General features: G+C 43.2%; 1 protein-coding gene across 1 annotated transcript; it reads right to left on the reverse strand.

Moving 5' to 3' along the window:
- Nucleotides 1–9,889: 9,889 nt before the first annotated feature.
- Nucleotides 9,890–241,301, reverse strand: LOC120045143 (low-density lipoprotein receptor-related protein 4-like). Its single transcript, XM_038990063.1, has 38 exons — nt 241,102–241,301; nt 152,742–152,888; nt 101,415–101,531; nt 90,230–90,343; nt 89,916–90,032; nt 87,427–87,555; nt 82,025–82,144; nt 81,801–81,926; nt 72,889–73,014; nt 72,620–72,754; nt 72,301–72,426; nt 71,350–71,580; nt 70,279–70,435; nt 65,969–66,186; nt 52,584–52,760; nt 52,267–52,392; nt 51,456–51,664; nt 50,965–51,046; nt 50,650–50,755; nt 50,198–50,399; nt 49,841–50,030; nt 49,180–49,311; nt 48,275–48,415; nt 46,242–46,328; nt 45,771–45,942; nt 45,288–45,450; nt 44,799–45,024; nt 43,997–44,300; nt 42,191–42,409; nt 41,879–42,013; nt 36,547–36,655; nt 36,095–36,239; nt 31,166–31,279; nt 30,928–31,039; nt 30,666–30,730; nt 27,170–27,257; nt 26,360–26,501; nt 9,890–11,723 (listed from the first exon to the last, which is right to left on the reverse strand). Exons 1-38 carry the CDS (start codon nt 241,154–241,156, stop codon nt 11,382–11,384), a joined length of 5,706 nt encoding a protein of 1,901 aa, XP_038845991.1. The 5' UTR covers nt 241,157–241,301; the 3' UTR covers nt 9,890–11,381.
- Nucleotides 241,302–288,358: the final 47,057 nt, after the last annotated feature.

Genomic DNA, 288,358 nt, shown 5'->3' on the forward strand with positions numbered 1-288,358 from the left:
CCACAGGGATGCTGGCTCATGTTGACTCCAATGATTCCCACAGTTGTGTCAAGTTGACTGGCTGTCCTTTGGGTGGTGGACCATTCTTGATACACACAGGAAACTGTTGAGCGTTAAAAACCCAGCAGCGTTGCAGTTCTTGAGTTATTTTGTTATTTTGTCTTGCCCATTCACCCTCTGAATGGCAGACATACAGACATTCTTTAACCTGTCTCCACCCCTTCATCTACACTGATTGAAGTGGATTTAACAGGTGTCATCAATAAGGGACCATACTTTTCACTAGAGTGAGGTGAGCAACTTTTCCAACTCCAGCAGGGTGCCAAACTGCTGCGAAGTACGCCCTCACCTTTCGGACTGTGCCAGCCTCCAGCGGCTGGAATGAGCCGGCGCTCCGCATTCTATTCCGCAGTGGATTGCGCAAGTAGGTACAGATGGAGTTGGCATGTCGGGATGACAACATATCCTTGGACGCTCACGATGGCCAGCCGTCTGGATGACCTTCTTCGGGAGAGCCGGTGTCCACCTCACCACTCGCCTCCCTCCTTTGGCTGTCCTGAGGCAGAGCCTGAACCCATGGAGGTAGGGGCCACACACCTCTACGCGGCGTCACCGGGGACAGTGGTGCTCTGTCCCTATTGCGGCCAGGAGGGGCACCAGCTTCAGCAGTGTCTGGTGTGTCCCAACACGGGGTCCACTAGAGCAGAGGGGCGGCCCCATGACCTTCCATCTCCCAGGGTAGGCGTGAGTATTCCATTATTGTTTTCCGCCAAACACTTTCTGGTTCCCATTTCACTGGCTGTTGTCTATCAAGTGTTGTCTTTACAGCTCTAGTGGACTCCGGAGCCTCCGGGAACTTCATCGACCAGGCCCTCGCCTCCTCCCTGAACTTCATTCCCGGTCTATTCTCCTTTTCCTGTCCAAGCCATGGACACGCAACCATTGGGATCTGAAGCAATTACACACATCAGAGCACCACTCACCCTCAACGTGGGACCTATGCACCAGGAAAGCCTTCCCTTCACCACCACACCCGTACACAAAGTCATCCTCAGCCTCCCGTTGCTCCAACTTCATAACCCCACCATCTCCTGGTCGAGGATGAGAATCACCACCTGGGCACCAGGATGCCGGAGGACCTGCTTTCCTGCATCCTGTTGTTCCACATTGGTGGAGGGTCCTGTGAGTGCACTCCAGCCTATCAATTTGTCCTCCCGAATCGTTGGCCCTGTGTGTTGGATGTGGATGTGGATATACGCCAGCGCATCTACATCCCCACGGGGGTGAGAGATTGACTGTTGACCTGGACACAAACATCCCTTGCCCCTGGACACCCAGCTATCACCCTCACCATCCAATCTCTCTCTCTGGTAAATACTGGTTGCCCACCTTGACGCAGGACGTTGCCCACTATGTCAAATCATGCACCGTGTGTATCTAATCCAAATCTCCCCGGCACGCTCTAGCAGTGAAACTCCTTCCCCTTCCCATGCCTCAGCGGCCTTGGTCACATCTGTCCGACAGGGTGAGTGGGCCCGGTTCCTTCCCTGGGCAGAATACGCCAAGAACTCACTTTGTCACTCCTCCACTGGGCTGACTCCCTTGGGAGTCCTGGGATATCCGCCGGTTCTGGCGCCGTGGATTCCGAATCAGACCGAGGCCTATGCAGTGGACGAGCGGTTCCGACACGCAGAGGAGGTGTGGAACACCGCCCACGTAAGGCTCCAGTTCGCTGTCTACCGTCAGAAGGATCAGGCGGACCGCCACCGCAGTGAGGCTCCCGTGTTCCACACTGGTGATTGTGTCTGGCTCTCCACCAGGAACCTCCGGCTCCGCCTACCGTCCCGGAAGCTGAGCCCTCGGTTTGCTGGGCCCTTCAAGGTCCTATGGAGGGTTAATGAGGTAACTTACCGTTTACAACTCCCCATCAACTACCGAAATCTCACCCTTTTTACATGTTTCCTTCCTCAGGCTGGTGGTTCCTGGTCCCCTTGCTGATGCCATCCCTTGCTGATGCCATCCCCCGCAACACCCATCCTCCTCCTCCACTCCTGGACCTCGATGAGTCCCCTGCCTATGCCGTCAGGTCCCTACTGGACTCCCGACGTCGTGAGGGTCGGCTTCAGTACCTGGTGGACTGAGAGGGGTACGGCCCAGAGGAACGCTGTTGGGTTCTGGCGGCCGACATCCTGGACCACAAAATTGTCTGGGATTTCCACCTCTGCCGTCCGGACTGGCCCGCTCCTCGCCCTCGAGGCCGTCCTCCTGGCCGACATCCTCCTGCGGCTGGAGCCGCACGTCGGGGGGTACTGTCACATGTACTCCCTTTCACTCTCTCCAGCGCTCAACATCGCCGATCTACTAACCACCAGTACTGGCAGCCATCATTACACACACCTGTTCCCCATTGTTATGCACACCTGGACTTCATCATTACCTTGATTACTTCCACTTTATTTAGCTCTCAGTAGCCTCAGTCTTCAGGCAGTATTGGTTTTGTTCACAATCAGTAAGCTTCTCCTGATTTATTTATCTGCTACTTCTCATTATGAAATTCACATTCTGCACCTGCTTCCTGACTCTTAGCATATACAATACATCAGCTGTGTGTCAGCGAATGCTGATGTGTGGATCACGTGTAGTAATTACTTCCAAGTTACGAACCGGTGTATGAGAGACACTGCATACTGCATATATTCTGCATACTGTATGTCACTGTTTCTAATCATTTGAATTAATGGTTCACCCCTAACATTTTTGTATCTTATTCAATGTTTGGAATGTTATGCTAAAAATTAGTGGGGGTGTCAGTTCAGAAACCATAACCACCCTATTGTCAACACAGGTTGTCATGAATCTTGCCCTTGAGGCAGCTCGGCAGAGTGGTCACTAGCTGGCACAGCCACAAAGTACTTAAATCAGATTTTAAACACAACCCTAACCTTAACCACACTGATAACCCTAGCCAAATTTGACTTTCCAGCTGGCCCGTCTAGCGGAAATTGCTCAGTTCTGCCTCAATGGTAAGATTCATGACAATAAATGTCAACATGCATTGTAAACACATCAACAGGGGCTGGTGTGTGTAGCCTGACAACTCACACTAAATTATTCTGCTGCTCTGTCGTTCGCTTCAAATTTTAGTCTGAGATTGCCATCATTGAAGTTGTTTGTGGTGATGAGGGGCACGAGGGGCGTGGTACAAAATAAAGTCATCATTGATTGGATCATCTCTAACCATTCAGAGTATCAAAGCCAATGACACATTTTTAAACCGCCGCTTTACCCACGTGTGTTCTGGCTCAGGCCCAACCCATCAGTTTATGGACCAATTAGATGGCTACGAATGTGTTCACAATCAGTGATGGGTCGGTGTTGATGGAATTTATAGGTTTAAATTAATGTCTAGAATATTCCACCCTGAAACCATATAATTGTATGAAATTGACTAGAACCATTAAGTTATAATTAATGATGTGTGTAGTTTTAGTCAGTAAAACAATATGTCTCTACAGTATCTTAAACACAGACTGTCTGAGCAAGATTCGGTGCCGACCCTGGCTAAGGGCCACAGAGATTTGGGAAAGGACAGGGGGTGATTCTCACGGTCCTTAATCTTTGTCGGCTGGGTAGCAGGACAGTATGTGCGTAGGATACCTACTGTTTGTGTGCAATGTATGTGCGTATGAATTCTGTTTGTGTGCAAGAGTATGTGCGTGTGTGCGTAGGACCTAATGTTTGTGGGGTGAAAGTATGTGCGTAAGACGCCAGTATAAAATGAATGGTTTTGTACAACTAACCAACGCTCTCGTGAATAAACATTTGACTATTGTAGACTGGGCCTCTGTCTGTTTTCATTCCAGTACCTTACAAATCCTGGTTAGCAGACTGAGTAGTTTAATCGAATTGGGTTATGAACCTGGAGAATTTAATTCTCGTGACAGTCGGGGATGAACTATGATCAACTCATTGCAGAGAAGAAACTAACGTCCATGGGCATGGCGTAGCGTTTGGCCGGAGCAAGGAGTCTGGGTAGCCAGGAAACAATGTATGTGCTTGTTTGCAGACTTTTTTTCAGCTTTGGCAGTGCTACTGACTGTGGTGGTGGTGCTTGGCTTGCACACGCAAATTCAGCACACAACATTCTATAATCAAATGTTGTTATTTTACGCCTCAAATTAAAAACCTATTTGACGTGTATCTTTTGACACTTAAAGACATGTATGGCTTTTAATACCAGAAGGCACCATTGCCTTCATAACCATGGCAACTAGTCAATATCACCTTTACCAGACCATTCATGGTTCTTGACTGCAATCGATGCACATGGCCTGAAGTTGTTCCCATCGGAAAAGACAATCCCTATTCTGAGGACTATCTTCTCCAGAACAGGATTCCCAAGCAAATTGTTAGCAATAACAGATGGCAGTACAGAAGTGAGGCATTCCAGGACGTTCATCATCCAGCCACAAATGGCTTGGCAGAAAGATTTGTACAAACCTTAAAAAGGGCAATCAAAACAATGGCCAAAAATGTGTCATGACGTGCCCTGGGGGAAGGATCATAACCCCCCCTCTCTCCACGGTTTTATGACTTTACGACAGATCATAAATAATTGGTAGAAACTGCCATGCAGTATGGAGAGAGTCAAAGAGAACCAAGTACCTCTCTTGGCAAAACTCCTAATCTCCAAAATGGGAGATTTAAACAATATTTCTACTTTTGAGAATGTGGAAATGGTCCATGGACACTTAGGGGACAGTTATGACGAGTGCATTTCATTTGGTGATCTCATGAAGGACAGGAAACACACATAACTGTATCTCTTAAAGTGTACATTTCCCAGCTGTCAGGTTTACATCTAAATATTGTGAAACATATGTGATTAAACATGAAACTATTTGTGAAAAGGTGTTATGTGATGTTAACCTTCTAAATGAGAGTATGGGTTTTTCGTATAAAGTTAACCAAATCAATGGCCACGCCCACGTGAGCATAGACATTAAGTCGGCGTCATGGAACCACCCTTTTCTACTGAAATGTATAAAACCCACTCCTGTGCCTCGAGATCTAGGGAGAATTCCTTCGACCTCATTACTTGGTTTTTGCTCTGATGTGCACTGTCAACTTTGGAACATTATATAGACAGGTGTGTGCCTTTCCAAATTATATCCAATCAATTGATTTTAACAAAGGTGGACTCCAATTAAGTTGTAGAAAATCTCAAGGATGATCAATGGAAACAGGATGTGCCTGAGCTCAAGTTCAAGTCTCAAAGCAAAGGGTCTGAATACTTATGCAAACAAGTATTTCTAATAAGTTTTTTTTGTTGTTGCTTTGTCATTATGGGGTATTGTTTGTAGATTGAGGAGGAAAAACAATTTAATACATTTTTGAATAAGGCTGTAATGTAACAAAATGTGGAAAAAGTGAAGGTGTCTGAAAACTTTCCGATTGCACTGTATTTTTCCATTTTAAACTTCTCCTTTCTCTTGTTTATATTATGACTATATATATTAATATTCATTTACAGTTGAAGTCGGAAGTTTACATGCACCTTAGCCAAATACATCTAAACTCAGTTTTTCACAATTCCTGACATTTAATCAAAGTAAAAATTCCCTGTCTTAGGTCAGTTAGGATCACCACTTTATTTTAAGAATGTGAAATGTCAGAATAATAGTAGAGAGTGTTATTTATTTCAGCTTTTATTTCTTTCATCACATTCCCAGTGGGTCAGAAGTTTACATACACTCAATTAGTATTTGGTAGCATTGCCTTTAAATTGTTTAACTTGGGTCAAACGTTTCGGGTAGCCTTCCACAAGCTTCCCACAATGTTGGGTGAATTTTGGCCCATTCCTCCTGACAGAGCTGGTGTAACTGAGTCAGGTTTGTAGGCCTCCTTGCTCACACACGCTTTTTCAGTTCTGCCCACAAATTTTCTATGTGATTGAGGAATTTGTGAAGGCCACTCCAATACTTTGACTTTGTTGTCCTTAAGCCATTTTGACACAACTTTGGAAGTATGCTTGGGGTCATTGTCCATTTGGAAGACCCATATGCAACCAAGCTTTAACTTCCTGACTGATGTCTTGAGATGTTGCATCAACACATCCACATAATTTTCCTCCCTCATGATGTCATCTATTTTGTGAAGTGCACCAGTCCCTCCTGCAGCAAAGCACCCCCACAGCATGATGCTGCCACCCTTGTGCTTCATGGTTGGGATGGTGTTCTTCGGCATGCCTTTTTCCTCCAAACATAACTATGGTCATTATGGCCAAACAGTTCTATTTTTGTTTCATCAGACCAGAGAACATTTCTCCAAAAAGTACGATCTTTGTCCCCATGTGCAGTTGCAAAACGTAGTCTGGCTTTTTTATGGGTGTATTGGAGCAGTGGCTTCTTCCTCGTGAGCGGCCTTTCAGGTTATGTTGATATAGGACTCGTTTTACTGTGGATATAGACACTTTGTACCCGTTTCCTCCAGCATCTTCACAAGGTCCTTTGCTGTTGTTCTGGGATTGAAATACATCCACAGGTACACCTCCATTTGACTAAAATTATGTTAATTAGCTTACCAGAAGCTTCTAAAGCCATGACATAATTTTTCTGGAATTTCCAAGCTGTTTAAAGGCACAGTCAACTTAGTGTATGTAAACTTCTGACCCACTGGAATTGTGATACAGTGAATTATAAGTTAAATAATCTGTCTGTAAACAATTGTTGGAAAAATTACTTGTGTCATGCACAAAGTAGATGTCTTAACCGACTTGCCAAAACTATAGTTTAACAAGAAATGTGTGGAGTGGTTGAAAAACGAGTTTTAATGACTCCAACTTAAGTGTATCTAAACTTCCAACTTCAACTGTATGTAATTAAGCCTTTACATGTGTAATTTTTGTCTTTTTAATAAAAATTATAATTAATTTATGGAGCACAATTCACACGCTCAATGCACATGTGAAGGTTGTTGGTGCTTGCTTTGGTGTACAAATTATTTGACCGCCCTAATTTGAGAGTACTCCCTTTTATTTATGAAAAGCTGAAACTGCCTTTTATTATTTGTGATTTATTGCTGACATTTTTGCTTAATTAAATTGATTTATATTATAGTGTTTCTGTTCCCCCCAAAAACAAAAATGCATTTTACAGTAGCATATGTATTGCCTACCTAAAACATCCATTAATACATTTCAAGTCCTTCAAAATAGAAACTATATATCCTAATGTTAGAGAAAGTATAATATAAACTAGATATAGGCTACTATGGGTGGGGTAGGCTAAATAATTACAACCGAATAGGCCTAAAACACACATATCAATGGATGGAATCAGTGAATGAATGGCTGAATGAATGACAGATGAGGCCTAATAGAGACAAAACACCAATTAAGTCGTTTAAACAAGATACTAAGTCGTTCAAACGACAGTTACGTTTTTTTCCTTTTTATCCTTGGGTTTCAGGGCTTCTGTAAGATCTGCAGAGGAAGATCCATTGCTTCAAACTTGTGAGACAACAAGAAAAGTGTGTCACATTTCCATTAAAATGCAAATGCAGTTTATATTAAAAGATAGCAAAGGGGTAAATCACTACATCACACAACACAGCTTGTTAGTACTGCAGGAAATTCATTTAGTCTTTTTCATATTTACACATTAAGTGACAACCAAACAAAGAAATCATAAATATCTCTTTTAGTTAACTTTACAACAGTTATATGTGACCATTATTAAATAACTGGCAGCAACCCTATCATTTACAATGTTTGGAAACACAGTGGTTAAATAATCCAGCAAAACAAAAATGTTCTTCTCCAGTGAGTAATATTAATACAAGTAAAAACAATAATGAAATCCCTTTGTACAAAATACTCTCTATACAACAAAATCAACACAATATATTTGACAATTTGTCTGCTTAAAATGCATGGTAAAATCTGTACAGCTTAGAAACCTTCGCTGAGTGGGTGGGATTCTGTGTGTTAGCGTAGTTAATGATTGAAGCATTGGTCAGATTGATGCGTCTGTGATCCAACCATCAGAGACCTCAGGTAAAATAGCTGCCGAGACCTTCTCTCATTGGCATCAGTGCTGTGGAATTCCTGTCTAGCAGCAAATCAGCATGTTGCTGAACTTGAAGTTACTTCAAGATACATGGTTTTGAGAACTCAAACTGATATCTGTCCAGAGCAATGCTCTATTTCCCACCCTCTGCATTTCCATGACAGATTGTACAGTACAAAACAATGTTAATCTAAGGGCTAAATTCAATCCGTAATGCTGAAGATCCGCACTACAGCGCGATTGAAATGTAAAGGCAATGTTCCAAAGTTCGCGGAGACTGCATTCACGGTAAACGCTGCATATGTAATATATATTGTTTTTATTTGAATAATATGGATGGTTCCGTAAATTGCCAGTGGTATATTCTTTGTCTAAGGTAACACCTCCGTGATATATGGTTCATGGTAATCTCATATACTGTATGGTGCATTCGAAAAGTATTCAGACCCCTTGAATTTTTCCACATTTTTATGTTACAGCCTTATTCTAAAATAGATTAAATAATTCCCCCCCCCTCAATCTACACACAATACCCAACAATGACAACACTAAAACAGTTTGACATTTTTGCAAATGTATAAAATAAAAACTGAAATATCACATTTACATAAGTATTCAGACCCTTTACTCAGTACATTGTTGAAGCGCTTTTGGGAGTGATTACAACCTTGAGTCTTCTTGTGTATGACGCTACAAGCTTGGCACACCTGTATTTGGGTAGTTTCTCCTATTCTTCTCTGCAGATCCTCTCAAGCTCTGTCAGGTTGGATGGGGAGCGTTGCTGCATAGCTATTTTCAGGTCTCTCCAGAGATGTTCGATCAGGTTCAAGTCCGGTCTCTGGCTGGTCCACTCAAGGTCATTGAGACTTTTCCAAACCACTCCTGTGTTGTCTTGGCTTTGTGCTTAGGGTCGTTGTCCTGTTGGAAGGTGCACCTTTCCCTCGATCCAGTCTAGTATCCCAGTCCCTGCCGCTGAAAAACATTCCCACAGCATGATGCTGCCACCACCTTGCTTCACCGTAAGGATGGTGCCAGGTTTCCTCCAGACGTGACGCTTGGCATTCAGGCCAAAGAGTTCAATCTTGGTTTCATCAGACCAGAGATTCTTGTTTCTCATGGTCAGAGTCTTTACGTGCCTTTTGGCAAACTCTAAGCGGGCTGTCATGTGCCTTTTACTCAGGAGTGGCTTCCCTCTGGCCACTACCACCATAAAGGCCTAATTGGTGGAGTGCTACAGAGATGGTTGTCCTTCTGGAAGGTTCTCCCATCTCCACAGAGAAACTCTGGAGCTCTGTCAGAGTGACCATTGTGTTCTTGTTCACCTCCCTGACCAAGGCCCTTCTCCCCCGATTGCTCAGTTTGGCCGGGCGGCCAGCTCTGGGAAGAGTCTTGGTGGTTACAAACGTATTCTATTTAAGAACGATGGAGGCCACCGTGTTCTTTGGAACCTTCTTCAGATCTGTGCCTCGACACAATCCTGTGTCTGAGCTCTATGGACAATTCCTCCGACCTCATTGCATGTTTTTTTGCTCTGACATGTACTGTCAACTGTGGGACATTATAAAGACAGGTGTGTCCTTTCCAAATCATGTCCAATCAATTGAATTTACCACAGGTGGACTCCAATCAAGTTGTAGAAACATCTCAAGGATGATCAATGGAAACAGGATGCACCTGAGCTCAATTTTGAGTCTTATTGCAAAGGGTCTGAATAGTTATGTAAATAAGGCATCTGTTTTACATTTTGTATAAAATATGCAAACATTTATAAAAAACTGTTTTCTCTTTGTCATTATGGGGTATTGTGTGGAGGTTGATGAGGGAAAAAACATATTTAATCCATTTCAGAATAAGGCCGTAAAGTAACAATGTGGAAAAGTCAATAAGTCTGAATACTTTCCGAATGCACTGTATGTGCACTGTATATTTCACAGAGGGCAACCTTGTCAAATGACATAATACACTGAAGCTTATTCTATAGTCTAGACTAGAAGAGTGGACACTAAGTGTACAGTGCTTTACAGGTTCAGAGATGACAGATATCTGCCTTAATCAGAACAGCTAAAAGAACGCCAAGCACATTTTACAAACTCCAAGAAATATAAAACTGAGGAAAGAAAAAAATGAAAAAAATGTTTGGCACTTATACTTCATCGAGAATGCTATTCCCCGAGGACCAGAAATGGTTTACTTGCAGTTTACTTTAGATTTTTAAAATTAATGGATTTCAACGATTGTTAATGCAGTTTCCAGTACCAGTCTAAAGTACCAGTTTCCAGTACCAGTCTAGAGTACCCATTTCCAGTACCAATCTGGAGTACCAGTTTCCAGGACCTGTCTAGAGTACCAGTTAAGCGAGACCAGATAGATAAGTCCATGGTTGGTTTTAGAAGAGGAGGTATACAATGTGAAACATGTTTGAAACAGATCATCCCATTGCTGAGCTCTCCCATTGGTAACTGTCTGTCTGTCCGTCCTTTACGTGGCACATAGCTCATAAAATGTTATTCTAGTGTAAATGTAGACGTAGCGAAGCTCCACCCTTTGGCACATAAATATAGAGGTTTGAATGACTGGGTCATACTGTAATACAGATCTACATAACACTCTCACCATTCTTTAAAATCAGCAAAAACCAACTCAAAGAACAAAAAGTTCATAAATAGAGTTCATAAGGACATGGTATATGATGAGTGGCATTATAGAGAGAGCGAGCAGTTTGTTACATAGTCTCCTGCGGGAGAGTATATCGTTTTTAGCTTTGTCAAAAAGTTCGCAAAAAATGCAATGTTATACACAACTAAGCGGCCCTCACCTTGAGGGGTTGCATTCTTTAAAAAGGCTCCAGATGTCATTTCTTTCTCTCTTTGTCATTTCTTTTCTCAAAGTGTATTTTTTGCTTTCTTTTTCCAGCATGCTTGTAAATTGTAATTCAGTCTGTTGCCTGAAGTGGGTAGCGGTGAGTCAGTCTGTGGTTGTGAGGGTGATGGTAAGAGTGCGGATGTGTGTGTGTAGGACGAAGTCCAGCGGGCCGAGGAGATGCCAGATTTGTATGCATGCATAAATGTGTGTGTGTAGCATGAAGTATGTATGTGGCTGTAGTGTCTGTATGTACCACCTATCTGTGTGAGTGTCAGTTTGTGTATGACTCACTGTGGCCTGAAGCATAAGTACGTATCGTTTACTGTATGTATGTATGTGTATACTGTATACAGGTGTGTGTGTGTGTGTATAAGGGTGTGTAGTTGAAGGGATCAGGAGGACTAAGGGTAAAGAGTAGGAGTAGAGAGGCAGTGAAGCAAGAGGCCTCCCTTACACCTCGCTCTCGGTGGAGGGTTTGCGTGTGGGGGTCCAGCCGGTGTCGGGCAGGCTGTGTTGGGGGTGGCGTTGGGGTGTGACGGTGACGGGGGTCAGCGTGTTTATGGACGAACACTCCGACGTCTCCTCTTGGAGCAACTGCTCTGTCTCGCCGTCGTCCAGCGAGGCGCTGCTGGCCTGCAGGGACACGGTGTCCGTGCGCATGCATGTGTGCAGACCACCACGCGACGGCTTCAGCTGCTTCAGGTCCTCCCAGTACAGCTCCTCACTGGAGAGGAGACACACTCCTTCCACGATGCGGATCTTCTCCTTGGTGTAGCCACTGTCCCCGCCCCCCTGAGGAAGGAGAAAGAAGACACAGTAGAAGGGTTAGCCTAGCGCACGACGTAGACATCAACCATAATCACAGATCTAGGGTCAGATGATCATATCCCTAAAAGCATCTGAGGGCATGAAGAATATCTGACCCTGCATAAGTAGTTAGTGGAAAACTAATCCTGTATCAGTGGTTAGACAGCAGCCATTTTGGAATAACTCATCAGAAAACAACTACAAACACTCCAGAGCAGGATGTTGTTGTAAATCTCTACCCATGCACAGTAGTAGTTTGCTTTCAGTGAGATGTCCTCTGGTCTTTCAGTTAGTTTTGTCATCAGTGCTTATGTGTTGAGTGGGGAAACTATGGAATCTCAAATGTGTCATCTCTTTACTGTATTTATGGAGAAACAATTTATTCAATTTTTTGTGACTGGATGCTAAACAATATATGGAAACTGCTCCAGGTAATCAAAAGGTTAGAATTGGGCTCAGGACTACATATGATAACAGTAAATTCCCCCAAAATAAGACTGTGTAAAATGTCAGACATACAATACATAAAGTGAAAGGGTTTGCCAAACAAAGAACATACTTTTCAATCCCTCATTATATGATATTATTAGGTCCATCCACAGCCATAGATAGAGAAAGTGCATTCAAAAAGTATTCACACCCCTCAACTTTTTCCACATTTTGTGTTATAAAGTGGGATTAAAATAGATTAAAATGTCATTATTTTGTCAACGACCTACACAAAATATATGTATTATTTGCACATTATTTATTTTTTAATTCTTCAAACTGTCAAGTTGGTTGCTGATCATTGCTAGTCTTGCCATAGATTTTCAAGACTATTTAAGTCAAAACTGTAACTAGGCCACTCAGGAACATTCAATGTTGTCTTGGTAAGCAACTCCAGTGTACAGTGGCTTGCAAAAGAATTCACCCCCCTTGGCATTTTTCCTATTTTGTTGCCTTACAACCTTACAACCTAAAATCCTTACAAATGGATTTTTTGGGGGTTTGTATCATTTGATTTACATAACATGTCTACCACTTTGAAGATGCTAATTTTTTTTTTTTATTGTGAAACAAACGAGAAATAAGACCAAAAAACAGAAAACTTGAGCGTGCATAACTATTTCACCCCCCCCCACTTTGTAGAGCCACCTTTTGCAGCAATTACAGCTGCAAGTCTCTTGGGGTATGTCTCTATAAGCTTGGCACATCTAGCCACTGGGATTTTTGCCCATTCTTCAAGGCAAAACTGCTCCAGATCCTTCAAGGTGGATGGGCTCCGCTGGTGTACAGCAATCTTTAAGTCATACCACAGATTCTCAATTGGATTGAGGTCTGGGCTTTGACCAGGCCATTCCAATGTTTCCCCTTAAATCACTCGAGTGTTGCTTTAGCAGCATGCTTAGGGTCATTGTCCTGCTGGAAGGTGAACCTCCGTCCCAGTTTCAAATCTCTGGAAGACTGAAACAGGTTTCCCTCAAGAATTTCCCTGTATTTAGCGCCATCCATCATTCCTTCAATTCTGACCAGTTTCTCAGTCCCTGCCGATGAAAAACATACCCACAACATGATGCTACCACCACCATGCTTCACTGTGGGGATGGTTTTCTTGGGGTGATGAGAGGTGTTGGGTTTGCACCAGACAGCATTTTCCTTGATGGCCAAAAAGCTCCATTTTAGTCTCATCTGACCAGAGAACCTTCTTCCATATGTTTGGGGAGTCTCCCACATGCCTTTTGATGAACACCAAACGTCTTTGCTTATTTTTTTCTTTAAGCAACAGCTTTTTTTCTGGCCACCCTTCCACAAAGCCCAGCTCTGTGGAGTGTACGGCTTAAAGTGGTCCTGTTGACAGATATTCCAATCTCCACTGTGGAGCTTTGCAGCTCCTTCAGGGTTATCTTTAGTCTCTTTATTGCCTCTCTGATTAATTCCCTCCTTGCCTGGTCCATGAGTTTTGGTAGGTGGCCCTCTTTTGGCAGGTTTGTTGTGGTGCCATATTCTTTCCATTTTTTAATAATGGATGTAATGGTTCTCCGTGGGATGTTCAAAGTTTCTGATATTTCTTTTATAACTCAATCTTGATCTGTACTTCTCCACAACATTGTCCCTGACCTGTTTGGAGAGCTCCTTGGTCTTCATGGTGCCCCTTGCTTAGTGGTGTTGAAGACTCTGGGGCCTTTCAGGACATGTGTATATATACTGAGATCATGTGACACTTAAATAAAAATCCACTTGTGTGGGCTCTTTGCTTGACATCATGGGAAAATCAAAAGAAATCAGCCAAGACCTCAGGAAAAAGAATTGACCTCTACAAGTCTGGTTCATCCAGTTCATCGGCGCGGTTAGCCTTTATGGCTGGGACTGCAAGTTTGTGTTCCTTTTTTTGCGTGGATTCCGCGAGCACTAGCTGGCTGTACTACAGACACCTGTCGTTGTCGTGGGAAATACTCATTGTTATCTTTTCGTAAAACAACTGGTTGCAGTAAAGAGCAAATCTGGATACTAAGGAGATCCTGAGGGAAATCGACGAGTACCAACAGCTTTACGCTACGGAGGAACAACATACTCCTTCATGGAAAGATCTGACCACCTCAAAAAATAACTTTAACCCGGCAAAAAAAGAAAAACAGATTCATCTACAGACACGGACGATTTACTTACCATTGAGGTAGAGGCTAGTGCTCTGGCTGGAATCCATGCAACACTGGAAAAGTTGTGTGAGGAGGTAGCAGGGCTGAGGGGGAGTTTGGAGTTCAGCCAGAGTGAAATTCTCACGCTCCAAAGAGAAAACATGACACTCACAGCCAAGGTAAAAATCCACGATTCCAACATAGATTGTCTACTTAGGGAAAACAGGGTGATGGAGTTGCTATTAGACATACAAAGTCGTAGCATGCGTGAAAATCACATTTTTTTCGGGGATTCCTGAAGACACATCCAATAATCCAGAGGGGGCAATCAGAGAGTTCATGCAATCCGCTTGGAACTTCCCATAGAGACTGTAAACAAGGTGGCTTTCCACCGAGTACACAGACTTGGAGCTTAGAGCGACAAGACCAAGGGTCCCCGACTGATCATCACAAAATTTGAACACTATCAACAAAAGGAGCTGATCAAAAGCAGAGGAAGGGAGCTTAAAGGGACTAAATTAAGTCTCAATGACCAGTTTTCAAGGGAGATAAACAAACGCCGTAAGAGACTGTATCCGGTAGAAAGACAACAAAGGAAGGGTGGTAGGTGTGCCTTTATCATTGTGGACAAACTCTTTACAGATGGACAGCTATTCAGAGACAGCTCCATTACACCGTGGCTGTACTAAATTTTACAGAGACCTCAGGTTATGAAAAAAAAGAAGGTATGGGAACTGTAAAATTATCTGAACATTATGAAGTGGATATGAACACACACATACTCAATTACATGCTTGCTTACACATACGGACACACCTGATCTCGCTCTCCTCTCTCTTCTCTTCTCTATTGTCGAGAACTCTTTAATAATTTAACTTTTTAGGGATAGGGGCAGCATTTTCACTTTGGATCAATAGCGTACCCAGAGTGAACTCCCTCCTACTCTGTCCCAGATGCTAATATATGCATATTATTATTACTATTGGATAGAAAACACTCTGAAGTTTCCAAAACTGTTTGAATTATGTCTGTGAGTATAACATAACTCATATGTAATGCAAACTTCCAAACAGGAAGTGGAAATTCTGAGGCTGGTTGATTTTCAACAAATCGCCTATTCAAATCCCAGTAAGATATGGATTTGTTGTCACTTCCTACGCCTTCCACTAAATGTCAACAGTCTGTAGAACGTTGAATGAAGCCTGTACTGTTTTGTGGGGCCGGATGGGAGGTGATTCAGTCAGTGGTCTGGCAGATTGCCAGTTCCTGGTCACGCGCATTCCAAATGACATCGTCTTGCTTTCCATTACTTCTAGAGACACAAAGGAATTCTCCGGTTGGAACGTTATTGGATATGTATGATAACAACATCCTGTAGATTGATTCTCTACTTAGTTTGACCAGTTTATTCGACCTGTGTGCTTTTTCCGTAAAGTTTTTTTGAAATCTGACACAGCGGTTGCATTAAGAACAAGTGTATCTTTAATTCTACGTAAAACATGTATCTTTCATCAAAGTGTATGATGAGTATTTCTGTTATTAGTTGTGGCTCTCTGCAATTTCTCCGGATATTTTGGAGGCATTTCTGAACATGGCGCCAATGTAAACTAAGATTTTTGGATATAAGTATGCACATTATCAAACAAAACATACATGTATTGTGTAATATGATGTCCTATGAGTGTCATCTGATGAAGATCATCAAAGGTTAGTGATTCACTTTATCTCTATTTCTAATTTTTGTGACTCCTATCTTTGGGTGGGAAAATGGCTGTGTGTTTTTTGGACTTGGTGGTGATCTAACGTAATCATATGTTGTGTTTTCGCTGTAAAGCATTTTTTAAATCGGACACGATGAGTAGATTAACAAGATGTTTATCTTTCATTTGCTGTATTGGACTTGTTAATGTGTGAAAGTTCTAAAAAAATCTAAAAAGAAATCAGCCAAGACCTATATCCAGAAAAAATATATACTTGAATTTCCCGCGCTGCCTTTTCAGCGGAATGTTGTGGGGGGGTTCCGCTAGCGGAACGTGTGTCCTAGAAAGGTTAATGTGTTTATTGTTTGTACATATTTTTTATGTATTTGTCTACAAGTTTATATATGTTTACAACAAGCAAGGGGGAGATATCAGAATAGGGGCATTGGGGAATAATAACATATTGTATGGAATACATTTGTACTGTAGTGAAGCCGTCTCTAGAGTAATGCAAGGTCTCTTTCATGATCATGTGAAACGTCAATTGCTATGGAAATGCTGGGATGTGTTTTTCAATTATGTTAAAGGTAATTATAATGCAACTATGATGGTGATACGATATGGATTACAATTATCATCATGAATATCAAAGCTTTACGCACTACATGTTACACATAGACACTCAGCCATGCAAATTGGCAGAGTTATTATTTATTTGGACATCACACATTATAGTCTTACTCTTATACAGACATCGTACACACTCACTATATCACATCAACCTACTCAGATTTGCTACACACATAATATCTCGTCTCAATTTTCTAACATCTGTGGTATTGGCTCACAGGCAAACAAGCAAGGGAATAAAACAAATATTTCTAGAACCAATTTCTTGAATTCTAAATATCAGACAATTGAAAGCTCTAGTTTTGACCTTCATAATACCTCTGATGGCAGTAACTTTACAAGCACTAATTAAGGTCAATTTAGACTGAGAATAGTATCTAGTTATGGTAAGGGGTGAAATAAGTATAGCCAGTTATAATTGTAACGGTTTAGCAGATTATAAAAAAGAAGATCAGTCTTTACACAGCTAAAAGAAAAGGAATATAACATATACTGTTTACAGGAAACTCACTCTTCATCCTTAGATGAAGTTGAGTGGAAAAAGGAATGGGGTGGTGAAATAATTTTCCGTCATGGACAAAGGAACTCAAAGGGTGTGATGATATTAATTAACAAAAATGTCAATCTGAATGTGCAAATAGTCAGGAATGATTCGCAAGGAAGGTGGATCATTTTGAATATGAAAGTCGACGAAAAAGAGATTTGGCTCATTTATACCAATTTATTGAACTTACAGGCAACAAATGATCTAATCATTATGGTAGGAGACTATAACAGTGTTAACTTCTTTCAGCTAGGGGGCAGAATCTTTCAGCTAGGGGGCAGAAGTTTGGAAAAATAACGTTCCCAAGGTAAACAGACTATTTCTCAGGCTCAGATATTGGAATATGCATATAATTGACAGATCAGGATAGAAAACACTCTAAAGTTTCCAAAACTGTCAAAATATTGTCTGTGAGTATAACAGAACTGATTTTGCAGGCAAAAACCTGAGGAACTCCAACCCGGAAGTGCATTTTTATTGAATTTTTATCCCTGTTCCATTGCTTGCACCTCCTCCATTTAAAGGGGTATCAACCAGATTCCTTTTCCAATGGCTTCCTCAGGCTGTGACCAGGCTTTAGACATAGTTTAAAGCTTTTATTTTGAAAAATTAGCGAGATTTATCAAAACCCTTCAAGTGTCCTTTGATTAGTTCCTGCGCAGGAGAGATGTGGCTCGACATTTTCTTTCTCTGTAGTATTGAACAGTTTACCGTCCGGTTGAAATATGATCGATTATGTATGTTAAAAACAACCTGAGGATTGATTATAAAAAACCTTTGACATGTTTCTACGAACATTACGGATACTTTTTGGAATTTTCGTCTGCCCTTCAGGACCGGAACGAGCTTGTGGTTTTCTGAACATAACGCGCAAACCAAATGGCGGTTTTTGGTTATAAAACTAATCTTTATCGAACAAAAAGAACATTTATTGTGTAACTGGGAGTCTCGTGAGTGCAAACATCTGAAGATTATCAAAGGTAAGCGATTAATTTTATTGCTTTTCTGACTTTTGTGACCAAGCTAATTTAAGGCTAGCTGTTCTAGCAGTGACACTCACAAACGCTTGGATTGCTTTCGCTGTAAAGCATATTTTCAAAATCTGACACGATAGGTAGATTAACAAAAAGCTAAGCTGTGTTTTGGTATATTTCACTTGTGATTCCATGATTATAAATATTTTTAGTATTATTTTTTGAATTTGGCGCTATGTAATTCAGCAGTTGTTTACGAAAATTATCCCATAAAAGGGATCCGTGCGGCAAGAAGTTAAGTACCTCAATGGACCGTAAAGGTAATCACTCTACAAACTATCATCACCGTGCCCTTAAGGAAATCACAAATATTATGGACACATTAAAAATAGTGGATATATGGAGACTAAAAAACCCCGACCTAGTGAGATATACATGGAGGAGACTTAATCAAGCTAGTCGTCTTCACTACTTTCTTGTCTCTTTCTCTCTTGCATCAAAGGTTAAACAAGTTTTAATAGGAGACAGAATGCGATCGTATCATCATCTAATTGGCATTCACATAACTCTTACAGATTTTCCACGTGGACGGGGATATTGGAAATGTAAGTTTACTGGAGAACAACTTATTTTTAACTAAGACAAAATAACTTATAACTGAATTTTTCCAGTATAATATAGGTTCAGCAAATCCCCTTATTGTTTGGGATACCTTTAAATGTACCTTCAGGGGTCATTCAATTCAATATTAATCAAAAATAAAAAAGCAGTTTCTGGCTAAAGAGACAAGACTAACAAGGGAAATCCATGAACTAATAGTACAGGTAGATAGCAATAAAAACGATACTACAGAGATACAAAATAAGTTAGAGGAAAACAAAAAGAACTTGAGGAACATATTCAAGAACGATCTAATGTAATCTTTTACACAAATAAAGCAAACTGGATGGAATATGGGGAAAAATGTACAAAATTCTTCCTGAATCTCCAATACAGGAACGCAAACAAAAAGAATTTGCAGAAACTCGTTACTGAATACGGAGTCATCTATGATTCTCCAAATGATATTTTAAAAGAGGAAGCTAATTATTTTAGGCAGATGTTCTCTTTTCAGTCTCATCCTTTCCCACTGAATGAAGATTATGGTAAGGAATTATTTTCAACTAATATAACAAATGAGAAATTAACAAATGTACAGATAGAGGCATATCAAGTATTTTTTGATATACTACAAGCTCCATTGTTAGATTGTTTTAACTACTCCTATAGAAATGGTAGTCTGTAAGGTACTCAGCAGGAAGGTCTGATTTCTCTATTATTAAAACAAGACCCAGATGGCAAATATAAAGACCCAGTCTATCTAAAAAACTGGAGGCCCCTTACACTTCAATGTCGTGATGCAAAAATACTAGCAAAATGCATAGCAATCAGAATTAAAAGGGTTTTATCAGGTATTGTTCATCCTGATCAGACAGTTTTTTTTTACATGCACAATACATTGGAGATATAAGACAACTACTAAAAAGAATAGAACATCATGAAACATATAAGAAGCCAGGAATGGTATTTGTAGCGGATTTTGAAAAGGCATTTGATAAAGTAAGACTGGATTTTATTTATAAATGCCTGGATTTTTTCAATTTCGGTAATTCTCTTATAAAATGGGTAAAAAATAATGTATAGCAACCCCAGGTGTAAAATAGTAAATACCGGCTACTTCTCAGAGAGTTTTGAATTTTCAAGAGGAGTTAAACAAGGGTGTCCGCTGTCACCATATCTATTCGTTATGGCCATCGAAATGCTAGCTATTAAAATCCGATCCAATAACAACATTAGAGGATTAGAAATCCATGTATGAATGTCCATGTATGCCGATGACTCAAGTTTTATAATAAGTCCACAAGCTAGATCCCTGCAATGTCTCATTAAAGATCTAGATACCTTTTCTGTACCCTCTGGACTAAAACCTAATTATGTGTACAATATTACGTAATGGGTCCTTAAAAAATACAACTTTTACATTACCCTGCAGTTTACCTATAAAATGGGCTGATGGTAAAGTAAACATACTCCGTATTCATATCACAAAATATATAAATAAGCTCTCCACAATGCATTTCAATTGAAAACATGTAACAATAGACAAGATCCTGCAACCAAGGAGAGGCTGTCTATTTATGGAAAAATTACCCTGATTAACTCATTAGTCAAATTTCAGTTTACACACTTACTTATGGCGCAGCCTACTCCTGATGATTAGTTTTTCAAATCATATGAGCAAAAAATATTTCGCTTTATCTCGGACGCTAAACCAGACAAAATAAAACGTGCCTATCAATATAATGAATATGAATTGGGTGGGTTGAGATGATTAAATATAAAAGCACTAAACCTCTCTCTAAAAGCTTCACTCATTCAAAAGTTTTATTTGAAGCCTAAATGGTTCTCAAGTAGATTACTAAGAAAAGCTCATCCATTGTTTAAAAATTGCCTTTTTGCCTTTGTGTAGATTGTCATGTCTCAATTTCGATTTATTGAAAATGATACTTTTTTCAAAGTATCTCTCTTTTTCAAACAAGCATTGCAGAGCTGGCTACAATTTCAACTTCATCCCCATGAAAAGATATAACAAATATTACATCAAATATTTTGGCTGAACTCAAATGTGCTGGTTGATAAAATATCTGTATTTATGGGAAAGATGTTTGAAACGGGTATTTTGTTCTTAAATGATATTGTAAATTGGAATGGTAGAGATGTCCTTCATGGAATTGTACGGAAAGGTCTGCTCAATCCAAGAGTACAACCAATTGATTACAGCATTGCCCCAAGAATGGAGGAGGCGGGTGGCAGCTGGAGGAGGTAGGGAACTGGTCTGTCTGCCCAATATAAAGGATCAAAACTGGCAGAGGAATAAAAATAGCATAAATAGGAAAGTATACCAGTTAAGTATACAGATTGCAAAATAGTTGGGAAGAGATTTTTGATGTACCGATTCCATGGTACAGGGTGTATGAGTTGATATATAAAATAATGCAAGATTCAAGACTTCGTGCCTTTCAGCTAAAATTATTATATAGAATTCTTGCCACCAACAAAATGTTGAATAATTGGGGTGTATGAGTTGATATATAAAACAACGCAAGATTCAAGACTTCGTGCTTTTCAGCTAAAATTATTATATAGAATTCTTGCCACCAACAAAATGTTGAATAATTGGGGCATAAAATCATCGAAGCTCTGCAGTATACAGAATCAATAGACCATTTATTTTGGTATTGCCCCGCGAATAAGAGCTGTTTGAGTCAGGGGTCTGGCAGAATGCCATGAGCTCAGTCAGGCGCACGTCCGTGAGAGTTAGCTGCGTTCCTTTTCATTTCTAAAGACAAAGGAATTGTCCAGTTGAAACATTATTGAAGATTTATGATAAAAACATCCTAAAGATTGATTCTATACATCGTTTGACATTTTTCTACGAACGTTAATGGAACTTTTTTGACTTTTCGTCTGGACCTAGTGCCTGTGCATCGTGCATTTGGATTACTGGACTAAACGCGCAAACAAAAAGGAGGTATTTGGACATAAATGAAGGACTTTATCGAACAAAACAAAAATTTATTGTGGAACTGGGATTCCTGGGAGTGCATTCCGATGAAGATCATCAAAGGTAAGTGAATATTTATAATGCTATTTCTGAGTTTTGTGACACCTCTGCTTGGTTGAAAAATGGCTGTATGTTTTTCTCTGGCTAGGTGCTGACCAAACATAATTGCATGGTGTGCTTTTACCGTAAAGTTGTTTTTAAATCTGACACAGCGGTTGCTTTAAGGAGAAGATGATCTATAATCGTATGTATAACACTTGTATCTTAGATCAATGTTTATGATGAGTATTTCTGTAATTTGATGTGGCTCTCTGCACTTTCACCGGATGTTTGTTTGAGACAATGCATTTCTGAACATAACGCACCAATTTCAAATGAGGTTTTTGGACATAAAGATGAACTTTATCGAACAAAACACACATTTATTGTCTAACATGGAGTCCTGGGAGTGCCATCCGGTGAAGATCATCAAAGGTTAGTGATTCATTTTAACGCTATTTCTGTCTTTTGTGACACCTCTCCTTCTTTGGAAAATGTCTGTATGGTTTTCTGTGACTAGGCGCTGACCTAACATAATCGCAAGGTGTGCTTTCGCCGTAAAGCTTTTTTGAAATCAGACACTGTGGCTGGATTAACAAGAAGTTGATCTTTAAAATGGTGTTTAATACTTGTATGTTTGAGGAATTTTTATTGTGAGATTTTGGGTTGTTTTTAATTTGGCGCCCTGCAATTTCACTGGCTGTTGGCGAGGTGCTAGCGTCCCACATATCCCAGAGAGGTTAAACTCTAACTGTTTTAAAGTCATGGTGAAATCGCTGAGCGGTTTCCTTCCTCTCCGGCAACTGCGTTAGGAAGGACACCTGTATCTTTGTAGTGACTGGGTGTACACATACACCATCCGAAGTGTACTTAATAACTTTACCATGCTCAAAGGGATAATTAATGTCTGTTGTTTTTATCTACCAATAGGTTCCCTTCTTTGCGAACCATTTGAAAACCTCCCTAGTCTTTGCGGTTGAATCTGTGTGTTTGAAATTCACTGCATGACTGAGGGACCTTACAGATAATTAATTGTATGTGATGAGAGATGAGGTAGTCTTTCAAAAATTAAGTTAAACTATCATTTCACACAGAGTGAGTCCATGCAACTTATTATGTGACTTAAGTACAATTTTACACCTGAACTTATTTAGGCTTGCCAAAAACAAAGGAGTTGAATATTGAATATCGGGTCTGCTCACCCGATCTAGAATTCCTTACAATCAAGTGCCGGCCATTTTACCTACCAAGAGAATTCTCGTCAGTTATAGTCACAGCTGTGTACATTCCCCCTCAAGCAGACACCAAGACGGCCATCAAGGAACTTCACTGGACTATATGCCAACTGGAAACCATACATATCCTGAGGCTGCATTTATTGTTTATTGTGGGGATTTTAACTTGGCAAATTTGAGAACAAGTCTACCTAAATTCTTCCAGCATATTGATTGCGCCATGCGCATGCGCAATACCGTCAACCACTGGTACTCTAACTTCCGCGATGCATACAAAGCCATCCCCCTGCCCCCCCTTCGGCAAATCCGACCACAACGCCATCTTGCTCCTTCCGTCTTATAGGCAGAAACTCACAGGATGTACCAGTGACGAGAACCAGTCAATGCTGGTCCAACCAATCGGAAGCCACGCTTCAAGAATGTTTTGATCATGCGGACTGGAATGTGTTCCGGTCAGCCTTAGAGAACAACATCGACCTATACGCTGACTCGGTGAGTGCGTTTATAAAGAAGTGCATTGGAGATGTTGTACCCACTGTGACTATTAAAACCTACCCTAACCAGAAACCATGGATGGATGTCTGAATATAAACACTGTAGCTATTCCTTCCGTAAGGCAATCAATCAAGCGAAATGCCAGTACAGGGACAAGGTGGAGTCGCAATTCAATGGCTCAGACACGAGACGTATGTGGCAGGGTCTACAGGAAATCACAGACTACAAAAAGAAATCCAGCCACATCACATCATCCAGCTGGCTGGTGTGTGTTTACAGACATATTCAATCGCCCTCTATCCCAGTCTGTTGTCCCCACATGCTTCAAGATGGCTACCATTGTTCCTGTACCCAAGAAGGCAAAGAACTGAATTAAATGACTACCGCCCCGTAGAACTCACTTCTGCAACATGAAGTGCTTTGAGAGACAAGTCAAGGATCATATCACCTCCACCTTACCGGCCACCCTAGACCCACTTCAGTTTGCATACCGCCCCAACAGGTCCACAGACGACGCAATCCTAATCACACTACCCTACCCCATCTGGGCAAAAGGAATACCTATGTAAGAATGCTGTGCATTGACTACAGCTCAGCATTCAACACCATAGTACCCTCCAAGTTCATCATCAAGCTGGAGGCCCTGGGTCTCAACCCCGACCTGTGCAATTGGGTCCTGGACTTTCTGATGGGCCGTCCTCAGGTGGTGAAGGCAGGAAACAACATCTCCACTTCACTGACCCTCAACACTGGGGCCCCACAAGGGTGCGTGCTCAGCCCCCTCCTGTACTCCCTGTTCACCAACGACTGCATGGCCATGCACGCCTCCAACTCAATCATCAAGTTTGCAGACGACACAACAGTAGTGGGCTTGATTACCAACAATGACGATGAGAGCCTACAGGGAGGATGTGAGGGCACTCAGATTGTGGTGTCAGGAAAACAACCTCTCACTCAATGTCAACAAAACAAAGGAGATGATCGTGGACTTCAGGAAACAGCAGAGGGAGCACCCCCCTATCCACATTGAAGGGACAGTGGTGGAGAAGGTGGAACGTTTGAAGTTCCTCTGCCAACACATCACAGACAAACTGAAATGGACCACTCACACAGACAGTGTGGTGAAGAAGGAGCAAAAGCACCTCTTCAACCTCAGGAGGCTGAAGAAATTAGGATTGTCACCCAAAACCCTGACAAACTTTTACAGATGCACAATCGAGAGCATCCGGTCGGGCTGTGTCACAGCCTGGTAAGGCAACTGCACCGCCCTCAACTGCAAGGCTCTCCAGAGGGTGGTGCGGTCTGCACAACGCATCACCGGTGGCAAACTACCTGCCCTCCATGACACCTACAGCACCCAATGTCACAGGAAGGCCAAAAAGATCAACAAGGACATCAACCACCCGAGCCACTGCCTGTTCACCCCGCTATCATCCAGAAGGCGAGGTCAGTACAGGTGCATCAAAGCTGGGACCGAGAGACTGAAAACAGCTTCTATCTCAAGGCCATCAGACTGTTAAACAGCAATCACTAACTCAGAGAGGCTGCTGCCTACATTGAGACCCAAATCACTGGCCACATCACAAGTCACTTTATACAATGCACTCTAAATAATGACACTTTCATAATGTGTACATATCTTACATTACTCATATCACATGTTTATACAGTATTTTATACCATTTACTGCACCTTGCCTATGCCGCTCGGCCATCCATATACTTACATGTACATATTCTCATTCAGCCCTTTAGATTTGTGTGCATTAGGTAGTTGTTGGGGAATTGTTAGATTACTTGTTAGATATTACTGCACTGTCGGAACTAAAAGCACAAGCATTTCGCTACACTCGCATTAACATGTGCTAACCATGTGTATGTGACAAATAAAACTTGATTTGATTGTGTGTATGCCAGTGACACACAATCTCAATTTAATAAATTTTAAATTCAGGCTGTAACAAATGTGGAAAAAGTCAAGGGGTGTGAACATTTTCTGAAGGCACTGTATGTCTCTACATTTTTAAAATCATTAGTAAAGTCAGTCATCAGAAAGAGTCAGTTGTCATATATGACCAAGCAGAGGAACAATAGTAGACACATGAGAGAGAGCATGTACACATGCTAGGTGAAGGTGGGGACAAGAGAAAGAGACAAAAGGAGTGAGAGATACAGTGATAGGTTGATTGATGGAGGGATTCCCCCATGGTGTGTGACTACCTCTGCGCAGGACAAAACAGGTCAAAAGAATAAAGGAGAGAGGCTGTTGTAAGGATGAGAGAGCTGCAGTGAAGGAGAGGGGAAGAGAAGAAAAGAGAGATGAGTGCCTCTTCATGTTTGGTTATAATAAAACTACTGTAAAGCAATCTATCTACAGCATAGGAGATAGAGACAAACATTGAAAACTAGTATTTGTCTCAATGGTTACTTCTAGCCATACCTTTTGAAACCCGGTCATAATAGGCATACAGAAACCCAATGGATTCACATCAAATGTATCCATTACTCTATTAAAACATTAGGTACTTTCTTATTCTCATCAGAGTCTGAAGTGAGAGATAAGGCCCAGATTCAGTAAACATTTGCACCAGTGCAACGGATGCATGTTATTATATGAGAATAACATACATTTCCATTTCACCTTCAAATCGTGATTTCACATTTATGCTTTAGACCCTCCAGAAAAATATCTGCTGCAAATGCTTGCACATGAAAAAATGCTTAGCTAGAACTAGCACTCTGTTGTCATTTTCTTGAAATACCTAATAGGCCTGGGTAGTTACCTCTTTCTTATATCGTAGCTGGTTGTAAATGGGCGGTTTTTGAGAGGTCTCAATCTTGACCTCTTGCGTTGACGTCCTATATGAGGGGTTACTGTAGGTCAGGTTGCTCACCCCGGGGTCAGCAAACTTGGATTTTTTGTGTCTGAGGATAGAAATATGGGAAAACACATTGTACACACAGTCCACTGGATAAAACTGTCCATGGGGTGACAATCTAGGTTAGCTCCCACAACAGACAAATGTCACAGGTCTAATGTAGATACTCAACTAGTCTAAAGAAGGCCAGTTTTTTTGCTTCTTTAATCAGAACAACAGTTTTCAGCTGTGCTAACATAATTGCAAAAGGGTTTTCTAATGATCAATTAGCCTTTTAAAATGATAAAGTTGGATTAGCTAACTTGTTGATAATGGGCCTCTGTACGCTTATGTAGATATTCCATTAAAAAATCACAGTTTCCAGCTACACTAGTCATTTACAACAATAACAATGTCTACATTGTATTTCTGATGAATTTTATTAGATTTTAATGGACAGAAAATGTGCTTTTCTTAAAAAAAAACAAGGACATTTCTAAGTGATCCCAAACTTTTGAACGGTAATGTACATATTATTTTTATTACTAGCACTAACTTTGTTGATGACTTCTTAATTGAGGAACATTTGACTTAATATGACTAATGTGGTTGTCTCACCTAGCTACTTTAAGATGAATGTACTAACAATAAATTGCTCTAGATTAGAGCGTCTGATAAATTACTAAAATGTAAATGTCAAATGACAGAAATTTTGAGTATTTAGAGAGGACTTACCTGTAAATAATGAAGGCAGTGATGATTATCAGGATGGCCAGAATGGTCAACGCTCCTCCAATCACATAGCTGATATGAAGCCCCTCCCCTGTGAAAGAAGCGTTGCAGATGAACAAATCAAATTGTATTTGTCACATGCGCCGAATACAACCAGTGTAGACCTTACAGTGAAATGCTTCCTTACAAGCCCTTAACCAACAAGGCAATTTTAAGAAAATACCAACAAAAAAAGAGAAGAATAACAAACAATTAAAGAGCAGCAGTAAATAACAATAGTGGGGCTATATACACGGGGTACCAGTACAGAGTCAATGTGCGGTGGCACCGGTGTCGAGGTAATTGAGGTAATATGTACATGTAGGTAGAGTTATTAAAGTGACTATGCATAGATAATAACAGCAGCAGCATAGAATGGGGGACAATGCAAATAGTCTGGGTAGCCATTTGATTAGCTGTTCAGGAGTCTTATGGCTTGGGGGTAGAAGCTGTTGAGAAGCCTCTTGGACCTAGACTTGGTGCTCCAGTACCGCTTGCTGTGCGGTAGCAGAGAGAACAGTCTATGACTAAGGTGGCTGGAGTCTTTGACAATTTTTAGGGACTTCCTCTGACACCACCTGGTATAGAGTTCCTGGTTGGCAAGAAGCTTGGCCCCAGTGATGTTCTGGGCCATACGCACTACCCTCTGTAGTGCCTTGCGGTCGGAGGCCGAGCAGTGGCCATACCAGGCAGTGATACAATCCGTCAGGACGCTCTCGATGGTGCAGCTTTAAAACCATTTGAGGATCTGAGGACCCATGCCAAATCTTTTCAGTCTCCTGAGGGGGAATAGGTTTTGTCATGCCCTCTTCGCGACTGTCTTGGTGTGTTTGGACCATGTTAGTTTGTTGGTGATGTGGACGCCATGGAACTTGAAGCTCTCAACCTGCTCCACTAGAGCCACGCCGATGAGAATGGGGACGTGCTTGGTCCTCCATTTCCTGTAGTCCACGATCATCTCCTTTGTCTTGATCACGTTCAGGGAGAGGCTGTTGTCGGTGATCAGGCCTACCACTGTTGTGTCATCAGAAAACTTAATGATGGTGTTGGAGTTGTGCCTGGCCGTGCAGTCATGAGTGAACAGGGAGTACAGGAGGGGACTGAGCACGCACCCCTGAGGGGCCACCATGGCAGATGTGTTGTTACTTACCCTTACCACTTGGGGGAGGCCCATCAGGAAGTCCAGGATCCAGTTGCAGAGGGAGGTGTCTCGTCCCAGGGTCCTTATCTTTGTGATGAGCTTTGAAGGCACTATGGTGTTGAACGCTGAACTATAGTAAATGAATAGCATTCTCACATAGGTGTTCCTTTTGTCCAGGTGGGAAAGGGCAGTGTGGAGTGTAATAGAGATTGCATCATCTGTGGATCTGTTGGTGCAATATGCAAATTGGAGTGGGTTTCTGGGATAATGGTATTGATGTGAACCATGAACAGCCTTTCAAAGCAATTTCATTGCTACAGACGTGAGTGCTATTGGTCGGTAGTCATTTAGGCAGATTACCTTAGTGTTCTCGTGTGCAGGGACTATGGTGGTCTGCTTAAAACATGTTGGTATTACAGACTCAGACAGGGAGAGGTTGAAAATGTCAGTGAAGACACTTGCCAGTTGGTTAACGCCTGCTCGAAGCACACATTCTAGTAATCCTTGTGGCCCAGCGGCTTTGTGAATGTTGACCAGTTTAAAGGTCTTTTCTCACATTGGCCGCGGAGAGCGTGATCAAACAGTCATCCAGAACAGCTGATGCTCTCATGCATATTTCAGTGTTACTTGCCTCGAAGCGAGCATAGAAGTTATTTAGCTCGTCTTGTAGGCTTGTGTCACTGGGCAGCTCTCGGCTGTGCTTCCCTTTGTAGTCTGTAATAGTTTGCAAGCCCTGCCACATCTGACGAGCGTTGGAGCTGGTGTAGTATGATTTGTTCTTAGTCCTGTATTGATGCTTTGCCTGTTTGATGGTTCGTCGGAGGGCATAGCGGGATATCTTATAAGCTTCCGGGGTACAGTCCCTCTCCTTGAAAGCGGCAGCTCTACGCTTTAGCTCAGTGCGAATGCTGCCTGTAATCCATGGCTTCTGGTTGGGGTATGTACGTACAGTCACTGTGGGGACGAAGTCCTCAATGCACTTATTGATAAAGCCATTGACTGATGTGGTGTACTCCTCAATGGCATCGGAAGAATTCAAGAACATATTCCTGTCTGTGCTAGCAAAACAGTTCTGTAGTTTAGCATCTACTTCATCTGACCACTTCTTTATTGACCGAGTCACTGGTGCTTCATGCTTTAATTTCGGCTTGTAAGCAGGAATCCGGAGGATAGAGTTATGGTCAGATTTGCCAAATGGAGGGCGAGGGAGAGCTTTGTACGCATCTCTGTTTGTGGAGTAAAGGTGGTCTAGAATTGTTTTTCCTCTGGTTGCACATTTAACATGTTGATAATAATGAGGTAAAACTGATTTAGGTTTCCCTGCATTAAAGTCCCCGGCCACTAGGAGAGCCGCCTCTGTATGAGCGTTTTCCTGTTTGCTTATGGGGGAATACAGCTCATTGAGTGCGGTTCAAGTGCCAGCCTCGGTCTGTGGTGGTATGTAGACATCTATGAAAAATACATATGAAAACTCTCTAGGTAGATAGTGTGGGCTACAGCTTATGAGATACTCTACCTTAGGCGAGCAAAACCTTAAGACTTCCTTAGATATCGTGCACCAGCTATTGTTTACAAATATGCATAGGCCCCTGCCCTGTGTCTTACCAGAGGCTGCTGTTCTGTCCTGCCGATAGAGTGTATAACCCGCCAGTTGTATGTTCTTAATGTCGTCATTCAGCCACGACTCGGTGAAACATAAGATATTACAGTTTTTAATGTCCTGTTGGTAAGATATATGTGCTTTCAGTTTGTCCCATTTATTCTCCAGCGATTGAACGTTAGCTAGCAGGATGGAAGGCAAGGGCAGATTAGCCACTCGTCACGTGATCCTCACAAGGCACCCTGATCTCTTTCCGCGAAACCTCTGTTTCCTTTACCAGCAAATCACGGGGATCTGGGCCTGGTCGGGTGTCCGACTCAATGAAGAACTCTTCGTCCAATTTGAGGTGAGTAATCCCAGTTCTGATGTCCAGAAGCTCTTTTCGGTCATAAGAGACGGTAGCAGCAACATTATGCACAAAACAAGTTATGAACAATGCGAAAAAACAAACAAAATATCATGGTTGGTTAAGAGCCGATAAAAACGGCAGCCCTCCCCTCCGGCGCCATTTTCCTCCAACATCAACCAATGACTGGATTACACTGCTATGACATCTAAACAATTAGATATAGCCTATAAAATCAACACTGTACATTTGAAAGTGAATCATTTATTATGATGATAGTAATGATGATGCAAAGTGTGATGAAGATGCTACTGAGGGTAATAATCATGATAATGATGATGATGATGATGAAGCTGACTGATCTTTATCTTACCGTGAGGAGCCGTCACCACGTTGCTCTCTAAGCAGCCCTCCACACTCAGGCTCTTGTCTGTGCAGCTACAAAACGGGATGTAAAAAAACCTTTACCATCAAACTGAGGATATACTTTCTCACAAACTGAAGATATAAAAGTAAAGCATAGTGATACAATGTATTTAGTCAAAATTCACATCAGACAGCACTCATTATGTATCAATAGGATCCCTTCAAGTCATGGCCAATGAGGTAAAATGTCAGGCCTGTAGTTGACATACTTAATCAGTGGGGGTCCTTGCTGAGGCGTGTCTGTGGAGGCTTTGGGGATCTTGTTAGGGGCTGGGGTGCTGGTGGTCTCTCTGTCTGGTGAGGTTGGCACATAACCTGAGACTAAACAGAGGAACAATGATTAGTGTTTTAAAGATACGTAAACAGATCACACACAAAACTGGAATGTTGCTTATCAAAATAAGTTGTTTCTCACACGCATGCAAGTACACACACACACAAACTCACTTGTGGAGCAGGGCCTGCTGTCTGGTTCATCAGGGCAGGCACAGACAAAGCTATTTGTATTAGCGAAGCAGAGATGAGTACATCCTCCATTATTCACCCCACAGTGGTTAGTGCCTGCATGGAAAAGAAAAGGCTTACATTAAAGTGGCCAGTGATTCCATGTCTATGTATATAGGGCAGCAGCCTCTAAGGCGAAGGGTTGAGTAACCGGGTGGTAGCCGGCTAGTGATGGCTATTTCACAGTCTGATGGCCTTGAGATTGCTGTTTTGACCTCGCGTTCTGGATGATAACGGGTTGAACAGGCAGTGGCTCGGATTGTTGATGTCCTTGTTGGCCTTCCTTTGACATCGGGTGCTGTAGGTGTCCTGGAGGGCAGGCAGTGTGTTTCCTACCTTCACTACCTGGGGCGGCCTATCAGGAAGTCCAGGACCCAGTCGCACAGGGCAGGGTTCAGATCCCGGGCCCCGAGCTTAATGATGAGCTTGGAGGTTACTATGGTGTTGAAGGCTGAGCTATAGTCACTGAACAGCATTCTGATGTAGGTATTCCTCTTGTCCAGATGGGATAGGGCAGTGTGATGGCGATTGCCTAGTCTGTGGATCTATTGGGGCGGTAAGCAAATTGAAGTGGGTCTAGGATGTCAGGTAAGGTAGAGGTGAGGTGATCCTTAACTAGACTCTCAAAGCACTTCATGATGACAGAAGTGAGTGCTATGGGGCGATAGTAATTTAGTTCAGTTACCTGTGCTTTCTTGGGTACATGTACAATGGTGAACATCTTGAAGCAAGTGGGGAAAGCAGACTGGGAAAGGAAGAGATTGAATATGTCCGTAAATACTCCAGCCAGCTGGTCTGCGCACACTCTGAGAACGCGGCTAGGGATGCCGTCTGGGCTGGCATGTCTTGCGAGGGTTAACACGCTTAAATGTCTTACTGAAGTTAGCCACGGAGAACGAGAGCCCACAGTCCTTGGGAGCGGCCTGCGTTGGTGGCACTGTGTTATCCTCAAAGCGGGCGAAGATGATGTTCAGCTTGTCTGGGAGCAAGACGGTGTCCGCAACGTGGCTGGTTTCCCTTTGTAATCCGTGATTGTCTGTAGACCCTGCCACATACGATTCGTGTCTGAGCCGTTGAATTGCGACTCCACTTTGTCTCTGTATTGACGTTTTGCCTGTTTGATTGCCTCACGGAGGGAAAAACTACAGTGTTTGTATTCAACCATATTCCCAGTCATCTTGCCATGGTTAAATGCGGAGGTTTGCGCTTTCAGTTTTACGCAAATGCTGGCATCGATCCACGGTTTCTGGTTTGAGTAGGTTTTAATAGTCACTGTGGGTGACATTCCCTATACACTTCCTGATGAACTCTGTCATGTGTTTGTGAAACGTCAATGTTATTCTCAGGCTCTCCGGAACATATCCCAGTCTGCGTGATCAAAACAATCTTGAAGCATGAATTCCGATTGGTCACGCCAGTGTTGAATAGACCTTAGCACAGGTACTTCTTGTTTGAGTTTCTTTCTATAAGGAAGGGAGGAGAAAAATGGAGTCGTGATCTGATTTGCTGAAGGGAGGGTGGGGAGGGCCTTGCAAGCATCTCGAAAAGGCACGTAGCAGTGGTCTAGTGTTTTTCCTATGCAACTACAGTCTACAGTCAATGTGTTGATAGAACTTTGGTAGCTTTTTCCTCAAATTTATTTTGTTAAAATCCCCAGCTACAATACATGTGGCCTCAGGATATGTGGTTTCCAGTTTGCATAATGTCCAGTGTAGTTCCTTGAGGGCCGTTGTGGTGTTGACTTGAGGGGGAATATACACGGCTGTGACTAACATATATTTCATGCTTAACTTATTTGGGAACGGGGGCAGTATTGAGTAGCTTGGATGAATAAGGTGCCCAGAGTAAACTGCCTGCTACTCATCCCCAGAATATAAGATATGCATATTATTAGTAGATTTGGATAGAAAACACTCTGAAGTTTCTAAAACTGTTTGAATGATGTCTGTGAGTATAACAGAACTCATATAGCAGGCAAAAACCTGAGAAAAATTCCAACCAGGAAGTGGGAAATCTGAGGTTTGTAGGTTTTCAAGTCTTTGCCTATCCAATATACAGTGTCTATGGGGTCAGATTGCACTTCCTAAGGCTTCCACTATATGTCAACAGTCCTTAGAACCTTGTTTCAGGCTTCCACTGTGAAGGGGGAGAGAATAAGAGCTGTTTGAGTCAGAGGTCTGGCAGAATGCCATGAGCTCAGTCAGGCGCGCGGCTGTGAGAGTTAGCTGCGTTCCTTTTCATTTCTAAAGACAAAGGAATTGTCCGGTTGAAACATTATTGAAGATTTATGATAAAAACATCCTAAAGATTGATTCTGTACATCGTTTGACATGTTTCTACAAACTGTAATATAACTTTTTTCACTTTTCGTTTGAACTAAGTGATCGCGCATTGAGCATTTGGATTACTGGGCTAAACGCGTGAACAAAAAGGAGGTATTTGGACATAAATGATGGACTTTATCGAACAAAACAAACATTTATTGTGGAACTGGGATTCCTGGGAGTGCATTCCGATGAAGATCATCAAAGGTAAGTGAATATTTATAACGCTATTTCTGAGTTTTGTGACACCTCTCCTTCTTTTGAAAATGGCTGTATGTTTTTCTGTGACTAGGCGCTGACCTAACATAATCCCAAGGTGTGCTTTCGCCGTAAAGCCTTTTTGGCTTTCAGACACTGTGGCTGGATTAACGAGAAGTTTATCTTTAAAATTGTGTATAATACTTGTATGTTTGAGGAATTTTAATTATGAGATTTCTGTTGTTTTGAATTTGGCGCCCTGCAATTTCACTGGCTGTTGTTGAGATGGGACGCTAGCGTATATGCATATGAGGAAGCAAACTGACGTTGCTACCTTTCCACTAACGTAATTAGATTTCCTGTCTGATTCCCAGTTCGTCCGCTAAATAGCAGCTGAAGATCACGAGGTCTCCTGGCCACCTGAAACCAGATGCGTCCGGTTGGGCAATGAGCTCAGCGTCAAAACTGAACAAATTTTGACACCTGACATCTTAAAATGACCCTAGCGATTGGGGTGTTATTTTTTAAATAACACATAGACAAGCGAGGAAACGTCCAACTTATTTTCCCATTCAATTTGCTCATAGCAAACGAGTCAGATTTAGCAATGGTACATAACTGGAGGATACATGCAAGGTAATGAATTGAGAAAGAAATGCATTGCATTATGATCACCAGGGTGTACATTTGACATTTCAGTAATTTAACAGATGTTATTATCCAGATTTAACAGACACTCCTATCCATAGCGACTCACATCTAGTGCATTCATCTTAACTTCTCTAGGATAGGGGGCAGCATTTTCACTTTTGGATAAATAGCGTGCCCAATTTCAACTTCCTTCTACTCATCCCCAGAATATAAGATATGCATAGTATTAGTAGATTTGGATAGAAAACACTCTGAAGTTTCTAAAACTGTTTGAATCATGTATGTGAGTATAACAGAACTTATGTAGCAGGCAAAACCCCAAGGACTAACCATTCAGATTTTTTTTTTTAGGTCACTGTCTGTTCAATGAGTTTTCATTGGGATACTAGATTTCTAATCAACCTGTTTGCAGTTCCTACCGCTTCCACTGGATGTCACCAGTCGTTGGAAACTGGTTGAGGTTATTCCTTTGTGCAATGAAGAAGTACGGCCATCTGGAATCAATGTAACGTTATGTGTACTGTTTGAGAGTTGCGCAAGACTAGAAAAGTAGCGTTAGTTTGTTGTCCTCCTGTATTGAAAACAGATAGACCCGTCTTCAATTTGATCGATTATTAACGTTTAAAAATACCTAAAGTTGTATTACAAAAGTAGTTTGAAATGTTTCGGCAAAGTTTAGAGGTAATTTTTTAGATATTTTGTAGTGACGTTGCGCAAATTGGAAGCTGTTTTTTTCTGGATCAAACGCGCCAAATAAATGGACAATTTGGATATATATGGACAGAATTAGTCGAACAAAAGGACCATTTGTGATGTTTATGGGACATATTGGAGTGCCAACAAAAGAAGCTCGTCAAAGGTAAGGCATGATTTATATTTTATTTCTGCGTTTTGTGTTGCGCCTGCAGGGTTGAAATATGCTACACTCTCTTTGTTTACTGTTGTGCTATCATCAGATAATAGCATCTTATGCTTTCGCCGAAAAGCAGTTTTGAAATCTGACATGTTGGCTGGATTTACAACGAGTGTAGCTTTAATTTGGTATCTTACATGTGTGATTTAATGAAAGTTTGATTTAATATCTTTTTTTAATTTATTTTTTAATTTGGTGCTCTACATTTTCCCTGGCTATTGGCCAAGTGGGACGCAAGCGTCCCACATATCCCAGAGAGGTTAAGCTTAACGGCGATTTTATAGCAGGTGTACTCAACAGATGAAGAAGAGTTTGTAGAGATTCGCAATACAATGTTGAACACTTTTACTGTTGAGTAAAACAAAAATGTTTACCTCCGCTCTAAACAAGGCATGTATTACATAACACACACTGTAAATATCCATCCTTGAATGTGACCAACAGTATAAGGAGAAAACTTGAAAAATTTAAATAAAAACCATCCCCGAAATGCCTCGCTACCACTCAGTCACTGTGGCGACTCCACAATGGGGGTTGAAGGTAGAATCTGGCTCTAATCATCTTGGATCAGATTACCCTCAATTCTAACCTACACCATAAGAAGATTAACTAATACTTGAACCGGTATCAGTAGTTAGGGGCAACTTACCGCTCGGTGAAGTTTCCCCTTCGGTACAGGTCTAGGATCAGCTTCCCCTCCCCAATCCTAACCTTAACCATTAATCGGGAAAATGCTAAAATGACTCAAGATCAGCGTCTAGGGGCAAAATCTCCCTGCTCCCTTACCGCTCTGCCTCTGTGGCGAGACTATGATGATGTCCATGAGGCCCTCCACGTTGGCCAGCACCGTCTCCTTGCTGCGGCCAGTGTGTTTGTCCACACGCTGAATGGACTTAGTCTGCCAGTCCGTCCAGTAGATCCAACGGTCTTGCTGCGAGAGTCGGGAGAAAGGGGTTAGAGGGGAGGACACCGGCTTCAACTGGGGGAACAAGGTAGAGAAAAAGAGAGGAGAGAAAGAAACACAGACGAGGAAGAGAAAGAGGGAGGAAGAAAATGAAGGTCAGAGATGGAGGGAAGTAGAATGGTTCAGTTTTATGGTTCAGTATGAGTGGAGCAGGAGGGAGAGCAAGTGAGGCAGTGAACAAACAATTGAGTGGCGGAGGAGTGAGAGAGCAAGTGAGTGGACGTGGCAGCCAGGGGGAGGGGTCAGGTGGTTGATTGACAGCTGGGGGGGGTACCTGTGTGAGGGCGAAGGGGTGAGACACAGGGCTGACGAGGATTTGACGGAGCTTTCCGTTTAGGTCGGAACTCTCAATGCGGTCCAGGTGAGCATCCACCCAGAAGATCCTACACACACACACACGCATGAGTTAAACACACACATTCATAGTACATATACATACTAGGCAAAATACTTTACAGAGATATTAGACAGAGACGAGAGGGATTTAACAGGAATTGACATCAAAGCTATCCATCAAGAGGCCAGAAAACTCCTGATTCCCACACCTTCTTAAACATTAAACATCAAATTCAATGACTTTTCAAGGACTTTCCAGGCACAATTCCCTCAAATTCAAGGACCCAACATGGCATAGTTTGAGACACGGATCAAGGTTAATTACTATTACAACACTGATAATTTGTATAATGAGAGCTAGCAGGCTTTACAGAAGCTCACAGAGAACTGTGTGAACACTTCTCAATTGTGCTGTGTTACAGTGATGGCAGACTATGTGGTCTCTTGCTTTCTCTAACACAGCACAGCAAAACAATATAGTGTGTAAGTTGAGCGATAGAGACAGAGACTTATTTACAAGTTGAAGAGCTAAGTAAGTCCTCGTTTATTTCATTAGCACCAGCTTAACAACACGAAACATGTCGCAGAGCAAAAACATGAGCTTTTTTTAAGTAAACAAAAACACATGACCATAAATAAAATGTTTTGCAACAATAAAAGATCAGATGAAAATGAATAAATAAATAATAAATAAAACCTTTACCCAATAAAACATTTCCCAGACTATTGTGTTCTGGGGTTGTTGGCCTTTTTGGGTCATTAGCTTTTCTTTTTTTTTGATCACTTACTCATTGAGTAGTGTTTTGCTCCATCTTGCAGATGCAAGGTGAGAGTAAGACAGTCAGAGGAGTTGGTGGCAAAGTCTCCTTGATTTCTGAGCTCGTTGTCCTTTGACATATACTCGTAAAAATATGTCCACGCTGTCTTGGACAGGATCAAAGTTCAAACGCAGAGTGTTGGGCCTGGACAATGTAGTCAATAAAATGTGAGTATTGTCAAATGATGTCGTCACAATCTTCTTCCTTCACCCGATGACTATTTACAAGGTAGGTCAGGGCCTTCCTCAATTTTGATGTACACAGCATCTTTCCATTTCCCTTGGATCCAAGAAAGACAGATGTGAGACCAGAGAGTACTTCAATGGAGATTTCTCAATAAATTTGTTAACAGTTGTGAGCGTACACTTCTTGTAAGCGACTTTGAAGTCCATCAATGTTTTCTGTACAATTTTCTTCCCAGCGGACAAGTCTCTCAAATTCTTTGAGTAACAAAGCCCAAGTCGACCTGTGAGGATGTGATTGGATGACTGGCTCACCTCGACATCAAGACGTTCTTTTGGGGTCTTCGCTTCTTTCATGAGGTCTGGCTTAATGAATCTGCTCATCAAGCTCCTAGGCACCTAGAACAAGTCTACAGAGAGAAATGGCACCATGGGCTTATTGGTCTGGAAGCGTGTGAGGAATGGTGTCACTTCTTTGCTCACTGACAAGATGAAATTCAGTTTTGCTGTCATGAGAGGGTCCTTAACGGCCTCCTGAATCACCTCAAAAGGACTTTGTGCCTGGATTTGGACATCTCTTCTCTAAAGCCTTCAAAATCTCTAAAGCTCTTTCAAGCACGGGCGCATTTACAACCCACATTGTCTTGCAAAACTTATGTGGCATTGGGGGATCTGATGATCCAAAGATGTTAAAGTAGTCCTCCCTGCGGGCTGGAGTATCCTTCAGAAGTTGGTACATAGCATGCAGTACACTGTTGACTTTCCACTCTGTTTCTTCCACTCCCTTCTGAAATGCTCCTTGTACAATATGGAGATGGTAACTGCCAACGTTTATAAGGTGTACATTAAAATCTAGGAGGGCCTTCTCAACTTTCTTGTAAAATGACCGATTTACACTTGTTCCATCCAGGAGATCTGAACCATGTTTTCCTTGGTAGATCTTCGGTGCTCTTCTTATAGACCGCCTTAAGATCCAATGCAGTCGCATGTCCCATACATTTAGAATCATAAAATCTCGTCACAACTTTGTCCCCATCCCATAAACGGACGTGAAAGTCACACTGCTTTGACTGTGTGTTTCTGTTAAGGCTCATCAAAGGGAAGTACATAGTCCTCCTCCCCAGCAGACAGTTTTTTTTAGACAACAAGTGCTTGAAATGAGGAGCCAAGCTATGCACACATAGCTGGACTTTGTTGCCCTGCATGCGAAGGTCTTGGCTATTGCACTGTCTGGGAACATCGCTGAGAACAGCACACCTAAGAGTAAAAAAAATAAGGTTGAAACCAAACACTTATTTCTGTTTCTAGCCTGTGTGTGAACCTGTATGTGTCACAGAGAGAGAATATGAAATATGAAAACAAACATAACATGTTCCTAAAAATTATTTAATGTTACAGGTTTATAAACCATGCCACTCACCCCCATCATATTCAGACACCGCAATGTCTCAGCCCTCAGTGTGTCCTCTTTGGGAACGCCAGTTATGATGAAGGTGGTGACTGTGGTAGTAGTTTGAAGATTGAAGATTGTCTAGGTGGTGATGTAGATGATGACTTTTCCACATAGTTCAATACAGTGGGAGCTGTAATAAAATAAGTGTCCAAGTCTGATGAATGACTAGCTAGCTGGCTAATGTTAGCTAGCATTAGTCATGAAACGTTGTCACTAACAACTCTAGTGAACGTCCTTTAACTAAATGTAAACTTTCAGCTAACGTCATTTATTTTAAATGTTCACTGCACAGCTCTGCTTGCCGCAAGTTGGCTAACATAACGTTAACAAATTAGCTAACTTTAGCAAGCTAGCACTATTGACAGATGTGATTCTGTGGGAGAACTGACTGAGACATCTAGATAACATTAGCTAACAACAACATAGAAAATGTTAATTTGACCGAATAATTCTGTAACGTTAAAGTTAATTTACACAACCATGAAGAGACGGAATAATCTAGCTAACTAATTAACGTTAATAACTAAGTATGGTTGTTGTATTCCTTTCTACATGTTACCAGGGGTAGGACCTACCTGCTTTTAACGTGCAGATGGCTGTCCTGTGTGATGCTCCAGCAGCATGGCTCGTCACAGCTGCTTCGCCCATGGCGTGAACTTTAATTGATTTTCTGCAGGCTCTGCATCGGGCCATATGGATGTCCCACTGATCTTTAACAAGCCAGTCTTTGTAAATGTCTTTGGTGAGCCACGAGTCCTGGAATTTACATTTTCCCGGCATAGCTGAAGGTTCGCTTAACGTTACACGGAAGCCAAACTGGCTGCGAGCGTGTGCCATCGTGCATACATTTATTTTGTCCCCCCACACCAAACGCGATCACAACACGCAGGTTAAAATATCAAAACAAACTCTGAACCAATTATATTAATTTGGGGACAGGTCAAAAAGCATGAAACATGTATGGCAACTTAGCTAGTTAGCTTGCACTTGCTAGCTAATTTGTCCTATTTAGCTAGCTTGCTGTTGCTAGCTAATTTGTCCTGGGATATAAACATTGAGTTGTTATTTTACCTGAAATGCACAAGGTCCTCTACTCCGCCAATTAATCCACACATAAATCGTTTCTAGTCATCTCTCTTCCTTCCAGGCTTTTTCTTCTCTTGACTTTATATTGCGATTGGCAACTTTCATAAATTAGGTGCATTCCCGCCACTGACCTCGTTTGTCTTTCAGTCACCCACGTGGGTATAACCAATGAGGAGATGGCACGTGGGTACCTGCTTCTATAAGCCAATGAGGAGATGGAGAGGCAGGACTTGCAGCGCGATCTGCATCAGAAATATAACTGATTTCTATTTTAGCCCTTGGCAACACAGACGCTCGCGAGCATTGTGCGTGCAATAATTGAATAACATAGATTTCTAAATGTATTTTGCAACGCTCGCGCACGCAACGCGAGCAGTGTGGTCAGCCTGTTAGGTTTCTCGCTTGCTTGCCGCTGTTTAACCTGGATCATTCGACTTCAATCACTCATGCACGCACGTGACCGTCGCACATTCTCGAGGCAGGTGGCACGTGAAACAAAGACGAACAGACGACGGGAGACACATGCAGACAGTTGAACGTAAGCCTATTACTGACTTTAAGTTTTAATTTTTTTTTGAAATACCTTACATTTCTATTCATGCACAAATTATATAAATTCAAGCACTTTCAATAACCTTGATTTTTTTTTTCAAATTCACAAACTTTCAAGGATTTCAAGGACCTGCGGGAACCCTGTACACAAAACAGAATGTTCTGCAGAAAATAATTAGATTTTCTCGACTGAGATCTGCTTTGCATGTTGTTAGTTCCTAATATTTTCAGTCTTTCTTTCCCTGTCTGTCACACTCTCCCTCCCGCTTCCTCTGTAGGTTGACATTTATTGGGATGAGTCTTGTCCTGGAGGCAGAACTGAGCAGTTTCTGCTAGATGGGCCAGCTGCAAAGTCAACTTTGGCTATATTGTAAAAATATTTGCTTTTTGGTCTTAATTTAAAGTTAAATTAATTTAAGGGTTAGGCATTAGGGTTAAGGTTCGAGTTAAGGCTAGGCAGATTATATGACTTTATGGCTGTGCCAGCTAGTGACCACTCTGCAAGGCTGCCTCCAGAACAAGATTTATTATGAAAAACACTAACCTGCTCTCCCTCTCCCTCCCTACCATTCCCTCTCTCCTGCATCTATGTCTGTCATTCCCTCCCTCTATCCCTCACTACCACTCCCTCAATCTCCTTTATCTCTGTCTGTCATTCCTTTATTCCCTCCCTCCCTACCAATCCCTCGCTCTCCTTTATCTCTGTCTGTCATTCCCTTATTCCCTCCCTCCCTACCAATCCCTCGCTCTCTCTTCTTTATCTCTGTCTGTCATTCCCTTATTCCCTCCCTACCAATCCCTCGCTCTCTCTTCTTTATCGCTGTCTGTCATTTCCTTATTCCCTCCCTCCCTACCAATCCCTTGCTCTCTCTTCTTTATCTCTGTCTGTCATTCCCTTATTCCCTCCCTCCCTCCCTCCCTCCCAATCCCTCGCTCTCTCCTATATATCTGTCTGTCATTCCCTTATTCCCTCCCGCTCTCCCTCCCTACCACTACCTCTCTCTTCTTTATCTCTGTCTGTCATTCCCTTCTTCCCTCCCTCTCCACCACTCCGTCTCTCTCCTGTATCTGTCTGTCATTCCCTTATTCCCTCCCTCCCTCTATCTCTGTCTGTCAGTCCCCTATTCCCTGCCTGTCTCCATCCCCCTCCCTTCCACTCTCTCGCTCTCTCTTTCTAACCTGCGTGTGTCGTAGTCCAGTGTGAGTCCGTTGGGCCAGCCCAGGTCTGTGTTAATCAGAACTTTACGGTCTGATCCGTCTAGGTGTGCCCGTTCAATCTTAGCAATGTGACCCCAGTCTGTCCAGAACAGGTACCTAGGGAGACCAATGAAACAATGACAACCCAGTTCCCGCATCCCTCGCCGCCCCACACACACACAAACACACTTACAAACGCCCACAAAACCAATCTCTTCCACTATACCCTTCCACCCTCTTCCCCCAACCTTAACACTTTCCCCCCTCTATCCCTCCTCCTCTCCCCCCTCTCACCCTTTGCTGGGAAACACAGCGATGGCCCTGGGTTCATCCAGGCTGTTGTTGACTAGTACTTTGCGGCTGGTCCCGTCCAGTCGGGCCACCTCGATGGTGTTGCGACCTGTGTCTGTCCAGTACATATTCCTGGTCACCCAGTCCACAGCCAGACCATCAGTAGTCTTCAGACCCTGGCTTATCACTGTCTCCATCCCTGTACCATCCAGGTTGACCCGTCTGACCAGCACAGGAGAAGTTAAGTCAAACAATGAATCAATCAATCAGCAAATCAATTAGTTATATCATTTATTAAATCAAATCCTACTGCTCGAATACATTAATTGCAAAGAGTTAAAACCCCAAATAGTAAGAAAAAGTGACAGTGACAAGGATGAACCCCATGTGTGGGAATGCATGCATGTGTGTGTGAGTAAGGGTGTATTTATTGTGTGTGTGTATACACTGAGTATAAAAAACATTAAGAACACCTCTTTACATGACATAGACTGACCAGGTGAATCCAGTTGAAAGCTATGATCCCTTATTGATGTCACTTGTTAAATCCACTCAAATCAGTGTAGATGAAGGTGAAAGAAGGATTTTTAAGCATTGAGACATGGATTGTGTATGTGTGCCATTCAGACGGTGACTGGGCAAGACACAAGATTTGAACGGGGTATGGTAGTAGGTGCCAGGCGCACCGGTTTGAGTGTGTCAAGAACTGCAACACGGCTGGGTTTTTCACGCTAAACAGTTTTGTGTGTATCAAGAATGGTCCACCACCCAAAGGACATCCAGCCAATAGCAGGCCGGTGGTTGAAAACAGGTCATTGGTGAAAGAGGACAAAGGAGGCAGAAACTAATTGTGCAGAGCAACAGACGGATTACAGTTAGTCAACTGACAGTTCAGTACAACATTGGTCTCCAAAGACCCATCAAATAATGCATTGTACCTTGACACGAATTGCGTAAGGCAGCCAATGACCTTGCAGAGTTCCACTTCTTTCAGACGGACTACAGTTAGTCAACTATCAGTCCGGTACAACATTGGTCAACAAAGACCCATCAAATAATGCACAACTCGTTGTACCTTTACACGAATTGGGTATGGCAGCCAATGACCTTGCAGAGTTCCACTTATTTCAGCAAAAAACAAGAAACTGCGGTTGCAGTGGGCTAAGGGACAAAAACACTAGAGAGTTGAAAAAACATTGCCTGGTCTGATGAATCCCGGTTCCTGTTATTTCACGCTGATGGGAGGACTAGGGTATTTGGAAAACCCCATGAGTATAGGCATCCTTCATGCTGCGTTTCAATGGTGGTGGTGGTGTGGGGTGTGTTTTCATGGCACACATTGGGTCCCTTGATAAAAGCGGACCTACGTTTGAATGCCACAGGATCTCTGAACATCGTTGCCAATCAGGTACATCCCTTCATGGCAGCTGTGTATCCATCTGCTAATAGATTTTTGCCCCATGCCACAAGGTTAGGATTGTCCAGGAATGGTTCCACAAACATGACAGTGAATTCAGCATACTGCAGTGGCCTGCCCAGTCACCAGATCTCAATTCAATTGAGCATCCGTGGGATGAGATGTAACAATCTATTTGGTGTAGAGATCCACTACCAGCCAACTTGACACAACTGTGGAAAGCATTAGGCCAGCATCCCTGTGGAACGCTTTTGACACCTTGTAGAGTCCATGCCTCAATGAATTGAGGCTGTTCTGAGGGCAAAAGGAGGTGCAACTCAACATTAGGAAGGTGTTCCTAATATTTTGTACACTCAGTGCATATTGTGTGTGAGCGTGTCTTTTTAGCATACCTGATAACATCAAGGCTGACATCTGTGTAGTACAGCTTCCCGTCCACGCTGTCGTAGTCCAGTGAGATGACGTTGTGCAGCTCAGGCACGGGCACATGCACGTCCGTGTGGTCATTTGTGTCCAGGGAGATACGTCGCACGCTGACCCGGTTGGAGAAGAGCAGGTAGGTCTCGGGGGAGTCGTCACATGACCTGGCGTCCCCCTTGAGGAGGATGCCGGTGGGACAGGCACAGGAAGTACCGTTGGGGCGGGGCAGACACAGGTGGCTACAGCCCCCGTTCCTTCTACCACACTTATTGAAACCTGGAGGGGGGGGGGGGGGGAGGTGGTGTGTAAGAGAGAGAGAGAGAAAGAAGCAAACCAAGTCAAACCTTTGTTGCAGGTACACAAATAGGGTAGCAGCAGCATATTTATGGGTTTCATTACATTCCCATTACATACAGGCAACTGATTCCATTGAAAGTAAAGTGAGAGAGGGAAGACTAACAATAAATAGAAAATACAGGGGACAAAGGGAGGACAGCAAACGTGTAAGTGCCACGCAATTCCAAACACACACCAACCAAACAACCTTCCCAGATTGTTTGCAGTGTGTGATTTTCTAAAATGAAATGATCACAAGTAAGGTCACTCCCATATAATTCTATGGTCACTCCCACTAAGGCCAACTTTGAATGGTTGATGTACCAGGCTTTTATGCGACATGCACAATAGCCTGGGGACGAGGTTAAACCAATGCGAACCCCTACCCACACCTTCCTCTCTGCTGTTCCGAGGCCAGTGTGCCATTGATACACTCACTCAGTGGCTTCTCTCTATCCACGGCCTGTATGTCCATGAGCCCTGGCAGGTTGCTGCGTACGGTAATGGTGTTGGCGCCGGTGGATTTGTCAGCCCGCTGGATGCTGCGGCTCTGCCAGTCGGTCCAGTAGATGTGTGGTCCTAGTACGGTCAGACCGTACGGGTGCTGAACCGGGGATACCAGGGTACGGCGGTTCAGCCCGTTCAGGTCTGCCGCCTCGATGCGCTACGGGAGGGAAAAACTTTGTTAATTCACTGACTCAATAGGCCGGTTTTCCAGACACAGAATAAGCCTAGTCCTGGTTTATTGAAGATTCTCCATTCTTCTTCTCCAATAAGAACACAGAATTGTCATTTCAGTGGCAAAATGCTTTTGCTATGGTGTGTCCTATTTTAAACATGACCCAGCTGTGGAACAAAAGCCTGCACACTCTGTAGCTCTCAGGATTGGTTGACCTCTGCTTTAGCTTTTCGGACAGGGCGACTGACCTCTGTGTGCGCGTCGGCCCACAGTAACTGTGAGCCGGCACTGTCGATGGCCAGTCCGTTAGGCCAGCCTAGGTTGTTACTGATCAGAACCAAACGGTCCGAGCCATCCATCGCTGACCGCTCCAGCTTAGCATGCTCCCCCCAGTCTGTCCAGTACATATACCTGGAGGAGAGAGAGAGAAATGAATGTCACACTGGAAGTCGTTAGAAGACTGACAAAGGAGGGCTAACTATTTCCCAATCTAGGCTGTTTAGAAAGTAAATTCCTGGGGTGTAATTCACGACGGGTCAACTTGTATTGACCTACAAACAAAAATACCTAAAAACACACAGGAACTAACTCTCTCACAGTCTGCATATGATTATTCAGTACATTGATAGTATAAATTACATTTTAATATAAAAACAAGTGCAAAATCAGAACTTTGAGCTAAACACACTGCTGTGCACAGTGAACCTGTTAGCCAAACTCTAACTCCTTACCCCATCTCGTGGTAGAGGGCGATGGCTCGCGGGCTGTCCAGGTTCTGCCAGATCAGAACCTTCCTCATGGAGCCGTCCAGGTTGGCCACCTCGATTCGGTTCGTTCCGGTGTCAGTCCAGTAGATCTTTCGACCCACCGCATCCACCGCCAGACCATCAGTGGTCATCAGACCTGGAGAGCGAGAGAAAAAGAGAGGAAGAAGGAAGGAAGGAAGAAAATAAATAAAGAAAGAAAGAGTGGAAGAAAGGAGCGAATGATATAAAGTTAAGGAGAAGGGAGAGGATTAGCGGAAGTGAGAGAAGGGTATGTAGAAGAATAGAAGTTGAAATATTTCAGTGCTACAGGTCATTTGTTTCACAATATAGATGAATATTCCTCTGTAATACAGCAGATAGACAAAAAAGACACTAGCCTATCTGTAATATGATTCAGATACTGTATGTTTTAAGTTGATTGATTATTTCCCTCACCTGTAGCGATGATATCCTCATGAGCCGTCCCATTGATGTTAGCTCTACTCACCTTCTTCAGTGTGCTGTCTGACCAGTACACTTTACCTGCAGGGGGCAGTAGACACACACACATCAAGGTTACATTTAAGTCATTTAGCAGACGCTCTTATCCAGAGCGACTTACAAATTGGAAAGTTCATACATATTCATCCTGGTCCCCCCGTGGGAATTGAACCCTGGTCCCCCCGTGGGAAATGAACCCACAACCCTGGCGTTGCAAGCGCCATGCTCTACCAACTGAGCCACACGGGACCACGTGTTACAAAGACAAACTGTTAGTCACTGTTTAGCCTCCACATCAGTGGAGGCTCCTCAGAGGAGGAAGGGAAGGATCATCCTCCTCAATGAAGTTCATCAAAATTGAAATAGTGAAGCATTAAAAAGTTATCCATTATAGATAAAAAAGTATACTAACTATATTTACGTCACCAGTGACATGAATGTAGTTAGTATAGTTTATAATTAATAGTTTTAATAATCATTGCAAAACAGTGTGTTTTAAATTAAGGTCTACAGTAGCCTCAACAGTACTCTCTGGGGTAGTGCCATGGTTTAGCCGGAGGACAGCTACAGTAGATTCCGTCCTCCTCTGGGAACACTGACGTCAATTCAAAATCTAGAAGGCTCATGGTTCTCACCCCCTTCCATAGACTTACACAGTAATTATGACAACTTCCGGAGGACGCCCATCAACCTATCAGAGCTCTTACAGCACGAAGTGACATGTTGTCCACCCAATCAAAGGATTAGAGAACAAATATATTTCTTCATAAATGAAGGAGAAGCAAGAGAGAGAGAGCGAGCTAGCTATATTTTGTTGTATTTTTTTTCACTTTCTCAGCTAATGAATGCAGCTAGCTAGTTTAGCCTACTCAAACACCCGGCTCAAACAGAGAGGGATGCTATGTTAGCTTGCTGGCTATGGCTATCCAACACTGGAACTCTTCCAAATCAAGATAAGCTTTTGGTTTTATAAATGTATTGCCACCGGGGCCCAGTGTAACTGCTAAACTGCGTGATTGTAGCAGGTTTACTAACGCGTTAGTTCTATTAGCTATGTTGACTATGACATTAGCTAATATGGTGACAACGATGTAGACTGTGTGTACCGATTAGCGTTAATGGTATGAAGGTTTGGCTTGGAAAGGTTTTGTCGCCCGGTCACAGACAGCTAATGTGTTGTGCAATGAAGTCCACAAGTGAAGGGAAAAGGAGACAGGAAGACAGCGTAAATGAGAGAAATAATTATACAACGAGCAAAGTGATCATGCTGTTTGTATGTGGCTGCTATGAAAGTGAACTGTGTGTGCGGGTGATCAGGGGTGTATTTATTCTGCCGATTCTGTTGAAAAACGTTTCTAAAACAGAAGCAAACAGAACGAAACGGGGATCAACATACCTGAATTTGTCCAATAGAAACTCTCGTTTGCAACTGCTAGACAAATGATTACACCCTAGATCAGCTAGATGTAGGGAAGTAGTGTGCAAGGCAGTATTGAATGCGTCATTCACTGTCTGTCACCTTGATTACAAAAACATTTATCTCGACCTATGTGTGGTAAACTTTCATTCGTAGGATACGTTGTAGCAACCTCATGATGGCTATTGGTAACATTTTTGTATCATGTAGTAGCCTAAACCTATCAATGTTAAATTGAGCTGGATGAATGAAATATGAATGACAGTCATCCAATACACTGTAATAGAAATAAGGCCATGCTCATTGAAAAAAATGTCTTGCTCCCTTATCTTAAATGGCACCGACCACCACAGGTGCACATTCAGATCACAATTAAAAAATGACACTTTTTTGTCAAAGGACACTGATGATGAAGCCCTTTCAAGCGAAATGTCTGGTCTGAAAGATTGAATACATTTTTATTTATTTTTACTGCAAAACCTAAGTGCAGACCTTCCTCATTTTCGTGTTCATACCACACTGAGATGACAGAAAACCTGAAACACACGCACAGACGCACACACATACACACCCTCTTTAGGGTCCACTCCGATGGCGATGGTGTTTTTCATGGATCTGTTGACAGCCAGCACCACATCAGCAAAGTAGGGGATGTCCAGAGAGACCATCCTGATATCAGTCCGCCGTGCAAAGATCAGGAAACTACTCATCCCTACAACCAGGACACAACACTGTCAGTATGGAGAGTACAGGTTTTATGGAATAAAACCACCTTATATTTTGGATTATGATGAGGTTATACAGTAGAACTAAGCTTATGAGGCATTTGTAAGTGATATTCTTTAAGGATCAACGGGCTGTAAATACTGTATCTCAGCTTGGGCCTTGACGGTGAAGGTAGTAATTAAAGGGATGTCAGCAGTAACGTTTTCAAGATAGAGTACAAAGAAAAGAGTGTGACGATAATGCAAAACACATTACTATCACAGTAAGATTTTTACTGAAAGTGCTCCATCTTGAAAACTTTACTGCTGACATGCACACATGTTGGGACCATATCAACAGCGTGCTAATGAACAAAATACTAAACTATGTATTTTTTTCTCTCCTTTAATTCAAGATGAGATTAAAAAAAAAAAATATTAATCAACCATTGTTATCAATATCTCTGTAGTTAATTGTGTTAAAGTGATGAGATATGTGGTATAGTGTTGTTTTGCTCTTGTTTTTTTGTTTTAAACCTTTATTTTACCAGGTAGTCATACTGAGACCAAGGTCTTTTTTAAAGAGCCCTGAATTTCAGAAAATACAAAATGCAACAGAAACCGAACAAGGTCATAAAACATAAACAAATTCATCAGTAATAAGGTCCTCAATCAGGTGTCTAAATTGCCCCAGAGGCACCAAAACATCCAATGTACCATGGGTTGTTGTACAATGGGTGCTGGTAATAATATGATATTGTTGCTATGCTACCGTGTGTGCAGGTCTTTCCGTCCAGCTGAAGGTTGATGCCAGTAGGACAGGTACAGCTGGAGCCTTTTGTGGGTGGAGCCAACAGACACAGGTGACTGCAGCCCCCATTATTCACCGCACAAGGTGTCCGCACTAGAGAGTGAGGGACAGAGGGGGGAGAGAGCGCAATATATAATTATTCAACATGAAAACGTAAGATGATAGTATATGTTGCCCACTCACAAACTATTGCAACAATGACATATATGTCTCACTCATTTAACAGTTGAGAGTTTAAAAATGATCTCAAACACAATTTAACCGTGCGCTCTAGACTAGAGCCTCCATGGCAATGGGGTCTGTGCAGCAGGCTGAACGTTTGACATCCTTACTTATCAGTGCTGCTTCAGCCTGGTATGAGCCCAAGGTGCTTTTTGCCCTCTGAACCACATATCTAGGATCAGTTTACCTGGCCCCTAATCCCACTAGTGACAGGGAGGGACACTGGACCTGGTGTTGGGGGTGGGGGTCTAGTATCATGTCACAAAATACTCAGAGTGCCAACAGGGCACACACACACACACACACACACACACACACACACACACACACACACACACACACACACACACACACACACACACACACACACACACACACACACACACACACACACACACACCGGTGGTGCGGTAGCGGTGGAACATGTGAATATCCATGAGGTTCTCCAGGTTCTCGGCGAGTGTTTGTCGTCCCAGGCCAGTCATTTTGTTGGCACACTGGATGCTCTTGGACTGCCAGTCTGTCCAATAGAGCTTTTCCTCATGCAGAGTCAGCCCAAAGGGGTGGGGCAACTGACTGCCAATCAACACCTGGACACCAATGGAGGGGAGAGTGGGACGGGGGGAATAAAAATATTAGCCAGTCTTCTGATTCACAGAGTAAAAAGTCTCACTTGATTAAATACCCATCCAACATACAAAAATAGTTTGAAAATAAGCTAAAACTTGCAAAGACTATCCCTTCAAGACCACCTCACCTGTCTGTCTGAGCCATCAAAGTTGCCAAACTCGATGGTCTTCATCCCGGCGTCGGCCCAGTACAGGCGCTGTGTTTGGTAGTCAATTGCCAGTCCGTTAGGCCATGTCAGGTTGGAAGAGATGATGACGATACGGCTGGATGCGTCCATCCCTGCCTGCTCTATCTTAGGACTCACACCCCAGTCTGTCCAGTACATATATCTATGGTACTCAGGGAAAATCATGCATCAGTAAACTGTACATGTATGTGGTGTGCACAATTCATCTGTATACTGTATGTTCAGATTAGGTGTCAGTGGTAAACAACAAAGTCCATGCAGCGCTAACTTTTTGGGAGGACTCTATTGGACTGCTGGGAAAAAAGGTGTGTTTACACGCTACTCTGTAAACTACTGTCAGGGGTGTCATTGGTTAGCTGACGCCTGATATTGACCCTTGACCTCTGACTCACCCTCCAATTGGGTCAACCACGATGTCCCTGGGTCGGTCAAGATTCTCCCAGATCAGAACGGTACGCATGCTCCCGTCTGCGTTAGATACCTCGATACGATCTGTACCTGATCTCACACACGCACACACACACAAGCACGCACACACTCACACAATTAATTATTGTTTGTACAACAAATGACTCAATAAAGACTAGTCAAAAAAGACTTCCAGGTAGTCTATACCTGACATGATACACAGTGGTACAAATTTCCGTTTGTACCACTACCCTATAGTCATTTAAATCTTGAACACGGGTACAGGTAAGGTTTCTTACCTGCGTCGGTCCAGTAAAGTTTGTTGGTCACCCAGTCAATAGCCAGACCGGCTGGACTTTCCAGACTGGTGTCCACCACCACCTGACACACACAATAACAACTCATTTCAACACAGCACAGTAACTTAATTGAAGTACATCCCCAATGCAAAAAAGTCAAAACAGCTGTAAAATGAACTGTGATACCAGACTCTCATCAATAGGTGGCGACATTTGGTTAAAAGTAAAGTGCAAGGGACTGATCTCATCAGCTAAAGTGATTCCCCAAAACAATTGTATCTTACCAAGGATTAGACCAAACATCCATCACTATAACACTAAACTGTTTTCTTCTCTAATACTAGCTATTGTACTTGTAATGATCTTGATGGGTGGTTGTTGTCTCCCTTACTTTAGTTGAATGCACCTTCCATTGTACAGTAAGTGGCTCTGGATAGGAGCATCTGCTAAATGACTAACTAATATGGGAAATAATATTGGGAGGAACTGACCTCCTGCCTTGAGCCGTCCCATTGGGCCCGGTTGATGGAGTCGGTGGTGACGTCCGTCCAATAGATGAAGCCCTCCTCGGCGTGCCAGTCCAGTGCCACGGCGTTGCGTACGTCGGCCAGCGGGATGACATCATCCGACATGTCCTCGGTGTCGAAGCTGATTCGTCGGATGTCCGTCCTTCGGGCAAAAAGCAGGAACTTGTCAAGACCTGATCAAAGACCAAAGGTCTTCTGTCAGTTCTCTAGGTTTAACAACAGGGTCATCACAACACACAATACAACAACATACATCAAGGCTCTGTTCCAATTATCCACACTAGCGTACCCCTTAGGATTAAGCAATGTATTGGTCATTCTAGTGTGGACAATTGGAACCTAACTAAACTAACACATGCTATTAAAGGGCAATTCTGCCACCTTTCAACCTCATATTCATTATATCCAGCACCAAACCAGTGTCTACATATGTAAAAACAGCTAGATAAGAAGAAAGGTCCTAAAAAATCCAAAAAAATGCTACTCTGTGACTTCTATAAAACGCTAAAATATGCCGTCTTCACATATGCAGACACTGGTATTGTGCTGGGGATAATGAAAATGAGGTTTAAAAGTGGTGGAGTTGCCCTTTAGCATTAGTCAACTGGACTGAAAATGTACTTAGCAAACATTGAGTTTATATTTAGAATAAAGCAATGCCTAAATGAACACAAAAATATTTACAACTCTAAATAATCACATTGAAATGTCAACAAATATTCTAGCATTCTACCTAGAGTGTAGTGTGTTCTTGTAGGCAAGTAAGTATACTCACTCAGGGCACAGTTATGCTGGTCCACTTTCTTGAAGCCCGTGGGGCAGTCGCAGGTATAGGTCTTGTTGCCAGGGAGACAGAGGTGGCTGCAGCCCCCGTTGTTGGTCCCACATCGGTTACGCCCACCTGGAGAAGAGGGGAGGGGGGAGAGGTTAGAAGCACTCTGTGAGTGAGTGTGCAGGTGTGTTACTGACTAACAGAGTGCATCTGTGGGTGGTGTGTGTGTGTGTGTTTGTATGTGTGTGTGAGCGCGTTTGTATGTGCATGAAGGAGCATGTGTGTGTATTAGATTGGATGTGCGTTTGTGTCTGACTGACCTGCGGGCTGTCTCTGCGGGTGCAGTGTGTGTATATCCATTGGGAAGTGCAGCTTGTTTCTGATGATCTCCTGGTTCTTGCCCGTGAACTTGTTGGCACTGTTGATGCTCTTGGTGTGCCAGTCTGTCCAGTAAAGGCTATCCTCAAATACGGTGATGGCAAATGGATGGGGCAAGCCTTGATGGAGAGAGAGTTAAGACAGAGAGAGAGAGAGAAAGACAGAGAGAGAGATAGACAAATATATGTATTTAAAGAAGCATATGTTGTCTTTATTACTGAAACACAAGAACAACATTGGAACATTCTCGTTGACCCTTTAAAGGAGTTAGACCAAGTGGTATAGAATGAGGGGGGGTTACATGATTTCAAACAACAAGCAACCATTGGATCAGCAACTAAATCAACACACAGCCACACACAAATCCCTAAACAGTTCCTCCACAAACTAAAACAAAACACCAAATAAAACCAATCTGGAGTAAAGGGACAATTATCTTCAAAGTAAAATAGCACAAAGTTGGACAAGATCTGATTCCTCACACCATCAAATAAGGACGAGTTAATGTTGTTGTCTTTTCAATTGTGTCCCCCTATTGTATTCAGCCTTAATCAGAGCTGGTTTGAGTTAGCCTGTTTCTTATTAGCCACTCGCTAATGACATAAGCTTTGGGAGTTAAGTGCTAGCTCTATAGATTTCTTCTGAGAAGAAGTCCCTGTTTGACTACTTGAAGAAAGGAGGGAGGGATTGATCAAAGAAAGGAAGGGAACAATGATTTGGTCATTTAAATAGGGCCACAGTCTTTGGTGGAGAACATATGTGGAACACTTCCATACCATTGTCCCTCTATTCATTCATTAGCCCAGCTGAAGTGGCCCTATTGGCCAGATTGCCTACATTTTTGGCGAAGCACAGAGAACATCAGAGAGTGCTGAATACGCTCAACTGATGGATGGAAAGAACATCATTTTCCCCCTTGTTTATTTCTGTTGGTGGTGCACAGTTTGTGGTGAGCTTGCTGCCATAAAGGTCTTACACAGGTCTAGTATTTTATACCAGGGTTTTACAGTGGGGTGTAAATGAAGAGTGGTGAAAGACCAAACCTGGGGAGAGAGGAGAAGATATTACCTAACTCTTAATGTAAACCAATACTCAGATACATACTTAAAGTATCATACCCCTCAGAAAAAAAACTAAATAACATTAGCTTCAGGGAAACATTGGAATTTTTCTCTCTCTCTCCTGTTTCTCCATCTGTCTATCTTTTTCTTTAGGTCTCCAGGTGTGTGTAAGATGATACTTGGTGTGTGTGTTACTGATGTTATCTTCAAGGAGACACATGGTTAGACATGAGTGTGAAGGGGAGTCAGAGTTGGGTTGACGCTCTCCTCTCTCTTTCAAGGGCAGCTAGCAGGCACACTGGTGGTATGTGGGCCTACTCTCTCTTTTCTGTCTCTGTTCTAAGGGACAGCTGGGCCAGCAGCTGTAAGGCAACAGGGAATCTTCCATGGGGGTCTACCTTCCACCCACATGTAACCTCTCCCCTCTCTGTCCCCACTCTTCTCATTATCTCCCTCACTTGCTCTAGTGTGTCCTTCTCTGTCTCTCCCCTTCCTACTTTTCACCCCCCCCTCCAAAAAAGCCCACATTTCCATCCCTCTCTGTCCCCACAACATCCCTCGCTATACCCCCTCTCCTATTGTCTCATTTACTGCCCACCCCCACCTCGCCCCCGAAGGTGCACAGGTGTGCTCAGAGGATAAGGGTGTCACCCACATCACTCACCAGATACCATGACAAAGGACTGGCATGTCTCCAAATGTTTCTCAAACGACCACACACACAGAGATGCGCACATGCACACAAAAAAGTATGCATGCGTGCACACACACACAGGCACACACACACACAGGCACACACACACAGGCACACACAGGCACACGTCCCATTTGTTCTTCCTGTTGTCTGAGCAAACAGACGGCCTAGTGGAGGTACAGGGCCAATTACAGGTTTTTATCCCGAGAGCACACATCAATAAAGGCTGCTCACACAGGGCTGGACAGGTACCCTCTACACCTGACCTCCTCCCCCTATCACCCCTCACGCACCCCTCCTCCTCTAATCAAACACTCACACAGGGCAGTGGGTAACCCTCCTTTTCCTCTCCTAAAAGACATTCCTTCTATTCTCCCCTCCACTAAAGCCACTTCTTCTTGTTTTTAGCTGATAGGAGTTGAACCAGGTGTGGTTGTTCGCTCTAATAGCCCATCCATGACAAGGATCGACGAGTTGTGCGTTCCGTGATGCCGTTCTGCACACCACTGTTGTACTGCACCATTATTTGTCAGTTTGTGGCTCGCCTGTTAGCTTGCACGATTATTGCCATTCTCCTTCGACCGCTCTCATCACAAGCTGTTTGACGGAAGTTTTTTGTTTGTTGCACCATTCTCAGTAAACTCTAGACACTGTCGAGCGTGAAATGCCCAGGAGGGCGGCTGTTTCTGAGATACTGGATCCAGCGCGCCTTGCACCGACGATCATACCACGCTCAAAGTTGCTTAGGTCACTCATTTTTCCTATTCTAACGTTCTAACGTGATTAAATAATTAAAACTGAAAAATGACTCAAGAGGGAGCCAGAGATCAAGATAGCATAACCAGAAAAAAAAAAACTGTTCCACCCTCCTCCTTCAGCTACTGCTGGCCTCTGCAGATTCTGCCATTAAGCTCCTGAAGTTGCCAGTAATAGGCTACAACAGGGGTAGGTAACTATTTCCATTGGGAGTGCCAATTTATCTTACCATTTCGAACCGATCTGCGTGCCAGTTACGATTTTCAAATGCACATTTTCATGGAACAGTTTCATTTCATTTATAATAAAGTCTTCGTATCTCAAAATCATTATCATGTGGTTGATCAAAATTCTAAAAGTAAATTCTATTGCCATTGCCAACTATATAAAAATATCCTACATAAAGCCAAAAAATATTGCAGCCTGCAGGTAGAAAACATCCCGTATAAAATCCCATATTGGCTATGCATGGCCTGTCTGAAAGGAACTTGAAACATTGTATCAACTATCAACTTGGTCCGGCCTGAAGCTTGCACTAAAAAACTTGCAACATTGTATAAAATATTCTGGGCCCTCAGAGTTTCCTGCGCCAGTGAGCTCCGGACAGACACAGCTGTAGTCTATTTGCACAAGGGATAAGTAATCAAATCAAATCACATTTGATTTGTCACATGCGCCGAATACAACAGGTGTAGACCTTACCGAGACAATGTGCGAGGGAACAGGTTAGTCGAGGTAATTTGTAAAGTGACTATGCATAGATAATAAACAGCAAGCAGCTGTGTAAATAGTCCGGGTGGCCATTTGATTAACTGTTCAGCAGTCTTATGGCTTGGGGGTAGAAGCTGTAGACAAGGAGCCCTTTGCTCCTAGACTTGGCACTCAGTACTGCTTGCTCAGTGGTAGCAGAGAGAATAGTCTATGACTTGGGTGACTGGAGTCTTTGACAATTTTTTGGCCCTTCCTCTTACACCGCCTAGTATATAGGTCCTGGATGTCAAGACGCTTGGCCCCAGTGATGTACTGGGCCGCACGCACTACCCTCTGTAGCGCCTTACGGTCAGATGCAGAGCAGTGGCCATACCAGAGAGTGATGCAACTGGTCAGGATGCTCTCGATGGTGCAGCTGTAGAACTTTTGGAAGATCTGGAGACCCATGCCAAATCTTTTCAGTCTCCTGTTGTCGTGCCCTCTTCACAACTGTCTTGGTGTGTTTGGACCATGATAGTTTGTTGGTGATGTGGACACCAAGGAACTTGAAACTCTCAACCCTCTCCACTACAGCCCTGTCGATGTTAATGGTGGCCTGTTAGCACCTCTTTTTCTTATAGTCCACGATCAGCTCCTTTGTCTTGCTCACATTGAGGGAGTTGTTGTTGTCTCTGACCTCCACCGTATAGGCTGTCTCATTGTTGTCGGTGATCAGGCCTACCACTGTTGTGTCGTCAGCAAACTTAATGATGCTGTTGGAGTCGTGATTGGCCACGCAGTCGTGGGTGAAAAGGGAGTACAGGAGGGGACTAAACACGCACCCCTGAGAGGCCCCAGTGTTGAGGATCAGAGTAGCAGATGTGTTGTTGCCTACCCTTACCACCTGTGGTGAGGCCCGTCAGGAAGTCCTGGATCCAGTTGCAGAGGGAGGTGTTTAGTCACAGGGTCCTTAGCTTAGAGATGAGCTTTGTGGTAGGCCTATTTTATGACATTTCCACCGGATCAGAGCATGACATTCTTTCCCCCTTTCACAACAAGTAGAGAATGGAGTGGTTATCGAAAGAGAGCTTGAAATATTTTTTAATAGGCTACGTTGAGGAACTATTGTAATTCTCAATGGATGTAAAAACGGACTTTGTTTACTTGCTGTTTGAGGTGAAGAAAAAATACTTTGAGAAGATCCACAGTGGTGGTGAGTTAAGACAATCAGAAATACTATCAGATCCCCAAATGGGCACATTTATAGGACTACATTTGTGTGCAGGCCAGGTAGCCTAGGCCTACGTCTATGCATAATCAGGACTGCGTCCTTACTCAACATTGACTGGAGCCTTACAAATAAAATGCAATGAATAAATTGACAACTCGGAAATTAAATAAACCAAAACTTGTTCCTCACAAGTGTAGCCTAGGTTTTGCAGTCCGCAAACAACGTGTCCACTCAGACAATGAGAATGGTAAAAGACTGTATTTATAATATATTGAATGCATTAACAGAAATTACCCTAACCAAACAAACATTGTAGATTAGAAATTATGGGAATTAACGGTAAATGTGATACTGGTGTGCCATCATGATTAGCGCACTGAGACATGCGAAAATCAGACAGGTGTCTCGTGTGCCATCAGAAATATATACAGTGGGGAGAACAAGTATTTGACACACTGCCGATTTTGCAGGTTTTCCTACTTACAAAGCACGTAGAGGTCTGTCATTTTTATCATAGGTACACCTCAACTGTGAGAGACGGAATCTAAACATAAATCCAGAAAATCACATTGTATGTTTTTTAAGTAATTAATTTGCATTTTATTGCATGACATAAGTATTTGATACATCAGAAAAGCAGAACTTAATATTTGGTACAGAAACCTTTGTTTGCAATTACAGAGATCATACGTTTCCTGTAGTTCTTGACCAGGTTTGCACACACTGCAGCAGGGATTTTGGCCCACTCCTCCATACAGACCTTCTCCAGATCCTTCAGGTTTCGGGGCTGTCCCTGGGCAATACGGACTTTCAGCTCCCTCCAAAGATTTTCTATTGGGTTCAGGTATGGATAATTGGCTAGGCCACTCCAGGACCTTGAGATGCTTCTTACGGAGCCACTCCTTAGTTGCCCTGGCTGTGTGTTTCGGGTCATTGTCATGCTGGAAGACCCAGCCACGACCCATCTTCAATGCTCTTACTGAGGGAAGGAGGTTGTTGGCCAAGATCTCGCGATACATGGCCCCATCCATCCTCCCCTCAATACGGTGCAGTCGTCCTGTCCCCTTTGCAGAAAAGCATCCCCAAAGAATGATGTTTCCACCTCCATGCTTCACGGTTGGGATGATGTTCTTGGGGTTGTATTCATCCTTCTTCTTCCTCCAAACACGGCGAGTGGAGTTTAGACCAAAAAGCTCTATTTTTGTCTCATCAGACCACATGACCTTCTCCCATTCCTCCTCTGGATCATCCAGATGGTCATTGTCAAACTTCAGACGGGCCTGGACATGCGCTGGCTTGAGCAGGGGGACCTTGCGTGCACTGCAGGATTTTAATCCATGACGGCGTAGTGTGTTACTAATGGTTTTCTTTGAGACTGTGGTCCCAGCTCTCTTCAGGTCATTGACCAGGTCCTGCCGTGTAGTTCTGGGCTGATCCCTCACCTTCCTCATGATCATTGATGCCCCACGAGGTGAGATCTTGCATGGAGCCCCAGACCGAGGGTGATTGACCGTCATCTTGAACTTCTTCCATTTTCTAATAATTGGGCCAACAGTTGTTGCCTTCTCACCTTGTGCAGGTCTACAATTTTATCCCTGATGTCCTTACACAGCTCTCTGGTCTTGGCCATTGTGGAGAGGTTGGAGTCTGTTTGATTGAGTGTGTGGACAGGTGTCTTTTATACAGGTAACGAGTTCAAACAGGTGCAGTTAATACAGGTAATGAGTGGAGAACAGGAGGGCTTCTTAAAGAAAAACTAACAGGTCTGTGAGAGCCGGAATTCTTACTGGTTGGTAGGTGATCAAATCCTTATGTCATGCAATAAAATGCAAATTAATTACTTAAAAATCATACAATGTGATTTTCTGGATTTTTGTCTCTCACAGTTGAAGTGTACCTATGATAAAAATGACAGACCTCTACATGCTTTGTAAGTAGGAAAACCTGCAAAATCGGCAGTGTATCAAATACTTGTTCTCCCCACTGTATATATTTGCTACTGCTTGACCAAAAAAATCTTGGTCGACAAAAACCTATCGACGAAACAACCGACCAGTCGACTAAATGGGGTCAGCCCTAGCCTTGATGCCCATCCGCCTGCATGCTTTATAGAACAAGCCACGGCCACACTGAACCTAATAAACTGGTCGGCGAGTGTATATGTCATTTAGCAGACGCTTTAACCAGCAACTTACAGTCATGCCTGCATACATCTTTTGTATGGATGACCCCAGCGAGAATCTAACCTACAGTCCTTGGCGTTGCTAACTAAGCCATACAGGAGCAGGTTGTGACAACAAGCAAACATACCTATCTATCGCCTCTGTTTTTAGATGGACACTGAGGAGGACCTCCACTCCTGTCTCCCTTTGTTATGACCGATATGGTGCCATTTGGGACGAAGCTCATGGCTCCCGCTCTCCCCATAAACAGAGGGCAGCTCAGCTTTGATTTCCAGATCGGGTGAGCCAGCAACGTTAGGCCCAATCAGCAGACCGGGGGGAAGGGTGGTGGGTGAAGTGTGTCGGGAGTGGTGATGATCCACCGAACACTGATCTGCACTTGTCATAATGTCATATCTCCCACGGTCTTTCACACACACACACACACACTAGCGCACAGAAACTCTCTCTCACGCACAAACACCCACACCCTTGGTTCCAAGTCACAATATTTATGCATTCATTGCTGTGTGGATGTGAGTGTGCTGTTTTTTTTGTACAATTTAATGGAAATATGGCATTGATTAATTCCACAAGGTATGACAGAGGAGCACTAGTTTTCCTAATCTATATCATTGCTGTTTGAAATGTCTGATTGCTCATTTATTTTTGTATTTATTTATTTCCACTAAAGAAAACAAGTGATAGACAACAATACAGAGGTTTTATTTTTTATAATGTGTGTGCAGGTGTGGTTGGATCCCCAAAGGCTTATATGAAAACCACACCACAAAAAAAACTATATACAATACATACGTTAAAAAAAATAAAGTTTGTTAAAACTAATTATAAATGTATAAATTAATTGATCAGTAATCATGAAAAAAATATATATATATTTGTTTTGTTTAAATGTGTGTGTGCATGTGAGTGTGTGAGAGTTAGGCTATATGGAGGAGATGACTAAGTAGTTTGGTTCATCAGGCTGACCCCCAGTCTTTACTTGGAGTTAGTTATTGAGGGATGATGATGTTTTGGCAATGTGAAGATAAGAATCCCAGAGTATGGTACCTCTATATCTGATAGAGAATTTACTATGTGAGGTGTGGCAGTGGGGAGGGTGAAGGTTATTGCAGTGTCTTGCGTTATATAGATGGATTTTAGAATTAACCTGGAAGAATCCATTGAAGGCTTTAGGTAAACTGTCTGGGAGGTATGACTATTTGCATATAAAAGTGCATAATTGCCGTAGATTAATGTCGTAAATATACAAGAGTATTTTAACACAGGTGCAGATGAGTCATTTGTGTAGGTAGGAGCAATGTTCCCTCTAAGCTGCGTGTGTGCGTGGGCGCAGAAGAAATATGAGCCTGTGCAGAGAAGCACGAGATTCAACTTCACTTCAACATCGCTCTACTGTGGGAATTGTTATCAAAACTATGCAATATTAGCCACTTTCAATGTAATATACTGAAATAAAACGATCTACGCAAGATTTCGTATACAAAACTAACTGTGCAAGAGATTTTCTTGTAGGCAGAGCGCATTGGAGTAGGATTCTACTGCATTGACAGGCAAGACTCAGGCTCATACTCTACACAGACCAGTGTGCCATAACCAATCAGAGCTGCAGTAGGCCTATATGCAAATAGCCATTGCCAAATACGGATCTGTGCAATTCACTTTGAACTGGACTTTGTTTAGGCTACAGTATAAGTGGTCATGAGTAGATGCGCTTGTTTTGAGATCAGTGAGAGCTGCATGTAGCCACATGTTCATATTCTTTGCTAGTGAGTGAGTTATTACCCCAATTATAGCTAATTTCTAGTCAACAATTTGGGAGTGGTTGCTTCCAACAAGAGCACAAAGTGTGTGCATTTCTAGCCCTCTAGTCAGGTAAAGAGCTTTTTTATGTTTTAAAGGGGAAGTGTTGTATTTTGAGACGGTCTTGAATAAGATAAGTACCCAATAGGCAGAACGTAGCATAATTTGTCTGATTCTCTGTAATAATGCTATGGGAATAATAATGAATTTTATTTTGTAGAGTGGTTTCTTCCATCAAACATTTTCTGTCACCTTGTCTGAAGGACAAGTGGATAAGCAGGTTAATGTCAAGCCCTGCATGTTTTTTTTTTCTCCAAAAGTCTCATGGAATGTAGGCATTGAACACGACACATTGGCTGCTACTGTAGGCTGAATGATAGAACAGCTATTTCCATGTTAAAATGTTATGGGGTGCGTTTTCTCCATTGTTTTTTAAGGTAGGCCATTCAGGTAGGTCTACATTATGATCAAATAGCCACAGTAGCCTACTTGACCACTTAAAACTGTAACTTAAAGTGGGTATAACCTCAGTGTTCACACTAAACGTGTGCAGGACGTTGCACAACATTTCCCCAACTTTCAAGAATGCGCTCAGCAGACTTTCAAGTTTGTGCTCAGTGCCGAAACAAATTTGAGGGAACATTGGGTAGGAGGCATATGTACTGGCCCAGACAATATGACATAAATAAGATATGGGTAAATGAATCGAATCTATTGTATAAAGTTAGGAAGCTAGCCTGATGAACCAAATCAATAATCTTTCTGATGATACCAACAGATTTTATCAATTTGCATCGGACAAATTGAATATGATCTTTCCAGGATAACTTTCATCAATTAGAACTCAGAGGAATTTAGTGGATGTGACGGGTTCCATTTAATTCACACACATTTTTTTTTTACAATATGTATTATTCTTACTAGTGAATACAATAAAGTTGGATTTTTTTTTACATTTAAAGATAATTTGTTTATCTGGAACCATTCAGAAAATATGACTTCATTAATTAGTGAGATAAAATTATTGTGTGATAAAATCAAATTGGTATCAGCACCAAATAAAATGGGAAGTACAGTAGAAAACACAGCAGCAAGTTCATTGACATAGATTAGAAATAACACGCCACAGGATATCTTGGCCCTGGTAGATGCACAGCTCTATGCATAAACAAATTGTTCTCTATCATAAACTTAAATCTATAGCCAATTATATGTATAATCATGAAAACCGTAATAATGCAATTTAGAAAGTAATATTTCATGATCAACCGTGTCAAACACTTTGGATAAATAAAAAAAATATGCCGAGAGCGTATTCATTGTTGTTCAGGGCTGTAAAGATTTTATCCACAATGATGACGATTTATGTTTTTTAGTTCAGTTATTGTTCATAATTGTCAGTTACACGATTATATGATTATTGTGCCCGCCCTACTCCGCTATACTTTCTCTTTTCTGTATCAGCTGCTAAGGCCACTTTCTATCACTATCATTCAAGCTTCTGCCTCCAACCCAGGGAAACACTTCTCCAACCTCCGTAATCCTCTTTGCAAACAACTTTGTCACCACTTTGAAAACAAAAGGCTGACGACGTCCTCTCCTCATTCATGAGCCCAAGGATCCTTAGGCCTTGACCTCTTTCTCGCCTCTCTCCAGATGAAATCCTGCGACTAATGATATCTGGCCGCCCAACAACCTGCCCAATTGAACCGATCCCCTCCTCCCTTCTCCAGACCATCTCTGGAGATATTCTCCCATTCACCACTTCCCTAATCAACTCATCCCTGACCATTGGCTACATCCCCTCTGACTTCAAAATGGCCAGTCGCTTCCCTCCTTAAGAAACCAACACTTGACTACTCTGACTTCAAACTACAGACCGGTCTCTTCTTTCTTTTGTTTCCAAAACACTTGAGCGTGCTGTCTCTGACCAACTCTCTTGTTATCTCTTTCAGAAACGATCTTCTTGACCCTAACCAGTCAGGCTTCAAGACGGCTCATTTAACTGAGATCACTCTCCTCTGTGTCACAGGCTCTCTGCCAAAGCTGACTCTCTCTTCTCTGTTCAAATTCTCCTAGATCTATCCGCTGCCTTTGACACTGTGAACCATCAGATCCTCCTCTCCAACCTCTCATGGTTGGGCGTCTCAGCCTCTGCACACTCCTGGATTGCATCCCACCTGGCAAGTCGCTCCTACCAGGTGGCGTGGAGAGGATCTGTTTCTGCACCAAGTGCTCTCACTTCTGGTTTCCCGCAGGGCTCAGCTCTCGGCCCTCTCCTCTTTTCTCTATACACCAAGTCACTTGGCTTACTCATATCCTCACATGGTCTCTCCTATCATTGTTATGCGGATGACACTCAAATACTCTTCCCTTACCCCCCTTCTGACACCCAGGTGGCGACACGCATCTATGCGTGTCTGGCAGAGATCTCAGCTTGGACGTTGGCCCACCACCTCAAACTCAACAAAATGGAGCTACTCTTCCTCCCGGTGAAGGCATGTTTGCTCCAAGACCTCTCCATCACAGTTGACAACTCCACGGTGTCCCCCTCCAAGAGTGCAAAGAACTTTGGCGTGACTCTGGACAACATCCTGTTGTTCTCTGCAAACGTCAAAGAAGTGACTTGCTCCTGCAGGTTCATGCTCTACAACATCCGTAGAGTATGACCTTTCCTCACACAGGAAGTGTCGCAGGTCCTATTCCAGGCACTTGTCATCTGTCGTCAGAGACCTGGCAGTGTGGTGCCAGGACAACAACCTCTCCCTCAATGTGAGCAAGACAAAGAGCTGATCGTGGACTACAGGAAAAGGTGGGCCGAACAGGCCCCCATTAACATCAACAGGGCTGTAGTGGAGAGGGTTGAGAGTTTCAAGTTCCTTGGTGTCCACATCACCAACGAATTATCATGGTCCAAACACACCAAGACAGTCGTGAAGAGGGCAAGACAACAACTTTTCCCCCTCAGGAGACTGAAAAGTTTTGGCATGGGTCCCGAGATCCTCAAACAGTTCTACAGCTGCACTATCAAGAGCATCCTGACCGGTTGCATTCCCGCCTGGTATGGCAACTGCTCGGCATCTGACCGTAAAGCGCTAGAGGGTAGTGAGTACGGCCCAGTACATCACTGGGGCCAAGCTTCCTGCCATCCAGGACCTATATACTAGGCGGTGTCAGAGGAAAGCCCATAAAATTGTCAAAGACTCCAGTCACCCAAGTCATAGACTGCTCTCTCTGCTACCGCACGGTAAGCGGTACTGGAGTACCAAGTCTAGGACCAAAAGGCTCCTTAAAAGACTAGGGGGCGCAGTTTTCGCTTTTGGCTAAAAAGGCGTACCCATTTGAAACTGCCTATTTCTCAGCCCCCTAAACTAGAATATGCATATAATAGTCAGATTAGGATAGAAAACACTCATTTTTTTGTCTGTGAGTTAAACAGAACTGATATTGCAGGCTAAAACCTGAGGAAAATCCAACCAGGAAGTGGCCCTGTTTTTGAGACCTCTCTGTTCCCATGCATACCTATTACCCATTGAAAGGGATATCAACCAGACTTCTTTTTCTATGTCTTCCCTAAGGTGTCAACAGCCTTTAGACATAGTTTCAGGCTTTTATTTTGAAGGATGAGCGTGAACGACCACATTGCGTAAGTGGATAGGTGGGGGCTCTCCGAGTGATTTTTGCGCAAAAGTGAAAGGCAGCCATTGTTTCTCTCGGTCCTAGTGAAAAGCCAACTGTCCCGGTTGATATATTATCTTATATTTGAAAAACACCCTGAAGATGGATTATAAACAACGTTTGACATGTTTCTGTGGACATTATGGATATAATTTTGAATTTTCTCCGGCGTTGTCGCGAACGCTCTTTCCGGTGGATTCCTGGGCATAACGCAGCAAACAAACGGAGGTATTTGGATATAAAAAATATCTTTATGGAACAAAAGGAACATTTGCTGTCTAACTGGGAGTCTCGTGAGTGAAACCATCCGAAGATCGTCAAAGGTAAACGATTAATTTGATTGCTTTTCTGATTTTCGTGACCAAGTTACCTGACGCTAGGTGTTCTTATTGTTTTGTCGAGCGATCGATAAATTTACACAAATGCAAGTATTGCTTGCGCTGTAAAGCATAATTTCAAAATCTGAGACGACAGATGGATTAACAAAAGGCTAAGCTGTGTTTTGCAATATTGCACTTGTGATTTCATGAAATTATATTTTATTATATACCGTTCGCGCTAGGCTAGGCTATGCTAGTCAGCGTTTCTGATGACAATTATCCCGGATCCGGGATGGGTGGTTCAGAAAGGTTAACAACTTCTACCCCCAAGCCATAAGAATGATGAACAATTAATCAAATGAAGCCCCCCCCCCCCCCCCCATTTGTTTTTACATTGCTGCTACTCTCTGTTTATTATCTATGCATAGTCACTTTACACCTACCTATATGAACAAATTACCCCGACTAACCTGTACCCCCGCACATTGACTCGGTACCTGTACACCCTGTACATAGCCTCGTTATTGATATTTTATTGTGTTACATTTTATTATTTTAGTTTATTTGGTAAATATTTTCTTAATTCTTTCTTGAACTGGTTAAGGGCTTGTAAGTAAGCATTTCACGGTAAGGTCTACACCTGTTTTATTCGGCGCATTTTACAAATAAAGTTTGATTGGATTTGTGAGAGTGTGTGTGTATGAATGGCGGGTAACAACCCAATTGCACATTAGATACCGCTTTGGCAGTATGAATGAGCCTAGTATGTTGATATTTATTGCTTACTGCATATGTTTTTACTAAACAATATATGATTAGTACACAGTATACACTTTTATTAAGCTGTAGGCAAGAACAATTTCGAACATGGCCTGTGTGTGTGTCTGTGTTTGGTTCCCTGGTGTCCTTACCTTGGCTGATGACGGCCTTACGGTTCCGTCCGTCAAGGTCAGCTCTTTCGATGACGTGATGCTTGGCGTCAACCCAGTACATACGGTGCCCGGCGTAGTCAATGGTCAGCCCGTTGGGCCAGAACAAGTGGGTGTCGGCGATGACGCGGCGGTTGGAGCCATCCATGTTGGCATACTCGATACGAGGAGTGTTACCCCAGTCCGTCCAGTAGATCTTACTGATGGGGTAGAAAAAGTCAGGGAAACTTAGGGTTAGGTTGTCATTGTCCAACAAAAAGGTAGGTCACAAATCATAGGACAAACACCATTCAGACCTGGGATCAAATAGTACTTGTTTTCTTTTAAATAATTTAGCTGCGCTATATCAAGTTTTCCTGGAGCAATGGAACCAATGCAGTAGTCCCATAAGTGCAAACCCCACCCATCTGTCACTCCATGCAGGCTTATAAAACTACGTTCAAAGTATTTAAAAGAAAATAAATACTATTTGAACCTATGTCATTCATAGTTGTGTTATCAAATACTACTGATGTCAGCTGTTTGATGTCAGCCATTTGAATAAGTTTAAAACAGAACTGATGAAGGTCACCGACACGTTCGCCATCCCGTTTCCTGTCTTTTAATCATCTATATTCCTTGGCTCTCAGCATTGATAGCCAATTTACCAATCATCCTCTCAATTAACATATACAAATTAGCTATTTGATGAGCTAAATTAGTAAATTAGTAGTTTCCTACTTTTCCATGTTGCTAGAAGAGGTTTTAAAGCTTCAAACTGTCACTGTGGCATAATAGAGGCCCACCAGAGGGCAATGCCACCCTTATTTTGACGTAATTCCTGTAATTGCTTGTTTAGGTTCCACCTTCGAAGAATGACAGGCTACTTATAAATATATATTCACAAATTGCGATGGGAAAAAACATTGTGGTGATTTCCATGTGGAGTGGAAAAACATCAACAAATAGGGAACTGACAGTTGTCAGTGTAGCTAGCTAACATGCTAACCGTAGCAAGCTGTTTTGCTAACCTTATGTTTTTTTTTTGTACACCGTATTAAACTTCACCACAGACGGAAACAAGTATATTTGACCTCGCCATCTATTGTTATCTCCAAAGTTTTGACATCTTCCACAACAGACAAGCATTTTCTACATTGTAATGGACACAGTTTAACCTTTGGTAAGCAGGCTTCGGCAGCGGTACAGCAAAACCAAGTCAGCCCGTGCTCATGGTTCTCACAGGGGAAGTTAAATGATAGGCTATAATGATTTTGCTAATGATGCATGTTGCATCGGACACAAAACACCAATACAAATGTAACAACCGCAAAATACATAAACAAGTTCTTTGAATTTTCCTACGCGGGTGCCTGTTCAATATAGGACAGACACTTGTGGTTTAGCTGCACCAATCAAAGCAGTGAAGAGTGTTGTGAAGCTAGACTTGAGTGGTCAAAACCATTCATCTTGGGTCGACTGTGGGAGCAGGGTTGTAAAACGCAATAATATCACCCAATTATACCATTTATAAAATGATCATGTATATATACAGTGGGGAGAACAAGTATTTGATACACTGCCGATTTTGCAGGTTTTCCTACTTACAAAGCATGTAGAGGAAAATCACATTGTATGATTTTTAAGTAATTAATTTGCATTTTATTGCATGACATAAGTATTTGATCACCTACCAACCAGTAAGAATTCCGGCTCTCACAGACCTGTTAGTTTTTTTTTAAGAAGCCCTCCTGTTCTCCACTCATTACCTGTATTAACTGCACCTGTTTGAACTCGTTACCTGTATAAAAGACACCTGTCCACACACTCAATCAAACAGACTCCAACCTCTCCACAATGGCCAAGACTAGAGAGCTGTGTAAGGACATCAGGGATAAAATTGTAGACCTGCACAAGGCTGGGATGGGCTACAGGACAATAGGCAAGCAGCTTGGTGAGAAGGCAACAACTGTTGGCGCAATTATTCGAAAATGGAAGAAGTTCAAGATGACGGTCAATCACCCTCGGTCTGGGGCTCCATGCAAGATCTCACAACTGATTGGCTCAAACACATTAAGAAGGAAAGAAATTCCACAAATTAACTTTTATCAAGGCACACCTGTTAATTGAAATGCATTCCAGGTGACTACCTCATGAAGCTGGTTGAGAAAATGCCAAGAGTGTGCAAAGCTGTCATAAAAGCAAAGGGTGGCTACTTTGAAGAATCTCAAATATAAAATAGATTGATTTGTTCAACACTTTTTGGTTACTACGTGACTCCATGTGTTATTTCATAGTTTTGATGTCTTCACTATTATTCTACATGTAGAAAATAGCAAAAATAGAGAAAAACCCTGGAGTAGGTGTGTCCAAACTTTTAACTGGTACTGTATATATACAGACTAGCAAATAAATAAGCGAAACATTTACAAAATAAGCAATGGATTATGTTAATTTTCTAGTAAAAAAGTTTCCACCGCCTAATTTAATTTGATCCATGGCTCAAGTGTAGGCTACAGCGAAAAGCTGTTTGGCTCAGTTGCGACTTTAAGAGGAAGAACTTTTCAGGTGTATTAGCACATCATATAATAGGGGAAACACACGGCATCCCCCACAATATCATACTTTGACTAAAATTATGACTTATTGACTTCAATTGTTGTGCAACATCATGGGTAAGCTCTTTGTTGAAAAAAAAGTGAATTTCCACTTGTGGTACTGTAAGGCCGAGATAAAAGTGAAATCTGCTCTATCTTATGTTAAATAGTTGTTCCAGATATAAAGTGCCAGAGTCTAGCATCTAATCCCAAGATAAAGTCCCTGGTTTATTTTCCATCAACATGAAAACTCAAGGCTGCTACTGCAACAAGCAGAGCATTTCATAAGCAAGGAAACAAATTCAGACCTGCCAACCCTGAAGAATTTTTTGCAGTTTCACTTTAGTGCTGCACCCCTAGCCCCGGACCCCACGACAGCGCATGTGCGACACTCACACTGCTCAAATCATAGGCAAATGCACCTTTTTTAGCCTAATAATGATGTTGGCAGAAGACCGGCTCAGTAGGAATGGTAGGCTATAGACTGCTATGGGTACTTTGTAATTGGCTGCTCTTCAGTAGCTAACTAGAAATACATTTAAAGTTGCACTACGCATAAATCGCTCCACCATTTCCTGGTTGCTAAAATTCTAATAGTTCACCTAATTTCAGTTTATGTGACAAAATAAGCTAGTATAGCGTAGAGAATCATTGTACCACCTAAACCGCTGTGAAATATATTTTCCATAATCACAAATATTGTTGTTTCAGCTGTTTGAAGCTGGTGTACATCGCCGAAGGTAAAACACGCAAAAATAAGACTTAAGAACGGGAAGCATAGAAATAGCACACATAGAAAAGATATACCGCTTCTTAGACTTGCCTTCAAGTAGAATGATAGATCTATAACTCACATCTCTATGTGAATTTGGTCAGGTTGCCCAAAAAGTTACATATTGCCACTTTAAATGTACAATCAGGGCTCTCCCTAGGCATTTCTGACTTGGTCATGCTGATGTAGGCCTACGTTTGAGTAGGAGAGAGGTCTGGAAGTTGTGAAGTTGGAGAAGGAAATTGGAGCATTTAGCTTCTTTTTTTTAACCTGTAACTGCCATTTACAGAAACCTTAAATTATATTAAATAATGCAGCCAACAAAGTAGTCTAGTGTGTGATCCTAAATTAAATTCAGGTGGTCTCAATGACACTTTCAACATTTTATAGGTTAAATTTAGGGGTAATGATCATTCTAATTCATAGGTGTCTTAATGTGGAAACTCTAGTGGAAATGTAAACTGGCTTTTTCTTAATTTTTAGCTAACTACCCATTTTGTATTGACGCCTTAGTTAATAAGCTATCTAAGAAATAATATTGGTTATGTGCTTAACTAACGCATACAATTTTGGAAAACGTATTTGGCAAACAGTTCGTTCTCCATTTACCTCACACATCAGTGGTATTAACAGACGAAGTGGAGAGCTGCCAACCAGCTGCAGGGAGGAAAATAGTACTACGACTACGGGGGGCGGGGAAGGCCGGAGCGGAGAGCTAGAGATTTTTTCTCCTCGTCCGAGTCCTATGATGGTTCAGCTCCAACTTCAGACGGTTGAGTTAAAAACCACAAAGTGCTCACTAGAAGTCTATTTTGGTGTATTTTCGGGAATTTTTTTGTACCAGCGTACTTTGACCTGAAATTGCATGTATGGTACACAAAATGCGTGCAGGTTGGCAGGTAGGGATAGAGAAGAGAGAGGAGAAAGAGAGAGATCCTACTTACCCCTCTATAGGGTGCAGTGCGATGGCTCGGGGTTTCTCCATGCTCTGCCATAGGAGGACCTTGCGGTGGGTTCCATCCAGATTGGCCACCTCAATACGGGACGTCCCTGAGTCAGTCCAGTATAGCTTGTCATGGATCCAGTCTATAGCCAGACCACCTAGAGGGAGAGACCAGGGTCATGTTCATTAGGTACCAAACAGAGGAAAACGGACTGAAACGGAGGGACTGTCTTGACTTGTCCAATTAAAAACACAATTTTTTGTTTTCCGTTGCAAAAGTTTTAAAACGTGTTATGTTGCATGCCCTAATAAACACAACCCAGGAAGTCAACAGATGGTAATTTTAAAATGTGGCAAAATAATTAGAGCTGTTGAGCAATCTAGTTATTATCTAGGGGTTATGGTTTGGGGCAAACTTTGGGTAAAAGTGTAGAGGCTAAATTCAAATTTGGGATTAGAGAACGGCAGGTAGCCTAGAGGTTAGAGCGTTGGGCCAGTAACCAAAATATTGGTAGTTCGAATTCCTGAGCCGACTAGGTGAAACATCTGTTGATCTGCCCTTGAGCAAGGCACTTAACCCTAATTGCTGCATTAACCCTAATTGCTCCAGGGTTGTCGTCAATAATAGCTGATTCCTGGCCGTGACCCCACTCTCTGAGGGTGTCTCAGGGGGAGTGGGATATGCCAAAAAAACACATTTCCATTTCACACCACACACTTGTACAAGTTACACAGAACAAATATAAGCCCCCCCTCTATTTGACCTTTTTGTATTAGAAAATGCCATCCATTTGTCTTCATCAGCATGGCCAGATTGTGTTGACTCGTCATTTGTCCTAAACCTTGCATTATGACCGTTGCAATGCTGTACATTCTATGTTGATACATGTTCTGACTGTAGTAAAACCATGTGTGGCCGTAGGTTATAACTGGGCTTTCCTTTACATAATTGTGAGTGCACAGAATGTAGCATGACCACCTGTGATTGTATCCATGCTGGTGGAAACCACCTGCTATGCATTCTACCGTGTGTGTTTTGACCAGTTAGACCATAACGTGGTCATGTGCATACCTGGACTCTCTAAGCCAGTGGAAACCACTTCCTCCACGTTGCTCCCGTTCAGGTTGGCCTTCATGATGCGGTCGAGCGTTACATCAGACCAGAAGACCAGCTCCTGGTCGTGGTGGAAGTCCAGAGCGATGGCATTTTCCAGGTTGTTCAGCAGCAGAGTGTACTCTGACCGGTGGGGCAACACCTGGCGGATGTCTATACGGTTCGCAAACAGCAGCACTGGCTCAGGACCTAATGGAGGGGTACAGAGTAGGGTATAGAGAGGAGGGAGGGAGGGTAGTGACAAGCAAAATGAGGGGTTAAGAGAGTGAGAGAAAGAGGGAGAGAGAGGAGAGGGTGTGGAGTGCAAGGGAGAGTGGAAGAGGCGGAAAAACTCAGCTCTTGCAGGAAACTCCAGCCATCACTTTCAATAAGACCCAACATTAATATTAGTCAGTCAGTCAAGTACATCCCCTGGCCACTGGAACCCAAGCAGAGATGCTTGACCGGGGTTCACTAGTGATACACACCAGATTTGAGGGGTGCTGTATTGGCAATGTAGTGGACCCTAGCTCCAGAACCATATCTAAATCTAGTACAGACCAGGCCTGTGTTTTAAATGGCACCCTATTGTTTTATAGTAAACTACTGTAAGATATATGGTGGCATTTGGGATGCGACCAAGCACTTGCTTTTCTGACCTTAAACCATGAGCTAACCTCAGCCACAGTCCAACTCCCCAAAGCTAAGCAAGGGATACGGTTACAATTAAATGCAGATGAAACATGTTTGCATGTTTTAAACACAACTATGATGCATATGGGTCACCCACTAACCAGGGCAGAGTAGGGAAAATGGTTTTAATTCCATGCAGGCAAAACATGTTTAGGTAAACAACTTCCCCAGGCGCTCACAATCCCTCCACATGTTGAAGCCAAAGGTCTTAAATTGAAAGATTGTGAGTGAACTCACCCAGCGCCTTGCAGCTGCGCTTGTCAGGCCTCAGCTCATAGCCCTGCACACACCAGCACTGGAACCCTCCCTCTGTGTTGGTACAGCCCTGGCTGCAGTAGCCCTCCTCTGCACACTCATCCACATCTGGGAACGGTCCACATAGACAGGTGGGTGGGTGGGTGGGGGAGGGGTAAGATAATATATGACGATGCGGGGTGTGTAAACACCTCAAATATATACATTTTAAATCAACTCATTATAAAATCCGCAGAGCTCATATACATACAATTTTTTCAGTCTCTCATCGCAAGCACACACACACAGGGTGTAGTCTCACCCTGGCAGGCCCTGCCGTCCTCCATCAGTCTGTAGCCAGTATGACAGGTACACTGTACCAGACCTCTGGCCATCTGACACTTCTGAGAACAGCCTCCGTTATTCAGGTTACAGTTGCCATCGCTGGACCGCGGGCCTACACTCAAACACACACACTTGTTAGAGAGATGTTATGATGTGGAGCCTTACAGAAGTTTCCGAATAAGTCCCCAAACACACATGGCACACCCACCCCACACCCTTCCCCTTATACAGTCAGACATAACTCACGGCAGTCCTGGTGAGGGTGTTCATCAGTCCCATCTCCACAGTCGCTGACCTCATTACAGACCTTCCTCTGGCCAATACAGCGGCCGTTACCACACAGAAACTGGTCTGGAGCACATGGAGGGGTGTCTGGTGGGGAGATAGATGGAGAAAGTTACAATGGCCTGGGAAAAAACTGCGAAGAACAATGGACAACATCTGAAAACTCCTTTGGCTGTGTCTCAAATGGCACCCATTGGGTCCTGGTCAAAAGAAGTGCACTATATAGGGAATAGGGTACCATTTGGGATGTAGCCTCTGAATTTTGAAGGATAGACACAAAAGGCCTGTGTGGTAATGGTAACTGTTCTTCAGATTGACTGAATCTAGACTCCACCCTGGGTGGGGTGATCATCCAAAATCAAATCAAACTTTATATGCCACATGCACCAAATACTACAAATCAAACCAAATGGTATTAGTCACATGCGCCGAATACAACAGGTGTAGACCTTACAGTGAAATGCTTACTTACGAGCCCCAAACCAACAATGCAGTTTAAAAAAAATACTGGTAAGAATAAGAAATAAAAGTAACAAGTAATTAAAGAGCAGCAGTAAAATAACGATAGTGAAAATATATACAGGCGGGTACCGGTACAGAGTCAATGTGCAGGGGCACCGGTTAGTTGAGGTAATATGTACATGAAGGTAGAGTTATTAAAGTGACTATACATAGATGACAACAACAGAGGGTAACAGCGGTGTAAAAGGGGGAGGCAATGCAAATAGCCTGAGGAGCTTTTTGATTAGGTGTTCAGGAGTCTTTTGGCTTGGGGGTAGAAGCTGTTTAGAAGCTTCTTGGACCTAGACGTGGCGCTCCAGTACCGCTTTCCATGCGGTAGCAGAGAGAACCGTCTATGGCTAGGGTGGCTGGAGTCTGACAATTCTTAGGACATTCCTCTGACACCGCCTGGTATAGAGGTCCTGGATGACAGGAAGCTTGGCCTCAGGGATGTACTGGACTGTTCGCACTATCCTCTATAGTGCCTTGCGGTCGGAGGCAGAGCAGTTGAAATACCAAGCAGTGATGCAACCAGTCAGGATGCTCTCGATGGTGCAAATGTAGAACCTTTTGAGGATCTGAGGACCCATGCAAAATCTTTTCAGTCTCCTGAGGGGGCATAGGTTTTGCCGTGCCCTCTTCACGACTGTCTTGGTGTGCTTGGACCATGTTAGTTTGTTGGTGATGTGGACACCAAGGAACTTGAAGCTCTCAACCTGCTCCACTGCAGCCCCGTTGATGAGAATGGGGACGTTCTCGGTCCTCTTTTTCCTGTAGTCCACAATCATCTCCTTTGTCTTGATCACGTTGAGGGAGAGGTTGTTGTCCTGGCACCACACGGCCAGGTCTCTGACCTCCCTATAGCGGTCTCGTAGTTGTCGGTGATCAGGCCTACCAATGTTGTGTCATCGGCATACTTAATGATGGTGTTGGAGTCGTGCCTGGCCGTGCAGTCATGAGTGAACAGGGAGTACAGGAGGGGACAGAGCACGCACCCCGGAGGGGCCCCTGTGTTGAGGATCAGCGTGGCGGATGTGTTGTCACCTACCCTTACCACCTGGGGGCGGCACGTCAGGAAGTCCAGGATCCAGTTGCAGAGGGAGGTGTTTAGGCCCAGGGTCCTTAGCTTAGTGATGAGTTTTGAGGGTACTACGGTGTTGAACGCTGAGCTGTAGTCAATGAATAGCATTCTCACATAGGTGTTCCTTTTGTCCAGGTGGGAAAGGGCAGTGTGGAGTGCAATAGAGATTGCATCATCTGTGGATCTGTTGGGGCGGTATGCAAATTATGTCGCCTGTAATCCATGGCTTCTGGTTGAGGTATGTACGTACGGTCACTGTGGGGACTATGTCATCGATGCACTTATTGATGAAGCCAATGACTGATGTGGTGTACTCCTCAATGCCATCGGAGGAATCCCAGAACATATTCCAGTCTGTGCTAGAAAACAGTCCTGTAGCATAGCATAGCATAACATCTGACAACTTTTTTTAGTGATCGAGTCACTGGTGCTTCCTGCTTAAATTTTTTCTTGTAAGCAAGAATCAGGAGGACAGAATTATGGTCAGATTTGCCAAATGGAGGGCGAGGGAGCGCTTTGCATGCGTCTCTCTGTGTGGAGTAAAGTTGGTTCAGAGTTTTTTTCCCTCGGGCTGCACATTAAACATGCTGCTAAAAATTTGGTAAAATGGATTTAAGTTTCCATGCATTAAAGTCCCCGGCTACTAGGAGCGGCTACTACTACTCTCTAGGTAGATAGTGTGGTCTACAGCTTCATGAGATACTCTACCTCAGGCGAGCAATAGCTCGAGACTTCCTTAGATATCGTGCACCAGCTGTTATTTACAAAAAATACATAGTCCGCCGCCCCTTGTCTTACCAGACGCTGCTGTTTATTCGGGGGTTTATTCGATCACCTATGCATTTTCAGAAGGCAGCCCACCCTCCGGACCCTTTTTCTCCGCCTCCTCTTCACGCAAATCACGTGGATCTGAGCCTGCTCCCGAGAAAGCTGTATATCGTTCGCGTCGGGCTTGTCAGACTCATTAAAGGAAAATAAGGATTCTGCTAATCCGTGGTGAGTAATTGCAGTCCTGATGTCCAGAAGTTATTGTAGGTCATAAGAGACGGTATTGGCAACATTATATACAAAAATAAGTTACAAACAACACAAATAAACAAACAAAGAAAGCACAATCGGTTAGGGGCGTATAAGTAAAACATCTGCCATCTCCTCTGGCGCCATTTTACAAGTGTAGACCTTACCGTGAAATGCTTACTTAAAAGCCCTTAAACCTCTTTAGGATTAGGGGTGGAGTTTACACTTTTGGGGAAAATCGTTCAAAATTTAAAACGGCCTCCTACTCAATTCTTGCTCGTACAATATGCATATTATTATTAATATTGGATAGAAAACACTCTCTAGTTTCTAAAACAGTTCTAATTATTTCTCTAAGTGAAACAGAACTATTTTTACAGGACATTTCCTATCCGGAAGTGAGATTTCCAATATCGAGGTCTCTCTTCAAAGGCTTGTCTATAAAAGGGCTTGTCACTTATGACTGTAGAAACACGCCATACGCCTTCCCCTGGGTGTCATGCGGAAGTGAGAGAAGAAATGAGGTGATTATCTCGTTCAGGGGTTGAATGCAATCTCTTTGATTGAGAGGACCGCCATTTTTTTTTTTTTGGGAGGCGCGAATTTGGACCTGGTATCGCCTCCTGGAAAACGTTCGTTATTGATGAATATGATCTCTGGCTTCGATTTTATTCGATACATGTCACAATAGCATCCTAAAGTATGTTTTTTCAATATATTTTAATTATATTATTGAAATTTATTCTGGACTTTAGACGTGATGCGACGCAAGAATTTTGTCAAGATGGAGAGGTTAGCGTCGCACTGCCAGTGTGCTTGCTAATTCAAGAGGGAAATCGTTCGTTCTGGATCGAAATAAAGACGTTTCTGAACAAAGGACCCCTTGGAGAACATTCTGATGGAAAATCAACAAAGATAAGGACCCAATTTGGGATGCTTTTTCATATATCTGTCGAACTGTGCTATGCTACCGTTCGACTAGAATCAATGATGCTGTGTGCTAGCTAATGTAGTAAGCTAATATAACGATATATTGTGTTTTCGCTGTAAAACACTTAGAAAATCGGAAATATTAGCTATATTCACAAGATCTTTGTCTTTCATTTGCTATCCACCATATATTTTTCTGAAATGTTTTATGATGTGTAGTTAGGTAGTTGACGCTGGTGTCTATTTACTCTGGCTGCTCCCGTGCTATTTCTGACTGTAACTATGATGGTAGCTATGATGGTAGCAGTAATGTAAAACTGATTTATAGCTCAAATATGCACATTTTTTGAACAAAACATAGATTTATTGTGTAACATGTTATAGGACTGTCATCTGAGGGAGTTGTTTCTAGGTTAGTTAGGTTGGTTCTAGGTTAGTTAGGTTGGCTTTGTGCATGCTACCTGCATGCTACCGGTGCTGTGAAAAATGTCTGTCCTCTTTTGTATTTGGTGGTGAGCTAACATAAATATACGTGGTGTTTTTGCTGTAATACATTTAAAAAATCGGACATGTTGGCTGGATTCACAAGATGTTTATCTTTCAAATGCTGTATTGGACTTGTTAATGTGTGAAAGTTAAATATTTCAAAGAATTTTTTTTTTGAATTTGCCGCTCTGCCTTTTCAATGGAATGTGGGAGGAGTGCCGCTAGCGGCACCCCTGGCCTAAACAGGTTAACCAACAGTGCAGTTCAAGAAGAGTTAAGATTTTTTTTCTCCAAATAAACAAAAGGAATTTTTGGAATAAAAAACTAAAAGTACAGAGTCAGTGTGCGGGGTAACGGGTTAGTTGAGGTAATTTCTACATGTAGGTAGGGGTAAAGTGACTATGCATAGATAATAAACAGTGAGTAGCAGCAGTGTACAAAACTTAAGGAGCGACAACTTAAATAGTCCAGTGGCAATTTGATTAACTGTTCAGCAGTCTTATGGCTTGAGGGTAGAAGCTGTGAAGGAGTCTTTTGGTTCTAGACTTGGCGCTCCAGTACCGCTTACCGTGCAGTAGCAGATTAAACAGTCTATGACTTGGGCGACTGGAGTCTTTGACAATTTTATGGGCTTTCCTTATGACACCGCCTATTATATAGGTCCTGGATGCCAGGAAGCTTGGTCCCAGTGATGTACTGGGTTGTACCAACTACTCTCTGTAGCACCGTACGGTCAGATGCCGAGTAGTTGCCATACCAGGTGGTGATGCAACCGGTCAGGATGCTCTCGATGGTGCAGCTGTAGAGGATCTGGGGACCCATGCCAAATCTTTTCAGTCTACTGAGGGGGAAAAGGTTTTGTCATGCCCTCTTCACAACTATCTTTTTGTGTTTGGACCATGATCATTCATTGGTGATATGGACACCAAGGAACTTGAAACTCTCGACGCGCTCCACTATAGCCCCGTCGATGTTAATGGGGGCCTGTTCGATCCTACTTTTCCTGCAGTCCACGATCAGCTCCTTTGTCTTTCTCACAATGAGGAAAAGGATGTTGTCCTGGCATCACACTGGCAGTTCTCTGACCTCCCTATAGGCTGTCTCATCATTGTCAGTAATCAGGCCTACCACTGTTTTGTCGTCAGCAAACTTAATGATGGTTTTGGAGTCTTGTTTGGCCGTGCAGTCGTGGGTGAACAAGGAGTACAGGAGGAGACTAAGTACACACCCCTGAGGGGCCCCAGTGTTGAGGATCAGCATGGCACACGGGTTGTTGCCTACCCTTACCACCTGGGGGCGGCCCATCAGGAAGTCCAGGATCCAGTTGCAGAGGTAGGTCTTTAGTCCAATGGTCCTTAGCTTAGTGATGAGCTTCGTGGACACTATGGTATTGAGCCCTGAGCTGTAGTCAATGAACAGCATTCTCACATAGGTGTTCCTTTTGTCCAGGTGGGAAAGGGCAGTATGGAGTGCGATTGAGATTGTGTCATCTGTGGATCTGTTGCTGCGGTATGCAAATTGGAGTGGGTCTAGGGTATCCAGGAGGATGCTGTTGATGTGAGCCATGACCAGCCTTTCAAAGCACTTCATGACTACCGACATGAGTGCTATGGGGCGGTAATCATTTAGGCAGGTTACCTTCGCTTCCTTAGGCACAGGGACTATGGTGGTCTGCATGAAACACGTAGGTATCTCCCTGTTCAGGGAGAGGTTGAAAATGTCAGTGAAGACAATTGCCAGTTGGTCCACGCAAGCTTTGAGTTAACATCCTGGTAATTCGTCTGGCCCAGCGGCTTTGTGAATGTTGACCTGTTTAAAGGTCTTGCTCACATCGGCTACCGAGAGCATTATCACACAGTCATCCAGAACAGGTGGTGCTCTCGTGCATGCTTCCGTGTTGCTTGCCTCGAAGCGAGCATAAAAGGCATTTAGCTTGTCTGGTAGGCTCGCGTCACTGGGCAGATCGCGTCTGGGTTTCCCTTTGTAGTCCATAATAGTTTTCAAGTCCTGCCACATACGACGAGCGTCAGAGCCGGTGTAGTAGGATTCATTATTCTGTATTGACGCTTTGCTTGTTTGATGGTTCGTCTGAGGGCATAACGGGATTTCTTATAAGTGTCCGGATTAGTGTCCCGCTCCTTGAAAGCAACAGCTCTAGCCTTTAGCTCGATGCGGATGTTGCCTGTAATCTATGGCTTCTGGTTGGGATATGTACGTACAATCACTGTGGGGACGATGATGCACTTATTGATGAAGCCGGTGACTGAGGTGGTATACTCTTCAATGCCATTGAACTTCCTGCTTTAGTTTTTGCTTGTAAGCAGCAATCAGGAAGATATAATTATGGTCAGATTTGCCAAATAGAGGGCGGGGGAGAGCTTTGTATGCATCTCTGTGTGTGGAGTAAAGTTTTTTTTCACTCTGGTTGCACGTGACATGCTGGTAAAAATTTGGTAAAACTGATTGAAGTTTGCCTGCATTAAAGTCCCCGGCCACTAGGAGCACCGATTCTGGATGAGCATTTTCTTGTTCGCTTATGGCCTTATAGAGTTGTTTGAGCACGGTCTTAGTGCCAGCATCGGTCTGTGGTGGTAAATAGGCGGCTACGAATAATATAGATGAGAATTCTCTTGGTAGATAGTGTGGTTTGAGCTTAGCTCAGGCGAGCAATACCTCGAGGCTTCTTTAATATTAGACATCGCAACCCAGCTATTATTGACAAATAGACACATACCCCCACCTCTCGTCTTACCAGACGTAGCTTCTTCTCTGTTCTGCCGGTGCATGGAAAATCCCGCCAGCTCTATAATATCTGTGTAGTCGTTTAGCCACGACTCGGTGAAACATATGATATTACAGTTTTTAATGTCCCATTGGTAGGATAATCTTAAATCGTAGGTCATCAATTTTATTTTCCAATGATTGCACGTTAGCCAGTAGAACGGATGGCAGTGTGAGTTCTCTCGCTCGCCTACGGATCCTTAGAAGGCAGCCCGACCTGCCTTTTCCTCTGTCTTTTCTTCACGCAAATGACCGGGCCTGTTCCCGGGTAAGCATTATATCCTTCTCGTCGGATTCGTTAACCTCTTGTGGCTGAAGGGGCAGTATTGAGTAGCTTGGATGAAAGGTGCACAGAGGTGCCCAGAGTAAACAGCCTGCTCCTCAATCATAGTTGCTAATATATGCATATTATTATTAGTATTGGATAGAAAACACTCTGAAGTTTCTAAAACTGTTTGAATTATGTCTGTGTAACAGAACTCATATGGCAGGCAACAACCTGAGAGAAAATCCAAACAGGAAGTGGAAATTCTGAGGCTGGTCGAGTTTCAACCAAGATCTTATTGAAATCACAGCGAATTATGAATGAGTATTCACTTCCTACGGCTTCCACTAGATGTCAACAGTCTGTAGAACTGTCTGATGACTCTACTGTGAAGGGGGGCCGAATGAGAGGAGAATTAGTCACCACTGCCATGAAGTGACCATTCTTTGACCATGCGAGTTCTGAGAGGGAGCTCCGTTCCATCGCTCATCTGAAGTCAATGTAATTCTCCGGTTGGAACGTTATTCAAGATTTATGTTAACAACATTCTAAAGATTGATTCAATACATCGTTTGACATGTTTCTACTGACTGTTACGGAACTTTTGGACATTTCGTCAGGTTTTAGTGAACGCGCTTCGTGACTTTGGAATTGTTTACCAAATGCGCTAACCAAAGTAGCTAATTGGACATAAATAACGGACATTATCGAACAAATCAAGCATTTATTGTGGACCTGGGATTCCTGGGAGTACATTCTGATGAAGATCATCAAAGGTAAGGGAATATTTATCATGTAATTTCTGGTTTCTGTTGACTCCAACATGGCGGCTAATTTGACTATTGTTCTGAGCGCTGTCTCAGATTATTGCATGGTTTGCTTTTTAGGTAAAGTTTTTTTGAAATCTGACACAGCGGTTGCATTAAGGAGAGGTATATCTATAATTCCATGTGTATAACTTGTATTATCATCTACATTTATGATGAGTATTTCTGTTGAAACAATGTGGCTATGCAAAATCAAGTTTATCAAACAAAACATACATGTATTGTGTAACATGAAGTCCTATGAGTGTCATCTGATGAAGATCATCAAAGGTTAGTGATTAATTTTATCTCTATTTGTGCTTTTTGTGACTCCTATCTTTGGCTGGAAAAATGGCTGTGCTTATTGTGGTTTGGTGTGACCTAACATAATCGTTTGTAGTGCTTTCGCTGAAAAGCATATTTGAAATCAGACACTTTGGTGGGGTTAACAACAAGATTACCTTTAAAATGGTATAAGACACATGTATGTCTGAGGAATTTTAATTATGAGATTTCTGTTTTTTGAATTTGGCGCCATGCACTTTCACTGGCTGTTGTCATATCGATCCCGTTACCGGGATTGTAGCCATAAGAAGTTTTAAAGGAAAAAGCTTATTCCAGTTCGAGGTGAGTAATCGCTGTTCTGATGTCCAGAAGTTGTTTTCAGTCATAAGAGACAGTAGCAGCAACATTTTGTACAAAATAAGTTACAAACAACGCAAAAAAACGAACAAAATAGCACAGTTGGTTACGAGCATGTAAAACGTGCCAATATGCTTTCCTCTGACAGTTTCCTCTCCAATGATGCTTTTCAGCATGGAGAGCTGTCCTGCAACTGTTGTCATGGATACTAAACTATAGGGTGCCTGTCTGAGGTGTAAGATTTAGCTCATAGCCCGCCGATAAGAACTAAGACCATGGAGCTCTTTCTTTCTTTTCACCCTTTTATTTCATTTGTACTGTCTAGATTAGATTGATGCCGATCTGCACACACCCACACACGTACCAGTCTTCTCACAGTCATCTTCATCGCTGCCGTCAGAGCAGTCATCCTCGCCGTCACATCTCCATGACAACCTGACACAGCGTCCCGATGCACAGCGGAACTGATCCGCAGTACACATGGAGGTGGCTGGAGGGAGAGGACAGGTCGGTTAGACGCACACACGTACACAATCTACATACATTTTGTACACAAACATATACACACACACATAAGCAGATACTTACTGCAGTTCTTCTCATCTGATTGGTCATCACAGTCAAACTCCCCGTCACACCTCCAGCCAGCGTTGATGCACATCCCACTGCTGCACATGAACTCCACAGAACGACAAGGCTGGTGGGAGGCTGCAGGACACACACAACCACTACCGTGAGATGAAATGAAAATTATTTTGGAACTTTAATCATCCCTGACAGTGTAAAACAATTTATCTGAAGGACCCTGGTAATACAACAATGCTTTTACATGGACAAAACAGAAATAAACATTTGGGGCAGGACTTGCATGTTTCTAAAGAATCAAACATATCTATCCAAGACCAGACGAACCCACATGAGCACACACACACTTTTATTAATGAGGCTGAGGGGCTGAGGGTAGAAGATAAGGACAGAGAGGCGAGGAATGAATAAAGCGAGGGAGAGTAAAAAAAGAGAGAAAGCGTGAGAGAACAAGTGCTGTAGAACACCGTGTCTGCATGTGTCCGTGTGCAGTGTTATCAGTTAGACAAGAGAAGGGAACAGGGCCAACAGCACAGAAGAGAGGGAGAAAAGAAAGAAGAGAAGAATAAAGCAGTGTGTGTGATGAGGGGATGATCAAAACACCAGGTGGTGAGAGAGAAATACAAAAATACACACACACACACACGCACACACACACACGCACATATATATATATATATATATATACACACACATACATACACATATATATATAAATACAGTTGAAGTCGGAAGTTTACATACACTTAGGTTGGAGTCATCACAGTTTTGGCAAGTCGGTTAGGACATCTACTTTGTGCATGACACAAGTACTTTTCCCAACAATTGTGTACAGACAGATTATTTCACTAATAATTCACTGTCTCACAATACACTAAATTGACTGTGCCTTTAAACAGCTTGGAAATATCCAGAAAATAATGTCATGGCTTTAGAAGCTTCTGACAGGCTAATTGACATCATTTGAGTCAATTGGAGGAGTACCTGTGGATGTATTTCAAGGCCTACCTTCAAACTCATTGCCTCTTTGCTTGACATCATGGGAAAAGCAAAAGAAATCAGCCAATACCTCAGAAATGAAATGGTAGACCTCCACAAGTCTGGTTCATCCTTGGGAGCAATTTCCAAATGCCTGAAGGTACCACGCTCATCTGTACAAAATATAGTACGCAAGTATAAATGGGACCACGCAGCCGTCATACCGCTCAGGAAGGAGACGCGTTCTGTCTCCTAGAGATGAACGTACTTTGGTGCGAAAAGTGCAAATCAATCCCAGAACAACAGCAAAGGACCTTGTGAACATGCACAAAAGTATCTATATCCACAGTAAAACAAGTCCTATACCGACATAACCTGAAAGGCCGCTCAGCAAGGAAGAAGCCACTGCTCCAAAACCGCTATAAACTACGGTTTGCAACTGCACATGGGGACAAAGATCGTACTTTTTGGAGAAATGTCCTCTGGTCTGATGAAACAAAAATAGAACTGTTTGGCCATAATGACCATCGTTATGTTTGGAGGAAAAAGGGGAATGCTTGCAAGTCGAAGAACACCATCCCAACCGTGAAGCACGGGAAGCATCATGTTGTGGGGGTGCTTTGCTGCAGGAGGGACTGGTGCACTTCGCAAAATAGATTGCATTATGAGGGAGGAAAATTATGTGGATATATTGAAGCAACATCTCAAGACATCAGTCAGGAAGTTAAAGCTGGGTCGCAAATGGGTCTTCCAAATGGACAATGACCCCAAGCATACTTCCAAAGTTGTGGCAGAATGGCTTAAGGACAACAAAGTCAAGGTGTTGGAGTGGCCATCACAAAGCCCTGACCTCAATCCTATAGAACATTTGTGGGCAGAACTGAAAAAGCATGTGCGAGGAGGCCTACAAACCTGACTCAGTTACACCAGCTCTGTCAGGAGGAATGGGCCAAAATTCACCGAACTTATTGTGGGGAGCTTGTGGAAGGCTACCCGAAACACTTGACCCAAGTCAAACAATTTAAAGGCAATGCTACCAAATTCTAATTGAGTGTATGTAAACTTCTGACCCACTGGGAATGTGATGAAATAAATAAAAGCTGAAATAAATCATTCCCTCTACTATTTTTCTGACATTTCACATTCTTAAAATAAAGTGGTGATCCTAACTGACCTAAGACAGGGATTTTTTACTTCGATTAAATGTCAGGAAATGTGAAAAACAGTTTAAATGTCTTTGGCTAAGGTGTATGTAAACTTCCGACTTCAACTGTATATGTGTATATATATATATGAAAGAGAGAGAGAAATGGAAAGAAACATTAAATGGACAGTGTTCTCATGTTCAAACCCACTTATCAGCTGGTACCCTGTCGCCCACATTGACACCCACATACACAGAGAACTGTTTCATCTGCTTGTGTGTGCCCAACTCTCAGAATACAGACACACACTGAATACACACACACACACACACTGAATACACACTGAATACACACACACACACACACACACACACACACACACACACACACACACACACACCACTAAACACACAGAGAATCGTTTGATCTGCTTGTGTGCCCAGATCTCTCTCCATTCTGAATACACAAACCATGCCCATCTGAGAGTGTGCCAGTGTTTTTCTATCAAAGCGTCCAGCATACAGTCAATGCCAAGAAATGCAGTGTGAGGATGGCTAGTCTTATTCCTCTCTGGTATGTCTCCTCTCCCAGCTGTAGTGTAATATCTTCTTTTCCTTATTTATCTCTGACCTTGTTTCTTTTTCTTTGATGCGTTTTCCACTTTCCCAAAATTTCTAAATATCTCCAGGCAAGGGGGCAATTATCAAATCAAATCAAATTGTATTGGTCGCATACACATATTTAGCAGATGTTATTGCGGGTGTAGCAAAATGCTTGTGTTCCTACTGGAGGAAGGAGGGAGGAGAAAGGGATGATAGAGGAGAAGAAGAGGTGGGAGGGGGGGGCGAAGACATGCAACTAAACATGCCCTTACTTATCAGTCAGTCATGATGAAAGCCTTAAATAAAAGTTTATCACCATTGAAGACAACATCAAAGAAGAGAGGAGTTTGAGAATCACTGCTCTCTCTCCTCTCATCCTACTCCCTAGTCTGATGCATGCTAACAGAGCCCCATATACAGGCATTTGTGTGGGCTACCATGACAGAGAAAATGAGAGTGAGTGAGTGCGAGAGAAAGAAAGAGACTGTGGGACAGACAGATAGTACAAAGAGAGATATGAAAGACAGATAGAGAAAAATTAACAGAAAGAAAGGACGTGAAAGCAGGGAGGTCTTAGCAGTAGTCTAACAGCGTATATTCTCTGGAGTGATGAAGAGAAACGTGATAGCCTGTGCTAATCGAAACACTAGCAAGCTTGCGTGTATTCGAAAGAAAAATATGGGAAATGTTTTCCAATGCACGCAGACATGCACACACACACACAAGTAACATAGACACACCGCGGAGCAGCAGACTCTAGCACGACAGCAAGGAGAGTGGGACAGAGCATTCCAGGAATCTGTGTCAGGGAACGTTCAGAGAGCCATAATGAGTGAGGGAGACAGACTTCTGCAGTGTAGCCATTTAACATGTCACTGCTCAGTGCTCAAGCTCAATCATTGCTACAATGGTAACAGCTGGATCTGTCATCACCAACTTGTCTCAATTCTGTTCAACCTCAGCTGAACTTTATTATTTTTTACTTTTACCCCTTTTCTCCCCAATTTCGTGGTATCCAATTGGTAGTTACAGTCTTGTCTCATCGCCACAACTCCTGTACAGACTCGGGAGAGGCGAAGGTCGAGAGCCGTGCATCCTCTGAAACACAACCCAGCCAAGCCGCACTGCTTCTGGACACAATGCACGCTTAACCCGGAAGCCAGCCACACCAATGTGTCGGAGGAAACACCGTACACCTGGCGACCGTGTCAGCGTGCATTGCGCCCGGCTTGCCACAGGAGTCTCTAGTGCGCGATGGGACAAGAACATCCATGCCGGCCAAACCTTCCCCTAACCCGGACGACGCTAGGCCAATTGTATGCCGCCCCATGGGTCTCCCGGTCATGGCCGGCTGTGACAGAGCCTCTGATGTAGCATTTATGGCGCTGGCGCTAGTGCTGGGCGATATGGCCAAAATATCATATCATGGTATTTAATTATTTTTTTGCTGGTATGATGGCATTTGACAGTATTTTATGTTTTTAAATTATAACATTTCTAAATTTCCTTTATAAGTAGTGCATGAACTCAGGGTGGCAACACATACATTCTAAGTGATTTCAATGGGTCTTTCTCCATTCTGATTGTTTATACTGTTCAATTCAACTTCAACCCATACATTTCTGCATTTCCTGCACTCATTTGAGTTAATTTCCACTCTGCCATGTAGGCCTGCACGATATGGGCAAAGAATCAAAACCTTATTTTGAACCAAATGTTGCAATAGCGATTTGACTTATGATTTAGAGCAAAACACTTGGGTGAAATGTTGGAATCATGGAAATAGAATGATTATTCCAATTCTATCATTAGAATATGATAGTGGGCACTTTAAATAGTGTTGTTTGACATGAAAATGAATAGAAATGCTAGGGAGGAGTTAATGTGATAGGGTAGGAACAAAAAGTGTTTTTTTTAAGAATCAAAGTGTTGATAATTGTTTCCTAGGGGACCCTATAATCTTTGGCTACATTGTCTGTTTTCTCTTAGCTTCATGTAGCTAACATATTAATACTTCTTGCATTCCTCTTTGATTTAGATGGTACTGTTGCACAAACAACATGCTGATTTAGGTCTACACCATCACTGGTATTATTAGGCTGTATAACTAATTATGTTTGCTCTGACTCAGTAGATTTATTAGCTAGCTACCTAGTGATTAGCGGCTAAGAAGACCCAACTTTCTAAGAAAAGACAAACTTGCTGTCTGCAGATGTAAGCAACAAAAACTAATAGTGTAATTATAGAACGCTACTGGATTTATATGAAGAAGCAAAGTGAAAACAGCATTGTTGTTATCAACATTGTTGCATATGCTGCATTGACCATGCAGACTGAACGTAAGTGTCTCGTGGTTGAAGAACAACAAATGTGCTCCTTGAGTGACAGGGGGCGGGGCTAGGTCTGGAGAGAGAGAGAGCGGAGAGATATGGAGAGAGAGTGAGCGGAGAGAGATGATTCAAGTAGCGAAGTAAACTATGAAAATGTACGTTAAACACGGCGTATCCCATTAAACAAACCAAACATTTAAATACCGTTATAGAAGGTAAAGTAAAAACCTAAACCGGTCCATGAATCAACACCGGTACATTGTAAAATACAGTATACCGCCCAGCCCTATCTGGAGCCTGCAGATGTCAATGATTAGCCACCTGAATCCGATGTGTGTGTGTGTACTTACAGCAGTCGGACTCATCAGACCAGTCTCCACAGTCGTCATCTCCGTCACAGTGGTAAATGTCCAGAATACAGCGTCCATACGCACATTGGAACTCTTCAACACTACAAGTGGCCGTCATTACATCAGATGCTACAGAGGGAGAGAGAAAGGGAGAAAAAGAGAGGGAGAGGGGTACATATTTAACACACATTCTCTTTCACCCCTAAACTTTTCTGTCATAAACTATAAAGACAGTGTGTGGTTCTGACATTCAGTTTGTTTTACACTAGGGCAGTCAAAAAAGGTCAGGGATGAGGATAATTTGGAGAAGTTGGGAATGTCGACACACACACCCTTGACCACAAAGATGACCACAACGATAATGCTCAGAGTGTACAGTCGTGGCCAAAAGTTTTGAAAATGACACAAATATTACTTTTCACAAAGTCTGCTGCCTCAGTTTGTATGATGGCAATTTGCATACTCCAGAATGTTATGAAGAGTGATCAGATGAATTGCAAAGTCCCTCTTTGCCATGCAAATGAACTGAAACCCTAAAAAACATTTCCACTGCATTTCAGCCCTGCCACAAAAGGACCAGCTAACATCATGTCAGTGAATCTCTCGTTAACACAGGTGTGAGTGTTGACGAGGACAAGGCTGGAGATCACTCTGTCATGCTGATTGAGTTCGAATAACAGACTGAAAGCTTCAAAAGGAGGGTGGTGCTTGGAATCATTGTTCTTCTGTAAACCATGGTTACCTCCAAGAAAACACGTGCCATCATCATCATTGCTTTGCACAAAAAGGGCTTCACAAGCAAGGATATTGCTGCCAGTAAGATTGCACCTAAATCAACCATTTATCGGATCATCAAGAACTTCAAGGAGAGCGGTTCAATTGTTGTGAAGAAGGCTTCAGGGCGCCCAAGAAAGTCCAGCAAGCGCCAGGACCGTCTCCTAAAGTTGATTCAGCTGCGTGTCAAGAAGGGCAGCAAAGAAGCGACTTCTCTCCAGGAAAAACATCAGGGACAGACTGATATTCTGTAAAAGGTACAGGGATTGGACTGCTGAGGACTGGGGTAAAGTCATTTTCTCTGATGAATCTCCTTTCCGATTGTTTGGGGCATCCAGAAAACAGCTTGTCCGGAGAAGACAAGGTGAGCGCTAACATCAGTCCTGTGTCATGCCAACAGTAAAGCATCCTGAGACCATTCATGTGTGGGGTTGCTTCTCAGCCAAGGGAGTAGGCTCACTCACAATTTTGCCTAAGAACACAGCCATGAATAAAGAATGGTACCAACACATCCTCCGAGAGAAACTTCTCCCAACCATCCAGGAACAGTTTAGTGACGAACAATGCCTTTTCCAGCATGATGGAGCAACTTGCCATAAGGCAAAACTGATAACTAAGTGGCTCGGGGAACAAAACATCAATATTTTGAGATGGATGGCCAGGAAACTCCCCAGACCTTAATCCCATTGAGAACTTGTGGTCAATCCTCAAGAGGCGGGTAGACAAACAAAAACCCACAGATTCTGACAAACTCCAAGCATTGATTATGCAGGAATGGGCTGCCATCAGTCAGGATGTGGCACAGAAGTTAATTGACAGCATGCCAGGGCGGATTGCAGAGGTCTTGAAAAAGAAGGGTCAACACTGCAAATATTGACTCTTTGCATCAACTTCATGTAATTGTCAATAAAAGCCTTTGACACTGATGAAATGCTTGTAATTATACTTCAGTATTCCATAGTAACGTCTGACAAAAATATCTAAAGACACTGAAGCAGCAAACTTTGTGGAAATTAATATTTGTGTCTTTCTCAAAACTTTTGGCCACGACTGTACACCTGTGTGAGGCCCTTTGAAATCCTGCTACCAATCCTTTATCTATACTATTGAAATCCCCCTCGCCAGAGAGAGAGAACAGAGAGAGAGAGAAGAGAGAGCGTGAGGACACACACGTACAGTATGTGTCTCAGGGGGTGTTGGGATATGCAAAAAAACGAAACATTTCCATTTCACAACATGCGTATAAATAATACGAGTCTGATGGTCCTTAATACTGAATAGTGTCTGTTCCAGGTGTGTAGGAGTCAAAAGAAGAATACTGGAAGAGACGGAGACCCACACACTGTAGAAAAAAGAAATACATCCAAAACTGAGGCTTGAATGCAATTACTAAAACAGCATGGTTGCCAAAAAATTCAGAGTGCATAAATGAAAAGTGAAAACAAAAACGTTTTGGCCCGTTTTGGACAATTTACACTGATGATGGCCCGAGGCCGAAACATTTGTGTTTTGTTTTCACCTTTCATTTATGCACTGATGATTTTTTGGGCATCAGGATGTTTTAATAAACATCTTTATTTTGTGTTTAAGCTTTAGTTTTGGATTAATTCCTCAGTTTTGGATTTATTCATTTTTAGACAGTGTCCGGGTCTCCATCTCTTGTACATGTGTGAAACAGGACAAATATAAGCACACACACACACAGGGCAACTCACGGCAGTTTTCCTCGTCTGATCCGTCCTTGCAGTCAGTGTCTCCATCACAGTACCAGTGTTCAGCAATGCAGCTCCCATCTGTACAGCGAAACTCCTTATCGGAACACTTACGCATGTCTGTGTGAGAGAGTGAGTGTGAGAGAGTGATAGAGGGGAGAAAGAGAGAGAAAGTAAGAGAGAGGGAAAGAGAGATATTGAGTTATTAAAGTCAACGGATTGAGTTGTGACAAAGACAATACATTTCTGAATGTATGTGTATACTGTAGGAGTGAATGTATGGTGTGCATGTGTGTGTTTGTGCGTGTGTAGCTCACCACACAGCTCGTCACTGTTATCCCCACAGTCATTGTCCCCATCACAGTGCCACAGGCTGCGGATGCAGTAGCCGTTCTGACAATGGAACTCATCCTCTTCACACTCTCTAGGAGCTATAGACAAAGCGAGAGAGACGGGATGTCAATCAAAGGACAAATGACACAAACAACATCCTATACACCACTTGTATGATGTAAGAATCTAATATTTTGGCGCACGCATGCACGCACAAAACAGCTTAGTAACATTTCTCTTATATCCATACAGAAAAAAGTAGCCGTCTTTTAACCTCCAGTGGACAACCTCCCATCAAATCAAAGTTTATTTGTCACGTGCGCCGAATACACCAGGTATTCACCTTACAGTGAAATGCTTACTTACAAGCCCTTAACCAACAATGGATAGTCTTATGGCTTGGGGATAAAAGCTGTTGAGAAGCCTTTTAGTCCGAGACTTTGCGCTCCGGTCTATGACTGGGGTGGCTGGAGTCTTTGACAATTTTTAGAGCCTTCCTCTGACACCGCCTGGTACAGAGGTCCTGGATGGCAGGCAGCTTAGCCCCAGTGATGTACTGGGCCTTGCGGTCGGAGTTTGAGCAGTTGCTGTACCAGGCAGTGACGCAACCAGTCAGGATGCTCTCGATGTTGCTGCTGTAGAACCTTTTGAGGATCTGAGGACCCACCCATTCGACAAATAGGCTTTGTCGTGCCCTCTTCACGACTGTCTTGGTGTGTTTGGACCGTTCTAGTTTGTTGGTAATATGGACACCAAGGAACTTGAAGTTCTCAACCTGCTCCATCGATGAGAATGGGGGCGTGCTCGATCCTCCTGTTCCTGTACTCCACAATAATCTCCTTTGTCTTGATTACGTTGAGGGATAGGTTGATATTCTGGCACCACTCGGCCAGGTCTTTGACCTCCTCCCTATAGGTTGTCTTGTCGTTGTCAGTAATCAGGCCTACCACTGTTGTGTCACCAGCAAACTTAATGATGGTGTTGGAGTTGTGCCTGGCCATGCAGTCGTGGGTGAACAGGAGGACAAGAGGGGACTGATCACGCATCCCTGAGGGGCTCCCGTGTTGAGGATCAGCGTGGCAGATCTGTTGTTGCCTACCCTTACCACTTGGGGGTGGCCCTTCAGGAAGTCCAGGATCCAGTTGCTGAGGGAGGTGTTTAGGCCCAGGGTCCTTAGCTTAGTGATGAGCTTTGAGGGAACTATGGTGTTGAACGCTGAGCTGTAGTCAACGAATAGCATTCTCACGTAGGTGTTCCTTTGGTCCAGGTGGGAAAGGGCAGTGTGGAGTCCAATAGAGATTGCATCGTCTGTGGATCTGTTGAGCGGTATGCAAATTAGAGTGGGTCTAGGGTTTCTGGGACAATGGTGTTAATGTGAGCCATGACCAGCCTTTCAAAGCACTTCATGCCTATGGATGTGAATGCTACAGGTCTGTAGTCATTTAGGCAGGTTGCCTTCGTGTTCTTGGGCACAGGGACTATGGTGGTCTGCTTGAAACATGTTGGTATTACAGACTCAATCAGGGACATGTTGAAAATGTCAGTGAAGACACTTGCCAGTTAGGCAGCACATGCCCGGAGCAACCGTCCTGCTAATCCGTCTGGCCCAGCGGCCTTGTGAACGTTGACCTGTTTAAAGGTCTTACTCACGTCAGCAATGGAGAGAGTGATCACACAGTCGTTCAGAACAGCTGATGCTCTCATGCATGCCTTGGTGTTGCTTGCCTTGAAGCGAGCATAGAAGTGATTTAGCTCATCTGGTAGGCTTGTGTCACTGGGCAGCTCGTGGCTGTGCTTCCCTTTGTAGTCTGTAATAGTTTGCAGGCCCTGCCACATCCGACGAGCGTCGGAGCCGGTGTAGTACAATTCAATCTTAGTCCTGTATTGGCACTTTGCCTGTTTGATGGTTCGCCTGAGGGCGTAGCAGGATTTCTTATAAGCTTTCGGGTTAGAGTCCCGCTCCTTGAAGGCGGCAGCTCTACACTTTAGCTCAGTGTGGATGTTGCCTATAATCCATGGTTTCTGGTTGGGGTATGTACGTACAGTCACTGTGGGGACGACGTCATCGATGCACTTATTGATGAAGCCAGTTACTAATGTGGTGTACTCCTCAATGCCAACGGAGGAATCCCGGAACATATTCCAGTCTACGCTAGCAAAACAGTCCTGTAGCTTAGCATCTGCATCATCTGACCACTTCTTTATTGACCGAGTCACTGGTGCCTTCTACTTTAGTTTTTGCTTGTAAGCAGGAATCAGGAGGATGGAATTATGGTCAGATTTGCCAAATGGGGGGCGAGGGAGAGCTTTGTATGCGTCTCTGTGTGTGGTGTAAAGGTGGTCTAGAGTTTTTTTTTTCCCTCTGGTTGCACATTTAATATGCTGATAGAAATTAGTTAAAACTGATTTCAGTTTCCCTGCATTAAAGTCCCCAGCCACTCGGAGTGCCGCCCCACTTGGAGTGCCGCCTGTTTGCTTATTTCCTTATACAGCGGAGTGTGCTGTTCTATCTAGCCGGTGCAGCGCATATCCCGCCAGCTGAATGTTATCCATGTCGTCATTCAGCCATGATTTGGTGAAACATAAGATATGACAGTTTTTGATGTCCCGTTGATTGGATATTCGTGATCGTACCTCGTCTATCTTTGGCAAGTAATATTGATGGTAAAGGCAGATTTCACATTCGCCGTTGGCGGATCCTTACAAGGCACCTCACCCTGTCTCCTCTAAACCTGTGTCTCTTTCTCCTGCCAATGACGGGGATGTTGGCCTTGTCGGGTGTCTGAAGTACATCCTGTGCGTCCTGCGTGTTGCAGAAAAAATCTTTGTCTAATCCGAGGTGAGTGATCGCTGTCCTGATACCCAGAAGCTTTTTTTTGGACGTAAGATACGGTAGCAGAAACATTATGTACAAAATAAGTTACAAATAATGTGAAAAAACCCACATAATAGCACAATTGGTTAGGCGCCCGTCAAACGGCTGCCATTTCTTCCACCGCCATCTTCACACTGATGGTTAATCTCTGATCTAAAATACATTGTCACATCCAGCACAACAACCCCCCCAAAACCTCCTTACAATAATTTCTCTGACGTTATCATTAGTTCCACTTACTAGCTCTCTTAGGCCTAAAACAATAGTCCTGGCTAAAGGAGGGCCAGGTAAACAGGTTAGTATCAGAAGGAAGTACCATGATTTCTGCCTGAATAGCCCCAGCCCGGGAGTGATATATTATTTTAAGCCTGTTGTTTCTGTGTGTGTGTGTGTGTGTGTGTGTGTGTGTGTGTGTGTGTGTGTGTGTGTGTGTGTGTGTGTGTGTGTGTGTGTGTGTGTGTGTGTGTGTGTGTGTAGCAGAGGAATTTGAGGTACAGTAGAAGAAACCCACTTACAAATGTGACGGTAGTTCAGAGGAGTAGAGACAGGAAAAAAGGGACAGCCACAGATATGTTTGAGGATAAAATGAGTATTTTTCATTGAGACTGTACTTCCTACCTCAGTGACTATTGAGACGGAACGTGACCCGAATCTACTACCTCTCATCTCTTTCTCTTGTTTTCTCACACACAGGTTTCCTGTGCTTTGACCCAACAGAGTCCTCAGAACAGAAAAGACGAGATATATTAGTATTTTTTTATTTAAGATTACTCTCGCCCCTCTCCTATTCAGATGCAACAGAGTAGGAGAAGGACCCGGAGCAAGAGCAGAAGACAAAGCTAGCCCCTAGATTAGTCTTTAAACTATAACTCTATGGCTGAATCTCATTCCAAAAACTCACTTGGCACACTTAGTAGAATTTAATTGAATCTCTCATCTGTCTCCCTCCTTCCCTCCCTCTAATTCCTAAACCAGAAAGTTCAGAAGTCACGTGTCCTTAGGCAGATCATCAGTCAGAGAGCAGGCAGAGGTTAGAGATGAACGGTCACTGTGATTCATTACCAGGGTCATTATGCTTTGAGGTGTGTTTGTGTGTGTGTGTGAAAAAATAAATAAAACGAAATATATTAATTTTATAACACGTTTTATGTTTCCTTGAGTATTACCTATGCACTTTCAGGATTTGCCTTCCCTCCTTGCCCCTGCCTGCCTTGCATCCTCCTCTCATCCCATGAGTTGACATAGAAAAGAGCAGAAGATGTGAACTATCCCATCAGACTCCAGTCCTACCTACCTACAGGTTATAAAAAAGAGCAGAAGCTCTGAATAGTATTTTAACCTAGGTCTGGGTTGGCGGCCCCCTTTGGTTGTGCCGTGGCGGATATCTTTGTGGGCTATACTCGGCCTTGTCTCAGGATGGTAAGTTGGTGGTTGAAGCTTTCCCTCTAGTGGTGTGGGGGCTGTGCTTTGGCAAAGTGGGTGGGGTTATATCCTACCTGTTTGGCCCTGTCCGGGGGTATCATCGGATGGGGCCACAGTGTCTCCTGACCCCTCCTGTCTCAGCCTCCAGTATTTATGCTGCAGTATTTTATGTGTCGGGGGGCTAGGGTCAGTTTGTTATATCTGGAGTACTTCTCCTGTCTTATCCGGTGTCCTGTGTGAATTTAAGCATGTTCTCTCTAATTCTCTCTTTCTCTCTTTCTTTCTCTCTCTCGGAGGACCTGAGCCCTAGGACCATGCCTCAGGACTACCTGGCATGATGACTCCTTGCTGTCCCCAGTCCACCTGGCCGTGCTGCTGCTCCAGTTTCAACTGTTCTGCCTGCGGCTATGGAACCCTGACCTGTTCACCGGACGTGCTACCTGTCCCAGACCTGCTGTTTTCAACTCTCTACCGCTCCTGCTGTCTCTAGAGATACTCTTAATGATCGGCTATGAAAAGCCAACTGACATTTACTCCTGAGGTGCTAACTTGCTGCATCCTCGACAACTACTGTGATTATTATTATTTGACCATGCTGGTCATTTATGAATATTTGAACATCTTGGCCATGTTCTGTTATAATCTCCACCCGGCACAGCCAGAAGAGGACTGGCCACCCCTCATAGCCTGGTTCCTCTCTAGGTTTCTTCCTAGGTTTTGGCCTTTCTAGGGAGTTTTTCCTAGCCACCGTGCTTCTACACCTGCATTGCTTGCTGTTTGGGGTTTTAGGCTGGGTTTCTGTACAGCTCTGAGATATCAGCTGATGTAAGAAGGGCTATATAAATACATTTGATTTGATTTGTGTGTGATAAAACTGTGGATATGTAGTTATGGGTGTTCTGCTGAATGTTTGACAAACAAACAAGAACATGATATGAACGTAGGAACACACACACCCATACCGGCACACTCACTCGGCTACTCACTTTCACACACACACGTCTCTTTTTCCAGTTTTGTTGTCTGAAACTTTGACAAGTCGCTAAGCTCAAGTGGAGCATGACGGATTCTCCCCCATCTTTCTCCTTTCTCTTCACCTTCTCTCTTTAAATAATGGAATAAAACAACAACCGTGGGGGGGAAGAAACTAGGGAGGGGGACAGAAAGACAGAGAGAAAAAAGGCCTGAAATAATAAGTAGGCCGAGGAGCGACGGAGGGGGAAATTGACGGGGCTGGGGCACGAAGATGAAAAATTAATGGCTGGCTCACGGCAGACGGACCCCCCATCAGGATGGGATTCTACGTCTGGCTCCTGAAATATGGGTCAGACAGGAGAGAGGGAAGCAGGGAATGAGAGAATCGGAGCGAGTGAGAGAACGTGAGAGAGAAAATCAGAGAAAGAGAATCAGAGAGAAAGAAAGCCCACCTCTATACAGAGTTATCTGGGGAAAAAATTTGGGAACGAGAAAATCTGAGAGAGAGAGCTTACCTCCATCTAACAAGTAATTTAGAAAAAAAGGATGAACTGAGGTACAAGTTGGCAGGGTTAGCTTGGGTCAATTCCATCTCCAGAAATTCAGGAAATTCAATCCATGGAGTTGGAAATGAATCGTACCAAATTTCTCATTCCGATCTATGTGGTGATCTCTGATAATGACTTAATGGGTGCGGAGGTGTGTGGATTGAAATATATCTCAACCACAGGGTACTTATTGTGACACATTATTGTAATAGACAGTTGTGAATGTGTGTGTGCATGCGCAAACTTATAAATCCCTTTAAGCATTTAAAAATATTTAAATTAATCCAGAACATTATTTTGAAGGCTCCCTCAAGAGCCATAGTATAGTTGAAAATAATTTCCCGGCATACATTTACACTCACTACACTGGTAACAGGGTATATAGCAGTATGATCAGGCCAATGGAAATACTCAGCCTCTACATGGATTATATTGGACACTTTCAACCCAGTGAGTCACTCTGGATCAAAGCAGTTGGACAAAGTCTTCATTTAGTCTGACCACTAACTACATCTCAACCCAGAAACAACTCTGACACTGACAGCTGGAGTGGATAGGGAAACATCAGTGCCCTGTGTATGTCTGCTTCCCAAATGACACCCTATTCCATAGGGCTCTGCTCAAAAGTAGTGCACTATATAGGGAATTGGGTGCCATTTGGGATGAAGCATATAAGTACATGTAAGTATAAATATGCACCAATTCCTGACGTGTGTAAGTACATGGCGATATAAATATGAGTGTATAAATACACACACTCCTCACTCACACCCTCCCACTCTCTCGATGCCTTTCTACTGCTGCCAGCCAGCTGAAGCCTTTTCCAGTTTCTTTCCCCGGTACGTGCACACACATGCATACACAAATGCATACACACACACACACAAAGTGTTCCCCCAGGCAACAGGAGGAAGCGTGTGAACGGTAAGGTAAAAGGTCATCCTCAGAGTAAGGTGTGGTTGCCATGGGAGCAGTGACCTCCCTAATGGGAGTGTGTGTGTACATATATATATACATACACACACACACACACACACACACACACACACACACACACACACACACACACACACACACACACACACCCCCCGTACTGGACGAAAAGGATCCATATCAGGGGATATCTTTACATGACATGTTTATGATATTCTAGAGCATACAGACCATTTAAAATAAAATCTAATTGTCACATGCGCCGAATACAACCTGACAGTGAATTGCTTACTTACAAGCCCTTAACAACAATGCAGTTTAAAAAAAATACCTATAAAAAATAGAAGTAAAAAAAAGACTGATAAGTAACTGATTTAAGTTTCCCTGCATTAAAGTCCTAGGCTACTAGGAGCGCTGCCTCTGGGTGAGCATTTTCTTGTTTGCTTATGGCGGAATACAGCTCATTCAACGCTGTCTTAGTGCCAGCCTCTGACTGTGGTGGTATGTAAACAGCTACAAAGAATACAGATGAAAACTCTCTCGGTAGGTAGTGTGGTCTACAGCTTATCATGAGAAACTCTACCTCAGGCGAGCAATAGCTTAAGATTTCCTTAGATATCGTGCACCAGCTGTTGTTTACAAAAACACATAGACCGCCACCTCGTGTCTTACCAGACACCGCTGTTCTATCCTGCCGGTACATCGTATAACCAGCCAGCTGTATGTTGACGTTGTCGTCGTTCAGCCATGACACCGTGAAGCATAAGATGTTACAGTTTTTAATGTCCCGTTGGTAGTTTAATCTTCCGCGTAACTCTGCGATTTTATTGTCCAAAGATTGCACGTTTGCTAGCAGAATGGAGGGAAGTGGGGGTTTACTCGATCACCTGTGAATTCTCAGAAGGCAGCCGGACCTTCGGCCCCTCTTCCTCCGCCTCCTCTTCACGCAGATCACGGGGATCGGGGCCTGTTCCCGAGGAAGTCACGTCGGGCTCGTCAGAGTCGTGAACGGAAAAAGAGGATTCTGCTAGTCCGTGGTGAGTAATCGCAGTCCTGATGTCTAGATGTTATAACAGACGGTAGCGGCAAACATTATGTACAAAATAAGTAAAAGAATAAGTTACAAACAACGCAAATAAGCAAACAAAAAAAACAAATCGGCTGGGGGCACGTAAAACGCCTGCAATCTTCTCCGGCGCCATCCTGCGTCTACCATCCTCTGACTTGCCTTGTTGATAGTGTTAAGGCAGAGCAGCGCATTATTATGGTGAGACTTCTCCCCATTTTAGCTTCTGTTGTACCAATATGTTTTGACTACAATTACAGTTTACTACAATCCAGGGTTATTCCAAGCAGTTTAGTCACCTCAACTTGCTCAATTTCCACATTATTCATTATGAGACATAGTTGAGGTTTAGTGAATGATTTCTCCCAAATACAATGCTTTTAGTTTTGGAAATACTTAGGACTAACTTATTCCTTGCTACACATTCCGAAACGAACTACAGCTCTTTGTTAAGTGTTGCAATCATTTCAGTTGCTGTAGTTGCTGATGTGTAGTGTTAAGTCTGGCTTTACTCAAAGCCAGTGGCATGTCTTAAGGATGTAAGACACTTGCATTTTTAAGAATGTTTAATGTTACGACGTTGTATTTTTAGTTTGTCACTCTGAAATTTCCCCGGATGTTGATCCCGGTAACGGGATCGCAGCCATAAGAAGTTTTAACATGCCTACTTGAAGGTTTGTGTCGAATTTGAATCAGGTTTAAAGGGAGGTGCTAAAGTTATCTTCAGAAGTAAACAGCTGCTGTAGCAGCTTTTGAGAGTCATGATGGCTGGCAGTGATGATGCAAAAAATGTATGCATTCAGTTGTACAATTGACTAAGTATCCCCCCTACTCTGTCCCTGTCCCTTTCTTGTTTTTAATCTGAGAGAAGCGCTACACCTGGTGGAGAGAGGCTGTACGACACAGAATGAGTTGCATTATGCGCACTGTACGTTACGTCATGACACGTCAATATTTACTGTACAGCGTCAGAGGGGTCCGTTTTTTCAACTTTTCTCCAATACTATCGGGCCATTATCATGTCAATCAACGCTTGAATAGAAACATAGTTCACACCCTGGATTTTGATGCCAAACCAGTCGCTACAGTCCCATTCGTTTTCATTGCAGCCTTGTTTGAATGCCACAATTACCCAAATTTGTATGGAATGGGGTTAGTCAACAGTAAAGGCTAACTGGTAGCCTAGCTAGCCAACAAATAATGACATTGCTATTCCTTTAGGGATTTTTTTTTACCCCCTATCAAGCTATGTGGTGACAGGTAACGTTTTTAAAAGTTTAGCCGTATTTTGTATTACAGGTTAATATAAGCTAGCTAGCTAACTAAGTAACTTGGCTAGCAAGCAACTTGGCTAGCTAGCTTGTTCTCGTCATGAAGGAAGCAGGTAGAGTAGCTACCTTGTGGTATGGTTAGTGAAATGACAATATATTCTTTCAATATCGACACAATATTGATTCATGATTTATGCATTGACAGTTTGAAGTGGATCACAGACCAACACTACCACCACGTTGGCTCTGGACTGCGAGGGGCCGCCGCTGACGACGAAATCTTGACCCATCGTATACATCGTCTATAACAAACAGGGCGGTCCCTTTTATCAGACATACCAAGGATGAATATTACATATCATGTAAGGATATCTATTGATTTTTTATAAATGTTTCATTATACGGATACCTGCCGGGGTGGCAGTGAGCCTAGTGGTTAGTGTTGGACTAGTAACCGAAAGGTTGCAATATCGAATCCCCGAGCAGAAAAGGTACAAATCTGTCGTTCTGCCCCTGAACAAGGCAGTTAACCCACTGTTCCTAGGCCGTCATTGAAAATAAGAATTTGTTCTTAACCTCTCTTGGGCACGTGAGACGGTAGCGTCCCACCTCTTCAACAGCCAGTGAAACTGGTGGGCGCCAAATTCATATACAGAAATACTCATTATAGAAATTCAGAAAACAAAACATATTTTACATAGGTTTAAAGATGAACTGCTTATGAATCCAACCACAGTGTCAGATTTTTTAAATGCTTTACGGAGAAAGCATACATTACGATTATGAGAACATAGCCCACTAAACAAATCATTACAAACAGTAGCCAGCCAGCTAGAACAGTTACACAATTTAGAAATAGAGATAAAATTAATCCCTTACCTTTGATGATCTACATATGGTTGCAATCAGCAGACATTCATTTACTCAATAAATGTTATTTTTGTTCGATAAAGTATCTTTATACCCAAAAACCTCAGTTTTGTTCGCGCGTTTTCTTCAGTAATCCACAGGCTAAAACGCAGTAAAAACAGGAAGACAAAAAATCCAAATTGTATCCGTAAAGTCCTTAGAAACATGTCAAACGATGTTTATATTCAAACCTCAGGTTGTTTTTAGCCTAAATAATCAATAATATTTCAACCGGACAATAACGTCGTCAATATAAAATGTAAACAAGAAACGCACTCTCTCGGTCTTGCGCAGGAAAAAGCTCTGTGACACGGCAGGGTCCACTCATTCAGACTGCTCTTACTTCTTCATTTTTCAGAATACAAGCCTGAAACATTTTCTGAAGACTGTTGGCATCTAGTGGAAGGCATAGAAACTGCATTTTGAGTTCTAAGTCAATGGATACTGTATTGGCATTGAATAGAAAACTACAAAACCCCCAAAAAAACTACTTCCTGAATGGATTTTTCGCAGGTTTTTGCCTGCCAAATCAGTTCTGTTATACTCACAGACACTATTTTAACAGTTTTGGAAACGTTAGAGTGTTTTCTATCCAAATCTACCAGTTATATGCATATCATATATTCTGGGCCCGAGATGCAGGCAGTTTAATTTGGGCATGCATTTCATTCAAAATTCCGAATGCTGCCCCCTACCCTAGAGAAGTTAACTGACCTGCCTAGTTAAACAAAGGTACAAATAAATAAATTGATCAGGTAATGATTACAGATAAGAGACATTTCTGAAAATATGTGGATTTGTTCATGCCCAAGTATAAAGGCTTAGATATGTCAGCATGTTGACACATATCCTTTCTGGAGTAAAAATATTCTACAAATATGTAAGCGGGTGCACGTGCATCAGGTGTGTGTCTTACACATATCTCACCCCAGATATCTCCCTGCACTCACATGGTAGCAGGAAGATTTCTGAGGTCCGGATTGGATGCATGTAGAATTGTTTTATTTAACCTTCATTTAACTAGGCCAGTCAGTTAAGAACAAATTCTTATTTACAATGATGGCCTACAGAACTTGTGTGTGCGTGTTTCTGTTTGTGTGTGGGTGTGTGTGTGTGTGTGTGTGTGTGTGTGTGTGTGTGTGTGTGTGTGTGTGTGTGTGTGTGACTTACGACAGTCCTGTTCGTCGGAGTCATCCTCACAGTCGTTGTCCCCGTCACACACCCAGGAGCGGCGGATACACTTCCCATTGTCACAATGGAAGTCCAGTGGAGAGCAGGTGGGCAGCACTACAGAGGAAAACACCAGCCATTAACACAGCCGAAGCAAAGCACGAGCATAGACACACAAATGCATGATAGCGAACATGGCCCGATGGTCACAGCCAATACACTGAGTATACAAAACATTAGGAACACATTGCTCTTTCCATGACTTAGACTGACCAGGTGAATCCAGGTGAAACCTATGATCCCTTATTGATGTTACTTGTTAAATCCAACTCAATCAGCGTAGATGAAGGGGAGGAGACATGTTAAAGAAGGATTTTTAAGCATTGAGACATGGACTGTGTGTGTGTGTGCCAGTCAGAGGGAGAATGGGCAAGACAAAAGGCAGGCACACCGGCATGTGTCAAGAACTGCAACGCTGCTGGGTTTTTCACGCTCAACAGTTTCCTGTATGTATAAGGAATGGTCCTCCAAACAAAAGGACATCCATCCAACTTTACACAACGGTGGGAAGCGTTGGAGTCAACATGGGCCAGCATCCCTGTGGAACGCTCACGACACGTTGTAGAGTCCGTGCCCCGACAAATTCAGGCTGTTCTGAGGGCAAAGGGGGGGAGGGGTGCAACTCAATATTAGTAATGTGTTCCTAATGTTTGGTATACTCAGTGTATATAGCAATACAATTAAAAGACAGAGACAGAATGAGAAAAGAAAGTATAGGAAAGAAGCAAGGTGATGGCAGGGAAATACACTGGATGGAGAGGAGGTTGGTTATTTATTATCCTCCATATCCTATTCTATGTGTCCGTTCCCTGAGTCCAAAACTCAGTGCATTCCTCACTAACTGCATATCCGCTGAGTCCACTATACCCATCGCAGAATGACTGGCTCTTTGTCATCAACAGATAATGAAATTACCACAAGGAGAAGGGGAGGAAGAGGAGGAGGAAGAAGAAGCAGAAGAGTTATCTTTCTTGTGGGCCTTCAGGCCACTAATATATACACACAAACACACACACGTGCATGCCTGTTGATATGAAGTATGAAATATTGACCGTCCAACATGGACCACATGAAAAATGCATGACGTCACTGAGTAAAGCAGCCCATGCGGCAGCCAGCTATGAAGTCTGAACTGACTGAAGTATGAATGAATAATGTGTGTGTGTGTGTGTGTGTGTGTGTGTGTGTGTGTGTGTGTGTGTGTGTGTGTGTGTGTGTCAGAGGCATTATGGAGTAACTGGGTGAGGAAAGCCCCACTGACCCATATAGTCCTGTATGGGTCCTGTATTATTAACAGAGAGAGAAAAAGAGAAAGAAAGCAAAAAAGAGAGACAGGGCGGAGAGAGAGAGAGAGAGAGAGAGAGAGAGAGAGAGGGGAGAAGAAATTGGAAATACAGACATTGTCATCCTACAAGAAACATGGTATAAAGGAGACCTGGTTGCTGGTAGTCCCATCCCCCAAACTACAAGGTGTGAAACAGGGAAGAGACTCAGTGGGTATGCTAACGTGGTATAGAGCAGACCTAACCCACTCTATTAAATTAGTCAAAACAGGAACATTTTACATCTGGCGAGAAATTAATAAGGAAATTATCTCAACAGACAAAAATGTCCTCATGTGTGCTACCTACATCCCCCCAACAGAATCCCCATACTTTAACGATGACAGCTTCTCCATCCTAGAGGGGGTGGAAAGGGACATGTACAAGTCTGTGGCGACCTAAATGCCAGAACTGGACAAGAACCTGACACCCTCAGCACACAGGGGAACAAACACCTACCTGGAGGGGACAACATTCCCTCCCCCACATGTCCCGCCTAGACACAACTATGACAGCATAACCAACAAAAACTGGTCACAACTCCTGCAGCTTCACAGGAGAGCTGTTTGAATGTATAACATGTTTTGTTTTTTGCAAAAGTAGTTTTTTGGCAGAAATGCCTTCTCGAACATGTGAACTTTCATGTGCCTTAATAACAAACTTGTACGCCATGTGTAAATACGAATACAACTCTTAAATTACGAGCCTTATTGGTTAAGCCACAGAAAAAGCCAGCAACCTTCCCACTAGACATGATTGGCTGAGATAATGAGTGGGCTGGACATGCCGAGAGAGGAGTTCGGATTGGTCTGCCATATAGAGGCTTCTGTCTATTTGAGATGGTCAATCTGTGTTGGTAATCTTGTCGAACGCAGCTTTTATAAATATCTCCCTCTCAAAAAAATAAAGGGAACACTTAAACAACACAATGTAACTCCAAGTCAATCACACTTCTGTGAAATCAAACTGTCCACTTAGGAAGCAACACTGATTGACAATAAATTTCACATGCTGTTGTGCAAATGGAATAGACAACAGGTGGAAATTAGAGGCAATTAGCAAGACACCCCCAATAAAGGAGTGGTTCTGCAGGTGGTGACCACAGACCACTTCTCAGTTCCTATGCTTCCTGGCTGATGTTTTGGTCACTTTTGAATGCTGGCGGTGCTTTCACTCTAGTGGTAGCATGAGACGGAGTCTACAACCCACACAAGTGGCTCAGGTAGTGCAGCTCATCCAGGATGGCACATCAATGCGAGCTGTGGCAAGAAGGTTTGCTGTGTCTGTCAGCGTAGTGTCCAGAGCATGGAGGCGCTACCAGGAGACAGGCCAGTACATCAGGAGACGTGGAGGAGGCCGTAGGAGGGCAACAACCCAGCAGCAGGACCGCTACCTCCGCCTTTGTGCAAGGAGGATTAGGAGGAGCACTGTCAGAGCCCTGCAAAATGACCTCCAGCAGGCCACAAATGTGCATGTGTCTGCTCAAACGGTCAGAAACAGACTCCATGAGGGTGGTATGAGGGCCCGACGTCCACAGGTGGGGGTTGTGCTTACAGCCCAACACCGTGCAGGACGTTTGGCATTTGCCAGAGAAAACCAAGATTGGCAAATTCGCCACTGGCGCCCTGTGCTCTTCACAGATGAAAGCAGGTTCACACGCACATGTGACAGACGTGACAGAGTCTGGAGACGCCGTGGAGAACGTTCTGCTGCCTGCAACATCCTCCAGCATGACCGGTTTGGCGGTGGGTCAGTCATGGTGTGGGGTGGCATTTCTTTGGGGGGCCGCACTGCCCTCCATGTGCTCGCCAGAGGTAGCCTGACTGCCATTAGGTACCGAGATGAGATCCTCAGACCCCTTGTGAGACCATATGCTGGTGCGGTTGGCCCTGGGTTCTTTCTAATGCAAGACAATGCTAGATCTCATGTGGCGGGAGTGTGTCAGCAGTTCCTGCAAGAGGAAGGCATTGATGCTTTTCCGCCCGTTCCCCAGACCTGAATCCAATTGAGCACATCTGGGACAACATGTCCCGCTCCATCCACCAACGCCACGTTGCACCACAGACTGTCCAGGAGTTGGCGGATGCTTTAGTCCAGGTCTGGGAGGAGATCCCTCAGGAGACCATCCGCCACCTCATCAGGAGCATGCCCAGGCGTTGTAGGGAGGTCATACAGGCACGTGGAGGCCACACACACTACTGAGCCTCATTTTGACTTGTTTTAAGGACATTACATCAAAGTTGGATCAGCCTGTAGTGTGGTTTTCCACTTTAATTTTGAGTGTGACTCCAAATCCAGACCTCCATGGGTTGATAAATTTGATTTCCATTGATAATTTTTGTGTGATTTTGTAGTCAGCACATTCAACTATGTAAAGAAAAAAGTATTTAATAAGAATGTTTCATTCATTCAGATCTAGGATGTGTTATTTTAGTGTTCCCTTTATTTTTTTGAGCAGTGTATATATATATATATATATATATATATAGTGTAGTGGAGCTGCATAGCTAAGTGTTGCTTTCCACTCTCTGGAAGATCAAGTTTTGAAATCAGTGGAATTAGAGTATGATAGCTAAAGAGATGGAAACATGAACACACTCCTAGTGCCATTCGAACAACAACGGACCAGAAATAAGCTCATCAACTGCGTCTGCAGCAGACGTGATACCCTCTGTCATGGCAATGAAACGCCTGCTCAACAAAACTGCCAACACAGACCGTGGGGTTAAAGGCTGTGAACAAGCGATTCGGTGGCATTCTCTCTGAGCCTCTTTACTGTGTCGTCCACCATGCTCGATGCTAGGTACAAGGACCACTACTTCAATGCAGACAAGAAACAGAGTTTACGTGAAATGTTACATACACAGCGGGACAAGACGAAACAGACAGAGTGACAGTGCGCACCGAGGAAGAGGACCCACGACAGAAGAGGCCACGGACAGAGCTGAAACTTCTCGGCTTGACATGTATGATGAAATCCTAGTTGAGAATGAAACGACTGAACAAATGAACAAAACAGCACAGAAGGTAAGGGAAAGAAATAGGTTTTGATTATGTTTTACTGGTAATGGGGACATACCTAAATGCCAACAAAATAACTTTTTGGTCGGTGTGGTGTGTGGTGTGTGTAGGGTTTCACATTTTGGGGAATATTCAGAGGTGGAAACTTTCCTTGGGAATTAACGGGAATATACGGGAATTAACGTGAATATTTGGGAATTAATGGAAATATATGCAAATTAATATTAAAACCATTTAAATGTAGATGTTTTTTTTTGCATTGGACATATTTACCATATCATATGGAGACAGAAACATAAACCTTTACCGTATCATGAGTAGACATAATTGCAAATGATAGAAATAAAAAACTATTTAGCTACGAATTGAACTTTAATTAAATGAGTTGACTCTTCACATGGGATGATTTCACTGAACAACAAAAGACAGGGAATATTGAATGATCCCAAAAAACGTTTTCAAAATACATCTGTAAAATGATAGTCTAGAAACTAAAGCTTTGGTTGTCTTCCTCTCAGGCTTCCATGTCTTCTCCCTGGATCTCCTCAATGTCCACCTCGTGAACTTCAGACTCTGAGGCATCATCTTCACTGTCACTTTCCAACCTTGTTGAGGATGGCTCGTTGTCAGGCTCAAAAAGCCTCACATTTGCCCGGATGGCCACCAATTTTTTAACCCTTGTATTGGTCAGCCTGTTGCGTGCTTTGGTGTGTGTGTGTTCCCAATCAAGGAAGAGTTGCGCTCTGAGGCAGCTGATGTTGGTGGGATTTGGAGGATGATGGAGGCAACAGGGGGAAGCGCCTCAGATTCACAAAGTCCCTTCCACCAGGTGGCTGATGAGATACACTACCGTTCAAAAGCATGGGGTCACTTAGAAATGTCCTTGTTTTTGAAAGAAAAGCACATTTTTTGTCCATTAAAATAACATCAAATTGATCAGAAATACTGTGTAGACATTGTTAATTTTGTAAATGACTATTGTAGCTGGAAACGGCAGATTTTTTTAATGGAATATCTACATAGGCGTACAGAGGCCCATTATCAGCAACCATCACTCCTGTGTTCCAATGGCACGTTGTGTTAGCTAATACAAGTTTATAATTTTAAAGACTAATTGATCATTAGAAAACCCTTTTGCAATTATGTTAGCACAGCTGAAAACTGTTGTTCTGATTAAAGATGCAATAAAACTGGCCTTCTTAAGACTAGTTCAGTATCTGGAGCATCAGCATTTGTGGGTTCAATTACAGGCTCAAAATGGCCAGAAACAAAGACATTTCTTCTGAAACTCATCAGTCTGTTCTTGTTCTGAGAAATGAAGGCTATTCCATGCAAGAAATTGCCAAGAAACTGAAGATCTCGTACAACGCTGTGTATGACTCCCTTCACAGAACAGCACAAACTGCCTCTAACCAGAATAGAAAGAGGGGTGGGAGGCCCCGGTGCACAACTGAGCAAGAGGAAAAGTACATTAGAGTGTCTAGTTTGAGAAACAGACGCCTCACAAGTCCTCAACTGGCAGCTTAATTAAATAGTACCAGCAAAACACCAGTCTCAACGTCAACAGTGAAGAGGTGACTCCGGGATGCTGGCCTTCTAGGCAGAGTTCCTCTGTCCAGTGTCTGTGTTCTTTTGTCCATCTTAATATTTTATTTTTATTGGCCAGTCTGAGATTTGGCTTTTTCTTTGCAACTCTGTCTGAGGTAGATTGCTGCTATAACTTGATGACCCTTCACATATCAAACCATTTCCTTGGCTCTCTTGTAGATTGTATCCATTGTTTTCAGTGCCAAGATGTCCTTGAGGAGCAAATGCAATGCATGCGTAGCACAGCCAATGGGTGTGATATGAGGGTAGGACTCCTCCACTTTAGACCAGTGCAAATACCTTCTGTGGTCCAAGGTCATTGATGACTGCCTTCAGCTCATCTGCAATGTAGAGACTGGTGTGTATGTGTTGTCCCTTGTGTCTGTGCTCTTGTAGAATACTGGTTGAGGTCTGGAGATGATGTAGTTAATTATTCCTTGCCCATGAACATTCGACCACCCATCAGAGATGATTGCAATACAGTCTGCTTTCTCTAGGATTTGCTTGACCTTCACTTGAACTCTGTTGAACTCTGCATCCAGCAAATGAGTAGATAAAGCATGTCTTGGTTGGAGGGGTGTATGCTGGGCAAAGAACATTCAGAAATCTCTTCCAATACACATTGCCTGTGAGCATCAGAGGTGAACCAGCTGCATACACAGCTCGAGCAAGACATTCATCAGCATTTCTCTGACCATTGAGTCAAAAAGAACATGAGCTGTTGCTCATCATTTTCACCTCGAATAGAAGTAGAGGGACTTTTGTCAGAGGTTGTTTGTTGTGAGCGCTGAGGGAACTTTATGCACCTGGCCAGATGATTCTGCATCTATTTTGCATTCTTCACATATGATTTGACACAAATGTACACAGCTTTTCCTTCTACATTAGCTGCAGTGAAACGTCTCCACACATCAGATAGTGCCCGTGGCATTTTCCTGTAAAATGTTTAAAAAAAAATACAATTCCATGAACAGATAAATAGTTAAGCAGTTAGATTAAACAACTCCATTGTAAGATAAATGTTTTAAAATGAAACGTATGGAAACAGGAGAATTAACACTCCTCAGTTAGCAGGCTCAAGCAAGTTAAAACCCGCATGGTAGCAAAAACTAACTAGCAGAAATTGTTAACAAGTTAGAAATGATTTATACAGACTTTGCTGTAGGCTACTATTTACTAGTTAACTAAAAGTCATGTATGTCATATAAAATATATTCACCCCACCCAGTATTGTAATCAAAACTTACCAGAAAGCATGTAGTCCTTGGCTCAGACAGTGTAGTAGTGTGGGCTCAATAACATCTCATTAGTGTGCAAGATCTTGAGAATCAGCTGTACATGTGATGGAAGAGTGCACTGTGCATGCAGAGGGTTGCAATTCAAATTGAGTTGGGGATAGTTTAACCAAAATATGCCACAAGACCTAGAATTGCCTTGTGTATCCCACAAAAAAAGGTTCACTGTTAGCAGCTAACCTTTTTGATGAATTTAAGCAAAATTCCCAAAATTCCTGGGCTTAACTTCCCATTGACAATTTCCGGAAATTTCCCGGAAAGTTTCCGACCCTTTGCAACCCTAGGTGTGTGTCACCTTTATTTAAACTAGGCACGTCAGTTAAGAACAAATTCTATTTACAATGACGGCCTACCCCAGCCAAACCCGGACGACGCTGGGCCAATTGTGCGCCGCCCTATGGGACTCCCAATCATGGCCGGATGTGAACAGCCTGGATTCGAACCAGGGACTGTAGTGATGCCTCTTGCACTGAGATGTAGTGCCTTAGACCGCTGCGTCTATGTGTGTGTGTGTGTGTGTGTGTGTGTGTGTGTGAGATCGAACTATATTACTGTACTAGAATGCTTAAAGAGGCCGCACAAAATGGGGGGTGGTCAAGGAAAATATATATATCGGTATCGGCCAAAAATGTCATATCGGTGCATCCGTATTTAGTCAATAATCGCCTTCTCCCTAGAACCATCCCTTGTCTCTCCAGAATGATAGGATATATAGTGGTCACATCTGTGCAGCGGTGGTAGTGTCAATTACAGTGAGTTGAATCAGTGACGTGGAGAATGAAACATAGTTCAGTCACAGTTCAGTGAAGAGTAGAAGTAAAGAGCTGTGTGTTAGTGTCTTAACAAGATTTTGTAGAACTTGCCCGAACCACTGATACAGGGACACAACTTTTTTTAGCCTTTATTAGTGGATAAGGTTAGGATTGGGTGTAGTTGGGTGTAGGGTAATCTGATCCAAGAGCTGTGTTTAGGGGCAACTTCTACCATGAGATTGTTTGTATTAGCACTCTAGCACAGTCTTTGAGCTAGCACCTAACACTGAATTCCCTTTTCAAAGTTTTCAATATAACATCTTCGAATTATTCAACTGATCTGGGCGACAGAGAGCGCAGTGTAAATACAGACGTATGCAGGCAGGGCACCCACAAGCATAAGTTAAACAAAGAAACACGTCGCCATAAGGTATAAAAAACATTTGTGCTCACACAAACACACACATGAGCAATCACACACAAACAATGTTGTAGTGGAGGATACATGCACACAAACTGCAAATACGCAACGTTCTTATTTTGCGTGAACGTTTACCCACCGTTTGCAGAAATAAGCATTGAAAGTATATAGTGTTGCTTTACTCTCCGCAGATGGCAAACAACGTTTACCCACCTATTTTTTACCACTACATTACTGCACACACACAGTTGAGAAATCTAACACACACACACACACGCTGCATGTCTTGGTTGTGGTATCAGATAGATCAGTTGGGTGTTGATGAGGTCTCCTCCTAATGCTTCGATGCCTGCCCAGCTCCTCTCATCCCACTGCATTCCAAGCGCGCACAGGCACATGCACATGCACATGCGCACACAAATCCACTTTTGCTCATCACTCTCCAAGGTCTAAGAAGCAGAACGTGCTTCAACTTCACCATCTCTCCCAGGGTGTCGGAGTGTAAGCCACACACTCTGACTTTGCCTTTCCCAAGGCTATTCCTGGCAGAGCCACAGGATTCAAACTCACATTCCAACCAGTGTTCCCACACACCTGCCATCCCCATCACCGTTTTGCGCACTCATGTGCAAACACACGGGCCACTTGGTTTATGGTGTGTGTGAGTGAGAGCGAGCGAGAAATACTGTAGATGAAAAGGAAAGGTGTGTACAAGAGTCTCTCTTTCTCCCCCTCCGACACTCTCTCCCCCTCTCCTAAGGAAGAGGGGGACGTTTTATGAGATGAATGTGGGAGGTTTTTGGTGGCTTGGAGGAGCAAAGGTAATAGGCTCTCCTTTGCTGGAACAGAGCTACATCAAGTACCCCTAATGGGACCAATATACTGTCTGTGAAGAAAAATGTGGCTTTTCAATCACATTGTAACTACTATACTATTTACCTATTCCTATTTTATGTACGGAGAGAGCATAATTGACTTTGTGTATTGGCAAATGTAATGGACACTTACACACATAGCAAACCTGTGACATGAACTCACTCTAGTAGAGGTTTATAGGTCATCTCAGGTGGCTGGCTCACCTCAGAAATGTCAGAATACCTGCAGGGACGGTCTCTTCGCCTCCGACTTGCTCTCTCTCTTCCTCAAACAAACTCGCTCTCGCTCTCTCAAACTCCCCTTCTCGCTTTCTCTGTCTCACACATACAAGCCCTCTCTCTTACTCTCCTTCTTGATAACCGTCTCTCTCAATTCAATTCAAAGGGCTTTATTGGCATGGGAAGCATATGTTTATATTGTTTATTGTCTATTCTATTTGCTTTGGCAAAATCAGTAATCAGTAAACATTACACTCACAAAGCATATAGACATTTCAAATGTTATATATTATTGGCTATGTACAGTGTTGTAACGATGTACACTCTCTCAATTCAATTCAAGGGGCTCTATTGGGATGGAAAACATATGTTAACATTGCCAAAGCAAGTGAAGTAGATAATATACAAAAGTGAAATAAACACTAAAATGAACAGAAAACATTACACACAGAAGTGCCAAAAGAATAAAGACATTACAAATGTCATATTATGTATATATACAGTGTTGTAACGATGTACAAATGGTTCAAGTACAAAAGGGAAAATAAATAATCTTAAATATGGGTTGTATTTACACTGGTGTTTGTTCTTCACTGGTTGCCTTTTTCTTGTAGCAACAGGTCACAAATATTGGAGCTGTGATGGCACACTGTGGTATTTCACCCAGTAGATATGGGAGTTTATGGATTTGTTTTCGAATTCTTTGTGGGTCTGTGTAATCTGAGGGAAATATGTCTTTCTAATATGGTCATACATTTGGCAGGAGGTAAGGAAGTGCAGCTCAGTTTCCACCTCATTTTGTGGGCAGTGTGTACATAGCCTGTCTTCTCTTGAGAGCCTGGTCTGCCTATGGTGGCAATTCTCAAAAGCATGAGTATGCTCACTGAGTGTGTACAAAGTCAAAGCTTTCCTTAAGTTTGGGTCAGTCACAGTGGTCAGGTATTCTGCCACTGTGCACTCTCTGTTTAGGGCCAAATAGCATTCTAGTTTGCTCTGTTTTTTTGTTAATTCTTTCCAATGTGTCAAGTAATTATCTATTTGTTTTCTAATGATTTTGTTGGGTCTAATTGTGTTGCTGACCTGGGGCTCCGTGGGGTCTGTTTGTGTTTGTGAACAGAGCCCCAGGACCAGCTTGCTTAGGGGGGGCTCTTCTCCAGGTTCATCTCTCTGTAGGTGATGGCTTTGTTATGGAAGGTTTGGGAATCGATTCCTTTTAGGTGGTTGTAGAATTTAACGTCTCTTTTCTGAATTTTGATAATTAGCGGGTGTCGGCCTAATTCTGCTCTGCATACATTATTTGGTGTTTTACGTTGTACACAGGGGATATTTTGGCAGAATTCTGCATGCAGAGTCTCAATTTGGTGTTTGTCCCATTTTGTGAATTCTTGGTTGGTGAGCGGACCCCAGACCTCACAACCATAAAGGGCAATGGGTTCCATGACTGATTCAAGTATTTTTTTGACAGATACTAATTGGTATGTCGAATTTTATGTTCCTTTTGATGGCATAGAATGCCCTTCTTGCCTTGTCTCTCAGATCGTTCACAGCTTTGTTTAAGTTACCTGTGGCGCTGATGTTATAGTTTTTTGTGTGCTCTAGGGCAACGGTTTCGAGATGGAAATTGTATTTGTGGTCCTGGCAACTGGACCTTATTTGGAACATCATTATTTTGGTCTTACTGAGATTTACTGTCAGGGCCCAGGTCTGGCAGAATCTGTGCAGAAGATCTAGGTGCTGCTGTATGCCCTCCTTGGTTGGTGACAGTAGCACCAGATCATCAGCAAACAGTAGACATTTGAATTCAGATTCGAGTAGGGTGAGGCCGGGTGCTGCAGACTGTTCTTGTGCCCTCGCCAATTCTTTGATATAGACAGTTGAAGTCGGAAGTTTACATACACCTTAGCCAAATACATTTAAACTCAGTTTTTCACAATTCCTGACATTTAATCCAAGTAAAAATTAGGATCACCACTTGATTTTAAGAATGTGAAAAGCCAGAATAAGAGTAGAGACAATGATTTATTTCAGCTTTTATTTCTTTCATCACATTCCCAGTGGGTCAGAAGTTCACATACATTCAATTAGTATTTGGTAGCATTGCCTTTAAATAGTTTGACTTGGGTCAAACGTGTCGGGTAGTCTTCCACAAGCTTCCCACAATAAGTTGGGTGAATTTTGGCCCATTCCTCCTGACAGAGCTGGAGTAACTGAGTCAGGTTTGTAGGCCTCCTTGGTCGCACACACTTTTTAGGTTCTGCCCACAAATGTTCTATAGGATTGAAGTCAGGGCTTTGTGACGGCCACTCCAATACCTTGACTTTGTTGTCCTTAAGCCATTTTGCCACAACTTTGGAAAAATGCTTGGGGCCATTGTCCATTTGGAAGACCCATTTGAAACCAAGCTTGAACTTCTCTGGGATGAAAAGCATGTCCAAAGTAAACTGCCTGCTCCTCAGGCCCTGAAGCTAAGATATGCATATGATTAGTAGATTTGGATAGAAAACACGTTGAAGGTTCTAAAACTGTTTGAATCATGTATGTGGGTGTAACATAACTTATTTGGCAGGCAAAACCCCAAGGACAAACCATTCAGATTTATTTATTTTTTGAGGTCACTCCCTTTTCAATAGGAATCCAGATTTCTAAGCGACTTTCTTGCAGTTCCTATCGCTTCCACTGGATGTCAACAGTCTTTAGAAATTGGTTGAGGTTTTTCCTTTGAGAAATAAAGAAGTAGCACTGTTCAGAATGAGAGTAGAGGGCAGTGTACTCTTTGATAGAGGCGCGTGACCTGAAAAGCACTCTCCACTTTGTTTTCCTCCGGAATTGAACATAGTATGTCCCGCCTTAAATTTTATCGATTATTTACGTAAAAAAATAGCTAAAGTTGTATTCCGAAAGTACTTTGAAATGTTTGGATAAAGCTGCGCGAGTTGTAACCGGTGTTTTCTGGATCAAACGTGCCAAATAAATGGACATTTTGGATATATATCGACGGAATTAATCGAACAAAAGGACCATTTTTGATGTTTATGGGACATATTGGAATGCCAACAGAAGAAGCTCGTCAAAGGTAAGTCATGAATTATATCTTTATTTCTGCGTTTTGTGTCGCGCCTGGAGGGTTGAAATATGATTGTCTGTGTATGTTTGCTGGGGTGCTATCCTCAGATAATAGCATTGTTTGCTTTCGCCGTAAAGCCTTTTTGAAATCTGACACGTTGGCTGGATTCACAACAAGTGTAGCTTTAATTTGGTGTATTGCCTGTGTGACTTCATGAAAGTTACATTTTTATAGTGATCTATTTGAATTTCGCGCTCTGCATTTTCACTGGATTTGGGACGCTAATGTCCCACCTATCCCAGAGAGGTTATTAACTTCCTGACTGATGTCTTGAGATGTTGCTTCAATATGTCCATATAATTTTCCTCCCTCATGATGCCATCTATGTTGTGAAGTGCACCAGTCCCTCCTGCAGCAAAGCACCCCCACAACATGATGCTGCCACCCCCGTGCTTCACGGTTGGGATCGTGTTCTTCGGCTTGCAAGTCTCCCACTTTTTCCTCCAAACATAACGATGATCATTATGGCCAAACAGTTCTATTTTTGTTTCATCAGACCAGAGGACAAAAGTATGATCTTTGTCACTATGTGCAGTTGCAAACTGTAGTCTGGCTTTTTTATGGCAGTTTTGAAGCAGTGGCTTCTTCCTTGCTGAGAGGCCTTTCAGGTTATGTCGATATAGGACTTGTTTTACTGTGGAAATAGATACTTTTGCACCTGTTTCCTCCAGCATCTTCACAAGATCCTTTGCTGTTGTTCTGGGATTGATTTGCACTTTTCGCACCAAAGTACATTGATCTCTAGGAGACAGAACGCATCTCCTTCCTGAGCGGTATGATGGCTGTGTGGTCCCATGGTGTTTATACTTGCATACTATTGTTTGTACAGATTAACGTGGTTCAGGCATTTGGAAATTGTTCCCAAAGATGAACCAGACTTGTGGAGGTCTATAATTTTTCTTTTAGGTCTTGGCTGATTTCTTTTGATTTTCCCATGATGTCAAGCAAAGAGGCACTGAGTTTGAAGGTAGGCCTTGAAATACATGTAAATTAGTCTATCAGAAGCTTCTAAAGCCATGACATCATTTTATGGAATTTTCCAAGCTATTTAAAGGCACAGTCAACTTCGTGTATGTAATCTTCTGACCCACTGGAATTGTGATACAGTGAATTATAAGTGAAGCTCGTGCTACTAGGAGCTCATGCTACTAGGTGACCTAAACTGGGACATGCTTAACACACTGGCCATCCTACAATCTAAGCTTGATGCCCTCAATCTCACACAAATTATCAATGAACCCACCAGGTACAACCCCAAATCCGTAAACACGGGCACCCTCATAGATATCATCCTAACCAACCTGCCCTCCAAATACACCTCTGCTGTTTTCAACCAAGATCTCAGCGATCACTGCCTCATTGCCTGCATCCGTAATGGGTCCGCGGTCAAACGACCGCCCCTCATCACTGTCAAACGCTCCCTAAAACACTTCAGCGAGCAGGCCTTTCTAATCGACCTGACCCAGGTATCCTGGAAGCATATTGACCTCATCCCGTCAGTAGAGGATGCCTGGTCATTCTTTAAAAGTGCCTTCCTCGCCATCTTAAATAAGCATGCCTCTTTCAAAAAATGTAGAACCAGGAACAGATATAGCCCTGGGTTCTCTCCAGACCTGACTGCTCTTGACCAGCACAAAAACATCCTGTGGCATTCTGCATTAACATCGAATCGCCATTGTGATAGGCAACTTTTCAGGGAAGTTAGGAACCAATATACACAGGCAGTTAGGAAAGCTTAGGCTAGCTTTTTCAAGCAGAGATTTGCATCCTGTAGCTCAAACTCAAAAAAGTTCTGGGACACTGTCACGCCCTGACCTTAGAGAGCCATTTTATTTCTCTATTTAGTTAGGTCAGGGTGTGATGTGGGGTGGGCATTCTATGTTTTGTATTTCTTTGTGTTTGGCCGAGTGTGGTTCCCAATCAGAGGCAGCTGTCTATCGTTGTCTCTGATTGGGAATCATACTTAGGTAGCCTTTTTTCCCACCTATGTTGTGGGATCTTGTTTTTTGTTAGCTCTGTGAAGCCTGCAGAACGTGACGTTCATTATTCTTTTTGTTGTTTTTGTTTGGTGTTCTGAGTAACTAAAGAATCATGAACACTTACCACGCTGCACATTGGTCTCCTTCAAACAACGAACGTTACAGACACTGTAAAGTCCATGGAGAATAAGAGCACCTCTTTCCAGCTGCCCACTGCACTGAGGCTAGGAAAAACTGTCACCACCAATAAATCCACTATAATTGAGAATTTCAAAAAGCATTTTTCTACGGCATTTTTCTACGGCTTCCACCTGGCTACCCCTACCCTGGTCAGGCTTCCTTTTTGAAATCCCCACAGCAACTCGCCCAAGCCTCGCCCATTTCTCCTTCACCCAAAAACAGATAGCTGATGTTCTGAAAGAGCTGCAAAATCTGGACCCCAACAAATCAGCCGGGATAGACAATCTGGACCCTCTCTTTCTAAAATTATCTGCCAAAATTGTTGAAACCCCTATCACTAGCCTGTTCAACCTCTCTTTTGTATCATCTGAGATTCCCCAAGATTGGAAAGCTGCCGCGGTCATCCTCCCTCTTCAAAGGGGGAGACACTCTAGACCCAAACTGCTACAGACCTATATCTATCCTACCCTGCCTTTCTAAGGTCTTCGAAAGCCAAGTTAACAAACAGTTTACCGACCATTTCGAATCCCACCGTACCTTCTCCGCTATGCAATCTGGTTTCAGAGCTGGTCATGGGTGCATCTCAGCCACGCTCAAGGTCCTAAATGATATCATAACCGGCATCGATAAGAGACATCACTGTGCAGCCGTATTCGTTGACCTGGCCAAGGCTTTCGACTCTGTCAATCACCACATTCTTATTCGCAGACTCAACAGCCTTGGTTTCTCAAATGATTGCCTCGCCTGGTCCACCAACTACTTCCCTGATAGAGTTCAGTGTGTCAAATCGGAGGGCCTGTGGTCCGGACCTCTGGCAGTCTCTATGGGGGTGCCACAGGGTTCAATTCTCGGGCCGACTCTCTTCTCTGTATACATCAATGATGTCGCTCTTGGCCTCCCAGGTGGCGCAGTGGTCGAAGGCACTGCATCGCAGTGCTAGCTGTGTCACTAGAGATTCTAGGTTCGAGTCCAGGCTCTGTCGCAGCCGGCCGCGACTAGGAGCCCCATGGGGCGGCGCACAATTGGCCCAGCGTCGTCCGGGTTAGGGTGGGTTTGGCAGGGATATCCTTGTCTCATCGCGCACTAGTGACTCCTTGAATTTTAGATGAATGAGGTGCCCAATGTATACTGCCTGTTATTCAGGCCCAGATGCTATGATATGCATATGCATGGTAGTATTGGATAGAAAACACTCTACAGTTTCCAAAACTGTTAAAATAATGTCTGTGAGTATAACAGAACTGATATGGCAGGTGAAAACCTGAGAAAATTGAATCCCTATAGAGTATCTAATGGGTTAGGACCCAGATTGCAGATCTTATGGCTTTCACTAGATGTCAACAGTCTTTAGATATTGTTTCAGGCTTGTTTTCTGAAAAATTAGGAAAAATGAAACCATTCTTTCAGTGGACTGTAGAAAGATGCAGAGCTGGTTACCTGAGGATTAATTATAAACATCGTTTGACATGTTTCAACGAACTTTACCGGTACTATTAGGATGTATTCGTCTGCATGTCGTGACAGCCTTTGAGCCAGTGGATTACTGAACAAAACACGCCAACAAAACTGAGTTTTTGGGACATAAAGAGGGACTTTATCCAACAAAACAAACATTTATTGTGTAACAGGGAGTCTTGTTAGTGCAACCATATGAAGATCATCAAAGGTAAGTGATTAATTTTATCGCTATTTCTGACTTTTGTGACTCCTCTACTTGGCTGGAAAATGTTTGTATGCTTTTGTAAGCGGGACCCTGTCCTCAGATAATCGCATGGTATGCTTTCGTCGTAAAGCCTTTTTGAAATCTGACACAGCGGCTGGATTAAGAGAAGAAGTTCATCATTAAGCCGATGTATAACACTTGTATTTTTATGAATGTTTAATTTGACTATTTCTGTATTTTGAATTTGGCGCTCTGCAATTTCACTGGATGTTGGCCAGGTGGGACGCTAGCGTCCCATAAGAAGTTAACTAACCTCCAGACGAGCTTCAATGCCATACAACTCTCCTTCCATGGCCTCCAACTGCTCTTAAATGCAAGTAAAACTAAATGCATGCTCTTCAACCGATCACTGCCCAACCGTCCAGCATCACTACTCTGGACGGCTCCGACTTAGAAAATATGGACAACTACAAATACCTAGGTGTCTGGTTAGACTGTAAACTCCCCTTCCAGACTCACATTTAAGCATATCCAATCCTAAATTAAATCTAGAATCGGCTTCCTATTTCACAACAAAGCATCCTTAACTCATGCTGCCAAAGATACCCTCTTAAAACTGACTATCCTACTGATCCTTGACTTCGGCGATGTAATTTACAAAATAGCCTCCAACACTCTACTCAGCAAATTGGATGTAGTCTATCACAGTGCCATCCGTTTTGTCACCAAAGGCCCATATACTACGCACCACTGCGACCTGTATGCTCTCGTTGTCTGGCCCTCGCTTCATACTCGTCGCCAAACCCACTGGCTCCAGGTCGTCTTTGCTAGGTAAAGCCCCACCTAATTTCAGCTCACTGGTCACCATAGCAGCACCCACTTGTAGCACGCGCTCCAGCAGGTATATCTCACTGGTCACCCCTAAAGCCAATTCCTCCTTTGGCCACCTTTCCTTCCAGTTCTCTGCTGCCAATGACTGGAACAAACTGAAAAAAATCACTGAAGCTGGAGACTCATATCTCCCTCACTAGTTTTAAGCACCAGCTGTCTGAGCAGCTCACAGATCACTGCACCTGTACATAGCCCATCTGTAAACAGCCCATCCAACTACCTCATCCCCATACTGTATTTGTCTTGCTCCTTTGCACCCCAGTATCTCTACTTGCACATTCATCTTCTGCACATCTACCATTCCAATGTTTAATTGCTATAGTGTAATTACTTCGCCACCATGGCCTATTTATTGCCTTAACTCCCTTATCTTACCTCATTTGCACTCAGTGTATGTATACTTTTTGTCTTATTTTTTCTACTGTATTGTTGACTGTATGTTTTGTTTATTCAATGTGTAACTCTGTGTTGTTGTATGTGTCGAACTGCTATGCTTTATCTTGGCCAGGTCGCAGTTGCAAATGAGAACTTGTTCTCAACTAGCCTACCTGGTTAAATAAAGGTGAAATAAAAATAAATACAAATAATCTGTCTGTAAACAATTGTTGGAAAAATGACTTGTGTCATGCACAAAGTAGATGTCCTAACCGACTTGCCAATACTATAGTTTATTAACAAGACATTTGTGGAGTGGTTTAAAACCTAGTTTTAATGACTCCAACCTAAGTGTATGTAAACTTCCAACTCCAACTGTATGTTGAAGAGGGTGGGGCTTAAGCTGCACCCCAGTCTCACCCCACGGCCCTGTGGTAAGAAATGTGTGTGCTTTTTGCCTATTTTAACAGCACTCTTGTTGTTTGTGTACATGTATTTTATAATGTCCTGTTTTCCCCCCAACACCACTTTCCATCAATCTGTATAGCATACCATCATGCCAAATTGAGTCGAACGCATTTTTGAAATCAACAAAGCATGAGAAGACTTTGCCTTTGTTTTGGTTTGTTTGTTTGTCAGTTAGGGTGTGCAGGGTGAATACGTGGTCTATTGTATGATCATTTGATAAAAAGCCAATTTGACATTTGCTCAGTACATTGTTTTCACTGAGGAAATGTACGAGTCTGCTGTTAATGATAAATGCAGAGGATTTTCCCAAGCTTGCTGTTATCGTTCCATTTTGGTCATTCCGTACATACCTACACGTCCGCTTCGGTCACAAGACGCAGGCCTCCTTACTGTCCCAAGAATTTGTAAGCAAACAGCTGAAGGCAGGACGTTCTCCTATAGAGCTCAATTTTTATGGAATGGTCTGCCTATCCATGTGAGAGACGCAGACTCAGTCTCAACCTTTAAGTCTTTATCGAAGACTCATCTCTTCAGTAGGTCCTATGACCTATGATTAACCCTATTACAGGGGCTGAGTCACTAGCTTACTGGTGCTCTTCCATGCCATCCCTAGGAGGGGTGCGTCACTTGAGTGTGTTTAGTCACTGACGTGGTCTTTCTGTCTGGTTGGCGCCCCCCCTTGGGTTGTGCCATGGGGGAGATCTGTGTGGGCTATACTCGGCCTTGTCTTTAAGGATGGTAAGTTGATGGTTGAAGATATTCCTCTAGTGGTGTGGGGGCTGTGATTTGGCAAAGTGGGTGGGGTTATATCCTGCCTGTTTGGCCCTGTCCGGGGGATATCGTCGAACGGGGCCAAACAGTGTGTCTCGAACAGTGTGTCCCGACCCCTCCTGTCTCAGCCTCCAGTATATATGCTGCAATAGTTTGTGTCGGGGGGCTAGGGTCAGTCTGTTATATCTGGAGTATTTCTCCTGTCTATCTGCTGTCCTCTGTGAATTTAAGTATGCTCTCTCTAATTCGCTGTCTTTTTCTCTTTCTTTCTCTCTCTCTCTCTTGGAGGACCTGAGCCCTAGGACCATGTCTCAGGACTACCTGGCCTGACTCCTTGCTGTCCCCAGTCCACCTGGTCGTGCTGCTGCTCCAGTTTCAACTGTTCCGCCTGCAGCTATGGAACCCTGACCTGTTCAACGGACGAGCTACCTGTCCCAGACCTGCTGTTTTCAACTCTCTAGAGACAGCAGGAGCGGTAGAGATACTCTGAATGATCGGCTATGAAAATCCAACTGACATTTACTCCTGAGGTGCTGACCTGTTGCACCCTCTACAACCACTGTGATTATTACTATTTGACCCCGCTGGTCATCTATGAACATTTGAACATCTTGGCCATGTTCTGTTATAATCTCCACCCGGCACAGCCAGAAGAGGACTGGCCACCCCTCATAGCCTGGTTCCTCTCTAGGCTTCTTCCTAGGTTCTGGCCTTTCTAGGGAGTTTTTCCTAGCCACTGTGCTTCTACACCTGCATTGCTTGCTGTTTGGGGTTTTAGGCTGGGTTTCTTTACATCACTTTGTGACATCAGCTGATGTAAGAAGGGCTTTAAATAAATTTGATTGATTGACACATATCCCACGGTAGGTATTGGGGTCAAATTTGTCTCCACTTTTATGGATTGGAGTCATCAGTCCTTGGTTCCAAATATTGGGGAAGATGCCAGAGCTAAGAATGATGTTAAAGAGTTTTAGTATAGCCAATTGGAATTTGTTGTCTGTATATTTTATCATTTCATTGAGGATACCATCAACACCACAGGCCTTTTTGGGTTGGAGGGTTTTTATTTTGTCCTGTAGTTCATTCAAGGTAATTGGAGAATCCAGTGGGTTCTGGTAGTCTTTAATAGTTGATTCTAAGATTTGTATTTGATCATGTATATGTTTTTGCTATTTGTTCTTTGTTACAGAGCCAAAAAGATTGGAGAAGTGGTTTACCCATACATCTCCATTTTGGATAGATAATTCTTCGTGTTGTTGTTTGTTTAGAGTTTTCCAATGTTCCTAGAAGTGGTTGGAGTGTATGGATTCTTCATTTACATTGAGCTGATTTCTGACGTGCTGTTCCTTCTTTTTCCGTAGTTTATTTCTGTATTGTTTTAGTGATTCCCTATGGTGAAGGCGTAGACTCAGGTTTTCTGGGTCTCTATGTTTTTAGTTGGATAGGTTTCTCAATTTCTTTCTTAGGTTATTGCCTTCTTCATCAAACCATTTGCCATTGTTGTTCATTTTCTTCGGTTTTCTGATTGACATTTTTAGATTTGATAGGGAAGCTGAGAGGTCAACTATACTGTTAAGATTTTCTACTGCCAAGTTTACACCTTCACTATTACAGTGGAACGTTTTGTCCAGGAAGTTGTCTAAAAGGGATTGAATTTGTTATTGCCTAATTGTTTTTTGGTAGGTTTCCACACTACATTCCCTCCATCTATAGCATTTCTTAATATTACTCAGTTCCTTTGGCTTTGATGTCCCATGATTGATTATTGCTCTGTTCAAGTAGACAGTGATTTTGCTGTGATCTGATAGGGGTGTCAGTGGGCTGACTGAACGCTCTGAGAGACTCTGGGTTGAGGTCAGTGATATAGTAGTCTACAGTACTACTGCCAAGAGATAATCTATGGGTGTATCTACCATAAGAGTCCCCTCGAAGCCTACCATTGACTATGTACATACCCAGTGTGCGACAGAGCTACAGGAGTTATGACCCGTTTTTGTTGGTTATGTTGTCAAAGTTGTGCCTTTGTGCCTAGGGGGCATATGGGGGAGGGAATGCTGTCACCTCCAGGCAGGTGTTTGTCCCCCTGTGTGTTGAGGGTGTCAGGTTCTTGTCCGGTTCTGGCATTTAGGTTGCCACAGACTAGTACATGTCCCTGGGCCTGGAAATGATTGAGTTCCCCCTCCAGGATGGAAGAGCTGTCTTCATTAAAGTATGGGGAATCTAGTGGGGGGATATAGGTAGCACACAGGAGGACATTTTTGTCTGTTGAGATAATTTCCTTATTAATTTCTCGCCAGATGTAAAATGTTCCTGTTTTGACTAATTTAATAGAGTGGGTTAGGTCTGCTCTATACCACGTTAGCATACCCACTGAGTCTCTTCCCTGTTTCACACCTTGTAGTTTGGTGGATGGGACTACCAGCTCTCTTTAACCTAGAGGGCAACCAGTGGGTCCGTCTCCTCTATACCATGTTTCTTGTAGCATGTCTGTATTTCCGATTTATTTGATGAAGTCCAGGTTCCTGCTCTTTAGGCCAAAGGCAGATGACCTCAGGCCTTGGATATTCCAGGATGAGATAGTGAAGGCGTTGTGTTCCATAAAGTGTCCAATGTTGTTGGTCTTGTGATTTGGCCTCAGACCAGTAAGTGTGAGCAGAGCCTGCTGCGCATCTGGTACATGCCATTGGCTTGGGCTAGTGCAAGAGTTAGGGTTGGGCCTGTTTGCCTGCTCACGGCCTGGGCGTATGTGTGACTTCCATGTTGAGGACCTCTTTGCGGGGGTTGGGTGCATGGGGTGGGCAGGAGGGGCATAGGTCTGATCTGAGGGGGCCTAAATGGGGTGTGGGCATGGTTGACTTGGGTGGTGTTGATTGGTTGGGGTGGGGCTGTGGATGTGGCTGGTGGTGTTGTGGTCTGGATGTAGGTCCTCTCGGCGAGGGTCCTCTATGTGTAGGTCCGGGGAGGGGGGGGGGGGGGGGGGGGGGGGGGTCCCGCAGGTCTGGGAGTGTCTCACTGGTCTGGGCGGGGTGTCTATTGATCTGTTCCTCCTGTGTGAATTGTTAGGGCTGCACTTGAGAGCGATGCCTTGTATAGGTGGACCTGGTCATAAAGGCTGTTCAAGTCCAGGGTGGAGCGTTGGGCCAGGTAAACATTTGGTTTTGAGGCACAGTCACTGGAAATACTTGCATTTACTGTATGGTAGCAAGGTGGATATATTTTCGTGGTAGCAGGGTGGATATAACCACTTGTGCATTGGGTAAAGTAGAAGAAGCTTTATCAATCACTCCCTTGGGTGCTGTGGCCACCCTTTCCTGCTGTGCTCTCAGGTCGTTTGTGCCGGTGTGTATTATTATGTGGCTAGGTGAACCTAGTTGGTCCTCAGACAGAAGGTGTAGGACACCAGAGTTTAGACACACTGTTTGGGGAAAAAAAATATATATATTGTAGATATTTCCTGTTTGAGTCCATAAGGAGTACAATCTGTGTCTTGTGTATGTCCTCAGTGGGTGTGGGGGGGTTGTCAGGAGGGCTATCAGGGTGGCTGACAAGGGGGGTGCTCAGAGGGGGTGAGAACCCCCAGGCTTGGGGTTCTTCATTTGTCTATCCCACTGTGATGTCGATGCTATGATCAGGGTCTAGGGTGGACTGTTCTGCTGTGGTGTCGAGACTTTTGTCGGGAGCTGAGGTGGGCTGTTCTGCGGGGGTGGTCACCTCTCTAGTAGGTTGTTCTCTGTCACACGCCATCCCCCACACCTCCAGCAGTCTGATCCTCTCTAGTGCTCTGTTCTTCTCCTGCTCCTGCTTTTTATCCTGTTGAAGTTGTCTCACCACAGTCCAGAGTGCAGATATGTCTCTCTCCACCTCCAGCTCTCCGGGTCTGGTTAAAGGGGTGTTGTTGTGCTGGACTGTTGTCTGGGTCTGTGTTGTTCCAGCTCCACCTGCCTTACCTCCAACTGGGTGAATTCATCCCTCATTTCAATGAGGGAGTAGTACTCGGTGTTGGTTGACTTTCCGCTTGGGGTTGGTCGTCTGTGGGGTTACATAATTAGGAGGTCTGGTCTGACCCGCTCGGGGTGGGGGTATCTTTCTCAAGGGAGAGCTTCTCCTGTTGAGCTAATTATTTGATTAGGTGAAAGTCCAGCTGAAACTGTTTGGGGTTGCCCTGTACCAATACTGTTCCAGACTCAGAGTCCTCATTGTCTAATATCCTGAATTTCCACCCCTCTGCAACACCCCCTCCCCCCTCTTAACAGAGGGGTAGTGTGGTAATATAGCACTGTGCCATGCCAGGGGATGGTCTGTGTGGAAGATGAGGTTGCTGATGTTCCCATTTTTATAATAGTCAGCAAAAAGTGTCTCTTGATTTTCCATAAGGAGTTTCATTTTGTGCTCTTCTCGTGTCGTATCATTCTTTACATACACAGGGTACTGTATTTTAATTATGGGAGGCAGCTTCTACGGCCTTTCCATTTGGTTGGAGTAGACTGTGCGACTCTCCTGCCATTGTTGGCCTAAAGGGCTTTGACACCTCTCATTTGACACGTCAGTGCTAATTGAAGTTGTTTCAAACTTGAAAGCCTTAACGTAGCATTCAGTCCATATAAAGTAATGTAATGTATTTTAATTCTTGGTTTTTGGAAATAAAATATAGCTTCAGACTAAACAATTCTCACAGTTCCAGGTTGGATGTAGTTTTCAGGTTTCTGTTCTTTTCCAGAGCATTTGCTGTATAGCTTTGGAAAAATAATCGTTGGTAGTTGTAAGCCGTAATTCCGTCCAAAATCAGGTTGTAGGTTTTAAGTTTTGATTTGAAGTGAAGGTTATGTTGTAGAGGGTAGCATCCTGTATATGTCCCTGACAAAAAATATTTATCTAAAGTTTATCTAACTATAAATCTATTTTTAAGAACATCTGCTCAAGACCTCTCTGCTATCTCTCACACACACACACACACACCCTCCCCCCCATTTACCCATCTCGCTTTGTGTTTTCCTTTCATAACCTATACTGACAGAGGTGGCTTATGTGATTCTTGGCATGGCTCCGACCCAGCACATCATTTCATACCATCAGCAGAGAGCAGTGGTGCAGCAAATATAGTTTGTCTTGGCAACAGAGGCAGCTGTGGGGCCCGTCAGATATTCATCCTCAGGAGGCTGAAGAAATTTGGCTTGTCACCTAAAACACTCAAAAACTTTTACAGATGCACAATCGAGAGCATCCTGTCGGGCTGTATCCCCTCCTGGTATGGCAACTGCTCTGCCCACAACCGCAAGGCTCTCCAGAGGGTAGTGAGGTCTGCACAACGCATCACCGGGGACAAACTACCTGCCCTCCAGGACACCTACAGCACCCGATGTCCTTGATGATCTTTTTGGCCTTCCTGTGACAACAACCACCCGAGCCACTGCATGTTCACCCCGATATCATCCAGAAGGCGAGGTCAGTACAGGTGCATCAAAGCTGGGACCGAGAGACTGAAAAACAGCTTCTATCTCAAGGCCATCAGACTGTTAAACAGCCATCACTCACATAGAAAGGCTGCTGCCAACATACAGACTCAAATCTCTGGCCACTTTAATACAGTTAATAAATGGATTTTATAAAAGGTATCACTAGTCACTTTAAATAACGCCACTTTAATAATGTCTACATATCCTACATTACTCATCTCATATGTATATACTGTATTCTATACCATCAACTGCATCTTGCCTATGCCGTTCGGCTATTGCTCATCCATATATTTATATGTACATATTCTTATTCATCCATTTACATTTGTGTGTGTATAAGGTAGTCGTTGTGAATCTGTTAGATTACTTGTTAGATATTACTGCACTGTTGGAACTACAAGCACAAGCATTTCGTTACACTCGCATTAACATCGGCTAACCATGTGTATGTGTCAATGGTGGGTGTAGCTGGTGCATGGAAGTCAGGCGCAGGAGAGCAGAGATGAGTGGACAAAGCACTTTACTTAGGCAATCATAATACAGAACGCAACCGCGTCACAAAACCAATGCACAAGGAACAAGTGAGGCAGCACAAAGTACAAAACACAAGTACAAAGTACCGGCTGCCACAAAGCACGGGCATAAAACAAAGCCCGGCACAAACCAGCCGGAAGTGTGCCAACCTTGACAAAATAAACAATACCCCGCACAGACATGGAGGGAACAGAGGGCTAAATACACATAGTAATGATGATGAGATGTAAACAAGACAAAACAAATGGAAAATGAAAAGTGGATCGACGATGGCTAGAAGACCGGTGACGTCGACGAACGAACAAGGAGAGGAACTGACTTCGGTGGACGTCGTGACAGTATGTGACCAAGACGATTTGATTTGATAGGCTCTTTCTTGGCCTCCTCAGCCCCACTACAGTAAATAGGCCTACAATGCTATCGAGCCGACGTGCTCAATACGCTTTGACTGTTTGAAGTGCTACTAGAATGGAGTGCCGTGAGGAGTGTGGGTACTTGTGTGTACAGTCGTGGCCAAAAGTTTTGAGAATGACACAAATATTAATTTTCACAGTCTGCTGCTTCAGTTTGTATGATGGCAATTTGCATATACTCCAGAATGTTATGAAGAGTGATCAGATGAATTGCAATTAATTGCAAAGTCCCTCTTTGCCATGCAAATTAACTGAATCCCTAAAAAACAGTTCCACTGCATTTCAGCCCTGCCACAAAAGGACCAGCTGACATCATGTCAGTGATCCTCTCGTTAACACAGGTGTGAGTGTTGACGAGGACAAGGCTGGAGATCACTCTGTCATGCTGATTGAGTTCGAATAACAGACTGGAAGCTTCAAAAGGAGGGTGGTGCTTGTAATCATTGTTCTTCCTCTGTCAACGATGGTTACCTGCAAGAAAACACGTGCCGTCATCATTGCTTTGCACAACAAGGGCTTCACAGGCAAGGATATTGCTGCCAGTAAGATTGCACCTAAATCAACCATTTATCGGATCATCAAGAACTTCAAGGAGAGCGGTTCAATTGTTGTGAAGAAGGCTTCAGGACGCCCAAGAAAGTCCAGAAAGCGCCAGGACCGTCTCCTAATACTGATTTAGCTGCGGGATCGGGGCACCACCAGTACAGAGCGTGCTCAGGAATGGCAGCCGGCAGGTGTGAGTGCATCTGCACCCACAGTGAGGCAAAGACTTTTGGAGGATGGCCTGGTGTCAAGAAGGGCAGCAAAGAAGCCACTTCTCTCCAGGAAAAACATCAGGGACAGACTGATATTCTGCAAAAGGTACAGGGATTGGACTGCTGAGGACTGGGATGAAGTCATTTTCTCTGATGAATCCCCTTTCCGATTGTTCATGGCACGATTGATTCATGTCATGAATGGTCTCAGGATGCTTTACTGTTGGCATGACACAGGACTCACCTCATCTTTTCCGGACAAGCTTTTTTGCCGGATTCCCCATGACGGCACGTGTGGGGTTGCTTCTCAGCCAAGGGAGTGGGCTCACTCACAATTTTGCCTAAGAACACAGCCATGAATAAAGAATGGTACCAACACATCCTCCGAGAGACACTTCTCCCAACCAAGGCAAAAGTGATAACTAAGTGGCTTGGGGAACAAAACATCGATATTTTGGGTCCATGGCCAGGAAACTCCCCAGACCTTAATCCCATTGAGAACTTGTGGTCAATCCTCAAGAGGCGGGTGGACAAACAAAAACCCACAGATTCTGACAAACTCCAAGCATTGATCATGCAAGAATGGGCTGCCATCGGTCAGGGTGTGGCCCAGAAGTTAATTGACAGCATGCCAGGGCGGATTGCAGAGGTCTTGAAAAAGAAGGGCCAACACTGCAAATATTGACTCTTTGCATCAACTTCATGTAATTGTCAATAAAAGCCTTTGACACGTACGAAATGCTTGTAATCATACTTCAGTATTCCATAGTAACGTCTGACAAAAATATCTAAAGACACTGAAGCAGCAAACCTTGTGGGAATTAATATGTGTCATTCTCAAAACTTTTGGCCACAACTGTACACCTAAACTGAGTGTATAAAACATTAAGAACACCTGCTCTTTCCATGACATAGACTTACCAGGTGAATCCAGTTGAAAGCTCTGATTCCTTATTGATGACACCTGTTAAATCCACTTCAAATCAGTGCAGATGAAGGGGAGAAGACAGGTTAAAGAAGGATGTTTAAGCCTCAAGTTAATGGAGTCATGGATTGTGTATGAGTGCCATTCAGAGGGTGAATGGGCAAGACAAAATATATAATTTATCAAAGTGCAGCTGCTACTACTCTTAAACCTTTGGATGACATCTACCATCTACCCTTAATTTTGTTACAGGTGACAGTGTTGATACTTATCACTGCATCCTGTATCAAAAGGTTGGCTGGACTTCGCTAAAACACGTAGATCTCTACATTACTCCATTTTTGGCCCTACTTCCATAAACTTCCGTCTCATCTAACTTATAGACACCTGAGTTGCCTAACCTGTTAACAGGATTGGTTAACTCTTGAGGTTCCTACGGTCTCCACTGAGCTAGGTAAATCTGCTTTAGCTTTAATACACCGTATTGCTGGAACAAAAACATTCAAAATACATTTCATCTTGATGTTCTGGTGCTGTTCGAGCAATTTAAAGTATTGATTGAGGGCAAAAGGAGGTGCAACTCAATATTAGGAAGGTTTCCTAATGCTTTGTACACTCAGTGTATATTTGTGTGTGTGTGTGTGTGTGTGTGTGTGTGTGTGTGTGTGTGTGTGTGTGTGTGTGTGTGTGTGTGTGTGTGTGTGTGTGTGTGTGTGTGTGTGTGTGTGTGTGTGTGTGTGTGTGTGTGTGTGTCTCTGTTTGTGTGAGTTTGAAGTGCTGTGGAATTGAGATGGACCAGATCAATGAAGAAGACATTCTTTAATCTACATAGTTAGCCTGAGACATGTCAACACAACAAAGGAAAAACTGGCTTCAGTTCAGCCAGGTAGAGCAAACACATAGGTTATTTAATTGATGAAAAAGGCCAAACACCTCATATAAAGCTACTGGCTCTGGTCAACAGTAGTGTAGGGTGCCAGGGTGCGGGCACCCTACACTACTACATATTCCCTAGGGTGCCATTTGGGACTTCAGTAAAGATTCAAGCTGCCATCTGTGGCCTTCACACATGCGAGAGGACAACTATCTAAAGTCTGTTTTCTGTTTGAGACGTGTGACGGTAATAGCTAGTTATTATCTCAGTCTACCGTAAACTTTTCAAACAGAAACACATTTATGTGTTGCCATGACAAATTCCCCTAGAGCGAAGGAGACATGAGAGCGACACTCAAGTCGCTGTCACTCACACACACACTGATCATATGCTCTTCCTAAGAGGATGAATGGTTAAATAAAATCCCTGGGTTGATAAATGTCTCCTTTTATAGATCTAAGGCCTGAGAAAAAATAACCTGCACACTGCTTTTGCTATTATCACTGCTCCTTATTAAGCTTTACGTATCAGCTTTTGTGAGTGTTTTTAATTTGCAGCCTTATGTAGACATTGCTCTAAGGCAGGTATTCCCATACTGGGGTACTTGCCGTACAGGGTACGCCCCAAAAAATTGTGATTCACATAATCTTTTATTTTTAACAGATTTTCAAACAGTCCATTTATATTTTCCAATGGGCTATACATTTGAGTGATTTTTTCCCCCTCGCCTGAGTAGACTTGTTTCACTGGCAAAAATAAAATTAAAACATCTAGAGTTCAGCGAAATAACAACAAAATGTCAAATACAGGTAGCCTAGTCAAATAATTAACATCCAATCACATTAACCGGTACTCTCTCGCGGGAATTCCACTAACGGTCCGTATGTAGCCAAACATAGATGCTGCTCATTCCGTTTGCTCGAAAATGTATAAATGGTTAAAAATAAGTAAGGCCCGCGTCCAGAGAGACACATACCAGCTCTACTGGTAGTACTACCAGCAGTACTTACACCTGCACCTGTCGACGACACAAGTTGTTCTGCTTCCACGAGCACATCCAATGCTAGCATCAGTAATTTCACATTTGTTGTTAGGCCAGCTAGCATGGGCACTGACAGCTGTGAAGCCGATGCAGCCGAATAGCTACTGCCCCCTTACCTGGGAAAAGACCGAACAACAGACAGGGATGTTGGACCATCGAAGAGGCGCAAATATAATGAGAACTACATTGATTTGGGGTTCACTTATGAATGGGAGTAGTGCCTTTCCTCAGCCAAAGTGTGTTATACAGTTGAAGTCGGAAATTTACATACACCTTAGCCAAAAACATTTAAACTCAGGTCTTAACAAATCCTGACAATTAATCCTAGTAAAAATTGCCTGCCTTAGGTCAGTTAGGATCACCACTTTATTTTAAGAATGTGAAATGTCAGAATAATAGTAGAGAGAGAATGATTTATTTCAGCTTTTATTTCTTTCATCACATTCCCAGTGGGTCAAAAGCTTACATACACTCAATTAGTATTTGGTAGCATTGCCTTTAAATTGTTTCACTTCGGTCAAACGTTTCGGGTAGCCTTCCACAAGCTTCCCACAATAAGTTGGGTGAATGTTGGTCTATTCCTCCTGACAGAGCTGGTGTAACTGAGTCAGGTTTGTAGGCCTCATTGTTCGAACAAGCTTTTTCAGTTCTGCCCACAAATGTTCTATAGGATTAAGGTCAGGGCTTTGTGATTGCCACTCCAATACCTTGACTTTGTTGTTCTTAAGTCATTTATCCACAACTTTGGAAGTATGCTTGGGGTTATTTGTCCATTTGGAAGACCCATTTGCAACCAAGCTTTAACTTCCTGACTGATGTCTTGAGATGTTGCTTCAATATATCCACATCATTTTCCTTCCTCAAGATGCCATGTATTTTGTGAAGTGCATGATGCTGCCACCCACGTGCTTCACGGTTGGGATGGTGTTCATCGGATTGCAAGCATCCCACTTTATACTCCAAACATAACGATGGTCATTATGGCAAAACAGTTCTATTTTTGTTTCATCAGATGAGAGGACATAAAAAGTATAAAAACTATGATCTTTGTCCCCATGTGCAGCTGCAAACCATAGTCTGGCTTTTTTATGGAGGTTTTTTGAACAGTGACTTCTTCCTTGCTGAGCGGCATTTCAGGTTATGTCGATATAGGACTCGTTTGACTGTGGATATACATACTTTTGTACCTGTTTCCTCCAGCATCTTCACAAGGTCCTTTGCTGTTGTTCTGGGATTTATTTGCACTGTGTTCATCTCTAGGAGACAGAACGCGTCTCTTTCCTGAGCGGTATGACGGCTGCGTGGTCCCATGGTGTTTATACTTGCATACTATTGTTTGTACAGATTAACGTGGTACCTTCAGGCATTTGGAAATTGCTCCCAAGGACGAACCAGACTTGTGGAGGTCCACAAAAAAAAATGCTGAGGTCTTGGCTGATTTCTTTTGATTTTCTTATGATGTCAAGCAGAGGCACTGAGTTTGAAGGTAGGCCTTGAAATACATCCATAGGTACCTTCCCAATTGACTCAAATTATGATTATTAGCCTATCAGCAGTTTCTAAAGCATGACATAATTTTCTGAAATTTTCCAAGCTGTTTAAAGGCACAGTCAACTTAGTGTATGTAAACTTCTGACCCACTGGAATTGTGATACAGTGAATTATGTATCACAAGTGAAATAATCTGTCTTTAAACAATTTTTGGAAAAGTTACTTTTTTAATTTTTCAATTTAACCCGGTAGGCCAGTTGAGAACAAGTTCTCATTGACAACTGCGACCTGGCCAAGATAAAGCAAAGCAGTGCGACACAAACAACAACACAGAGTTACACATGGAATAAACAAACAGTCAAAAACACAATAGAAAAGTATATATATACACAGTGTGTGCAAATTAAGTAAGATTAGGGAAGCAAGGCAATAAATAGGCCATAGTGGCGAAATAATTACAATTTAGCAATTAAACACTGGAGTGATAGACGTGCAGAAGATGAATGTGCAAGTAGAGACACTTGGGTGCAAAGGAGCAAAAATAATAACATGGGAAAGAGGTAGTTGGGTGGGCTAATTACAGATGTGCTATGGAAAGTTGCAATGATCTGTAAGCTGCTCTGACAGCTGATGCTTAAAGTTAGTGAGGGAGATATGAGTCTCCAGCTTCAGTGATTTTTGGCAGCAGAGAACTGGAAGGAAAGGTAGCCAAAGGGGGAGTTGGCTTTGGGGGTGACCAGTGAAATATACCTGCTGGAGCACATGCTACAGGTTGGTGCTGCTGTGGTGACCAGTGAGCTGAGATAAGGCACCAAGCAAAGACTTATAGATGACCTGGAGCCAGTGGCTTTGGCGATGAATATGAGGCGAGGGCCAGCCAACGAGAGCATACAGGTTGCAGTGGTGGGTAGTATATGGGGCTTTGGTGACAAAACGGATGGCACTGTGATAGACTACATCCAATTTGCTGAGTAGAGTGTTGGAGGCTATTTTGTAAATGACATCGCCGAAGTCAAGGATCAGTAGGATAGTCCGTTTTATGAGGGTACGTTTGGCAGCATGAGTTAAAGAATTGCGAATAAGGAAGCCAATTCTAGATTTAATTTTGGATTGGAGATGCTTAACTAAATATGCAGGTTTAAAAATATATACTTCTGTATTGATTTTTAAAAAAAGGCATTGATGTTTATGGTTAGGTACACATTGGTGCAATGACAGTGCTTTTTTCACGAATGCGCTTGTTTAACTTCTTTGGGGTAGGGGGCAGTATTTTCACGTCCGGATGAAAAGCATGCCCAGAGTAAACGACCTGCTCCAAAGCCATAAAAGCTAGAATATGCATATTATTAGTAGATTTGGTTAGAAAACACTGAAGTTTCTAAAACTGTTTGAATGATGTCTGTGAGTATAACAGAACTCATCAGGCAGGCAAAAACCTGAGAAAAAATCCAACCAGGTAGTGGGAAATCTGAGGTTGGTCGATTTTTAACTCAGCTCCTATTGTAGATACAGTGTGATATTGGTAATGTTGCACTTCCTAAGGCTTCCACTAGATGTCAACAGTCGTTAGAACCTTGTCTGATGCTTCTACTGTGAAGTGGGGCCGAAGGAGAGAGGGATGAGTCAGGTCTATAATGACCTGAATATGCCCTGACCATGCGCGTTCACGTGAGAGCGAGTTCTGTTCCATCGCACTTCTGAAGACAGGAATAATCCGGTTGGAACATTATTGAAGAATTATGTTAAAAACATCCTAAAGATTGATTCAATACTTCTTTTTTCATGTTTTTACAGACTGTAATATAACTTTTTTAACGTTTCGTCCGTACTTTCCACTGGACCTGCCCGCGCGTCGTGAGTTTGGAAAGTGTACTGAACGCTAGAACAACAAGGAGGAATTTGGACATAAATGATGGACATTATCGAACAAAACAAACATTTATTGTGGAACTGTGATTCCTGGGAGTGCATTCTGATGAAGATCATCAAAGGTAAGTGAATGTTTATAATGTTACTTCTGACTTCTGTTGACTGCATAATATGGCGGCTATACTTGTGCCTTGATTGGGCTCTGAGCGCCGACTCAGATTATTGCATGGGTTGCTTTTTTCGTAAAGCTTTTTTGAAATTTGACACAGCGGTTGCATTAAGGAGAAGTGCATCTAAAATTCCATGCATAACAGTTGTATCTTTTAGCAATGTTTATTATGAGTATTCCTGTAAATTGATGTGGCTCTCTGCAAAATCAAAAGATGTTTTGTGACTTCTGAACGTAAGGCGCCAATGTAAACTCAGATTTTTGGATATAAATATGAACTTTACCGAACAAAACATACATCTGTCATCTGATGAAGATCAAAGGTTAGTGATTAATTTTATCTATATTTCTGCTTTTTGTGAATCCTCTCTTTGGCTGAAAAAAATGTCTGTGTTATTCTGTGAATAGGCACTCACCAAACAGGCACTCACCTAACAATCGTTTGGTTTGCTTTCGTCGTAAAGCCTTTTTGAAATCGGACACTGTGGCTGGATTTACAACAAGTGTATCTTTAAAATGATGTAAAATACATGTATGTTTGAGGAATTGCAATTATAGGATTTCTGTTGTTTTGAATTTGGCGCCCTGCAGTTTCACTGGTTGTTGAAGAGTTGGGACGCTACCGTCTCACGTACCCTAGAGGGGTTAATAATCACCCATTTGGCGAAGTAGGCTGTGATTCGATGATAAATTAACAGGCACCGCATTGATTATATGCAACGCAGGACAAGCTAAATAAACTAGTAATGTCATCAACCATGTGTAGTTAACTAGTGATTATGTTAAGATGTTTTTTTATAAGATAAGTTTAATGCTAGCTAGCAACTTACCTTGGCTCCCTGCTGCACTCGCGTAACAGGTAGTCAGCCTGCCACGCAGTCTCCTCGTGGAGTGCAATGTAATCGGCGTCCAAAAATGCTGATTACCGATTGTTATGAAAACTTGAAATCAGCACTAATTAAATCGGCCATTCCGATTAATCGGTCGACCTCCAGTCTTGGGGGTTTGTTAACAGTGTCCAAAAAAGAGCCAGAAGTATACCGAAAGGTGTCATCTGCATAGAAATGGATCAGAGAATCACCAGCAGCAAGATCGACATCATTGACGTATACAGAGAAAAGAGTTGGCCTGAGAATTGAACCCTGTGGCACCCTGTCTCATGCACAAAGTAGATGTCCTAACCGACTTGCCAAAACTATAGTTTGTTAACTTCTTATGGCTGCAGGGGCAGTATTGAGTAGCTTGGATAAAAGGTGCCCATTTCAAACGGCCTCGTACTCAATTCTTGCTCGTACAATATGCATATTTTTATTACTATTGGATAGAAAACACTCTCAAGTTTCTAAAACCGTTTGAATTATAGAGTAAAACAGAACTCATTTTGCAGCAAACTTCCTGTCAGAAAGTGAAAAATCTGAACTCGAGGCTCTGTTCCAGGGCCTCCCTAATCGTTTGCTTGAATTCTATTAGTATACATGCACTTCATACGCCTTCCACTAGATGTCAATAGGCTGTGAGAGGTGAAATGGGGTCTCTAGCTCTTTCTATGGTCAAAAGAGACAGCTTGGAATGACAGGACCCCAATTTCCTCTGTTCAGGAAGACGCGGAAAGGACTTCCGCATTGGCTTCTGAAAAGCTTTTGTTATAGACGGCAAATATCTCCGGCTTTGATTTTATTTGATAAATGTGACAATATCATCGTAAAGTATGTTTTTTCAATATAGTTTAATCAGATTATTGAATTTTTTTTCGGGAGTTTTGGCGTGTTCCGTTCTTTGCGTTTGTTGACAATGGAGAGCTTCGCGCCACTTGGCAAGTTTTGCTTGCTCATTCGAGAGGGAAAAATGACATTCTAAATCCAAACAACGATTGTTCTGGACAAAGGACCACTTGTACAACATTCTGATGGAAGATCAGCAAAAGTAGGACCCATTTATGATGTTATTTCCTATTTCTGTGGAAAATGTGTCGTTGTGTTTTCCGCTTTGATTTTGGGCGCTCTCTCGCAATAACGTAAGCTGGATGTCGTACTAAAGTTATTTTTAGAATTCTAACACGGCGATTGCATTAAGAACTAAGCTATCTTTAATTTGTTGTCCAACATGTATTTTTTAGTAACGTTTATGAATAGTTATTTGATTAGATTAGGTGCCTCCAAGATTTCTCCGGACATTGTTATTGCATTTTGCCTAGTATTCACATTGTATAACCACGATTTGTGTCGCTAAATATGCACATTTTCGAACAAACAATATATGTATTGTGTAATATGATGTTATAGGACTGTCATCTGATGAATTTTGAGAAGGTTAGTGAAAAAATTAATATCTTTTGCTGGTTTATTCGTTATCGCTACTGTTGGCTTGAATCAATGCTGTTGTGTTTTTGGCTATTGTGGTAAGCTAATATCGGAAATATTGTCTGGATTCACGAGATGTTTGTCTTTCATTTGCTGTACACCATGTATTTTTCATAAATGTTTTATGATGAGTATTTAGGTATTTCAATTTGGTCTCTGTAATTGTTCTAGCTGCTTCGGTGCTATTTCCGATTGTAGCTGCAATGTAAAACTATGATTTATACCTCAAATATGCACATTTTTCGAACGAAACATAGATTTATTGTATAACATGTTATAAGACTGTCATCTGATGAAGTTGTTTCTTGGTTAGTTTGGTTGGTTCTTGGTTAGTTAGGTTGGTTTTGTGCACGCTACCTGTGCTGTGAAAAATGTCTGTGCTTTTTTGTATTTGGTGGTGAGCTAACATAAATATACGTGGTGTTTGCTGTAAAACATTTTAAAAATCGGACATGTTGGCTGGATTCACAAGATGTGTATCTTTCATTTGCTGTATTGGACTTGTTAATGTGTGAAAGTTAAATATTTCAAAAAAATATATTTTGAATTTCGCGCCCTGCACTTGGCCTGGCTGTTGTCATAAGTGTACCGACGTCAGGCTTGCAGCCCAAAGAAGTTAACAAGAAATGTGTGGAGTGGTTGAAAAACGAATTTAATGACTCCAACGTAAATGTATGTTAACCTCTCTGGGATATGTGGGACGGTAGCGTCCCACCTGGCCAACATCCAGTGAAAATGCAGAGCGCCAAATTCAAATAAATTACTATAAAAATGTAACTTTCATGAAATCACACATTCAATATACCAATTTAAAGCTACACTTGTTGTGAATCCAGCCAACGTGTCAGATTTCAAAAAGGCTTTACGGCGAACGCAAACAATGCTATTATCTGAGGATAGCACCCCAGCTAACAATCACAGAACATCATATTTCAACCCTCCCGGCGCGATACAAAATGCAGAAATAAAGATATAATTCATGCCTTACCTTTGACGAGCTTCTTTCTGTTGGCACTCCAATATGTCCCATAAACATCACAAATGGTCCTTTTGTTCGATTAATTGATCCAGAAAAACACCGGTTCCAACGTGCACAACTTGACTACAAAATATCTCAAAAGTTACCTGTAAGCTTTATCAAAACATTTCAAACTACTTTTGTAATACTTTTGTAATTTTACTTTTGTAATTTTACTTTTGTAATTTTGTTAGGTATTTTCTTACGTAAATAATCGATAAAATTGAAGACGGGATGATCTGTGTTCAATACCGGAGGAAAACAATGTGTAGCATGCGTTCTGGTCACGCGCCTCTAACAAACAGTACACTTCACTGGAGCCTCATTCTGAACATGGCTACTTCTTCATTTCTCAAAGGAAAAACCTCAACCAATTTCTAAAGACTGTTGACATCCAGTGGAAGCGATAGGAACTGCAGGAAGGTGCCTTAGAAATCTGGATTCCCAATGAAAACCCATTGAAAAGAGAGTGACCTCAAAAAAAAAAACATCTGAATGGTTTGTCCTCGGGGTTTTGCCTGCCAAATAAGTTCTGTTATAGTCACAGACATGATTCAAACAGTTTTAGAAACCTCAGAGTGTTTTCTATCCAATACTAATAATAATATGCATATATTAGCATCTGCGACTGAGTAGGAGGCAGTTTACTCTGGGCATGCTTTTCATCCAAACATGAAAATGAAAAAGTTAACTTCTGACTTCAACTGTATGTGCAAAAGTACTCTCACAACTCGATGAAACCTTCACTCTTGCGCAGACATATAGAAACAAAACATGCCAATTTGAAAAATAAGCAAAGCGATTTTTTTGAGAGAGAATTAAGACGACTTTCGAGTAGTAAGACATGTATAAAACCAACAGATACCATTAAAAAGCTTCTTATATGGTGAGCTACCGAGTGACTAGGACAGGCAAGCCCCATACTATTGTGGAGGACTTAATTCTTCCTGCTACCGAGGATATGGCTGGGACAATGCTGGGGGAAAAGGCCAAAAAAACGAAACAGACAATGCCTTCATCAAACACTGATTTACAATGAATCAGTGACATGGCAGGAGATGTTTGAAACAACTACTGCTTCGCATACAAACCAGTGAATTCTATGCGTTACAGCTGGATGAGTCAACAGACGTAGCGGGCCTGGCACAGCTCCTGGTATATGTCCATTACGTTTATGGGGGGTCAATTAAGGAAGACATCCTCTTCTGCAAACCAGTACAACAGAGGATATTTAAGTAATGGACAGCTATGTGACATCAAATGGACTTTGTTGGTCAAGATGTGTTGGTATCTGTACTGACGGCACAAAAGCCATGACAGGGAGACATAGTGGAGTAGTAACGCACGGGCAAGCAGTTGCTCCCGACGCCACTTGGGTACACTGCATCATCCACCGAGAGGCTCTTGCTGCCAAGGGAATGCCTGCCAGATTGAAAGACATTTTGGACACTCCAGTGAAATGGTTAACTTTGTTAAAGCAAGGCCCCTGAACTCTCGTGTATTTTCTGCACTATGCAATGATATGGGCAGCGACCATGTAACACTTTTACAACATACAGAAGTGAGCTGGTTATCAAGGAGCAATGTATTGACACGTTTCTTTGAATTGAGAAACGAGCTTAAAGTTTTCTTTACTAACCATAATTTTCACTTGTCTGACCGCTTGCATGATGACGAGTTTCTCACACGACTGGCCTATCTGGGTGATGTTTTTTCTCGCCTGAATGATCTGAATCTAGGATTACAGGGACTCTCCGCAACTATATTCAATGTGCGGGACAAAACTAAGGCTATGATTAAGAAGTTGGAGCTCTTCTCTGTCTGCATTAACAAGTACAACACACAGGTCTTTCCAGCATTGTATGATTTTTTGTGTGCAAATGAACTCAAGCTTACGGACAATGTCAAATGTGATTATAGCGAAGCACCTGAGTGAGTTGGGTGCACAACTACGCAGGTACTTTCCAGAAACGGATGACACAAACAACTGTATTCGTTATCCCTTTCATGCCCTGCCTCCAGTACACTTACCGATATCTGAACAAGAGAGCCTCATCGAAATTGCAACAAGCAGTTCTGTGAAAATAGTATTTAAATCAGAAGCCACTGTCAGATTTCTGGAATGGACTGCACTCAGATTATCCTGCCTTGGCAAAGCGCGCTGTTAAGACACTGATGCCCTTTGCAACCCCATACCTACGTGAGAGTGGATTCTCGGCCCTCACTAGCATGAAAACTAAATACAGGCACAGGCACAGTGTGTGGAAAAAGAATGAGACTCTCTCCAATACAACCCACAATGCAGAGTTATGTGCATCCTTTCAAGCACACCTTTCTCATTAACCTGTGGTGAGTTATTCACAATTTTTGATGAACAAATAAGGTTTTAGAAGTAAGATGGCTAAATAAAGAGCAAAATTATTGATTATTATTATTTGTGCCCTGGTCCTATAAGAGCTCTTTGTCACTTCCCATGAGCCGGTTTGTGACAAACTCACATTCATTCTTATGTTTAATAAATGTATCGTATAGTGTGCGTGTGTGGCAGGCTTACAATGATGGCAAAAAAAACAACATTTGAGAGTGCGCTGACCTTGGTGCTAGAGGGCGTATGCAGCTGGAGGTTGAATATTTGAAGGGGTACAGGACTATAAAATGTTTGGGAACCACTGTATAAAACATGACCCTTTTACAGATCATACTGAAAGAAAATCTTACCCCCACACACAGTCTGTCACTACACCTGACCACAAATAACACTGCACTGTTTACAATCTGTTGTCAAGTGTTGTCAGGTGTCTGACACTGACACTAAGGTTAACCAGAAGTATGTGAGGAGACAGCAAAAATGTCAGGACAATTACCAACAAAGTACAATAGAAGCAAGACAATAACATATAAACCAAACTATTCGTTCATTGGTCCAATGAAAAAAATGTCACAGATGACCATACACAATGGAAACATTGTAAAAGGTTTCATGTTTTCAAATAGTTGTGGAACTATCCCAATAGTTTGGTAGAAAAATAAGCAATCGATTTGTTGTAAATAGCATTTAAAAAGTTCCCGAAAAATACACATTTTCCCACACTATAAGTGGCACAGCTGAGGAAAGAAACTAGTCTGAGATTGAGTGTGGTTTGTAGCAGACTTTCTCTTTATAGTGGGGACTCATAGCTTGTAGACACCAAACTGTTCAATGAACTGGCAGTCTTTTGTACAGTATAACTGGACTAGCGGCACCTCAAGCTAAATCAATGGATCTTATTCATTTGATTCAATGCCATTTCATCTTTGTGGACTGCAACCATCACAGAATTATTCAGTAAATATTCCCTCCTGAAAAGCACAAATTGTTGCTGCAAATCAGATTTAGCATCTTTCGAATTTCAGAAAGGGAGGGGACATTTGGCCAATAAACTTGCAAGGAGAGTGGGGTGGAGGTACCGCCCTGCTTCTGTTCCCCGTTCTAGTATATTTTCTCATTTTGCCCCCAGAACTTAAATCGAGCATCTGAGAAATATTACGCAATATTTTTGTTCTGGGTTTCTGCGATTAGGGAATGGCTAAAGAGTTCTCTGGAAAAACAAGTGCCGTACTAAATGAGGGAGGCCCTGTTCAGATCTCTGTATGTGTGTGAGTTCGTGATCCAAATACAACACAACTAACTAAACCTACACTATATATACAAAAGTATGTGGACACCCCTTCAAATTAGTGGATTCGGGCTATTTCAGCCAAACCTGTTGCTGACAGCACACAACCATGCAATCTCCATAGACAAACATTGGCAGTAAAATGGCCTTACTGAAGAGCTCAGTGACTTTCAATGTGGCACCGTCATAGGATGGCCACCTTTTCAACAAGTCAGTACTGAATCACACTTCACCATCTGGCAGTCCGACGGACACATCTGAGTTTGGCGGATGCCAGGAGAATGCTACCTGTAAAGTTTGGTGGAGGAAGAATAATGGTCTGGGGCTGTTTTTCATGGTTCGGGCTAGGCCCCTTCGTTCCAGTGAAGGGCAATCTTAGTGCTACAGCATGCAATGACATGCTAGACGATTCTGTGCTTCCAAATTTGTTGCAAAAGTTTGGGAAGGTCCTTTCCTGTTTCAGCATGACAATCCCCCAGTGCACATAGCGAGGTCCATACAGAAATGGTTTGTCGAGATTGGTGTGGAAGAACTAGACTGGCCTGCGCAGAGTCCTGACTTCAACAGCATCAAACACATTTGGGATGAATTGGAATGCCGACTGCGAGCCAGGCCTAATCGCCCAACATCAGTGCCAGACCTCACTAATGCTCGTGGCTGAATGGAAGCAAGTCCCCGCAGCAATGTCCCGACATCTAGTGGAAAGCCTTCCCAGAAGAGTGAAGGCTGTTATAGCAGCAAAGGGGGGACAAACTCCATATTAATGCCCAAGATTTTGGAATGAGATGTTCGACATGCAGGTGTCCACCTACTTTGGCCATGTTGTGTATGTGTGGATGAACCTGATAAAGACCACAAAACTACCCCTATTAAACTAAGACTTCTTTAAAGTCCAGCTTAATTCGGCCCCACTGTTTCTAGCTCCCCCCAAAAAAGCCTGCTGTTAAAGAAAAGCCAAAAGCAATGAGTTCTTTCTCTTTTTGTCTCTCCTCAATAACTCCCTTATCGTGTCCCTTCTACCCGATCCTTGAGTCAGGGAGTAAATATTTAGGAAGGAGGGCAGAGGAGATTGGATCTCAGTGCCTTAAGAGGGCCCTGGTGGTGGGCCCCAGCTAGAGCGAGAAAGTTGGAGGATTATGCTGTTTTGTCTGGACGCAAACAGAGAGATGGGGGGGAGGGAACGAAAAGCAGAGGTGGGAGAGAGAGAAGGAAGAAATGAAAGGATGAAACCAAACTACAGAGGGATAGAAATGAGAGAGAAACAGGGCCTCAGAGCGAAAGAAAGAGAATAAAGTGAATTCTGTCACTGCAGGTCCCCCCCCCTGGCGAGCAGGCAGATATAATGTGGACTGGATGAAAAGCTCCCTCTAGATAGAGAGATGGAAGGAGAGAGCGAGGGATGGAGGGAGTGGTGTTCTAATCTCTTCCTCTAAGGCCTGTTCTTGTCTCATGCTGTTCAACCGCTCCCCCGCCAACTCGTCTCTGATTGGCTAGGACCGGTGAGAACAGAGGATTATTGGGTGGGTGGGGGGGTAAAGTTTAATTTGGGGGGACGCCCCCTCAGGTAAAAACTTCCCCACAAGCACAAAACTCGGAGGTGGAGAGGAGGTGGTGGTGGGTATATCTCAAGCCACATTTTCAATCACTACCACATTTCCTTTACAGCCCGTGCCCACCAGCTACCTCAGTAGACAAACAACAACCCCCCCACCCCAGAACCTGAGCCTTTCAACTCAGAAGGAGGTTACCAGAAACGTGTGTGTGTGTGTGTGTGTGTGTCTGTGTGTACCAGCTCAAGTCCCGCTGGCCTGAATCTAAGCTGGCCAGCGCAGAGAAAACCGAAGGGTGATGAGAGAGAGAGGGGAAAAAGGGATAAAGAATAGAAGGAAGGTAAGAGATGTGAGGTAGAGCATTGAAGTGAGGGAGGAGAGAAGATCAGATGGGGGAAAAGTCCAATAGAAATGGATAAGGAAGAGATGAAAGAAAGAGATGGAAAACTAATAAAAGAGACTGCCTCAAAAAGGAAGGAAATGTAGAAAAGATAGATATTTAGGAGAAAGTGGTGGAAGGAATGGCTAATAGGATAGACTACACTTACAGACAGACATAACTAACTTTCATCAAACTCTCCCTCTTTATATCCATCCATCTCTCCTGCTCACCCTGTTATCTCTCTCTGTCCCTCCATCTCTCCTGCTCACCCTGTTATATCTCTCTGTCGCTCCATCTCTCCTGCTCACCCTGTTATCTCTCTCTGTCGCTCCATCTCTCCTGCTCACCCTTTCATCTCCCTCTGTCCCTCCATCTCTCCTGCTCACCCTGTTATCTCCCTCTGTCGCTCCATCTCTCCTGCTCACCCTGGTATCTCTCTCTGTCGCTCCATCTCTCCTGCTCACCCTGTCATCTCCCTCTGTCCCTCCATCTCTCCTGCTCACCCTTTCATCTCCCTCTGTCCCTCCATCTCTCCTGCTCACCCTGTTATCTCCCTCTGTCGCTCCATCTCTCCTGCTCACCCTGTTATCTCTCTCTGTCGCTCCATCTCTCCTGTTCACCCTTTCATCTCCCTCTGTCCCTCCATCTCTCCTGCTCACCCTGTTATCTCTCTCTGTCCCTCCATCTCTCCTGCTCACCCTTTCATCTCCCTCTGTCCCTCCATCTCTCCTGCTCACCCTGTTATCTCCCTCTGTCGCTCCATCTCTCCTGCTCACCCTGTTATCTCTCTCTGTCGCTCCATCTCTCCTGCTCACCCTGTCATCTCCCTCTGTCCCTCCATCTCTCCTGCTCACCCTTTCATCTCCCTCTGTCCCTCCATCTCTCCTGCTCACCCTGTTATCTCCCTCTGTCGCTCCATCTCTCCTGCTCACCCTGTTATCTCTCTCTGTCGCTCCATCTCTCCTGTTCACCCTTTCATCTCCCTCTGTCCCTCCATCTCTCCTGCTCACCCTGTTATCTCCCTCTGTCGCTCCATCTCTCCTGCTCACCCTGTTATCTCTCTCTGTCGCTCCATCTCTCCTGCTCACCCTGTTATATCTCTCTGTCCCTCCATCTCTCCTGCTCACCCTGTTATCTCTCTCTGTCGCTCCATCTCTCCTGCTCACCCTGTTATCTCTCTCTGTCGCTCCATCTCTCCTGCTCACCCTGTTATCTCTCTCTGTCCCTCCATCTCTCCTGCTCACCCTGTTATCTCTCTCTGTCCCTCCATCTCTCCTGCTCACCCTGTTATCTCTCTCTGTCCCTCCATCTCTCCTGCTCACCCTTTCATCTCCCTCTGTCCCTCCATCTCTCCTGCTCACCCTGTTATCTCTCTCTGTCGCTCCATCTCTCCTGCTCACCCTGTTATCTCTCTCTGTCCCTCCATCTCTCCTGCTCACCCTGTTATCTCTCTCTGTCCCTCCATCTCACCCTGTTATCTCTCTCTGTCCCTCCATCTCTCCTGCTCACCCTGTCATCTCTCTCTGTCCCTCCATCTCTCCTGCTCACCCTGTCATCTCTCTATATCCAGCCATCGATCTCTTCCCTCTCTATTCTTCTTATAATGTCCATTACACCTACAGTATGTGCAATAGAAGATTCATATGGTTTAACCTTGCCAGGCTTTCTTTAGTGTGTGTAGCTGCCCTCTCCCGTCCCTCTAAGCCCGCTTCACAGCTGTACTGACACATCAGACATAGGAGTGGAGCAAACATACACACACCTTCATGCACACACACTTTGATGTGGAGGAATGAAGCGTGGAGAGAGGAAAATGTTTTTGTCCTGTTTCAGCAAACACACTCCCAACAGAGCTTTAGCCCAAAGGCATTCTATGAGAAGCTGTGCCCTACAATTTAATGAGCACACACATACAGCATAAACACACATAACCAGACACACACACACACGCAAACACACTGTTTTTCAACATGCACATTGATGGACACCCCATGAGGACCAGAGGTCCGCTCCATAAAAATTACTTGGCATCCACATGTGGGGTTCAGAGGAAGACTTGACGGCTGCTAAGTGCATTTTCTTACGCCATTTTCACCTTCCTACTGTGATAGAACATTTCTGTATTTACCTGATTTATTCTATATTAATGGTTATCAATTAATATTTAACTAATAGTAAGACATTTCTGTCCTACTAGTGTCTATGTTTTTATGGTCTCCACTCTAGTTCCCTGCAGCTAAGAGATAGCTTAGGAGTAGAACGATCCCTAATTGTCTCAAAATCATCCTTGCAACTGGGAAACTAAGCCAGGGTGGGGTTCAGACAACAACCCCGTGCAGATAATGACAGGATGAACCCAGAGTGCCTTATGATGCTCCTTGGTCTGCATGGGAGGGGTGGAACCAACCATGACGAAGCATTTTTAGTGTCAGCTATATATAGTACTCTGCATTTGTGTAAAGGTTAGGTTACTCGGTCCAACACGCAAGGGTGTGGGGTCGACCAGCCTCATTATTGCACTAATGAATCACTATTAAAAAAAGATGATTGTTTGAAGAAATGACAAAGTCTCAGACCTCAGTATGAATTTCCACGACACTACCCCTCCCTCTGTCCCTCTGTCCTCTAAGATGATACCATCCACACTGATCAAGGTCAGTTGAGTCCTACATCCTAAAACTTCTATACCTGGATCCTTAAGGCGTCCGCATCCTTCCCAGCGGAAACAGTTCGGAAGAGTTTGTGCATATATTATGACAACATTGTGTGACGTTTTTGTTTGTTTTGGACTTCGTGAGCTTTTTTGGGGCAGTTCAGGAACACAACATTTTTTTCTGGAGGCAAGCCGAAGTTCGGAACTGAAGTTTACACCCCTTCGTTGGTAGGGATTCTTCAATAAAATCTTTGTTGTCATTCGACGAGAGACGACTCGTTTTCATGCACATTTTTCTCCCTTGAGCAATACTGCACCAAACATCGTAGTTAGATGTAAAATTGCACTACTACTGTAAGATCTTCTCTGCAACAATTTCAACATTTCTGACAGATTTCTGGAGTTATCGGAGATTAATTCTGACTATTTTGAGGACGTGTATACTGGCTTCGGCGTCTCAAAACAGTACTACTGCCACTTTATTCTCATTTTTCAAGTGATTGTCTTTTAAGGGAGTACGCAAGCACACTTGTTCATTTTGGCTAGGTGCCAGCCGAACTGAAGCATGCTGACGGTTTTAGTCTCTCCCACAGATCCCCTAGTAGATGGAAAGGTAATTAAAAGATAACTACAGTCCTCCAATTTCCCGGCGGCATCTTGTGTGGCCGTAAGGCCCCCCCAAAAAACCCATGCCTTGCAGCAAAAGTGACATTTGTGCCCTTGGGCTGAATATGATAATTATAATTCCCTTCTGCCAATCGTCGTTCTCCGAAGCACCTCTCACTCACATGGCTCTCTCAGATATCTCAATTCTTATTAACTAATGCCCGTCACGTGATCGGGTCCTTCTCACAGGCCTCGCAGCGCCCGAAGTACAAGTGAAGACAGACACATCGGGATGCAACGACATGAGTCCCTTATCGAATTCCGAGGCGCACCTTGAAGATGTTCGAAGAACTGTCCACATTTACTTTTCCTCAGCCAACAAGATGAGTAACGAACTGCAAAATCACTAGCTTATGTCAATCTAATATCCCCCATAGTAGAAAAGTTTACTTATTCCATTGGTCAGCTTGTTGTTCTGTGCAAGAAATAAATATTCTAAACAGACTCTGGCACAGTTGTGCGACGTAGATCCCAAATTCATACAACCACTGTAGCCTACAAAAAAATGCAAATGAGGCTGATGCAACAGATCAGAAGGTTTAGCTTAATATGTTAATAAACTATTTCTTCACATTATAAGCGCAGCAATGCGCACACTGCAGTGGGCTACACGCTCAACTGTTTCTAAATGCAATTAGCGGGAAAACACCGTTCTCAAAAGCGCACCACACATGTGAGAGGTTACATGTGCGAGATGCAAATATCCCTTAGGGAGAGATCTAAAGATGTATCAACTAGCATGGGTTGCTAATATGACTATTGTGCCTTTGGCTACTGGTCAATGAAAGAAAGCTGAGAACATGAGAGAAACGCTGGTTTAAATGGCATAAGGAAGTGGTATAAGAATCATGATTATTTGCATCAATCCAGTGGCCACTTGTTTTGAAAACTGCATCAGAAGTGTGCTACTGAAACACCGCTAGCCAAAAACAACAGACTGTTTGGTGCACACCTGGATTAAAGGGTTACCGTTACCTCAAAAATTGTCCCCTGATGTGGTTTAAGCATTGTTGTGGACTTAGAAAAACAAAAAAAATTGGATGTTCTATTTTTTAAAAAAGGGTGATTTTGAGAACTGACTAATTGAGGGAAATCACAGTCCTCCTCCCTGTTTGTAATTGTTTTGCCGTGGTATTGTTTTGATATCAAGTTTTGTTTTTTCAAATTCTGCCTTATAGAGGATTTCGCAGAAAATAACTCATGGCACTTTGAAACCTGCGAGAAATACATTTTGCACTTTATTTTAACAATCTCTTGCTTTCCTGTTTATAGTAAATATATCTAAATCAATGTTAGAACATGGGGGCATCCTAATTTAAAAGATGGCTAGTCATTATTGGCCTGGTTCTGTATGGAATGCAGGCACATTATGGGACACAGGTCATGTCATTATCAATTATTTTAAAAATATATATAAAACAAATTGGTGCAACTAAATCATGTGCTGGTGCCACAAGCTGAAAAAGTTAGTAGCACCACCAGTTGAAAAAAGTTACTGTAAAACCTATTCATCTGGCATCAAAACATTTGCCCAGACACACATAAACACTCTGTCCCTTGGTCCCTGTGCTCGAATGAAACACTATATGGGCCACCCTGTCCAGACAGACAGAGACACACACACTGGTGTTGGTCCACCCACACAGACAGCGTGGTGAAGAAGGCACAGCAGCGCCTCTTCAACCTCAGGAGGCTGAAGAAATTTGGCTTGTCACCAAAAGCACTCACAAACTTTTACAGATGCACAATCGAGAGCATTCTGTCGGGCTGTATCACCGCCTGGTACGGCAACTGCTCCGCCCACAACCGTAAGGCTCTCCAGAGGGTAGTGAGGTCTGCACAACGCATCACCGGGGGCAAACTACCTGCCCTCCAGGACACCTACACCACCCGATGTCACAGGAAGACCATAAAGATCATCAAGAACAACAACCACCCGAGCCACTGCCTGTTCACCCTGCTATCATCCAGAAGGCGAGGTCAGTACAGGTGCATCAAAGCAGGGACCGAGAGACTGAAAAACAGCTTCTATCTCAAGGCCATCAGACTGTTAAACAGCCACCACTAACATTGAGTGGCTGCTGCCAACATACTGATGCAACTCCAGCCACTTTAATAATGGAAAAATTGATGTAAAAAATGTATCACTAGCCACTTTAAACAATGCCACTTAATATAATGTTTACATACCCTACATTACTCATCTCATATGTATATACTGTACTCTATACCATCTTCTGCACCTTGCCTATGCCGTTCTGTACCATCACTCATTCATATATTTTTATGTACATATTCTTCATCCCTTTACACTTGTGTGTATAAGGTAGTTGTTTTGAAATTGTTAGGTTAGATTACTAGTTGGTTATTACTGCATTGTCGGAACTAGAAGCACAAGCATTTCGCTACACTCGCATTAACATCTGCTAACCATGTGTATGTGACAAATAAAATTTGATTTCATTTGATTTCATTTGACACACACACACTGGTGTTCTAAATTCCAGACCTTAATTAGATCAGGAGGTTTACATGGAATACTCCGACACAAACTGACCACATACACACACCCACTTCTGCACAGAAAATATACTTTGCATGCCATTTCCAGCCCAGAGTATTCTGCTTTCTCTGTAAATTGCTCAATTGATATAAATTGTGACTGGCTCCTCATGGGGCTATCAGCACACACTTAAGTAAACCACTCCAGTGTGTGTGTGTGTGTGTGTGTGTGTGTGTGTGTGTGTGTGTGTGTGTGTGTGTGTGTGTGTGTGTGTGTGTGTGTGTGTGTGTGTGGTCAGAATGCACTCAGCCACAGTCTACACCCTACAGCTGAATCATGGAATTCCATGTGTGTGTGATCATTCAGATAATCCACCCAGCCAAACAGTATCCCCTATGCTACTGCAACATGTAATGTAATTCATTTGTGGCCCTAGCCTGAGAGAAACTGACTCGATTAATCCAATTATTTGCCCTGTTTTGAGAATGTTTATTTAAAACCATAAAGTCGCAACGTTGTTTTTTTCTAAGCCCATCTCCACAAGCGCTCAGAGTTAATTAAATGTGTGTAATGGAGGCCCGGATCATATGACCTACACTTTCCTCCATTACCCACAACCCCATGCCATTTGATCTGCATTCTATTTAACTGCCTTCTCTCTGAAAGTAAGAACATCATTATTTGCGTGTCCAGAAACAACCCATAGCCCTTACTTCTTTGGGCAATTCAAATGGATCTGAAATAATGGGGAAAAGTGTAAACAGTGTGGTTGTAGCTAGCTCCACCTTGCACTCTGAGTTTTGTCAATAACATTTTGGATTTATTTTTTAATGCATTATTTCCATATTGCATATGTACACAACTATTTAATTCATATCTACACATGCCTAGGGGTTGTCTCCGGACAGGGACATATCTTACCCTATATGTTTGTGATAGACAAACCTCAGCACCTACTTTATTAATGTGAGTTTGGAGTGCAACAGATATGCATTGTCAAAAACGGGGCACATAGGTTCAGTGTTGGATAGGAGTAAACTGATCCTAGAACTGTGGTTATGGGCAGCTTTACCTCAAGCCAGCCTCACAAAGTGATCACAATAAGCGATCTTCCCGGGATCGATCAGACAGGACTAAATGGATTGAAGAAGGCTAATTGAAAAGGCTAATATCTACTGTCTGCTTAAATGACCTCAGTACCAGCGGAGGGAGTATAGTGAGTGATCAGACCACACTGATTCTACTGGCCGGGATCAATAATGCTTAGTGCCTGGGGCAAGGCATCACCAATTACTTCCCTCATCCCTTCCTTACTGGGAAAGAGGTGGACAGATGAGAGGAAATGTGCACACACACGCACCTGTATGCATTATCACACACGCACAAACATGCACGCATGCGCACACACATCAGCACCAACAGCTCTGGTGCCAGTGCTTCTCTGAACGCTTAGCAGAGGCCAAAAGTCACTCAAGCATCCGTTAGTGAGCACAGAGAATATACACAGTCAGAGTGGACCACCGAATGTTATGGTTCTCCATTTCTGACCCAATGGCGCTCATTTCAGTGACCCGGTCACAGCCAGGCCAGGTGCATATTGACTCCACCTGGACTAGGTTGGTACATATGGAACCAATGAGATCAATGATTGGCTGAATGACTCAGTGCTATGTGCCAATGCGGAGCTGCGGTATAGGGTGATAAGATCAGCTGTATTTAAAGAGGATGTCACTGACTGGTGGAAGTAGAGGACACACATTTATTTATTTAACCTTTATTTAACTAGGCAAGTCGGTTAAGAACAAATTCTTATTTACAATGACGGCCTACCCCGGCCAAAACCTAACGACGCTGGGCCAATTGTGCGCAGCCCTATGGGACTCCCAATCACGGCCGGCTGTGATACAGCCCGGAATCGAACCAGGGACTGTAGTGACGCATCTAGCACTAACATGCAGTGCTTTAGATCGCTGCGCCACTCGGGAGACCATAAATACAGAGCTCTCAAGCCAAAAATCTGATTTTGACTAGCAAAATATACCACACATCTTTATCCTAACTAAACCTTGATAGCAGTCTAAATACATATCATGTGATTGTTCAACAGTTTTAGTGCCATCATTTGGCCATCTAAAGCAGTGTTCACATTGGCAGTTTTGAAGTGACTCAAATCCTATTTATTTGCATATCCGAATCGAATCTGTTCTTTTTCCTGCAGTCTGAACATCCAAAAAGCACATGGAATCTGATATTTCATGTCACATTTCAAACCACCTTCATATCTTGTTGCTTGCTAGCTACTCTGTCGACAGTTTAAAAAGAACATGTGGTAGCAAACTAGCTTGTTAATTGTTTACAAATAATTTAGTGAATGTGCTAGAAAGCTTAATGGCTACCTAGCTAGCTAGTTGACTGCTGTGGCTAGCCAAAAATGATTTGTTTTGAAAGTTCCTTTGAGGCTTTAAAAGTGTTCTTACCCAATGATTTTGAACATTTAAAGCAACTGGGAAACATCCATGGCAGTCATTGTTGCCACCTTATCTTGCTACATACAGTAACTTCTGAGTGATAGAAAACACAAGCACCACCACCAATCAGCCTACACCACTGCGCACACACCAATCATTACTATGACAACTAGCATAGCTATGTCAGCAAATGACTGCTGTCTGAACACACACACAAATACGATTTGGTCACTTGTAACTTGCTGTTTGGACAGTCAGTAGTCCAAAACAGATTTGAAAAACAAAACTGATTTGAGCATTAAGGCCTGCCGTATGAACAAGGATTTACCAGAGCACAGGCGTCAAACTCATTCCATGGATGGCTGAGTGTCTGCAGCTTTTCACTCTTCCCTTGTACTTGATTTGTCCATTAAGGTCACTGATTACTTAAGAACTCCCCTCACCTGGTTGTCTTAGGTCTTAATTGGACACAAATTGAAAGGAAATAACGACAACCAGCAGACACTCGGCCCGCCATGGAATGAGTTGGACACCCCTGAACTAGAGACTACCACCCTGCCCAGAGACAACCCTTAACCCCTAGACGCCTTAACCCCAGTGTCAATCTCAAAGGTGTAACCGCAAAAGATTGGATAGGTGTAACTGGCCTGCTACATCAGACGCCAACTTTTACAGAGTGTGAGGTTGAATAGAGCTACTCAACAGTCATGACATGGGAGCTGGTCATGGGGAAGTCCCGGGGTGGTTTATTTACGCTCTGTATGGAGTTGCAATTTATAATCCAGTTCACCTCCTCCGACAGAGGTCAACGACCACAGAGCTAGGTATCAAACTATAAGACACATCTATTGGACAACACGCACAAACAACCAACCAAAGTCAAGATGAGAAGTACTTTAAAATGGCAATAATGGAAATTTGTCCTCCATGCTAACTGATGGACAAATCTGACGATTTTCTTGTTTATATTCTTCAAAGCGTACGTGAATTACTGCTCCATATTGTACAAAATTTAGTCTCTGGACACTTGGGACATCAACATTTTGGAGGGTCTTTTTTTTCTCCAAAGTCATGAAAAGACATGTTCAAATGATCCGATTTTAATAATTTGGTATACAGATTGGTTGGACAAATATCTACAAGAGGCAATATATTGGTTCCTGGCCTCTTCACAAAGGCATCAGTCAACCCAGGAGAGCCTGGCACCAAATAGTTTTTTGTGTGTGTGTTTGGTGCACGTGTGTGTGGATTTTGAAAAAATATTGCCTTTTGTAGATATAGGTCCAGCATAAATTATGAAGATTTGAAGGTGGAAAAAACTCCAAAAGATAAAAAAAATGGCCCATGTGTCCTAAGACTAGTACAATAATAAAATGTGTATGAGGCCTGTATAGACACTTGTACTAGCTGTGCTGACACCAAATTTAATTTACACCCAACAGCAAAAAAATTATGTGACACATTTCGATATTGTACTAAATATAGTAAAGGACGTCAAGCGAAAGTGAAAGACAAATGGAGATATTTAGGTGTAACTCACTGCATCCATCCTCGTCGCTGTGATCTCCACAGTCGTTGTCCCCGTCACACTGCCACTGGGCCGGGATACATGTACACTCCCCAAACGCGCTCACTGCACACGTGAAGTGGTTGCGCCCGCATGAACACTCCGCACTGCCCAACACGCCTGGAAAGAGACAGAGAGAAGACAGAACCGGGTTAGGAAAATGCTAAAAGAACACACTTAGAGGACATGCTTGTATAGCAGAGGTGGTTTGGTGAACTATCCTCTTGTGATGAGTAACCTTGCCTGAGATCTGGTTTCCCATGTACAGATTAAGCCTAATCCTGGGTTAAAAAGCATGTTCAATGGTGAATCTCCAATGAAATAGATTTTTAGTCTGGGACTAGGCTTAATCTTTGTCCGGGAAACCAGCCCTAAGAGCTGTGGCCCTCGAGCCAAAAAGTATGCCCACCACTGCTTTAGTTAAATAGGCTAACACAGCCTTGAGTCAAACCATAACAAACAAAAAAACTGTTACCTACTGCACCTATGAGCACAGACCATATCAAGATCAATATATCGGAAGGAAAATATGCCATAGCAGAGCTGTGAGATATGCTTATGAAAGCCTCAGCAGCCTCATTCACTCATGTAGTCTGACTGTCATAAACCCAATGAGCTGTGTTATAAGCCTGGTAGCCAAGACTGGTGCATTTATACACTCCATCTATCCTGAACACACACACATCAAATAATGGTATTACGCATACCAGAGAAGGATGTGTGTGTGTGTGTGTGTGTGTGTGTGTGTGTGTGTGTGTGTGTGTGTGTGTGTGTGTGTGTGTGTGTGTGTGTGTGTGTGTGTGTGTGTGTGTGTGTGTGCGCGTGCGCAATGGATATGTTTTCAGCTGGGGCTGAACCACAGTCTTGTGCTAAAGTAGTACAATACATATATCTGGCCTTCATTTTACTGGCTTCCATTATGTTAAGGCGTTCTGTGTGAACACTGTACGCAAGTGAGAGTGTGTACCCATCCGTTTTGTGTGTGTGTGTGTGTGTGCTTGCATATGGACATGAGTAAGGCTGCGATGCCTCTTGAGATGCTTTTAGCCCCTTTGAAAGAGGCTGACGGCTTCAATGAGAAATGGGTGAAGTGTGTGTGTGAGATGTTTTCCACTGAGAGCCTTCAAGAGTGTGTGTAGTAGGCTGCACTAAACAATATTAAGCAACAACAAAAAATACCCCAACTTTATATGAATCTCAGCAAATCGGGTCCATTACAGGGAGTGAAAAAAGCCTCCCATTTCTCTCTCTCTTTGAACTCAGTTAAAGACTGTGTGTGTGTGTGTGTGTGGTTCGTTCCTGGCCTCTTCACAAAGGCATCAGTCAACCCAGGAGAGCCTGGCACCAAACGCACACTAACCTTCAGAAACCTCCCACAGCACTAAATTAATGGCCTCTCTTTTCATTTATCTCCCTCTATCCCTTCCTCTCTCCCTCTCTCCCCATCCTTCTCTTCTGTTTTCTTTTCCTTCATTCTCTCCCACCCTCTCTTCCCAAAAGCTTCTAACACGACAAAGACAAAAAAATGTCTGGCTCCTTCTCTTTCTAATCTCTCCCCTGAGGCGTGTGGTCCCTCCTTAGTGTCTCCAGTCCCTGTCCCTTTCAGACACATAGAACAATGGACCAGGCTAGAACTAAGGCCCTAATGACTGATGACAAAGACAGAAAGCCTGAAAACACTGTTCCTTTCTTACCCCATAGAATCTAGATCAGACAAGGAATTATCTGGAGCATCATACAGCCACACACACACACGCTCACACAGACACTACTCCTCTTAGACTTGATCGGGTCGTAACTAATACTGTTCATTTGGGTTGGTGCATGCTGATCAACAATTGAATCTATGCTAAATTTACATGAGTGTGTATGGGTTTCCATGAGCAGGGTTGTATATGCAGGCCTATATGAATGGCTTTCTAAGTGAGGGTTTATGTTGGACTAAATTAGAGCCTTGTGTCTAGGGTTGGCAGAGCAGTCATGTCACATGGAGCCACATGAGAGAGGCTGCATTTGTCAACATGCTTTAAACAGCACAGGCCACTTGCACTGAGAAGACCTATAAAATGACAGGGTTCAATACAAAAACACACACAAACTCGCGTGTGTTTTTGAACACACACACACACACACACACGCACACACACGCGCACACACGCACACACGCACACACGCACACACGCACACACGCACACACACACACACAGAGAGAGAGAAAATGAAACCACAAGTTGAGTGGATTCATTAAACTCAAACCATATGAGTGAACAGTAATAGCTGTGGATAGACATACAGGTAACTGCCAAAATAAAGAAAACACAAACATAAAGTGTATTAATAGGATGCCAGAACAGCTTCGATGCACTTTGGCATAGATTCTACAAGTCTCTGGAACTCTATTGGAGGGATGCGACACCATTCTTCCACATGAAATTTCATCATTTGGTGTATTGTTGGAAACACTGTCTCAGGCGCTGCTCCACATTTGTTCAACTGGGTTGAGATCTGGTAACTGAGAGTGCCATGGCATTTGGTTTACATCAATTTCATACTCATCAAACCATTCAGTGACCACTTGTGCCCTGTGGATGGGGCATTGTCATCCTATGGGGGCATAGCCAAGGTAGACAAAATAATGGCCTGCCCAGCATTTTTATATATGACTCGAAGCATGATGGAATGTTAATTGTTTCAATGTATCAAGTTTTGTATGTCACATGCACAATTACAAGTTCTAACCCCAACAATGCAGTAATCAATAACAATGTAATACTAAAAACAACAAGGTAGATCAAAAATACACAATATATAGAAATAAGAAATAAAAAGAACATGATAAAGTAAGTAAGCATACTATATACAGGGTCAGTCAGTTCCAGTACCATATTTACAATGTGCAGGGATACTGGAGTGATGGAGGTAGATATGTATAGGGGTAAGGTGACTTGGCATCAGGATATATGATAAACAGAGTATGATGATTGTATGTGAGTGGGTCAGTATAACTGTATGTGCATATTCTGTTTGTGTGAGCAAATGATGGAGTGAGTGTTTGTATGTGTGTTGGAGTATCAGTGTGCTTTTATTTTTGTTTTACCTTTATTTAACTAGGCAAGTAAGTTAAGAACAAATTCTTATTTACAATGACGGCCTACACGGGTCAAACCCGAACGACGCGGGACCAATTGTGCGCCGCCCTATGGGAGTCCCAATCACGGCCGGTTGTAATATAGCCTGGATGTAGGGCTTTGTGAATGTGAAAAGACAGTGCAAGAATAAAATAAGGTCAACTCATAAAGTCTGTGTAGTCATTTTGATTGCTAAATAGCAGTCTTATGGCATGGGGATAAAAGCTGATCAGGAGCATGTTGGTGTCAGACTTGATGCACTGGTACTGCTTGTCGTGTGGAAGCAGAGAGAACAATCAATGGCTAGGGTGGTAGTAGTCAAACGATTGTCCGGGCCTTCCTTTCACACCACCTGATATAGTGGTCATGGATGGCAGGGAGCTCGGCCGCAGTGATGTACTGGGCTGTCTGTACCACACTCTGTAGCGCCAAGTGATCGAGGGCGGTGCTATTGCCATACCAAGCAGTGATGCAGCCAGTCAAGATGCTCTCAATGGTTCAGCTGTAGAACTTGTTGAAGATTTGAGGGCCCATGCCAAACCTTCTCAACCTCCTGAGGGGGAAGAGGCGCTGTCGTGCCTTCTTCACAACGGTGTGCGTATGTGGACCATTTTATGTTCTTAGTGATTTGGACACTGAAGAACTTGAAGCTCTCGACTAGCTCCACTGCAGCCCTGTCAATGAGGATGGGGGCCCACACTGCCAGGTCACTGACCTCCTCCCTGCAGGCTGTCTCATCGTTGCCGGTGATCAGGCCTACCACCATTGTGTCGTCAACAAACTTGATGATGGTGTTGGAGTCGTGCGTGGCCACGCAGTTGTGGGTGAGTAGAGGAGGGGACTAGGCACACCGCTAAGGGGCCCCCGTGTTGAGGGTCAACGTGGAGGAAGTGATGTTGCCAACTCTCACCACCTGGGGTCCGGCCGTCAGGAAGTCTAGGATTAAAGTTGCAGAGGGAGGTGTTCAGTCCCAGGGCCCTAAGCTTGGTGATGAGCTTGGAGGGGAAATTGTGTTGAACGCTGAGCTGTAGTCAATGAGCAACATTCTCACATAAGTATTCCTTTTATCTAGGTGGGTGAGGGCAGCGCAATTAAGATTGTGTAGTCTATTGATCTGTTGGGGCGGTATGCAAATTGGAGTGGGTCTAGAGTGTCTGGGATGGTAAAGTTAATGTGTGCCATAACCAGCCTCTGAAAGCACTTCATGATTACAGATGAGTGCTACAGGGTGGTAGTCATTGTGGCATGAAGCTTTAGAGTTCTTGGGAACAGGAATGATGGTGGTCATCTTAAAATGTTGGGATTACAGACAGGGACAAGGAGAGGTTTAAAATGACTGAATATACCTGCCAGCTATTCTGCACATGCTTTGAGAACGTGCCCCTGAATACCATCAGGCCCCACGGCCTTGCAAGTGTTGACCTGATTAAAGACTTTACTCACAACGGCCTCGGAGAGCGAGATCACCCAACCTTCGGGGTCTCACACACGGCACAACGTTATTGTCAAAGCGTGCATAAAATGTATTGAGTTCATCTGGTAGCGAGGCAATGGTTGGCAGATCACGGTTGGGTCTTCCTTCAAAACAAATCAAATTGTATTGTTCACATACACATACAGTTGAAGTCGGAAGTTTACATATACCTTAGCCAAAAACATTTAAACGCAGTTTCTCACAATTCTGACATTTAATCCTAGTAAAAATTCCATGTCTTAAGTCAGTTAGGATCAACACTTGATTTTAAGAATGTGAAATGTCAGAATATTAGTAGAGAGAATGATTTATTTCAGCTTTTATTTCTTTCATCACATTCCCAGTGGGTCAGACGTTTACACACACTCAATTAGTATTTGGTAGCATTGCCTTTAAATTGTTTAACTTGGGTTAAACGTTTTAGGTAGCCTTCCACAAGCTTCCCACAATAAGTTGGGTGAATTTTGGCCCATTCCTCCTGACATAGCTGGTGTAACTGAGTCAGGTTTTAGGCCTCCTTGCTCGCACACACTTTTTCAGTTCTGCCCACAAATTTTCTATGGGATTGAGGTCAGGGTTTTGTGATGGCCACTCCAATACCTTGACTTTGTTGTCCTTAAGCCATTTTGCCACAACTTTGGAAGTATGCTTGGGGACAAAGAAGAGAGGGGCTATTCCTAATGAAGCCGGTGAATGAGGTTGTTCGCTCGATGTTATCGGCGTTGTCCCGAAACATATTCCAATCAGCGCTAACAAAGCAGTCCCATAGGATAATATCTGATTCTGGAGACCATTTCTCAACGGAGCGAGTCATGAGCAATTCCTGTTTGAGCTTCTGCTTGTAAACAGAAAGAAGGAGTACGGAGTCATGGTCTGATTTGTTGAATGACGGACGAGGGGGGGCCTTGTATGCTTGCTTGTGGGTAGAATAACAGTGGTCTAGGAATGTATCGCCCTTAGTGGCGAGGGGGACGTGCTGATGGAAGTTCAGGCATCACGTGTCTTAATGATGCAGAATTAAAATTGCCAGCAACTGGAAAAGCAGCCTCTGGATGTATGTTTTCCTGCTTGGTTATAGCCTCGTACAGTTCGTTAAGTGCCAGCTTATTTGTCTTGTCCTGGTGGAATTTATACAACAGTAACAATAACAGCTGAAAACTCCACTGGGAGGTAAAAGGGTCGGCATTTAACCATCAAGTATTCCAAGACAGGTGAGCAAATGGGTCGACACCTCCACCGCACTGTTTCCCTGACTCCACTGACCTGTCGGCACAGTGAATAGAGAATCCATTGGATAGCCATAGAGGGTATCTTGTCCGAGAGCCATGTTTCGGGAAAAGCAGAGAATATTGAAGTTTCGAGAGTCCCGTTGGTAGCAAATCCGCAATCGGAGGTAATCCATCTTATTATTGAGTGAATTGAGTGAATATTGAGGAGATAAGATGGAGGGAGGAGAATGGCTTGTTCTCCCTTTGCCTTAATCTCGCTAGAATCCCCCCTCTTGCCTTTGTAAGGTCGGCATTTCCTCTTGGGTAGCCCGAAAATTGGGATGGAATTACAGAAAGAGCCAAAGGGCGAGTCATGAGTCGAAGTTGAAACTAGTATTGTGGTAAGTAACTGCCGATCTGATGTTCAAAAGTTGTTGGTTGTAAGAAATGACACAGCCATTCAGTACGACACCATCTTTAAGTCAATTGCTCAATTAACTCAGGAACCACACCTGTGCTTTCAATAGACTTTGTATCCCACATTTACTTAAGTGTTTCCATTATTTTGGCAGTTAAACTGTACTTCAATCATATACCTTTGAATAATATAATTTTTGGGGGTTCGAAACATTTCTAAAATAATGTGTCTAAACTGTAATCCTTAATGGTGAAACTGCCACGTCCGTTTGGGATAGGCTATTACAACAAAGTGATTGAAAACAACAAACACTTTTTTTCTCCGACATCATTGCACGCATGATAGAACAGCAGAATATGCACTGCAATTTCTTTATTTTTTTCGCTGCACGACACCTCACCGCTGTTTCGTCAACAAAACAAAAACGATAAAAGGTGCTGGGCAAACAGTGGCGCTGTTTCCCCTAATGTGGATTCCATCTTTAGAGGCGATTGTAAGATCAATACCTGAATAAATAGACTTGATGACGGAAACCTCTCCAGGTACTTATCTTAAAAGGGAACACGTCATTCCCCCACAATTCATTGCCAGCCAGGCATTGTGGCACTGGTCTTTCAGAGGCACTGCCATGACAGACAGTACACAACAATCAGAGAGAGATAAGAGCTCACCTGGGTGTGTGTGTGAGAGAGAGTGTGGGGGGTAAGCCAAAACCTCACTTCCTTCCAGGTAGTGAGGGTTTCATCTTTGCTGCCAAACGCGGGGGTGCATGTGTGCATATGAGCATAGAGCCCCATAGGACCCTCGGCATGGCCAGAGCTAGACAGGTGGTCCTCCAGGGAAAACACAACCCATCCCACAATCTACCACTACCTACAGCAGTCCACTAACACATAATAGGCTATTCTAGAATTGGCTATTTCATATTTGGTGGTACTACAAGTCAAGAAAAAAGTTATTTCTACTACCACCTGTTTTCACCAGCACCCAATGTTAACTCATTTAACTTCTAATGTACTACTATAAATGAGCGTATGTATGGGGAAATTACAGCAGAGCCAGCACCCGCACGTCCACACCCACACAGGATCTTGGAAAGCTGATCATTGTAATATAGGGTCAACACACACAAACGGTAACCCAACCCCCCAGGAGAGAGATAGAGAGAGAGGCATGGGCTTGAAAGATGGGCTTGGCTGAGGAAGGAGACAGAGAGATGGGCTTGGCTGAATTGGCTAGCTGAGTATGAACATTATGTGTGTATGTGTGCGTGCGTCCGTGACCGATGTTTGGGGTGGGGAATTCTGATTCCAGCGGTCTTTCTCCACAGCATACAAGGAATGCTGCTGAAGCCACAGTGTTTAGGTGTGTGTATGTGTATGTAACCCTATCGTCTGGCCCAAGTCCAGTCCAGCACAAGATCCAGTACAGTAGTCTACAATACAAGCCTCCTGTCTGGGCCAAGCCTCTGAACTCCTATGTGCAACCCAAACCCCTTCGGAGACTAGGGCCCCTCTCTGTGCCTTATCGATCACCCAATCCCCCTGCCTCAGACACAGACCCTGAAAATGAGTACACATGCTAACAGAGTGAAATCCACTCCAGCTATGAATCAAACAAGAATGAGGTGAAAGATGAGTAGAACTGGAAAGCGATAGGGAGAGAGCCATGGCAAAATTATAGTATTCCTTTCTGACTGATGATTGGAGAATAGTCTGGGTGCATCTCAATAGTCTAGTTGATTCCTCTTCTACTCTCCTTTCCTTCATTGTACTGATATAAAATAACCTGGGTATGTACAGTTGGTGCATCCAGTAGGCATGACCCCACTATACCTTGCTCCACTTTCCTGTCTTTGTGGGTCAGCACACATGAAGGAAAAAAGGAGACGAGGGAAGAAGGCTACTTTAGGCCATCGAGACATGTCCCCTGCCTATATCTGCCAGTTGTTCACTAGCTCTGAACACTGGAAAGCACAATGTTCTTGAACAGCCTCTAGGAGCAGTGTGGGTTGACAGATCCTTCCTCTGGCCAAGCCAGTCACTCTCAGCCTGTGAATGTGATCTCAGACTGAAGGGATATATGTGTAATAAAATGGGATTACTCCATCCAGGCAAGCTGTAACTCACTTTATGGGCTCAGAGTGAGGCTGGATGAAAAGAGCAGATAGGGAGACCCACACAGATCCAATATCCACCATTAGAGCCATAAAGAAAGCCATCTACAGGGTTCAAACATTTATAGTAAAAATAATAACTGGAATGCATCTTGTCTATTCTCAATGGCTTCTAGGGACGGGCATGGTTAATAGAATATCCAGATATCCGAACGGATGTTAATATTCATTTGTAAATCATTTTTGTAGGCCTATTTTAACAATGCAAAAGCTTTGTCTCAATGAAATTCAACGTTTATGTACGGCGCTCTGAGCTACTGCTGCTTAAGATGTCACGTGGCTTCGACAGTACATCGTTTATAGTTACTGTAAGTAGCCTACGAACTGAGGACGCACAAAGTGGTTGTATTATTTTCAAGCTCATTTTCTCTCTCATGGGCTACGGGATATGGGTTGCGTTTTCCAGGAAAAGGCATTTTACTTTCATAGCCTATTTAGCCCTCCAGTCAGCCCTGACAACTGTATACTATTTCCCCCACTTTAAATAGCAATTAGCCTAGTACAGGCGCGCACCAATGGAGGGTCCACAAGACCTGACACAGATCAATGTAAAACACTCGCCAGAAAACTCATTTTTAAACATCAGACCGCTCTTTCACTGTTGCTGTTAGCCTAGGCTACTGTTAGCCAAAGACTACCGGTATAGCCCCCTTGAAAACAACTGCGCAGTGTCTGCTGTTGTGGCATTTTATTTTTCTTCATTACTATCCGGATATCTGAGAGAAAATGCAGGATATTATTCGAATAGCTAAATAATTTCAAATACCCATTCCCTAATGGCTTGTAATGAAAAGTGCACAATGGCCATGTAGATATTGTGTTGAAGAGTCAGCGAGTCCACATGTTCCATAACAATAAGACATTAGTTCACGACATGGAGCTCATTACATTTGAAAATGTCTGAGTTTGCCAATATGAGTAGAGTTTATATTTATTTATTTTTATTTCACCTTTATTTAACCAGGTAGGCCAGTTGAGAACAAGTTCTCATTTACAACTGCGACCTGGCCAAGATAAAGCAAAGCAGTGCGACACAAACAACAACACAGAGTTACATATGGAATAAACAAACATACAGTCAATAACACAATAGAAAAGTCTATATACAGTGTGTGCAAATAAGGGAGGTAAGGCAATAAGTAGGCCATAGTGGCGAAATAATTACAATTTAGCCATTAAAACACTGGAGTGATAGATGTGCAGAAGATGAATGTGCAAGTAGATACTGGGGTGCAAAGGAAAACAAAAAAAATAACAGTATGGGGATGAGGTAGTTGGATGGGCTATTTACAGGCACAGTGATCTGTGAGCTGCTCTGACAGCTGGTGCTTAAAGCTAGTGAGGGAGATGTGAGTCTCCAGCTTCACTGATTTTTGCAATTCGTTCCAGTCGTTGGCAGCAGAGAACTGGAAGGAAAGGCGTCCAAAGGAGGAATTGGATTTGGGGGTGACCAGTGAAATATACCTGCTGGAGCGCGTGCTACGGGTGGGTGCTGCTATGGTGACCAGTGAGCTGAGATAAGGCGGGGCTTTATGTATGGCTTGCAGTAGGGCACTGCTATCAGTCCAACACTGACCTATAAAATAATTGTCTCAAACAAGCACGCATACACAAACACTTGAGTACACACACACACACACACACACACACACACACACACACACACACACACACACACACACACACACACACACACACACACACACACACACACACACACACACACACACACACACACACACATCCTGTCTGTGGAAAGTCTTGTTCTGAAGAAGACCGCTCAGCAGAATGTGACTGGCTATAAGACGCCACCTTACAATGACCAATTTGTCATCATCCACCATGTTGTCACCCTGTCCTTTCTCCAGACACTGGAGAACAACATCCTAGAAGTTGATAGTAGTTCCTAGAAGAGTTTGGGCCTGGGTCAAACACGTGTTTCAGCCAGGGAAGATTTTTAGGGCGACTCATTCTGTCCCCAAAACAGTTTTCACAGTGCGTTAAGTTAGACAATAGATGGCTGTTTTGTAGACAGATGATGTGACACTTAGTAGCTCAAGATTGATTGGTGTGGGTTTTAAGAGTCACAAACGTGCAAAATTGCACGTGTGAGACACACAACAACAAAACCCACATTAAATTCTTGACTTGAAGGCAAGACCATGCTAGAACCGAGGCGGACAACCTGTGGTTGTGGTTGAATTCTCTCTCTCTGGCTCCTTTTTGGAAAGAGAATAAAACAGAAACCACAGACCCCTCCATTCAGTGTGATTTATCCGTATGGCCGAGCCCTCTTTACCGGCTGCAAAGGCCCCCTTCCGGGGTGCCCAGCGGGATGCCTGAAAGTGGTGTGTGAACCTCTCCTGTCTCCTTTAGCTGAAAAGGGAGGGATGAACAATGGCCCTTGCTAGGCACTCACTCCGAACAATCCCTCTCTTCGCTCTTTTTTCCCTCTAGCTCTCCTTCTCTTTCTTAAAACAGCCCAAAGCTAGAAAAGCCCCATATTACTCATTCCTCATACCTCACTCCATCAGAGTATCATAGTTAATAAAACGACTTCCTTTGCTACCACCACCCTCCCCCTTCTTTTTCTCACTTCGTATCTCTCCTCTCACTGGTTCTTTCTCCTTTCCCTTGTCCATGTCCCACTCGCTCTCCTATGCCACCCTTTCCCCTCTCTCCCTGCTCCCACTGCCTTTCGTTGGCAATAGCGAGGAAAACAGACTGAATCGAAAGGAGGAACAGGAGAATAGAGGAAGGAGAGACTATGAGAAAGCTGCGCCTCACATTTTTCGGGGTTCTCAGGACCCCAAATGACCCTCCTATTTCCCAAATTGTCAAAAAGTGGATGACCACCCCTCCCCCACAAGCTCCATCTGTCCCCCCTACCCGATCCTGTGAAAAGTCCTCTGCTGCCTCAAAGGTTTGGACCGAGCAAACGAGATATTATAGAGAACTAATAACATAATTGTCATTGCTGCTATAATGACATCAAGGTTGATTTACGATGAGGCCCAATGTGCGATTTTAATTTATGAAAACAATCAACTAGGCCTAGAGTGTGGACGCAGAGTTGGCTGTATAGATCATGATGGTCCACATTCACATCTCTCCCCCAGTGCAGGAGTTACTCGTGACCGACCACACACTGTCTGTGTGGAACGTGTAGCTAATCTGTTAGCACGGCGCTCTCCCAACCAGGCCAAGCCAGGAGACACAAAACCAAAGGCACCCACACACGGGTAAGGGCACACACACACCTGGCATCAACAACAACCATTACTTATTTTAATTCTCCCCTTATATCACTGCAATCCTCACTTGGCCCCTTCTGTTGAAGGCTCCGGAGAGAGGACAGTTTAGACACAGGAAGTTACCACTGGAGGCCATTTTGTCCATTCACCGCTGGCTCCTACAGAGCTATTGAGCATTCACTCCGCACCTCCACATCCCCGACAGGCGCAACAAAAAGCATTTTAACGAAAACCCTCCCTGTGGTTCCCACACTATTTCACCTGTCAAACACTCACAAAACAGGAGGGGAATGCCAAACACTCCTCTGGGGCACCTCAAGCGCACCTCCCGCCAGCCCGGGACCAATAGAGACATTGTAGTTCCTCTTTCAGACCAGGGACACTATATCTTTGGACCGCCATACCTCCCTTTTCTCCAGGGTCCAAACAGCAAGGCCTGAAAGGGGCAAACGTTCTTTAGCACCGCTGTGAAGGGCATGACCACAACTGGCAGGATGTTGGGGGGGAAGTTGGTGGGAAGTAGTTATTTCCAAATAGAAAAGGATGAAAGAATAAGAGGAGTCTTCAGGAAAGAGGGATAGAATAGCTTTAGTGGGCAAACAATCCAAATACAGGAATGCCTATGTACGACGGGAGAGATCGTGAAAAAGGAGGAAGCAAAGCAGGAGATCTCCGCTGTTTAAGACAGTTCCGTAATCCCCTGCAAAGTCCAGGTCTGTCACAGATTCTGTGTGTGATCATTCCTCTAATCCCATAGAGCTTCAAAGCATATCGAGTTACCTGGAAATACATCCCTAAAACACACCACTGACTTTAGAGAGCCACTTTCACAGAATCTCAATGCAATCAGTACTAAAATAGAGGTTACAATTTGTTCTATTTGTCCTTCAACTAGGGTTGGGCGATGTCAACCTTTGATTTAAGTTTCTCCTAAATCACGATAGGACAAACTTAAATCAGTTATACCAAATTTTAACCAGCATGTTAAATGTGCAACCAGGGGGGGAAAAAATCCTAGACCACATTTACTCCACACACAGAGATGCATACAAAGCTCTCCCACGCCCTCCATTTGGCAAATCTGACGACAATTCTATCCTCCTGATTCCTGCTTACAAGCAAAGCAAAAACTAAAGCAGGAAGTACCAGTGACTCGCTCAATACGGAACTGGTCTAATGAAGCGGATGCTAAACTACAGGACTGTTTTGCTAGCACAGACTGGAATATGTTCCGGGATTTATTCAATGGCATTGAAAAATACACCACCTCAGTCATTGGCCTCATCAATAAGTCCATCGACGACGTCCTCCCCACAGTGACTCTACGTACATATCCCAACCAGAAGTCATGGAATACAGGCAACATCCGCATTGAGCTAAATGCTAGAGCTGCCGCTTTCAAGGAGCGGGAGACTAATCCGGACACTTTAAGAAATCCCGCTATGCCCTCAGACGAACCATCAAACAAGCAAAACGTCAATACAGGATTAATATTGAATCCTACTACACCGGCTCTGATGCTCGTCGGATGTGGCAGGGCTTGAAAACTATTAAGGGCTACAAAGGGAAATCCAGATGCGAGCTTCCCAGTGGTGCAAGCCTACCAGACGAGTGAAATGCCTTTTATGCTTGCTTCGAGGCAAGCAACATTGAAGCATGCACGAGAGCACCAGCTGTTCCGGATGACTGGGATAACGGTCTCGGTTGCCGATGTGAGCAAGACCTTTAAACCGGTCAACATTCACAAAGCTTCTGGGTCAGACGGAAGACCAGGACGTGTAGTGTCTTCACTGACATTTTCAACCTCTCCCTGACCGAGTCTGTAATACCTACATGTTTCAAGCAGACCACCATAGTCTCGGTGCCTAAGGAAGCAAAGGTAACCTGCCTAAATGATTACAGCCCCATGGCACTCACGTCGGTAGCCTTGAAGTGCTTTGAAAGGCTGGTCATGGCTCACATCAACACCATCCTCCCGGACACCCTAGACCCACTCCAATTCACATACCGCCTCAACAGATCCACAGATGACACAATCTCAATCGCACTCCACACTGCCCTTTCTCACCTGGACAAAAGGAACACCTATGTGAAAATTCTGTTCATTGACAACAGCTTAGCTTTCAACACCATAGTGCCCACGAAGCTCATCACTAAGCTAATGACTCTGGGACTAAACACCTCCCTCTGCAACTGGATCCTGGACTTCCTGGCGGGCCGCCCCCAGGTGGTAAGAGTAGGCAACAATACGTCTGCCACGCTGATCCTTAACACTAGTGCCAATCAGGGGTGTGTACTTAGTCCCCTCCTGTATTCCCTGTTCCCCCACGACTGCATAGCCAAACACAACTCCAACGCCATCATTAAGTTTGCTGACGACACAACAGTGGTAGGCCTGATCACCGACAACAATGAGACGGCCTATAGGGAGGTCGTCAGAACTGGCAGTGTGGTGCCAGGACAACAACTTCTACCTCAATGTGAGCGGGACAAAGGAGCTGATCGTGGACTACAGGAAAAGGCGGACCGAACAGGCCCCCATTAACATCGACGGGGCTATAGTGGAGCGGGTTGAGAGTTTCAAGTTCCTTGGTGTCCACATCACCAACGAACGATCATTGTCCAAAATTACCAAGACAGTCATGAAGAGGGCACGACAAAACCTTTTCCCCCTCAGGACTGAAAAGATTTGGCATGGGCTCCCAGATCCTCAAAAGGTTCTACAGCTGCACCATCAAGAGCATCCTGACCGGTTGCATCACCGCCTGGTATGGCAACTGCTCGGCATCTGACCGTAAGGTGCTACAGAGGGTAGTGCGAATGGCCAAGCTTCCTGCCATCCAGGACCTATATAGTAGGCGGTGTCAGAGGAAAGCCCATAAAATTGTCAGACTCCAGTCACCCAAGTTAAAGACTGTTTTCTCTGCTACCACACGGCAAGCGGTATCGGAGTGCTAAGTCTAGGACCAAAAGGCTCCCCAACAGCTTCTACCCCGAAGCCATTTGACTGCTGAACAATTCATAAAAATCACTACTGGACAATTTACATTGACACCCCCCCTCTCTTTTGTACACTGCTGCTACTAGCTGTTTGTTTGTTACCTATGCATAAATCACTTCGCCCCCACCTACATGTACAGATTACCTCAACTAACCTGACCCACCACACACTGACTCGATAACGGTACCCCCTGTATATAGCCTCGTTATTCTTATTGTGTTACTATTTATTGTTACTTTTTATTTTAGCCTACTTGGTAAATATTTTCTTCTTTTTGAACTGCACTGTTGGTTACGGGCTTATAAGTAAGCATTTCATGGTAATGCCTACAAACCTGACTTAGTTACACCAGCCCTGTCAGGAGGAATTGGCCAAAATTCACCCAAGTTATTGTGGGAAGCTTGTGGAAGGCAACCTGAAATATTTGACCCAAGTTAAACAATTTAAAGGAAATGCTACCAAATGCTAATTGAGTGTATGTAAACTTCTGACCCACTGGGAATGTGATGAAAGAAATAAAAGCTGAAATAAATGATTCTCTCTACTAATATTCTGACATTTCACATTCTTAAAATAAATTAAGACAGGGAATTTTTACGAGGACTAAATATCAGGAATTGTGAAAAACTGAGTTTAAATGTTTTTGGCTAAGGTGTATGTAAACTTCAACTGTACATTTAAACTCAGTTTTTCAAAATTCCTGACATACGAAGTAAAAGTTCCCTGTCTTAGGTCAGTTAGGATCACCACTTTATTTGGCCCACATGGATAATTTATTTCTTAATAAGCTTAAAACTTGATTAAACTTGTCATTAGATGTTTCTATAGGGTATTGATATGGTTTGTTCTCTCATTATTAGTCCCCTGGTTACCTTGTGTTTTTAGGCTCTATAAACAACTTTTTGAGATGGAACTTGCATAAAACTACGAAAGCGTAGCCTATAGCCCAAAGCCATATTCATAGCCTATCGAAAGTAAAGGAAATATGAGCTACGTATTTTTCTCACAGCTAGACATAAGATAGTTAAGGAGTGTCCGTTGAAAAAAAAATGATTTTGACTATAGCCTGAGGCTATCGTAATTTTACTCAATTTATTTGAAATCTTGAACAGCTGCCTTCAAAAATATGTGCATTTGTTGCACCTTGCACTTAAAAGGGAAACGTAACCTCTTGACAGTATTTGAGGTGTTTTTCCAGTCTCGCTACATAATTATGAGTGATGAGACAGTGTTTCAGACATATTTATGCACTATTGCTGTATTTTAGAATTATTGAGTCGGCAGAGTTCAAGTCATTGGTTGATTAAACCTGCTGTCCAGTGTTGTGTTCGTGACCACCTAAAACGAGACCGATTCAAGACCAAGACCAGAGCAAATCGAGTAAGACAAAGACTGGGGGGGGGCCGAAGACCGAGACCAGAAGGGGGACACGAGGTCCGAGACCAAATCAAGAACGAGACCAGAAAAATGCGAGACCAATTCAAGACCATGATTGTAATTTTGTCAAATCACCACCATAGTAAGAGTTCAGGCCTTCTACGGGCTAAGGATTTATAAAATAATTATAATTATTATTATTATTATTATTTTCAATGATGTTCTGATTTAATCTCTTCAGTTTTTTGTTGCAAAGGAAAGGGGTAACACTGAAGTCTCTGGGGAGATAAATCTAGCAAGCTAAATCAGCCATTGGCTAGGCCATCAGAAGCTAGATGAAGGCATCGGTCATTCAACTGTATTCGGGCAACATTTTGGAGTGACAGTGGAATCAACTAATCACATTTTGACTTAATGGGGAGGGACCATTTTTACAAAAAAGTATGGAAACGTCTGCCTTCTTGAAGGCCAACAGGTCACTGCGCAATATTGAGTAGTAGTTTACTCCGGGATGCCTTCTAGGCAGAGTTGCAAAGAAAAAGCCATATCTCAGACTGGCCAATAAAATGAAAATATTAAAATGGGCAAAAGAACACAGACACTGGACAGAGGAATTCTGCCTAGAAGGCCAGCATCCCGGAGTCGCCTCTTCACTGTTGACGTTGAGACTGGTTTTTTGCGGGTACTATTTAACGATCATGCTTGAGGTGTATCTACAACTTGGGAGTCCACCTGTGGTAAATTCAATTGATTGGACATGATTTGGAAAGGCACACAACTGTCTATATAAGGTCCCACAGCAAACCAAGCCATGAGGTTGAGGGAATTGTCCGTAGAGCTCCGAGACAGGATAGTGTCGAGGCACAAATCTGTGGAAGGGTACCAAAACATTTCTGCAGCATTGAAGGTTCCCAAGAACACAGTGGCCTCCATCATTCTTAAATGGAAGAAGTTTGGAACCACCAAGACTCTTCCTAGAGCTGGCCGCCTGGCCAAACTGAGCAATCGGGGGAGGTGACCAAGAACCTGATGGTCAATCTGACAGAGCTCTAGGGTTCCTCTGTAGCGATGGGAGAACCTTCCAGAAGGACAACCATCTCTGCAGCACTCCACCAAATCAGGCCTTTATGGTAGAGTGGCCAGACGGAAGTCACTCCTCAGTAAAAGGCACATGAGAGCCCGCGTGGAGTTTGCCAAAAGGCACCTAAAGACTCTCAGACCATGAGAAACAAGATTCTCTGGTCTGATGAAACCAAGACTGAACACTTTGGCCTGAATGCCAAGAGTCACTTCTGGAGGAAACCTGGCACCATCAGTATGGTGAAGCATGGTGGTGGCAGCATCATGCTGTGGGGTTGTTTTCCAGCAGTAGGGACTGAGAAACTAGTCAGGATCGAGGCAAAGATGAACAGAGCAAAGTACAGAGAGATCCTTGATGAAAACCTGCTCCAGAGCATTCAGGATCTCAGACTGGGGCGAAGGTTCACCTTCCAACAGGACAACGACCCTTAGTACACAGCCAAGAGAATGCAGGAGTGGCTTTGGGACAAGTCTCAATGTCCTTGAGTGACCCAACCAGAGCCCGGACTTGAACCCGATCGAACATCTCTGGAGAGACTTGAAAAAATCTGTGCAGCAACGCTCCCCATCCAACCTGACAGAGCTTGAGAGGATCTGCAGAGAAGAATGGGAGAAACTCCCCAAATACAGGTGTGCCAACCTTGTAGTGTCATACCCAAGAAGACTCGAGGCTGTAATCGCTGCCAAAGGGTCTGAATACTTAAGTACATTCTATATTTCAGTTTATAACTTTTTATACATTTGCAAAAACTTCTAAAAACCTGTTTTTGCTTTGTCATTATGGGGTATTGTGTGAAGATTGATGAGGGAAAAAATACAATTTAATCCATTTTAGAATAAGGCTGTAACATAACACAATGTGGGAAAAAGTCAACGGGGTCTGAATCGTTTCCGAAGGCACTGTATATAGTGAAATGGAGCAGCGGTTCAATTTCCCTTTAAGATCATTTGACTACACCCAAACCAAATAAAAAAATGCAATCTGAAGAACTGTGTGGAATTGAACGCTAGTGTTGTGTGTGTAATGTAATAATGTAGGCCTAATATTAGATTGAGCACAGCGCTCCTCCCTTCTGGCTGGTCGGTATTAGAGATATGAAGCTTCAGTGACTTTCTCTGTTACTGCTCTCTGTCCGATTAGCTAGATCTGTAGCACACGCACACTTCCCATTTTCCACTATGGGGGTGGGGAGTGTATGTGTTTTATAGACTAGTAGCGCTAACTGAAACGTCATCGAAGAGAGGACAAAAAAACACTGCTGAAAGCTTACCAGCTTTACAAATGAAAAAAACGTATTCAAACTTTTAACAGCACTGCAAAACAAAATACACACTTCAGCTCCTCTCCAAACCCACGTTAGCTGAACACTCCCACAGTATTGGGGCAGAGGGTGAGTTCTCACTCTGTATTCTGACTGACCTTCTATACCATTTACTCTAACACAGCCTTTCAAAACGAACTCAACAGCTGACACCAACATGCATTCCAACACTGTTTCAAAAGGATATTAGTGTTCAGCGTTTCGGTCTCTAGTTGCTAGTGTTATGATTGAGATTTCATGTCACGATGATGATATCCACACACTCGATGTGAGGGATTAATTACATTTGGATGTCATTATGACTGTTTAGAGAATAGAAACATCTATGAGGAGATAGCAACACACTGCTCATTAAAGTTGCATTAGAGACCTCCGCCTGCTAATCATTCAGTCATACCCTTCCTACAGCCGTAACCCCACAAGCCTCATCAAAATGATCTTGCAAGACAACCAAGATCAGTTTTACGAGCTTTTTGTGGGTACGTGTGTGTGTGTGTGTTACAGGTCAGTTTGGAGACTAATGAGTGTGTGCGTGTGTGTGTGTGTGTCTTCCATAAGGCCTTTTCTCATTGGCAATCTGGTTGAGACATTAATAACATGAATCAGGATTATAACTCAATGGAGGTAATTTGGCCCATGGCATTATGGTCATCCATCATTGTGTGACATTGTAGAGCTTTACTATGGGGAAACACCAAACAGAGAGAGAGGATGAAGAACAGCAATGTTTATCACATTTTTTATTCAGAACTTTTCACAAACACACACCTGTCATTTGAAATCCTTGACTTGTAAAAATTACAAAATATATATATATTAATAATATATATATATATATCATTATGTCATTCAGACACACACTTAACCAACCAATCAAATCAAATCTTATTGGTCACATACAAATGTTGAGCAGATGTTAATGCGAGTGTAGCGAAATGCTTGTACTTCTAGTTCTGACCGTGCAGTAATATCTAACAAGAAATCTAACAATTTCACAACAACTACCCTATACACACACAAGTGTAAAGGAAAGAATAAGAACATGTACATATAAATACATGGATGAGCGATGGCAGTGCGGCATGGGCAAGATGCAGTAGATGGTATAGAACACAGTATATACATATGAGATGAGTAATGTACGGTATGTAAACATTATATAAAGTGGCATTGTTTAAAGTGACGAGTGATACATTTATTACATCCAATTTTTCCATTATTAAAGTGGTTACAGATTTGAGTCAGTATGTTGGCAGCAGCCACTCAATGTTAGTGGTGGCTATTTAACAGTCTGATGGCTTTGAGATAGAAGCTGTTTTTCAGTCTCTCGGTCTCAGCTTTGATGGACCTATACTGACCTCACCTTCTGGATGATAACAGGGTAAACAGGCAGTGGCTCGGGTGGTTGTTGTCATTGATGATTTTTTTGGCCTTCCTGTGACATCGGGTGGTGTAGGTGTCCTGGAGTGCAGGTAGTTTGCCCCCGGTGATGCGTTGTGCAGACCTCACTACCCTCTGGAGAGCCTTGTGGTTGTGGGCGGAGAACTTGCGTACCAGGTGGTGATACAGCCCGACAGGATGCTCTCGATTGTGCATCTGTAAAAGTGTGTGAGTGTTTTCGGTGACAAGCCAAATTTCTTCAGCCTCCTGAGGTTGAAGAGGCACTGTTGCGCCTTCTTCACCACGCTGCCTGTGTGGGTGGACCATTTCAGTTTGTCCATGATGTGTAGGCCGAGGAACTTAAAACTTTCCACCTTCTCCACTACTGTCCCGTCGATGTGGTTAGGGGGATGCTCCCTCTGCTGTTTCCTGAAGTCCACGATCATCTCCTTTGTTTTGTTGACGTTGAGTGTGAGGTTATTATCCTGACACCACACGCCAAGGGCCCTCACATCCTCCCTGTAGGCCGTCTCGTCATTGTTGGTAATCAAACCTACCACTGTAGTTTCGTCTGTGAACTTGATGATTGAGTTGGAGGCCTGCATGGCCACGTAGTCATGGGTGAACAGGGAGTACAGGAGAGGGCTGAGAACGCACCCTTGTGGGGCCCCAGTGTTAAAATCAGCGGGGTGGAGATGTTGTTTCCTACACTCACCACCTTGGGGCGGCCCGTCAGAAAGTCCAGGACCCAGTTGCACAGGGCGGGGTCGAGACCCAGGGTCTCGAGCTTAATGACTAGTTTGGAGGGTACTATGGTGTTAAATGCTGTGCTGTAATCGATGAACAGCATTCTTACATAGGTATTCCTCTTGTCCAGATGGGTTAGGGCAGTGTGCAGTGTGATTGCGATTGCATCGCCTGCGAACCTATTGGGGCGGTAAGCAAATTGGAGTGGGTCTAGGGTGTCATGTTTGTGATAAAGGTGACCAAGACATTTCCTATTTTCTTTCCATCTAAATAAAAAAGGTTTAGACGTAAGAACGCATCAACAGAACTGACCTAATTCAAAGTGCCACACTATCCCCTTCTCTTTAACCCTCTCCCCTTTCTCTTTGTAGAATAGAACCAATCCCTCCCCCCACTCCATACACCCCTCCTCCTCTATCCATCTCCCTACATCGCTGTGGTCTATCCTCGCCCCAAAAGTGATGCCCCAACGGTGATTAACAGCTCTTCCCGAGCCAGGCTGATGTTTACCTCCTGTCTGTTCACAGGCAGATGTGATTAAAAGGCTAGGCCTGTCTTTGTCTGCCTGACACACACACACACACACACACACACACACACACACACACACACACACACACACACACACACACACACACATGGCTCACCATGCGGGCAGAGCAGACACCCGTGGCAAGGCAAGGAGATTAGAGAGAGAAGACACACACGTAGGGAATGGCTGAGGTGTGGGTGTAAACACTGGGACACTGGGCTCATGCTTAGGGCCTGTTAGGACTCGTACCTAGGCTACCTAGCAGACACTACAAGCATGTAGGTATAACTACGACCTCAGGGAACCCAAGCCCTAGGCCCCTGGGTGAGGAGGGAGTCCGGGAATTTTTATGTTTCATGTTTTAATTCAACCTTCTTTGATACAATCACTTAATCAATCAAAGAAATCCATTTACTGTCCGAGACAGGAAATCCAGAGGCACGATCAACATACTAAGGTTTGAGGAGAGGGAGGAAGATGAGAGAGCAGAGACGAATTTGATAGAAAGAGGGAAGCGGATGTCGATCCAGTGGTATTGACAACCATAATAGAATTTGAACGTACACTATACAGTTGAAGTTGGAAGTTTACATACACTTAGGTTGGAGTCATTAAAACTCGTTTTTCAACCACTTCTTGTAAACAAACAAACTATAGTTTTGGCAAGTCGATTAGGACATCTACTTAGTGCATGACACAAGTAAATTTTCCAACAATTGTTTACAGACAGATTATTTCACTTATAATTCACTGTATCACAATTCCAGTGGGTCGGAAGTTTACATACACTAAGTTGACTGTGCCTTTAAACAGCTCGGAAAATTCCAGAAAATTATGTCATGGCTTTAGAAGCTCCTGACAGGCTCATTGACATCATTTGAGTCAATTGGAGGTGTACCTGTGGATGTATTTCAAGGCCTACCTTCAAACTCAGTGCCTCTTTGCTTGACATCATGGGGAAATCAAAAGAAATCAGCCAAGACCTCAGAAAAAACATTGTAGACCTCCACAAGTCTGGTTCATCTTTGGGAGCAATTTCCAAATGCCTGAAGGTACCACGTTCATCTGTACAAACAATAGTACGCAAGTATAATCAACATGGGACCACGCAGATGTCATACCACTCAGGAAGGAGGCGCGTTCTGTCTCCTAGAGATCAATGTACTTTGGTGCAAAAAGTGCAAATCAATCCCAGAACAACAGCAAAGGACCTTGTGAAGATGCTCGAGGAAACAGGTACAAAAAGTATCTATAGCCACAGTAAAACGAGTCCTATATCAACATAACCTGAAAGGCCACTCAGCAGGGAAGAAGCCACTGCTCCAAAACCGCCATAAAAAAGCCAGACTACGGTTTGCAACTGCACATGGGGACAAAGATCGTACTTGTTGGAGAAATGTCCTCTGGTCTGATGAAACAAAAATAGAACTGTTTGGCCATAATGACCATCGTTATGTTTGGAGGAAAAAGGGGGAGGCTTGCAAGCCGAAGAACACCATCCCAACCGTGAAGCACGGGGGTGGCAGCATCATGTTGTGGGGGTGCTTTGCTGCAGGAGGGACTGGTGCACTTCGCAAAATAGATGGCATCATGAGGCAGGAAAATTATGTGGATATATTGAAGCAACATCTCAAGACATCAGTCAAGAAGTTAAAGCTTGGTCGCAAATGGGTCTTCCAAATGGACAATGACCCCAAGCATACTTCCAAAGTTGTGGCAAAATGGCTTAAAGACAACAAAGTCATTTGTCACAAAGCCCTGAGCTCAATCCTATAGAAACTTTGTGGGCAGAACTGAAAAAGCGGGTGCGAGCAAGGAGGCCTACAAACCTGTCTCAGTTACACCAGCTCTGTCAGGAAGAATGGGCCAAAATTCACCCAACTTATTATGGGAAGCTTGTGGAAGGCTACCTGAGACGTTTGACCCAAGTTAAACAAGTTAAAAGCAATGCTACCAAATACTAATTAATTGTATGTAAACTTTTGACCCACTGGGAATGAGATCAAAAACAATTTAAGCTGAAATCAATAATTCTCTCTACTGCTATTCTGAAATTTCACATTCTTAAAATAAAGTGGTGATCCTAACTGACCTAAGGCAGGGAATTGTTACTGAGTTTAAATGTATTTGGCTAAGGTATGTAAACTTCAACTGTATATACACAAAAGTATGTGGACACCCCTTTTTGGATTCGGCTGTTTCAGCCACACCTGTTGCTGACATACAATTGAGCACACAGCCATGCAATCTCCATAGACAAACATTGGCAGTAGAATGGCCATGCTGAAGAACTGTGAATTTCAACGTGGCACCGTCATAGGATGCCACCTTTCCAACAAGTCAGTAAGTCAAATTTCTGCCCTGCTAGAGGTGCCCCCCGTCAACTGTAAGTGCTATTATTGTGAAGTGGAAACGTCTATGATCAACAGTGGCTCAGCCGCGAACTGGTAGGCCACACAAGCTCACAGAATGGGTGCGCTGAATGCAGAAGTGTGTAGCGCGTGAAAATCGTCTTCTCGGTTGCAACACTCACTACGGAGTTTCAAACAAAGCAACGTTAGCACAATGGTGTAAAGTACTTAAGTAAAAATACTTTAACATACTACTTAACTCGTTTTTTGGGGTATCTGTACTTTACTATTTATATTTTTGACAACTTTTACTTTGCTACATTCCTAAAGAAAATAATGTATTTTTTATTCCATACATTTTCTCTGACACCCAAAAGTACTCGTTACATATTGAATGCTTAGCAGGACGACACTAGTGGTAGGCTTGATTACCAACGACGACGAGACGGCCTACAGGGAGGAGGTGAGGGCCCTCGGAGTGTGGTGTCAGGATAATAACCTCACACTCAACATCAACAAAACAAAGGAGATGATTGTGGACTTCAGGAAACAGCAGAGGGAGCACCACCCTATCCACATCGACGGGACAGTAGTGGAGTGGGTAGAAAGTTTTAAGTTACTCGGCGTACACATCACGGACAAACTGAATTGGTCCACCCACACAGACAGCGTGGTGAAGAAGGCGCAGCAGCACCTCTTCAACCTCAGGAGGCTGAACAAATTTGGCTTGTCACCAAAAGCACTCACAAACTTTTACAGATGCACAATAGAGAGCATCCTGTCGGGCTGTATCACCGCCTGGTACGGCAACTGCTCCGCCCACAACCGTAAGGCTCTCCAGAGGGTAGTGAGATCTGCACAACGCATCACCGGGGGCAAACTACCTGCCCTCCAGGACACCTACACCACCCGATGTCACAGGAAGGCCAAAAAGATCATCAAGGACAACAACCACCCGAGCCACTGCCTGCTCACCCCGCTATCATCCAGAAGGTGAGGTCAGTACAGGTGCATCAAAGCAGGGACCGAGAGACTGAAAAACAGCTTCTATCTCAAGGCCATCAGACTGTTAAACAGCCACCACTAACATTGAGTGGCTGCTGCCATACATGTAAAAAATGTATCACTAGCCACTTTAAACAATGCCACTTTAGTTAATGTTTACATACCCTACATTACTCATCTCATATGTATATACTGTACTCGATACCATCTACTGCATCTTGCCTATGCCGTTCTGTACCATCACTCATTCATATATCTTTATGTGAATATTCTTCATCCCTTTACACTTGTGTGTATAAGGTAGTTGTTGTGAAATTGTTAGGTTAGATTACTCGTTGGTTATTACTGCATTGTCGGAACTAGAAGCACAAGCATTTTGCTACACTCGCATTAACATCTGCTAACCATGTGTACGTGACAAATACAATTTGATATGGTCCAATTCATGCACTTATTTTTATTTATTTTATTTCACCTTTATTTAACCAGGTAGGCCAGTTGAGAACAGGTTCTCATTTACAACTGTGACCTGGCCAAGATAAAGCAAAGCAGTGTGACAAAAACAACAACACAGAGTTACAAACAAACATACAGTCAATAAAACAATAGAAAACATTTTGAAAAATCTATGTACAGTGTGTGCAAATGTAGAAGAGTAGGGAGGTAGGCAATAAATAGGCCATGGAGGTGAAATAATTACAATTTAGCATTAACACTGGAGTGATAGATGTGCAGATGAAGTGCAAGTAGAGATACTGGGGTGCAAAAGAGCAAGAGGGCAAGAAATAATATGGGGATGAGGTAGTTTGGTGTGTACAGGTACTGTGATCTGTAAGTTGCTCTGACAGCTGATGCTTAAAGTTAGAGGGGGAGTTATAAGACTCCAGCTTCAGTGATCTTTGCAATTCGTTCCAGTCATTGGCAGCAGAGAACTGGAAGGAAAGGCGGCCAAAGGAAGTGTTGGCTTTGGGGATGACCAGTGAAATATACCTGCTGGAGCGCGTGCTATGGGTGGGTGTTGCTATGGTGACCAGCGAGCTGAGATAAGGCTGGGCTTTACCTAGCAAAGACCACCTGGAGCCAGTGGGTCTGGCGACGAATATGTAGTGAGGGCCAGCCAACGAGAGCATACAGGTCGCAGTGGTGGGTAGTATATGGGGCTTTGGTGACAAAACGGATGGCACTGTGATAGACTACATCCAATTTGCTGAGTAGAGTGTTGGGGTCTATTTTTTTTTTAAATGACATCAAGAGAACATGTGGTCATCCCTACTGCCTCTGATCTGGCAGACTCACTAAACACAAATACATAGTTTGTTAATTATGTCTGAATTTTGGAGTGTACCTCAGGCTATGCGTAATATTAAAAACAAGAAAATGGTGCCGTCTGGTTTGCTTAATATAAGGATTTTTTTATGATTTACACTGTTACTGTTGATACTTAAGTATATTTAGAACTAATACTTTTAGACTTGTACTCAAGTAGTATTTTACAAGGTGACTATCATATTTACTTGAGTAACTTTCTATTAAGGGATCTATACCCCTTCAAGTGTGACAATTGGATACTTTTTCCACCCCTATCATCGGGAGCTTCATGAAACACGTTTCCATGGCCAAGCAGACGCACACAAGCCTAAGATCACCATGCGCAATGCCACACATCGGCCGAAGTGGTGTAAAGCGCAACACCAACGATGGACTCTGGTACAGTGGAAACGCGTTCTCCGAAGTTATCAATTACGCTTCACCATCTGGCAGTAAAACGGATTCATCTGGGTTTGGCGGTTGCCAGGAGAACACTACATAGTGCAAACTGTAAAGTTTTGTGGAGGAGGAATAATGCTATGGAGCTGTTTTTCAAGGTTCGGGCTAGGCCCCTTAGTTCCAGTGAAGGGGATTCTTAACGCTAGAGCATACATTGACATTCTAGATGATTCTGTGCTTCCAACATTGTGGCAACAGTCTGGGGAAGGCCCTTTCCTGTTTCAGCATGACAACGCCCCCATACACAAAGCGAGGTCCATACAGAAATGGTTTGTCGAGATCGGTGTGGAAGAACTTGAATGGCCTGCACAGAGCCCTGACCTCAACTCTATCTAACACCTTTGGGATGAATTGGAATGGCGACTGCAAGCCAGGCTTAATCGCCCAACATCAGTGCCAGACCTCACACATGCTCTTGTGGCTCAATGGAAGTAAGTCCCCGCAGCAGCGTACCAATATCTAGTGGAAAGCCTTCCCAGAAGAGTGGAGGCTATTATAGCAGCAAAAGGGGGAACAACTCTATATTAATGCTCATGATTTTGTAATGAGTTGTTTGACGAGCAGGTGTCCACATACTTTTGGTCCTGTAGTGTAGCTGTAATTACACTGTGAAAACGGAACGATGTTCCGTGGTCTCCTGAGGAATAGAACAGCCAGCAAGTCATCACTGCATGAAAAACTGTCAATAATAAGTGTGTAATAAGTTCCCCAAACTTCTTCTCAAAGTTCTTACACTCCGTGTGAACAACAAAATATAGAATAGAATGGCGCTAGAAGAAATAGCGGCCGTTTTACGGGCTCCTGACCAATTGTGCAATAGTTTTTAGTTGTTTTACATAATGTTTCAGATATTGTTTCTTCTGGACATCAGAACAGCCATCACTAACCTCAATTTGGACAAGGACTTTTACTTCAATGAGTCAGAGGCGAAAGACATTGATTATGCCAGACCAGGTCGAAATCCACGACACTCGAAGGAGGAGGCGGCGGCGCTATAGAGGCCAGCATGCGGGACACCTTACGAGACTATGTCGGCGAGTGGATAAATCACCTCCACCCTTTGTTCTATAGGCGAACGTGCAATCACTGGAGAATAAACTGGATGAGCTCCGTTCGAGACTATCCTATCAACGTGATCTGAAGAACTATAATATCCTATGTTTCTCTGAGTCATGGCTGAACAAGGACATGTTAAATATAAACCTAGCTGGCAGGACAGAACGGCAGCATTAGCCCCAGTGGTGAGCTGGTTTTATATTTATATTATTTCCCTGCATTGTTGGGAAGGGCCCGTAAGTAAGCATTTCACTGTTACTCTACACCTGTTCTTTGAGGCATGTGACGAATACAATTCTCCAAACTGGATCAACTTCTCTCCCCCAAATCCCCCTCCCTCACTGTCTTCCACATCCTGATCCACTGACGTTTACTACCACTATGCCTTTAAAAAAAGATTGAGGGAGGGAGAGGACCAGAAACAGAGAGCAAGAGGAAGAGGGTGAGAGAGACGGAACGAGAGAGAAAGAGAAATGGAGAAGGGGGTGCAGAAGGAGAGAACCTCAGCTGATGTATTGTATTTAAGGATTGTACCCTTTTTTTTTTGTTGCCTAAAATGACATACCCAAATCTAACTGCCTGTAGCTCAGGACCTAAAGCAAGGATATGCATATTCTTGATACCATTTGAAAGGAAACACTTTGAAGTTAGTGGAAATGTGAAATTAATGTAAGAGAATATAACACATTAGATCTGGTAAAAGATAATTCAAAGACAAAAAACATACGTTTTCTTTTTTAATATGGCTTTTAGATTTTGGCCACTAGATGGCAGCAGTGTATGTGCCAAGTTTTAGGCTGATCCAATGAACCATTGCATATCTGTTCAAAATGTTGTATCAAGTCCGCCAAAATGTGCCTAATTGGTTTATTCATACATTTAAGTACATAACTGTGCACTCGCCTCAAACAATAGCATGGTATTCTTTCACTGTAATAGCTACTGTATATTGGACAGTGCAGTTAGATTAACAAGAATTTAAGCTTTCTGCCCATATAAGACATGTCTATGTCCTGGGAAGTTTTCTCGTTAGTTACGTCATGCTAATCACATTAGCGAACGCTAGCTCAACCGTCCTGTAGAGGAACATTAGCTCAACACCGATCCTGTAGAGGAAGAGAAGCGCTCCCCCCAATAAATAAATAAACGACGGAATGCCACTAACGGAATATTCCAGACTTTGATTAAAGAGGGTTCAGAGAGGACTCCCCCACCATCCCTCCCTCACTCTCTACTCCCCCTACCCCAGTTAGAGTTTACAGGGCAGGGGGGGGTGAGGTGGGTGCCAGCCCTTTAGAGATGAAAGAGGAAGGCTTTCATGACATGGCATTAGAGCAGAAGAACGTGTGGCACGCCGATTGTTGTGTCTTAGCAACGGCGTGGTAAAACAAGGTTAGGAGCAGGCACTAGGTAGAGCAGGAGAGGCAGACAGAGAGAGAAAGGAGGGGGGGCGGAGGGTAATAAACTCACTTTCTTTCAATGCGCTTGTTGTTCCCTTTCCTTTCCGAACGAGGCCTTTCAGAGATATTTTTGGAAAAGCAGCTTTGAAAAAAGAAAGAAAATAAGAAAAAAACAGATATGCTTCAGCAGCACGGTAGCTCCAGCAGTAGTTGTGACACAGCCTCCCTGGCTCGTTGTAGCTATGCCACACACACACACACACACACACACACACACACACACACACACACACACACACACACACACACACACACACACACACACACACACACACACACACACACACACACACACACACACACACACACACACACACACACACACACACACACACCAGAAGAAGAAGAGCGGCAGTGTCTTTAAGATCAGGAGGGAACAATTAAGCGGGATGAGATGTAGAGTGATGTAGTGTGAACTCCCCGCTGTTCCTTCTCGGTCCTTCTCCCCCTAACGGCCTCCTAAAGAGAGACAGATCAAACCTCAAAGCTTTAGAGAAGTTCCCGGCTCCCCCCTCTGACATCGCAGATGAAGAGGAGCTGTAACAAAACACCCAATTGTCCACGCAAGATGATTCCTTAACTTAGAGACAGCTAGTTAGGCTACTGTGCTACTGCAACTATGAATGAATGATGGAGGGCCTTTTGTTGATCATATGCAGATTGGGGGATAGAGTCGTTATTACTGGACCTTTCTTACTCGTCTGTCCGTCAAATCTTTCTGTCTGTCTCATTTCTCTGTCAATCTCTCACTTTATCTGCCCTCAAAGTATTTTCTCTGTCTCTCCCTGTGCAGTTGTCCCTGGAGATGCTGATCTTGGGTTTAGCATTTTCCCCACTAATAGTTAAGTTTCTATTGGGGGAGGGGACGTTAATCCTAGATCTGTACCTTTGGGAAACTTGGACAGAGAGCCATAGACAGGCCCTGGGGTTATTTTCGTTGTCTCTCTTTCTTTGGGTGAGTAAGTAAAGTGAAGTGGTTTCTGTTTAGGGAGGGAACAAGAAGACTAGGATGTCTATGGTGTAGTCTTCATATGACATTGCCACTGCTGTTGAACATGGAGAAAGTCCAGTATATGAAGGGACATCTTAAAGGAAGTTCAGGATTTTGGCAATCTTCCCCAGTCAGATGAACTCATTGATAGCATGCTAGCTATTCCTGTAGGCTTCCAGTCATTGCGCTAACGCTAGTTAGAATTGGCTCGCGAAACTACCTACAACTTTCTTCATACTAGACCAGACACATAAAAATGGTATCCACGAGTTAACTTGACTCTCAGAGCTGTTCCAAAGGTTCAACGATTCTTTGACTCACATACCGCCGTCCCTCACTCCCTCCTCAGGGTTTTGTACGTGTGTGTGTTGTACAGTAAATAGCTCACATTATCAGCTGTTGGGCTGGCACAGTATTTGCTCATGAGAATGTGTGTCAAAGGACAATCATGCACGCACGTACACGAACACACACAAATGCTAAAATGGACAAATACTGACATTTCTTCAGGTCTACATCGCGACAATCTCTGGCACCTTGAACCCACAAAATTGGTATTGCCAGTACTGTGCTCTAACCAATTGAGCCATATGAAAAACACAAGACAACAAAATCTCTTGCACTCGCACACACACATACAGACTTAGATGTTCAGATGTTTATGGCCCCTCCTAGGATAATCCCCCTCATGTCCAGATATACCACTCCTAAGGATTACCCACACAAAGCAGAGAGCTCTTTTATCCTGCAAGGCTCTACCCTGCCCAGTCCTGTACAGACAAACACACACCGCTGTAGCTGGAAGCAATTAGGTGCGTATTTCTCTCTAGTGGGACACACACACACACATACTCATACGCTCTGCCACATACGTGTACACACACACTCACCTCACAGCTATCCCATTACATTTTGGGATAGGGATTTATGGTCAGGGGTTGGTTGCTGAAATGCACCTAAGAGAGAGCAAGGGACCCCTCTCAAACTCTTTAATTACTGCTCCTCCCTCTCACCTTCACTGCCCTTCGCTCCGTTCTTCCCCCTCTACCCCCCCACCGGAAACCTCCCTCTCTCTTCCCAATGAACTTGAACTGAGGGTTAAACGCGTGGTCGCTCTAATAGGCAGCCATGGTTGTGTGTGATCACTAACCACAACAGCCCATCCCCCTAAAGCTGCTCTCTTCTTCCCTTCTTTCCCTCCCTCCTGGCATTCTGAACTCAGAAGGGAATCTTGGGCCACTGGGCTGGGACTGGATAAACAGCATCTCACACACACCTCACTGTCTCAACATTGCAACATAATATTTAGGGATGCAGCGATGTGACATTTTTGGACGATACCGATATCCAATATTTTCCTTGCCAAAAAACCCCCCAATAACGGTATTTTTTTTAAATGCGGCCTTTTAAGCATTCTAGTACAGTTAAATTGTTAACACACACACACACACACACATACAAACAGATGCAGCGGTCTAAGGCACTGCATTTCAGTGCAAGAGGCATCACTACAGTCCCTGGTTCGAATCCAGGCTGTATCACATCCAGCCGTGATTGAGAGTCCCATAGGGCGGCGCAGCGTTGCCCGGGTTTAGCCATCATTGGAAATAAGAATTTGTTCTCAACAACCAGGATTTCATCATACATGTCAAGCAGTGAAGTTTCAGCTCTGTCTGTCCGTGGCCTCTCTTCCTCGGTGCGCACTGTCACTGTGTTCATTTCCATCTTGTCCAGCTGTGTATGTAACATTTCACGTAAACCCTGTTTCTTGCCTGCGGTCCTTGTACCTATCATCGAAGAATGGTGGCGACACAGGAAAGAGGCTCAGAGACAATGCCACCGAATCGCTTGTTCACAGCTTCGAATAAGTTTTAACCCCAGGGTCTGTGTCGGCAATTTTGTTGAGCAGGCGTTTCAATGCCATGACAGAGGGTATCACGTCTGCTGCAGATGCAGTTGATGAGCTTATTTCTCGAGTCAGTTGTTCGAATGGCGCTAGGAGTGTGTTCATGTTTCCAAGTTTCAAACATGTTCTCAAATGCCATTGAAATAACAGCAGTGGTATGAGAACCAGCACCTGTGTAATGATCATACTGTTTAATCAGCATATTGATATACCACACCGGTCAGGTGGATGGATTATCTTGGCAAAGGAGAAATGCTCACTAACAGGGATGTAAACAAATCTGTGCACAACATTTGAGATAACTAAGCTTTTTGTGGGTATTGAACATTTCTGGAATCTTTTATTTCAGCTCTTGAAACATGGGACCAACACTTTACATGTTGCAATTAGATTTTTTTTTTTTATTTTTTTTTTTTTAAATTTTATCCCCTTTTCTCCCCAATTTTCGTGGTATCCAATCGCTAGTAATTACTATCTTGTCTCATCGCTACAACTCCCGTACGGGCTCGGGAGAGACGAAGGTCAAAAGCCATGCGTCCTCCGAAGCACAACCCAACCAAGCCGCACTGCTTCTTTAACACAGCGTGCCTCCAACCCGGAAGTCAGCCGCACCAATGTGTCGGAGGAAACACCGTGCACCTGGCCCCCTTGGTTAGCGCGCACTGCGCCCGGCCCGCCACAGGAGTCGCTGGAGCGCGATGAGACAAGGATATCCCTACCGGCCAAACCCTCCCTAACCCGGACGACGCTAGCCCAATTGTGCGTCGCCCCACGGACCTCCCGGTCGCGGCCGGCTGCGACAGAGCCTGGGCGCGAACCCAGAGACTCTGGTGGCGCAGTTAGCACTGCGATGCAGTGCCCTAGACCACTGTGCCACCCGGGAGGCCCTCAATTATATTTTTGTTCAGTATACTTCTATGCAAATTAAGTTTAGTAGGTTTTCCTTAAAAATTGTGTATGTTTTAGCACCACAAGAGACAAGACACTCTAAAGCTGCTGCCAGCTGCCAAACGAGAGCACAGTGTATTGTGTGTTGCGCTTAAAACTCTCCGTGCAGAAACACACTTTTGGGAGAAAAACATTTTATGAGATTAAATGCGAGAAAAAGTTAAGTGTAATTAACGCGTCAACGTTGACAGCCCTTGTATATAGACACCATATTAGAATCCTGTGACAGTCTATCCAGATCTTTATATGATCCTGATTCTTTACTGGATTCCAGTCTCTTGCGTCCCCTCTGCTGGGTCCAGTTTTCCCCAGTGCTCAGTGCCTGGCTGGGGTCCCTGGAGTCCGTGTTTGTGCTCTGGCCCTTTCATTTGTCAGCCCAGGCAACTGCTGGGCCCACAGCATTTCTCACAATCCATCGCTGCTCTGCACCAATCCCACAATGCTCCGCAGGGGACCGCAGGACCCAAACAAAAGCCCCTGGGCAGCCCGGACCGCAGTTAAACGTGTTTTTTTTTTTAAAGAGTGGACAATTGTTCCCTTTTTTTTATATCCCGGCTTCCTCCTCCCAATCTACTCACTCCCTTCACAGGAGGGAGAAGAGAAGAAAAAAGCCTACCACCGAGATATGGAAGGAAGAAGAAAAACAGGCAGAGAAAGAGACATTTTGATTGATTAGAGTCTGGGGCAGAAGAAATGCTACTGTCTCGCATGAAACACTGAGGCAGAGATAGACAGGTCTTTCAGTCTAGTTTAGGAGGTTTCTTAAAAGCCAGCCAGCCTCTTTATAGACACACACCGCTACAAGGCACTCTGTCAGTGATTCAACAGTGTGCTTTTCCGTAAACAATTGCTGTGTCCCAAACATCCCGAACCAGTGTCTGCCACCGACCAAGAGAAACAAAACACACAGCGATGCTAGTGAGTCACTGTGATTGCAGTAAAGCACCCAATCCACTCGGTTTTCCCCCTTTTAGTTGATCATAACCCAACGAACCCTTAAAAGGACAAAGTACTTATGCGGGCGAGACCTTTCGCCAACTGTCTTTCAGTTGGCAGCAACTGGATGATGGTTACGCTGCACCTAACCAAAACAACTTGGGTGCAACACTGCTTTTGAATGTCTAAACACAGGGACAACAGACAATTGTGAAGTTAACCCTGGCCCTGTGCATTGGTGATGACAGAGGCGTGCCCCCACTCTCCCCTCCTCCCTCTTTCCTCCCCGCTGCCTGTCGTCCCCTTTTGATGATGAAGGAATGGGAACAGGTGGTGCAGTGGCTCCAGACACACAGACACGTGTGTAATTGTCATGACAGAGGGATTACTGGGCCTGGCCGTGTCACCTGTCGTTGAAACATTAGCCCCCATGACTCATACTGACTGGACACACACCAGACACTGGTCTGAAGACATATTGGACACACTCACATACCGGTCTAAACTGCATCATTTTCTGAATCTCCATGGCTTACTGTGATGTCCATGTGAGAAGGTTCGCCTGCTTGCCATGATCATGTAGCACAGTATTTCTGAAGGACGTTGCTGAAAGGTTCCTCGATTTAGTCATTTCTCAACTTAGGTGCTAGTGTTAAGTGGCCATCCAAGAAGGAAGAACCATAGCTTGTCAGTACCTGTCTCAAACCCTTGATCAACCCTGATGTAGTACATATACATCAGGGAATATGCTTCACAACCAGATATCTGCAGCAAAGAGTTATCGCCAGGACTCTATCCCATAACCCCAGGTGTGGGTTATGTAATTTGCCTGACCCTTCAGGTCTGTATCCCCCATCTAGTGTAGAGCTCTGGGGGTCTGTAAGCACTGCTAACTGAGATGCCAGAGATCTTGTGTAATCCGGTTTGCAGCTAAAGCCCAGCTTTCCCTCTCCTAATCCACTACTAATAGCCCTGCCAGATAACCACCACCTCTGTCTATTAGCCTAACCATTTTCCTCACTTTCTCACTCACTCCATCTTTTCTCCTTCCTTCCCTATGTGTCCCTCACTTCTGTTCTAACACCTTGCCTTCCCTCCCGACCGCTCAATCTTGGTTTCTCTTGTCCTGGCTCTCATCTGTTATCACACTTCTACCTTGCCCTCCGCTCTGTGTTCATCTTTCCTCTGCCTTTCACTTCGCCTCTCATTCTCTGTATGCCTATCTCTCTCATCTATGCACACCATTTTCCTACTGTGGATGATTTTTTTTTTTTTTTTTTTACTCTAGCCGCTCTCTCTCTCTAACACACACACACACAGGACAGACAATTGTTAAACCAGAGCCCAACACAAATCTGCCTTTACAAAGAAAGCCAGTTTCCTCTGCTCAACTGGACTACATGGGCCATAGAAATAGAATTACTAGAACGGACATCATTTCTGCAATGGGGGGACTGGCGGCCATATCGAGTGTACCCATAGGGGTAAAGCAGCAAGTAAAACTGCATTTTTATAAAATAGGGCAATTCATTTACAACACTATATTTACATGACATCAAACTATACCTCTGCCTCACTCCTGTCCTGGTGCTTTGTAAGGGGACAGTTATGTTTTTGTATTGGAGATATAATAGTGTCATTTTGGGGAGGGCCCAGAGGCTGAGAGAACAGCCTGATTGTATGTGATGTTGTCGTCCATCATGTCTATTCCTGTCCACAATATCTATATCCTGTGAGGTGAATGTGCCAGGTTAGGGGTGAATGTTTATTGGTCAGGTACACAGATTTGCAGATGTTGTTATCGCAGGTGCAGTGAAACGGTTGTGTTTCTAGCTCCAACAGTGCAGTAATAATACAAAACAATTCAAACAAAATCCGAAAGCAAAAAATAAAGAAATTAAGAAACATCAGAATGAGCAATGTCAGAGTCCGAAATATACAGTACATACGGGAAGCTGAGCATGAAAAACCCAGTAACGTTGCAGTTCTTGATACACTCAAACCGGCGTGACTGGCACCGACTACCATACCCCGTACAAAGGCACTTCAATATTTTGTCTTTCCCATTCACCTTCTGAATGGCACATATACACAATCCATGTCTCAACAGTCTCAAGGCTTAAAAACCCTTATTTAACCCATTTCCTCCCCCTGACTGAAGTGGATTTAACAAGTGACATCAATAAGGGATCATAGCGTTCACCTGGATTCACCTGGTTAGTCTATGTCATGGAAAGAGAAGGTGTTCCTAAGGTTTTGTACACTCAGTGTATATACACTCATTGGCCAGTTTATGGTACATCACCCCGCTCACGAAAATGGTTAGCTCCTACAGACAGTGAGTCACATGGACGTGGCTTTCTATACAAAGCAGGCATGCAGGCAGAAGCATTCAGATACTGTTTGACTGAAATTTAAAATGGGCAAAACGATTGACATAAAAATGTGAGCGTGGTATGAACATCTGTGCCAGGTGCACCGTTCCAGAATCTCAGAAACTGGCAGGCCTCCTGGGCTTTTTAGGCACGACAGTGTCTAGGGTTAACAGAGAATGGTGGACAACAAAAATAATCCGGTCAGCGGCACTCCTGTAGGCGATAACAGCTTGTTGATGTGAGAGGTCGAAGGAAAATGGCAAGAATTGTGCAAGCTAACAGGCGGGCCACAAACAGGCAAATAATGGTGCAGTACAACAGTGGTGTGCAGAACGGCATCTCGAAACATACAGCTCATCGGTACGGTCACGGGTGGGCTATTGCAGCAGACGACTACACCAGATTCCACTCTTATCAGCTAAATACAAGAAGAAGCGGCTCCAGTGGGCACGTTATCCCCAACACTGGACAATTGTGGAGAGGAAAAACATTGCCTGGTCCGGTTCCGTCATGCTGATGGCAGAGTCAGGATTTGGCGTAAGCAGTATGAGTCCATGGCCCCATCCTGCCTGGAGTACAGGCTGGTGGCAGTGGTGTAAAGAATGTTTTCCTGGCACACGTTATGTCCTTTGATACCAATTTAGCAACGTTTAAATGCCACACCTTATAGGATCTGTGGCCCAAATAATTCAGGCTCTTCTGGAGGCAAAGGGGGTCCGACCCGGTACTATATGGGTGTACCTAATAAACTGGCCACTGAGTGTATACAATGGTGTGAATAGACAGTATATGAATAGGGTGGTGATCCAAGAAGGAAGGACCATAGCTGTGGCTCAGAGCACCTGTCTCCGGACACAAGAGCACAGGGACTTTAACTCTGATCTTATTTACAGGCGCACAAGGGGTCCTTCAGCTGGGGCTGTTCAAACAGAAGGCCGGTGCAGAATGCCCTTTGAGGGGGCCGGGCTGCATTGACTCTGGGGAAGAGAGAAGGGCTGACAGGTCAGTCTTAAAGCTATAAAAAAAATGGGGCCAGGATCAGAGGGAACTGAGAGAGGGGGTTTAAACACCCCCTGTGCCCCCCTCCCCCCCACTCTCTCCTCAGGGAATAGCATTTTGTAGAGACAATGACCCTCTGCTGTTGACTTGAGGGAAGCGGAGTGAGAGCTGGCTAGGGGGAAGTTGAGGGAGAGAGGCGAAGAAAAGGGGGGGGCTCTCCCAGCTGTCAGAGCATAGCAGAAGCGTGCATCTCTCTTCCACCTCTTGCCCCCATCCCCACTGGTGGAGGAAAAGGTGCTAAATCAGGGAATTATACAGCCCCGTTCTGAGCTCGGGGGCCAGGGGGGATGATGGGGGATCAAAGCCCTCCAGAGGGGAACACAACAGTTCCATCCAGCTGGACGCTTCCCTCTTGTTAGCTCTTAGAAGGGGTGGAGGGGTATGGGGTACAGGCCATGAGAGATATGGCAGAGTAGGGGGTAAAGTCAGATGTGATGCCGTTTGAGCCAAAGAGCAGATCTGTCACGCCTGTCACGGTTGCTTAGGGATGAGGTGGACAGAGAGGAGCTGATGAGCTGAGAAAGAAGGAAAGACAGAAGACTAGCTACAAAGAGAGCTGAGGAAGGAGACAGGAGAGGACTGGAAAGTGTCAAGAGAAAAGGACAAAGGGGTAGAGGTGTAAAAGGGTAGAGAGAGGCGTGAGTATGTGTGTGTGTCATTGCACGTGTGTGATGTGTGCACATTTGTGTTTTCAGACCCTGTGCAGACTGACCACCAGACTTCAAACACCATTAGAACAGCAGAAAAAAAAGATGCCCGGTCATCCAATGTATGGTCGGCTTGACCCCGCCGTGGCCTTTCACTCATTGTCCACTGACCTGGATGTTATGTCCATTTGGGGCGGCCATTTCCTGACTATAAAGCAGGGAGCGGAACTGAGGGAGACTAAGGGGGTGTGTCGGGGTGGGAGATGGAGGAGCAGAATCATCGGCTACCAACAATGACCACAACTGTGTTCAAGTACAGCTCAAACCTTCACAGAGGTCAAACTCTGCTCTGCTCATAAAAACCCCAAGCCCTACAGCCCCCCAAACATAATGTTTTTTATTCTCCCTTTATTTTACCAGGTTAGTCTCATTTAGATTAACAATCTATTTTACAAGAGACGCCTAGCCAAAATATCCGCACACAAAGTTGCAGACACATTTACAACATAAAACACAAAGCACTACAGTTTAAAAAAACATACATTAACACATTGAACAGCAAGATGGTTTAAGAAAGTGTGGTGCAACTAGGGGTCAAAACATTGACAGCCCCCCGCTTCATTTTCCAGCATAGTGCTTCACCTATCTTTAAATTAATGTAAAGGGACAAGCTCCTGTAATTTCAGGACCTTTGAAACTTGTTCCAAGTGGAAGGGGAAGAGAACTGGAAACCTTTTTTCCCTAGCTCTGTATGGGCCTTAGGCACAATCAACAAAACACAGTCATGTGAGCGCAGGCTATAGTTTTCATTTGTCTGCGGGACAATGTAGTTACACAAGTCAAATGGGAGCAGTCTCAATATGGCCTTATGAATAAAAACGTACCGAGGATTTAATCTCCGAAGAGCTAAGGAAGGCCAGCCCACTCTCAGATAGAGAGTACAGTGATGAGTGAGGCCTTTGGAGTTAGTAACAAACCTCAGCGCCCAATGGTACACGGTGTCCAGCATACGTAATGATGCCACAGGGGGATACATGTCCACGATCTCACCGTACATCAAGTACAGGCACAAAAGTACCTTATTACGAGAGAAAAAAGACGCTTTTTCACAAGACCTTCGATGTGGGGTTTTAGGTGACACTAGTCTATCAAGAAACAAGTACTTGTAAGCTGCTACACTTTCTATTTGCTTATCCTGCACAGTGACTACAGTTGTGGCCAAAGGTTTTGAGACTGACACAAATATAAATGTTCAAAGTCTGCTGCCTCAGTTTGTATGATGGCAATTTGCATATACTAAAGAATGTTATGAAAAGTGATCAGATGAATTGCAATTAATTGCAAAGTCCCTATTTGCCATGCAAATTAACTGAATCCCCAAAAAACATGTCCACTGCATTTCAGCCCTGCCACAAATGGACCAGCTGACATCATGTCAGTGATTCTCTCGTTAACACAGGTGTGAGTGTTGACGAGGACAAGGCTGGAGATCACTCTGTCATGCTGATTGAGTTCAAATAACGGACTGGAAGCTTCAAAAGGAGGGCGGTGCATGGAATCATTGTTCTTCCTCTATCAACCATGGTTAACTGCAAGGAAACACGTGCCATCATCATTGCTTTGCACAAAAAGGGCTTCACAGGCAAAGATATTGCTGCCAGTAAGATTGCACCTAAATCAACCATTTATCGGATCATCAAGAACTTCAAGGAGAGCGGTTCAATTGTTGTGAAGAAGGCTTCAGGGTGCCCAAGAAAGTCCAGCAAGCGCCAAGACCGTCTCCTAAAGTTGATTCAGCTGCGGGATCGGGGCACCACCAGTACAGAGCTTGCTCAGGAATGGCAGCAGGCAGGTGTGAGTGCATCTGCACACACAGTGAGGCGAATACTTTTGGAGGATGGCCTGGTGTCAGTCAAGAAGGGCAGCAAAGAAACCACTTCTCTCCAGGAAAAACATCAGGGACAGACTGATATTCTGCTAAAGGTACAGGGATTGGACTGCCGAGGACTGGGGTAAAGTCATTTTCTCTGATGAATCCCCTTTCCAATTGTTTGGGGCATCCGGAAAAAAGCTTGTACGGAGAAGACAAGGTGAGCGCTACCATCAGTCGTGTGTCATGCCAACAGTAAAGCATCCATTCATGTGTGGGGTTGCTTCTCAGCCAAGGGAGAGGGCTCACTTACAATTTTGCCCAAGAACACATCCATGAATAAAGAATGGTACCAACACATCCTCCAAGAGCAACTTCTCCCAACCATCCAGGAACAGTTTGGTGATGAACAATGCCTTTTCCAGCATGATGGAGCACCTTGCCATAAGGCAAAGTGATAACTAAGTGGCGCAGAGAACAAAACATCAATATTTTGGGTCCATGGCCAGGAAACTCCCCAGACCTTAATCCCATTGAGAACTTGTGGTCAATCCTCAAGAGGCGGGTGGACTAACAAAAACCCACAAATTCTGACAAACTCCAAGCATTGATTATGCAAGAAGGGGCTGCCATCAGTCAGGATGTGGCCCAGAAGTTAATTGACAGCATGCCAGGGCGGATTGCAGAGGTCTTGAAAAAGAAGGGTCAACACTGCAAATATTGACTCTTTGCATCAACTTCATGTAATTGTCAATAAAAGCCTTTGACACGTACGAAATGCTTGTAATTATACAGTATTCCATAGTAACATCTGACAAAAATATCTAAAGACACTGAACCATCAAACTTTGTGGAAATTAATATTTGTGTCATTCTTAAAACTTTTGGCCACGATTGTACATGGAAGAGTCGGTTATACATCTTAGATTTTGTGAAAACCATCAACTTTGTATTTTCAGCATTAAAAAATCAACTTCAGCTGACTGAGCCGAGGATTGACGATAGTAAATGCTCTTCAAAGGCCTTATTCAGTGTTGCTGCACAACAATAAATAACTGTCATCAGCATAACAATTTAAACTAGCATGACACATTTCTACCAACATTATTAATATAGACAGTAAACAACAGTGGTCCAAGAACAGAGCCCTGTATCACCCCATTCTGGAAAGTTAACATATCAGATGACTTGCCATCAGTTCTATCTGACAGGTAGCTTTTGAACCATGAGAATACCTGACCATCCAATTTTATGATGACAAGTCTTTGAAACATTGTCATGATCAATGGAAATGAAAAGGGGGAAAGGGAAAGGAAAAGGGGGAACAGTGGGAACAGTGGGTTCAAATGCCCTTGACAGATCGATGAAAGGGCAGACAGTGCTTTTTCTTGTCCATGGTATCAATTATATCATTCACAACTTGTGTTGCTGCAAAAAAAAGTGCCATGCCATTTTCTGAAACCTGACTGAAACTTAGATAAAAATGTAATTGAAACATAACTCCTTCAATTGATTTTATATCAGGGTCTCCAAGATTTTAGCTAGGACCGGTATCTTAGAAATAGGCCTGTAGTTATTCAGGTCAGAGGTTTCTCCTGCCTTTAACAGGGACAGAACGTATGCCAACTTCCAGGTTTGGGGCTCAGCAATAAAGTCAGCTGCAAGTTTCAATAGATTTTGATCTAGATTGTCAGGACCAGCTGCATTTTTGAGTCAATACCTTTTAGAGCTTTATGTACCTCAGAAACAGAAAAGGGGGAAAAACTTAACCTCCGGTAATTTTTCACTTCTACATCAACAAATGCATGATTATCTGCATTTGACACAATCTTAAAAGGAAAAACAGAAGAAACAAAAGTATCATTAAAACAGTTTCAACATTTCAGCTCTGTCAGATACTAGTTAAATAAAAGGTAAAAAAAGTAAAACATTATTTGAGTCCTTAGTTACACACGGTGGCAAATCATAGTTACAGTTTGCATTAAATTATTGAATTACTTTCCAAAAAGCGTCATTAAGGTTTTCACTTCTTGTTAAGAGCTGTACATGTGTTTCTTAAGAACCTAAACCTGGACCAATCAGGCTCAGAATTTATTCTCCTAGCAGTGGCCCATCCTTGGTTAATTTCATGTATAAGCTTAGACAGCTCCTCAGAGTACCGGGGGTTGTCCCTTCCTTTAACTTTGTAGCTCCTTAAAGGGGCATGTTTATTGGTTATTTCCAGGAAATTGTCACAAAAAAACTCGAAGCCATTTCAACATCAGGAATAGAAGCCATCCAGCTCCAATCATAATAATACATACAGTTGAAGTCAGAAGTTTACATACACTTAGGTTGGAGTCATTAAAATTTGTTTTGCAACCACTCCAAAAATATCTTGTTAAAACTATAGCTTTGGCAAGACGGTTAGGACATCTACTTTGTGCATGACATGTCATTTTTCCAACAATTGTTTACAGACAGATTATTTCACTTATAATTCACTGTGTCACAATTCCAGTGGGTCAGAAGTTTACATACACTAAGTTGACTGTGCCTTTTAAACAGCTTGGAAAATTCCAGAAAATTATGTCATGGCTTTAGAAGCTTCTGATAGGGTAATTGACATCATTTGAGTCAATTGGAGGTGTACCTGTGGATGTATTTCAAGGCCTACCTTCAAACTCAGTGCCTCTTTGCTTGACATCATGGGAAAATCAAAAGAAATCAGCCAAGACCTCAGAAAAAAAATTGTAGACCTCCACAAGTCTGGTTCATCCTTGGGAGCAATTTCCAAATTCCTGAAGGTACCACGTTAATCTGTACAAACAATAGTACGCAAGTATAAACACCATGGGACCACGCAGCCGTCATACCACTCAGGAAGGAGACGCGTTCTGTCTCCTAGAGATCAATGTACTTTGGTGCGAACAGTGCAAATCAATCCCAGAACAATAGCAAAGGACCTTGTGAAGATGCTGGAGGAAACGGGTACAAAAGTATCTATATCCACTGTAAAATGAGTCCTATATCGACATAACTTGAAAGGCTGCTCAGCAAGGAAGAAGCCACTGCTCCAAAACCGCCATAAAAAAAAGCCAGACTACGGTTTGCAACTGCAAATGGGGACAAAGATCGTACTTGTTGGAGAAATGTCCTTTAGTCTGATGAAACAAAAATAGAACTGTTTGGCCATAATGACCATCGTTATGTTTGGAGGAAAAAGGGGGAGGCTTGCAAGCCGAAGAACACCATCCCAACCGTGATGCACGGGGGTGGCAGCATCATGTTGTGGGGGTGCTTTGCTGCAGGAGTGACTGGTGCACTTAACAAAAAGATGGCATCACGAGGCAGGAAAATTATGTGGATATATTGAAGCAACATCTCAAGACATCAGTCAGGAAGTTAAAGCTTGGTCGCAAATGGACAACAAAGTCAAGGTATTGGAGTGGCCATCACAAAGCCCTGACCTCAATCCTATTGAAAATGTGTGGGCAGAACTGAAAAAGCGTGTGCGAGCAAGAAGGCCTACAAACATGACTCAGTTTCTATACTAATTGAGTGTATTCTGACCCACTGGGAATGTGATGAAAGAAATAAAAGCTTAAATAAATAATTCTCCACTATTATTCTGACATTTCACATTCTAAAAAATAAAAGTGGTGATCCTAACTGACCTAAGATAGGGACTTTTTACATGGATTAAATGTCAAGAATTGTGAAAAACTGAGTTTAAATGTATTTGGCTACGGTGTATGTAATCTTCCGACTTCAACTGTATCATGTAAAAACCCTTGTTCAGAGAAGTGTTAAAAAATAATTGGGGGAGAAAACAGGGCCTGATCTTAGGGACCTTAGTGTTTCTTAACATAGTGGTTACTCACAACATTAGAAAAGACACCAATGGCAACATATTTAGCGTGGGACATTAGTCAAGAAGAGCTCAATAAGGTTGATTTCTCAGGACACTACAGATTAGGACGTGTCAGGGCATTTATCAATTGAGTTACACAGTAAGCCTTGACATTGTCAGAGGCAGGCTTTTACCAATCCCAGTCTAGATCCCTAACATTAATTATTTCACTGTATAGGTTTGCCATGTAATTTGTGAAAGATACTACGGTCTCGCTCAGGGCTGATGGAGGTCTATAACATCCTACCACAGTAAGGTGGCAGTCTTTCAATACCTCAACATTGACCACAATCATTTCAAATTGTTTGCACATAGATTGAGAGCAGCAATACATTTGAAATAAATAGTATATCTTTAGTGGGGACAGATTTACTCAGCCAAGTTTCAGATATTACAAATGTTACCGTGCTTCTACACCTGCATTGCTTGCTGTTTGGGGTTTTAGGCTGGGTTTCTGTACAGCACTTTGAGATATCAGCTGATGTAAGAAGGGCTATATAAATACATTTGATTTGATCTGCATTAGTAGTCTCAACCCCAACCAAGCTTTGAACATTAAAATGGACTATACCCAGACCAGTCCTACTATTTAAAATCAGACTGCATTTGCAAACATTGTAGACTCCTGCCAGGACCAGGGTTTAGTTGAATGTTCCCAGATATCAACAACAATAAAACAACCAAACATCTCAGTTGTGTCTTTACACATTGTCACCTTCTTAGCATTTAGTCTATTGCAAAAGTCAGAAACAGTGTCCCCCTGATACATCTAAAAAAAATCATTCAGCAACAAGCTGTGAAGATGTTGTAGGATAACCGAGTGCTTTGTAGACAGGAGAGAAGGGACTTGGCCATAGTGAAACATTGTGTCCGTGGCGGTCGTTGGGGAGATTCTCTGCGGTGATCGCACAGGGTTTATGGATTTACTCACCCAACTCTGCTCGCCACAGAAGGTGAGTAGATTGGCTACTGGTGATATACTTTCCATTTTGACCATTGTGGATAAAGTTTACTGGATAAAACCACAAGAAAGGTCGGCAGTCTAGCCAACTACTGTCGACACAGCTCTGATTGACGTGTGTATTGGGTTGCAAGGTAGGTGACTATCGAACACTGTGTGAGAGGCCAGGCAGACGAGTGGAGGCCGCTTCAGTGCGGGGAAGAGATTCCATGTAGACTATGGGGTGTGAGGATGGGCACTGGTGCCCAGAAGGGGTATGGGTTCGGAGAGGGTTTTATCCCCGCTTGGTAGTCCACTGGTAAATGGAGCCGAACAGGAACAGCTCCTGCACTGTGTAGACTGGTGCCTACTCCATAGGAAGAGTGTAGGATGACTCAGGTTGCCAGATAGCTCACAGAAGCAGGACTAGGCCCAGGTATCAGCAGATAGCCATCCAGGCCCAAAGTTCACAGAAGGGCCACATGAAAGTACACTGTGGAAATTTCAGAATGTTTTTGAAGCCCTTTGGATTCCTAGTATTCTTGCCAAATCAAGACCATGGGATATAGGCCTCATTCAGTGGTGTTTCCATGCGACTGCATTCAGCAAAAAGTCCAGAAGGGAAAAAAATGCATCCGTCTTGGCCTTTCAATGTATAAAATATATTTCTACACTCTACAATAAAATACAATTGTGGGTTAGGGTGAGGCACTTTAAAACAGACACATTTTACTTAAACACCGGACAACAAACATTCCCACAGACAGACTGACACACAGTCCGTCTGTGTGGGGGAAAAAAAATCTCCCTTAGATTAGCTGAAGACAGACGGGGCTGAAAAACAGCTGTTCACAAACAAAAACAACCACGGTCCTGGGTAAAATGGGATACGATATGGAAACATGTAACCACAGAGAGGAAACTACTTCTACTACTTCAAGTGATGTTTTCTGACCGGATATGTAGGCTACACCCTACTAGTTTCTTCATCGTGCCATTGTTATCAGGTCCAGGCACTCTGTGGTTTCTAGTCTAACTCCAGGGGCCGTCAGAATAGTTGTACCCACGAGACAGAGCTTTAAACTGGGCACGGCTGGATGGCACAGTGGCCCTAGTCTGGAGCCGGTCTGAAGCCTGCCGTCATTTTAGGCTTTGATCTCGAATCCTGTCAAGGTCAGAGTGGGCGACCAAACAGAGAGTCAAAACCAGAGATAAAGAGAGAACCAGACATGTAAAAATCAGGGAGAGAGCATTTAGAGTGTAAGTGAGTGTTTGGGAGCCTTCCAGTATCAAGTGCCCTCCACCCCTTATCTTCCAGCCCCATACCAGCTCCCCATAATAGAGCCTCAAAGTTCATGGTTTCCAGGTGTTTGATGCCATTCCATTTGCGCTGTTCCGGCCATTATTATGAGCCGTTCTCCCCTCAGCAGCCTCCACTGCTGGACACACATAAAAATTGTATCCACAAGTTCATCTGACTCTGGGGAAATAGATAAAGGGTCTCACTTCCAAAATCCTGAAGTATCCCTTTAAACAATGGCAACAGTGTGATTTACCAATGGAACTGTGTGTGTGTGTGTGTGTGTGTGTGTGTGTGTGTGTGTGTGTGTGTGTGTGTGTGTGTGTGTGTGTGTGTGTGTGTGTGTGTGTGTGTGTGTGTGTGTGTGTGTACATGGTGAATTACAGGACTACTTCACTGGATGTGGGAGTGTGGCCTTCACTGGACAGAGTGAGTGGGTGAGTGAGTGGGTGACAAAGACCAGTGAAAGAGAGATTAGATTCACACAGGAAAACACTATGTCTACTGATTGTCTGGCTCCTTCTACTCCACTCTCCTCTCCTTTCCTTTTCTTCTCCTCCCCCCTCTAGAAACGTGTCTATCCTGCAGGACATGGGTTCAGTAAGTGGGTTGGATGTCCCCCTGGTCCCCACTGAAGCCTAAGAGAGACTGGGACTTGGTCCATGATTGAGACTCAAGTCTATTAGATCCAAGTGTACGCGTGTGTGAGTGGACTCACTTTAGTAGATAGAGAGGAGCAGACATGGCACAAAAGGTGGCAAGTGACAGCATTGGATGACTGTTTTGTTCAAGAACACAATGACAATGAAAACCTTGGCAAAAACTGAACCAGTTACTTGTGGAGACAAAGATGCAGCGAGAGATGTATTGGAGGTTTATATTTATCATTCTTTCATTTGATGTTCTCCTTTATTTCCCTCTTCCTCCTTCTCTCTAGCTGCCTTTCACACGTGTTTCTCTCTCTCAATGAGGAGGAGGCATCAGGGCGGTAACGGCATAAACAAGGCAAACCAAATATCTCACTACACCACCCAAACCACTGATAAAAGTCCAATTGACTACAGTGTGTGTGATGGGTTGTTGGGACTAGTATAATATGCCTATATAAACCTGAACATGGAGATTTCAGAAACTGAGTCAACAAGAATTGATTTGAATAAGGACAGGTAAACAGTTCAGGTAAACTGACCCTATTCAACTGACTTCAGTTTGACTTTTTTTATATGGCCAATAGATTTCCAATCAAGACTCAGCCAGAAGAGGCACCGACTGGAACAGGAAATGTGTGTGTTTTGAGTATGCTGTATTTGTGAATGACAGAGCTAGCTACTGTTTAGGGCCTGTCTCTCCCTGTAGTGAATGATGTCTCTGTGCTGGGTCTGTGTGTCTTCTGGCTGATCAGAAGCACGAGGCCAGGCCAGGTCTCATTGACTTAGCTCTGGGTCTTGTTGAATGAGGTGCTTCATAGAAAAAGTTGATGATAGAAATGTAATGTATAGAGCTGACATGATTCCCTACACAAGAAAGAGATGCATTACAATGTATTTCTATCTGGGAATAAGGCCCTAACATTTCACCAATCATGTGATTGTCTAAAGTGACATGTCTGTGGATCCTTTGCTGTGATGTGTGCCCTAAAGGGTTAGGGGTTATCAGACAACGGCACGTGATTCGACAATAAGAGTGTGTGTGTGTGTGTGTGTGTGTGTGTGTGTGTGTGTGTGTGTGTGTGTGTGTGTGTGTGTGTGTGTGTGTGTGGTTGTTTGTTTGTGTGGCATGAACAACAACATTCACTCATGACAAACCACAGTCACAAGGCGAAATCGCCCAGACCTTTACAAGAGGCTCCTTTCAACAGGAGTCACACATGCACTTTCATAGGTACTTGGAGGTAAATAAGGGTGGTTGAGCTATATATTGATCTAAACTGGGTGTACTATCCAAAATGACTCCTAAACACAAATGCTACCCTGCTGAATAGAAAATAGTTGTCTGTGCAAGGAGCTAGCGTTCTGGAAATGAGGCTTGTCATCATGGTGAGCTGCAGGTGTCAGTGGCAACATCAACACACACGCACCACACACACAGACATAGGTGGTCAGCTTTAGTTCAAGGGTAAGGGGATAGTTTGCATTCCAGTTCTCTCCACTGCATAACCAGACACTATTTATCTTTGTGTCCCAGCGTCCCCTCCCGGAGCAGTTGGTCCAGGGATGCCGCACGGTGAAGGGCTAAAGGCCATCCCCTTCTGACAGTAAAGAGTGTGATGGAGGGGAACAGAACTGACCTACCAGGCTGAGAATAGCTTTCACCCAAAACCACCACAGGAGGAAGAGCATTGACATCAGCTTCCAATAATTGTCATACTAGCCAGGTATTAGCATATATATGTGTGTGAGAGTGTGTGTGTGTGTGTGTGTGTGTGTGTGTGTGTGTGTGTGTGTGTGTGTGTGTGTGTGTGTGTGTGTGTGTGTGTGTGTGTGTGTGTGTGTTAGAGGTTGACCGATTAATAGGAATGGCCGATTTCAAGTTTTCATAACAATCGGTAATCTGCATTTTTGGACACTGATCATGGCCGATTACATTGCAATTCACGAGGAGACTGCGTGGCAGGCTGACTACCTCGTATGCGAGTGTAGCAAGGAGCCACGGTAAGGTGCTAGCTAGCATAAACGGATCTTATAAAAAAACAATCAATCTTAACATAATCACTAGTTAACTACACATGGTTGATGATATTACTAGTTTATCTAGCTTGTCCTGCGTTGCATATAATCGATGCGGAAATGTATCATTGAATCATAGCCTACTTCGCCAAACGGGTGATTTAACAAGCGCATTCGTGAAAAAAGCACTGTCGTTGCACCAATGTGTACCTAGCCATAAACATCAACGCCTTTCTTAAAATCAATACACAAGTATATATTTTTAAACCTGCATATTTAGTTAATATTGCCTGCTAACATTATTTTGTTTTTAACTAGGGAAATTGTGTCACTTCTCTTGCATTCTGTGCAACAGAGTCAGGGTATATGCAGCAGTTTGGGCTGCCTGGCTCGTTGCGAACTGTGTGAAGACCATTTCTTCCTAACGAAGAAAGCCAACTTCGCCAAATGGGGGATGATTTAACAAAACGCATTTGCGAAAAAAGCATAATCGTTGCACGAGTGTACCTAACCATAAACATCAATGCCTTTCTTAAAATCAATACACATAAGTATATATTTTTAAAAGAAATTCATGTTAGTAGGCAATATTAAACTAGGGAAATTGTATCACTTCTCTTGCGTTCATTGCACGCAGTGTCAGGGTATATGCAACAGTTTGGGCCGCCTGGCTCGTTGCGAACTAATTTGCCAGAAATTTACGTAATTATGACATAACATTGAAGGTTGTGCAATGTAACAGGAATATTTAGACTTATGGATGCCACCCATTAGATAAAATACAGAACGGTTCCGTATTTCACTGAATGAATAAACGTTTTATTTTCTAATAGATAGTTTCCGGATTTGACCATATTAATGACCTAAGGCTCGTATTTCTGTGTATGTTATTATGTTATAATTAAGTCTATGATTTAATATTTGATAGAGCAGTCTGACTGAGCGGTGGTAGGCAGCAGCAGGCTCGTAAGCATTCCTTCAAAAGCACTTTTGTGCGTTTGCCAGCAGCTCTTCGCAATGCTTCAAGCATTGCGCTGTTTGTGACTTCAAGCCTATCAACTCCCGAGATTAGGCTGGTGTAACCGATGTGAAATGGCTAGCTAGTTAGCGGGGTGCACGCTAATAGCGTTTCAAACGTCACTCGCTCTGAGACTTGGAGTAGTTGTTCCCCTTGCTCTGCAAGGGCCGCGTCTTTTGTGGAGCGATGGGTAACGATGCATCGTGGGTGGCTGTTGACGATGTGTTCCTGGTTCGAGCCCAGGTAGGAGCGAGGAACGGACGGAAGCTATACTGTTACACTGGCAATACTATAGTGCCTATAAGAACATCCAATAGTCAAAGGTATATAAAATACAAATGGTATAGAGAGAAATAGTCCTATAATTCCTATAATAACCTCAACCTAAAACTTCTTACTTGGGAATATTGAAGACTCATGTTAAAAGGAACCACCAGCTTTTATATGTTATCATGTTCTGAGCAAGAAACTTAAACGTTAGCTTTTTTACACGGCACATATTGCACTTTTACTTTCTTCTCCAACACCTTGTTTTTGCATTATTTAAACCAAATTTAACATGTTTCATTATTTATTTGAGGCTAAATTGATTTGATTGATGTATTATATTAAGTTAAAATAAAAGTGTTCATTCAGTATTATTGTAATTGTCATTATTACAAATAAAATTTTAAAAAATATATAAATCGGCCGATTAATCGGTACTGGCTTTTTTTGGTCCTCCAATAATCGGAGTTGAAAATTCATAATCGGTCGACCTCTAGTGTGTGTGTGTGTATTGTATTGGAAAAGCAACTAGCTAAATACAGCTAAATATAGCTAAATACATTTGATTTCTGTTTTACATGCCATAAATCCAATTATATCAGGCCTGACTGGTATAATGTCAGGCAGCTGGTACCAGTCAGGCAGCGGACTGTCTACCTTATACCCCCAGAGGGTAGAAGCAGGGTCAGAGGTGCCAGCATCAGCTGTGGGAGGGTGTGTGTGACGGCCTGCCAGGGAGACCAACACTACATGACCAAGCGTATCTGGACACCTGCTCGTCGAACATCCCATTCCAAAATCATGGGCATTAATATGGAGTTGGTCCCCCCTTTGCTACTATAACAGCTTCCACTCTTCTGGGAAAGCTTTCCACTAGATGTTGGAACATTGCTACGGGGACTTGCTTCTATTCAACCACAAGAGCATTAGTGAGGTCGGGCACTGATATTGGGCGATTACGACTGGCTCGCAAGTCGGTGTTCCAATTCATCCCAAAGGTGTTCGATGCGGTTGAGGTCAGGGCTCTGTGAAGGCCAGTCAAGTTCTTCCACACCTATCTCAACAAACCATTTCTGTATGGACCTGTCTTTGTGCACGGGGACATTGTCATGCTGAAACAGGAAAGGGCCTTCCCAAAGATTTTGCAAAGAAGTTGAGAGCACAGATTGTCAATGTATGCTCTAGCGTTAATATTTCCCTTCACTGGAACTAAGGGGCCTAGCCTGAACCATGAAAAACAGCCCCAGACCATTATTCCTACTCCACCAAACTTTACAGTTGGCACTATGCATTGGGGAAGGTAGCGTTCTCCTGGCATCCGCAACCCAGATTCGTCCGTCGTACTGCCAAATTACTTTTATTTAAGTACTGCCCAACGAACAGTGCTTCCAGAGGCAGTTTGGAACTAAGTAGTGAGTGTCGCAACCGAGGACAGACGATTTTCACACGCTACACGCTTCAGCACTCTGCGGTCCCGTTCTGTGAGATCGTGTGGCCTACCACATTGTGGCTGAGCCGTTGTTGCTCCTAGACGTTTCCACTTCACAACAGCACTTACAGTTGACCAGGGCAGGGTAGTAATTTAAAGAAATGGCTGGTTGGAAAGGTGGCAGACTATGACAGTGCCACATTGAAAGTCACTGAGCTCTTCAGTGAGGCCATTCTACTGCCAATGTTTGTCTATGGAGATTGCATGGCTGTGTGCTCGATGTTATATACCTGTCAGCAACGGTTGTGGCTGGGACCCATAAGTCCATTTATTTGAAGGGGTGTCCACATACTTTTGTGTGTGTGTGTAGATATATATATAGTGTATCTGAGTAGAGGACTATGGGTGCCAGGTGCCAGCAGAGCCTCTATTCTGCCCACCTCTATGGCTACCCGGCAACTGGACTGAGCTCTGCCACCTGTCACACACACACCCAAGGATATAAACACTGACGCATGCACACAGACACACACATATCAACACAAACACACCGGCAGAATATCAACTTTGGGACGACCTTCAAGAGCAGACCAGCGAAGCAGAACTCACAGTTTAAATATTACCCTATCCATGACACTATCCCTGACCTTGAATGCTATCCTAAACAGAGCCGTAACAGAAACACTTTACTATGGAGTAGGAGGGAGGCTGCACCAAGGAGGTAGCAAAAACAAAAGAAGTGAAATGTGCTATTAGTGTCCCCTCTGCAACACAAAGCATCCCTATTAAATGAGCAATTTCAGAACAAGGGTTTCCCAAACTCGGTCCTGGGGCCCCCCCTGGATGCACCTTTAGTTTTTTTGCCCTAGCACTAAACAGTTGATTCAAATAATCAACTCATCATCAAGCTTTGATTATATAAATCATCTGTGTAGTGCTAGGGTAAAAACCAAAAGGTGCACACAGTGGGGGGGGGGGGGGGGGCCCAGGACAGAGTTTGGGAAACCCTGCTCCAGAGAAGTGTTTCCCAACTCCAGTCCTCCAGTACCCACTACAGTACACATTTGCATTGTAGCCCTGGACAAGCACAGCTGATTTACCTTGTCAACTAATCATCAAGCCCTCAATGGGCTACAACAAAAATGTGTGCTGTTGGGTGTACTGGAGGACTGGAGTTGGGAACCAATGATCTAGTCTAGAGCATGTCCCAACCGCCTGCCTGCCAAGGTTAGTGCAATCAATCTGATCTCTAGCAGACAGAAAGAGAGGGACCACTAACTGACATTGTCCAGGGGTGTGAGAGTGTGAGAGAGCAAGTGATCAAGCAAGTGTGTGTGAGTGTACACATGTACATGAGTACATGATAAAGAGAAAGTGAGAGATAGTGTGCGTTTGGTTTAATTTCAGGGCATGGGGCACACATGCCAAAGCCTTCAATACATGCCAAAGCCTTCAATACATGCCAAAGCCTTCAACAGTCATCAAAGTCACCTTACCTAACCTCCGATGCCACAATCCTGTGACCCCAGCATCAAATGAGTCACGGTTCCAATAGGGAACCACCTCTGTGCATCCCATCCAGCTTTAAAAGATGCAGTCCGGGATCATAAGCACTTACAAAGCATGTTAAAAATTCCAAATCGTACAACATCATAAGAATTACTTCAAATTATCACATTTCTCTGAGCATCACTTTAACTACCAACTAACCCGGTGTTTCTCTGCATCACAACACCCACAAATCCCCACCCCCTTTATCAGCCCAATGAAAGCTGAAGATAAGAGCCAGGGATAATTATAAAAGAGTAGGGAGGGCCATCTCTCCACACTGTAAAAAATTTAATATACACTTTTTTTTTTAATCCCCTGCTTGCCTGCCGTCCCCTTCCTCTCCGTGCTAGATAAGTGCAGGAACAGAGTACCACTGTGCTGCTTTGTTCTGCATCACCTGGCTGATCAGTATGCCAGTCCGTCTCTACCCAGGGCTGTGCTAAATATGCCACTACTACCCCACCACAGCATAAGAGTTCAAGAGGGAGAGAGAGAGAGAGAGAGAGAGAGAGAGAGAGAGAGAGAGAGAGAGAGAGAGAGAGAGAGAGAGAGAGAGAAAGGGAGAGATGATTTGCCTATATGATGATTCAGGGCTCTCTGAGGTTATAAGAGCGATGGATTGGCAGTGGAAATAGGAAAGAGAGAAGGAGCTGGTGGATGAAGAGAAGATGGATGGAGAGTGGCAGAGAGTGAGACAGATGCTTGCTATAGCCCCCCTATTCTTCGCTCCCACCTCCTCACGCCCCTGCCTTGGTGCCTTCGCTGGTCTGCTCCGGGCTTTGATCGGGCCTGGTTCTGATTAAGCTTTGCCCCAGATTTCCTCTCCCTCCCGGGCTAACACCTGGATGGGATCTCCGACCAGCAACAGCCTCCAGGGCCTAGAAAACAACATCCCAGCCAACCCTAGTCCACTGGGAACAACAACCTTCACCACTTCAAACCCTTAATCTGATACAAGGTAAAAGTAGAAAACACGCCCTTAATCTGGCAGCAACTCAAAAAAAGGAGGAAGGATGGGCGCTTTAATCTCTCATGGATTTCATCCAATGTTTGTAACTGACTTGGGAAAGGCGACTTCTATGATATTGAAATATTGAATATTGAAATGCTTTGCCTGCATTAAATGCTAAATGTATAGCCTATACATTTCTCAATATAGCGAGTCCATTAGCAGCAAGTCCATTAGCTTCAGAAGGCCTCTTGACTGTTATGCACTTGCTAGTGGAGCTCAAGAGGCCGTCTACACTATGTCTTCCAAGAAAACAATTATCCCCACATGAGCATGTGGCAGCCCTGTTGTGTGTGACTGTGACAGTAAGCAGACACATGGGTCCAAGGCCTCCCAGTTAAACACATTAATTCACATTACTCACAGAGCAGAGGAAACTAGCCTCCCAGAGAAGCCATTCTAGCTCATTACAGAGAATTTGAGAGGGCTCTCTGGACTGAAGGAAAAGACAATTAGGCTAGCATACTCAAGTGGGCTTCACTAAAAGAGAAAAATATGAAAATAGTGTTTTGAAAGGGCTAAATGTGTACAAAGACTGAAGGCAGCATAGCCTCAATTTAGTGGATCTCAGGAGAAACCAAAATGACCAAAATGGTTTTATATCATCATCGTCAGCACACAGCAACAACAACTACATCACCATGCTGCAATAACAAGAGCGTTGCAGGTCACACTGCGACCTGATTACATCTCTCGCTCTCTGTATCCTCTCCAAGTTTGGGCTGTGTCCCAAATGGCACCTTATTCCTAATATAGTCGGAGATCTGTATATAATGACGAGATGTTCTCCTCCCTAACAATGGGAGTCCTTGTCCCAAAGGCGGATAAGGCAGGTGGTCTGCTTGGTCTGCTTATTAAACCCATAGAAACGCATTGAATAACACTGTATTCCCAGTGTGGACAGATTTTGACAAGAGTATTTGTATTTTGGATTCATTATGGTTCCCCATTAGCTGCTGCCTTTGCAGCAGCTACTCTTCCTGGGGTCCCCTACTCTACTGCCACATATCTACAACATGTGACATGTGTGTGTATAGTATGTGATCATGTGTGTATGCATGTGTCTGTGCCTAAGTTTGTGTTGCTTCACAGTCCCCACTGGAGAAGGAATAATGGTAATGGTAATAATGGTAATAATGGAATAATGGTAATAATGGTATGGGGCTGTTTTTCATCTAACACCTTTGGGATGAATTGGAATACTGACTGCGAGCCAGGCCTAATCGCACAACATCAATGCCCGACCTCACTTGTGGCAAGTCCCCGCAGCAAATGTTCCAACATCTAGTGGAAAGCCTTCCCAGAAGAATGGAGGCTGCTATACGGACCAACTCCATAGAATTTTTTTATTTAACTAGGCAAGTCAGTTAAGAACAAATTCTTATTTACAATGACGGCCTACCAGGGAACAGTGGGTTAACTGCCTTGTTCAGGTGCAGAATGACAGATTTTTACCTTGTCAGCTCAGGAATTAAATCCAACAACCTTTCGGTTACTGGCCCAAAGCTCTAACCACTAGGCTACCTGCCGCCCCATATTAATGCCCATGATTTTGGAATGAGATATTCAACGAGCACACATGTCCACATACTTTTGGTTATGTAGTGTATGTGTGAAGCTAATGTGTCTTGAGTATAATATATAAATAAATGCTGAGACAAGAAGAAGGGGAGGGGTGTGTGGTGAAGATATACAGTGCCTTCAGAAAGTATTCATAACCCTTGACTTATTCCAAATGTTCTTGTGTTACTACCTGAATTCTAAAATGTATTAAATTGTATTTTTCTTCCTCACCCATCTACACACAATACACCATAACGACAAAGTAAAAACATACTTTTAGAAATGTTGGCAAATTTATTGAGAATGAAATACAGAATCTTTTTTACATAAGTATCCAAGTATTGAGTCAATACTTTGAAGAAGCACCTTTGGCAGTGATCACAGCTGTGAGTCTTTCTGGGTACGTATCTAAGAGCTTTCCACACTTGGATTTTTTGCAGTATTACTTTAGTGCCTTGTTGCAAACAGGATGCATGTTTTGGAAAATGTTTCACCCTGTTAATTAGGTTAGTATTGTGGAGTAACTACAAATGTTGATGATCCATCCTCAATTTTCTCCTATCACAGCCATTAAACTCTGTAACTGTTTTAATTGGCCTCATGGTAAAATCCTGAGCGGTTTCCTTCCTCTCCGGCAAGTGAGTTATTAAGGACGCCTTTGTGAGGCATTGGAAAACCTCCCTGGTCTTTGTAACCCACACATACAGATAATTGTATGTGTGGGGTACAAAGATACGGTAGTTATTCAAAAATCATGTTAAACACTGTTACTATTACTTGTGACTTGTTAAGCAAATTTTTATTCCTGAACTTATTTAGGTTTGCCATAACAAAGGGGTTGAATACTTATTGACTCAAGACATTCCAGCTTTACATTAATTTGTACAAATTTCAAAAAACATAATTCCACTGACATAATGGATTATTGTGTGTAGGCCAGTGACAAAACACCTCAATTTAATGCATTTTAAATGCAGGTTGTAACAACAAAATGTGGAAAATGGTCAAGGAGTGCGAATACTTTCTGAAGGCACTGTAAATGATCTAGCTTGCAACTGTATGTCTTACCGTTTCCGCAGAAGAAATGCAAACTCTGGGCCGGTTTTGAATCCCTTAATTAAACTCCCGTAGTTCTTTCCAATGTGTGAATGCAAATCCAAGGTTAACTCTCATCTTGGCCCGGGCTCGATCGCTTTCCCTTTTTGCTTGTCTGTTCTCCAAATATCTGTTTCTTTGGCTTAGATGGAGTAGTTGCTGCTGGGTCAGGTTGTTTGCCCCTCGCGTCTGACATGTCTGTAAACTAGCTATCTAAGATAGCCAAGTACAGGCCATAGGCTCAGCTAGACAGCTAGCTGTCACACCGCCTCCTCAATGAAGGAAAACAAGTCACTCATTGCGCGCACCACCAAATCTGTCAGGAAAATGAAAACCAACAAATACAACGGTTCTCAGGTAGGCTAGAGGCGCGATATTGTTACATCACATTTAATGACCACTAGCGACTTATTGGAGTGTTTGAACATTTTTTTTTTTAAATACTAAAAGTTATACAGTATTGCAGCTTTAATGCATGTATTAATTAGAGTCATTCACCGTTCTCAGAGTGTAAGCATTGTTTGCAGAGTGCACAACCTGCTACACTACATTTCATAACCATAATTTACGAGATTTGTTTGTTTTCTTCTTTTGAGTGCTCCATGTGAGTCTGGTTTCTCTGTCCTGTTGAGGGAGTGTGCACTCCTGAGTAAACATAGAAGTACCAGGCCTGCTGCGCGGAAATGTAAGAAAGTGTTTTTTAACATCCATTGCGAATGACATATTAAAACTATAGTTCCTCACAGTAAGTTATTTGAAAAATCTGATCAACTATCTCCTCATCGATAATCACCAATCCTTGTGTGAAAGACCAAGGTAAGACATGCCTCATAATATGAAATAAAACATCCCAGGTTACAAACAATTAAGTATGTTTTCAAAATGCATACTGCCTGCAGCTCACATTGTAAAGTGGTGGGTGACGCACTGATACCCTAATGCCTGTACTTCATTGGTGAATGGGAGGCGAGCATCAAATACTACACTATAGTTGAGAAATAAAAACAGTAGCTCTTTTTTAAATTGTGCGTAATGAATGGGCTTATGAAAGCACGTTTTACTCCAGCAGCAACCAGCTGAGGAGCTGCAGGAGAAATCCCGCTCAAAATAGGCTCTGTATGCTGTGCCCGTATGATAGTTGTTGGATAAATAAGACACATGACCAACAAAAATACACACAGGCCAATATAATTGTTCAATTATGCAAATTTTCAATTTTTTCTTTCTTCTACTCCATCTTTCACTCTTTCTCTGGCTTTTCTCCTCCTTGTTTATAGGCCAGAGATGTCACCATTGTAGCCTCTAGTCTACTGCTCTTAGCAGACCTGTTGCCATTTTTCACCATGGTGAAGTGACAGAATGTGAGAGATGAGAGGAAACACATTTAGCATTTCTGCTCGCCAGTGTAGAGAGCACAAGAGCAATAGAGCAACAGAGGTAATGCAGAGATGGCAAGAAAGGATAAAGACAAAACTGTCACAGTCTCTGTCATGGACAAACGCAAGCCAATCTAGGGACAAAAAAAGGTGAAAACAGTAACATGATCAGTACTTGCTAAGATTACTACAGCAGCACACAGAGAGTAGAGATAGTAGCATAACATGTCACCACATTTCCAATCACACCACCATAGACAAAAGTGACTAAGTAACACTATCTGCTAGTGGATTCCGTTGGCAGTGTTATGAAACAAGCGGGCGGACGAGTGATGTAGTATTGTAGTCTTCAGTCGAGGCCAACTCTAATCAGTCAGTGTAATTGCTGGGACGGACTTTGAGATCCAGAAATATTTGTCTTTGCGCTTCATCCAGCGTTGAACAAAAGCGGGCGAGTCGATCTGGGGGCGGGCAGCGTTCTGCCCTTGCCCTCTGAGCAGCCAAGCAGAGACGAGCAACAGAGGGGTCACAAACAGAAGAAAGTTTCAGCTGAAGGGGGAGGGGGAGAGTGACATGAAGGTACACAAGTCCCTGGTGGCAGACGGAGTGCTGTGAGTACACCGAATGGGGCTCTCCTCTGATTACTAAGACCCTCTCGTAAGCACAACAACCACTACAGAGACAACTCTAAACCAGTTCCTTTGAGACCCCTTAATATATTGGGCTTCAACCACTCGCCCAAGAGTGCCTCTAATTGGCAGTAGTAGCGCTGCCAGGATTGGGGGAGTAGAGGAGTCGAGAGGGGGGAGGGAGAGGGAAAGAGCAGGGAGGGTGCTTCATTTCAATTTGAGAGTCCCATTGTTTTAATAAGTACATTCCGCCACCCCCCCTCTTTTCAACTCCCGGAGTCCCCTTCAGAAAGCCCACACTCCGCCAAGTCAAAAGGCGGTGTTTTGCCCGTGAGAGCGGCGAGGGGTTGGGGTTGTTTTGATACTTTGTCATCCCCATCTCCTGTGAAAGGCCTGTCTGGATGGGCCACTCCAGTTCATTAGGGAGTGTATGCCTTTCAGCCGTGTCCCCACTCCAAACCCAGGCCTCAATGGGGCCTCCAGACAGAGCCCCCTCATTGTTTGTTTAATAGAGCTTGTTGCTCAGGGCCCCCAGCCCTGATCCAGAGTAATGCTGGTTAATTTAGTGTTCGCGGGGTGAGGGTCCAATGAATGCGGATGCGGAAGGAGAGAGGCAGACACCGATAACTCGCATGCATTTTTCAAGGCTACCAAAGCCCCAAAACAGGGCCTTGCACCACTCCAGTCAAAGGACGGGACCGAAATCTTCAAAACAAGGATGCAATCAACTCCCGCTGGCAAGGACACCATGACGATGTGGTAGATGATTCTGTCTTCGATGACATCCGCGAACACCCTACTGCTGAAGAACCAACCAATCTTGAAGTGGCCAAAGCTGTCAAGCAGATGAAAGAGAACAAGGCCAGCAGGCCAGACCAGATACATGCTACAGACACAGAGGAGAATGTCTACTAGAACACCTGCATGTCAGGATTTTGTCAGGATTTGGAATGAAGACCTTCCCAACGAACTGTAAGAAACCATCATTGTCACCATCTTCAAGAAAGGGGACAGGTGAGAATGTGGAAACTACCGGTGGAATCTCCCTCATTTCCACTGCATGCAATAACCCCTTGCTAAAACACTCCTCCCTGAATCCCAGTAGACCTGGCCTGTGCACCAGCCAGACAGTTTCTACAGCGCACGGGATGGAGTTTTCAAAACAAGTGGCCATTGATGCAAATAATGATGCAAATAATGATGATTCTGCCATGTAGGCTACTTTGTATGTACCTTTTAATTGCCTTTCCATCTACCAGAAAGGCAATCATTAGCATCGCTAATGACTACACAAAGTGGTAGACATAGTCCTAGGCTCTATGCGCACCGCAGGGCTCGACATTCAGGTAAATTTGCTAGTGGCACACCGGGCCAGTGCCAATTGAAAAACTACTGTCTCAAATTAAATAATATATATACTGGCAGGGGTCAAGATCTGACAGGAAAGTGAATGATAAGTGCATAATTTCAATAGCAGGTGATTTTATCTTTCATTTTAGGGCTGAGAAAGTAGCCTATACAGGGTTCATTTTAGAGGTCGACCGATTAATCGCCATGGCCGATTAATTAGGGCTGATTTTCAAGTTTTCATAACAATCGGTAATCTGCCTTTTTGGACTCCGATTATGGCTGATTACATTGCAATCCACGAGGAAACTGCGTGGCAGACTGACCACCTGTTACGCGAGTACAACATCAAAAGGACCTTGTGGCTGCAAGGAGCCAAGGTAAGTTGCTAGCTAGCATTAAACTTATCATATGAAAACAATCAAATCTTCACATAATCAATAGTTAACTACACATGGTTGATGATATTACTAGGTTAACTAGCTCATCCTGCGTTGCATATAATCAAAGCGGTGCATGTTAATTTATCATCGAATCACAGCGTACTTCAACGTCGCCAAACAGGTGAGGATTTAACAAACGCGCATTTGCGAACAAAGCACAATCGTTGCACAAATGTACCTAAACATAAACATCAATGCCTTTCTTAAAATCGATACACAGAAGTATATATTTTTAAACCTTCCTATTTAATTAAAAGAAATTCATGGTAGCAGGCAATATTAACTAGGGAAATTGTGTCACTTCTCTTGCGTTCTGTGCAACAGAGTCAGGGTATATGCAGCAGTTTGGGCCGCCTGGCTCGTTGCGAACTGTGTGAAGACCATTTCTTCCTAACAAAGACCGTAATTAATTTGCCAGAATTTTACATAATTATGACATAACATTGAAGGTTGTGCAATGTAACAGCAATATTTAGACTTAGGGTTGCCACAAGTTTGATCTAATACGGAACAGTTCCGTATTTCACTGAAAGAATAAACGTTTTGTTTTCGAAATTATAGTTTCCGGATTTGACCATATTAAGGACCAAAGGCTAATATTTCAGTGTGTTTATTATAATTAAGTCTATGATTTGATATTTGATAGAACAGTCTGACTGAGTGGTGGTAGGCAGCAGTATGCTCGTAAGCATTCATTCAAACATCACTTTACTGCTTTTGCCAGCAGCTCTTAGCAATGCTTGAACCACAGCACTGTTGATGACTTCAAGCCTATCAACTCCCGAGATTAGGCTGGCAATACTATAGTGCCTATAAGAACATCCAATAGTCAAAGGTATATGAAATACAAAATGGTATAGAGAGAAATAGTTGACGCGCTATAATTCCGATAATAACTACAACCTAAAACTTCTTACCTGGGAATATTGAAGACTCATGTTAGAAGGAACCACCAGCTTTCATATGTTCTCATGTTCTGAGCAAGGAACTTAAACGTTAGCTTTTCTTTACATGGCACATACTGCAATTTTACTTCCTTCTCCAACACTGTGTTTTTGCATTATTTAAACCAAATTTAACATGTTTCATTATTTATTTAAGACTAAATTGATTTTATTGATGTATTATATTAAGTTAAAATAAGTGTTCATTATTCATTCATTTTTGTTGTAATTGTCATTATTACAAATATATAAAAATCGCTGATTAATAGGTATCAGCTTTTTTTGGTCTTCCAATAATCGGTATCGGCGTTGAAAAACCATTGTCAGTCGACCTCTAGTTCATATAGACATTGGCAAGTCAAATTCAAGGACTTTTTCAAGAACTTAAATTGTAATTTTCAAGGACCTACATTTTATATTTAATTGTAATAGCGTATACGGGAAAAAAAGTCCCCCCAAAATGTATGCAAAAAAAGTATGCATTACCACTAAGAAAAATACTTTTTGTTGCCATTATGCATTGACATTAATTTATTTTTTACATTCTAAAATGTCAGAATAATGTTGGCATTGCCTGACTAAATACACAACATGCTCCCGATACAAACACACAAATGAAGTATGTTCATATGGTAGCTAGTCAGTCTCTCCATTTGAGATGTTGAAGAGTTTGAGGGTTACTGTATCGTGTTTTAAAACGAGAAAGCGACCAAAAATCGTGTTCCCAATGGAAAACCAAGTTGAAGCCAACATTCAATGTTGTCTTGCTCATAATAACCACACGTGGTTTTACCGTAACAAACGCAACAGACTAACGCAACAGAAAACAAACAAAAGTGCTTAGGCCAACCTCTTTCTCTCATAAAAAACTGATCGGAAATGAAATCACGGACAATTATATTGGGTGCAGTAGAACCTCGAAAGCGGCTACCATAACTTCAATGGCTTTTCAAGGACCAAAGATCCTAGAGGAAATGTCGGATTTAAGGTAGGCTATTCCATTATGACTGAATTGCGAATCGCAAATATTGAACCAACACTTTGAACTTTTTAAATACCTGGTTTGCCTACCAATTCTTGCCTTAGCATTTACTGGTAGATATCAAAACTTGTAACATATTTCTTACTGCTTTCCTACCCCTACCGGTCTTCGCTCCATGCAACAACCAGCTGTTTAAAAGCTGCACGCACTCTCTAACCGACAGATTTTAGGTTATATATGTGCAGTGCGTGTGTGATAAAAAAAAATATCAACATAACAAACAGCTCAGGGAATCCATCAGTTTTTTTAATCAATTATATAGCCTAGACGTAGCATTAAATTAGGCTACAATATATTTTTCACTGGCCCATTCAGGCCACTGATGGGGATGACTAGCTCGGAGGGTTTCAAAACCTCCCCTGCATGTTGAGCCCTGACACACACAGTCATTCCCGAGCCGTTGTTGCCTCTTCAGAAAGTTGGTTTATTTTTGGTCAATTGCACATCAATGTTCTAATAAATCACGACGCAAAAAAAAAAAAGCTAATTGTGAACCAAAAACGAACATGACCAGGTAAAAAGAATGTTCATTGGCACTCTTGCGACCAAGTCAAAATATGTGTCGCACTGCCAAGTCAAACAGTCACAAATGTGACCATTTTGGTCGCAGTATCGAACCCTGCATGGCCGCTATATATGGCCTTCTTCTATCTGACAAAGTCATTTGACTCTTAACCGCGAGGACCTGTGGATCATCCTCCTGAGATAGGGCTGCCCTACTAAATTTGTTAACATCCTCCGCCTCCTGCATGAGGACTGTCAATCTCTCTGGTAGTGAAACCACAGAGCCAATTGAGACAATGACTGCAGTAAAGCAAGGCTGCATCATTGCACCAACCCTCTTCTCCATCTTCCTGGCAGCAATGCTCCACCTGACAGAGACCAGACTATCCAGAGGCATACACATCACCTACAGGACAGACAATATCAACTGTTTCAGAGCCAAGTCAAGAACCACAACTACTTCTGTTGTAGAATTTCAGTATGCAGATAATTCCCAAGTGAGTGCCTGCTCATAAGCTTATCTCCAGGCCATGGTTAACATATTTATAGAAGCATACAGCAGGATGGGTCTAACACTCAACACCAGCAAAACAAAGATCCTCTTCCAGCAAGGTCCAGTTTCCCATACCTAGGTAGCCACCTTTCCACCAATATCCGAATTGATGAAATCCAACATGGGATTGATGGAGCTAGTGCTGCCTTTGGCAAACTCAGAAACAGGGTCTTCGAGGATCACAACATTACCACCAGGACATGGACGTGCAACAACGTCGTGATCACCCCTATCCTGCTATACCCTTGACAGATCTTCATGGAGGTCCAAAATCATCAACAGAACAACGCTGAGGCCTAAAGAAGAGAACTAACAGCCGGAAAGAGAGCACGCCGCAAAGCACAAGACATCCTTGCCCCCACTGAGACAAGATCTGCAAGTCACGGATCGGCCTGTTCTGCCATCTCGTGTGTGTGTGTGTGAAATAGGAGGGAGAGAGGGAAGGAAAGAGAGAGACAAAGAGAGAAAGAAAGAGAGCGAGCACAGAGCTGTCCCGTCCCATTTACACTGAACAAAACTATAAACGCAACATGTAGTGTTGGTCCCATGATTTATGAGCTGAAATTAAAGATCCCAGAAATTTTCCACACGCACAAAAATATTATTTCTCTCAAATGTGGTGCACAATTGAGTGTACATCCCTGTTAATGAGCATCTCTACTTTGCCAAGATAATCCATACACCTGACAGGTGTGGTATATCAAGAAGCTGATCAAACAGCATGATCAGTACACAGGTGCACCTTGTGCTGGTGGAAATAAAAGGCCACTCTAAAATGTGCAGTTCTATCACAGATGTCTCAAGTTGAGAGAGCGTACAATTGGCCTGCTGACTGCAGGAATGTCCACCAGGGCTGTTGGCAGAGAATTGAATGTTAACTTCTCTACCATAAGCCGTCTCCAACATCATTTTTGAGAATTTGGCAGTACGTCCAACAGGCCTCACAACCGCAGACCATGTGTTGTGTGGGCAAGTGGTTTGCGGATGTCAACATTGTGACTGAGTGCCCCATGGTGATGTTGGCGTTATGGCATGGGCAGGCATAAGCTACGGACAACGAACACAGTTGCATTTTATCGATTGACAATTGGAATGCACAAAAATACCACGACAAGATCCCGAGGCCAATTGTGAGGCCCATTTTTTTTGTAAGGTATCTATATTCCCAACCATGTGAAATCCATAGATTAGGGCCTAATGAATTTATTTCAATTGACTGATTTCCTCATATGAACTGTATCTCTGTAAAATCGTGTTAATTGTTGCAAAATGCGTTTATGTTTTTGTTCAGTATATTTCATTTAATACATTAATACTGGACCTAACTTTTTCCACATAGCACACTTTCTCTAACCACACAAATCCTCCTCCCTTTCTGTCACCCACGCACGCACGCACGCACACACACACACCTCTAGAAGCCTCAAGGCTTAGGGTCAGTCCTACATACCCAATGTTGCATGCCTCCTCGCCATTTCACCCCTTAAAGCTGATCCCAGCTATAATGATATTATTCACCTACCGGGTTCCTGCGAGAGGGAGGGAGGGAGAGCGAGTGTCCTAGAGGGATAGAGGGAGGAAAGATGGGTCCTTTATCCTCAGATAAACACTAGCCTTATATTAACCTCAAATTCCAGAGAGGTGTGAAAGAAACCCTCTATTTCAGCACCATTTGCAGGCAAGTAGAGAGACTGCTGTATCCATGTCAGGACTCCTGCAGGGTAGGGGGCAGAGATTGTGCATGAAGCAGCAGGAATACTTCTGGGTGAACAGGCAACAGAAAGACCTTCGGTTGATATGAAGAGGGGTTCACAGGAGTGAGGAGGAGAGGTGCGGAAAAAGCGATCCACAAGAGATGAGAGGAACAGAATGGGGTATGAAAGAATGACAAGGTTCAGACATTTATTGGGATATGATGAGGTAGGGTACACATAATATTAAAGAGGACACTTTATGGGTTAAGCAGAGTGGAGGTAGAGGTAAATAGCAGTGTGTGTGCGTGCGGCCAGAGCTGGCCCAGTCATCAAGGAGCAGAGGAACTGCCCTGGCACCAAATAAAGTAGAAAAATACGTATCCCTCTCTTCCTCACTATCCCTTTCTATCCTTATGGGACTGACTATAAGGGGGGAAAGTTTGTAAACAGTCACGCAGAGTGCACAGAGCCACACACTCACCCTGCCATCGTCGGGCTGTGTCCAGTCACCCAGTCTGTTAAAGGGGCCGCCTAGCTCTTGGTCTCTCCAGAGTTATTTATACACTGACCTCTTTAACCTATTTGCTGTATGGCTCCACTGTATGGAGAGTTAGAGATAGCCAAAGCCAAACCCGCCCCCTCCCCCAAATCCCTGTACCCCTGGCCCTGTCCAATGTCCCCTACAGGGCCCCTGGCTGTAGAATGCCCCTCATCCCCTCCTCGGATACCCCACCTCACGTGACACGTGGGGTGACCACATGTGACAGTGTTCCTGCGCTGACAAATTGGTCTGATGTTTTTATTTCCCTTTCACAAGGCCAATTTCCATGGCGTGTGTGTGTGTGTGTGTGTGTGTGTGTGTGTGTGTGTGTGTGTGTGTGTGTGTGTGTGTAGCCCCCACTCTGTCAGTTAACTGAGTTCATTGGACACAGTGATACACAATCTCCTGTACTTTCACGAGACTAAGAGACAGAGAGAGGAAAGATAGAGACTTAAGAAGGACACTGGCATCAGACATTATTCAATGTGTCTTGTTTCGGTCTCGTCTGAGGGTCCCATGATGTTTTTTTATATGCTGTGACAATGCCAAGGCATAAGTAGATTCCTTTCAATGCGTGGTCGAAATGTGATTGAGACGCAGAGACGCCTTTTACCGCAACAATACGCCAATGTCCCTATCGTTTCACACAGATGTCTTCATCTGACACGCACTGCATAATGGCTGGACAATAATGACATTTTCTAAACCATACCACCGTGGGAGAGAGAAACAACACCGAAGAGAAAAGGAAAGAAGTGCGTCATCCAACTCTTGTGCGTTCCCTCTAAATCAGAGACACAGAAATGAAGCACCTCCAGAATTCAATTACATCGCATGTGTGCTTGTGTCTCCCTTTCTCTCAGTTCTCCTCTCCTACCCAAAGCCTCTCTTCTACTCTCTTCTACCCTCTCATCCACCCTGCCTATCCACCCATCACATTCACCCACACAGGCCAGGCCACAAGTACAATATAGGGCAGTGCTTGATATCCACTGTTGGAGTTAGCTGTTACGTTAATAAAGACAATATTCCTAATAGCTCATTCATTGTGACCAGGGCTAGCCTGTATTTCTGTCTGAGAGTGTTGTGTCTGGCTGTTTTCTTCTGCCCTCCAAAAGGGGGACATATGTGAAGCGCTTCTAGACTGCCCCTGCAAACGGTAGTAATTGAAATACGCCCAGGGGCGGGTGTTGTGCAGCGGTGTGTACCGAAACCAGACACCACAGAAGAAGAGACTCAGCCTCACAGAGAGGGAGCACGGCATCGCAGGGAACCCAGGTGATTTATGGGAAGGTGGAGGAATGGGAGAGGGTTTAAGGGGGGAGGAAGGAGGCATTAATACACACAATGTGCAGCAGTCTAGGGGTGTAGTTTACACTCCTCTTCCCCCCCTTGCCCTCAACCTCAAAATCAGGAGAAGGAACATGTCCCCTGGGACAGGTGGGGCACAAAGGGAAGGGGGTGTGCTGTGTAGCTCTCTGAATCGTGAAATCATAGGATACCTCTATACTACCTCCGGGGTACAATTCCAGAAAACACACAGGAGGTATCAAATACCCCATTCTACTTTCCCCTAGTGAAAGCTAAACCCAGGACTATATCAACCTAACCAGCAAGACCAGCAGGGAGTGCGCACACACAAACACACCAGACTTGGGTGCAAATACATAGAAAATAACTATTTAAATAACAAGCACTATGTATTTGAGTATGTTCAAATAATGTGGCCAAAACAACTACTTCTATTTGAGATATTTAAGTATTTTCAAATAACTGCCAAATAGCCAAAACTATTTTCAAATACTTGTATCGAAATACATACATTTCACATACACATACATTTCAAACCCCCCCTAGGACCAAACAGACCTGGGTTCAAATGCATGAGTATTTAAATATTTTGAATTGATTATTTTTCAAATACATATATTTAAAAGGCTAGGGGGCAGTATTCGGAAGTTTGGATGACTGACGTGCTCAAAGTAAACGGCCTGTTACTCAGGCCCAGAGGCTAGAATATGCATATAGCATATTGGTAGCATTGGATAGAAAACACTCTGAAGTTTCTAAAACTGTTAAAATAATGTCTGTGAGTATAACAGAACTGATATGGCGGGCAAAAACTCGAGGAGAATCCATCCAGAAAAAAAAAAAAAAATGGAGGTCCTTTCAAATGCTTATCTATGGGATATTCAAAGGAATTCCTCCCAGATTGCAGTATCTATGGCTTCCACTAGATGTCAACAGTCTTTAGAAAGGGTTTCAAGCTTGTTTTTTGAAAAATGAGTTAGTAGTTGTGGTTCTCATTTGGACTGTAGTCTTGTGGCGCGCGTGGATGAGGGCGCGCACGTTGTTATTTATCTCCGGTATTGAACATACAACATTCCGTGTTAAATTGTATTGTTTATTTACATATTAGGGTACGTGAGGATTGATTAGAAACGTTGTTTGACTTGTTTGGATGAAGTTTATTGGTAACTTTTGGGATTCCTTTGTCTGCATGTTGAACAAGTGGAACGGGTGGATTACTGAATCAAGCGCACCAACTAAACTGACTTTTTTGGGATATACAGAAGGACTTTATCGAACAAAACGACCATTTGTTGTGTAGCTGGGACCCTTGGGATTGCAAACAGAGGAAGATCTTCAAAGTGATTTATTTACATTTACATTTTTACATTTTAGTCATTTAGCAGACGCTCTTATCCAGAGCGACTTACAGTAGAGTGCATACATTTTATTACATTTCTTTTTCTTTTTTTACATATTACATTTTTTTTACATACTGAGACAAGGATATCCCTAACGGCCAAACCCTCCCTAACCCGGACGACGCTATGCCAATTGTGCGTCGCCCACGGACCTCCCGGTTGCGGCCGGCTGCGACAGAGCCTGGGCGTGGCGCAGCTAGCACTCCGATGCAGTGCCCTAGACCACTGCGCCACCCGGGAGACCCCAGTCAGGCAGCCTATCGTTGGTCATTATTTGATCACCATTTCTGATTTTTGTGACTCCTCTGCTGGCTTGGAAAATGTTTTTAATGCTGTTGTATGCGCGGCGCTGTCCTCAGATAATCGCATGGTATGCTTTCGCCGTAAAGCCTTTTTGAAATCTGACAAAGTGGTTGGATTAACAAGAAGTTAAGCTTTTAAACGATGTAAGACACTTGTATTTTCATGAAGGTTTAATATTACGATTTTTGTATTTTGAATATCGCGCTCTGCAATTTCCCCGGATGTTGTCGAGGTGGGTCGCTAGCGTCCAAAGAGGTTAACTACTTGTATTTTCAAAGAAAAACATGCCAAAATACTTACTTTGAAATGTCTTAAAAGTCATTTAAATGTATCCTAAATAGTATTTGAACCTAGGTCTGACACACACACACACACACAGAGTATCAGACACACTCCTGCAACTCTGAAAACCCGGGATTAAAATCCAGTATTAAAACCCTTTCCAGCCGGTATCAAAATGCGTAATTTCATTATTCCGTTTTCTTTCTTATCATAAGAGTAGTAGCCTTCCTTTCCAGGGCCCGTTTTCATGATAGCAATGGAATTTAGGCTTACGAGTGTTTTCAACCATGCATCTTTCCTACAACGGCAAACACCATGCGGAGAGAACGTTCGCTAAGTGCGTCATTGAGGCATGTGTCGATACTTGAAAGGCAGCGCTGCTCTCGGATTAGCTTTCTCCATTCAAATCTTACCTTAACATTAGAATTATTCCACAATACTGACAATGGATCAGCTCCTAGAGAGATATCACCCATGGCTGCAAATATTGAGGCAGCTTATTCTAATACCTACCCTTTAATAATATACTAAATCAAGATTTGGCACATCATAGCGCACGTTAGGCTACACATCATGAAATATATTGAGGCAGTAGCCAAATAAAACTCAATTGAATGATCATGAAATTGATTTCAATATATAGGCCTATACTGTAGGTAGGCTATTTATATATTTGAATGTAGTCATCTTTTCATTCTTCACTTGATTGTCACAATTGCAAAGACATTGGCAACTTTGTATTTGGAGTCATCCTCATTGTGAAGTTATCGGTGGTCACAGAGACAGATAAACAACTTTATTCTATGTTTAGAGGAGATCTTCTGTGTATAAAGTGACGCAGTAGGACAAAAACGCTTATAACGACGCACTTATCTGTTCTACGACTGGTCTGAGGCAGTCTGTAAATAACGAGCGTTTTCATGTGCAACTTTAGTAACGATGGTTTTGCGAAACAGCTCAGAGATTTAATGATGCTCTTTCGAAGTTTCTAACAATGAACTTAGCCTTAAGATGCATTTGGGAAACCGGGCCCAGTCCGATATGGGATGTGGCCTAAAGCCCAAATCAAACGAAAAGTGTAATGTGTACGCGCATGAATGAGCGTGTACATGCTGGAATTAGAATGCACGGCGGTGAATGAGAGAAAACAGACGCTCCCCAACCGTCAAGGCCATCAAGCGCTTTAAATTACAAAGCTATTTTTTTTCTCGCATCTATGCGAAGCAAAGCTGATAAAGTGAGAACATAAATTGCCAGAAAATAGACTGTTTGTGCATTGTTATGTCTGGCATTGTGAAATGTAAAGTTAAGTGTCTGTTCAGTGTTGATATGTTTAGCTGCCAGTGCCAATAATACATATTTGAGAACACTAACTTTATGCTTACCTTTGTTGATTTCATGTCCTACAGCTGGGGAACTCCGTTCAAGAGAAAATACTGTTATGTAGAAAGACTAGCTAAATTGTTTATAAACTGCTAGGTGTATTAGCTACATCTCTCCTCACGTTCGTGAGCCAACATAACAGGAAGCAGGTACGGTGGCTCCAACAGGACATACCAGGTGAGTCAAAAGGAGCACACCCTTGTGAACAGTAGTTCACAAGGGCTGCACAGCAAACATAACAAATACAACTTCTTATTATGGATTCTCATGACAATTAAGTTGGCATACGCTACGCAGTGTATGTGTATTGACGCTCTCTACTCTCGCATGCATATTGACGCCGTTTCGGGTTAACTGCTATTTTCAAACCCAGTACACCAGAAATTCTACCAAGGGTGTTTGTTATCAAAGACTTTGCATGACTTTGAGTTGTGGTGTTGTCATATGTTACAGGCCAGGGAGTAATCAGACACACGCACGGGACACTGGGGTTGAAGGGAGCAGACATAATAAAAAGGTCCAGCTGCCCCAAACCCCAGAGGACTGATCAGAACCAGTCAGGCAGCCAACATTTCTTTAACTGCTCTCCTCTCACTCAATTTCTTCCAACCACTTGCTTATTCCTTTCCTGCCATCTCCTCTCTTCAGTCTTCTTTTGCAATCTCCCCCCTTTCCTCCCTCCGAACATGTATAGTCCTCTCCCCTTACACATTCACTCTTCCTCCCCTTCCATCATGTAATCACTAACTAAAATATGTCAGAGAAAATTGCTTCATCGATAAATATATTTTCATATCAATTGGCCTCCTGATACTATTAGACCAATCCAGACTGAGGAAGAGGACTTCTTGACACACAGAGAGAAGATGAATTAACCTCGGCCCTACCCACTTCATATGTATATACCGTATTGTCTGGTCTAGGCCTATCCTATTTAACTATTTCTGTACATATACTATTCTACACTACGTATTCATAAACAGTTGAAGTCTGAAGTTTACATACACCTTAGCCAAATACATGTGAACTCCGTTTTTCACAATTCCTGACATTTAATCCAAGTAAAAATTCCCTGTTTTAGGTCAGTTAAGATCAACACTTGATTTTAAGAATGTGAAATGTCAGAATAATAGTAGAGAGAATTATTCATTTCAGCTTTTATTTCTTTCATCACATTCCCAGTGGGTCAGAAGTTTACATACACTCAATTAGTATTTGGTAGCATTGCCTTTAAATTGTTTAGCTTGGGTCAAACGTTTTGGGTAGCTTTCCGCAAGCTTCCCACAATAAGTTGGGGGAATTTTGGCCAAGTCCTCCTGACAGAGCTGGTGTAACTGAGACAGGTTTGTAGGCCTCCTTGCTCGCACACGCTTTTTCAGTTCTGCCCAAAAATGTTCTATAGGATTGAGGTCAGGGCTTTGTGATGGCCACTCCAATGCCTTGACTTTGTTGTCCTTAAGCCATTTTGCCACAACTTGGAAGTATGCTTGGGGTCATTGTCCATTTGGAAGACCCATTTGCGACCAAGCTTTAACTTCCTGACTGATGTCTTGAGATGTTGCTTCAATATATCCGCATAATTTTCCTGCCTCATGATGCCATCTATTTTGTGAAGTGCACCAGTCCCTCCTGTAGCAAAGCACCCCCACAACATGATGCTGCCACCCCTGTTCATCCTTCGGCTTGCAAGCCCCCCTTTTTCCTCCAAACCTAACAATGGTCATTATGGCCAAACAGTTCTATTTTTGTTTCATCAGAACAGAGGACATTTCTCAAAATAGTACGACCTTTGTCCCCATGTGCAGTTGCAAACCGTAGTCTGGCTTTTTTATGGCGGTTTTGGAGCAGTGGCTTCTTCCTTGCCGAGCGGCCTTTCAGGTTATGTTGATATAGGACTCGTTTTACTGTGGATATAGACACTTTTGTACCGGTTTCCTCCAGCATCTTCACAAGGTCCTTTGCTGTTGTTCTGGGATTGATTTGCACTTTTTTTGCACCAAAGTACGTTCATCTCTAGGAGACAGAACGCGTCTCCTTCCTGAGCGGTATGACGGCTGTGTGGTCCCATGGTGTTTATACTTGCGTACTATTGTTTGTACAGATGAACGTGGTACCTTCAGGCATTTGGAAATGGCTCCCAAGGATGAACTTGACTTGTGAAGTTCTACAACTTTTTTTCTGAGGTCTTGGCTGATTTCTTTTGATTTTCCCATGATGTCAAGCAAAGAGGCACTGAGTTTGAAAGGAGGCCTTGAAATACATCCACAGATACACCTCCAATTGACTCAAATGATGTCAATTAGCCTATCAGAAGCTTCTAAAGCCATGACATAATTTTCTGGAATTTTTCAAGCTGTTTAAAAAGCACAGTCAACTTAGTGTATGTAAACTTCTGACCCACTGGAATTGTGATACAGTGAATTATAAGTGAAATAATCTGTCTGTAAACAATTGTTGGAAAAATTACTTGTGTCATGCACAAAGTAGATGTCCTAAGTGACTTGCCAAAACTATAGTTTGTTAACAAGAAATTTGTGGAGTGGTTGAAAACAAGTTTTAATGACTCCAACCTAAGTGTATGTAAACTTCTGACTTCAACTGTATATACTAGGCAGTGTCAGAGGAAAGCCCATAAAATTGTTAGAGGCTCTAGTCACCAAAGTCATAGACTGTTTTCTCTGCTACCGCACGGCAAGCTGTTCCGGAGTGCCACACTGACTCTGTTCCGGTATCCCCTGTATGTAGCCTCATTGTTATTTTGTGTTACTTTTTATAATTTTTTACTTCAGTTTATTTGGTAAATATTTTCTCAACTCTTCTTGAACTGCACTGTTAGGTAAGGGCTTGTAAGTAAGCATTTCACGGCGCATGTGACAAATAAAGTTTGATTTGAACATCAGTTCATCTTGCTCCAAAAAAAGCAGTGTGGGTGCAATGATTGAATAACATGTATGTGTACATTTATATTGCAGCGCACGCGACACGTCCAGTCTGGTGAGCATTTCAGACCATGAGAAAACAGATTCTCTGGTCTGATGAAACCAAGATTGAACTCTTTGGCCTGAATGCCAAGCGTCATGTCTGGAGGAAACCTGGCACCATCCCTACGGTGAAGCATGGTGGTGGCAGCATCATGATGTGTGAATGTTTTTTAGCGGCAGGGACTGGGAGACTAGTCAGGATCGAGGCAAAACAGAAGGGAGCAAAGTACAGAGTGATCCTTGATGAAAACCTGCTCCAGAGCAATCAGGACCTCAGACTGGGGCGAAGGTTCACCTTCCAACAGGACAATAACCCTAAGCACACAGCCAAGACAACGCAGGAGTGGCTTTGGGACAAGTCTCTGAATGTCCTTGAGTGGCCCAGCCAGAGCCCGGACTTGAACCTGATCGAACATCTCTGGAAAGACCTGAAAATAGCTGTGCAGCAATGCTCCCCATCCAACCTGACAGGGCTGGAGAATATCTGCAGAGAAGAATGGGAAAAACTCCCCAAATACAGATACAGCGTCATAGCCAAAAATACTTGAGGCTGTAATGGACTGGCAAAGGTGATTCAACAAAGTGCTTCGTAAAGGTCTGAATACTTATGTAAATGTAATATTTCTGTTTTTTATTTGTAAATCATCTGCAAAAAAAATCTAAAAACCTGTTTTTGCTTTGTATTATGGGGTATTGTGTGTAGATTGATAAGGGGGGAAATGTTTTAATACATTTTAGAATAAGGCTGTAACCTAACAAAATGTGGAAAAGGTCAAGGGGTCTGAATACTTTCCGAAAGCACTGTATATTTATACTCCGGACTCTAATATTTCTATATTACTTAATACTTTTTAGATTTGTGTGTACTGTTAGGAACACAGGCATTTCGCTACACCCGCTATAACATCTGCTAAATATGTGTATGTAACCAATACAATTTGATTTGCGAAGACATACCCAGGACAGTGTGGGTTATATTGAACTTAGTTCAATATGTTCTCCATAATAAAGTGCTTAGCGTGATGGAGCTATGGGATTCATCAGAATCATCACTGCATCACTGTGATTCACTATACAGTCATACAATCAAGTACAAACAATAAACTGGTGGGGTTGGGTGTGATTAACTGAAATTTGAAATACAAAGAAACGGCCTCCCGAGTGGCACAGTGGTTGAAAGTGATTGAGGCAGCACTACAGCCCCGGGTTCGATCCCAGCCTGTGTCACCGCTGGCCGAGACCAGGAAACCCAAGAGGCGGCGCACAATTGGCCTAGCGTCATCCAGGTTTGGGGAGGGTTTGGCCAGCCAGGATTTCCTTGTCCCATTGCGCTCTGCGGCTCCTTGTTGCAGGCTGGGTGCCTGGTGTTTCCTCTGACACATTGGTGCAGCTGGCTTCCGGGTTAAGCGAGCAGTGTGTCAAGAAGCAGTGCTTGGCAGGGTCGTGTTTCAGAGGACGCATGGCTCTCGACCTTCGCCTCTCCCGAGTCCTATGGGAGTTGCAGCGATGGGACAAGACTAACTACCAATTGGATATTACACATTTTTAAATGCTAAGAAACATCAGAAAAGAAAATTCAATCACTAGGCCTACTTATAGCCATGGATATGTCAACAATAGACACAATGTCTGTAAATGAGTTACAAGATATGGGGCTCGTAGATTTCATAGTTTTATGATAGTCAATAATAAAGCAAAGCATGACCTGAAACCTCCCTACCCAAAGATAATGGAATAGACCGCAGTTGACATTGACAACTTCACTCTAAGGACAGCAGACTTCACTATAAATAGGAGCAGGCTCATCCGAGGGGCCTTTGTTTTCAGCGAGATATCAAATCTTATCTGGCTGGCATTTGGGAGCCAGTCTGCCGCTGACATTTAGAATTCTGTCACAATTACTGCTGGGTCGCATATCAGAGCACAACATGAGCAACAGCTGTAGAGGCACACTTTTTGCCATTTTGTCAGATGAATTGATTCATGTCAGCAGAACGATACACTGCAGGCAGCTTGTGTGTGTGTGTGTGTGTGTGTGTGTGTGTGTGTGTGTGTGTGTGTGTGTGTGTGTGTGTGTGTGTGTGAAATAGAGACAGAGAAAGTGACAGAGAGCGAGAGAGAGAGAGATGCCTGCCATAGCCTAGAGTTTCTTTAAAAAGGAGTTCCCGGCATGTCGGTGAGGTCCTCACACATTCCAGCCCGCAAGGCGGCTGTTCTGACATGTTGTAAGTTAAGGTGTTCGTGGAAACTTGGATGACGAAAAAAAGCACTGGCCAAACCAATTACTGGTGGTCTGACAGGGGGTGGGGGTGTAGCCTAAAAATGCTAACAATCACAGCAAGGCTTACCCAGAAAATGGCTAAAAATAGCCAACATTAACATAAGTAGCCTGAGAAACAAGGTTAATGAAATTGATAAACTTGCACTGATTACATTCATATACTGGCTCTCTGAAATGTACTTAGATAATTCCTTTGATGATATAGTGGTAGCAATATATTGTTATAATGTCGATAGAAGAGACGGGAATGCTAATGGAGGTGATTTTATATATTTATATATCACAAACACTCTACCGGTCCAAAGTTTTAGAACACCTACTTATTCAAGGGTTATTATTTATTTTTTACTATTTTCTAAATTGCATTTAAACTATGAAATAACACACATGGAATCATGTAGTAACCAAAAAAGTGTAAAATAAATCCAAGTATATTTGAGATTTGAGATTCTTCAAATAGCCACTCTTTGCCTTGATGACAGCTTTGCACACTCTTGGCATTCTCTCAACCAGCTTCACGTGAAATGCTTTCACGTGAAGTGATTTCTGCAGCATTAGTAAAGATGTGATCAATACATGTGGCGCTCCGGTACGGCAAGCAGTACCGGAGCGCCAAGTCTAGGACCAAAAGGCTCCTTAACAGCTTCTACCCCCAAGCTATAAGACTGCTGAACAATTAATCAAATGGTCACCGGACTGTTTACATTTAACCCCCCCCCCCCCCCCCCCCCCATTTGTTTTTACATTGCTGCTACTCACTGGTTATTATCTATGCATAGTCACTTTACATCTACCTACATGTACAAATGACCTTGACTAACCTGTGCTTTGACTCGGTACCGGTACCCCTTGTATATAGCCTCGTTATTGTTATTTTATTGAGTAACTTTTTATTATATTTTTTTCTTTAGTTTATTTGGTAAATATTTTCTTAACTCTTGAACTGCACTGTTGGTTAACAGCTACATTTTGTGAGAGATATGGGGTTTCTCCCGTAAAGCCCAGCTCATTGGCTATCTAGCTAGCTATGTTTGACCCCGATTGGTGCTTATTTGACAAAGTCACAGTCGATCAAGTGAAGACCGCCCACATCATCTGTGTGCCATGAAGTCGTCGCTCTCTGACCAAATTTGGTGTCCTATAGGATATACGACACCCCTTATGATATAGTGAAGTCTGATTATGTTCTAGGATCTCTGAGGAATAAATATGAACGTCATTTGACTGGTTGAAACAACATTCAGGGTTAGATTTTCACAGATTCCTTTCTTTGCAAATTGAACGGGTGGAAATACAAAATCCACATGCATGCTATATGGACCTTTTTAGTAGAGGTCGACCGATTATGATTTTTCAACGCCGATACCGATTATTGGAGGACCAAATAAAGCCGATACTAATTAATCGGCCGATTTATATATATATATATATATATATATATATATATATATATATATATATAGATATTTGTAATAATGACAATTACAACAATACTGAATGAACACTTATTTTAACATAATATAATACATCAATCAAATCAATTTAGTCTCAAATAAATAATGAAACATGTTCACTTTGGTTTAAATAATGCAATAACAAAGTGTTACTTTTAAAGTAAAAGTGCAATATGTGCCATGAAAAAAAGTTAACGTTTAAAATCCTTGCTCATGTAACCGATGTGAAATGGCTAGCTAGGTAGCGGTGGTGCGCGCTAGCAGCCTTTCAGTCGGTGACGTCACTTGCTCTGAGACTTGAAGTAGTGGTTCCCCTTGCTCTGCAAGGGCCGCGGCCTTTGTGGAGCGATGGGTAACGATGCTTCGTGGGTGACTGTTGTTGATGTGTGCAGAGGGTCCCTGGTTCGCGTCGGGGCGAGGGGACGCCATAAAGTTAAGCTGTTACATTGATGCTGTTGACCCGGATCACTGGTTGCTGCGGAAAAGGAGGAGGTCGAAAGGGGGGTGAATGTAACCGATGTGAAATGGCTAGCTAGGTAGCGGTGGTGCGCGCTAGCAGCCTTTCAGTAGGTGACGTCACTTACTCTGAGACTTGAAGTAGTGGTTCCCCTTGCTCTGCAAGGGCCGCGGCTTTTGTGGAGCGATGGGTAACGATGCTTCGTGGGTGACTGTTGTTGATGTGTGCAGAGGGTTCGGGGCGAGGGGACGGACTAAATTTAAACTGTTACACTCAGAACATATGAAAGCTGGTGGTTCCTTTTAACATGAGTCTTCAATATTCCCAGGTAAGAAGTTTTAGGTTGTAGTTATTATAGGACTATTTCTCTCTTTACCATTTGTATTTCATATACCTTGGACTATTGGATGTTCTAATAGGTACATTAGTATTGCCAGCCTAATCTCGGGAGTTGATAGGCTTGAAGTCATAAACAGCGCAATGCTTGAAGCAAAGCAAAGAGCTGCTGGCAAATGCAGGACAGTGCTGTTTGAATGAATGCTTAAGAGCCTGCTGCTGCCTACCACCACTCAGTCAGACTGCTCTATCAAATCATAGACTTAATTATAATATAATAACACACAGAAATACAACCCTTAGGTCATTAATATTGTCAAATCCGGAAACTATCATTTTGAAAACATAACGTTTATTCTTTCAGTGAAATACGGAACCGTTCTGTATTTTATCTAACGGGTGGCATCCCTAAGTATAAATATTGCTGTTACATTGCACAACCTTCAATGTTATGTCATAATTATGTACAATTCTGGCAAATGAATTACGGTCTTTGTTGGGAAGAAATGGTCTTCACACAGTTTGCAACGAGCCAGGCGGCCCAAACTGCTGCATATACCCTGACTCTGCTTGCACAGAACGCAAGTGACACAATTTCCCTAGTTAAAAGAAATTAATGTTAGCAGGCAATATTAACTAAATATGCAGATAAAAAAATATATACTTGTGTATTCATTTTAAGAAAGGCATTGATGTTTATGGTTAGGTACACATTGGTGCAACGACAGTGCTTTTTTCACGAATGCGCTTGTTAAATCACCTGTTTGGCGAAGTAGGCTGTGATTCGATGATAAATTAACAGGCACCGCATTGATTATATGCAACGCAGGACAAGCTAGATAAACTAGTAATATCATCAACCATGTGTAATTAACTAGTGATTATGTTAAGATTGATTGCTTTTTATAAGATACGTTTAATGCTAGCTAGCACCTTACCGTGGCTCCTTGCTGCACTCGCATAGCAGGTAGTCAACTTGCCACGCAGTCTCCTCGTGGAGAGCAATGTAATCGGCCATAATCGGTGTCCAAAAATGCCGATTAGTAGAGGTTGACCGATTTTTTTTAGGATATGAAAAATGATTTTATCTAACAAAACTTCATGTTATCTCTGTGACCCTTTGGATGATAAATCAGAGCAAGATTTCAGAATGTATGTACACATTTCACCTTCAGAGGTGAAAAAAGCGTTTTGTTGTTAGGAGCTCTCCTCAAACAATAGCATGGCATTTCTTCACAGTAATAGCTACTGTAAATTGGAGAGCGCAGTTATATTAACAAGAATTTAAGCTTCAGCCGATATAAGACACTTGTATGTACCGACATTTTTTGTTTCTCTAAAATCTGTGATTGTGACACAAGGCGCTGCATGATTTACAACTGTCCCGTACTGGAGGCCCACATGTATTGATCACATCTTTACTAATGCTTCAGAAATGTCCTATAAAGCAGTATCCACGCCCATTGGATGTAGTGATCATAATATAGTAGCCATATCTTGGGAAACCAAAGTTCCAAAGGCTGGGCCTAAAATAGTGCATAAGATATCATACAAGAGGTTCTGAGTGAATCAAGGTTGAAAGAATATTTACTGGTCTGTTGTGTATAATGAGGGGCAACCAGACGCCACACTTGACGCTTCTTCCAGGTACTAATGAGTATGCACCCATTAAGAAAATGACTCTAAAAACTGCTAAATCCCTGTGGATTGATCAAGAATTTAAAAATGGTATTGTTGAGAGGGGCGAGGGAAAAGGAATGGCAAATAAGTCTGGCTGGAGAAATCATGTGACTAAACGGAACAAAAAAAAGAAACTGTACTATGAAACAAAAATAAATGATATGAAGAATGATAGTAAAAACTTGAGCACCTTAAATGAAATTTGGTCCAAAAAAAAGCAAATTAAGCTCCAGCCATTGAGGCTGATGGCTCATTAATTTCAAAATCCTTCGATATTGCCAACTACTTTAATTACTTTTTCCATTGGCAAGATGAGCAAATTTAGGCATGACATGCGAACAAACTCTGAACCTTCACATTCATGTATTACCGACCAAATTATGAAAGAAAAGTATTGTTTAACAAATGATCAAAGCTTGATCATTAGTTGATTATTTGAATCAGCTGTGTAGTGCTTCGGAGAAAAACACAAATGTGCACCCCTTGGGGTCCAGAGGACAGAGTTTGGGAAACACTGCTGTAGGCTTTGATTAAAGAGATGGAAAATACGAGTGCTGCTCAGAATTAAGATTCAAAGATGTCTGCAGAAACAATGGGGTGTCAGTTATGACATGGTACCTTGAGTTTGAAAAAATATATTTTGGTTATTGAACGACAGTAAGTGGATTTACACTCGATAACTGAATTACATGATGGGTCCCTGATCTGTACTACACAGAAATGCATAATTATGGATATGAATGTCATTCTTCCTGATGTTTCACAAGTTTGGACAAGTTTCGATATCACAGCGCAGCAGACCAGAGCACAGTAGTTTTTGCCCTAGCAATGTTTTTTTGCCCCAGTACAATAAAACACAACAGAGCAGTGTAGAGTACAATGCAGAATAGTAAAGTAGGGTTCAGTACAATCTACTGTACAGTACAATCTACTGTGCTCTACTCACTCAATTGTCCTATCCTGTACTAACTTGTGAAACATACAGTACAATTCAAAAGATTGGACACACCTACTCATTCAAGGGTTTCTTTATTTTTTACTATTTTCAACATTGAATAATAATAGTGAAGACATCAAAACTATGAAATAACATATATGGAATCATGTAGTAACCAAAAAAGTGTTAAACAAATCCAAATGTATTTTAATATTTGAGATTCTTCAAAGTAGCCACCCTTTGCCTTGATGACAGCTTTGCACACTCTTGGCATTGGCATTCTCTCAACCAGCTTCATGAGGTAGTCACCTGGAATCAATTTCAATTAACAGGCGTGCTTTGTTGAAAGTTAATTTGTGGAATTTCTTTCCTTCTAATGTCTTTGAGCCAATCAGTTGTGTTGTGACAAGGTAGGGGTGGTATACAGAAGATAGCCCTATTTGGTAAAAGACCAAGTCCATATTACGGCAAGAACAGCTCAAATAAGCAAAGAGAAATGACAGTCCATCATTACTTTAAGACATGAAGGTCAGTCAATGCGGAAAATTTCAAGATGTTTGAAAGGTTCTTCTAGTACAAGAAATATCAAGTTCTATGATGATGAAACTGGTTCTCAGGAGGACCGCCACAGGCACAGGCTACCACAGCACTCTGCAGCAATACGCCATCCCATCTGATTTGCGCTTAGCAGGTCTATCATTTCTTTTTCAAAAGGACTTTGACCCAAAACTTTGACTCCAGGCTGTGTAAGGGCTATTTGACCAAGAAAGGAGAGTGATTGAGTGCTGCATCAGATGACCTGGCCTCCACAATCACCGAACCTCAACCCAATTGAGATGGTTTGGGATGAGTTGACCGAAGGAAAAGCAGCCAACAAGTGCTCAGCATATGCGGGAACTCCTTCAAGACTGTTGGAAAAGCATTCCAGGTGAAGCTGGTTGAGCATGAAAATGGCGCCGACAGAGAGGGCCGCCTCAATTCTAGTCCTTAGGAACCTAACGCATCACTGGGGGCAAACTACCTGCCCTCCAGGACACCTACAGCACCCGATGTCACAGGAAGGCCAAAAATATCATCAAGGACAACAACCACCCGAGCCACTGACTCTTCACCCCGCTACCATCCAGAAGACGAAGTCAGTACAGGTGCATCAACTCTGGGACCGAGAGACTGAAAAACAGCTTCCATCTCAAGGCCAAGAGACATCACTAGCAGAGAGAGGCTGCCTACATACAGACTTGAAATCATTGGCCACTTTAATAAATGGAACACTAATCACTTTAATAATGCCATTTTAATAATGTTTACATATCTTGCATTACTCATCTCATGTATATACTGTATTCTATCCTATCTATTCAGTCCCTCCAGGATTCCACGATTCTGCGATCGCATAATTCAATGCATAATCAACCAATCAGCGCATATTTACGCCAGAGCTCGCAATTTTGAACAATCCACGCACTTTTAGCGCATAAAAGGGTCCAATCAAAAGTGGGTTCATAATGTTGACCAATTACTGCACTGTTACTGTGGAAAATGGCCCAATCCAATCACACGTCAAAAGTTTCTCTCCCCTGGCCTGTCAGCGTATTCACGTGCGAAGATGATGGCTGATTGTTGATGGCTGATAGGCAGTATAATGAACAGAAATCATTTGCCAACAAAAATAACAGCTAACAAAAAAAACAGCTATGTTTTACATGAAAGTGGGGGGAAATTGTTTTGTACTCCGTGCAACGTTGTGCTGGGTCACAAGAGAAAGTTGACAATCAACATTCACTTTGAATCAACAAAGCATATGAGAATGTCAGAACAGTTCCCACAGCAGCGGCAGATCACCATGACTGAAGAGGTAGCAGGGAAGACTGTGGCAAGCGCTGAAAGAATCAAGGCGAGTAGCGTTTCACTCAAACTTTTACTCCGCTAACCTTGGCTTTAGTAGGGTGGTCGGCACTCTGCTCTCCTGAGTCTGTCTATGGAGAGCGCTGCTCAAAGTACTGAGTGCAATTTGTCAGCTTTGCCGTTTTAAACTCTTTAAAACTTAATGTACCACAACCAATGACTCTGCAGTGGAGCAATTGATAGGGAGGAGGATAGGGAGGATGAAATGGATGATTACATTGAGATATAGGCCTAGATGAGCTAGGCCCTTGGTCACCTTCCACCTCTTGTTTTGTTCAGAAAATTTGAGAAAAAGTGCTCTTTTGGGCTTTCTTTTTTTTGAACAAACACAGCACTTTTTCTCCAATTGTTTTCATGGAAGATTAACTTGAGATATAATGTCTTAATTGCAGATTGGACCCCAGGTGTTTCTTTTGCCTTAGTTTAATATTTTTGAGTACCTACAGATTATGGGGGCATGCATTTTTTTATGTTGGAACTTTGAGCTAGCTTCCACCCCTTTTTTGTTCAGAAAAAGAGCTGCTTGTTCAGGAAAATAAACAGAATGTAGCACTTTAAATGTTTCTAATTGTTTTGTATTATGTATTCTGCATAAAATCATCCTAAAACTGAGCACAATACTTGTTATTGGTTTATATGAAATTAACATCACAAAATGTATCGCAGATTTTCAGAAAAGCTGCCGCAAAATCAAGAATTTTGGGCCACAGAATTCACAATTTTTTTATTTATTTTTTTATTGCAAAATCCTGGAGGGACTGTCTATTGCATCTTAGCCTATGCCGTTCTGACATTGCGCATCCATATATTTATATATTCTTATTCCTTTACTTAGATTTGTGTGTATTAGGTATTTGTTGTGGAATTGTTAGATATTACTTACTAGATATTGCTGCACTGTCAGAACTAGAAGCACAAGCATTTCACTACACTCGCAAAAACATTTTCTAACCATGTGTATGTGACCAATAATATTTCATTTGATAATGCCCAAGAGTGTGCAAAGCTGTCACAAAGGCCTACTTTGAAGAATCTAAAATACACTTTTTTGGTTACTACATGATTCCATATGCTTTACTTCATAGTTTTGATATCTTCACTATTATTCTACAATGTAGAAAATCGTAAAAATTAAGACAAACCCTTGAATGAGTAGGTGTGTCCAAACTTGACTGGTACTATTTGGTCCAGTACGGTCTGTCTGTGGATGTTAAAAATGTGATTTTCCTGTGTTTTATATATATTTCCATACTATGTAATTGGAATAATACTGTGAAATTGTGAAAATTATGATCATGCCCTTTTAGTGCAAGAGCTGTTAGAAAATACTTTTTTTGTGGGATGGAGTTTTGGAACGCCTGGAGACAATCACCAGGCGGTATAAGTAAATAGACCAATAATAAAGAGCTAAACCGCTCTGCCAATAACAGCTAGTTTTCAGGTTCCATATCCCTCCCATTAGGCTCGTCCAATTAGGCCCCTCACTCAGACCAGTCCCAGACAGTCCTAGGCAAAATTCTTGCTTGAGAAATGGATCTTTGCTTAGAAGCTATTTTTGTTTCTTTTTGACCATTTTAATTGAAAACAATCACAGTAAGATACTTAATTGTTACCCATAAATTTGATATTGACAAAAACGGCTACATCGGACCTTTAACATCAAAGCTAGGGTGGACTGACCAAATTTCAACTACTTCCATGGACGTCCGATGTCGATCGGTGCTCAGTGGGTGAGGATGCTGGTTACAGTAAATGGAAAGAGAGGGGGCTCATGGGTAGCTGTCAGTAAGAGCTAGAGCTCCATTAAGAGAGAAGCAGAGAGAGAGATGGATGGGCGGTCCAAAATAACTTGTAACACTCTTGGTTTAACCACCAGATGACATAAAGAGAAAGAAAACAGTTATGAGCGGCAGGTAGCCTAGTGGTTAGAGCGTGGGACAAGTAAACGAAAGGTTGCAAGATCGAATCCCCGAGCTGACAAGGAAAAAATCTGTCGTTCTGCCCCTGAACAAGGCAGTTAACAAACTGTTCCTAGGCCGTCATTGAAAATAATAATGTTCTTAACTGACTTGCCTAGTTAAATAAAAAATAAATTAAACAATATGCCAGTGGAAGCAGGTGACCCAACTATGGTTTGTGACTATTATGACTTCATAGTGTAGCCAATTCAGTTGCAGAAATATTTTTTTTGTAATTACGTTACTAATTTGGGAACATAATTAGGGCTGGGTGGTATGCAGATTTTTATATCGTCAATCTGGGATTGGGAGTCTACCAGAATGCTAACAAAATTAGCACAAGTAATAGCAAATTTCCATAGAGGCTGCTAGCTAAATATGCTAATGAGCGAGACTAAAATAAACAAATTGCAAAGAGACAATTCAGCTCATAAAGTTATACATATACAGTGGGGAGAACAAGTATTTGATACACTGCCGATTTTGCAGGTTTTCCTACTTACAAAGCATGTAGAGGTCTGTAATTTTTATCATAGGAAACATTTATCATGTATTTTCTGGTTTCTGTTGAGTCCAACATGGCGGCTAATTTGGCTATTGTTCTGAGCTCTGTCTCAGATTATTGCATGGTTTATTTTTCCGTAAAGTTTTTTGGAAATCTGACACAGCGGTTGCATTAAGGAGAGATATCTATAATTCCATGTGTATAACTTGTATTATCATCTACATTTATGATGAGTATTTCTGTTGAAACGATGTGGCTATGCAAAATTACTTGATGTTTTTGCAACTAGTGAATCTAACGCGCCAATGTAAACTCAGATTTTTTTATATAAATATGAACTTTATCAAACAAAACATGCATGTATTGTGTAACATGAAGTCCTATGAGTGTCAACTGATGAAGATAATCAAAGGTTAGTGATTAATTTTAGCTCTATTTCTGTTTATTGTTAAAGCTATCTTTCGCTGGAAAAATAGCTGTCCTTATTGTGGTTTTGTGGTGACCTAACATAATCGTTTGTAGTGCTTTCGATGAAAATCCTATTTGAAATGGGACACTGTGGTGGGATTAACAACAAGATTACCTTTAAAATGATATAAGACACATGAATGTCTGAGGAATTTTAATTATGAGATTTCTGTTTTTTTAATTTGGCACCCTGCACTGTCACTGGCTGTTGTCATATCATCCCGGTGACGGGATTGCAGCCATAAGAAGTTAACTGCACCTGTTTGAACTCGTTACCTGTATAAAAGACACCTGTCCACACACTCAATCAAACAGACTCCAACCTCTCCACAATGGCCAAGACCAGAGAGCTGTGTAAGGACGTCAGGGATCAAATTGTAGACCTACACAAGGCTGGGATGGGCTACAGGACAATAGGCAAGCAGCTTGGTGAGAAGGCAACAACTGTTGGCGCAATTATTAGAAAATGGAAGAACTTCAAGATGACGGTCAATCACCCTTGGTCTGGGGCTCCATGCAAGACCTCACCTCGTGGGGCATCAATGATCATGAGGAAGGTGAGGGATCAGCCCAGAACTACACGGCAGGACCTGGTCAATGACCTGAAGAGAGCTGGGACCACAGCCTCAAAGAAAACCATTAGTAACACACTACGCCATCATGGATTAAAATCCTGCAGAGCACGCAAGGTCCCCCTGCTCAAGCCAGCGCATGTCCAGGCCCATCTGAAGTTTGCCAATGACCATCTGGATGATCCAGAGGAGGAATGGGAGAAGGTCATGTGGTCTGATGAGACAAAAATAGAGCTTTTTGGTCTAAACTGCACTCGTCATGTTTGGAGGAAGAAGAAGGATGAGTACAACCCCAAGAACACCATCCCAACCGTGAAGCATGGAGGTGGAAACATCATTCTTTGGGGATGCTTTTCTGCAGGGGACAGGACGACTGCACCGTATTGAGGGGAGGATGGATGGGGCCATGTATCGCGAGATCTTGGCCAACAACCTCCTTCCCTCAGTAAGAGCATTGAAGATGGGTCGTGGCTGGGTCTTCCAGCATGACAATGACCTGAAACACACAGCCAGGGAAACTAAGGAGTGGCTCCGTAAGAAGCATCTCAAGGTCCTGGAGTGGCCTAGCAAGTCTCCAGACCTGAACCCAATAGAAAATCTTTGGAGGGAGCTGAAAGTCCGTATTGTCCTATTGATAGTTGATACAATGTTTCAAGTTCGTTGCAGACAGGCCATGCATAGCCAATGTGACTTATCAAATATGTATTCTTATCAAGATATGTTCAACCTGCAGGCTGCAATTTTTACATAGTTGGCAATGGCAATATTTTTGTATAATTTTCATGTAGATTTAGATAGAATTTAGATTAACCACATGATATTGATTTTTGAGATACAAAGACTATAATAAATTAAAATGTTCCATGAAAATGTGCATACGAAAATAATAATTTAAACGCAGTAGAAATGGTAAGACAAATTGGCACTCCCCCTTGTGCAGCCTATTTCCACACAGTAACGGCAGAATCTGCAAAGGTCGGCAGCAGCGGGAGGGAGTTGTTTTCTTCTGGTTAGGCTATCTCTGGCTCCCTTGAGTCATTTCTGTGTCTTAATTATTTAATCAAACAGCATGCTTAAGCATCAGACAATCTCAGTACATATAGTTTATTTCCTTAAAACACAGGGTGTGGCTATATGTTAAAATACAGCTTTGAACATTTCGACCAATTGATTGGTTGAAAGAAAAGACGACTCGCAGTCTACAAATATTTTTTTGTAGTCGGGGACAGCTCTACCTAAACCTCAACTAAATATTGTAATGAATAATGTGGCAATTGAGCAAGTTGATACTAAACTGCTCGGTGTAACCCTACATTGTAAACCTACATGGTCAAAACATATTGATGAAAAGGTAGCTAAGATGGGGGGAGGTCTGGCCGTAAAAACGCACTGCTCTGCTTTCTTGACATCACAATCAACAAAACAAGTCCTACAGGCCCTAGTTTTATCAGACCTGGACTACTGCCCAGTCATACTGCCACAAAGAAAGGCAAACAACAGTTGTCCCAGAACAGAGCAGCACGGCTGCCCCTTAAATGTACACGAAGAGCTAACATCGTTGACATGCATGTAAAGCTCTCCTGGCCCCAAAGCAGAGGAGAGATTGACTGCATCACTGCTTGACTTTGTGAGTGGTATTGACATGTTGAACACTTAACACACAGTTCAGACACCCATACATAACCCACAAGACATGGTCTCTTCACAGTCACCAAGTCCATAACAGACTCTGGGAAACACACAGAACTACATAGAGCCATGACAACATGGAACTCTTCCACATTAAGTAACTCAAGCAAGCAGTAAAATCAGATTTTTTAAAAACAGATAAAACAACACCTCATGGCACAACGTGGGCTGTGACACACACACATTGTAATATTGGTGTATTGTAGTATTGTACATTTGTAATAATAGAGTAATAATGTAATAAATGTCTTGCATGATGATTTTTTTTTTTTAGGATGTAGGCTGTTATGTTTCGTCATGATGTAGGCCTACTTGTTTTATTCCTGTTTGGACCACAGGAACAGTAGCTGCCGCCTTGGCAGCAGCTAATGAGGATCCTAATAAATATAAATACATTATGTTCTGTAGAAGGTTAAATATGATACATTCTAAACATGTCCATCATTCAGACATCCACAGTCATATGATCGGTATGCGGCTGATTGCACGTGTAGAAGGTATAAGCTTCTGCTGTTTCAAATAGCGTCTGTCCGGAATTGTAGGCAAATTGAAGACGTGCATACTCTCGTTAAATTAAACGTGTGCCGAGGATGAGTAGGTCCGTGCCAAGGATTTAATCTTTGCTCAAGTATAGGCTAGCGGCAATGTGTAAACCGACAACAAAAACAGTGACAGACTGTAAACAATGCGAGTGATGCAGAAAAAAAGTCTGCAATAGCCTATAATAGGCTAGTTATTGGTCATTCAAAAACAAAGCAAGCAAATATCACTATTCCACCAGTGGCCTAAAATGTACGTATTTGCCTTAGGCTTCGCATTGTCAAGCAGAAGGCTAATGTGACGGACCTATCAGTCTTTGTGCAATGAGATCCATTATTCCGATTGTATTTTGATAGGGCTGCATCATGTCACATAAAAAAGTTATCCCCACAATTATTCTGTCTAAATTTATGCAAAACATTAACTTTTGTTGTTATGAAACTCATGCGTATTTCAAAGCAATGGACTAGAATTGAGGGCTGAAAGAAAAAAAAACGACACGGTTGTTTGGATATCATAACATTCACTCATCGAATCATCCTCCCGCAGACGGATATTAAACAGTGGATCCAAGATACGAGGACATTTTTTACAAGATGACATGTTAAAATGCAACTTACCTTGACTGCGAAGAAAGAAAGTTATCATGCTACACAGCACCACAGAGACCTGCATCTTTGATTCCCTTCTCTCGCTCGCTCTCGGGTCAGTCTTTTTCTTTCTTATTTGCTGCAAATATTTCTGTATTATCGAAATATCAAAGAAGAGCCTTCAAATCAACAAAGACTGGACTCATAACTATATTCATAGCATGGCTGTATTTTGGTATTTAGTCCCCGCTGATACGACGAGCCAAAGTTAAAGTTTCGCTCTGCGCCCTGGAACATACGGTCTTCAACATGTTGTGCTGTGCTCCAGATCCGATACTGGAGTGATCAAAAGGAGCAGTGGACTGTACCAAACGCAACAAGGGGGAGGTTCGGCTAGAAAGCGTACCATTTCGACAAGAAACAGACAAGCTAGTTCAATTTACTTTGATATAAGATATGCTTTCACATTAGCAACAGTATTTCGGATTCTGAGTCCTCCTAAATGTAACTGTGTTCCCTAAGCGAACACTATATTGTTGCAAATCAACCCAGTGATTTGTAGTTTGCGTTGCCCTTGGTTTCTCCTCGGTGTGTCATTTCTAAAGTTACAATGTATTTTTAAAGGTTGGCGGTCAGCAAATCAAAGGGTGCTTTCAAGTAACCTAGAAAGGAACTGGACGCATGAGTAGCCTAACAGTGCGCCCCATTTGCAGCACATGTTTCTCTCGGTTGAAAATGCAGACGAAAACTTGAGGCTATGGGAAATCTGGTCAGCTGCCTCTTCGATGTTGCCAAAAGGATTGCAACCACAAAATGGTCAGGAACCGGTAGGCTCTAGGAAGTTTGGAAGTCATATGCAGCGTGCTGCAATACCACGCAAACAATGTTTAGTTTGAATGGAACTTAGCAGTTCACCCCGAAAGGCAAAAGCAGCATGCTTTGGCTATAAAACTCAACTCCATGGTTAAGGAAGTTTACATGAACTCTTGAGTCGAGCAGTGGCGAGGGTTTGTGGAATTCATATGGAGCCAGATAGCTGCCAAAAGGTTGAACGTACATATCGTTAGGATCATAAGAAAAGCCAGGCATGAAACGTTAAATTAGATCTGTAAAATGTACAAACCCTAAGTTATGAACATTTACACGTTAAATTCTTACATCTCCCTTTACTCAGTTACAGATCTTTTTTTATATTTATTTGTCGTTTATTTAACTAGGCAAGTCAGTTAAGAACAAATTCTTATTTACAATGACGGACTACCCCAGCCAAACCCTCCCCTAACCTGGACAATTGTGCGCTGCCTTATGGGACTCCCGGTCACGGCCAGATGTGATACAGCCCGGGATCAAACCTGGGTTTGTAGTGACGCCTCTAGCACTGCAATGCGGTGCCTTAGACTGCTGCACCACTCGGTCCCCAAACTATGTACAAACTTTTGTCAGGAATGTGGTGTAACCGATGTGAAATGGCTAGCTAGTTAGCGGTGGTGCGCGCTAATAGCGTTTCAATCGGTGACGTAACTCGCTTTGAGACCTTGAAGCTGCGGAAAAGGAGGAGGTCAAAAGGGGAGTGAGTGTGGCCGATGTGAAATGGCTAGCTAGTTAGCGGTGGTGCGCGCTAATAGCGTTTCAATCGTGACGTCACTTGCTTTGAGACCTTGAAGTAGTGGTTCCTCTTGCTCTGCAAGAGCCGCGGCTTTTGTGGAGCGATGGGTAACGATGCTTCGTGGGTGACTGTTGTTGTGTGCAGAGGGTCCCTGGTTCGGTCGGGGCGAGGGGACGGACTAAAGTTAAACTGTTACAGTGGCATCTGCAAAGGACATGAACCGAACGTAGCTTGTCAAAGTTAGCTAGTCAATCAAGCAACTCAAGCCCAGACGTTAGAGTTGCTTTGCAGCTTCCGGTTTCGTTTCCAAAATAAATGTCTAGAGCTTGTTTCAGAATGGCATTCGATAACAACCTTATACCAGTAGATGGCATAGTATAGGCTTGGGCCAAATGACTTGTGTGAGAATGATACTATAAAGACCCAGAAGAGCCTCGTCTAGAACAACCACCTGAGCTGCAAAATAGAAAGTAAATATGATTTAGGCTTATTCCACTATCTAAATATGCCATGCTGTTGTGTTATTTAATGGCAATATAATTGCATAATTTGTTTTTGTAGCAGCGTCGGGCTACTGTGGTGATCACGTAACCTAATGAATCACACTTTTCCCTGTATTTGGCAGCACGTACTGTAGGCTTTATATTTGGCATTTGGACTGTTGTATTTGCAAATTCCACTCTGTATGTAGGCTTGTCATAGCCAAATTAAACATTGAATTATTAAAGTGATAGGCTAAAGAACTTTGGAGAATTTAGATAATTTCAAATACACATATGGCTTTCAATAAACAAATGGATAAGACTGTTCTATTCTCTTTGATTTAGTTCCTATTGCATCTCAGACAAATGACAGAATGGATGACATACTGACTAAATGAAGGATGAATTAAATGTTCAAATATGTTGGACTGATGAGTTGCACGCCTCATGCATGCTCTGCACTTTATTTTGACTAGTAGGCAAATAGGTCTACACTAGGGTATAAAGACTGTGGCTGTATGCCTCCAGAAGGGGATCTTCTGAGGCTGAGGGGTGCTTTTCCGAAGGTGTGTGGTGCTGCATGAAGATCACAAGCTCGCAGTATCGCAATGGAAGGGATAGCCTATACGGAGACCACCTAAGACCACTGCAACAGAGTTATTGTAAAGCGTGAGAATAATCTTATGCCAGACTTAGCCTACGTTTAACCTCGCCCTTGTTAATTTCAAAGTCCATATGTTCATGACCCGATTCATATAAATCATGTCAAATCATTTTAAATTCATATTAACCCCCCTTACAGAATATGCTTTGGCAAGATTTTGAGTGATGAAATTAATTGAGAAATATTCTATAAAAAAAATATTTTGAGTGGCAAAGACTCCAGTGGTCATACATAATTCATAGATTCACCAAACATTGTTATTATGTTTCATAATTCCTGCTATATACTACTGGTTATGAGTGCAGACAGAGCCCTGAGAATTGAATGGTGCAATATTGAATTAGTCATATTTTGATACGGTGCATGCATGGGGATGTCCACGTCACCCAGTGATATTCCCATGCTGTAGAGATGCACCTAGCGGACTGAAACTTCACTGTTGTAGGCATAATACAGCGCGTGCTATCCAGACTTGCACTGGCAAACAAATCAATTACATTAGCTACCTAAATGTGAAGTAAACTCAACTGTGGAGTAATAGAGAATGGAGACTATTAACTTGGAAAAAGTACAGAATACCAATTTTCTGGTTTCTCTGACTTTCAGGTTTTTTATACTGTGTTATGCTTGTTTGTGTAGCACTCCTCACAGGGAGTTTGGTGTACGTTTTTTTTGTTGGTGAGATGAAACTGCCAAAACTCTGAAAGGTATTATTGTATGTCAGAATTGCAACACAAGATTTGTTCAAGCCTAAAATGTTAATCCGTAATCGTTCACAGAGGAAATTTCACGTTTACGTTTCATGTTTCAAGTATGGCTTTTATTACGATCCTAACAATTTATGTATGGATTTTCTTATTATCCTAACGATACATGCGTTCAACCTTTTGGCAGCAATCTGGCTCCATAAATTCAGTTCTGACTACAGTTGTGGCCAAAAGTTTTGAGAATGACACAAATATTATTTTCACAAAGTCTGCTGCCTCAGTTTGTATGATGGCCATTTGCATATACTCCAGAATGTTATGAAGCGTGCTCAGATGAATTGCAATTTCCACTTTCCAACATTTCCACTGCATTTCAGCGCTGCCACAAAAAGACCAGCTGACATCATGTCAGTGATTCTCTCGTTAACACAGGTGTGAGTGTTGATGAGGACAAGGCTGGAGATCACTCTGTCATGCTGATTGAGTTCGAATAACAGACTGGAAGCTTCAAAAGGAGGGTGGTGCTTGGAATCATTGTTCTTCCTCTGTCAACCATGGTTAACTGCAAGGAAACACGTGCCATCATCATTGCTTTGCACAAAAAGGGCTTCACAGGCAAGTATATTGCTGCCAGTAAGATTGCACCTAAATCAACCATTTATCGGATCATCAAGAACTTCAAGGAGAGCGGTTCAATTGTTGTGAAGAAGGCTTCAGGGCGCCCAAGAAAGTCCAGCAAGCGCCAGGACCGTCTCCTAAAGTTGATTCAGCTGCGGGATAGGGGCACCACCAGTACAGAGCTTGCTCAGGAATGGCAGCAGGCAGGTGTGAGTGCATCTGCACGCACAGTGAGGCAAAGTCTTTTGGAGGATGGCCTGGTGTCAAGAAGGGCAGCAAAGAAGCCACTTCTCTCCAGGAAAAACATCAGGGACAGACTGATATTCTGCTAAAGGTACAGCGATTGGACTGCTGACGACTGGGGTAAAGTCATTTTCTCTGATGAATCCGCTTTTCGATTGTTTGGGGCACTCGGAAAAAAGCTTGTCCAGAGAAGACAAGGTGAGCGCTACCATCAGTCCTGTGTCCTGCCAACAGTAAAGCATCCTGAGACCATTCATGTGTGGGGTTGCTTCTCAGCCAAGGGAGTAGGCTCACTCACAATTTTGCCTAAGAAAACAGCCATGAATAAAGAATGGTACCAACACATCCTCCGAGACCTCCGAGAGCAACTTCTCCCAACCATCCAGGAACAGTTTGGTGATGAACAATGCCTTTTCCAGCCTGATGGAGCACCTTGCCATAAGGCAAAACTGATAACTAAGTGGCTCGGGGAACAAAACATCGATATGTTGGGTCCATGGCCAGGAAACTCCCCAGACCTTAATCCCATTTAGAACTTGTGGTCAATCCTCAAGAGGCGGGTGGACAAACAAAAACCCACAAATTCTGACAAACTCGAAGCATTGATCATGCAAGAAGGGGCTGCCATCAGTCAGGATGTGGCCCAGAAGTTAATTGACAGCATGCCAGGGCGGATTGCAGAGGTCTTGAAAAAGAAGGGACAACACTGCAAATATTGACTCTTTGCATCAACTTCATGTAATTGTCAATAAAAGCCTTTGACACTTATGAAATGCTTGTAATTATACTTCAGTATTCCATAGTAACATCTGACAAAAATATCTAAAGACACTGAAGCAGCAAATTTTGTGGAAATTAATATTTGTGTCATTCTCAAAACTTTTGGCCACGACTGTACATCAATTCCCCCAAGGTCAATTTCTTTTTAAAGTATTAAATGCTTAAATGCTTACCTTGTACCTATTTTTTTCCTCTGTAGTCGTGTACTTTTCTTTGTTAGCATTATTATGAAGGTCTATACACACACTGAACAAAAATATAAATTTCAACATGCAACAATTTCAAATATTTTACTTAGTTACAGTTTATATAAAAAATAAATGAATTAGGCACTAATCTATGGATTTCACATGACTGGGAATGCAGATCTGTATCTGTTGGTCACAGATTTTTTTTTTTAAAGGTAGGGGGGTGAAGGTAGGGGGGTGGATCAGAAAACCAGTCAGTATCTGATGTGACCACCATTTGCCTCATGCAGCGCGACATCTCCTTAGCTTAGAGTTTATCAGACTGTTGATTGTGGCCTTTGGAATGTTGTCCCAATCCTCATCAATTGCTGTGCAAAGATGCTGGATGTTGGTGGGAACTGGAACACGCTGTCGTACACATCGATTCAGAGCATCCCAAACAAGCTACATTCTTTTATAACATTTTTTATTTCACCTTTATTTAACCAGGTAGGCTAGCTGAGAACAAGTTCTCATTTACAACTGCGACCCTTTCCAAGATAAAGCAAAGCAGTGCGACACAAACAACAACACAGAGTTTTACATGGAATAAACAAACATACTGTCAATAACACAATAGATAAAAATTCTATATACAGTGTGTGCAAATGAGGTAAGATAAGGAAGGTAAGGCAATAAATAGGCCATAGTGGGCAAATAATTACAATTTAGCAATTAAACAATGGAGTGATAGATGTACAGAAGATGAATGTGCAAGTAGAGATACTGGGGTGCAAAGGAGCAAAAAAAAATAACAGTATGGGGATGAGGTATTTGGGCTATTTACAAGATGGGCTATGTACAGGTGCAGTGATCTGTGAGCTGCTCTGACAGCTGGTGCTTAAAGTTAGTGAGGGAGAGATGAGTCTCCAGCTTCAGTGATTTTTGCAATTCGTTCCAGTCATTGGCAGCAGAGAACTGGAAGGAAAGGTGGCCAAAGGAGGAATTGGCTTTGGGGGTGACCAGTGAAATTTACCTGCTGGAGCGCGTGCTATGGGTGGGTGTTGCTATGGTGACCAGTGAGCTGAGATAAGGCAGGGTTTTACCTAGCAAAGACTTATAGATGACCTGGAGCCAGTGGGTTTGGCAATGAATATGAAGCGAGGGCCAGCCAAAGAGAGCATACAGGTCGCAGTGGTGGGTAGTATATGGGGCTTTGGTAACAAAACGGATGGCACTGTGATAGACTACATCCAATTTGTTGAGTAGAGTGTTGGAGGCTATTTTGTAAATTACATCGCCAAAGTCAAGGATCGGTAGGATAGTCAGTTTTACGAGGGTATGTATGGCAGCATGAGTGAAGGATACTTTGTTGCAAAATAGGAAGCTGATTCTAGATTTAATTTTGGATTGGAGATGCTTAATGTGAGTATGGAAGGAGAGTTTACAGTCTAACCAGACACCTAGGTATTTGTAGTTGTCCACGTATTCTAAGTCAGAGCCGTCCAGAGTAGTGATGCTGGACGGGCGGGCAGGTGCTGGTAGCGATCGGTTGAAGAGCATGCATTTAGTTTTACTTGCATGTAAGAGCAGTTGGAGGCCACGGAAGGAGAGTTGTATGGCATTGAAGCTCGTCTGGAGGTTAGTTAACACAGTGTCCAAAGAAGGGCCAGAAGTATACAGAATGGTGTCGTCTGCATAGAGGTGGATCAGAGAATCACCAGCGGCAAGAGCGACATCATTGATGTATACAGAGAAAAGAGTCGGCCCGAGAATTGAACCCTGTGGCACCCCCATAGAGACTGCCAGAGGTCCGGACAACGGGCCCTACGATTTGACACACTGAACTCTGCCGATAAGAATGTGGTGATTGACAGAGTCAAAAGCCTTGGTCAGGTCTATGAATACATCTGCACAGTATTGTCTCTTATCGATGGAAGTTATGATATCGTTTAGGACCTTGAGTGTGGCTGAGGTACACCCATGACCAGCTCGGAAACCAGATTGCATAGCGGAGAAGGTACGGTGGGATTCAAAATTGTCGGTGATCTGTTTGTTAACTTGGCTTTCGAAGACCTTAGAAAGGCAGGGTAGGATAGATATAGGTCTGTAGCAGTGTGGGTCTAGGATGTCTCCCCCTTTGAAGAGGGGGATGACCGCGGCAGCGTTCCAATCTTTAGGGATCTCAGACGGTACGAAAGAGAGGTTGAACAGGCTAATAGGGGTTGCAACAATTTCAGCTGATAATTTTAGGAAGAGAGGGTCCAGATTGTCTAGCCCTGCTGATTTGTAGGGCTCTAGATTTTGCAGCTCTTTCAGAACATCAGCTATCTGGATTTGGGGGAAGGAGAAATGGGGGAGGCTTGGGCAAGTTGCTGTGGGTGGTGCAGGGCTGTTGACCAGGGTAGGGGTGACCAGGTGGAAAGCATGGCCAGCCGTAGACAAATGCTTATTGAAATTCTCAATTATTGTGGATCTATCGGTGGTGACAGTGTTTCCTAGCCTCAGTGCAGTGGGCAGCTGGGAGGAGATGCTCTTATTCTCCATGGGCTTTACAGTGTCCCAGAACTCTTTGGAATTTATGCTGCAGGGTGCAAATTTCTGTTTGAAAAAGCTAGCCTTTGCTTTCCTAACTGCCTGTGTATATTGGTTCCAAACTTCCCTGAAAGTTGCATGTCGCGGGGGCTATTCGATACTAATGCAGTACGCCACAGGATGTTTTTGTGCTGGTCAAGAGCAGTCAGGTATGGACTGAACCACAGGTTATATCTGTTCCTGGTTCTAAATTTTTTGAAAGGGGCATGCTTATTTAAGATTGTGAGGGAAGCACTTTTAAAGAATAACCAAGCATCTTCTACTGACGGAATGAGGTCAATATCCTTCCAGGATACCCGGGCCAGGTCGATTAGAAAGGCCTGCTCGCTGAAATTGTTTTAGGGAGCGTTTGACAGATCTCGCTGAGATCCTGGTTGAAGACAGCACAGGTGTATTAGGAGGGCAGGTTGGTTAGGATGAAGTCTATGAGGGTGCCTGTGTTTACGGATTTGGGGTTGTACTTGGTAGGTTCATTGATCATTTGTGTGAGATTGAGGGCATCAAGCTTAGATTGTAGGATGGCCGGGGTGTTAAGAATGTCCCAGTTTAGGTCACCTAACAACACGAGCTCTGAAGATAGATGGAGGGCAATCAATTCACATATGGTGTCCAGGGCACAGCTGGGGGCAGAAGGTGGTCTATAGCAAGCGGCAACGGTGAGAGACTTGTTTCTGGAAAGGTGGATTTTTAAAAGTAGAAGCTCAAATTGTTTGGGCACAGACCTGGATAGTAAGACAGAACTCTGCAGGCTATCTCTGCAGTAGATTGCAACTCGGCCCCCTTTGGCAGTTCTATCTTGTCAGAAAATATTATAGTTAGGGATGGACATTTCAAGGTTTTTGGTGGCCTTCCTAAGCCAGGATTCAGACACGGCTAGGACATCCGGTTTCGCAGAGTGTGCTAAAGCAGTGAATAAAACAAATTTACGGAGGAGGCTTCTAATGTTAACATTCATGAAACCAAGGATTTTACGGTTACAGAAGTCAACAAATGAGAGCGCCTGGGGAATGGGAGTGGAGCTAGGCACTGCAGGGCCTGGATTAACCTTTACATCACCAGAGGAGCAGAGGAGGAGTAGGATAAGGGTACGGCTAAAGGCTATAAGAACTGGTCGTCTAGTACGTTCGGAACAGAGAGTAAAAGGAGCAGGTTTCTGGGCGCAGTAGAATAGATTCAATGCATAATGTACAGATAAAGGTATGGTAGGATGTGAGTACAGTGGAGGTAAACCTAGGCATTGAGTGACGATGAGAGAGGTATTGTCTCTAGAGACATCAATTAAACCAGGAGAGTTCACTGCATGTGTGGGAGGTGGGACAAGAGGGTTAGCTGAGGCATATTGAGCAGGGCTGGGGGCTCTACAGTGAAATAAGACAATAATCACTAACCAAAACATCAGTGGACAAGGCATATTGGGGCGGCAGTGTAGCCTAGTGGTTAGAGCGTTGGACTAGTAACCGCAAGGTTGCAACGGTACAAGTCTGTCGTTCTGCCCCTGAACAGGCAATTAACCCACTGTTCCTAGGCCGTCATTGAAAATAAGAATTTGTTCTTAACTGACTAGCCTCGTTAAATAAAGGTTAAACCTTTTTTATATATATAATAATAATAATATTGACATTAGGCAGAGACATGCGTAGCCGAGGGATCATAGGGTTCAGTGAGAAGCTGGGCAGGCTGGAGACACGGCCTTAGAGGGACGTTGCGACGGAAGAAGTCTGTTGTAGCCCCCTCATGCGGTTACGTCGGCAGACCAGTCATAATGGATAAGCAGGGGTTCGAGTAGTAAAAGGGTCCAGGCCAATTGGCAAAATAGGTATAGTAGCCAAAGAAATTGGCTGATGGACCTCTTTAGCTAACAGGATCATAGGGTTCAGTGAGAAGCTGGGCAGGCTGGAGACACGGCCTTAGAGGGTTGTCGCGACGGAGGAGCCTGTTGAAAAAAAACCTTGGGCCGATTACGTCGGTAGTCCAGTCGTGATGGATCGCCGGGGCTCCGTATCGACAATAAAAGGGGTCCAGACCAATTGGCAAAATAGGTATTGTGGCCCAAGGAGTGGCTGATGGACCTCTTCAGCTAGCCGGGAGATGGGCCTAGGATAGGCTAGCTCCAGGCTAATTGGTGCTTGCTTCGGGACAGAGACGTTAGCCAGGAGAAGCCAATTGGATAGCAGCTAGCTGGCTGCGATGATCCAGGTGAAGAGGTTCAGAGCTTGCGGTAGGAATCCGGAGATATGGAGAAAAAGAAGTCCGATAAGCTCTGGGATGAATCGCGCTTTGCAGACTGGCAGGAGTTGTCTGGGCTAAAGGTTAGCTGATGACCGCTAGCAGTGGCTAGCTGACTACTAGCTAGTAGCTAGTTAGCTGGCTGGCTTCTGTTGGGGGTTCCGGTTCTAAAGTAAAGAAAATAGCAGATCCAGGTTGCAGGAGAGTATGTTGAAGTTGGGGTTAAGAAAAATATTGAAAAATATATGCGAAGAAAAAATATATAAAAAGATATATACACGGGACACAACAAGACGAAGACAAAAGACGTCTGACTGCTTCGCCATCTTGGATATACACCAAAACCTTGGTGGGTGACATGTCTGGTGATTAAGCAGGCCATGGAAGAACTGGGACATTTTCAGCTTCTAGGAATTGTGTAATGATCATTGCGACATGGGGCTGTACATTATCATGCTGAAACATGAGGTGATATCGGCTGATGAATGGCATAACAATGGGCCTCCGGATCTCATCACGGGATGTCTGTGCATTAAAATTGCCATTGATAAAATGCAATTGTGTTCATTGTGCGTAGCTTATGCCTGCCTATACCATAATCTCACCGCCACCATGGGCCACAAACCATTTGCCAATACGATGCCATCCACTCTGTACAGTTGAAACTGGGATTCATCCGTGAAGAGCATACTTCTCCAGTGTGTCAGTGGCCATCGAAGGTAAGCATTTGCCCGCTGAAATCGGTTACGACCCCGAACTGCTGTCAGATCAAGACCCTGGTGAGGACATCGAGCACGCAGATGAGCTTCCCTGAGACGGTTTCTGACAGTTTGTGCAGAAATTCTTTGTATGTGCAAACCCACAGTTTCATCAGCTATCTGGGTGGCTGTTCACAGACAATCCCGCAGGTGAAGAAGCCTGTTGTGGAGGTCCTGGCCTGGCGTGGTTACAAGTGGTCTGCAGTGTGAGGCCAGTTGGACATAATGCCAAATTCTCTGAAATGACGTTAGAGGCGGCTTATGGTAGAGAAATTAACATTAAATTCTCTGGCAACAGCTCTGGTGGACATTCCTGCAGTCAGCATGCCAATCGCACAGTCCCTTAAAACTTGAGATATCTGTGGCATTGTGTTGTGTGACAAAACTGCACATTTTAGAGTGGCCTTTTATTGTCCCCTGCACAAGTTGTACTGATCATGCTGTTTAATCAGCTTCTTGATATGCCACACCTGTCAGGTGGATGGATTATCTTGACAAAGGAGAAAGGCTCACTAAAACAGATGTAAACAAATTTGTGCACAGAATGAGAGAAATAAGCTTTTTGTGTGCATGGAACATTTCTGGGATCTTTTATTTCAGCTCATGAAACATGGGACCATCACTTTACATGTTGTGTTTTATATATATTTTTCAGTATATACAGTACCAGTCAAAAGTTTGGACACCTACTCATTCAAGGATTTTTCTTTATTTGTACTATTTTCTACATTATAGATTTTTTAAACCTTTATTTAACTAGGCAAGTCAGTTAAGAACAAATTCTTATTTTCAATGACAGCCTTGGAACAGTGGGTTAACTGCCTTGTTCAGGGGCAGAACAACATATTTTTACCTCGTCAAATCAGGATTTCGATCTTGCAACCTTTTAGTTACTAGTCCAACACTCTAACCACTAGGCTACCTGCCGTCCCAGAATAATAATGAAGACAACAAAACTATGAAATAACACATATGGAATCATGTAGGAACCAAAAAGTGTTAAACAAATATAAATATATTTTATATTTGAGATTCTTCAAAGTAGCCACCCTTGCCTTGATGACAGCTTTGCACACTCTTGGCATTTTCTCAACCAGCTTCACTTGGAATGCGTTTCCAACAGTCTTGAAGGAGTTCCCTCATATGGCTGCTTTTCCTTCACTCTGCAGTCCAACTCATCCCAAATCATCTCAATTGGGTTGAGGTCAGGTGATTGTGGAGGCCAGGTCATCTGATGCAGCACTCCATCACTCTCCTTCTTGGTCAAATTGCCCTTACACAGCCTGGAGGTGTGTTGGGTCATTGTCCTGTTGAAAAGCAAATGATAGTCCCACAAAGTGCAAACCAGATGGCATGGCGTATCACTGCAGAATGCTGTGTTAGCCATGCTGGTTCAGTGTATCACGTTTCAGGGAAGACCCAGATACAGACAGTGTCGAAGTTACAAAAGTTTATTACTAGAACAGCGGGCAAGCAAAACAACAGGTCAAGGGAAGGCAGAGGTCAGTAATCCAGTGTGGTGTGACAAGGTACAGAACGGCAGGGAGGGTCAGGGCAGGCAGAATGGTCAAAACCGGGAAAACTAGAAACAGACAGGACCAAGGGGAAAAAATGCTGGTAGGCTTGACGAACAAAATGAACTGGCAACAGACAAACAGAGAACACAGGTATAAATACACTGGGGATAATGGGGTAGAAGGGCAACACCTGGAGGGGGGTGGAGACAAGCAAAAAGACAGGTGAAACCGATCAGGGTGTGACAAAGTGTGCAATGAATTCTAAATAAATCACCAATAGTGTCAACAGCATAGCACCCCCACACCATATCACCTCCTCCTCCTTGCTTCACGGTGGGAACCACACATGCGGAGATCATTTGTTCAACTACTCTGTGTATCATAAAGACATGGCAGTTGGAACCAAAAATCTAAAATTTGGACTCATCAGATCAAAGGACATATTTCCAACTGTCTAATGTCCATTGCTGGTGTTTCTTGGCCCAAGCAAGTATCTTCTTATTATTGGTGTCCTTTAGTAGTGGTTTCTTTGCAGCAGTTTGACCATGAAGGCCTGATTCACGCAGTCTCCTCTGAACAGTTGATGTTGAGATGTGTCTGTTACTTGATCTCTGTGAAGCATTTATTTGGGCTGCAATTTCTGAGGCTGGTAACTAATGAACGTATCCTCTGCAGCAGAGGTAACTGTGGGTCTTCCCTTCCTGTGGCGGTCCTCATGAGAGCCAGTTTCATCATAGCGCTTGATGGTTTTGCGACTGAACTTGAAGAAACTTTCACAATGTTCTTGAAATGTTCCGGATTGACTGATCTTCATGTCTTAAAGTAATGATGGACTGTCATTTCTCTTTGCTTATTTGAGCAGTTCTTGCCATAACATTGACTTGGTCTTTTTCGAATAGAGCTATCTTCTGTATACCACCCCTACCTTGTCACAACACAACTGATTGGTTCAAACACATTAAGAAGGAAAGAAATTCCACAAATTAACTCAAGGCAAACCTGTTAATTGAAATGCATTCCAGGTGACTACCTCATGAAGCTGGTTGAGAGAATGCCAATGCCAAGAGTGTGCAAAGCTGTCATCAAGGCAAAGGGTGGCTTCTTTGAAGAATCTCAAAAATAAAATATATTTTGATTTAACACTTTTTTGGTTACTACATGATTCTATATGTGTTATTTCATAGTTTTGATGTCTTCATTATTATTCTACAATGTAGAAAATAGAGAAAATAAAGAAAAACCCTTGAATGAGTAGGTGTGTCCAAACTTTTGACTGGTACTGTTTATATAGGCCTTCATAATAAGGTAGGCCACCTACGATATATTTTCTGTTAAACATAACTTGTTAATAAGAATTTGTTCTTAATTGACTTGCCAAGTTAAATGAAGGTTAAATAAATACAAATAATAATATCAAACAGCATCGATTAATTCCATGAAACTGTTGAAACCAATAATGTATACACTGAGTGTTCAAAAAATTAAGAACACCTTCCTAATATTGAGTTTGGATTTGACATCACACCAAAGTAAAATGTGATTGTTAGCTTCTGGTCTGTGTCCTGATGTAGCTAGCTATGGATGGAGATGGGGATCTAGCGTTTCTAGTTAAAAATGATGGAGTAAAATTGTCATTTGAGCAGCTGCTGAAAATCAAGGAGAATTGGAGGCGGACTCCAAAATTGTGCAGGGGAGAGTAGCCACAGGGTGGGTCACAATCTTTCAACACTGAGAATAGTGTGGCTAGCTGGGAGTAGTAAGTTAAAGATGCTGTTTTTCTGGCCATGCCTTCTATTTGACGAGAGCAAATATTTGCTCAACAACCCTGAAATTAAAGCTCTTTGGTCGAGTTCGGATCAACAAGGTGTTCGACCAGGCCGCAGACCAGGCACAACGAACAGGTGAAGAAACATTCTGTTTAGCTCACATAATATAATTGTAAAGTATGCAGTAAGGTCTGTAATTGTATTAACGTGGCAAAAACACATGTAGACATTAATAATTTAAATTCTATAGCTTCCCAAAACATTTTTACACTGGTGGGGGAGTGCCAAGATGGAGGCGCGGTGGCTTCAAAACAGCACGTGCCAAACATTTTCTAGGAATGTAAATAGAAAATATTAATTCATCACACGCACGAATCTGCTTCACTTTTCATAGGAGGTGCGTAATAGGCTCAGCCTAACCACCATGCAACATTTTCCATGAGCGTCGCTTCATCACCATTCAGATGAATGCCAATGTTCCGATTCTAGATCCAGATTACCCCGGCCCAGCGCCTAGCTTCAGATTATATGAATAACCGTAACAAAGACAGTACAGTATGAAGACAGGCAGAAATGGCCTCTCCAATAGAAATCCTTGTTCACACTTGCCATGGCAACGTTGGCTAGCTAAGCTCATGCACAAAAACACGTCATTGGGTCTAACTGTCGTCTTACGTCAAACTGCACATGTGCAGGCTGTCAAATCAAAGGCACTCCTTCGATTTAACTTGGTTGTTAAACAAACAAATATTGAGCAACGTAATTACTCTTTGTGTCAAAAAAAACACTTCACATATCCTGAACCTCCCCCTATGATGGTGTCACAAGGCAGCTCTTCCGAGATGAGTCGAAGCCACCTGAGCTCTCTCGTGAATCCACGACGGGTGAGTTGGATACTCCTGAGCCTAGGCAGTTGGGAAGAACTAGGCTATCAGTTTTGGGGCGCTCGCGGAGGATGAATAATAACTGTTGTGTGTACTGTGGAGGGGAAGGACATTTTATAGCTACCTGCCCTATTAGGAAACCCCTGTCTCTAGTGGGTACCAGTACTATGGTGAGTCAGACTTCCCTAATTCCCATCACACGCACACCACTTTTTGCTCTTGTGCTGTGGGGAGACCAATCTAAGTCTCTCCGAGTGCTCGTTGACTCTGCGGCTGATGAAAATCTTATGGATGCCACCATAGCTTCGGCGCTTGATATTCCCACTCAGCCTCGCTACGTGCCCATGGATGCTAGGGCACTGGATGTCCGCTCTACAGGGGAAGTCACCCATAGTACTGTGCCCATTCAATTACGGGTTTCTGGTAACCACAGTGAGACAATACAGTTCCTCCTCATTACCTCTCCCCATGTTCCGGTGGTTTTGGGATTTTCCTGGCTTCAAGAGCACAATCCGATGATTGGACCACAAGCTCCATCCTGGGTTGGAGCCCATTTTGCCATTCCCACTGCCTTCAAGCAGCACAGCCTTCCTCAAGTAATCTTCCTCAGGATGTTAGCAAGACTGTGGAGGTCTCTGCTATTCCCACAGAATAGCATGACCTCCTGGAAGTGTTCAGTAAGGCACGGGCTACTTCCCTTCCCCCGCACCATCCTTATGATTGTGCCATTTGATCCAGGTACTACACCACCTCGGGGTTAGTTGTATTCTCTGTCTGGACCAGAGACCAAAGCTATGGAGGAGTACATAGAGGAGTCTCTGGCCGCTGGGGCCGTCCGTCCGTATGCATCTCTTTGTGGAGAAGAAGGACAAGACCCTGCATCCGTGCATTGACTACCGGAGACTTAATGACATTACTGTCAAGAATCGTTACCACCTACCTCTCCTCGGCGTTTGAACCTCTCCAGGGGGCCACCATATTTTCCAATTTGGCATTCGAAATGCCTACCACCTGGTTCGGATATGCGAGGGGGATGAGTGGAGGACAGCCTTCAACACAGCCAATGGATATTATGAGTACCAGGTCATGCCATTTGGACTCACCGAAACCCCCGCTGTTTTCCAGGCTTTGGTCATTGATGTGCTTCGGGACATGCTAAACCGGTTTGTGTTTGTGTACCTTGACGACATCCTGTTTTTTTGCCGATCTGCACGAGAACATGTTCTACAGGTCCTTCAGCACCTCCTGGAGAACCAACTGTTCGTGAAAGCCGAGAAGTGTGAGTTCCACCGCTCTACTATCACCTTTCTGGGATATTTCATTGCTGAGGGCAATGTTCAGATGGATCCTGGAAAGGTGAAAGCAGTGGTGGATTGGCCTCGACCAACATCCAGGGTGCAGTTGCAACGGCTTCATGGTTTTGCAAACTTCTACCGCCGTTTCATTCGGGACTACAGCACACTGGCCACCCTCCTCTCGGCACTCACCCCTCCCAAGGTACCGTTCAAATGGTCTCCAGCTGTCTACAAAGCCTTTGTGGACCTGAAGCATCGGTTTACAGCAGCACCCATCCTCATCCATCCGGACCCCTCGCATCAATTTGTGGTGGAAGTGGATGCTTCGGATGTTGGAGTGGGGGCCATCCTGTCCCAGCGATCTGCCCAGGCCCAGAAGCTTCATCCCTGTGTCTTCCTGTCCCATTGTCTCAATCCTGCTGAAAGGAACTAGGATATTGGCAACTGAGAACTCATGGCGGTGAAGATGGCGTTGGAAGAGTGGAGGCACTGGCTGGAAGGAGCAGAACAGCCATTCCTGGTCTGGACCGACCATAAAAAACTGGAATATCTCCGTACAGCCAAGCACCTCAAATCCAGGCAGGCCTGGTGGGCCCTCCTGTTCACCAGATTTAACTTCACCATCTCCTACTGCCCAGGGTCAAAGAATGTGAAGATCCTTGACCTCTGAAACCATTCTCCCTACCTCATGCCTTGCTGCCACTGTGGATTGGGGTACTGAGAACCTGGTCCGCGAGGTACAACGCTCCCAGCGTGGAATGGGCTCATTCCTCCAGGCTGACCTGTCATCCAGGGTCCTGTCGTACACTAGCCTTCCTTCAACAACGTTTCTGGTGGCCCACAATGGTCCCTGACATCTCTGCCTTCGTCACTGCATGCACTGTGTGCGGTCAAAACAAGACTCCGCTGCAAGCTCCTTCTGGCCTCCTGCAGCCACTACCGGTTCCTCATCGTCCCTGGTCTCATATGTCACTGGGCTCCCTCCGTCTGATGGCAACACTGTCAGTCTGACAGTAGGCGACCGGTTCTTCAAGGCCATCCATTTCATCCCTCTCCCCAAACTACCTTCTGCCAAGAAGACAGCCCAGCTTATGGTGCAGCATGTCTTCCAGATCCATGGACTCCCGGTAGACATGGTCTCCGATTAGGGTCCTCAGTTCTGGAAGGCATTCTGTGCCCTTATTGTGTCGTCGGACAGCCTGTCATCCGGATTCCATCCCCAAACTAACGGTTAGTCGGAGCGAGCCAACCAAGACCTGGAGACCACCTTAATGTGCCTGGTCTCAAACAACCCCACTACCTGGAGCTGTCAACTGGTCTGGGTGGAGTATGCCCGGGACACTCTTCTCAGTTCTGCCACGGGACTCACCCCATAGAGCACTCGAAAGGGGAATCAGCCTCCACTCTTGCCTGAACAAGAGCAGGAGGTCAGAGTACCCTCGGCCCAGATGTTTGTCCACCGCTGTCGACGTAGCTGGAGAAGAGCCAAAACCAACTCCAGGTATCGTCGACAAGCGGACCGTCGCCGGACCCCAGCTCCCAGCTACCGCAGAGGGTATGGCTGTCCACACGGGACCTGCCCCTTTGGGTAGAGTCCCGCAAACTGTCCCCTCGTTTCATTGGTCCTTTTTCCATCTCTAGAGTCCTGAGTTCTACTGCTGTCTGTCTTGTGTTACCCCGTACCCTCCGTATTCACCCTACCTTCCATGTGTCTAAGATTAAGCCTTTGTCTCACTGTTCTTTGTCTTCTGTCCCGAGGCCCCCCCCCCCCCCCCTCCCCGTGTCATTTACCGGCCTACACGGTAAAACGACCATGGGGCAGGGGTTTCCAGTACCTGGTTGACTGGGAGGGTTACGGCCCGGAGGAGAGGTGCTGGGTTCCCGCTAGAGACATCCTGGATCCAGCCCTTATCACTATCTTCCACCGCCGACACCCAGGTAGGACGCCAGGTGGCATCCCTGGGGGGGGGGGGGGGGTACTGTCATACCCTGATCAGTTTCACTTGTTATTGTCTCCACCCCCTCCAGATGTCGCTTGTTTTCCCCAGTGTATTTATCCCTGTGTTTCCTGTCTCTCTGTGACAGTTTGTCTTGTATGTTTCCAAGTCATCCAGCGTTTTTTCCTGTTCTCCTGCTTTTTGCATTCTCCTTTTTCTAGTCCTCCCGGTTTTGACCCTTGCCTGTTTCTGGACTGTGTACTCACCTGCCTGACCTTGACCACGAGCCAGTCTGCCACTCTGTACCTCCTGGACTCTGATCTGGTTTTGACCTTTTTGCCTGTCCACAACTGTTCTCTTGCATACCCCTTTGGGATTAATAAACATTGAAAGGCTCCAACCATCTGCCTCCTGTGTCTGCATCTGGGTCTCGCCTTGTGCCTTGATAGGATTCAATATTTTTTTCTCACCCATCTACACACTACCCCATAATGACAAAGTGAAAACAGGTTTCTAGAATTGTTAGCAAAATGTACTGTAGTAGTAAGACAGCTGTGGGTTACAAAAGAAAGAAACAGGGAATTTAGTCTTATGACCACCAGTATTAGCATGCTCACGAAGTGAACGGAGACAAGACACAGCATAATGAACGTTGGCCGTGCATAGTAGATCACCTGTTGGTGTAGATTCGTCAGGAAATGAAAATAAAATGAATGTCAATGTTCTATGGTCAGAGGCGATAGGACAGCCATCCTCTGCTTTAAACTGTTCATCGGCACGTTCTGTTTTGTCCTTAACTTCCACAATCAGTCAGTGTACAGATGTAGGATCTTAATTTGATCACCCTGTTGCAGGAAAACACTAGGAGAAGAGCAGCCTGCTGGTGTTAGTGGGTGGATAGGGACATTAACCTGATTAAGGAGGGATATCACACATGGCAAAAATTGTCTAGTCCAGTTTCTTCTGCAAGCAGGTGCCCTAAACCTGCCCCCGGAGGGGAGTAGTTCAAAGTCAAGGTGCAGGCGGTGGCTTGGGTCTGAAATGGTTTTGTGAGCCTTGCTGAGGGCCCTAACCTTGAAGATTTCATCCAAGTCTGTCTGTTTGACTCCAAGTACCTTGCTTGCTGTGGTGATAATCTTTCTCAGCATGTTCTTTTGGCTGACAGTGGCATTACCAAACCAATGCAAAATGTAAAAATACTCTCAATTAAAGATTTGTAAAAGTCTGTATAGTTCAGTCAACATGAGATCCATGAAAAGAGACTGGTGCACAGAGCTTGTTATAGCTGTATGACTGCTTTGTCGTGTTTAGAGGGCTGGTGTGTAATAGAGATATGACCTTTTCTGCATCGACTTGCAAAAGTACATTCCTCCCTGGGGTTGGCTATTAACACAGGAGCTTTTTCATTTCCTGGGCCTGAGCAGAGAGGTAGCTAAAGTAAATAAGACTCCACACACACACATTGGAATTGCTGAAAGTTGATTAGCACTAAATTGTTTTCAATTCTCACTAGTCTTGCTCAGTATAATAATGCCTTTATTGAATGATAGTTGAGAACATGTTCTAATTTGCCATGTACCTGATGAAAAAGAGCGCCACCAACTCGTGATCGACTCAGAGAGGTGCCAGTTTAGAATAGAAACAATCAACCCCAGTGTCCCCGCTCAGAGGGATAATGAAATAACGGGAGACATACTCAAGTCAGTCATTTATTGCCTTAAAACACACACACACAGCATTGAACAGTAGATAGCAATGGTGATAATGGTAAAGGTGTAGTAGAAGTGGTTATGATAGTGGTATTATATTGATAAGAAAGCGTAAGAATACACAGGCTGTACTTACAGTGATTACTAAAGCAGTGTAGACTTGTATGCTAATGTATTAGCAGCAATGTACATAAGGTGCTATACAACGAGCAAAGCAATGGAACATAGCTGCTAATAAGGTGATTAGCATAGCATACACAGTTGATAAGGAAGGACAAATAATCAATAGCAGTGCAATTGTAACTGGTGTGAAATGGCTAGCTATTTAGCGGTGCACGCAAGTAGCGTTTCAATCGGTGACGTCACTCGCTCTGAGACCTTGAAGTAGTTGTTCCCCTTGCTCTGCAAGGGCTGCAGCTTTTGTGGAGCGTTAGGTAACGATGCTTCGTGGGATGCAGTTGTTGATGTGTTCAGACAGTCCCTGGTTCGAGCCCAGGTTGGGGCAAGGGTAGGGATAGAAGCAATACAATTACACAATGTTAACAGTAAACAGCAGATAAATACCAATAAATAGAGTAGAAAGTACAGTAAGCAGCTAATAGCAAAGGCACACAAAGCTGCAGTAATAATATTTAGCAGACACTTTTATCCAAAGCGACATACAGACGTGTGCATAAAATGTACAAATGGGTGGTCCCGGGAATCAAATCCACCACCCTGGTGTTACAAGCGCCATGCTCTATAAAGGACCACAGTAAATAAGCACTATACAATACACACTATTTACAAAGGTGAGTTGGCATTCTAACAATGCTAGCCTGTAATTTACATGAGTTGACTGGTGCCCAATATCGGGGGCCAAACTTTATTTTTTATTTTATTTATAAAAAAAATAATTATTGATTGAAGCAAACAGTATACAGTATATCTGACTGCATCAAATATGGTATCATTCGATAGGCCTCAGTCCTGTGCTTCAAATTAGTGAACTTGCTACACCCAACTTTACTACATAGCAAAATGACATCACCGTCCATGTTAAAGTTTATTTGGCTCATGAGATTTAAACATCTCTATATGGACTTCCGCATTACTGTCTTAAACCCTTACGTTTGGTACCAATGTTTTCATCTTGAGCAGGGGATTATAAAAAAACTACATTCGGCACTGTAGGTCCTGACAACAGCTTACCAGACCTGAAAGCTAAAAATACAATACATTTTTTAATAGATATGTGTGTGTTTGTCTGATTTAGACACAGATTATATCAAACAAAAAGGCTGATCAAAACATGTCTTTGGTGTATTGTTTGTCCGTGTCCAACAGAAGGGGCCATGTAAGGGTCCCATGTGGTTCAGTTCAGTTAGAGCATGGTGCTTGCAACGCCAGGGTTATGGGTTCGATTACTATGGGGGACCAGCATGAAAAAATATAAAAATGTATGCACAGGATAAGACTGTCTGCTAAAATAAAAAAAATACAAAAATACAAAATGTAGGAGTAGTACTGCAATTTGCATATTTTGTTTTACCATTGCTCATAATTTCATGATACATTTGAACAGTATAAGACAAGTAAACCTTCTTGTGCTGTCATGCACCCTCTGTTTGAAACAATAGTTGGAAACGATTCACAGGGTGAAAAGACAAGTTCATTCACAAATTACATTTTCATAAACAAAATGATATGATTCAAAAGATTTTGTAAAGCAAAAATAATATTTGTATGATGTATTTGAGCCTGTGCTATGACAATTGAGTAAGTCTGACATGGAAGTGAGGAACCGCTGCGACTATTTGTAGTCTTTTAGTGGTTCTGGAGGCAGAGGCCAGTTTAGCTCCAATAACATCCTATGTTATGGGGATACCACATGAAATGACTGAAAACTCTAAGATCATTAATGTAATGGGTAAACTAATAGAACCCGCTAACAATATGCAAAGCACAAAAGAGTGCCATATCAATAGTTTACTAGCACACATAGTTGTAACACAATAATAACATTGTAACACTATCATACAGTATAATAGCGAAAATATTTGCTAATTACACAAACATTGCAAGCATGACATGGTTGGCTGGAATAGGGCTCTTATATGTCATGCAATAGGACAACACCATGTTGGGGAAAAGTGTCCAGTTTATAGTCCAGTGTTGTACTCTTCGGCTGAAGTATAATCCACCTGTCTGAAGATCTTGGCCTGTGGCCAGGTGGGCCGGGTCAAAGGTGGTGACGGACGGGTCAAGAGTTCCAATGAGAGGTCACTGGGGAGACCTGCCCCATGGCAGGCCATCTCGTCGAGATGGAAAGAGGCCTCATCATTGTATCTGTGCCATTGTGGTGTCTGTAACAGCATGGGCAGCGCCATTGAGGCAGAAGTAGTCCATTTTCTTCTTCACGATTGGCTGATCCCTCCTGATGACAGGGACAACAGGAGGGATCAGCTAATGAAGTTGTAAGTCCCAGCCAGTTGACTACATTAAAATGATGGACGTCCTCAATGGCTCTGCCTATGCTAAAACGGCCTTTTGGCCACTAGAGGCCTCTATTTTTGTATTTGTATTTATTAGGGATCCCCATTACCTGCTGCCAAGGCTACACTACTGAACAGTAGTCTAGGTATGACAAAACTAGGGCCTGTAGGACTTGCCTTGTTGATAGTGTTGTTAAGAAGGCAGAGCAGCACTTTATTATGGACAGACTTCTCCCTATCTTAGCTACTGTTGTATCAATATGTTTTGACCATGACAATTTCCAATCCAGGGTTACTCCAAGCAGTTTAGTCACCTCAACTTGCTAAATTTCCACATTATTCACTATGAGATGTAGTTGAAGTATAGGGTTTAGTGAAGGATTTGTCCCAAATACAATGCTTTTAGTTTTGGAAATATTTAGGACTAGTTTATTCCTTGCTACCCATTCTGAAACTAACTGCAGCTCTTTGTTAAGTGTTGCAGTCTTTTCAGTCGCTGTAGTAGCTGATGTGTATAGTGTTGAGTAATCTGCATACATTGACCCAGTGGCATGTCGTTAGTAAAGATTGAAAAAAGCAAGGGGCCTAAACAGCTACCCTGGGGAATTCCTGATTCTACCTGGATTATGTTTGAGAGGCTTCAATTTAAGAACACCCTCTCTGTTCTGTTAGACAAGTAACTCTTTATCCACATTATATTTTGATCCAAAGCCACGGATGAGTGAGTCACTCAGCTTTATGCTGACAAATATAGCTTTATGCTGCGAAATAGCCTACTAAATAGGACAAGCCTAAACAAATACAGTTAGGGGAAAAAGTATGCTGATTTTGTACGTTTACCCACTGACAAAGAAATGATCAGTCTATAATTTTAATGGTAGGTTTATTTGAACAGTGAGAGACAGAATAACAACAACAAAAATCCATAAAAACGCATGTCAAAAATGTTATAAATTGATTTGCATTTTAACCTCTCTTGGGTACGTGAGACGTTAGCGTCCCACCTCTTCAACAGCCAGTGAAACTGCAGGGCGCCAAATTCAAATACAGAAATACTCATTATAAAAATTCAGAAAACAAAACATATTTTACATAGGTTTAAAGATTAACTTCTTGTGAATCCAACCATGGTGTCAGATTTAAAAAATGCTTTACGGCGAAAGCATACCTTACAATTATTTGAGAACATAGCCCACTAGACACATTATTACAAACAGTAACCAGCCAAGTAGAACAGTTACACAAGTCAGAAATAGAGATAAAATGAATCCCTTACCTTTGATGACCTTCATATGGTTGCACTCAGCAGACATTCATTTATTCAATAAATGTTCCTTTTGTTCGATAAAGTCTCTTTATATCCAAAAACCTCCGTTTTGTTCGCGCGTTTTCTTCAGTAATCCACAGGCTCAAACACAGTCAAAACAGGAAGACAAAAAATCCAAATTGTATCCGTAAAGTTCATAGAAACATGTCAAACGATGTTTATATTCAATCCTCAGGTTGTTTTTAGCCTAAATAATCGATAATATTTAAACCAGACAATAACGTCGTCAATTTAAAAGGTAAACAAGAAAGGCACTCTCTCGGTCTCGCGCATGAAAAAGCTCTGTGACACTTTAGGGTCCACTCATTCAGACTGCTCTTACTTCCTCATTTTTCAGAATACAAGCCTGAAACAATTTCTAAAGACTGTTGACATCTAGTGGAAGGCATAGAAACTGCAATTTGAGTCCTAAGTCAATGGATACTGTAATGGCGTTGAATAGAAAACTACAAAAACAAAAACAAAACAACTTCCTGAATGGATTTTTCTCAGGTTTTCGCCTGCAAATCAGTTCTGTTATACTCACAGACACTATTTTAACAGTTTTGGAAACTTTAGAGTGTTTTCTATCCAAATCTACCAGTTATATGCATATCATATCTTCTGGGCCCGAGAAGCAGGCAGTTTAATTTGGGGATGCATTTCATCCCAAATTCCAAATGCTGCCCCCTACCCTAGAGAAGTTAATGAGGGAAATAAGTATTTGACCCCTCTCAATCGGAAAGATTTCTGCCTCCCAGGTGTCTTTTATACAGGTAACGAGCTGAGATTAGTCTCAGTTTGTTACCTGTATAAAAGACACCTGTCCACAGAAGCAATCAATCAATCAGATTCCAAACTCTCCACCATGGCCAAGACCAAAGAGCTCTCCAAGGATGTCAGGGACAAGATTGTAGACCGACACAAGGCTGGAATGGGCTACAAGACCATCGCCAAGCAGCTTGGTGAGATTGTGACAACAGTTGGAGCGATTATTCGCAAATGGAAGAAACACAAAAGAACTGTCAATCTCCCTCGGCCTGGGGCTCCATGCAAGATCTCACCTCGTGGAGTTGCAATGATCATGAGAACGGTGAGGAATCAGCCCAGAACTACACGGGAGGATCTTGTCAATGATCTCAAGGCAGCTGGGACCATAGTCACCAAGAAAACAATTGGTAACACACTACGCCGTGAAGGACTGAAATCCTGCAGCGCCCGCAAGGTCCCCCTGCTCAAGAAAGCACATATACATGCCCGTCTGAAGTTTGCCAATGAACATCTGAATGATTCAGAGGACAACTGGGTGAAAGTGTTGTGGTCAGATGAGACTAAAATGGAGCTCTTTGGCATCAACTCAACTCGCCGTGTTTGGAGGAGGAGGAATGCTGCCTATGACCCCAAGAACACCATCCCCACCGTCAAACATGGAGGTGGAAACATTATGCTTTGGGGGTGTTTTTCTGCTAAGGGGACTTCACCGCATCAAAGGGACGATGGACGGGGCCATGTACCGTCAAATCTTGTGTGAGAACCTCCTTCCCTCAGCCAGGGCATTAAAAATGGGTCGTGGATGGGTATTCCAGCATGACAATGACCCAAAACACACGGCCAAGGCAACAAAGGAGTGGCTCAAGAAGAAGCACATTAAGGTCCTGGAGTGGACTTGCCAGTGTCCAGACCTTAACCTGTTTGGCGTGCAAGCCCGACGTCGGTACACTTATGACAACAGCCAGCTCAAAGTGCAGGGCGCGAAATTCAAAATATATATTTTTTAAATATTTAACTTTCACACATTAACAAGTCCAATACAGCATATGAAAGGTACACATCTTGTGAATCAAGCCAACATGTCCGATTTTTAAAATGTTTTACAGGGAAGACAAAATATGTAAATCTATTAGCTAACCACGTTAGCAAAAGACACCACTTTTCTTACTCCATCAGTTTTTTACTCCATCAGTAGCTATCACAAATTCGACCAAATAAAGATATAAATAGCCACTAACCAAGAAACAACTTCATCAGATGACAGTCTGATAACATATTTATTGTATAGCATATGTTTTGTTAGAAAATGTGCATATTTCAGGTATAAATCATAGTTTACATTGCAGCTACAGTCAGAAATTGCACCGAAAGCAGCCATAATATTTACAGACACCAACGTCAAATACCTAATTACTCATCATAAAACATTTCTGAAAAATACATAGTGTACAGCAATTGAAAGACAGGCATCTTGTGATTCCAGACAATATTTCCGATTTATCAAGTGTTTTACAGCGAAAACACAATATAGCGTTATATTAGCGTAGCCACAATAGCCAAAAACACAAGCAATTTCCCAGTAGCAAAAGTAAGCGATGGTAACAAACAGGCAAAAGATATATAATTTTTGACTAACCTTGATTTTCTTCCTCAGATGACAGTCCTATAACATCAGGTTATACATACACTTATGTTTTGTTCAAAAATGTGCATATTTAGAGCTGAAATCAGTGGTTACCATTATGCTAACGTAGCTACTATTTCCCACAACGTTCGGATATTTTACTGACACTTTTTCTGACACACATATTCTGACCAAATAGCTATTCATAAACATAACTAAAAAATACATGTTGTATAGGAAATGATAGATCCATTAGTTATTAATGAAATCACAGTGTTAGAATTCTAAAAATAACTTCATTACGTTATGCAGCTTCGGTATAGCTTAGAGTAGCCAAAACGTTGGCCGCCCACGACTAGTACACAGTTCGACAGATATATGAAATAGCATCATAAAATGTTTCTTACTTTTGCTGATCTTTCATCAGAATGTTGGACAAGGTGTCCTTTGTCCAGAACAGTCGGTGTTTGGATTTAGAACCTTCATTTTCCCTCTCGATTTAGGAAGCGCACTTGCCAAGTGGCACGGATCTCTCCAACGTAAACAAAGTCAGAGAACGGAACACGGCAAAACTCCCGAAAAAATTTCAATAATCTGATTAAACTATATTGAAAAAACATACTTTACGATGATATGGTCACATGTATCAAATAAAATCTAAGACGGAGTTGTTAGTCGTCCATAACGAGAGCAAAACAGAAGGCAAATCCATGTCCTCTTTCGCTCGCTCCAGAAACAGGAAGTGGACGGTCACGTCAAACAAAGAGCTTTAATTCCACCTCAGACCAAGATAAACACGAATTTTTTTCTCTCACCGCCTCTTGACAACCAGGGGAAGGTGTATGAAGTGTATGTAGACTCTTACGTATCATGCCCATGTATAGGCATGAAGTTGAACAGAGCATCGATTTCTGACATTCCACTTCCTGGTCAGGAAGTGTGCTGCAGAATGACTTCTGTTTCACTCAGAGAAATAATTCAAACGGTTTTAGAAACTAGAGAGTGTTTTCTATCCAATAGTAATAATAATATGCATATTGTACGAGCAAGAATTGAGTACGAGGCCGTTTGAAATGGGCACAATTTAACTGGCTACTCAATACTGCCCCTTGCAGCCATAAGAAGTTAAAACCTGTTTGGGATAGGGGGCAGCATTTTCACGTTTGGATGAAAAGTGTACCCAGAGTAAACTGCCTGCTACTCAGTCCCAGTTGCTAATATCTGCATATTATTAGTAGATTTAGATAGAAAACACGGTGAAGTTTCTAAAACTGTTTGAATGATGTCTGCGAATATAACAGAAATCATATGGCAGGCAAAAACCTGAGAAAAAATCCAAACAGGAAGTGGGAAATCTGAGGTGGTTCATTTTTCAACTTATTCCCTATTGAAGATACAGTGGGATATTGGTCATGTTGCACTTCCTAAGGCTTCCACAAGATGTCAACAGTCTTTAGAACCTTGTTTGATGCTTCTACTGTGAAGGGGGGCCGAATGAGAGGGGAATGAGTCAGAGGTCTGCCAGAATGCCTTGAGCTCATGACGCTCGTTCACGTGAGAGCGAGCTCTGTTCCATTGCTTTTCTACAGACAAAGGAATTCTCCGGTTGGAACATTATTGAAGATTTATGTTAAAAACATCCTAAAGATTGATTCTATACTTCGTTTGGCATGTTTCTACGAACTGTAATATGACTTTTCGTCTGAACTTTTGCCTGGACCTGCCCGTGCGTCGTGAGTTTAGATTGTGTACTGAACGCGCGAACCAAAAGGAGTTATTAGGACATAAATGATGGACTTTATGGAACAAATCAAACATTTATTGTGGAACTGGGATTCCTGGGAGTGCATTCTGATGAAGATCATCAAAGGTAAGTGAATAATTCTAATGCTATTTCTGACTTATGTTGACTCCAACATGGCGGATATCTTTTTGGGTTGTGTTGGTCTCTGAGTGCCGTACTCAGATTATTGCATGGTTTGCTTTTTCCGTAAAGTTTTTTTTAAATCTGACACAGCGGTTGCATTAAGGAGAAGTATATCTTTAAATCTGTGAATAACACTTGTATCTTTTATAAATGTTTATTATGAGTATTTCTGTAAATTGATGTGGCTCTCTGCAAATTCACGGGATGTTTTGGAGGCAAAGCCAAATGTAAACTGAGGTTTTTGGATATAAATATGAACTTGATCGAACAAAACATGCATGTATTGTGTAACATCTTGTCCTGGGAGTGTCATCTGATGAAGAATATCAAAGGTTAGTGCTTAATTTTATCTCTATTTCTGATTTTTGTAACTCCTCTCTTTGGTTGGAAAATCGCTGTATGCTTTCTGTGACTAGTTGCTGACCTAACATAATATGTTCTGCTTTCGCCGAAAAGCTTTTTTGAAATCGGACACTGTGGTTGGATTAACGAGAATTTGATCTTTAAAATGGTGTCTAATACTTGTATGTTTGAGAAATTTGAATTATGAGATTTCTGTTGATTGAATTTGGCGTCCTGCAATTTCATTGGCTGTTGGCGAGGGGTTCCGCTAGCGGAACAAGGTTAATCCCATAGTAAATCTGTGGAGGGAGCTGAATGTCCGAGTTGCCAAACACCAGCCTCGAAACCTTAATGACTTGGAGAAGATCTACAAAGAGGAGTGGGACAAAATCCCTCCTGAGATGTGTGCAAACCTGGTGGCCAACTACAAGAAACGTCTGACCTCTGTGATTGCCAACAAGGGTTTTGCCACCAAGTACTAAGTCATGTTTTGCATAGGGGTCAAATACTTATTTCCCTCATTAAAATGCAAATCAATTTATAACATTTTTGACATGCGTTTTTATGGATTTTTTTGTTGTTATTCTGTCTCTCACTGTTCAAATAAACCTACCATTAAAATTATAGACTGATCATTTCTTTGTCAGTGGGCAAACGTACAAAATCAGCAGGGGATCAAATACTTTTATCCCTCACTGTATATTAAATTGCCTAAATAAACAAGTACATTTTATAAATAAATGTCTTGAAAATGTTTTTCCCCTCCCTATCCTTGCTGGACTCTCTTTCATTCGGTTTCTTCTTCACATCAGCAAAGAAGGACTCCATGTTTCAGAAACTCACTTTATATAGAGGGGCTATCACTCTGTGGTAAATAAAGCCAGTTTGCTATTTATAATTTTTTCTGTCGGTTTTTAGAGGGAGAGAAACCAAAAGCCCACGTGCCTATTTTTTTGAAAATCGCCAGTCCACATGTCAAGTGTAATCAACTCCGGGACCACCCATCAGCAATTTACCACAATCTGCCACCTCATCACAAATGGTTGTGGCATAAGCTCAAAACTTTTAATTGAGGAACCACTGTAAGTCAGAAGGATCTGTGTAGGGGCAGGACATGTGCCGCTTTCCAGATCGTAGGGATAACACAGGAAACAATTGTCAAGTTAAAAATACAGGTTAAAGATTCAACATTGAGTAGGGCAGAGAGCTGTAGTGTCACGTTCCAGACCTTATTTCCTTTGTTTAGTCTTGTTTAGTTGGTCAGGACGTGAGCTGGGTGGGCATTCTATGTTATGTGTTTCTATGTTGGGTTGTCAACTAGCCTGATATGGTTCTCAATAAGGGGCAGGTGTTTTACGTTTCTTCTGATTGAGAACCATATTAAGGTAGGCTGTTCTCACTGTTTGTTTGTGGGTGATTGTTGCTGTGTCTGTGTTTGTTCACCACACGGTACTGTTTCGTTTCGTTCGTTCGTTTGTTCCTGTTCGTGCGTTCATGTTTTATGTTCTCATGTTCAGGTCTGTTCACGTTTTGTTGTTTTGTAGTTCATCAAGTGTTTTTCGTCTTCGTTATTATTATTTTAAAAAGTATGTATTCAAACCACGCTGCATTTTGGTCCGATCCTTGCTCATCCTCAGACGAGGAGGAAGACGAGCGTTACATGTAGTAAGAAGGGATCAAGTGAATCAGCCCCTATGGATTTTTTTTACATCGATCTTTAGCAAGGCACTTAGTACATCGTAGACATAAAACGGTTGGAATGAAAATAAAGAATGTGTGTCTAGGAGTATATAATTCTCTACAATATGTTTCAAGTTGAATAAAGGACTCCCTCTAGTGGAATTAGAGGAATTTTCAGAAACAATTATTTTCAAATAGGTGGCCAGCTGAGGCATAATGTTTATTAATTCTTGTCAATAGGGGGGCGCTGTTTTCACTTTGGAAAAAATCGTGCCCAATTTAAACGGCCTCGTACTCTATTCTAGATCATACAATATGCATATTATTATTACTATTGGATAGAAAACACTCTCAAGTTTCTAAAACTGTTTGAATTATATCTGTGAGTAAAACAGAACTCATTTGGCAGCAAACTTCCAGACAGGAAGTGAAAATTCTGAAAATGGGGCTCTGTTTCAGGGCCTGCCTATTCAACTGGCTTATATTTATCAATATACATGCACTTCATACGCCTTCCACTAGATGTCAACAGGCAGTGGAAGGTGGAATGGGGTGTCTAGCTTGATCTGAGGTCGAATGAGAGCTTTTGGAGTGGCAGGTCAGGAATTTTCTTTGTCTACCAAGGCTCGACATTAGCTTCTGAAAAGCTTTCGGTTTACACGGCGAATATCTCCGGCTCTGATTTTATTTGATACATGTGATAATAACATCGTAAAGTAGGTTTTTTCAACCGAGTTTTATCAGTTTATTCAACGTTTATTGGGACTTTTGGAGTTTTCCATTCTTTGCGTCAAGAGAGGGTGGGAACGTTATCAACCTTGGCTAGCATTGTGGCGCGAATTCGACAGAAGAAAAGGACATTTTAAAACCAAACAACGATTTATTCTGGACCAAGGACTCCTTGTACAAGATTCTGATGGAAGCTCAGCAAAAGTAAGAACAATTTATGATGTTATTTCGTATTTCTGTGGAAAATGTTGATTCCTATTCTCCGCCGTTTTGGTGAGCGCTGTCTCGTAATAACACAAGCTGTATGTTATGGTAAAGTTATTTAAAAAAATCTAACACGCGGTTGTATTAAGAACTAGTGTATCTATCATTTGCCATACAACAAGTATTTTTATGTAAAGTTTATGATGAGTTCTTTGGTCAGATTAGGTGAGTGTCCAAAATAGCTCCGGACATTCTGGGGAAATGTTGCTACATATTCACAATGTATAACCACGGTTTGCAGCTCTAAATATGCACATTTTCGAACAAAACATAAGTGTATTGTATAACCTGATGTTATAAGACTGTCATCTGATGAAGTTGTTCAATTTTAGTGATTCATTTTATATCTTTTGCTGGTTTTTGCGATAGCTACCTTTTGCGGTGAATAAATGCATTTGTGTGTTTGGCTATTGTGGTAAGCTAATATAATTCTATATTGTGTTTTCGCTGTAAAACACTTAAAAAATCGGAAATATTGGCTGGATTCACAAGATGTTTATCTTTCATTTGCTGTATTGGACTTGTGATTTCATGAAAATTATATTATATGATATCCCTGTCCCGTTAGGCTAGGCTATGCTAGTCAGCTTTTTTGATGAGGATGCTCCCGGATCCGGGATGGGTATCACTGAAAGGTTAATCAAATGAGTCCCACTGTAACGCTAGCGCGTTTTGGACTTCTAACCCCTTTAAACATTGTGTCTTTGAGCTACAGACTTCTGTGTGGTTAACGGGGGCTGAGCTAGAGCGATGTTTGTGAGACAAGGGCGGATCCTTAAGGGGCCCTGGGAAGGGACTTTTTACATAAATGTCTGTAGAGTCTGGTTTGAGCTACAAACTATTAAACCAGGTAGGTTAGTTGAGAACAAGTTCTCAATTACAACTGCGACCTGGCCAAGATAAAGCAAAGCAGTTCGACACATAGTTACACATGGAATAAACAAACATACAGTCAATAATACAGTAGGAAAAAAAGCATATATACAGTGTGTGCAAATGAGGTAAGATAAAGGAGGTAAGGCAATAAAATAGGCAATAGTGGTGAGGTAATTACGAAATAGCAATTAAACACTGGAGTGATAAATGTACAGAAGATGAATGTGAAAGTAGAGATACTGGGGTGCAAAGGAGCAAAATAAATAAATAATAAATAAATACAGTATGGGGATGAGGTAGTTGGATGGGCTATGTACAGGTGCAATGATCTGTGAGCTGCTCTGACAGCTGGTGCTTGAAGTTAGTGAGGGAGATGAGAGTCTCCAGCTTCAGCGATTTTTGCATCTCGTTCCAGTCATTGGCAGCAGAGAACTGGAAGGAAAGGCGGCCAAAGTAGGAATTGGCTTTGGGGGTGACCAGTGAAATATACCTGCTGGAGCGCATGCTGTGGGTGGGTGCTGCTATGGTGACCAGTGAACTGAGATAAGGCGGGGCTTTACCTAGCAAAGACTTGTAGATGACCTGGAGACAGTGGGTTTGGCGACGAGTATGAAGCGAGGACCAGCCTACGAGAGTGTACAGGTCGCAGTGGTGGGGAGTATATGGGGCTTTGGATTCGAACCAGGGTGTCTGTAGTGACACCTCTAGCACTGGGATGCAGTGCCTTAGACCACTGCGCCACTCGTGATGAATGTGCCATCTGATTCAATGAATTATGGAGCCGAGTTGGCTTTTTGCTTACTTTTTAAATAGATATATTTATTTATGTAAATTTTGGCATATTGAATTGTGTAAAAATGCAGGAAATTAGCTTTAGATGCCCAAAACGGTTTTAATTCTGTCAGAGCAGCTTACCGATCACTGTACCTGTACCACAGCCAATCTATAAATAGCATACCCAACTACCTCATCCCCATATTATTACTTACCCTCTTGCTCTTTTGAACCCCAGTATCTCTACTTGCACATCATCATCTGCACATCTATCACTCCAGTGTTAATGCTAAATTGTAACTATTTTGCCTCTATAGCCTATGTATTGCCTACCTCCCTACTCTTCTACATTTGCACACACTGTACATATTTTTTTCTATTTTTTTTCTATTGTGTTATTGACTGTACGTTTGTTTATGTGTAACTCTGTGTTGTCGTTTTTGTCGCACTGCTTTGCTTTATCTTGGCCAGGTCGCAGTTGTAAATGAGAACTTGTTCTCAACTGGTCTACCTGGTTAAATAAAGGTGAAATAAATCAAAAAGAAGCAAAGAGGCAAAATCCAAGTTTTTTTTTTTTCTCTGTTCTTCTGTTGTTGTTGTACTTTAACCATAGGAATTTTGTTTGCATAGAGTTTGCATAGACCCTGGCATTTTTATGGGAAAATAGTAAGCTAGAATATCCATTCAGACTGTTCAGCTAATTGGGTCATTGTAGAATTAAGAGTTCACAGAGTCCATTTACACAACAGGTGTTGCAAATCACTCAACAGGTATGCACACAGACATTTTCACACATGCACGTGCACACAAACACAGCCACAGATACTCACACACACACACTTAGGCACACACACACATGCAGAAGCATACCCACACGTGTAAGACTTTTAAAAGAGAGTAATCATGCAAATCCAAAGAGCAAATACCATGTTCATTTTAGCCAGAAGCTGAACATAAATGGCTGTAGCCAAGGTTTGGAGGCTGCTTTATGACTGCACGGTAGCGTATTGACACAGCTGCAGGCCCCACCCTCTACAGATGTCTATATCGCTAACAAAAAGGAGGGTTGCATTAAAAGGAAACCTGCACAGCAACCAACCGGGGAGACATTATGGGGGCCCCTATAGAAAACAAGCAGGCCTCACACGATAGCATGTACTGGGCTATTGTGTGTATTGTTGTAAATTTACATGGTGGAAGAAAAATATAAATAAATGCCTTACTCTGTGTGTGTGTGTGTGTGTGTGTGTGTGTGTGTGTGTGTGTGTGTGTGTGTGTGTGTGTGTGTGTGTGTGTGTGTGTGTGTGTGTGTGTGTGTGTGTGTCACAGCTCTCTGGCTGTTGCCGGGCAGGGAGTGTCCCTGGAAAGATGCATAGCAATTTCAAGTTATATTTTGGAGAATACAAAGAGTGAGAGACGGGTGGAGAGAAAGAGAGAGCAGAGGAGAGAGCAGAGAAATAAACGTCTGCCTATTTATGGAGACTCGCTGTGAGAGACTGACTGGCTTTGTGTTTGAGATGGAACATGTGGATGATAGAAATTGTCACATTATGCCTTGTGAAGACTCTGGCTTGTCATTTTGTCATATTCAGACAGCAGAATTTTTTAAAGGAGAAAGCCTTGGGCTGAAGTCAAGCACACATCAATCAGTGGGTGATTCAGAGAGTAAACACTCAGGTTTGCACACATACACACACGGACAACCATACGCCCTTACACACACAGCCATACACACACACACACACACACACACACACACACACACACACACACACACACACACACACACACACACACACACACACACACACACACACACACACACACATGCACCTACCTCTTAAAAGGTATTGATTTTCAAATCAAGAAGCAAAGTGTGTGGAGGGTTCACAGAGTGACCTTGATCCCTCTTTTCTTATTTTCTTTCAAATAAACAATTGAACGAGGGAGAGAGGGAGTATGTGAGGTAGAGAAAGAGAGGTATCCAGCAGAGAAAATTACAGATTATGTTTTGGAGAGACCAAATCGACAGTTAGACGTGGAACTACCGGCGCCGACAAAGATGGCAGTCTCGCTTCCCGTTCCTAGGAAACTATGCAGTATTTTGTTTTTTTACGTGTTATTTCTTACATTGGTACCCCAGGTAATCTTAGGTTTTATTACATACAGTCGGGAGGAACTTTTGGATATAAGAGCAACGTCAACTCACCATCATTACGACCAGGAATACGACTTTCCCAAAGCGGATCCTCTGTTTTGCCCACCACCCAGGGCAATGGATTGGATCCCAGCCGGCGAACCAAAACAACAACGCAGTAAAAGAGGCAGACGAAGCGGTCTTCTGGTCATGCTCCGGAGACGGGCACATCGCACACCGCTCCCGAGCATACTACTCGCCAATGTCCAGTCTCTTGACAACAAGGTAGATGAAATCCAAGCACGGGTAGCATTCCAGAGAGATATAAGAGACTGTAACGTTTTTTGCTTCACGGAAACATGGCTCACTCGAGACACGCTATCGGAGTCGGTACAGCCAGCTGGTTTATTCACGCATCGCGCCGACAGAAACAAGCATCTTTCTGGTAAGAAGAAGGGCGGGGGGTATGCCTTATGATTAACGAGACGTGGTGTGATCATAACAACATACAGGAACTCAAGTCCTTCTGTTCACCTGACTTAGAATTCCTCACAATCAAATGTCGACAGCATTATCTAACAAGAGAATTCTCTTCGATTATAATCACAGCCGCATATATTCCCCCACAAGCAGACACATCGATGGCCCTGAACGAACTTCATTTGACTCTATGTAAACTGGAAACCACATATCCTGAGGCTGCATTCATTGTAGCTGGGGATTTTAACAAGGCCAATCTGAAAACAAGACTCCCTAAATTCTATCAGCATATCGATTGTGCAACCAGGGCTGGTAAAACCCTGGATCATTGTTATTCCAACTTCCGTGACACATATAAGGCCTTCCCCCACCCTCCCTTCAGAAAAGCTGACCACGACTCCATTTAGTTGCTTCCAGCCTATAGACAGAAACTAAAACAGGAAGCTCCCGCGCTCAGGTCTGTTCAACGCTGGTCCGACCAATCTGATTCCACGCTTCAAGATTGCGTCGATCACGTGGACTGGGATATGTTCCGCATTGCGTCAAACAACAACATTGACGAATACGCTGATTCGGTGAGCGAGTTTATTAGCAAGTGCATCGTCGATGTCGTACCCACAGCAACTATTAAAACATTCCCAAACCAGAAACCGTGGATTGATGGCAGCATTCGCGCGAAACTGTAAGCGCGAACCACTGCTTTTAATCAGGGCAAGGTGACCGGAAACATGACCGAATACAAACAGTGTAGCTACTCCCTCCGCAAGGCAATCAAACAAGCTAAGCGTCAGTATATCGACAAAGTAGAGTCGCAATTCAACGGCTCAGACACAAGAGGTATGTAGCAGGGTCTACAGTCAATCCCGGATTACAAAAAGAAAACCAGCCCCGTCGCGAACCAGGATGTCTTGCTCCCAGACAGACTAAACAACTTCTTTGCCTGCTTTGAGGACAATACAGTGCCACCGACACGGCCCGCTACCAAAACCTGCGGACTCTCCTTCACTGCAGCCGACGTGAGTAAAACATTTAAACGTGTTAATCCTCGCAAGGCTGCAGGCCCAGACGGCATCCCCAACCGCGTCCTCAGAGCATGCGCAGACCAGCTGGCTGGTGTGTTTACGGACATATTCAAACAATCCTTATCCCAGTCTGCTGTCCCAACATGCTTCAAGAGGGCCACCATTGTTCCTGTTCCCAAGAAAGCTAAGGTAACTGAGCTAAACGACTACCGCCCCGTAGCACTCACTTCCGTCATCATGAAGTGCTTTGAGAGACTAGTCAAGGACCATATCACCTCCACCCTACCTGACACCCTAGACCCACTCCAATTTGCTTACCTCCCCAATAGGTCCACAGGCGATGCAATCGCAACAACACTGCACACTGCCCTAACCCATCTGGACAAGAGGAATACCTATGTGAGAATGCTGTTCATCGACTACAGCTCAGCATTTAACACCATAGTACCCTACAAACTCGTCATCAACCTTGAGACCCTGGGTCTCCACCCCACCCTGTGCAACTGGGTACTGGACTTCCTGACGGGCCGCCCCCAGGTGGTGAGGGTAGGTAACAACATCTCCACTCCGCTGATCCTCAACACTGGGGCCCCACAAGGGTGCGTTCTGAGCCCTCTCCTGTACTCCTGTTCACCCACGACTGCGTGGCAATGCACGCCTCCAACTCAATCATCAAGTTTGCAGACGACACTAAAGTGGTAGGCTTGATTACCAACAATGACGAGACGGCCTACAGGGAGGAGGTGAGGGCCCTCGGAGTGTGGTGTCAGGAAAATAACCTCACACTCAACATCAACAAAACAAAGGAGATGATCGTGGACTTCAGGAAACAGCAGAGGGAGCACCCCCCTATCCACATCGACGGGACAGTAGTGGAGAGGCTAGTATGTTTTAAGTTCCTCGGCGTACACATCACGGACAAACTGAATTGGTCCACCCACACAGACAGCGTGATGAAGAAGGCGCAGCAGCGCCTCTTCAACCTCAGGAGGCTGAAGAAATTCGGCTTGTCACCAAAAGCACTCACAAACTTTTACAGATGCACAATCGAGAGCATCCTGTCGGGCTGTATCACCGCCTGGTACGGCAACTGCTCCCCGCACAACCGTAAGGCTCTCCAGAGGGTAGTGAGGTCTGCACAACGCATCACCGGGGGCAAACTACCTGCCCTCCAGGACACCTACACCACCCGATATCACAGGAAGGCCATAAAGATCATCAAGGACAACAACCACCCAAGCCACTGCCTGTTCACCCCGCTATCAACCAGAAGGCGAGGTCAGTACAGGTGCATCAAAGCAATGGCCGAGAGACTGAAAAACAGCTTCTATCTCAAGGCCATTAGACTGTTAAATCGCCATCACTAACATTGAGTGGCTGCTGCCAACATACTGACTCAACTCCAGCCACTTTAACAATGTAAAAATGTATAAAAAAAATGTATCACTAGCCACTTTAAAAAATGCCACAGTAAATCACATTAAGGGTTTGGTAAACATGGCAGTGTTTCTAACTGGTGAGGCTGGAAGGAGTGGATGTCAATTTCTGTGGTCTGTGCTGTGACTCGTTCTAGCCAAGGAAGGGTTATAAACAACAGTTTTTGTGAAGGGCCTAAAATCAGATCCATAATCATGTAAACAACATAAGTGAGTTTTAAAAGCTCAAATATGGAGTGTCTCTCAAATGGTCGGATAGAGCGTTCCATAGGCGAAGGGCAAGGGAGCAGAACTCATAGGCGAAGGGCCATGGTCGGGTGATGTGTCTTGGGAACCTGAAGCAGAGGGGAGTGGCTTGTGGTTTGGGGTAATGTGGGCTGACTCTATCTTGGTCAGAAGTCTGGCAGCACTGTTTTGGATTAACTACAATTTGTTAACTGATTTGTCTGTTGACCAAAACAATTGGCGGGCAGACGGTTTGTTGTTTTTAAAATCCCAGACTGTAGCTGTAATGTCTGAGATACATAAAGCATTGGGTTCCCGCTTCAGGGTACCAGTACTGAGTCATTGTGCGGGGGTACAGGTTGGTCGAGGTAATTTGTACATGTAGGTAGGGGTGGAGGGGGGGTGTCAATGTAAATAGTCCGGGTGGCCATTTTGATTAATTGTTCAGCAGTCTTATGGCTTGGGGGTAGAAGCTGTTCGGTGCCTATTGGACCTAGACTTGGCGCTCCGGTACCGCTTGCCGTGTGACAGCATAAAGAACAGTCTATGACTTGGGTGACAGGAGTCTTTGACAATTTTTGGGGCCTTCCTCTGACACCGCCTAGTATATAGGTCCTGGATAGCAGAAAGCTTGGCCCCAGTGATGTACTGGGCCGTACGCATTACCCTCTGTAGCGCCTTATGGTCGGATGCCAAGCAGTTGCCATATCAGGCAGTGATGCAACCGGTCAGGATGCTCTCGATGGTGCAGCTGTTTAGCCCTCCTTTTCCTGTAGTCCACGATCATATCCTTTGTCTTGCTCACGTTGAGGGAGAGGTTGTTGTCCTGGCACCACACTGCCAGGCCCCTGACCTCCTCCCTATAGGCTGTCTCTTTGTTGTCGGTGATCAGGCCTACCACCATTGTGTCATCAGCAAACTTGATGGTGTTGGAGTCGTGCTTGGCCACCCAGTCGTGGGTAAACAAGGAGTACAGGAGGGGAATAAGCACGCACCCCTGAGGGGCCCCCGTGTTGAGGCTCAGCATGGCAGATGATTTGTTGCCTATCCTTATCACCTTGGGGCGGCACATCAGGAAGTGCAGGATCCAGTTGCAGAGAGGGGTGTTTAGTCCCAGGGTCCTTAGCTTAGTGATGAGCTATGTGGGCGCTATGGTGTTGAACGCTGAAGTCAAAGAACAGGATTTTCACATAAGTGTTCCTTTTGTCCAGGTGGGAAAGGACAGTGTGGAGTGCGATTGAGATTGCGTCATCTATGGATCTGTTGAGGCAGTATGCGAATTGGAGGGGTCTTGAGTTTCCGGGATGATGGTGTTGATGTGAGCCATGACCAGCCTTTCAAACACTTCATGGCTACCGAAGTGAGTGCTACGGGACGGTAATCATTTAGGCAGATTACCTTCGCTTTCTTGGGCACAGAGACTATGGTGGTCTGCTTGAAACATGTAGGTATTACAGACTCGGTCAGGGACATGTTGAAAATGTCAGTGAAGACACTTGCCAGTTGGTTTGCGCATGCTCAGAGTACACGTCCTGGTAATCCGTCTGGCCCCATAGCCTTGTGAATGTTGACCTGTTTAAAGGTCTTGCTCACATCGGCTACGGAGACATGATCAAACAGTCGTCCGGAACAGCCCTCATGCATGCTTCAGTGTGGCTTGCCTTGAAGCGAGCATAAAAGGCATTTAGCCCGTCTGGTATCCTCGCGTCACTGGGCAGCTCGTGGCTGGGTTTCCCTTTATATGCCGTAATAGTTTTCAAGCCGACGAGCGTCAGAGTTGGTGTAGTAGGATTCAATCTTTGTCCTATGTTGACGCTTTGCCTGTTTGACGGTTCGTCTGAGGGCATAGCAGGATTTCGTATAAGCTTCCGGTTTAGTGTCCTTCTCCTTGAAAGCGGCAGCTCTAGCCTTTAGCTCGGTGCGTATGTTGCCTGTAACCCACGGCTTCTGGTTGGGATATGTACTTACATTAAGTATTTACTAGTTACACATTTTGTTATGTTACAGACTTTTTCTGAAATTTATTAAATCGTTTTTTCCCTCATCAGTTTTCACACAATACCTCATAATGGCTAAGCAAAAACAGGTTTTTGCAATTTTTGCAAATGCATTAAAAATACATCACTGAAATTTGACATTTACATAAGTATTCAGACCCTTTACTCAGTACTTTGTTGAAGCACCTTTAGCAGCGAATACAGCCTTGAGTCTTCTGTGGTACGACAAGCTTGGCACACTTGTATTTGGGGAGTTTCTCCCATTCTTCTATGCAGATCCTCTCAAGCTCTGTCAGGTTGGATGGGGAGCGCCGCTGCACAGCTATTTTGAGGTCTCTCCAGAGATGTTCGATCGTGTTGAAGTCCAGGCTCTGGCTGGATCACTCAAGCACATTCAGAGACTTGTCCCGAAGCCACTCCTGCGTTGTCTTGGCTGTGTGCTTAAAGTTGTTGTTCTGTTGGAAGGTGAACCTTCACCCCAGTCTGAGGTCTGGAGCAGGTTTTCATCAAGGATCTCTCCATACTTTATTCAGCTTTCCCTCGATCCTCAGTAGTTTCCCAGTCCCTGCCGCTGAAAAACATCCCCACAGCATGATACTGCCACACCATGCTTCACCATTTCCTGCAGACGTGACGCTTGGCATTCAGGCCAAAGAGTTCAGTCTTGGTTTCATCAGACCAGAGAATCTTGTTTCAATTTTTTTGCCAAACTCCAAGCGGAATGTCATGTGCCTTTTACTGAGGAGTGGTATCTGTCTGTCCACTCTACCATAAAGGCCTGATTGGAGGAGTGCTGCAGAGATGGTTGTCCTTCTGGAAGGTTCGCCCATTTCCACGGAGGAACTCTGGGGCTCTGTCAGAGTGACCATCAGCTTCTTGGTCATCTCCCTGACCAAGGGCTTTTTTCCCCGATTGCTCAGTTTGGCCAGGCGGCCAGCTCTAGGAAGAGTCTTGGTGGTTCCAAACTTCTTCCATTTAAGAATGATATACGCCACTGTGTTCTTGGGGGCCTTCAATGCTGCAGCCATTTTTTGATACCCTTCCCCAGATCAGTGGCTCGACACAATCCTGTCTCGGAGCTCTACGGACAATTCCTTCAACCTCATGGCTTGGTTTTTTCTCTGTAATGCTCTGTCAATTGTGGGACATTATATAGACAGGTGTGTGCCTTTCCAAATCATGCCCAATCAACTGAATTTCCCACAGAATTTCCCACGGACTCAAATCAAGTTGTAGAAACATTTCAAGGATGATCAATGGTAACAGGATGCACCTCGGCTCAATTTCGAGTCTCATAGCAAAGGGTTTGAATACTTATGTAAATGAGGTGTCTGATTTGTATTTTTAATACATTTGCAGACATTTTTGAACCTTTTTCTTTGTCATTATAGGGTATTGTGTGTAGATTGATGAGGAAAATGTTTTATTTAATCCATTTTAGAATAAAGCTGTAACGTAACAAAATGTGGAGAATGTCAAGGGGTCTGAATACTTTCCGAATGCACTGTACAGTCATTGTGGGGATGACGTCGTTGATGCACTTATATATGAAGCCGGTGACTGAGGTGGTATACTCCTCAATGGCATTGGATGAATCTCGGAACATATTCCAGTCTGTGCTAGCCTGTAGCATAGCATCCGCGTCAACTGACCACTTCCATATTGAGCGAGTCACTGGTACTTCCTGCTTTAGTTTTTGCTTGAATCAGAATCAATAATCAGGTGGATAGAGTTATGGTCAGATTTGTCAAATGGAGGGCGAGGTAGAGCTTTGTACGCGTCTCTGTGTGTGGAGTAAAGGTGGTCTAGAGTTTTTTTTCCCTCTGCTAGAAATGAGGTAAAACGGATTTAAGTTTGCCTGCCTTAAAGTCCCCGGCCACTAGGAGCGCCGTTTCTGGATGAGCATTTTCTTGTTTGCTTATGGCCTTATACAGCTCGTTGATTGCGGTCTTAGTGCCAGTGTCCATTTGTGGTGGTAAATAGAAGGCCATGAAAAATATAGATGAAAACTCTCTTGGTAGATAGTGTGGTCTACAGCTTATCATGAAGTACTCTACCTCAGGTTAGCAATACCTTGAGACTACCTTAATATTAGACATCGCACACCAGATGTTATTGACAAATAGACACACACCCCCACCCTTCGTCTTAACGGACGTAGCTGTTCTGTCCTGCCGCTGCACTGAAAACCCAGCCAATTGTATATTATCTGTGTCGTCATTCAGCCACGACTCAGTGAGACATACTATATTACAGTTTTTAATGTCCCATTGGTAGGATAGTCTCGAACGGAGCTCATCCAGTTTATTCTCCAGTGATTGCACATTGGTCAATAGAATGGATGGTAGAGGCGGGTTACCCACTCGCAAACAAATTCTCACAAGGCCCCCTGTATTTCCTTCTTTTCTTCATGTGAATGACGTGGATTTGGGTCTTGTCTGGGAGCAACAGTATATCCTTTGTGTCAGACTCTTCGTACAGTTTGAGGTGAGTAATCGCTGTTCTGATATCCAGAAGCTCTTTTCAGTCATAAGAGACGGTAGCACCAACATTATGTACAAAATAGCACAATTGGTTAGGAGCTCGTAAAACGGCAGCCATCCCCTCTGGCACCATTCTATTCTGATGTGCAAAACGCTCTCCACACTACATATTCCCAACACATTTTGATATTTCAGCCACATATTCAAATTACTGGGAAGGGAGCACTTTGTAGCACAATCACAAAAAAGCTTGTGATTTTACATGAACTACTTTTATTGTATGCTGGCAGTGGCAATGTCCCCAAACAACATGGTTATAATGAAGGTGATAGTGACAACCTATCTCACATTCCATATGACAACCAGCCCTAGCAACTGATCTCACTTTTAAATCTTAATCTCGACCTGAGAGGTAATTCTACTCTACAAAGCCATATCAAAGGGTTTCTTCTGTATATACATTTCACTGGGATTTTACCAAGAGCACAACTCTCACCCCCACCCCGCCCCAACCAGAACCCTCAGAGCCAACCCAGCGCCTCGTGCTCTCTCTCTCTGGGTATGCTCTGGAAGTTGTGGCTCTCTGAGCTTGGAGCCTCTGGCGATGTGAGTCATGCAAGATCTAATGGCTTTCTCTCATCGGCTTCTCTCTCACGCCGTAAAGTTCAAAGACAAGATGCCAATGGGCCAGGTGCTGGAGTGTTTTTTTTTAAAGGAGTGAGTGGATATAGGTGTGTGTAAAGGAGCGTAAGTATATGTGTATGGTGTGTGTGTGTGTCTACACTGTACCGTAAAGGTGAATGTTTTTGTCTGTTTGCAGTTTTGAACAAGTCCCGTGAAAGAGTAGTGTAAATGTTTGCGTGTGTGTGTGTGTGTGTGTGCGTGCGTGGGCGTGCGTGCGTGTCTCTTGAAAATACAATTGGAAACACTGGCTATTTTAGAACACTAAACACTGAAGTTATGTTTTGGACTGAAAAATACAATGTACAATTGCAGAGAAAGCCCTTCTCATTTTTAATGGAACAACCCTGCTATCAAAACCAGTCTTCAAACTTCAAACAGCATGCGACACAAGCAGAGACCCGGAGGCGGCAAAGCTGTGTGTGTGTGTTTGATTGTGCGTGTGCATTTTTGTGTATGTGTGTCCATATGTAAATGAGGCCATTGTATGAGAAGAACATATAGAGCTGAACATCCACAAAATTAAACCCTAAATAGAAAAGCACTGTACTTAGCCAACCCACATGCCAGCCTCCCGGGCCCAGACACACACCACACCAGTGTGTGTGTGTGTGTGTGTGTGTGTGTGTGCGGAACAGCCCTGCACCAAGCTGCTGGGCCGAGATCCAGAACTAACCAGCACTAGAGAAACCGTAGAAGTAAAATAGTATAGAATATGTTGTTATAGCCCAGACTATGAGTTCTTCTGTTATTGCAACGCAATACAAAAACAGCATAGTTGTGGTAAGAAACTTATTTCTACAAAAACAGCCTATGTAGCATTGATAATGACTGAAATATTTATTCTCGTGTCAAAATTGACTACAAAGTGTAAATTGGATAATTTTGGTCATAAAGTCAGAATCGTCCAAAACTAAATTTTGTGAGATTTGTGAACAAGTTAAAGGAACATTTCACACTGGCTCGGCATATAGTCATTACTATATTAACAACATTATGTTTTTGTCATAAACATCAACATTATCCAAATCAAAAGGTATTACAAGCGCATTTTCATTTCAATGGTAGAAGTGGGATGTTTCGACTTACTGTGTATTCTCCTGATCATAGTGAACCACAAAGTCCGGCATTCATAGCGAATGCAGATACCGCCCCGCTAGGTAGATGGGGCGTGCCCACAAACTTAGTTGGTGGCGTTTACTTCGATCGACCAACACATAGTAATCTCAGAATTTCTCTATTTTTTTAAATTTATGTTTGCTTTTCACTGGCTGTGCTAATTACAAAGAAGTGTGAAAATGATCTTTCACCGTTCTACTTACCAGAGATTTACCCCGATGCTGCCAGTGGCTTGCGGCTATCAAGAATGATGCTTACGGTGACCAAAGATCGTAGGGATTTTCAGGCTGACTAGATGGGGATTCCATTTAGACAACAGCTGAGAATTGATGCGAAACAACATTTTTTTCCCTTCAGAACAACACTGAAGATTCTCGATTAGAGGTAATGTACGTTAGCTAGCTTGCTAACCTAGTTGGACTAGGCAAGTTATTTCGCTAGCTAACATTACAGTCCTGTTTTGAACTCTGAAAGACATCAGCTAAATCATATAGCTAGCTAACTATCTTTTGGAGACACTGTCAATCAATTTTGCCTATGCCATGGTAGTGTTAAGCACCCAAGCTAACTGGCTAACGTTGACTAGCTTGCTAGCTACTTCCAGACACAAATGAGTGAACAGCTAACTCTGACCATTTTACTTGCCCTAGCAGTGCTGGTTAGACTGTTTTTATGTTATCAAGAGTGTTGGTGACTGCAACTGTGCTGCTGGAAACAATTTAATTACTCTTTTTTTGCCAACGTTTACTGACACCGGCCATATTCAACGGGTGTTGAGTGTTGCTAAATTCATCAGAGAGAAAAGCAGGCGTGAGAGAGAAGCCGATGAGAGAAAGCCAGTTAAAGTGAATTTACCAGCTACATCTATCAACAGTAGTCGCATTGGCATCATGAACATTCTATTGAAATGGTTACTTGCATAATAGAGTATTTTGTTGAGACATGGAGCTTGCTATTCATCTAAACAATGAACCATAATCCCAACTCATGACGTTACTACCGTGCATGAATCTGCAGGTAGCTAACCAACCTGGTTCAATGTTAGCTAACTAACATTAGGCTATAACTAGCAAAGCAAATGGCTCTGAGATACGAATAATAATACTACACAGATCATACACAAAACATTAGCTAGCGAGTCAGCCAGACAGCCAGCTAACGTTAGCTAGCTAGCTAACGTTAGCTAGCTAGCTAACAGTAAACTTAACTTGAAAATGGAAAAGATGGCGCTGAAGAACATGGCTGACGTTTTACATTCTCCCAACCAATTGTGCTATTTTGTTAGTTTTTTTTGCATTTTGTGTAACTTATTTTTTAAACTTATTTTGTACATAATGTTGCTGCTACCATCTCTTATGACCGAAAATAACTTCTGGACATCAGAACCACGATTACTCACCGCAGGCTGGAAGAAACGTTTTCCTTTAATGAGTCCGACGAGAAGGATACTGGAACAGGCCCAGAACCCCGTAATTTGCTTGAAGAAAATATGCAGGAAAAGGAGCCGCAGATCAGGCTGCCTTCTGAGAATCCATAGGTGAGTGAGTAAACTCCCACTGCCATCCATTCTTCTTGCTAACGTGCAATCATTGGAAAATAAAAATGATGACCTACGATTAAGATTATCCTACCAATGGGACATTAACAACTGTAATATCTTATGTTTCACCGAGACGTGACTGAACGACGATACGGATAATACAGAGCTGGTGGGATTTTCCATACACCGGCAGAACAGAAAAGCTACCTCTGGTAAGACGAGGGGTGGGGGTGTGTGTCTATTTGTCAATAACAGCTGGTGTGCGATGTCTAATATTAAAGAGGTCTCAAGGTATTGCTCACCTGAGGTAGAGTACCTTATGATAAGCTGTAGACCACACTATCTACCAAGAGAGTTCTCATCTACGTTATTCGTAGCCATCTATTTACCACCACAGAATGAAGCTGGCACTAAGACCGCTCTCAACCAACTCTATAAGGCCATAAGCAAAGAAGAAAATGCTCACCTAGAAGCAGCGCTCCTAGTGGCTGGGGACTTTAATGCAGGGAAACTTAAATCAGTTTTACGAAATTCTACCAGCATGTCACATGTGCAACCAGAGGACAAAAAATCCTAGACCAACTTTACTCCACACACAGAGATGCATACAAAGCTCTCCCCCGCCCTCCATTTGGAAAATCGGGGCATAATTCTATCCTCCTGATTCCTGCTTACAAGCAAAAACTAAAGCAGGAAATGCCAGTGACTCGCTCAATACGGAAGTGATCAGATGACGCGGATGCTACACTACGGGACTGTTTTGCTAGCACAGACTGGAATATGTTCCAGGATTCATCCAATGGCATTGAGGAGTACATGCACCTCAGTCATCGGCTTCATCAATAAGTGCATCGACGACGTCGTCCCCACAGTGACTGTACGTACATATCCCAACTAGAAGCCATGGATTACAGGCAACATCTGCATCGAGCTAAATAATAGAGCTGCTGCTTTCAAGGAGTGGGAGACTAACCCAGACGCTTATAAGACATCCCGCTATGCCCTCAGACGAACCATCAAACAAGCAAAGCGTCAATAAAGGATTAAATAAGATTGAATCCTACCACACCGGCTCTGACGCTCGTCGGATGTGGCAGGGCTTGCAAACTATTACGGACTACAAAGGGAAATCCAGATGCGAGCTGCCCAGTGACGCAAGACTACCAGATGAGTTAAATGCCTTTTCTGCTCGCTTCGAGGCAAGCAAGACTGAAGCATGCACGAGAGCACCAGCTGTTCTGGATGACTGTGTGATAACGGTCTCGGTAGCCGATGTGAACAAAACCTTTAAGCAGGTCAACATTCACAAAGCCGCTGGGCCAGACTAATTCACATGACGTGTACTCAAAGCATGCGCGGACCAACTTTCAAGTGACTTCACTGACATGTTCAACCTCTACCTGACAGTCTGTAATACCTACATGTTTCAAGCAGACCACCATAGTC

This window comes from Salvelinus namaycush, chromosome 1, assembly GCF_016432855.1.
Source record: "Salvelinus namaycush isolate Seneca chromosome 1, SaNama_1.0, whole genome shotgun sequence".
NCBI lineage: Eukaryota > Metazoa > Chordata > Actinopteri > Salmoniformes > Salmonidae > Salvelinus > Salvelinus namaycush.

Coding starts and splice junctions, on each gene's coding strand:
- LOC120045143 (XM_038990063.1), bottom strand. CDS start 241,156: ATGCAGGTCTCTGTGGTGCTGTGTAGCATGATAACTTTCTTTCTTCGC. Junction 52,393..52,583: donor CCCGCAGAGACAGCCCGCAG/GTCAGTCAGACA, acceptor CCTCTTCTCCAG/GTGGGCGTAACCGATGTGGG. Junction 11,724..26,359: donor AGCTACGATATAAGAAAGAG/GTAACTACCCAG, acceptor CTCCTTCCTCAG/GGGGGCGGGGACAGTGGCTA.